General features: G+C 44.7%; 2 protein-coding genes across 2 annotated transcripts; one reads left to right on the top strand and one right to left on the bottom strand.

The window, feature by feature from the left end:
* The first annotated feature begins 51,432 nt into the window (after positions 1–51,432).
* On the top strand, positions 51,433–214,166 carry NSMAF (neutral sphingomyelinase activation associated factor). The gene is made up of 31 exons (XM_082257287.1): positions 51,433–51,493; positions 88,979–89,068; positions 123,065–123,143; positions 123,494–123,552; positions 124,985–125,021; positions 132,644–132,694; positions 134,643–134,714; positions 137,164–137,211; positions 137,297–137,349; positions 137,436–137,565; positions 145,623–145,694; positions 148,253–148,361; positions 152,776–152,952; positions 153,190–153,269; positions 158,398–158,488; positions 160,818–160,881; positions 160,994–161,045; positions 161,121–161,241; positions 161,349–161,480; positions 166,083–166,125; positions 167,788–167,951; positions 170,156–170,264; positions 171,661–171,719; positions 174,733–174,800; positions 176,170–176,237; positions 181,976–182,099; positions 185,490–185,573; positions 188,439–188,589; positions 195,333–195,435; positions 197,592–197,701; positions 213,611–214,166. The coding sequence occupies exons 1-31, from the start codon at positions 51,444–51,446 to the stop codon at positions 213,703–213,705; spliced, it is 2,745 nt and encodes a 914-aa protein (XP_082113413.1). The 5' UTR covers positions 51,433–51,443; the 3' UTR covers positions 213,706–214,166.
* Positions 214,167–226,189: 12,023 nt separating this feature from the next.
* SDCBP (syndecan binding protein) lies at positions 226,190–281,832 on the bottom strand. The gene is made up of 9 exons (XM_082257492.1): positions 281,681–281,832; positions 262,466–262,527; positions 258,101–258,179; positions 256,438–256,538; positions 254,060–254,221; positions 246,617–246,792; positions 227,911–228,082; positions 227,291–227,382; positions 226,190–226,741 (listed from the first exon to the last, which is right to left on the bottom strand). The coding sequence occupies exons 2-9, from the start codon at positions 262,514–262,516 to the stop codon at positions 226,687–226,689; spliced, it is 888 nt and encodes a 295-aa protein (XP_082113618.1). The 5' UTR covers positions 262,517–262,527; positions 281,681–281,832; the 3' UTR covers positions 226,190–226,686.
* Positions 281,833–288,358: the final 6,526 nt, after the last annotated feature.

The following is a 288,358-nucleotide window of genomic DNA, read 5'->3' as shown; positions in this document are numbered from 1 at the left end:
TCATGAAAGGGGTAAAATCTTCTGGAACTGAGGTGGTTAAAATAGGCTGTTACAAAATCTTTCCAACTAAGCTACTCATTGAGTGAGCAAATAAAATAGTGTAGCTTCCTATAGCAATAACGGATTTTGCAAAATGTTGTGTACTTCCTGAGAAAAAAAACATAATATCTACATAGGCAAATACTGACAATATTTTGCTTTTGAGTCCCTGCAACAACAAGCCCACCACTCTGTCATAATCTTTTAGCATGCTTCTGGAATGTGCTTGATGTTTAGCCATGACAGCACTGGGTAATAGTGTGTAATTGGGATTGCACACTGTGCCCACTGCGTAGATGTGAGATTGCAATGCACACTGTTCACAATGCTTAATTTCAAGGCCTAGATCAACACAGGCAGCATGATAAACTTTAAAAGACAGAGGTATGGATCCAGAGCAGGCAACAGTATTTGTTATCTGAGTTGCAGAAACATATTTTCACATGGAAATTAATCCTATGTCAGAATAAGCATGGGTATGGTCTGAACACAGGTCTGGACTGAACCCAGAGGCAAGCTGTTACTTAAAATTAGTGCCCAATCAGCCACAGCCAGGACATTCTCTGCTCCACTGCCCCAAAGTAACATAAGAGCAGGGATTCCTGTGCATTCCCCTGCACTGTAAATTGCAAAACAATATTGCATGCACCACTTTTGAAAAACACATCACACTAAATCTCATGGGGCTTCAGTACCATGCTTTCTGGTACCTAAGTTTAGACCAAACGCCTACTTAGTCCTAACCCTGTGAGTAGTCAGAACTTATTGAATCATTTTAGTTTTTAATAATAAGGAAAAAATACAGGTTTACTTTAACCACTTCAGTTTTCACTCCTGTACACCCCCATAGAGCACTTTTTACATTTCTGTTAAGGGCCTCTTTTATTGATAATAACTTTGTCAGAATTTCAGGCATGAATATTTTATACGTAGTTACATAGTTGGTTCAGCTTGGACCAATGTAACTATATATATGGCATGTCTGGCCAATGCCCCTGGAAGCTGGAAAAGAGTAGTGAAAAAGTAGACACCGCCACTCCAGTAATTTCCACTTGCTTCTGGGTCCTGCGCCAAGTGGCTGCCTTTCTGCAATTTGCACACAGGAGGTCAACTGCTTACTAAAGCCCCGTACACACGTACGGATCGTCGTCATACAAACGTCGGCGGACGAAAGATCTGCCGATTGTACGCGTGTTAGTATGGTGCCTCCGACAGCTGTCTGCGCACAATCCGCGGACAAGAGTCTTTCTTGCAAACATGAAAATTTTTGTCTGCGGACACCAGAACGGACGATTGTTCGCCTGTCAGTACAGAATTCTGCCGACACACAGCTACAAATCCCAACACGCATGATCAAACCAAATGAGTTCCCGGAAGAATTTTCTCTAGTAAACTCAACATTTTATTCAGAAAGAACTTTCGGCTCGCGGCAGTCCAAGAAATAGGTGAAATGCGGAGCACATGCTCATCTTGATAAATGTGAGAAGAAGGAAGATGCTGCTCATAATGCCATACTTTTCTAATAAAAAGGCATGTGTTCTGTTATGATGAAGATAATGTTTGTCTATTCTATCTGTTCTATCAAAATTTATAATTAAATAATTTGAACTCTTCACCATTATTATTTTTTAAACAGCAAAGATCTAACTATTGATATGACCCTTTATTCTTGTATGAATTAATGTCTAAAACATATTTTTCAGGTTATGCACAATATTAAACATGTTAACAAATTCAGATAGGCCATTTTTTTATTTTCAATTTTCTTTATTTTTTGTATCTCAGAAAAAAAAACATGAAAACATCAATACTCTCCGTATAATAAACTAAACATAAAAAAGGTCCATTTGGACAAAATTAAAATAGAAACTGGCAAACAGGGGTAAAATAAATAATAGGGGGTTACAAAAATTAAAGTTGCTGGTAACTGAAATCAGGTTGCCATGAGGGCAGGTTTGGATCCTGCTGGCCATATTGCCACTGGCCATGTGGCATTTGGCGAGGTGGTGGGTGTTGTGGAGGTGGAGGTGGAGGGCACGGGTGCTCCTGGCATGCATGGCTGTGCTCATTAAGGATCCCGTTTTCAGCGTTTTGCAGCACATCAAGAATAATTTTTCTGGCATACTGACACTGCCTGAGGTCCACCTTATCTAAAATTTTGGCCGTCATGTTGCCGAAGGATTCATTGGCCTCCGGTTTCCTACGTAGGGCTATGGTGGCCTCCTGTATAAATTCACCGGTGATGTCGTCGATGTGTTTCCTCTTTTGCCTCCGTTTGGAAGGAGGAGGTGGTGGTGGAAAGAGTTCCACAGGCTCCTCAGGCTCCTCAGGCTCCCCAGGCTCCTGGCTGCAACCTGGCTCCTCCTCAGTGACACTTCCCTGTTGATGAAATGAACAATTGATTAGAATGTTATAGTGTATATAAAAATGCATGTTTGTTATATTATTGTGAACAAATAGCAGACTTTACATACAGTGGCGTATCTAGGGTCTCCAGTGCCCTTGTTGAGGAGCTGTATTTGGCAACAACCCCCCCCCCCCCCAAGATCAATGTAAAAATGTAACCCACCCCCCAAAAAAAAATTAAAGGGCATTAAAAGTTTCTCATTTGCCCCTTGTTTACCCAGTGTAGAGCTCTCTAGTGGGCAATCATTGTCTCAGGTGTGTGAAAAACAAGAAAGAGAGGGTTGAGAGCTAGAGAGAGGGAGAGAAAGAGGGGGTGTGAGAGAGAGAGGAGGGGGGTTGCAGAGAGAGAGAGAGGGGCCTGAACTTGCAGAGTGCTTGATGTAGGGCATTGAGGGTGAAGCGGTGCAGGTAAACAGGAATAAGGGAGCCACCTGCCTTGCTGACCCAGTGTGAGAGACCAGAGACATGGAAGCAAGGATGGATGGATCATTTGCAGGAGCTGTTAGTTTTGTATTAAAAAAAGGTTGAGCCAGAGGAATGCTGAGGCTCCAGCAGTGTTTGTTAGGACCAGAGGTGTGCTGGGGATGCAGCACTGTTTGTAAGACCGGAGGTGTGCTGGGGATGCAGCACTGTTTGTAAGACCGGAGGTGTGCTGGGGATGCAGTGAGAGGCAGTCTCAGTCTCCTGGTTTTTTGGCTCAGCTGCTCTCAATGTTTTACACCTGCATGAAGCAGCTCTCAATGTTTTACACCTGCATGAATCCGCCTGCAAACTGGGGGTTCTGGGGTGTGCAGGCTGAGTGGATTGTTCAAAAAAACAATAAACCAATGCCAATGTTTTTGTGACCCACCCCCCTTGGCCTGCGCCCCTGGCGGTTGCCTGTCATGCCAACCCCTTGCTATGCCCGTTTACATAAAGGGTCAATTATGGTTTACCTTATAATTTTGTTACATGATTAAATTTTAGCAGACAATATATTGTGAAATGCCATACCTGAGTAAAACTCTCCTCCAGGAAATCCTCATCCTGGCTTGGATCTACAGACACTGAGCCCTCTGCCGAAGTAGAAGGCAGTGTTGAGATGGATGGCCTCGATTCCAAGGTGTCGGACAGGAATCGCATGTTATCATAGTACCACAGCCGTGGTACATGTATCTTCTGTGCACCTGCTCCAGACCGGGTGGATTTTTCAATTTTTTTTACCTCCCGCCTGTAGGCACTGCGAATACTGTTTATTTTTCGCCTTACATAATCAAAATTTGCCCCAGGACAGACGGGCTTGTAGAAGGCCACCAAATGTTCCATGGCCTGTTGTTTTAGTTTTTTATTTTTATAATCCGCGGACTTCACTTGCCACAAACACGGCAGTTGCCTGTTCTCATCAATGAAACTGATGAGAAAGTTGTGGGTGGTGTAATTGTCCACCATATTGCAGGACAGTATATGCCTGCAAGACACAACACAACACAAAACATATTAAAATAGCATGTATTTTGGCACATAATAAAGATATTCCTAATAAAAGCTGTATAGGGCCCAAAACACACACTTTCTATTAAAATAGTCGTACCTTTGTTTGTGGGGAAAAGTCGTGATTCGCCGCTCGATCGTGCTCCAACCCTCGATATGTCCGCTAGCGAATCGTCGGCCGAACGATCTGGCGTCCTTTAAATACAGCACAGGCGTCAACTCCTCCTCCAGTGGCGGGCTTGTGCAGGGGTGTGTACGTGCCGAAGATCAGGCCTACATGCGACACACACACACCTGAGGCAGTGGAACAATCGTTTTTTAATTACGAACCATGTCTCAACAATCTGGGAGCTCAATTAGTGTGGGCCGAAGTGATTGGGCCACCCGAAAATCAAGGGCTACACCCATGACAAAGCCAGAAATGGTGGAGATGGTCTCCATTTTAGAAAAAATGGACTATGATGGCAAGTTGGCTAATTACGACCGGCCCAATGCCAGGAAAGATGGCATCATGGATAAGGTGGTGGCCTGTTTGCAAAAAAAAATCGGTGTGGAGCGATCGAAAGATCAGATTCGTAAACGGTGGTCCGACCTGAAACACCGTGAGCAGGATCAGCTTTCCCAAATCCATCGGATTTTGAAAAAAAGTAAGTTTTATTTTTTATTTATTTTTTTAATCATGCAATATGGTTTTTATAATTTGGTGTATGTTGTATTAACATGTCTAGATTATAATGTCTATGTAAAAAGTTAGATTACTCATTTTAGTTATCATGTCGTGATTAGATCGATCTATTGTTGATGTTTTAGTATATGACATTAAAAGTCAGGAAGCCATAGTTAAAAATATATGTATTGTGTTGCAACGAACGTTCTTTCCTGCACAAATCTTCTCAGCAAACATTCCTATTAATCACAGATTATTATTCAAACCTTTAAATAGGAGAAAAACGTAAACTCCATGCCAAACAATGGGAAAGGAGGAGGAGAGGTTTGGCAGCTCCATCTGCAGTTGCGGAAGAAGAGAAGGACATGGGCCCAGATGGTGGCACAGATTCGACTAAAGGTAATTGGTTCCTATGCACTGTCAAACATTAATGTACCATATTTTTCGTAGATAACCATGTACATGTCTTCATATTTGTTACTAAAAGAGCTATAAAGCAGGGCACCATGTCCTAACAAATGTACCTCTTGTGACTTTTATGATATGGCCAATGTTTTGTATTATGTAGATGAAGACATTATGCCTGAGGTTATTCTGGTGGAGACAACAAGTGACCAGACACCAGAACAACAAGAAGGTTGGTAGGCACAGATTTTTGTGTAGTGGGATCATAGAAATATGTGTATTTGCAATGATTGTTTAACCTTATATTCTTGTATTCCCTTACAAATTTACATTGCAGATGTTGCATCATGCCAGGATGTGGCATCCCCAGCCAGCTCAGAACCCAGATCTCCTGGCAACTTGCCAAGCAGCGTGGAAGCCACTTCCCAAAATGTTGAGGATCCCGGACCAAGTGTCAGAGAGCCAGTTGTGTGCCCACGTAGGTTTTTTCAGAATGATTTTTATCAGTGTTATTTTTAGCCTCCAATTGACAACACTAGTTCCCTATGGGAGCCTCTTTATTTGAATGGAAGTCGCACCGTAAGTCGGATCAGGATGCTCTGACTTGCGGGGCCACTTGCGTTGTGAATATTTTTGAGGGGGAACTACACCAAAAAATTGAATAACCCACCGTGGGTGTCCCCCCAAGTTCACAACCCGGCCTTTTGTGTGTGGTATTGAGTTTGAGGGTATGCCCACAACAAAAAGACAGCGTGGGTTACCCCCAAAACCCCTACCAGACCCTTATACAAGCATGCAGCTTGTCAGGCCAGGAAAGAGAACGAGCAAGCGGACCAAACACCCCCTGGACCACAGCAGGACACATGCCCTCAACATGGGGGGGTTTTGTTGCTTTGGGCCAGGGGGCCTCTGCACCGCACACCCAAAAGCACCTTGCTCCCATGTAGAGGAGGACAAGGGCCTCATCCCCACAACCCTGTCTGGTGGTTTTGGGGGGTCATGCGGCCAGGGGGTTCCTAGGACTTTGGAAGCAACCTTCAACAAAGGGTGGCCCCCAGATCCCGGACACCAATCACTGTGTGAATGGGTATGGGGTACATAGTACCCCTACACATTAACCACATAAATGGAAGTGTATGTGAATAACGACAGGAGACGTTTATGAAATGTTCTTATATATCTTCATCCGGTCTTCTCCACTCTGCTCTTTGGATCTGCTCCTCTCCACTCTTCTGCTGTCCAATCTTCTGCTCTTATGTTGTCTGCTCTTTTGCCCTAGGCTCTTCTTCTTCCTCCTGTCCTCCTCCAATGCTGTTGCCATGCATTTTGCCCGTCTCTGTTCTCTGTAGCTTAATATATATACATTACGACCATGCCCTCACAATGACGTCATCATGCGTTCACACCCCTAATGAATATATAGTAAGCTCAGGAGACCGGCAGAATCATCAGCAACAGGATCAGAGGAGGACAGGAGGAAGAAGAAGAGCCTAGGGCAAAAGAGCATAAGAACAGGGTAGGTATTAACTCGAGAGTAATTAAAAATAACCTGGACACCAAATGTTTCTCTATTATGACCTCATGTAGGTGATTCACATTGACTCAGTTGTATATTTTTTTACAGATCATGATTTACCTACTTGCACTTTAGCAAAATTAACACGTGAGGCACTCCAATGTTGCTCAGACCTCGAGCAAATCAAGGAAACAGCAACGGCATTGCAATCAAAAATGCGCGATTTTGTCAACATGATTGCCAAATTTTAAAAAGTTTTAAATACATTTTTTATGTTTTTATTGGTTCCTTTTATTACAAATGTTTTGTAATCTTTTATGATATCTTGATGGCACTCAGTTGTTAAGAGTGTACCCACGTTTGGGAAAAAAACTTGAAAACACCCTAACCCTAACCCTAACCCTAACCCTGTGAATGTTTCTTAAAAAAAATTTTGTACATTCAACAATGTGTGTTCCATTCTTTATTTGACTTTCGTTGGGGGGTCGAGATCTAAAGCTGTGTAAAGAAGCATTACATGTATGATGGCTGTCCTATTCCCATATTTACATGTTAATGAAAGCATTTTGGACACTGCCATATGCGAGTTGCTGGAGGTGTCAATGAAATGTTAAAGATCCCAACCGTTTATACGCATATCACAGTGCGATCTGACATTTCATACAGGATCGGATCATACAAGTGGGAACGACTGTGCAATCCTATACTGATGCAGCTGAATAAATGCATCATGTGCGACTTTTGTGCGAGTGCAGTGCGAATTGAGACATACACTTTGTATGGCTACATTCACACTGAACACGCACACAAGTCGCACATGACCCTTTATTTCTGATGTATCAGGATTGGATGGCACAGTTCTTCAGACTTGTGTAATACAATCCTGTGGAAAAAGTAAGTGGCGGGTCACCCTTATGCGATGCAGGAAGGATGCAAAGTCGCAGACTTCCCGCATCGCATAAGTGTGACTCAACACTCAAGGTACTAGCAGTCCTAGGATTCAATATGGCATTGATATTGGCAGTAGAAATCAGTGTAGGGAGATCAGTGTAATCTATAGTGTATTGCTTGTTCGTTGCTCTAGTTCACTTTCCATTACTTATATATATAACACTTTGAGATGAACAATGATCAAGTTTCACATAACACTGACATATCCTAACATTGGTGGGCAGTGAGAAGGATGTCATAAATGAACACAACATAACAGGTGTAGGTACGTTGTTAATACCCTAATGTATTATAATAAATATATAGTATGGGCAACTTCTGGACAAGAACCACCAATGTAAGGTGACATTAGATGAACCTTGGGTGTGACCTAGTTCTCAATGTGACAGGGTTTGTGTAAATTTTGTGGGGTGCAGAAGGCCCTTGTATTTACACCACTGGCTCAAAAATAACACATGGCCATCATCACTTTGGATCAGCTGGTGAGAGACTACAGTAAAGAAACACACTGATGAATGTATTAACCCTTCCAAAGTCACACATATATAACACATGATTAACCCAAATAATTGTGTTTGGCATATGTGCCCAAATGATTAGAATCCACAATACAGAATCATTGCAATTTTGGTTTAATGTGTTGAAAAATAAGATATCTCTGACATTTATCTTGTGTGTCAAATCTTTAACAAGATTAATGTGTGTGTGACAGTGATTGCTGCCAGGACACAGCTCCTCTCCCCACGAAATAGTCCAGATATTCCTGGCGGATCTGACGGGCCCTGTGTGATGCCAATGCTGACCGTCCAACTTCCATTGACGTCATGGACTCCACTTGGTTAGAAGGTTGGGCCTCTCCACTTGTACCTGGCATAGCAGGGTCAATATCCAGTTGCTGCAATACATAATTTTGTGCATTCCTGCGTAGGAAGTTGTGCAAAATGCAGCAACACAAGACCACATTATCCACTTTGTACAGTGCCAGGTTTATGGACGTCAGGAATATCCGGAACCGGTTGGCCATTATCCCGAAGGCATTCTCCACAACTCTGCGAGCTCTGGACAACCGGTAGTTGTAAATCCTTTGGTCTGGGGTGAGGTTCCTCTGAGGGTAGGGCTTCATGAGATGCTCCCCAAGCGCAAAAGCCTCATCTGCGATAAACTCAAAGCTCATACCCTCAACAGTTTGCTCCCTGGATGGCAGGTTCAGAGTGCCGTTCTTTAGACGACGAGCGAACTCCGTCTGATCAATAACTCCCCCATCCGAATTGCGGCCATTTTTGCCAATATCCAAAAAAAGAAACTCATAGTTTGCATTAACTATGGCTAGCATGACTATACTAAAAAAACCTTTATAATTATAAAAAAATGTGCCGGAATTCGGAGGGGGGACAATGCGGACGTGCTTCCCATCAATAGCACCCCCACAATTGGGAAAATTCCACTTCTCCAGAAATTGATCAGAACTCTCCAGCCATTGCTCTGCGTTTGAAGGAAACTGTGGGGAAAAAATAAAAATAAAATAATTAGTGCTTGAGCCCATCACATTATTAATTACACACACAGTTGTCTGTTAAATGCTTATGCAACTTGTTAAAAAAATAAACAACAGGAAGGCAAAGGTTTGGATATGGGGATGTAACATCTACATACATTTATTTTCAACCTCCTATTGTTCTTATATTGTAAAGGGCCATACACACTATAAGATTCTCTGAAGACTTTTTCGTGCAGATTTACCTTTTCTATGTAGTGCAAGGGCCTACCAGATTGCATAGGATTTGAAAGTGTTTGTTGGACCTTATATTATTTGGTTTTGGTAAATCGGAAGGATAAATTGTTCTGACAATATTCTAGTGTGTATGGCCCATTATACTCACCAGCTAGAGCTGAGATTTACAAACTACGGCCCTCCAGCTGTTGCAGAACTACACATCCCATGAGGCCTTGTAATTCTCTGACATTCACAGACATGACTAGGCATGATGGAAATTGTAGTTCGTGAACAACTGGAGGGCCATAGTTTGAAGACCTCTGAGCTTGAGCTTTGGTATATGCTGACTTTGAGATTTAGCATGTGGGTGGGGGATGGGTAAGTAAAACTGGGCATTTATACATCAATAAGGGCTTGTGGTCAGTGAAGGTTTTAACATCATTACATAAACATAAACAATCATAGGTGGGAATGGATGGACTGATGTATTTTAGATAAATCATAAACTAGGTAATAAAACATTGGCCAAGGAATAATTGTTTGAGGGAAAGCAATAAAATTTGAAAAATTCGACATACTGTTAACAGGCAATGCGTTTAGGGACACATAGGAGAGAATGGTGGGGTGGTTAGTGGGTAATTTTACAAATGTTTAGAGATAATCTACATCTTTACTACTATGTGCATGCGGACAGAGGGTAGTTTACAAATAATGGCCTGTATCAATTGCTGTACATCCAAAAACATCATAATTCGGGTGAAACTAGTAATACATGTAATGTAATGTAAAAAATCAAACATACCTTGATATAATCCTTCTGCAAGACCTTGATGATGGCAGAGCAGGTCTCAGGGATGATGACTCCAAGTGCTTGGGGGGAGATGCCTGTGGTGAACTTCAGATCCTGCAGGCTTCTCCCTGTTGCAAGATACCTCAACCTCGCAATTAACCTTTGCTCAGGAGTAATTGCAAGCCGCATACAAGTATCCTGCTTCAGAATATAGGGGGACACCAGGGCAAGAAGACGGTGAAAGATGGGATCCGTCATCCTCAAATAATTCCTGAAGTCATCAGGATTATTTTCCTGGAGCTCCCTCAGCAAGGACATATGAGAAAATTGATCACGGTTAAGCAACCAATTTTTCGTCCAGGAGGTCCGCTTCTTCTTCCTATTGCTCGTACGTCGTCTCAGAGCCAAAACTCCAACACTAACGACAGCAACGGACGAATTCACGGTCGCCATAATAAATTCTCGAACGATGTCTCGGAAAATAGCGAAATGTCGTCAACCAAACAAATGCTACCGAAATCAGCGCGAGATGCCCAGAAGGGTCACGGCCAAACACTCACTTCCTCTTTTGTAGCGGCGAACGTGCGTGGAACGTAGTGACGTCATTTTCTGTCGGCAGACAAATGTCCTGGGCAAGTTTTGAGCACTTTTCAACAGACAAACAACAAACACGCCAGCCGCGAACATTTGTAGGACGTTCTGTCGGCGGACGATCCGTACGTGTGTACGGGGCTTAAGTGTGCCATTCACAAAATGCTCTTCATTTTCTGAATGAATAAAAAGCTTACTCTGACTGGGCGGGGTGGAGAACATGATGTCACCACCCCACCTCATCCAATCAGAGAATGCTTTACATTCATTCAGAAAATGCAAAGCATATTCTTGATGACTCTGATGCTGAGCAGTCAACCTCCTGTGTTGCAGAATGCAGCTGCTTGGTGTGGGACCTGGAAGCAAGTGGAGATTATTGGAGTAGTGGTGTCTACTTGATTTCAGGCTTCCAGGGTCATTGGCCAGGTATGATATATGCATAGTTGCATTGGTCCAAGCTGGACCAGTGTAACTAAGAAAAAAGTACCCATACCTTGAATTCCTCTTTAAGATAACAATATAATATGGTATATAAAATGTTATATTAATATGTTAAAATACCTATGTTTTTTTTAAGACAAGTTTTCTTTTGGTGATATCGTCCTCCAGAAATAATTACGTTTTTTTATTAAATCCATACACAAACTAAAAACTACCTAGACTTCAAAAACACATTTTTTTTCTACTTTGATCAGTGTTAGTTAAAGCGGAGTTCCAGCCATTTACTCACCTGTCCAACGGTCCAGCGATGCGGCCGCCGGAAGCCTCGATCCTCTCCCTCGGCGCCGGCATCACTGCTGTGGGCACCCGGCTGTTACAGTTTGCGGCTTCACAGCCGGGTACCCACTGCGCATGCGCGAGTCGCGCTGCGCGCCGTGATTGGCCGGCAATCTTCTGGGACCTCTGACGTGTCCCAGAAGATTGCAGGGAGGGAGGGGGAGAGGAGAACTTCCGCTCAGGGCGCCGCGGCGCTCCGAGCGGAAGTGGGAGCGGGTACCTGTCAAAACTAGGTACCCGCTCCCCCCCCCAAAAAATGACATGCCAAATGTGGCATGTCGGGGGGTCAGGACTCCCTAAAGCGGAAGTTCCACTTTTGGGTGGAACTCCGCTTTAAGTTAGTTAAATTTGTCCTACTGTAAAATCCATTTCTCTGATGTCCATTGATGGACACAGCTCTTCATCTTATGAAGGTTATACTGCCCCCTACAGGAGTAGGACACTAGGCAGAAAAAGCTTGAACACACCTATGGGGCAGTCCCTGGGGGTATACTCCCACTTCTTGCTATAGGTTTTCAGTTTTGTAACAAGCAGTGTCAGAAGGAAAAAACCCAACTCCATAGAGAGGCGGGTGCTGTGTCCATCAATGAACATCAGAGAAATGGATTTTATGGTAAGACAAAAGTCCAATTTTCTCTTTCGTTCATTGATGGACACAGCTCTTCATCTTCTTGACCATAGGGACTTCCCAAAGCAGTGTCAAACATGAGGGGTGGGAACAGCAGAAAAAACAAACTTCCCCAAGGCTAAACATAGCCAGCCAGTTAACTTGGAGCTTAACTGTCAACAACTGGAGCTCACCTAAAAAAACACCCTCAAAGAGGAAAAGTCCTCTAAACAGCAACCTGCAAAACGTTTCGGCCAAAAGAAGCATCTACAGATGCCAACACATCCACTTTATAAAACTTTGTAAATGTGTGTACAGATGGATCCGCACCGGACACCCCTGGAGATGACTTGTCGAATTATCCAAACAAAGTCTGATCACTCGGAGCTCCAGTACATTGATTGGTAGTCTGGACTCTTCCTGAGACCAGACCCCCTGAGCACAATCTGTGCTGAGGACACCTCCCCACCCAGACAGGTGCATGCAAGTCCGAAGAGATGACCGTCTGCTGGTAAGCAAAAGCCGAACTGCCTCTTGAAGTTTCTCCTGAGAAAAAAACACTCTGGCTGAGGACGAGTCCAGAGTCAGACCCAACTAGACTAGGCTAGAGTACAGAACCAGGGCAGACTTCTGAAGATTCAGAATCCAACCAAACTCCCTCAGCGTTTGCATAATAATCTCCAAGCTGTCCAACAGTTGACGAAGACTCTGCTCGTAAAAGCAGATCATCCAGGTAACCAAGTACCGCGATCCCCCTCTGATGCAGTAATGCTACAACTGGGGCCAAGACGTTCGTGAAGACCCGAGGAGCAGAAGCGAGACCAAAGGGTAACACCACGAATTGATAATGCTCCTCGCCCATGGCAAAGAGGAGGAAACGCTGATGGGCAACCCATATTGGGATGTGAAGGTAAGTATCCTTGATGTCAATGGAGGCGAGGAAATCCCCCTGCTGTAGGGACGCCACCATCATATGCATGGACTCCATGTGGAACTTCTGTACCCCCACAAAGCAGTTTAGCACCTTGAGGTCCAGTGTTGGGCGCACCTTCCTGGGAACTGTAAACAGGCAAAAAATTTGGGGGAGCATACCCATGTATTTCTAAAGCTGCTGCAGCTATGAACCAAAAGACATGTATATTAAAAAAGAATAGTGCGCAAATGCAAAAGAAATAACTACCAAATCTGAAGACAATCCATAAATAAAAATGGGGGTTTGGTCCCACCATATGGCCATATCGTGCTCAAGCCCACTACTGCGTCAAAGTACCCCATTATCAGTGGGTCCTACACTATCCATGAAAAAGAGATGAATCCAGCCATTCTAACCCTTGGAGATAATACTCCTTGCTGGGAAAAATGTGCAAATGCACTACAGGGGACTCCTCCTATATCCAATTGATGGTGGACACTGACTGAGTACAGGTGTGTGTGGGGGGGGGTGGGGAGGGTTGCTCAACCTCGATAGTCTGGTCAGACCGAATACATAATAAACAGGCAAAAAATTTGGGGGAGCATACCCATGTATTTCTAAAGCTGCTGCAGCTATGAACCAAAAGACATGTATATTAAAAAAGAATAGTGCGCAAATGCAAAAGAAATAACTACCAAATCTGAAGACAATCCATAAATAAAAATGGGGGTTTGGTCCCACCATATGGCCATATCGTGCTCAAGCCCACTACTGCGTCAAAGTACCCCATTATCAGTGGGTCCTACACTATCCATGAAAAAGAGATGAATCCAGCCATTCTAACCCTTGGAGATAATACTCCTTGCTGGGAAAAATGTGCAAATGCACTACAGGGGACTCCTCCTATATCCAATTGATGGTGGACACTGACTGAGTACAGGTGTGTGTGGGGGGGGGTGGGGAGGGTTGCTCAACCTCGATAGTCTGGTCAGACCGAATACATAATAAACAGGCAAAAAATTTGGGGGAGCATACCCATGTATTTCTAAAGCTGCTGCAGCTATGAACCAAAAGACATGTATATTAAAAAAGAATAGTGCGCAAATGCAAAAGAAATAACTACCAAATCTGAAGACAATCCATAAATAAAAATGGGGGTTTGGTCCCACCATATGGCCATATCGTGCTCAAGCCCACTACTGCGTCAAAGTACCCCATTATCAGTGGGTCCTACACTATCCATGAAAAAGAGATGAATCCAGCCATTCTAACCCTTGGAGATAATACTCCTTGCTGGGAAAAATGTGCAAATGCACTACAGGGGACTCCTCCTATATCCAATTGATGGTGGACACTGACTGAGTACAGGTGTGTGTGGGGGGGTGGGGAGGGTTGCTCAACCTCGATAGTCTGGTCAGACCGAATACATAATAAACAGGCAAAAAATTTGGGGGAGCATACCCATGTATTTCTAAAGCTGCTGCAGCTATGAACCAAAAGACATGTATATTAAAAAAGAATAGTGCGCAAATGCAAAAGAAATAACTACCAAATCTGAAGACAATCCATAAATAAAAATGGGGGTTTGGTCCCACCATATGGCCATATCGTGCTCAAGCCCACTACTGCGTCAAAGTACCCCATTATCAGTGGGTCCTACACTATCCATGAAAAAGAGATGAATCCAGCCATTCTAACCCTTGGAGATAATAATCCTTGCTGGGAAAAATGTGCAAATGCACTACAGGGGACTCCTCCTATATCCAATTGATGGTGGACACTGACTGAGTACAGGTGTGTGTGGGGGGGTGGGGAGGGTTGCTCAACCTCGATAGTCTGGTCAGACCGAATACATAATAAACAGGCAAAAAATTTGGGGGAGCATACCCATGTATTTCTAAAGCTGCTGCAGCTATGAACCAAAAGACATGTATATTAAAAAAGAATAGTGCGCAAATGCAAAAGAAATAACTACCAAATCTGAAGACAATCCATAAATAAAAATGGGGGTTTGGTCCCACCATATGGCCATATCGTGCTCAAGCCCACTACTGCGTCAAAGTACCCCATTATCAGTGGGTCCTACACTATCCATGAAAAAGAGATGAATCCAGCCATTCTAACCCTTGGAGATAATACTCCTTGCTGGGAAAAATGTGCAAATGCACTACAGGGGACTCCTCCTATATCCAATTGATGGTGGACACTGACTGAGTACAGGTGTGTGTGGGGGGGTGGGGAGGGTTGCTCAACCTCGATAGTCTGGTCAGACCGAATACATAATAAACAGGCAAAAAATTTGGGGGAGCATACCCATGTATTTCTAAAGCTGCTGCAGCTATGAACCAAAAGACATGTATATTAAAAAAGAATAGTGCGCAAATGCAAAAGAAAAACAGGTAAACAGGTTTGAGTGAAAACCTTGAAAACGTTCCGACTTTGGAGCCAGAACAATCGCCCCTTGAAGTAACAAATCTTGCACCGTCCCATAGAGATCCTTTAAAGCGGTTGTAAACCCAGGAAAAAAAACAAACCCTGCAAGACAAAGGCATAATGAGCTAGTATGCATCGCATACTAGCTCATTATGAATTACTTACCTTAGAACGAAGCCCCGTCACGGACCCCCGGACACCGCTGCGGGCGCTGACATGATCCCACGGCGTCTCTTCCGGGTTCGGCGGCTCCGGCGCTGTGATTGGCCGGAGCCGCGATGACGATTTTCCGGCAAGCTGCCGGCAAGGGAAGCTGAAGGTCCGCCGGACCTTCAGAGCGCATGCGCCGCTCGTGCGAGTGGCTGCATGCACTGCAAATATCTCCTAAACCGTGCCGGTTTAGGAGATATTAATTGTACCTACAGGTAAGCCTTATCATAGGCTTACCTGTAGTTAAAAGTGAAAAAAATTGTGATACTACCGCTTTAAGCGATCTGGGGATAAGTGCAGGTTGGAAGGGAAGAACCTTTCCGAAAGATATGATCAAAACTCGATCTTGTAGCCAGAGCGAATGACTTTGTGGGCCCACTTGTCCTGAATCAGGGAGGTCCACAGATCAGGAAAGCAGCAAAGATGTCCCCCCACCCCAGATACGGGTGAGGGGGCCCCTTCATGCGGAGATATTTTTTGTCCGCAGGTCTGGCAGAAACTGCTCGTGGTTTGCCTGACCAAGAATTTTTGGAACCCCCAGCGGAGGCCCGAAAGGGCTTGGATCCCTTGTCTTGAGACCCTGAGAGACGAAAAAGTCGCTTGTGAGCCGAAAAGGAGGGTCCCGTCTGCGACAGGACTCTTTACCCCTGGAAGCCTGAGGGAGAAGAGTACTCTTTTCCCCTGTGACCCCTGGAAGCCTGAGGGAGAAGAGTACTCTATTCCCCTGTGAGGCCCTTGATGATGTCATCCAAGTAAGCTCCAAATAGGCTATCCTTCATGAATGGAAGATCAGACAGGGTCTTCTTAAAAGCCGGGTCCGCAGACCAGCATTTCAGCCAGATAATGCGCTGCAGGACCACTGCTGAGACAGACAGTCTAGAAAGCACGGGAGTGGCATCCAAAGAGGCATCACAGACAAACTGTAGCCCTTGGATCAACTGATCCACCACCTCAGCCAAGGCAGGGGGAGCTGCTTCTCCTCTAGGTCCCGGTGTAAAAACTTAGCTCACTCGGTCAGAGTTTGCGACACCAGGGCAATAGTAAATACCGGCCTAATCACCGAACCAGCCACAGCCACATATGGCGGGCCAGAGCCTCCACCCTCTTATTATCTGAACCTGTAATGCGCGGGGACTCCTCAACTGGAATGAAGGTAGCTCAATTTGACTTAGAAATCGGTGAGTCCACTACAGATGGAACCATCCACCTGTAATGCAGTTAATCCTCATAAGGATACCGCAAGAAAAAATGCTTAGCAACCACTGCATTTTGGACAACCCCACTGTTTTGTGACAATGTTGCCAAGGTAAGCGGAAGGAGGAACACCCTTGCCGCTTTGGAGGGCCTGTGGGTGCCAAAAGGAACCTGTGTCTCCGACGCGGCATCAGCCGCAACCTACATTTTTAAAGTTTCACGCACTGACACAGATAGTGCATCTACCAGTGCCTTTTTAAGTGTGGCTAGAGGAGCAGAGGAATCATCCTCACTATCTGAGCACTCAGGGTGCGTGGATGCAGACCCAGTAGGGTCGCTATATACTAAGCTCACCCCGAAAAACATAATCAAGGGAGGCCGCCGACTGCGATCCCACAAAGGGGAGGCTGGCCAAGGGCCCACAATAGACCACCTATTGGACCCCACAAAAAAAGAGCCCTCCATAGAGGACATAATAAGAAATAGCCCCCTTAAAAGGGGGCCGCCCACTGTGACGCAGAAGCACAGGCAGGGTACCCTAACTAAAACAGGGCAGATGTCCCACACAATATCGGCGGCAAGGCTGTCATTAAAAAAATGAAGCGCCCCCACAGCACTACCCCTTTCAAGGGAGGTGCCAAGCTGACCACATGGCCTAGCAGGCTGCACGCTGCGGCCTAAATATTTATGGAGGCCCAGCCACAATTGCACGGATTCTCAGCCCAGCAGGTGCCCAAAAGAAGAGTGGAGGCTTCAGCTACACACACTGAGGCTGCCCCCAGCGGCCGCACCTGACTTGCCTGCTAAGTCTAGTAGGCCACAGGCCGTGGCCTAGTAGGCTGCAAGCTGCGGCCTAAACTTTTGAAGGCGCCCAGCTACCAGGATGCAAGCCCCAGTGAAGCTGACCACCCAGGGGCAGCGGAGGGGAAAGTGGAAGCCTAAACGTGAGGCTGTGGCATCAGCCACCATCACAGGGAATGACTCACATAGTTTCCAGTGAGTAGACCGCAAAGACGCGGTCTAAATTTTTGACCGGATCCGGCAGCGTGAGGTGTGTAACCGCGGATGTTAAAACATCTACTTCCCCAACCCAACAACCGCTTTAGGGAGCTCAGAGGACATCCCTGCCCTAGTCATCAACCCCCCAGGGTGGCAGGGAACCTTGCTCAACCCCCTGTTGCACCCCAGGAAAACCCAGTCAGCCCAGTCAGCAGCAACTCCAACCAGCCCCCCTGAAGAGCATGTGGCAACAGCAAGCTCATAACCTTACCCAAAAACCCTCAGTGACCAAAACTTTAGAGAGGCTGGGGGGAAGGATGGGAACCCGGGGGTCCGACTATCACAGGGAGGGGCCCATGTCCACCCTAAAACCCTCCAGAGGTAGTGGGGGAATAGCTACTTACCACACCAGGAACAGGGTGGGCACTGCTCCAGACAGGATGTGGGTGCTGTCGGCCAGGAGGTAACGCTGCGAATCAGGTTGAAGCCAGTTCGTAAGCACCCTCGCGAGACGTTTAACTCGCAGGCCAGCCCCAGTCCACTGGGGCTATGTCGTGGCCAACCTAGCGTGTAGCTGCGGTCTGCATGCGTTCACTGGCCGGACTTGGGGGACTCTAAGGATCTATATTATCCAGTTTGTTGCACTGTCCAGCACTTGATTGTAGCTCTCACAGGAACAAAATAATAAAAAGAGGAAAATATTCAGTGTAAAAAGTAAAACTTGCCAGGACCAGAGATCCCAGCAAGGAACTAGGTCCTTTCTCCTGACTAGGCAAAAAACAAAAACTGAATACCCATAGCAGGAAGTGGGAGTATACCCCCAGGGACTGCCCCATAGGCGTGTTCAAGCTTTTTCTCTGCCTAGTGTCCTACTCCTGTAGGGGGCAGTGTAACCCTATGGACAAGAAGATGAAGAGCTGGGTCTGTCAATGAATAAAAGAGAAATATTGTTACTGTATATAAAAAGTATAACTTTTATTCTATATTTTGCTCTATTTAAAATGACACTAAAATGCTGTATAATTCTAGTAAAAACAAAGTTTTTTTTATAAATGAACATTTCTTTTACATGCTAGGTTGCTTAAACAGACATCATATGCAGATCATAACGCATGCCTTTGATTTGCAGATATATGAAACAGAGCAAACAAAATTACTTTCCTGGTGTCTTCATGGCAGCATACGCATGGTTGGTTACTCCACCCCTGGCAAACCCACAGGACCATAATAACAATATAAAAGAGAGCGACACCCCCCCACCATATTCTCTTTTCTGTCCTCAAAGCCCACAGGGTCATGGATTTGTCAGCCCCTGCCTCACCCAAAGAAATTGGTACTGCCATTGAGGTTCATGATCTCCTGAGATGAGGTCCCACCCCTTGGGCTGCAAAACGAGTTGAGGAGTTGGGGAGCCCGTTTTTCTGTGGATCTTTCTGGGCAGTGCATGTGGGACTCAATATTTGGTCCCCATGGTGGCTCTGTCCTTCCTTCTTCTGCCTATCAGGGTCTTGCTGTCCTTCCTTGGTGGGTGTAGTGTGGGGAGCAGGCAATCGAACTTGGCAGCCTGTGTTTGGTAGTTGTCGGCACTTCACACGCCTCCGTAGCATTCTGTCTATTCAGAGGGGTGACATACGCTACTATCCCAGCTGAATGTTGCCCTCACTATATTTAGGCAGGTGGGAGCAGGGGGAAAATGTCTTTGTGTTGCCTCCCACTTACTCCACTGCCTGATTGCTGCTCTAAACCAGCATGGAAAACACCCAAGGTAGGGAAAGTTTGCTTTTGGCTGCACTTAATTTTTAAAGGGCCAGTGCACTGTGTTTTCCTCTGCTGACACTGTTTTCTTTTCCAACCTCCACTCTCTCTATTTTTTTCTCTGGTGGTGATTAGTTTTCTCTCTTATCTGCCTTGGCCACTGCACAGAGTACCTGTGTAATAAAGATCTCCAACATTCCTCTAGGTATGGGGCTGCAGCTATTGGTGAGTAAGGGAAAAAAAGAGCAAGGGTCTAATTTTAAGGGATATCTGTTTGTCCCTTTCCAGCCCGCACTGGCACTCATCTCGCAGAAGATCCAGTAGCCATGGCCACACAGATGGACACTCTTCGCATTCTGCTCAAATATCACATGGCTCTGCGCACCATAATGCTAGGCACTCTGGGTCTCCCCTCAGGGTGCCCAGACCCCATGAGAAAGCCTGCTGGGTCTGCATTAGAAAAAAGCTGTCTAATAAACTGGTCTGTGAGATCTGTTTCTCAGAAGCCTCTAGAGACAAAGAGCAAGAGACAATGGCATCTATGAAGAAAATAATCAAAGAATCTATCAAGTTGTTTTTTGTTTTTTTCTCAGGAGATGCTTTCCCCATCTTAAGAAGAGGACTTCAATTTTCTCCTTAATAGAAGAGATCGAGGACGTTGTTCTGGAGGAATTGGAGAAGGTCAGTAGGAGACCAATACCATTCAACCGTTTCCAAAAGCTATATCCCCTGTCAGATACCGATGCACAGCTGATTGACGCAGTACCTCCAGTGGGGGATTGATGCAGACCTGGAAAAGACATACCAAGCGGCAGGAGGTGTCTGCAGGCTGGAGGTGCCATCATTTCTGTATCCAGAGCAGTTAGAGTTTGCATAAAACGAATGTCAAGCTAGCCCTGCGGTAAGGAATGGATATGGAACCAATAATCAGAGCCTTGGATGAACTGAAGCTGGCCTCAGACTTCATGGCCGAGGCCGCCATTGACACACTAAAGTGTTCAACAAGAACAATGCTATACTCCATAACTGTTAGTAGGGCTCTATGGCTGAAGCCCTGGGCAGTCGACCCCTCCTCAAAACAAACGTGGTGTCACATACTGTTTGACGGAAAAGCTCTGTTTGGGAAAAAGCTGGATGCGGCAATTACCAGAGAGACCGGCGGAAACAGTGGGTTAATACCCCAAGGCAAGACTAGGAGAAGAAAGTATTCCACAAAGAGTCCTTTCCAAAAAAAGCTGAAGGATACGAGGGAATATCGTCCCGGTAGGGAGTACAGGAAAGGTTGGAGAGGCTTCCAGTCTAAAGTTGGCCAAAGCTAAGTCATCCGCCTCACCGCGGGAAAACCCAAAAATTCCTTTTGACTCCTTGGCCACTCATGCCTGTCCAGTGGGTTCTCGTTTAACCACCTCCAACCCAAGGATGTACCTGTATCATCTTCTGATACACATGGACAACAGGGCTGTGGTGGCCTAAATGTTGGAGTGGGTCTGTCAGCAATCGGTCCCCCCCAGATAGACCTTTTTTGCCTCCCCTCTGAACACCAAGGCGCTTCTATTTTTCTCAAGATACAGTATCTCACGAAAGTACACCCCTCACATTTTTGTAAATATTTTATTATATCTTTTCATGTGATAACACTGAAGAAATTACACTTTGCTACAATGTAAACTAGTGAGTGTACAGCTTGTATAACCATGTAAATTTGCTGTCCCCTCAAAATAACTCAAAACACAGCCATTAATATCGAAACCACTGGCAACAAAAGTGAATACACCCCTAAGTGACAATGTCCAAATGTAGCCCAATTAGCCATTTTCCCTCCCCAGTGTCATGTGACGCGTTAGTGTTACAAGGTCTCAGCGGTGAATGGGGAGCAGGTGTGTTAAATTTGGTGTTATCGCTCTCACTCTCTCATACTGGTCACTGGAAGTTCAACATGGCACCTCATAGCAAAGAACTCTCTGAGGATCTGAAAAAAAGAATTGTTGCTCTACATAAAGATGGCCTAGGCTATAAAAAGATTGCCAAGACCCTGAAACTGAGCTGCAGCATGGTGGCCAAGACCATACAGTTTAACAGGACAGGTTCCACTCAGAACAGGCCTTGCCATGGTCCTCCAAAGAAGTTAAGTGCACGTGCTCAGCGTCATATCCAGAGGTTGGCTTTGGGAAATAGATGTATGAGTTCTGCCAGCATTGCTGCAGAGGTTGAAGGGGTGGAAGGTCAGCCTGTCAGTGCTCAGACCATACACCGCACACTGCATAAAATTGGTCTGTATGGCTGTTGTCCCAGAAGGAAGCCTGTTATAAAGATGATGCACAAGAAAGCCTGCAAACAGTTTGTGTGCGGCAACCAGATGAGGAGTACAAAGACATGTGTGTCTTGCCTACATTCAAGCAAGGTCTGGGGCTGCATGAGTGCTGCCGGCACTGGGGAGCTACATTTTATTGAGGGAACCATGAATGCCAACATGTATTGTGACATACTGAAGCAGAACATGATCCCCTCCCTTCGGAGTGCTGGAAAATAATGGTGGCCATACAAAATATTTACACTTTGGGCCCAATTTGGACAATGTCACTTCGGGGTGTACTCACTTTTGTTGCCAGCAGTTTAGACATTATTGGCTGTGTGTTGAGTTATTTTGAGGGGACAGCAAATTTACACTGTTATACAAGATGTACACTCACTACTTTACATTGTAGCAAAGTGTAATTTCTTCAGTGTTGTCACATGTAAAGGTATAGTACAATATTTACAAAAATGTGAGGGGTGTACTCACTTTTGTGAGATACTGTATGTCTGCGGACATCAGCAGGGGTGGACGTACTAGCTCAGTCATGGACCTTCTGCTTTGCAATAGTCTCTCCCTCTAGTCCCTCTGATCCTATGTTTTCTTCAATGATTTAGCAAGGACAAAGTGATCATTCTGGCAATAATCCCTTATTGGCCGCAGAGGCCATGGTTAACGCATCTGTTCCTCTACGAACCCATCCCTCTCCCACATCTTAGGGACTTTCTGTCTCAGGTAGACTTTGTATACCGGAATCTAGGGACTCTGAATTTGAGGGTCTGGAAGTTCAGAAGAGGAGAGTGGAAGATGTAGGGTGTTCCAGCCAAGTAATCAAGACTCTGCTTCAGGCAAGGAAGGCCTTTACAAGCAATATCTATTACAGGATTTGGCAGAATTTCCTTCAAATTAGAACAAAGAGAACAGTTATATCCACTAAGACCAGAGGTTCAGAGCGTGCTGCAATTTCTCCAACCAGGCTTAGATTTAAGTCTAGGCCTTAATACCCTGAAAGTGCACATCTCAGCCTTTTCAGCTCTCACGGACATCAGATCAGCCCTAAATCTTCTGGTAGAATACCTTTATAAGAGCAGTGCTAATGCTAAAACTGCTGAGAAGAAATCTGTATCTCAAATGGGACTTACCATTAGTGCTAAACTGTCTTAAAGCACCCCCCTTTCCATGCATGGAAAGATACTCATTGGAAGACATCACACTTAGGGCAGCCTTCCTTGTAACTTTTACCTCAGAACGAAGAGTCTCAGAATCCAAGCCTTAGGCTCTCAAGATCCCTATATAGTTTTCTATCCAGGGTAGACAGGGTAGTCCTTTAGCCTATCCATCAATTCGTAACTAAGGTCCCTTTCAAATATCACTCCAAACAAGGACGGGTTCTGTCGGCAATTCCAGAAAAGAACAGGAATCATCAAATTGCACAAACTGGATGTGGCAAGAGCCAAAAAAAATCCTAACTCTTCGCTACATTACAGTTCCGGAAAGATGAAAGATTATTTGTGGCACCTAGCAGTGTGATAAAAGGGTAAGCAGCATTGAAACGCACAATAGCTAGATGGATTGCGCTGATTATACATAGGCCTTTCCGGCTAGAGGCTTCTTGTTCTTGAGGAAGTGAATGTGCACTGGACATCATCTTGGGCAGACTTGGCAAAGGTCTCCCCAGAAATATTCTGCAAGGCAGCAAGCTGGTCCTCGTTCTCCACGTTTATGGCTCACTACAGCCTAGATCCAGCTACTCTCACTTCCCAGGATTTTGGGAGGAAGACCTTACAGTTTTCTGATTCGTGACAGGCCATTAAAATTTTGTTTCATCAGCATTCTTTCCTTGGTAGAGAGTTATTTTTTTTTTTTTTATAAATTTCTGTTTATTTTTTCAAACAAGAAAAAGACCGAACAAAAACTCAGTCTCCTCGCAGGGCGAGTACAATTTCACCCAGGCTCTACCCAGCAGGCCAATCACAATGAATGGATGAGCCTCATAGAGAGGCTATAAACACCTCAATATATTCCAACACACTTACAGTTTCACAATATTTCTACGAGGATGCAAAGGATCAGTTAGCAGCATACTCTCATCACCAACCTATGCAGACATTAAAAAGGATACCCGTCACCATTCAGCAGGTGGTCGAGGCCAGGCTATCCAGCCACAACTTCCAGACCTTGTCAAATTTTTTCTGACAACCCCTACTTGTTGTATGCAGCCTTATAGAGCGGAGTCAGTTTGTTCACTAGACCCTTCCATAAGAGGGTAGTCAGAGCCACCAGTATCTTCTAGTGTAGGAGCAGGGCCTTACGAGCATAAAAGATCAACAAGCTCAATAATGTATGGAGGGCCCTGGTCGGCACCAAATTGTCAACCAACCCTAGCAGGCAAATGTCCACAGTCCTAGGAACCCGTACAGTCGTCACCTCTTCAATACAGTGCAGCACAGCAGTCCAGAGATCCTGAACCACCAGGCATTGCCAGAAGATATGTCCAAAATCTGCCGGAGCATGAGAGCATCGCCAGCACTCAGCCGAAGATCCCGGGTAAATGCGAGCAAGCCTGGCGGGCGTATAGTAGATTCTGTGCAAGAATTTAAAGTGGATCAAACGATCCCTAGCAGAAACTAGGTGAGTAAACAGAGCACTCCACATATCATCCCAGTCTTCCCCTCCCAAGTCCGGCACCTCCTCCACCCATTTTTCCCTGCACCTGCGCACCGCCAACGGGGGGGGGGGTAACGAACTGTTCTTTATATAGCTCCAACAGCAGCTTCTTCATGTCCTCAGCCTGCACAATAGTCTCCAAAGCGGAAAGTTTAACCTCCAGGAGAGAGGAACCAAATTGTGCAAGAAAGGCATGACGCATAAAATGAACAATTAAAGAGCAGGTGTAAACTGTCCAATCCTTAAGTTGTCAAAGGGACACAGTTCCCCGTTGGACGTAATATCCCCCAGCGTCTTGATGCCCTTGGATGCCCAAATGACAGGGTCGGTTATAGAAAGAAAATGGGCAAACCGAGGATTCAGCCACAGGGGGGAGGCCAGGGAAAACCCAGTCGCTCAAGGTGCCATCAGCACTTGCATCTGATCCCAGGCCTTGATAGTGGCATGCATCATCCCCATTAGGGGAAAATTGGCCCCGGGACTGCGACGCAGAAGGAGACGGAGACTCTCATACAAGCCCAAAACGGCCGCCTCCAATACTGTGGAGGAATCCCCATCGTCACCGCGAAGCCACCTACATGCAAACACCCCTTGTCCCGCCAAAAAGTAATTATACAGATCGGGCAGAGTGAGTCCCCCCTGTCCCCATGGCTCCTGAAGCACTTTCAGGCCTATTCTAGGCGGGGAATTGCCCCAGACAAAGGAACCTATCAGGCCATTCACCCTACGGAAGAAGGAACGAGAGACCCACACAGGAGAATTACGGAGAAAATACAAAAAGACAGGAAGTATTTTAATTTTAAAAAGGTTTATATGCCCCAAAACCGATAGCCGCAGATTCTGCCACACTTGCGTCCTCCGTTTAAGGACATCCAGCAGGGGCAGTAAATTCAAACCAAGGTAGTCCGCCACTCTCGCCGAGACCCAAACTCCCAGGTAGGTAAAGCTAATTACGCACTGAAGCCGCAATGTAGCATCAGCCACGGCCTGGGTGCCAGGGACAAGAGGCAGAATTGTGGATTTGTCCCAGTTCACCCGGAGACCCGAAAATTTAGCAAACGTATCCAGAATTTTAAAAACTGCCCATGAGGACCAGCCAGGATCGCTCAGTAACAATAACATATCATCAGCGTAGAGCACCAGGCACTCCCTAATGGAACCAACCTCTAATGCACCGACCTCCGGGGATGTGCGCAGCTCAATGACCAGCGGTTCTATCATAAAGGAGAACAGAAAGGGCGACAGAGGGCAATACTGTCTGGTCCCCCTACCCACCGCAAGGAAAGGGGAATTCGAGGACCCAATCTTCAACGCCATTTGAGGCACGGAGTAGAGAAGGCAAATACATTTGAAAAACTTCGGACCAAACCCCATGCGCCTCCACACCAGCCGCATGTAGGTCCAATCCACTGAATCAAAGGCCTTGGCTATGTCCAGCGATATCACCGCCCTAGTTCCCAACGAAGAATGGTTGGTTTGCAAATTGGTAAATAGACGGTGGAGGTTCGTGTCCTTGGACTTGCCCGGCATAAAGCCTGTCTTATCTATGTCCACAAGGGAGGGCAGCCTGGTAGCCAAGACCTTTGTAAGGATCTTCAAGTCTGCATTAAGCAGGGCTATGGGACGGTATGATGAGCAGAGAATGTGGTCCTTGCCCGGTTTGGGCAGGAGAACCACATATGCCTCCAACATGGACCCCAGCAACGGCCCCCTTTCAAAACACCCAGCATATAGGGATTGACGCCTTGGCGCCAGTGAATCCGAATACTGCCAATACCATTCCACCGGAAACCCATCCGGGCCCGGGGATTAGTGGGGGGGAAAGGAGAGAATGGCTGCCTCAATCTCCCACAGAGTAATGTCATTCTCCAGCCACGCCCCATCATCCTCCTCCAAAACCGGTATAGGAAAAGCCGAGAGGAGCTGCGCCAGCTCTTCCTGGTCATACGCCGGCAAGGGCGAGTATACCTCAGAATAATATTCAACAAAGATCTGCATGATCGCCTCAGGATCCCTGATCACGTCTCCAGTGCGTGATCTGACACAAGGGACACTGACCGGTGCCCATTGGTCCACCACCAGAAGAGCCAGCAGCCTACCATTTTTATCTCCCTTCTCAAAGAGGGACTCCGCTTTATGTCGCATGTTGGTGTGTGCAAAATCGGTATCCAATAAAGCTAGTTGTCGTTTGGCAACCTCCAGAGCTGCGTAAGCAGACGTGTACTCCTCCTCCAGTCTGCGCACCTCAAGTTGTAAAGTATCCCTCTCTGCAATTTGCCTCCCTACGGGCCGCCTTGATGGCGGAAATGTAGTGCCCCCGCATGACAGCTTTAAAAGCATCCCACACCACCTCCCCTCCCACAGAGAAGGCATTGTCGTCTCAATAGTTAGACATCAACACCAGCTGTGTCACCAGCTCAACCTGCAACCAGCTTGAGGACAGGCGCCATGCACCCCCTCCCACCCCTGTCGACTAACGAGAGGGTCACCAGCAGGGTGTTGTGGTCCGACAGACCACCCGCTAAATATGCAGCAGTCTGCACCAACCGCAGGCAAACCGCATTCGCGAAAGCCAGATCTATCCTGGATGCCGTCCTGTGGACCCTGGATCAGCAGGAGTAACCCCGGAGTTCTTCCACCTGGTAGCAAGTTTTTTACCATGCGTATGCTGCCATGAAGGCACCAGGAAAACAGAAAATTGAATACTTATCTTTCCGTAATTTTCCTTTCCATGGCAGCATATTTCCTTCCCTTGTTCTTATCCTTGTGGCTGGTTTGAGTCTAGTTACGAGAATGGGGGGGGGGGTAGCGTTGCTCTCTTTCTTAGAGTTATTATGGTCTTGTGTGATGGCTGGGGGCAAGGTAAATCTGCCCTCCAAAAATACAATTCCAGCCTCCACAATGCCAAACAGACCTATTTTATTACTCTCATTAACACCCTCTCGCACAGTCCCTGTCAACTCTTCTCTACCTTTTATGCTATACTTTGTACTTTATCACTAAGCCACTAGCTCACTCACTGCACAGAAAATCTCAAATTTCTTCGAAAATAAGAATGATACAATTTGTGACAATATCTCCACTGTACAGATATCTCTTCTATCTTACATTCCATTGACAACAAAAAACATAAATATAAGTATAACATAAATATTTAGAAGCTAGTACATGTACATCTAGGTATGAAACTGCATTGAAAATGCAAAAGATAAGCCCATGTAAAAGTCCTTGTGAAAGGAAGATGAGGGTGCACTGTACAGGGCTGCCCTACAGATGGGGGGGGGGGGGGGGGGTAGGAGCTGCGATCCCAAACATGTAAAGAGCTTGAAAAAGGAGCGCGCATTATTTCCTTCATCTACTGCGCATGCTCCGAAACGCGTCATGGACCTGAGATGTCAGAGGAGCAACGCTGCCTTCTATCGTGCGTCTCAACCCTCGCTCCCAGCTGGGGGTTTCACCGCACTCCATCACTGGCCGGATTCAGCGGGAACAGCGAGGGAGATTCTGGGACAGCACCAGCACGGGCATCACTGTCTCTACTCCTCTAGACATCCTTTTTGGACATTTCATTACCCTACATGCTTTCCATTTATTGTAATAAATAATGTATTGTACAGTCTAAACTCAGAGGCACCTTTTTGCTTGTTTATCTTACATTCCATGCCCACCTGCACAATCAATACTTCCATCTTTTAGCCCAGCTACTATACAGGAATTCACTAAACTTTTTCTGAAGGCCACCTATTTGGTTAACTTTATGGAGCAGTATCCTATTCACGGTGGGATGTGCAAGAAACCTAAAATGGAACACCGGCCTTGTTAATTTTTATTATTTAGACAACCATAGAGGGAGGTCTATTGCACAGAAGCATTAGGTTGAGGGGTTGGCTTCTAGTTTTCAAGAGATAATAGAAAAGACACAGAGCTGAGTTGTTGCTATACACCATCACAAATTACGACTTTTATGTTGATAAAAATGCTTTCTACAGTATATGGTCCTACATATTCAGACTTTAATATAGTTGTTACAAAAGCATGTTTCTTTTACAAGGCATGCAAAGGCAGGCCAGTAAAGGAGGTTTGCAGAGGTGCAGTGCATGTGCTAGTGTAGGAGCTACATACAAACACGTTTTATATACAGTACTTGTAGTGTAGTAAACACTACAAGTTGCATCCATTAAAAGACCATGCAGAGCATTCTGGGTTTTCTAAGACTGGATTCACACTGTTCTGAAGGCATTAGAGTGTGAATATAAATGAAATAGCCCCAAAGAAATGGGTTTACAGTAAACCATTAAAGTCAGGTAGGTATAAAATGCAAAAAAAAAAAAAAAAACAAACAGCTCCACCTGCTGGTTGAAAATGCTAAATTTAAAATCCATTTGCAATATTTCATATTTGACAAACTTCAGAAATTATTATTTTAAGTCTTAGTTCTGAAAATATTAATGACATTATACAGAAAAAAAAAACGACATTCACTTTATAACTGGGCATTCAATTGTGGGGCGCTACTGCAGGCATGATAACATGTAGAATTTCATGCATTAACATGCATTGTATTAAGGCAGCCTCTTTTATTTAGAATGGACTGTCAATGCATGGCAATGAAAAAAAACTGGACCTGAAACTTTTACTTTTTTTTTTAATGCACAGTGCCATAACACATGTAATATATTTTGCAGTGGGCTGCAGTGCGGGTCTGTTGGCGCCTACTGTACTGTGCATTGGGAATATATAGAAGTAAATTGCCCTTTTGTAGCTACAACTCCATACCCAGATGTACAGACAGAAGAGGGAAAGGGGATGAGACACTTCTCTGAGTTATTCAGCTGTAAGTATAATTTGAGCTACAGCTGTTTAACTCTGTATGCAAACTTTTCTTTTTTTTTTTTTTTTTTAGCACATCAGTTAAAGTAGATGTTCCCATTAAAAAAAAAAAAAATCCCCATTACCCCTAGCTAGGTCCCTCAATACACAAAGCTGTGTCCCCACCCCACCCCCCTTTCCCCAGGTGGCATGTACTTACCTAGTCCAATGCCTGGGGCCCCCTGTGCTATCTACAGCCTGAAAGTAAAAATATAGTGCCAGTTAGTGTGCTGACAGGAATAATATGGTACTAGATTTTTATCACCCAGGTAAAAATACTATGAAATTGTGGGAACCAACTTCAAACAGTTAAGCATTACCATGGTTGTAAAGGCTATATTTGTTTTCCTAAAATAAAAGAGAAGTTTATACTTACCTGCTCTGTGCAATGATATTGCACAGAGCGACCCCTTACCTCCTCTGTTCTGTAATCTCCTGCTGGCACTGTACGCTCCTTCTCTCCTGCATGTGCCCCCATACCAAGCCACTTGCTATGGGGGCACACGTGCAGGCATGCTTCCAATCTAGGCTGTGTGAATCCATAGACACACACAGCATACCTTGGCCCTGCCCCCCCCCCACTCCCTCCTTACAGGATTTAACTGACCGCAGTAATGAAGATGGTTATGTGATCGTTTAGGTTTTTGGGTTTGTATTTGAGATGTGCAAAGAGAGATCACACAAATACTTATAAGTATAATATTTAATTAGGTAATGACATATAGGGATAATGAATGTAATAGTATTAAAAAATATAACAAAATACTTAACTAAAGATGCTGTCTCTGCCACGGATCCCTTATATGACATGGCACAGAGGATCAGAATCAGACGTATGCATTAGGGCAGCTCTGAGGCGAGACAATTATTTCAAGTTTAAGCTGTAGTATATATAGGACTAAAATGTAAGAAAATGGCCAACACCCCTTGCAAGCAACAATATACAGTAACCTATTAAGAACTTGGTCAGTTTGCAATGACATTCCTTTGGTATGAAGTCACCTAAGGTAACCAGGATATTGGAGGCTTTCTTTCTTAGATATTGTAAGACGACTTTAATTATAATTATTATTATTTTAACAAGATTTATATAGCGCCAACAGTTTGTGCAGCGCTTAACAAAATGAAGGCAGGCTTTACAGTTACAATACAATTTGGTACAAAAGGAATCAGAGGGCCCTGCTCGTTAGAGCTTACAATCTAAAAGGGAGGGTCAATTGATACAAAAGGTAATAGCTGTGGGAGATGAGCTAATGGAGAAAGTGAAACAGTGTATTAGTTAATAGCCGGATAGGCTTCTTTAAAGAGAAGGGTTTTCAGGGATCATCTGAAGATGGATAGATTAGGGGACAGTCGGACAGATTGGGGTAGAGAGTTACAAAGAATGGGAGAAGCTCTGGAGAAATCCTGGAGGCGAGCATGGGAAGAGGTGACAAGGGAGCTAGAGAGCAGGAGGTCTTGGGAGGACCGAAGAGAGCGGCTTGGTTGATATTTTGAGATCAGGTTAGTGATGTAGCTGGGGGCAGAGTTGTGGATGGCATTGTAAACTATTGTTAGCACTTTGAATTTTATTTGTTGGGTGAGTGGAAGCCAGTGAAGGGATTGACAGAGAGGGGTGGAGGACACTGAATGGTTGGTAAGGTGGATGAGTCTTGCAGCAGCATTCATTATGGACTGAAGGGGGGATAATCTATGTAAAGGTAACCCAATGAGGAGGGAGTTGCAGTAGTCGAGGCGAGAGATAACCAGGGCGTGACTTGGAAGCTTGGTGGTTTAGTTGGTTAAAAAGGGCCATATTCTAGTGATGTTGCGGAGGTTAAGGTGGCAAGATTTGGACAGGGATTGGATGTGAGCCTGAAAGGACAGTGCAGAGTCCAGGGTTACCTCTAGCACCCTGGCATGTGTGGAAGGACTGATAGTTGTTTCATTGATCTTGACAGAGAATTCAGGGGAAGGGGCATGTGGAGGAGGAAATATTATGAGCTCGGTTTTAGATAGATTCAGTTTGAGGAAGTGGTGTGACATCGAGGCGGATATGTCTGTTAGTAGATCAGTGATTCGGGAGGAGACTGATGGGGTGAGCTGAGGGGTAGAGAGTTAGATTTGGGTGTCATCAGCATAGAAGTGGTAGTGGTGTGGAAGTGGTAGTGGAAGCCATGGGAGGCTATAATCTGACCCAGGGAGGAGGTGTAGATTGAGAATAGTAGCGGTCCAAGGACAGAACCTTGGGGGACCCCAACGGTAAGAGGAGTTGCAGGGGAGTAAGTGGAATTGTAAGTGACACTGAAGCTGTGGTGAGATAGGTAAGATTCGAACCAATGGAGAGCACAGTCATGGAGACCGAGCAAACTGAGTTTTTTGAGAAGGAGGGGGTGGTCAACAGTATCAAAGGCAGCAGAGAGGTCCAAGAGTAAGAGTACAGAGTAGTAACCATTGGTTTTAGCTGTTAGTAAGTCATTTGTAAGTGTTAGGAGAGAAGTTTCTGTGGAGTGCTGCCGGTGAAATCCAGACTTAAGGGGATCAAGAAAATTATTCTCAATGAGGTGCTTGCTCAGGCGGTTGTAGACTAAATGTTCAAGGAGTTTGGAAGCAAAAGGGAGTAAGGAGATGGGTCTTAAGTTGTTAAGATTGGTGGGGTCTAGTGAGGCTTTCTTTGGTATGGGAGTAACTAGCGCATATTTTAGAGAGTTGGGGAAGATGCCAGTGGAGAGGTTGAAGATATGAGTTAAAGAGTGTAGGATAGAGCCAGAGGGTGAACGTAGTATTTGAGTAGAAGCATGTGTCCATTGTTTTAGGTCAAAAGAGGAGGTTAGGCTCAAAAGTTTAGAAGTAGCAGGAGTGTTAAGATTAACAAGGATGTTGAAGTCTCCAAGAATGATTGTGGGAATTTTAGAAGAGAGAAAGTAGGGTAGCCAGGCGGAGAAGTCCTCAAGCAAGCCTGATACCGGTCCAGGAGGCCAATAGATCACAGCAATTCTCAACAAAACTGGAGAAAATAGACGAATACAGTGAGCTTCAAATGAGGAGAGGGACAGAGAGGGGGTTGGATGAAGAACCTGAAAAGTGCTTTGAGGGGAAAGGAGAATTCCAACCCCACCTCCTTTCTGTCCACTAGACCTGGGAGAGTGAGTCCACAGGAGGCCACCATGGGAGAGGGCAGCAGGAGAAGGAGAGTCAGATTCTTGAAGCCAGGTCTCAGTAATAGCTAGCAGGTTGAAGGAGTTTGTGATAAATAGATCATGGACAGAGGTGAGTTTGTTGCAAACAGAGCGGCATTCCAGAGGGCGAAGGAGAAGGGGAGGCTGGCTCTATAGGTAGAAGAGGAATAGAAACCAGATTGTGTGGATTTCAGCTGTTGTCAGAGGATAGGGGGTGACGGGTATGTTGGCCAAAGGTAAATGATGGGGGTCCAGGATTTGGGGAAATATTTCCAGAGGTTAGGAGAAGCAGGAGGGTGAGAGAGGTGACATGGGAGTACGATTTATGTGGGGGGGGGGACATCTCAGTGTCCTAGAGGTTTTATTGGTGTGTGGGTTCAGAATCAGCAGGAGATAAAAAGGTGAGGATAGGAGTGAGGGTGATATATACAAGCTGTGGGGCGGAGAAGAGGGGTAAAGGAGAGAAAGTTTAAGGAGAGAGGATGCAAACATGAGAAGGAGAATTAGGGATTGCATAATACAGGGTGGTGAGATTGAGAAGTAGACTGAATGAGAAATGGAAAAGTTGTATAGAGACTCAGGTCACCTTTAGTCTGTTTGTTGGTTTGCAGTTGTATGCTTTGGATGTTCTCTTTGTGCATTCACTGAAGTGCTGAGCCAAAGTGTAATACTTAATCCAATATTAATACTTTATCAAAGATAATATTTGCCAATGCAATCCCTGCCTTTGCGACCCCCTTTAATAAGGAAATATTAAATTTTCCCATCACTCCACCTCCTGGCTAACAAATATCATACAGTAATGCCTCCAACTGTACACAAAGGCAACATATCAGCATTGGAAGGAAAGCACCTGATTATTTTAAACAAAAGACTAATTAATGTCTTTTACATTCTTCCACGCCCCCCATCTAAATGTATTTAATTGAGAAAATGGGGAGTCTAAAGTGTATCTATCTAAAGTGTCAATACCTACTTTCCCTGTCTGGTTTACCTGTACGGAAGATATCATTTGGCTATATTGGGGCTGAAAAATTAAAAAAATATCCAAAATTCAAAAATGTAAAAATAACTAGGTGTTGGACTAACAAAAGGACACCAACCGTTCCTTTCCAATAGTTTAGAAGCATAGAAGCTTGTTCCATATCTGGTGATGGACAGCAGATAAGATGATCAGATGATCAGATCGCAGCTGCAGCACAGCAATTGCAATGCTGTAGAACTCAATTGCAGTTCACAAGTCATGAATGTGCAGGTACTTGACCACCATGATCGATGAAACTTTGGCTTATTTTTACAGACAGTTTAGGTACTTGACCATTATAGCAGATAGAACAGTTCAGGTATTTGACAATTATACCAGGTGGAATTTGCACAAACAAGTTTTTGCATATGGTTTCTGCTGTCAAATGTGTTTGTCTTCTTCTCCAATGGGCTTCTGGTTGACCTCAAGGCAGGTGTTACCAAGACAGTGGGTTCAACATTCCATAATTAGCAACAATACCCATATAGCCCATTATAGATTTCTGAACAGGTAATTCAATATTTACTAGTGGTCTGGCCTAACAGTAATGAAAAACAAAGCTTTCTATGTTAAAGATGAAGTATTGTTACAGGGTTTAAACTATAGTCCCAACTTACAATTACCTAATGTGTGTGTGTTTCCTGTCTACTCTGGTCTCCTCCAATATTATGAAGACACTCTGGCAAGCTAGCTGGCTCTTGTCTACATTGGCCCCAGTATGTGCGTACAAATTGCCCATGCATATGTATCACAATACTCTACATGCCAGTCCCAAACCCAAGCAATTGAGGAGGATTGAAGAAAAACCAAACCTGGGAACCAATTTCATCAAGTGTATCAAATGTGGTGGCAAAAGGATCGCTGAGTGTTCTTCAAGGACTCCCTTTAAAATTTGCAATCATTGCAGCATGATTACAAATTTTAATTGAAACCAACAATTATAAGTGGGCATAACATTACTTTTTCCTTGCTGGACAAAATTAATGGCTTAAAGCGGAAGTAAAGCCAAATACTTTAAATTCTCCCCTGCAATCATTAATGTAAGCTGAGTTCAGCCTTATGTGTCAAAATGTAACCGCTTACCGACCGCCACTCGACTATTTACTGCGGCAGTCTGGCTCTCCTGGGCAAATGGACGTAGGGCTACGTCGCTCGACCAGGAGCCTCTAGGGGGTAAACGCGCGCCGCCGGAGGCGCGCTCCTGCCCCTGTTTGTTCCCTGACATCCCGCCGGTCACTCGCGATCTCCCACTGGAGAGGGAGAAAAGCAGGTGGCTGATGTAAACAAAGCCACCTGTCATTCTCCCTGATCTAACTGCAGAGACTATACGATCCTGCTATGAAGGATTGTATGTCTCTGTGGTTACATCACTAGCCACGCCCCCCCCCACAGTTAGAAACACGCCCTTAGGGATACATTTAACCCACTGATCACTAATAAAGTTAACCCCTTCCCTGCCAGTGTAATTTTTACAGTAACAGTGCATATCTATAGCACTGATTACTGTAGTAATGTCACTGGTACTCCCAAAAGTGTCAAAAATGTCAGTCAAGGGTCCTGATCTGTCCGCCACAATGTCGCAGTCCCGCAAGAAAAATTGCAGATCGCCGCCATTACTAGTTAAAAAAAAAACAATAAAAATGACATAAATCATTCCCATAGTTAGTAAAAGCAATAACTTTTGCACAAACCAATCAAAATAAGCTTATTGCGATTTTTTTAAGAAAAATATGTAGCAGAAAACAAACTGCCTTAAAATTTTAAAAAATTTTGATTTTTACATTTTTTTGGGGGGGAATTTCATATAAAAAAATGTGAAAAATATTGTTATTTTTTCAAAGTTGTCGCTCTTTTTTTGTTTATAGCGCGAAAAGTAAAAATCGCACAGGTGATCAAATACCACCAAAAGAAAGCTCTGTTTGTGGGAAAAAAAGGACATCAATTTAATTTGGGTAAAGCGTCGCACGACCGTGCAATTGTCCGTTAAAGTCATGCAGTGCTGAATCGCAAAATAGGCCCTGGTCTTTGAGCAGCCAAATCCTCCGGGGCTTAAGTGGTTAAAAATCCCAGTTGTTCTTCCTTTGTTTTGCAGTTTTAAATGCTGTCACATGACTACAATCCCGATTTCTGCTGAATCCAAAGCAGCAAGTGGGTGTGGTTACTGAAAGCTAGTGACATCACTTCTATAGAGGGGCACTGTTCCTGTTTAGCCAGTGGGTGTATATAGGATGGGAGGAGCTGATCATAGGTACCCGCCCAGTGTTCTTTCGTCAGTAAGGATGCATTGTACACCCTAATTCATGAGAAAATGAAGAACAAAAAAAGATCCATTCACACAGAACACAAAGGTGGTGGGGGGGGGGGGGGGGGGTGCAGTGCACATGTACAGTATAGCTGTGCTGGGATTTGAATGAAGACTACCATAGGAGAAGGAAGCTTGACACGGACACACACACACACACACTTTGGACACACAAAGTCACATGACAAGTCAAAGCCTATTGATTTCAATGGCACCCGTTCTCATCTATACGACTTTGAAAATCAGCGACTTTGAAATAGTACCTGCACTACTTTGATGCAATTTTTAATGCGACTTTGATCCAGAAAGTGTAAAGATGGATCAAAGTTGCATTAAAGTTGAACTCTAAATCTCTAAAGCTCAGTTTCCACTAGTGTGACTTGTCATGCGACTTTGGACACACAAAGTTGCATGACAAGTCACAGCCCATTTCTTTCAATGGCACCCATTCCCATCTATGCAACTTTGAAAATCAGCGACCTTGAAAAGGTACCTGCACTACTGCAACTTTTGATGCGACTTTGATCCACAGAGTGTAAAGTTGGATCAAAGTTTAACTCAAAGTCGCACTCTAGCCTAGTGGCTATGTTTCCACTAGTGCGACTCAAGTTGTACAATTTTGAGTGCAGCTTTGATCCAACTTTACACTCTCTGGATCAAAGTCGCATCAAAAGTGGCATCAAAGTAGTGCAGGTACCTTTTTCAAAGTCACAAATTTTGAAAGTGACATAGATGGGAATGGGTGCCATTGAAATCAATAGGCTGTGACTTGTCATGGGACTTTATGTGTCCAAAGTAACATGACAAGTCGCACTAGTGGAAACTGAGCCTAAAACACATTACTCACATGAGCAATAGAAATCAATCTGTATCCTTCTAAACTTTCAAAAATGTTCCTTCGTACCCTATTTCTTTCATATAATGCGCCACGTGACCCCCCCCCCCCCCCTCTCTCTCTTAGGAGAAGCTGCTAGCCTAAACAAGGCTATGAAGACAGGAGGAGATCATGGTGGTGAAGGATAGGAGGGATCGGGTGGAGCTGGGCAGGTCTAGGCATGCCTGTCTAAGAAAGACAGACATCCTTTTCAGGAAGTGAAAGACAGCTTAGCAAATTCAGGTAAAGGGAGATAGCGTTGTTGGTAAAGAACAAAAAGAAGCTGTTTGTCCAGCTTAGATAAAACTTTCTAAGCTACACAGGCAGCTAGCCAGAAAATGAATAATATCAAAGATATTTTAACATACTATTAATAGGAACTTTTGACTTTTTACTTTTTTTGACTGGAGTTTCCCTTTAAATTTAAACTGTCAATCATATAGGAAAATAAGCTTCAAATCAAACACCAGTTATCTGTAAAAGCCCAAGTTTAAACCTCTAAACTGATAACATCACCCTTTCTATCCCTGTACTGTGCACATCCTGTGGATTCAATTTTAAAAATGTATATGGGCTCTGCAAGTGGTTATGCATTACAATTGCACTACAATGACTATGGTAGAATGTACCAAAAGCACATTGTCTGTCATAATCTAACTTAAGCACACATAGAAAAGGACAATACAGGAAGATGTACAACAACATTTTTAGTGTAAATGTTTGGATTTCATACACCCTTCAAAGCATTAAAAATAAGTAAACCATCCCAGATGTGAAAACAATATTATAAACACTAGTTTTATTTTATTCTTGTTTCAACTTCAACTTAATCATAAAAAAATTCTTAAATACTCATCATGCAGTATCAAGATTATTAGCTGCTCTGTTTACAATTGGCTTTAACAAAAACTTTCATTACATTCACATATTAAATAAAAAAAGTGGTTAAGGCCCCGTTCACATTGCCACGATCCGACTTCCCGGGGCGACCTCCAAGGTCACGGTGCGAGCAGCGCGCCGCGACCTCGGAGCGGCCGGCACGGACTTCATAACATTGAAGTCTATGACGGTCGCTCCGAGGTCGCCCCAAAGAAGCTCCGGACCCTTTTTCTAAGTCGGAGCGACTTGTGTCGCTCCTATTAGAACGGGTCCGCAGCTTCCCTATGGAAGGCGACCAGGTCGCCTTAGTGTGAACGGGGACTAAAGGGGTATGACACCGTTTTGTCGGTGGGTGGTGCCTTCTCCTTTTTCCATGCCCAGTAGGCCTGAATGGAGAGCTAAACATTTAAAGTGGTAGTATCAAGATTTTTTTAACTTTTAACTACAGGCAAGCCTATGATAAGGCTTACCTGTAGGTACAATTAATATCTCCTAAACCAGCTTGCCGGAAAATCGCTCCTGTGCGCATGCGCGGGAGTGACGTCATCGTGGCTCCGGCCATTCACAGCACCGGAGCCGCCGAACCCGGAAGAGACGCCGTGGGATCATGTCAGCGCCCGCAGCGGTGTCCGGGGGTCCGTGACGGGGCTTCGTTCTAAGGTAAGTAATTCATAATAAGCTAGTATGCGATGCATACTAGCTCATTATGCCTTTGTCTTGCAGGGTTTGTTTTTTTTTTTTTTTCCTGGGTTTACAACCGCTTTAAATAATAATATTCATGACTGCTTTTCAGGAATTTAAATGGGTTATAAAGTTAGAAAGTTTTTTATATTATATATATATATATATATATATATATATATATATATTTATTAACCTTCCTGGCGGTAATCCCGAGTGTGGCTTGGGGTTAATTATTAGTACCAAAAGCGGTAACCCTGAGCCACACTCGGGATTACCCTGTAGTGAACTTACCTTGTCCCAGCAATCCCCCGATGTCCTCCGGCCAATGTTGTGTTCTATCAGAATACAGCTACCTATCATATTTTGCAAACAGAAGTGACGTTTGGACGAGAAAACTTACTGCCCATGTGCCATGCGCTCCAACATGGGCACTATGTGTTCCAAAAGCTTTACTAATGTGACAGAATACAAAGCAGCTGCAGACATTTTCTTACACCCATGCAACTCTCGAGTTTCAGACTGATTTTAGCAGTAAACTCACCTTATAAACTGAAATAGACTATTTACTGCGCAGTGCGGGGTGTAGCAAGATGAACGTCTCCACCTTCTACCTGCAGATTTCTCACTATATTTATTATATTACAATAATAATAGAAATGTAATACTGATTCAATCTATAAGGTCAGTTTACTGGTAAAATAAACCTAAAATTCAAGACTTGCGTGGGTGTAAGAAAATGTCCACAACTGCTTCGTGTTCTGTCACATTGGGAAAGCTATTGGAACACATAGCGGCCATGTTGGAACGCATGGCGCATGCGCAGTAAATTTTCTTTCCGAGCGTCACTTTCGATTGCAGTATCTGATAGGTAGCGGTATTCTGAAAGAACACTGGCATCCATCTTCCAGGTTCCCTTCCCTGCGTGTGCCGTGACGCCGGGTGGGAAATTAAAAAAAAGTACACAAAACATGACATGATACATTGTAATCTGTTAGGATTACATTATTGTATCAAATCATTTCACCTCAGTTTTGTCCCTAGTGTTTTGTCCAGTGCCCTGCCTGCACTTTTACTGTTTTATTCCTTTTATTTTTAGTAATAATTTTTTATTATAAATTTGTTAATTAAATTAATAATTTAATTTATTAATTAATTTATTAATAATTTTTATTTACGTTTACTGTTTTATTCCTAGGAATTACAGGCCTACAATATAAAACAGCATGCAAAACAATGTGACAACTGAAGCAGAGCATGATCCCCCTCCCTTCGGAGACTGGGTCTGCAGGGCAGAATTCCAACTTGATAATAACCCCAAACACACCTCCAAGACGACCACTGCGTTGCTAAAGAAGCTGAGGGTAAAGGCGATGGACTGGTCAAGAATGTCTCCAGACCTAAACCCTATTGAGCATCTGTGGGGCATCCTCAAACGGAAGGTCTCTAACATCCACCAGCTCCGTGATTTCGTCATGTAAGTGTGGAAAAGGAATCCAGTGGCAAACTATGAAGCGATGGTGAACTCCATGCCCAAGAGGGTTAAGGCAGTGCTGAAAAATAATGGTGGCCACACAAAATATTGACACTTTGGGCCCAATTTGGACATTTTTACTTAGGGGTGTACTCACTTTTGCTGCCAGCGGTTTAGACATTAATGGCTGTGTGTTGAGTTATTTTGAGGGGACAGCAAACTTACACTGTTATACAAGCTGTACACTTACTACTTTACATTGTAGCAAAGTGTAATTTCTTCAGTGTTGTCACATGATAAGGTGTAATAAAATATATTAAAAAATGTGTGGGGGGGTGGGGGACTCACTTTTGTGAGATAATGTACATAGGCAACATTCTTTAGACACAGTGCCCTGCTGCACAGCCCCTCCTGGCCTCTGAATAGGGGTTCTCTTAAAACCCAGATAGGAGCTCATCTGACTACTGGAATGAGACCTCCTGTCTCCTGGCTGGGGCACCTCTGACCTCTAGGTGAGACCCCCTGTCTCCAATATGAGAGCTGTCTCCAAACTGGGAGCTCTAAGCTATCCTCACGCTTGAGTATATAATGACCCTGCACACCTGTGCACAGGCTGCAGGCACCTGGTAAAATCCACACAAAGGATTGAAGGTTCCATCCCACCCAATACACTTTGGAGCCTTCATGCTCCAGGCCCTGATCCAGAACTACAGAATCTAGACAAAACCAAAAACACAGCTTTCTAAGCTCAGAAACTATAGTGTGGAACTTCGCATTACCGCTTAATGCGAATCCTGTGTCATTTTTTTCTTGCCCTGTCAAACTCTGTAAAAACCAGCAAATTACAATAACTTTTTAGGAATGCAAACATCAGAATTAGTGCCGGTTCACACTAGGTCGCTCCGACTTAGGGGGCGACCTGTGAAGTCGCGTGCAGCGCGACTTGCACAGACTTCATAAAATGAATGTCAATGCAAGTCGCCTCCAGGTCGCCCCAAAGTAGTACAGGACCCTTTTTCTAAGTCAGAGCGACTTGTGTCGCTCCTATCAGAACCGGTCCTGTACTACTCAATGACCGCGACGGTGCACGACTTGCCAGGCTGACCAAGTCGCCTGACAAGTCGTATTAGTGTGAACCGTCACTTATACTTGCAATCATATGTTGTTTCTGATATTTCCCCTTTAACTCCTGGATTCAATTTTCCTTGCTTTTCTCTCTGGCATCCTTGCCACCCCATCTTCTATAATTCTTATTCTGTGCTTACCCTGGTATATCCTCCTTTTCAGGCATGTTATACATAGAACATTATATGACATACAGTACTGTGCAAACGTTTTAGGCAGAAATGCTGTAAAGTAAGAATGCTTTCGAAAATATATATTTTAATTGTTTATGTTTATCTATTTACTAAATCCAAAGTGAGCAAACAGAAGAAAAATCTAAATCAAATCAATATTTGGTGTGACTTCCCATTGGCTTCAAACCAGCATCAGTTCTTACACTTGCACACTTGCACAAAGTCAGGTATAATTAACCAATTATACCAAGCAGGTGCCAATGATCATCAATTTAATATGTAGGTTTAAACACAGCCATTAACTGAAAAAGAAAAAGCTGTTTAGGGGGCTTAAAACTGGGTGAAGAACAACCAAACTCTGTTACTAAGGTGAGGTTGTGGAAAACAGTTTCATGTCACAGGTCATACACCATGACAAGACTGAGCACAGCAGCAAGACACAAGGTTGTCATACTGCATCAGCAAGGTCTCTCCCAGGCAATAATTTCAAAGCAGATTGAGGGTTTCAAGATGTGCTGTTCAAACTCTTTTGATGAAGTACAAAGAAACGTGAGGACCATAGCCGCAGTGGTCGGCCAGGGAAATTTATTGTAGCAGATAAAAGACACATTATGCTTTTTTCCCTTCGACATCTGAAGATCTCCAGCAGTGTCATAAGCACAGAACTAGCAGAAACCAATGGGACCCAGGAACACCCATCTGCTGTCCAGGGAAGTATGGCCAGAAGTGATCTTCATGGAAGAATTGTGGCCAAAAAGTCATACCTCCGATGTGGAAACAAGGCTAAGCAACTCAACTATACGCAAAACATAGGAACCGGGGTGCAGAAAAATGGCAACAGGTGCTCTGGACTGAGGAGCCAAAAAGTGAAATATTTGGCTGTAGCAGGAAGCAGTTTGTTCACCGAAGGGCTGGAAAGCAGTACCATAATGAGTGGCTGCAGGCAACATTGAAACATGGTGGAGGTTCCCAGCAAGTTTGGGGCTGCATTTTTGCAAATAAATTTGGAGATTTGGTCAGGATCAATTGTGTCCTCAATCCTAGGAAATACAGATAGATACTTATCTATCATGCCATACCATCAGGGAGGCATGTGGTTGGTCCCAAATTTATTCTACAGCAGGACAACAACCCCAAACATACAGCCAATGTCATTAAGAAGTGTCTTCAGTGTAAAGAAGAACAAGGAGTTCTGGAAGTGATGATTTAGCCCCCCACAGAGCCCTGATCTCAACGTCATTGAATCTGTCTGGGATTGAAGAGACAGAGGGATTTGAGGCAGCCTACATCCACAAAGGATCTGTAGTTAGTTCTGCAAGATGATTAAAACAACCTATGTACCTGCCGAGTTTCTTTAAAAACTGTTTGCAAGTCTACCTAGAAGACATGATACTGTTTTGAAGACAAAGGGTGGCCACACCAAAATTTTATTTGATTTGGATTTTCTGTTTTAATCGTTTTTATTAGGTTTTTCTTTCCAAGATATAAAAGAAATACAAAATATAGCAACAAGAGTAATTTGCTAATGTAACATACACAGGAGCATTGTTATACATAAGGCAACAAGGTACGAAGTTGGACTGCTCATTATTTCGATGAAAAGTCCAGGTAATTACTGTGGGCTGACTCACATCAGTTCCATGATGTGGAGGACCTTGATTGGAAGGGAAACAGTGCATTTCCAAGTAGGAAACATAAAAGCCCTTAAAACCTAGGGCATCATAAACATTGAACAGCAATGAAAACTCTATAAACAAAAAAACTTCCATCTTATAACCAGTACCCTCCCAGGGCCAGATCCAAACATCTGTACGACCAGGTATTTTGGTCCAAGGACCCCTCTACCTATACCAGAAGGGCCATATACATATTAAAAAAAATGAGAAATCAGAGAGAAGAGAGGTACTGGGGGAGTATAGAAGAGAGAATAGTAGGTCTAAAAAAAGAAGAGAAAGAAAAGGATGGAAGTGTTTCTGTCCAGGAGTCAGGCTCTCTCAAGTCTGGGGGTCAACTCTGCATGTCTGCTACCTGCAAATAGCTAAGCTAGGGGGACCATTTTTTTTCAAAACACAATTGCTTGTCCTGTAAGACACTCGCAATCTTGTTATTCAACATGATCCAGATGAGTTTGGGTTTCATCAAGGCAAGATCTATGACTGAAATTCTCCATGCCGCTGTGATAGTGTTTTTAGCCGCTAAAAACATAGTGTAGATAAATGTCTGTATGTGTCTTGGAACATTCTCAACTGACTTATTTAACAGGGCTATGCTCGCGTCCCTGGTAATATTTACCATAGTTACCGAGTAAATAAAAGGGTGTCATCTCATCCAAGTGGGAAACTTTAGGACAAGTCCACCATATGTGTAAAGTAGTGCCCATCTGGCCACGATCCCTAAAGCAGGATGCCGACGGACCTGTGTACATTTTTGAAAGGCGATCTGGCACCAAATGCCACCTGGCCTGAACTTTGTATCCTGCTTCAAGCAGAGCAGTGTTCAGTACACCTTTGTGAATTTGGGTACTCCAAGAATGACAGTCCTCTGCCTCAAAAGTCATACCCAAATCTCTCTTCCATGCCACTGGGAAAGAAAGTTTATCAGATGGAGTGATAAAGAGCTTGTTTTAGGATAGATGCACATTCCCGCAGTGGGGTCTCTTGCAGACATTTATTTTCGAACATAGTGTGTGGTGTTAGGTCTATGCTGTGATTCTGCAGTGTGTTAAAAAAAATGATAAATGGCAGTTTCCCGAGGGGGGCATTTCCAAGTTTGTATAAAGTATGATGAGGGACATTTCCCTTTGTGGTCTAAGAAGTCCCTTATGCAGTAAAGGCCATCATCCACCAGTGAAATCTATCAGACTGCATATACTGTAGGAAGAGGGGATTGTGAAACAGGGTATGTGGTATGTGGGGGGAGCACAGGGGCGATTGAATTTTAATTTTGCTTCTGTTTATTTACTTTGCATTTTGTTATTTGAACAAAAAAAAATATTAACACTGGCAGGTGTAGCTGGAAGCTGAAAATCACTGAAGTATACTCAGGTAGTCCAGTGTTCTCCAATTGTTTCCAGGATTTGTGCTGAATGGCCAGCCTGATGTATTGTGAACATGGGAGGTTGATTGATCAGCATGGGCCCCATGGACAGAATGCTTTGCATTTTCTGCTTGGATGCAATGCGTTCTCTAATTGGGCAAGGTGGAGAGTGTGACATCACTGCCCTGCCTCTTCACCTTGTCTAGTCAGAGAATGCTTTGCACTTATTCAGAAAATGCAAAAGTACTCTCTGAATGCTGCCTACCTCCTGTGTTCACAATGCAGGAGAGCAGCAAATCAGTGTAGGACCTGAAATCAAGTGGGGATCACTGAGTAGTGATGTCTACTTTAGTGATACTTTAGTGATTCCCAGCTTGTACGAACATCAGCCAGGTATGTTATATACATAGTTACATCCCTGAGAAACTGAGGGTCTGTAGAATATGTAATCTCTTCATAGGAAGTGTCAGTTCTTGGACTACAGACAGAAGCCATGATGAACCTATGCAGTGTATGCCCAATGCTTTATGTTTCAACACAAACTATGACTGGTGATACAGGAATGTGAAGATTTACTCCACAATATACACACAGGCAACAAATGACACCATGAAACGACATAATCAATGCAAATCGTATGCAGGTATAAAACGCAAGGTGCAGGGAGGAATGTTTACCAGATATTTAACCACTTGCCAACCCACTCACAGCAATTACATTGCGAGCAAGTTGGCAGGTGCAGGCTTGGCAACATACCTGTACATCGTGGCTCTTTTTCTGGGCTTGAGGCCGCATGCATGCATCCCCTGCTGTGATTGGTTACAACACAAATTTATCATCAGGTTTTGGTCAATGACTTTAAACCTGCTAATCGGCTTTAGCCAATCAAACAAAGACACAGGATCTGGATGATTATTCTCTCCCTGAGTCCTTTTCATTCAGGGACAGAAGAAAACCAGGTCCTGTGTGAGTAAAACCAATATATACAGTATATACACTTGTATACACTTATTAGGCACATTTAACACTTTAGCCCTTTGATTGCCCTTTGATTGCCCTGTTACCCAGCTAGTGCCATTAATGCAGTGTCAGTGTACAATATTTATCACTGTATTAGTGTCAATAGAGACGTCAGATATCATCCCTCCCAGCAAGTGTCAGTTAGAGCTACATTGCTTGCCACACTATCACAGTCACCACTGATCACCGCTGTTATTAGTATAGTGTCTGTACAGAACAAGTATCTTAATCACGATCAGAACTATACTAGTGTCCCCCAAAAAATGCAGTGTTCGCAGGATTAGCCCTGGTCACTGCCAGCACTTGCATTTAGTCCCCCTACCCCAACAAGTGCAATGCAGCATAATTTTTCTCATCATTGCCACCTCTGATACATTGTTCTCAAAACCACAATTAACGCAAGATCAGGCCTTGTATTTCTGCAAGCAGGCCCCAGATTGCTAGACAGGAGCTCTTTTCCACATATTTACCACTACCGTGCTTATAAAATTTTAGTGCGCAAAATATCCAATAAAAGCTACACTAGTAAGGAGGCCTACAGGAGTCTGAGCATGACAGATGAGAGTGAAGGGGACACCTCACTTTTATAATCAGGCTAAGAATATGAACCTGTAGAAAGTAGAGGTACCCTGACAGCTAGCTCGAATGATGGTAAAAAGGGTCCTGCTAAAATCAGGCGTACTCGATCCCATGCTGCTGAAGTGAGTGAAATGCATGACTATGTTCATATGCAGCAGAGTGCAAGTACTAGCACTGTACTACTTTTTGGTGATCTGGCAAGCACCAGCAGCAAAGTAAATCCTGGACACCAGCAGTGTAGCATTTCATGGTGAAGTGGCGAGCACCAGCAGTGCAGTACAAGCTGGTGAGGTGGTTAGCACTCATAGTGCAATGCAACCACAGCCACCAAAAATTCAAGCACAGGCCAACAGAACTCATAGTAGCCTTCCAGAGGTGCTTTGGAACCCTACATGGCTGCCCCCAGATTCAGCAGCACCTGTTATCTGCTATTCAAAGCCCAACCCAGAGTTCAGGTGAAAGCAGCAAACTTACCAAATCCCCATGGACTTTTTTTTTAGCTGTTTTTAACCGAAGACCTCTACAATTTGATTGTGGGCCAAAGTAATGTTTATGACCAAAAGTACATTGCCGTCAACCCAAATTCATACCTTGCCAAGGTCATTAGAGTGGAAACCTATCACGGTTTCTGAATTTAAAACTTTTTGGGGCCTAACCTTTAATATGGACATTACAAAAAATAATAAATTGCAGTCATATTGGTCCACAGACCCAATTCATCATATACCCATATACTCTGCTGAAATGGTGAGGTGATATGAGACAAAAATGGGCTTCATGCATTTCAGTGACAATACCATCTGTCGTGACCCTGACTATAATCGGCTCCTCATAAAATCACCTGTCCCATAAATTTGCAGATGTGTTTACACCCCAACAAAGCATCTGCATACATGAGTCCCTTGTACATTTTACTTACAGGCTTACAGAAAAGCAATATCTCCCCAGCAAGCATGCCAGATATGGGGTCAAACTGCCCTGTGAAAAGGCCACAGGCTATACAATAGCATTCAAGAGGGAGAAAACAGTCAAGTGAAGCCCTCTGGATACCCAGACTATATGGGGAGCAGTGGTAAGATAGTGTAGGACATGTTGTCACCCTTTTTCCAATAACAATAAGGGGTACCATTTGTACGTGGACAACTTTTCTGCAAGTGTGCCACTTTTTAGACATTTTTTTATTAAAGAAATTGGCTGCTGTGGTACCATGCAACTTAGGCTACATTCACACCTGAGCGTAGCATTTTCGCGAGTTTTTTACCGCGATTTTACCGCGATTTTTGTGCAGGCGTTTTTAGATTGAATAGAGACCAATGGAAAACGCCTGTAATCTGCCCAAAAAGAAGCTCATGTACTTTTTTGAGCGTTGGGCGTTTTGCTCACAGCGTCAAAACGCTCAGATATGAACAGGGGCCATTGAAATGAATAGGATTTGTCTTGTTGGGCGTTTTGAGAGCTGATCCTAGAGCAGAAAAACTCCCCAAAAATGCCCCAAAACGCCTACATGTGAACGGAGCCATAGTTGCAGGGGCTTTCCCCAACATTTCGTTAACACCAGACTTAGAAAGAGGGAGAAAGCCTGCTTGCACAATGAAAAACTACTAGCAGTGAAATGGAAGGACAAACGTGATGTATTCATCCTGTCTTCCATTCACCTGATGAACATGGTGTCTGGTGTCATTGAAAAGCCTATCTGTGTCCAGGAATATAATCTAAAGACGGGAGGCATAGACTTCAATGACCAAATGATGAAGCCATATTTAGTCTCACGTAGAGCTAGACACTGGTACGAAAAAGTGCCTATATATTTATTTTAATGCGCTATATACGATGCTTTTGTTATTTACAAAGTTACTAGAAGAACTGGATTCTTGCTAAAATTTCAGGAAGCGATCATGTCAGCCCTTTTGTATCTGGAAGGCGCTGTGGTCCAAAGCCAAAATCCAGATGGAGTTAGCCGTCTGCATGAAAGGCATTTTCCAGATGTCCTCCAAGGTACCCCAACACAATGGTCACCCCAACAAAGATGTTGTGTCTGTAGTAAACGCGGAGTCAGGCGTGACACCTGTTTTTTTTGTTCCTCCTATCTTGGCCAACCTGGCCTCTGCCTCAAGGACTGCTTCCAACGCTACCACACCATAGTGGACTATTCGACTAGGGTAAAGCATGGCACACAATTCTGGGTCTCTAAAGATGTTAGTCAGGAAAATGTCTATCACCTTTTGAGAGGCCTGAAAATCAAAGGCTGAAATGGTTATGGTTCGGAAAGTTAAAATAACAAAAAAAGTTAAAAATAAATAAAAATAAGTAAACAAATAAAAAAGTAAATAAAAAAGAAGTTGTTTTATTAGGTTAGGCTCGGTTCACACTTGTGCGATGCGGGAAGGCTGCGAATTCGCAACCTGTTCCCGCATCGCATCCGCACCTCTGGCAGTTCACACTGCCATATGCGATACGCAGGGGGTGTCAATTAAATGTTAACGACACCCCCAGTTTGATCGCATATCGCAGTGCGATCTGACAGTTCGCACAGAATCGGATCGCACAAGTGTGAACCACTGTGCGATCCGATTCTGAGGCGGCTCAAAAAATGCCTCCTGTGTGTCTTTGGTGCGGGTGCAGTGCGAATTCAGCCATACAAAGTGTATGGCTGAATTCACATCCGCACAGGAGATTGCATGTAAAGAAGGAGCAGTGCGCTCCGAATTACATGCGATCTCGCAAGCCGCAATAATGTGAACCGGCACTTAATGTTATATAGTTACTGTGTGTTATTATTAACTGTTGTTGTTTGATTTGCAGGAAAGCCAATCAGCTGCAGCACTGATCTGTGTATGTTGAAAGCAGCAGGGTGCTGCTGTCAGAATACATACGTCATCACCTGCAGCGCTGCAGACGAACATTTCTTAATCTCCAATAAAAAAAAAAAAGAAAACATATGCCTAGCATTAGGAGCATGGGGTGTTAAGCGGGTAGTAGCTCCTGGGCTTTGGCATATACTTTTTTTCACTTTTTTTGACAGAGATTTCTTCATCCACATTGATCAATTGATCAAATTGCCTACAGGCTGAATGAAAAAAAGAACATTACATGTATGCCCAACATAAGGAGTGTGGTAGAAACTTCTAATGCTGGCCATAAACCCCCCAAATGATCCCTTTTTTGAAAGTAGACACCCCAAGGTATTTGCTGAGAGGCATTTTGAGTCCAGGTAAAATTTTAATTTTTCCCAGATGGTTTTCGAAAATGACACAAAGCTGTCATTTTAATCAGCTATTTCTTACACATGCCATGGGTATATGTGGAATTACACCCCAAAACACATTCTGCTTCTTCTCCCAAATATGGGGATACCACATGTGAGAGACTTTTTGGTAGTCTAGCCATGTAGGGGTGCACAAAATCCAATGAGCATCGTCAGGCTTTCAAAAGGTGTAACTTGCACATTTGATTTCCTTACTACCAATCATAGTTTAGCTGTTATTACAAGCAGCGGGAGGGGACGTCCCTCCTCCTCCTGCCGCTCTGCTCCTCCCACCAGGAGACCTCAGTGACCAGCCGACGCATCTGCTGGCTGGCCAGAGACCCGAACAAAGCCGGAATCGGCTTTAATTGGGTCTCTGATGTAGTAACCCAGAAGGGATGACTGGAGTCTTAAAGGCGCCAGTTTTAAAAATGTGAAAGTATTGAAAAACGCGGATCTTGGCGTTTTGAATACTTTCAAGTGCAGAGGTCTGTGGTCTTAAAGACCCCCAGATCCCTCCATAAAGAGTACCTGTCACTGCTGATTACAGTCACAAGGGTTGTTTACAATCCTTGTGACAGCAATAAAAGTGATCAAAAAAAAGAAAAGGGACAATGAAATAATAAAATAAGTAAGAAAAAATAAATACATTTAGAGTGCCCCACCCAGCTCGCGCGCAGAAGCGCCCGCACATGTAAACAGTGTTCAAACCACACATGTACGGTATCGCCACAATCGTGAGAGTGAGAGCAATAATTCTAGTACTAGATCTCCTCTGTAACTCTAAACTTGTAACATGTAACAATTTTTAAAGGGTCGCCTATGGAGACTTTTAGGTAGTGCAGTTTGTTACCATTCTACAAGCGTGCGCAACTTTAAAGCATTACGTTAGGTATCTATTTACGTGACGTAACATCATCTTTCACATTATGCAAAAAAAAAAACTACCAAATTTATGTCATTTTCCCCCCACAAATAGAGCTTTCTTTTGGTGGTATTTGATCACCGCAAAGTTTTTTCTTTTTTGCTAAACAAATAAAAAAAAGACCCAAAAGTTTGAAAAAAAAAAATTTTTTTTTTGTTTATGTTATACAATTTTGTAAATAAATAAGTTTTTCCTGCACTGATGAGCACTGGTGAGGCTGCACTGACAAGCACTGATGAGGAGGCACTGATGGGGTGGCACTGATAGGCGGCACTGAGAGGCACCGATATGTGTCACTGATAGGTAGCACTGATATGCAGCATTGGTGGGCACTGATAGGCGGCACTGCTGGGCACTGGTTGGCAGCATTGATGGGCACTGATAGGCGGCACTGGGGGGCAATGATAGGCGGCACTGATAGGCGGCACCGGTGGGCAATAATGGGCACTGGTGGGCGGCAGTGATAGATGGCAATGATGGGCACTGGTGGGCAGCACTGATGGGGAGGGCACTGGTGGGCAGCACTGATGGGGAGGGCACTGACGGGTTCCCTGAGCCCTGATTGCCATAGTGGGCATCCCTGGGGTCATGGGTGGGCATCCCTGGTGGTTCTAGTGGCACCCCCCCCGAGGGTCTGCACTGGTAATCAATGATCTGATTACCAGTGCAGACCCCCCCCCCCCTGTCAGGAGAGCCGCAGATCGGCTCTCCTTTACTCGTGCCTGTCAGGCACGTACTGAGGAAAGCCGATCAACGGCTCTTCCTGTGTACTATGTGACCAGCCGCGATTGGACACGGCTGGTCACATGGTAAAGAGCCTACGTCAGTAGTCTCTTTACCGAGATCGGAGATGCGTTGTGTCAGTGTGACAGGCCGCATCACCGATCGCCACGCCCCCCGGGGGCGCGCAGAGCGCATTATCCTGCCGCTGTCATATGACGTCCGGTCAGGATAATGCAACCGCTTTCCCGCCGTCAATCGCCTATAGGGCGGGCGGGAAGTGGTTAAAGTGTATTTTTTCCCAAAAAATTGTGTTTGGAAGACCGCTGCGCAAATACAGTGTGACATAAAATATTGCAACGACCCCCATTTTATTCTCTAGGGTTTCTGCTAAAAATGATATATAATGCTTGGGAGTTCGAAGTAGTTTTCTAGCAAAGAATAGATTTTTTTCTTGTAACAAACAAATGTCAGCAATAGGCTTGGTCTTGAAGTGGTTAACTCCTATAAGGCAGTCTATAGAATATTTATCCGTCACTGACCCCAGCAGCACCTAAATAAGAAACCCACAGACTGCTTTCTACAGCGGCCACGTTCTTTGTTCTCCTCATAGTTCATACAACCAACCTCCTCCTCATACACTAACTGCGCAACTTCCACTTCTGTCAACACCGGCTTCTACCCTCCTAACCAATCAGAAGCTTCATCTCCAACAAGGAAGTCAGCCAGCGACCAATCCGCTGCCACTTTTCTTTCTCCTTTCACTTTCCAATAGGAACAAGCTGTATGCAGCTGGCACTGGGAACTTCTTGCCAATCGCGAGGCTCCTTTCATTTCTGAGCAGGCCAGCAGTTGTGTTGGTTGTGTGTGCGAAGTGTATGGAGTGAGTGCGCTGTGTATGTGTGTGTGTGCGGAGTGTAATCATCCGCTGTGTATAGACAAGCTGCGGGGCACAGCCAGCCCATGGCTTTCTGGAAGAGATCCGATTCCCTGCAGTTTTCCAGCAAGGAGAGGTAAGTGACTTCCTGCTGGTGATCATCACATCACTCCCTGGAATTATAGAGGAGGTGTGTGATACAATGTGTCTATTCTTCTATATTCTCAATGATTTGTCATGTGTCACACAGCAGGAGCCCTGATGATGATGATCTGCATCATGCTGAGATCTGTCATCTCATGTGGATGGGAGTTTTGTCTATGTTGCAACTGATGGTCATACTTTTATTTTGTTATCCAGTGGTGACATTAGTCACACCCTTAAGTTCTGATTCACATTTGTGCGATCACAGAGATCGCATGAAATTAGGAGCGCACTGCTCCTAAAATGACATGCGATCTCTGTGCGGTGCAAATTCAGCCATACAGTTTGTACACTAAGTGCCGGTTCACATTTCTGCAATGCGGGAACGCTGCGAAAATACAGCGTGTACCCCGCATCGCATCCGAACCCCTGGCAGTTCACACTGCCATATGCAATACGCTGGGGGTGTCAATTAGGAGTTAACGACTCCCCCAGATCAGATCGCATATTGCAGTGCGATCTGTAAGTTCGCACAGAATCGGATCGCACCAGTGTGGACCACCATGCGATCCGATTCTGTTGCGGACCAAGAAAAGGGTCCTGTGCGTGTTTTAGTGCCATTGCGGTGCGAATTTAGCCATACAAACTGTAAGGCTGAATTTGCACCGCACAGAGATCGCATGTCATTTTTGGAGCAGTGCGCTCCTAATTACATGCAATCTCTGAGATCGCACAAATGTGAATCGGCACTTAACACCACAATTTCTGCACGCACATTTTGATGCGATCTTTTGGCTTCCCCTCGTTTTTTTTTTTTCTTCATCTCAGTTGAGGGAATGTGCGTTCTGATGTGTTTTAGATACGATAGAGCAAGAAATGCAACATGTCCTACTTTTGCTGACTGCACTGGACCACACTTCCCTGGTATGAACTAGGGCCATTGGAATTTATGTTCGGGTCCTTTTAGTTTACACATATAAAATGCGGGAACCCATGCGGGGTTCCCACATCGCACTCAACTCCCAGGCAGCTCACACTGCCATATGCAAATCGCTGGGGGTGTCAATACAAAGTTAACGACACCCCCAGGCCAGTTCACATATCACAGTGCGAATTGTCAGTTAAGACATGAATCAGATTGCATAGGTGTGAACACCCATGCGATCTGATTCTGGTGCGGACCCAAAAAATTGTCCTGTGCAAGTCTGGTCCAAATGCATGCACTCTGTATTGCTGAATTTGCATCGCAATGTAATTTGCAGAGCAGTGCGCTGTGAATCCTATGCGATGTCTGTCATCGCATATGTGTGAACCAGCTCTTATATGGGCTCTGCTGATCTCTGCTTAGCAGGCGGATGACAGGTCGGTCTCTGCTCACTGTGCAGAGTCCTGCTCTCCCCTGTGGGAAAATTGGGTGAAAACGGAACGCCTGTCTGGGTCGGATAGCGACGGACGTCAGCGGACATGTCATGCCGCTGACATCCGCCGCTCCATAGGGGTGAATGGAGATCAGCTGAAAAAAACTGACAGGTGGACCTGATGGGACCGCCCATGTGAAAGGACCCTTCAAGTGGTTCTAAAGACAGGTTTTTTTTTTTTTTTTTTTTTTTAAGTGTTACTAATCCCACAACAGTCACATCAGTCTGTATATGCAGTAAAGCATGCTTGTTATACTTACTGTGGAACATAAGGGGTTAATCTTTCATATTGTATAAAAAGGCTGTTTGATCCTGACTTCTGATCCTCCCCTCCTTCCACTGTCCCCAATCCATCTCCTGATAGAACAGAGCCTTTGGAGTCACTCTGCACATGCTCAGTTTGGTGTGTATTGGTGAAGAGTTTTTTTTTTTCCTTGGGAGGGTGCCTGTGATCAGCACTGTCCGGACAGAGGGTCAGGGATCATGCCACCTCAGGACAGTCAGAAGAGAATAAAAACTCCTCTTACAAGCTTTAACCAGACACCGATAGAAGTCACAAGACTTCTATATACTGCTGATGAGAAAAGGTACTTGGCAGTTTATAGTCACTATAATTATTTCTTTTTTTAGGTTCTCTTTACTGTGGGAGACCAGATATAGTGAATGCAGGCTCCTCGGTTTAGTAATATTTTAATGCATTCTATGCATTAAAATAAAAAACCCTTCTGTGTGCAGCAGCCTCCCTAATACCTGAGCCCCATCTCAATCCAGCGATGTTGCACGAGAGCCACGAAGTCTAAAGACTCCTTCCTGATTGGCTGAGACGCAACAGCGGGTGCCATTGGCTCCCGCTGCTGTCAATCAAAGTCAGTCGATGAGGAGAAAGAGGGGGCGGGCGTGTTTGAAAGGACACACAGAGCAGCAGTTCAGCTCGGGTGCCCCCATAGCAAGCTGCTTGCTGTGAGGGGCAATTGACAGGAGGGAGGGGCCAGGAGTGCCGGTGTTCTGTCAGAAGAGCCAACTCGTCAAAATCTCCAATTACGTCACTTCCGGTGACTCTCCAGCAGCAGTATAATTGCAGATTTCACAGAACACCGGCAGCGTATACAGTACATGATATGAGTGGACATTGTTAGTGCGCCCGCTAGTAACCAAAAACGTGGCCACCTCCAAGGCAGTGACAACTTGTTTATTTCTTAGCCAGTTTTCTATCAAAACAGTCAACTCGTTGTGTACCAAAGTATATACACTGCCGGTGTTCTGTTAAAACCGCCATATCATCAAAATCTGCAATTACTACTGCTGAGGACTCACTGGAAGTGACGTGATTGAAAAGAGCCAACTCATTAAAATCTCCAAAAAACAATGCGAGAGACCTGAGAAGAGGAGGATCTGGGTTGCTCTGTGCAAAACCATTTCACAGGGCAGGTAAGTATAAAATGTTTGTTATTTATAACTAAAGAAAAAAAAAAAACAAGACTTTAATATCATTTTAACCATGCGTTTTTGATGCGGAATAAAAACGCACTGGGCTCTATGTGAACCAGCCCTATTACAACAAGTATTGTTGGATATTTTCTCAGTAACCAGCTTTAAATTCTAACAATAGCCCAACATGGACAAAAGTGGCCAAAAATCGATAAGTAAGGTATATTTTACCATAAAGTTGTATCGGTGCTAATACTAAGCATTTGCCTGAGTACTTGTACTTGTGCAAATGCTCCAATACTAAAACTTTCTGTCTGTTCTCATCCGATCTGATCCACCAGATGGATGGAAAATAGGGTTTCTATCCATTCGGATTTGATGGATCAGAACGGATGTCAGTAGACATGTCTTCGCTGACATTCGATGCCCCATAGAGATGCATGGGACATCCGTTCAGATCCGCCTGAAAAACGGACAGGCGGATCTGAACGGTCCGCTTGTGTGAAAGGGGCCTAACTCTTTTTAAAATCACACTGCAGTTGGCCCACACAAACTGCAAGTCACAATTGGCCCTACAGGTCTCCACACTAGTTCATTTTTACATTGCCTGCTTTTTTTGATCCACTCTGGATCAATTCTTTCTCTAGGTGTGAGACCACATCCTATATGGGGTTCTTCACATATATCCCATCATGTTTGGGATTTAAAACACTGAAGCATCGGATGCAGTGAGACTCATATGTGCGACTAGGGGGTTCACCCAAGGTTTTATCTTGAAAAAACTGACGTTGTCCACAGTTGGGGTTCTGTATTTCTTTAGTGTTTACTTTCTGGGCACAATATGGCTTTTATGATAGGGGATTCCCTTGATGCCGAGATCAGGGCAACGTTTGACCATAGCAGTCTAGGTACAGATGCCAATGGGGATTTGAAAAGTCTATTCAAGGAACATAAACGATTACTCATTCGATCACTACATAGAAAATGGGATGTCCTGTCTCTAGAGTCATATATCTCTCAGGGGATTATACCTAGGGGGCTACGTGAACATGTCATCCCAGCCATGCATCTACACACTGAGCGATTCCTCGATAAGTGGAAGGCTGAGTGTATAGCACATGGAATTAGAATTATGGGACTTATAGTTGAGAAAGAGAAACTGCAGCTGGAGGAAATCCAAGAGAAAACAAAACTTATGCTAAATAAACTAGAGCCTCATAAAGACTTGGATGAATTTCAAAAATTGAATGACTTTTTGAAGAGAGAAATATAAAGGACACAAAAAGGATTGAAAAATACAAAACAATCAAAGTTTCAGAGAGACTTAGATGATTGGTCACGTGGTGAGATATTTGACTTGGCGCCTAAAAATAGGCGAAGTAGATCGCAGAGAAGGGGTGGCAGCTATAGGATCTATTCTGGGAATGATTCCATGCCATCTGGGAGTGATGAGGAGGAACGCTCAGTTACTTTTTTAGGGGGAGAGTCAGCGGGGGAGGTCACCCCGCCCACAACGAAGGGTATCCTGAAAAAACCCCCCAAAAAAGGCAAAGGTGGAGGAAACGACAGAGAAAGAGAAGGAACTCAGGGGAACGTCTGGGAAAAACGGACGAGAACGAGGAATCGTCGGTAATAAATTGCCAAGTAAACTCTGAAAGTGCTAATTATATCCCCAATACAGGAGAATTGACGTCTACGATAGAACAACCTGATGATCAGAAGGTTATTAATCTTTCAAATTTCCTGTTAGAAAAAAACCCATATTGAGCTGTTAAAAAGGGCCTGACTTTCTCTCCTACCTCAGGTATGGACCACTTTGAGGTCTACAAGGACCTCTGTCTATACTTGAGAAAAGTCTATTACAGACTACTTCATGTTAGTGAAGTTGAACCATCGAATGAGGAACAACTTAATGAGGAATAAAGAATTGCCTTTGATACCCTTGAATCTTTACTGGAGGAAGCTGGTGAGACCTCAGAGGACGGTGAGCTCCCATACGGAACAGATGCTATACGAAAAAGTAACATCTGTATACGTTCAACGGTGATGCCTACGTTTCGCACAAACAAATGGCTGAACCTGTTCCTTGTGCTGGTCGAGGAAGACCTGAAATCTATCAACTGGAGCTCTATGTCCTCTGACAATCTCTCACGCAGTGAGAGAAGGGCTCTTAGGGACCTGAAAAATGCAGACGATCTGGAGATCAAAAAAAGCGATAAGGGATGGAATGTAGTGCTCTTGTCAGCAGATAAGTATGAGAAGGAGGCTTTACGCCTCCTCTCTGACAAGAGTACATATAAGAAACTTGAGAATAACCCCTTACCAACGTTGGTCTCTAGCGTCAATGAAAAACTTGCCTTGGCTTATGAAGCATCACTCATTTCGGCAAAAGAAAGGCAATTTCTACAGGTGGTCGAATATAATGTTCCAACATTTTACATCATCCCGAAGATCCATAAAAACCAGGTGGACCCACCAGGTAGGCCGATGGTCTCGGCCTGTGGTGGGCCCCTGGAAAGGATAGGGAAATACCTGGACTCTTTAATCAAGGATTTTGTTCTTGACCTTCCCTCGTATGTGAGAGATATGGGGGACGTCTTGAACAAGATTAAAGATTTGGAGTTTGAAAAAGAGGTGTTACTTGTAGGTATAGATGTAGAATCACTTTATACCTCTATACCCCACCCTTGGGGTATCCTCTCTGTGTACCACTTTTTAGACCAAAAATTCCCTTTGAAGGGAGCACAAAACGAGTTCCTCATTGAAATACTAGAACTAACACTCCAGAACAACTTCTTTCAATTTCTTGGGAGTTACTATCAGCAGATCAGGGGCACTGCAATGGGGGCCCCTTGGGCACCATCCTATGCCTGTCTACATCTCGGCATGTGGGAAGAGGAGACAGTGTACGCCTCGTCTATGTACCTCAGCCATGCGTTGACTTGGCTGAGGTACATAGATGATGTTCTCATGGTATGGGATGGTACACTGCCCCAACTAGAAGAGTTCATGTCCGAACTAAATAACAACAATAGGAATATACATCTAACTTATACTGTAGATAAAAAATCTATCTCCTTTCTGGACTTGAATATTGAGCTTAAGGGCGGAAGGCTAAAAACCTCCACCTTTCGGAAATCTACAGCTGCCAACACACTCCTTAGGGCAGATAGTCATCACCCAAGGAGCCTGAAAAAAGGAATCCCAGTAGGCCAATTCATTTGGCTAAAACGAAACTGTTCTACTCAAGAAGATTACATCAGGGAATCCAAGGACCTTTATGACAGGTTTCGTGAACGCGGCTACTCCCACCGCACAATTAGAAGGGCAAAAAGGAAGGCAGGACAGCAAAATAGAGAAGACCTCTTGATTCAAAATAGACCCCAGAAGGAAAGCACTAACTCACCAAGATTAATAACTAAATTTGGGTGCCATTGGCATGAGGTTAAAGGGATACTAGAACAGCACTGGCATATTCTCCAAAAAAATGAATCCCTCAAAGAAATTGTAGGCCCCAGACCACTCATAGTAGCCAGAAGAGCGATGAACTTAAGCGATCAGCTAGTTCGCTCGGAGTTCGTTAGGACCCCCGAAGCGAAACTGGCGGACCGATCTTCCACCAATTAAAGGCATGTTCCCATGTGGCCATTGCAATATCTGTGGCTATGTGGAGAAAGCCCAGACATATACAGATTCTAAAGGGGAAGTGATTTATAAAATTGACTCCTTTTATTAACTGTGCGACTTCACGCCTTCTATACTTAATGGAGTGCCCTTGCCACAAGTTATATGTTGGCAAAACTAAAAGGCAATTACGAGTAAGAATTAATGAGCACCTCAAGAGTGTACGCCTGAAGGAGGAAACACCAATTGGCCTGCACTTCGCAGAGAGGCATAACGGAGACCCACAAGGCCTTAAGATCAAGGGATTTTGGGCTCTAAAGATCTCAGCCAGGAGGGGCGACTATGATAGGGTAATGCTGATGGAGGAGAAGGCATGGATTTTCCGCCTACAAACACTAGCACCCCAGGGCTTAAATACCGATATGAGCCTGCGGGTGTTCCTTGAGCCTTAATATCTGCTTTGTACCATGGCTGGCTGTAACATGCATCCTCTTTTCTCCTCCATCAACTGTATGTGTAATACCATAGTATCATTAGATCGTTATGCTTTCCATAGTTTGATCAACAGGGGTATAGAAGTTTATTACATCTATCTTGCTTCCCCCCATTCCTTCCCCTGATTCATTAAAAGTCTCTATCCCTTGGGTATTTAGTACACATTGTGTCACTGGATGTAGTAAGTACTATTCAGCTACACCTTGATCCCAATGGGTACTCCAAAATGGACTTTATGGTGGGGGCTCTTTTCCTGATAATGTCTATTCCTCTGTATTAGGGCTGTGCCCCCCATTTACAGAGGAATGATATAGGGGTATTGGGATACTACCAGTTACCTGCCATGGCACCCCTGGTTGGTGCTACTAATAGGTAGTTCCTTTATCTTGTTAAAAATATCTCTAAAACGACTATATATTGTTTGGACAATTACTGCCAATATGAGTGTGATCAAATGTTGACACTACTAATTTATAAGATGTGGAGTATGGCCTTTTGTCCTCTCTCTTCAAGTGCTTTGTGTTTCTTTAAGTTTATTGCCAAGAATGCTCTAGTGTTATGGCTACCAAGGCCTAACCTCTCTCTCTGTCTCTTTGTGTATAAGTATTACATCGTGCCTCCTGAAATTATTAGGATTGTAGTTATTGGCTTAAATAGCGAATGCACTGATTAACTCCCCTTTGTCAATCTGACTGTAATAGTATCCTGGGTACTGCTATTTGGTCTACCCTAAAGGGTTTTGTAAAGTCTAGGACTGTCCTGACTTTCCCTTTTCAGTGTACTGTTCGTATTAACAGATAATTTACAGATTGCCCCGTCTGTGTACAATGTCAGAGTTGTAATATATGTACTAAGTTTTTTAAATACCCCATCGCATCCACAAGATTGCGTTTCATTAGAAGTGGGTCGGGTCATTTGCATAAAATGTTTTCCTTCCTCTATCAGCGGTGACTGATTTGCAATCAAGGATATCCTTTAAAACTTCTCCCCGCCCACACAATGACGTCCTGAAGAAGCGTGCGTCACGCACGCGAAACACGTTGACGTCATACGCTGTTGGCCACGCACCTATGGGAACTTCCTACTTGCTGAAGCCGTTCACTCTGCACTCTGTTTGAATCTATAGTATTGGCTGTATAAGAGTGCGGCTGGAACTCCGCTCACCATCTGCGTCCAACTGGTGTGAGCCCTCACTGTTTCCCTATACAGTATCTCTCCCTATTACCCCTTTATTGCCTAAGGTTCACAACAGATGATTTCATAGCTCCATAAGGTCCACCTCATCTGCCCCTGGATGCAATTGATCTCTGGTTGCTCAATCTGTTATCTTCAATGTCATCCCATCAACTATAGCCAAGTCATTTCTTGACTCCTTATGAACTGAAGAATGTTAGAAGAATCGCTGCTCTGTCTATCTTCCCCCTGTCACGCACTGTTCCTTGTCGCTATGGAATAACAATAGGAGGTCCCAAGTTCTACATTACCAATTAATTGGTGGGACATTCATGTCCATGTTGAGACCTATTCTTTGATTGCTTATTAGTCACTGTCTGATTTGGTCATTGGTAGTATTGCTACACTGTGGGTCCTTCCCTATGTCCATGGATTAGTCAATCTAGTCAGTTAGTGACAATATTCTCCACTTACCAACATTGACCCAACATAGTCCTATGTACCCATATTAGCAATTTTTTCATTTGCAGCAGGTTGGTTGTGGCATGCCGGCACTCCTCCAGCGGTTACTGACAGTATTACAGGGTCCGTTTGGGCCATATACTGCCAACCGCTGTAGTTGTGTCACAGTAATCCCGGTGGGTGGTGTGGCCAGTAGTGTGTGTATCTGTCATTGTGATGTTTTTAATGCTGTCTCACATGTGTTTTCACTGCATTTGATCTATATATGTGTGTCATGACCCCAATGCTTTGGGGCGTGTTCCAATATGTTATACAGTGCCCTATTTTTTCAATAAAGTTGATCATTTTTGAAATATAGCAGTTGTGAGCATCCCTTTATGCAACCTCTTTTAGGAACAGTCTCTCTGGCTCCTTCATCCCCCTTTTCCCACACTAAAGTAAACCAGCTCCAAAGAAAGCTGGTTTGGTTCACATATCATGCGAATTGGATACGGTTTGAAACGCAATATAAATAATAATTTGGTAATTAAATAAACAGAACCATATAAATTGTATGTAGTATTAGATTAATATATTAGCTCATTTTATAATGTGTCACATGAAACTAAAAATAGGTGTTGTAAAATTGGTAACCGGGAAGTTTTTTTGTGCTCGTACTCGATTTTAAAAAACTGGTATCAGTCCATCCTTATTTTACTATAATGTATAAACTAAAGGCAGCAAACCTACCAGCTTAGCCTAGGTTTACACCCCTGTGGGTAGGGCAGCCCTTTCATTTCAGTGGGGAAAAAAGTCCTGGACCTTTTTTTTTAAATAATGTCCGTTCGAAACAGCATGGTTTTGTGGGGCCATGCAGTTTCCGTGCACTTTGCCAGTTCATGGGGTGCCATAAGGAGTTAAAGGCACCTCTAAAGAGCAGCATGTTTGCCTCCTGGTTGGGAATGTGAAGGACTTTGCAAGCATTCCCGACCCCACATGTGTGAACCTACGCTTAGGCTTAGGTCACAGATGTCCAGTGCAAATTTCCATAGCATCTGTTCAGCGGTTCAGCTGCGATTTTAGATGCGGTTCAGATGCAAATTGTTGGAGCTGGCAGCCACGGGCATCTTTATCGTTGGCTGGTTGTTAAGGAGTGGCTGGGAAACCGGCCGCCATGTCCCTTCACAACGGATGACTCATCAGCTGTCAGCCTGATTCTCCGCCGACAGCTGAAGTTAAACAAAAAACATTGCTGGCAATTAAAAATTGTGAAAAAAAAAATGGCGTGGGGGTTCCCCTCCCCAAATCCACGCCGGGTCCTTTCAGGAATTTGCGCTGCTGCTGCACTGCATTTATGTGAACTGGCTTCATAGAGAAGGCTGCCGGTTCACGTCATGCGAATCGGTTGCATTTCAAAATGCATCCTCTTCGCAAATATATTTGAACATAGCCTAATGCCTCCTACACACGCAGCGATTATCGGCCGACCGTTCGGCCGTCTTTTGTCCAAGTTGTGTTTTGTTGGTTGGAATGTGCCTAGACTGCACACAAATTTTCTCGGCCAACAAAAATCTACTTCAGAAGTGATGTCATGTGCTGGTTTACTTTCCGTGTGTTTTTTCTTCTCTGAGCATGCCCAGTCTTGCTCATCAGATTTTTGTCTGCCGAAATCTGTACTGACTGACGGAAAATCGGCCGTTGTGTTGACGGCCAACAGAAATTTTATAGCCTGCACACCAGATTTTATTCGGCCGAAGAGTCGGAGTCGGTTGTCGAAAGCATCATACTAACAAGTCGAAAATCGGCCGATCGGACATTGGCCGAAAATTCACGGCAAATAATCGATGCGTGTGTACGAGGCTTTAGTGTTTTAACATTTGCTTGTATTATGTATACAGATAGAAACACTTAACATACAAAAGTCACTACTGTAATTAAAGTTTGCAGAAAATGTAGTTTGATGCCTTGAACAGACTTCCAGCAGAGGTAGCGAGTCAGTCAGCCGTACCCAAATGTAGATCTATACTATAGTTTTATATGCATGCTTCCCAAATGGAAAAAAAAAAGCATGAAATACAACTGGCTAAAAACATTTACTATTGATTGTTGATCCAGGTAATATCTGACTGCTTTAAGCCCCCGTTCACACTAAGGCGACCTGTGAGGCGACCTGGTCGCCTCACAGGTCGCCGTAGGTCGCCTCCCATAGGGAAGCTGCGGACCCGTTCTAATAGGAGCGACACAAGTCGCTCCGACTTAGAAAAAGGGTCCGGAGCTTCTTTGGGGCGACCAGGAGGCGACCGCCATAGACTTCAATGTTATGAAGTCCGTGGCGGCCACTCCGAGGTCGCGGCGCGCTGCTCGCACCGCGATCTCGGAGGTCGCCCCGGGAAGTAGCGTCGCTCGTATGTGAACGGGCACTAAAAGGGATCAGGTAGTATTTTCTTTCCTTCTTCTGGTGGAGCGAATTAGTCCAGGCTTAAGGCCCCTTTCACACATGCTGTCCGTTTGTCTGTTTTTCATCCATCCGTGGACGGATGAAAAATGGACATCAATGTATCTCTATGTAAAAATGGACCACAACGGATGATCATCCGTTAACATCTGTTTTCATCCGCTTCCGTAAATGTCCGTTTTTTTTGAACAGATGAATGCCCTATTTTTCATCCGTCAAAAAAACGGATCGGACGAAAAACGGATGAAAAACGGACGGCCGCGGATGAAAAACGGACGACAGCGGATGAAAAACGGACGACAGCGGATGAAAAACGGACGACAGCGGATGAAAAACGGACGACAGCGGATGAAAAACGGACGACAGCGGATGAAAAACGGACGAAAAACTGATACATTTGACATGACTGAACTGATGAACTGAACGGGACCGTATGTGTGAAGGGGGCCTAATAGTGTATGTAACCTCTAATGACACATTTGCTCCCTCTTGGTCTGTTAAATATATAGCGCTCCCTCTTGGTCTGTTAAATATATAGCGCTCCCTCTTGGTCTGTTAAATATACTGTATAGCTGAAAGCATTTTATCTGTTTGACAATTGCAAAAAAAAAAATGTTCATGCAGCCAGAGATCCTGTGAGCTAATAACTTCCTGTACTCTCCTGCCTCTGCTCCGTTATCCTTTAGCATATTTCTCTGCAGACTACAAAACACAACCCTACTGTTATGGAGAAGAGGGGGAGTTATGTATATCTGACTGCCTTAGGGGATCAGGTAGGACACAGTGTTAAGTAGTCCTAACACATTTCCTGTTCTAGGGTGACAATGCTACTCAGTACAGCTGTCACCCCAGGAGAGGAGGTGTGTTAATGGCAGGATAACTCGACTAAAAGAAAAAGGTGTTAAAAAAAGAAATGTAAGGGCTCGTTCACATCTGCGACAGCCCTTGCCACCCCTCTTAAAAGCGATCCACAGTAAATCACTTTTCAGAGCCATTTGAAAGGCAATCAGAAACTGATTTATCACCTCAGTGCCCAGGCTAACCCTTTAAATGCCACACCATAGTGCTGAAATTTCTTGCTTTGCACGCGGTTTGAGCGCAGGTCCATAGACTTGCATAGTTTGCGTTCGGTGGCAACGCCCACCAAATGTAATATGCTGTTTAATTTGAAAAGCTCAGCATCACTGCCACGGCAGCGCTGTGTGTGTACAGCCCTGGGTAGCTTCATGTTGGTGTTTAGGTGGGCTTCCTGGAGGGGTGAAACTGCTGCTCAACTGCTTGGTTTTGCAACCCCTGGCCGCGGGTGTGAATGAACCCTTATGTCAGGGATATGAAAATTGTGGCCCTCCAGCTTTTGCAGATCTACACGTCTCATGAGGCATACCAAGACTGACAGCCACAAACATGACACCCAGAGGCAGAGGCATGATGCGACTTGCAGTTTTGCAACAGCTGAAGGGCCACAGTTTGCATATCCCTGCCCTATGTAGTTATCACATCTAAGGACAGGTAAGCTAATGTAATGCTACATAACCCCTTCATGCCTAAAGCCCCGTACACACGTACCGATCGTCGGCGAACGATCGGCCGTCTTTTGTCCCCGGGCTGTCGGTGTCTGTTGAAAAGTGCAAAGACAGCACAAGAATTTTGTCCGCCGACTGCAGAAGTGATGTCATGTAATGGTTAACTTTCCGTGTGTTTTTTCTTTTCTGAGCATGCCCAGTCTTGCAAATCTGCGGTCTGTCGGCCGAATTCTGTACTGACTGGCGAACAATCGGCCGCTCTGGTGTCGGCATACAAAAATTTTAATGCTTGCATGACAGATTCTTTTCGGCCGAATGTGCGCTGTCGGATGTCGGAGGCATCATACTAACAAGCCTACAGTCGGCAGATCGGGCGTCGGCCGAAGCTTTTCGGCCGACGATCGGTACGTGTGTACGGGCCTTTAGGGTAAAACAAATCTTAATGCTTAAGCACAATTTTGCAACTTTGACATGCGTTAGTAAAACCGTACATATTGTTACAACTGCTTTGTACATCCAGTTGAATTACACCTTGTTTTTTTTCCAGGACAAATTGGGCTTTTATTTGGTTGTAAATGGTAATGGCTATCTCCATATTAATAATAATAATATTTTTTTTTGTTACCAATAGAAAACTGGCCCAAAAATAGTAAAAAAAAAAAAAACAAAAACATTTTTTCTCTTTTTGTTTATTGCTGGACACAGCTTCTGATCTCCATAACCGTTGGGTTATACTGCCACCTACAGGAGTAGAACACTAGGCAGAAAAAAAGTCTGGCTACGCCCATGGGCAATCCCGGGGGTATACTCCCTCTCTCTGCTATAGGCACTCAGTTTTTTTCTGCCTAGTCAGAAGTAAGGACCTAGTTCCTTGTTGGGATCTTTGGTCATGGCAAATTTTTACTTTTTAGATAGAATTTTTTTCTCCTGTTTTTTTACTGTGAGCTCTACAATCAGCTGCCGGGCTGGGCAACGGGCTGAATAATCTAGATCCAGTGGTCACCCCAGTCTGGCCTGGTAGGGTCTGGGGCTCCTGTCTGGGCCCCCAGTCCTGCTTGGGTCTGTCCCTTCTGGATCCCTGTAAGCCTCGTGGTGACGCAGCTGCGATGGAGGCACAGGTTCCCTTTGCCACTCAAAGTGCCACTCGCAAAGGTGTTTCCTTTCCCCACCTATTTTGACAGAATTGTTGCTAAAGAGTGGGGACGACCAAAGCGTCCCCTTGGGGTCCCTAAGTGCTTTTCTAGGCGTTACCCCTATGAGGAGTCTCTTATTAAGAAGCGGACTGTTCCACCGGTGGTGGACCCTCCGGTTTCCAGGTTGAACAAGGCAACCGTGATTCCGGTTGAAGAGTCCCCGGCCTTTAAGGATCCGACTCACTGGAAGGTAGAAGCAGTGGCCCGCAATATGTACACTCTGGCTGATTCGGCACTGAGGCCGGTATTTACCATTGCCTTGGTGTGGCAAACTTTGACCGAGTGGGCTAAGCTTTTTACAGCTCTCCCTCCTGCGTTTGCTGAGCTGGCAGACCAGCTGGTCCAGTGGCTGCAGTTTATCAGTGATGCCTCTTTGGATGCGGCTGCCCTAGTGGCGCGGCTTTCTATTTTGGCAGTGGTCCTTTGGCGTGTCTTTTGGCTCAAATTCTGACCTGCGGACCAGACCTCCAAAAAGGCCTTGACTGATCTTCACTTTCAAGGAGGTTGCCTGTTTGGAGCTACCCTGGATGACATCATAAAAGGTCTCACGGGGGAAGACTACCTTTCTTCCGCAGGCTACTAAGGGCAAGGAACCTCGTTGTAGACGTGGACCTTCCTTCTCGGCTCAGAAGAAGTTTTTTTGTCCCTCAGGGTCGACTGACAAGGGCTCGAAGCTCTTCAGGGCCTCCTCTGGAGGATCCAATCTAACATGGTCTGGCAAACTGAGAGCAGGCTCCTCCAGACCTGCGGACAAGGGTCCTTCAGCATGAAAGTGTGCCCTCGCCTGCATCAGGGTGGGGGGGATGTCTTTGCTGGTTTACGGACCCGTAAACTTTCCTGAAACAAGACAAGTGGGTCCACAAAGTCATTCAGTCCGGCTACAAGATCGTTTCGCTCTTGTCCCCCGACAAGGTTCTTTCCTTCCAACTTGCGCCTGGCCTCGGACTGCTTACAGGGTCTGTTGGGGAGGTTTTCAGGGTTTTTCTCAAACCTGTTTACAATTTCCAGGAAGGAAGGCAAAGTGCGCTCAATCCTGGACCTCAAGGCACTGAACTGCTTTGTGCGGGTACAGAAGTTCATAATGGAGTCCATTTGCACGGTGGTGGCATCCCTGTGTCAGGGGGATTTCCTTGCCTCTATCAGCAAGGATGCCTATCTTCATATTCCAATATGTGCCAGTCACCAGCGCTTTCTCCACTTTGCTTTGGGAGAGGAGCATTATCCATTTGTGGTGTTACCCTTTGGTCTTGCCTCCGCTCCTAGGGTCTTTAAAAAAGTGTTAGCCCCAGTGCTAGCTTTGTTACACCAATGGGGGATCACGGCACTGGGCTCCTACTGCTCTGCTGGAAAACATGGAGATCACAATATGAACTCTGTGGGAATTCGGCTGGATTCAGAATTTTCGGAAGTCTGCTCTTGTTCTGTCCACAAAGCTGGACTATCGGGCCTAACTCTGGACTCAGCCATAGCCAGAGTGCTCCTTCCTTAGCACAAACTACAGAAACTGCAGGCTGCAATTTGTCTCGGCAGATGGTCATCCCTCCGGACTTGCATGCACAGTTCCATACGAGGTCCCTGCAAAGGGAGATTCTGGCCAAATGGGACAAGACTCCGCAGTCGCTGGACAATCAAATCCAGCTGGGAAGGGAAACGAAGGAGTCCCTGATATGGTGGCTTCCTTCTCCGGCGCTTCGGCTGGGCAAATCCTTCCTCCCCTTGTATTGGACAGTGGCCACCACAGATGCCAGCCTGTCCAGCTGGGGAGGCATCTTTGGCAAGCATTCTGCTCAAGGGATCTTGACACTGAAAGAGTCCAGACTACCAATCAATGTCTTGGAACTCCAATCGATTAGACTGTGTCTGGACCATTGGACGGATCGTCTTCAGGGTTGTCCAGTGCGCATTAAATTAGGCAATGCCATGGATGTGGCTTATGTTAAACACCAAGGGGGAACAGCATTCTAAGGTGAGCAGAAGGGTTCGTTCCAGCCCTCTCCGCTGTACACATTCCTGGGGTGAAAAACTGGCAGGTGGATTAACTGAGTCAACAGTCGTTGGACTAGGGAGGGTGGTTCCTTCATCCGGAGGTGTTTCATCATTTGTGTCTGTGGTGGGGCATCCCCGAGGTGGATCTGTTGGTGTCTCGGCTCAACAGAAAGTTGCAGAGGTTTGTGGCTCGGTCAAGGGATCCTCTGGTGGATGCCACAGATGGGCTGGGGTCCCAGTGGGATCCAGTTCTCTCAAGCTTCTGCCAAGACTTCTACGCAGGATCGAGGCAGAAGGGATTCCGGTCATCTTAGTGGCTCCGGACTGGCCTTGCTGGGCTTGGTTCGCCAATCTGGTGCGGCTGGTTGCCGACGTTCCTTGGAAGCTTCCTCCCAGGGAGGATTTGCTGTCCCAAGGACCGATCTGCCATCCTGCTTTACAGTCCCTGGCTTTAACGGCTTGGCTGTTGAATGCCAGGTGCTGAAGGATAGAGGTTTATCTGAGTTGGTGATTCCTACACTGTTAAAAGCTAGGAAATATTCTTCTAGGAAGATCTACCGTCATACGTGGAAGACGTACATTGCGTGGTGTGAGTCTCTTGAGGTTCATCCTCGCTCTTTCTCAGTGGCTCGGATCTTGACCATCCTTCAACAGAACAGGTTGAACAGAAATTGTCCTTATCAAGGGCCAGGTGTTGGCTTTGGCAGTCTTCTTCCAATGACCTTTGGCCACACACTCCTTGGTGCGTACCTTTCTTCAGGGTGTCTGACATTTTGGTTCCTCCAGTGCGTTCTTTGTTGCCGCCTTGGGGTCTCAATTTGATGGTTTTGGCCATCCAGAAGCCTCTCTTTGAGAATCTTTGGGAGATTCCCCTGCTTACGTTGTCCCAGAAGGTGGCCTTTTTTGGGGCTATCACCTCTGCGTGCAGGGTTTGGGAACTGGCGGCATTATCCTGTCATTCACTTTACCTTACCTGGTGATTCACAGAGATAAGGTGGTTCTCCTCTAGCTGTTGTTCCTTCCAACGGTTGTCTCTGATTTTTTTATTTGAATGAAGACATTGTGTTGCCTTCCCTGTGTCCCAGCCCTAAACATCTGAAGGAAATTGCCTTGGATGTGGTCCTGGCAATTAGGGTGTACCTGGATGCTACGGAGTCTTTCAGGAAGGCAGACTCTCTCTCTCTTGTGCTCACAGATGAGTCTCCTAAAGGGTTGTCTGCTTCCTCTGTGACCATTTCCACATGGATCAGACAAACAGTGGTTCAGGCCTATTCTATCAAGGGTCAAGTTCTTCCTTTACCTGTTAAGGCACACTTTTCTAGGGAGCTTATTGCCTCCTGGGCCTTCCGTAATCAGCCGTCGGTGACGCAGGAATGCAAGGCGGCCACTTGGTCGTCGGTGCACACTTTTACAAAGTTTTATAAAGTGGATGTGGCATCTGTGGATGCTTCTTATGGGCGCAAGGTTTTTCAGGCTGCTGTTGAGAGGACCTGATCCTCTTTGAGGGTGTATTGTTGTATTTTTTTTTTTTTTTAGGTGGGCTCCAGTTGTTTTGGATGAGCTCCTGTTGCCTGGTTTGCTACTGTTTAGCCTTGGGAATTTTTTTGCTGTTACCCCTCATGTTTAACACTGCTTTGGGATGTCCCAACGGTTATGGAGATCAGAAGCTGTGTCTGTCAATAAACAAAAGAAATGGGATTTTTGATTTACCGTAAAATCAATTTCTTTAAAGTTCATTGACGGACACAGCACCCACCCCTCTGTGGAGTTGTCATTTTTCTAACACTGCTTGTAACTAAACTGAGTGCCTATAGCAGAGCGAAGGAGTATATACCCCCTGGGACTGTCCATGGGCGTAGCCAGACTTTTTTTCAGCCTAATGTCCTACTCCTGTAGGGGGCAGTATAACCCATCAGTTATGGAGATCAGAAGCTGTGTCCATCAATGAATATCAGAGAACTTGATTTTACGGTAAGTCAAAAATCCCATTGTTTTTTTTTTTATTTACCTGTATATTTCATGTTCCTACCATAACCTACCACCAAAGAACAGCCTAAAATAATTTCTCCTGCTCCTGACTATCGCAATGATACCACATATGTGTATGTTTGTACGCGTAGTACAGCCCAGAAACAATAGTGTTTAGTTTTTTTTTGTCCTACCTAAGACACACTGATACGAATTAAAAAACAAAAAAACAAAACCCTGCCCAAAATATACTGACTTTGACCTTTGACACTTACTTGACCCAAACACTAACCCTGGCACTGACCTAGATCAAACCTTGATCTAGGTTTTTTTTCTTTCTTTCTTTTTTTTTTTCTCTGCAAACAGGGACAGAGATACAATGTATTTGTCCTCTCCATTCACAGAGAGAAACACAGGGGCAGGGTTCCCAGTTACTGATCACTGTAGTAGCCAATCAGAGGCTACCACAGCGATCAGGTGACCTGAAATTGGGAGTTCCTGGTCCTGACGGTTAGGGTTAGTATGGGGCCCAGGGCTCTCGGTGATGGGAGCATGCCGCACAGTGTGCTCCCAGCACAGAGAGCGATACACAAATATGCGGCCCCAACGGCAAACCGCCCAGTGCAGTGAGCTCACATATTTGTGTTACTTCAGGGTTAAGGACCCTGTTTACACTTCAGGTAGTGGGAAATTGCGTTCTCGCTCTTAGTCTTGTTTGGGCGATTTTTACTAGATTCCATGTTTCGCCCTTAGGGCAGCCCATTCACTTAAATGTGTTGCCCTTTGTGTGTTTGTTGTGGCAAGGAAGCTCAGGAATTATATCTTGTCCCTGAACGTGGAACCATTTACGCATGCGTTTTGCTGGGCAGCAATGGTGGTCCGCTACAGGGCCCGTTCTAATAGGAGCGACACAAGTCGCTCCGACTTAGAAAAAGGGTCCTGTACTATTTCGGGGCGACCTCGGAGCGACTTGCATAGACTTCCATTATGTGAAGTCCCTGCAAGTTGCTCCGAAGTCGTGGTGCAATGTAATGCACAAGTCGCCCCCGAAGTAGTAAGGAGTCGTGTCGCCTCAGTGTGAACCGGCTCTAAGTGTGAACGGGGCCTAAAGGGGGGGGGGGGGGGCAAACTTAATGGGCCACTTTGTCTTTTTTTTTGCCACCAGATAGGCCCCGTTCACACTGGGGCGATCCGACTTCCCGGGCGACCTCGGAGCGGCCGGCACGGACTTCATAACATTGAAGTCTATGACGGTCGCTCCGGGTCGCCCCAAAGAAGCTCCGGACCCTTTTTCTAAGTCGGAGCGACTTGTGTCGCTCCTATTAGAACCGGTCCGCAGCTTCCCTATGGAAGGCGACCTGTGAGGCGACCAGGTCGCCTCACAGGTCGCCCCAGTGTGAATGGGGACTTATCTATGTAATGTTTAATAACATTGTGATACAACATGGCTCGTGTAACACTATGTAACAGATTTATTTAGTAGAACTAGAGTTTTTCCTTCAACAAGCTGAACTTCAGCACTAGAGAACCAGAGTGGTGTTTATATTTCAGATATGGACATATTGATTTGGCAATAATGTTGTACCTACGTAGAATACCAAAGCAGTTTGTATTTTGTGTGTGTTTGGGGAGGTGGAGGCACAAACTTGGTTTTCTGTATAAAACAACTAGTGCTACTGTATACAAAAATAAAAAAAAAAAGTGTTCTCCATTGTGTCCCCTTTATGATGACATTATTTTTCTGGTACAAAGCCATGAAAAGTTATTAACAAATTAATAAAGGTAAAAAAAATTGCATAAATATGTAAAAAAAAAAAAAAAAAATGTAATGCAACGTACAGTGAGGGAAAAAAGTATTTGATCCCCTGCAAATTTTGTATGTTTGCCCACTGACACAGAAATGATCAGTCTAAAATTTTAAATTTTAATGGTAGGTTTATTTCAACAGTGAGAAACAGAATAACGACAAAGATATCCAGGAAAAAAAAGTTATAAATTGATTTGCATTTTTTAACCACTTTACCACCAGAGGATTTTGCTGTCTTACGTCTGGGCCACTTTTTGCGATTCGGTACTGTGCGACTTTAACTGACAATTGCGCGGTCATGCAACACCGTACCCAAACGAAATTTATGTCCTTTTTTTTCCCACAAATAGAGCTTTCTTTTGGTGGTATTTGATCACCTGTGCGATTTTTTACTTTTTGCGCTATAAACAAAAAAAGAGCAACAATTTTGAAAAAATAACAATATTTCTCTATCGCTCATTGACAGACGTAGTCCTCGGTGATACAGCACCTTCGGGTTATGTTGCCTCCACAGGAGTAGGACTAGACAGGAAATAAAATGCTCTGGCCACACCCTAGGGGCAGTCCCCGAGGGTATATCCTCTCTCTCTCTGCCACAGCAAATCAGTTTTTTTCTGTCTAGTCAGGAGTAAGGACCTAGATACCTTGCTGGGATCTTCGGTCCTGGCAGGATTTTTTTCTTAAAAAGGTTTTTAGACAGCTTTTTTCTCCAGTGTTCCTGTGAGATCTTCAAGCAAGAAAGCTGAACTGGGCGACGGGCTGGATGTTGAGATCCGGTGGTCACCCCAGTTCAGCCTACGAGCGCGTGCAGGCCATAGCTCCGCGCTGGGTCGGCCGCGACATAGTCCCACTGGAGGGACTGACCCCGCGAGTTAAACGTCTCGCTGAAACGCCAAGGACCATGAGTCACGGCGTCCGTATTGGTCGACAGCCCTCCCGCCCCGGTGGAGAGGGGTACTGTCAGGAGTTGGTGCCCGCCTGGTTCCGGTATGGTGAGTAGTATGTTCCCCCTTTCCTCTGACGGGTCTTGTGGTGAACGCGGGCCCCTCTCTGTATGGTAAGGATGAGTTCCCCTCTATCCTATAACATGGCACAGATCCCCCTACTTTGAGTGTGATTTTTATGTGCAAAAAGCCAGGAGGCTTGGTTTGGGAGCTGACAATCTAATTGTAAACATGTTAAAAGATTGTAATCAGTGGCAGTATGGGAATCTTACTGTGATAATATAAGTATCCTACCAGTCAGAAGCCACGGACATGTAGACTGCTTTCCAAGTCAAGTCTCCAGCAATAGCAGGCCTTCCAACGGCCATGCGGTCCGCCAGGGTCCGGTACCGCCGACCAAGCTAAATCCCCATGTAGAGAAGGTGTTGTGATGCTCTGCAGTCATGCCGCTATTCGGTACAAACCGCCGCCATTGTTTGCTAGATCGCACGAGGCCGCCATTTTGGCGTAGCCTCGTGTCTCCAGCATGGGGGTGGCCATGTTTGAGGTGATCCAAACACCTCGTGGAGCTAGGGGAGGCGCCGGAAGGCGTGCAGAGGGGCGGAGCCGCCTCCTTTCTTCCTGGGCAGCCAGCCAAAAGACTTCCTGTTTGTGAAGACAGCGCTGTAACCTGTTGCAGTGAACTCTGAGCATCAAGTGGTGAGCCTGGGGGTCTATCTCTCTCTCTCGATCGATAGGGATCCCTAGCAGGTAACACTGAGGGGCTTTTGTGGCGCTGGGGGGTCTGAAAAAAAAAAAAAAAAAAAACGTTTATTTAAGTTTGGATTGTATTTTCCGGGTAGTTACTGGAATAATCATGGACCCTGCCACACAAATACCCCCACCTGTTTCCCTCGAGGGGACCACGGGACCCGCCGGTGCACAGAGTATGGATGCATTTACAGCAGTTTTGGAGTCTATGGTGGCTCGGGTGGAGGCGGCCTGTCAGGGACGGGGGTCAAGAAAGCGACCCCCGCCTACCCCTATATTATCTGACACCTCTGACTCAGATTCAGAGACGGTCACTGCAGCTGCAGGTCCCTCTGCAAGGGCTGTTATCTCAGGTAAAGCTCCCTCAGACAGTGAGGAGGACGTCCATTCTACCGCCATAATTCAGGAAGAAGCATTGGTGGACGCACTAGTTGTGGCGGTGCGGGAAACCTTAAGACTTGAGGTTTTTACCGGCAGAGGCAACTGAAACAGAGATTCCCTTTGGTACTAACAAGCCCATCAAAACGGTGAAAGTTTTTCCTGTACCCAAGTGTTTTGGTAATAAAATTAAAGGAGAATGGGAGCATTCTAAGCGTACCTTTACTATTTCCAAGCGTATTGCTAGACGCTATCCGTTTGAGGAATCCCTCATTAAGAAATGGACGGTACCACCAGTGGTGGATCCACCTATTTCCAGGCTGAATAAAGCCACGGTTATCCCAGTGGAGGACACTTCGTCCTTTAAGGATCCGGTGGATCGAAAGATGGAAGCAGAGTCCCGCACCATCTTCTCTCTGATAGGGTCAGCATTTAGACCAGTAATTGTTATTGATCTAGTTTCCCAGACACTAACGGAATGGGCGAGATTGGTACGCCAAGACCTAAGGGGAAAACATATCCGCCAGGGAACATCTGATTTGATGGAACAGATTATACAAGGGCTACAGTTTGTCTGTGACGCAGCCTTGGATGCTACCCCCCTATTAGGGCATGCATCTATGTCAGCGGTAATCCTCAGACGTGTGCTGTGGTTAAAATGATGGTCAGCTGACCTAGGTTCCAAAAAGACCTTGACGAATCTCCCTTTTCAGGGGAATCGCCTATTTGGGGCCACCCTAGATGAAATCATTAAGGATGCCACTGGGGGCAAGAGCACTTTCTTGCCACAGGCTGCTAAAGCTAAGGGACCTCGCAACAAGCGAGGACCTTTCTTTACCGCCCATAAAGGGTTCGCACGCCCGGCTGGAACAAGCGGGAAAGGCAAGACTCCTCCAGGAGGGTTCAAGAAAGGCTGGTCGGACAAACAGAGGACCGACTCAGCCAAACCCGAAGCAAAGGATTACACAGCCTGAAGGTGCGCCCCCACCCGGGTTGAGGGTGGGGGGACGTTTTCACCGGTATTCAGGACTTTAGATCGAGCATCGACTACTACTACTGGTGCGATTCTTCCCTTCCAACATTTAAGTACTACAGGGAGCGGTAGTCACCGTTCCCTGAATAGATCTTTTCCTTTACCTTTTCCTAAGATTAGTCTCAATTCCCCACAGGAATCGGATCTGGTTGACCAGACAGACCAAGAAGCCTCTAGCCGGGTGACTTCGGTCCCTGAGGTTCAACCAGGAAAGATCACCGTTCCTGATAGGAATCAGGTGTCTGATAAATGTGTGGGAACAGAAGACGACCAGACTTTCTCAGATGGTCGGGGCCAGATAGCTCTAGGGACGCCTGGTTCAGATCCAGTCAGCGCCAGTGGTCCTAGAAATTCTAGGATGGCCTCGTCAAGCCGGCCTGGCCGACTTGGACATGCTAGTCGCAGACGTTCCGTGGGAACTTCGTCTCAGGGAGTGTCTGCGGTCTCAAGGACCAATCTACCATCGTGCTTTACAGTCGCTGGTTTTAATGGCCTGGCCATTGAGACCCAAGTACTGAAGGACAGAGGGTTGTCAGCTTCAGTCATTCCTACCCTTATTAAAGCAAGGAAAGCGACTTCCAGCAAGGTCTATTATCACACATGGAAGACTTATATCGCGTGGTGCAAATCTTTAGGATTTCCTCCACGTACCTATTCGGTGACTCGAATATTGGCCTTTTTGCAAAAAGGGGTTGAGCAGAAACTAGCCTTAAACACCATCAAGGGTCAAGTTTCAGCATTAGCAATCTTCTTTCAGAACCTTTAGCTACCAAGTCCTTGGTGCGGAATTTCATCCAGGGGGTGCGGCACCTGGCTCCACCAGTCCGCGCGCCCTTACCGCCCTGGGATCTTAATTTGGTTTTGTCGGTTCTACAGAAACCTCCCTTTGAAAACATCAGGGAGATTCCCTTGCTTACTTTATCCCAGAAGGTGGCCTTCTTGGTGGCTATCACTTCTGCTCGCAGGGTGTCAGAACTGGCTGCATTATCATGCCAGTCCCCATACTTAGTGATTCATAGGGATAAGGTAGTACTTCACCCTAAGCCATCCTTTCTTCCTAAGGTGGTTTCAGATTTTCATCTGAATGAAGATATTGTACTACCTTCCTTGTGTCCTCAGCCCAATCATCATCGGGAACATGCGTTGCATTCCTTGGATGTGGTTCGGGCAATCAGGGTATACCTGAAGGCTACGGAATCGTTCCGTAAGACGGATTCACTTTTTGTGATCACGGATGGCCCCAGGAAGGGGTTGCCTGCATCTGCCGCGACTATTGCCAAATGGATTAGACAGACGGTGGTACAGGCTTATTCTATTAAGGGTCAGAGTCCTCCGTTCCCTGTTAGGGCGCACTCCACTCGAGCGCTCAGTACTTCCTGGGCCTTTCGCCATCAGGCGTCAGTGGTCCAGGTATGTAAGGCGGCCACCTGGTCGTCGGTACATACCTTTACAAAATTTTATAAAATTGATGTCATGGCATCGGCGGATGCCTCATTTGGCCGCAAGGTTTTGCAGGCCGCAATTTGAGGAGACCGGTGGTCTACCTCGAGGGTTTTTTTCTGTTTGAAAATTTTTTTTTTGTTGAGTCTCATCATTAAGGATGAGCATTGTAAACTTCTAGTTGGCACCGGTTGGGCCTTCTAGATTTGGATTTGATTTCCATTTTCCCACCCCTCATTTGTGATACTGCTCTGGGACTTCCCGAAGGTGCTGTATCACCGAGGACTACGTCTGTCAATGAGCGATAGAGAAAAATGGATTTTTGTAAAATCTTACCGTAAAATCCTTTTCTCTTAGCTCATTGACAGACGTAGTACCCGCCCCTCTGTTTTTGAGTTGGGTTGGGTTAAATTCTCTAAACACTGCTTTTGTGACACAACTGATTTGCTGTGGCAGAGAGAGAGAGGATATACCCTCGGGGACTGCCCCTAGGGTGTGGCCAGAGCATTTTATTTCCTGTCTAGTCCTACTCCTGTGGAGGCAACATAACCCGAAGGTGCTGTATCACCGAGGACTACGTCTGTCAATGAGCTAAGAGAAAAGGATTTTACGGTAAGATTTGACAAAAATCCATTTTTTTCAAATTTTTTTATATGCAATCCCCCCCCCCCCCCCAAAAAAAATGTAAAAATCTAAATTTTTTTTTTATCATTTTAGGCCAATTTGTTTTCTGCTACATATTTTTGGTAAAAAAAATCGCAATAAGCGTATTTTGATTGGATTGCGCAAAAGATATTGCGTTTACTAACTAAGGGAAAGATTTCTGTCATTTTTGGTGTTTTTTTTTTTTTTTTAACGAGTAATGGCGGTGATCTGCGTGTTTTTTTTTTTTTTTTTTTTTTGCGGGACTGCGACATTGCGGCGGACAGATCGGACCCTTGACTGACATTTTTGACACTTTTGGGGGTACCAGTGACATTACTACAGAAATCGGTGCTATAAATATGCACTGTTACTGTAAAAATGACACTGGCAGGGAAGGGGTTAATTTTATTGGAGAGGGAGGGGTTAATGTATGCCTGGTGCTTACTGACATGTGTGGGGGGAGGTGACTGAGTGACACAAGGACAGATCGCAGGTTCAGCTATGCTGAACCTGCAATCTGACCCTGCCTGTCACTTAGGAGATCCGCCCGCTTTGTTTACACAAGCGAGCGGATCTCCAGACTCGATTCTCCGACGATCGGGGAAGAGCAGCGGCGATCGCCGCTGCTCCTCCCCTGGCCCGACTCCTGCTGTGACTGAATACAGCGGGAGCGAGCCTCCGGCAGCGCGCGAGCGCCGCCGAGTAGGGGGAGTGTCTGCCGACGTAGGTCTACGTCGTCGGACCTACAAGAGCCACTTTGCCGCAGTAGAGCTCTAGTGAGCAGCGGTAAAGTGGTTAAGTGAAATAAGTATTGACCCCTTCGCAAAACAGGACTTAGTACTTGGTGGCAAAACTCTTATTGGCAATCACAGAGGTCAGACGTTTCTTGTAGTTGGCCACCAGGTTTGCACACATCTCAGGAAGGATATTATCCCACTCCTCTTTATAAATCCTCTCCAAGTCAATAAAGGGGTTGTAAAGTCAGAAGGTTTTTTATCTTAATGCATTTTATGTATTAAGATAAAAAGCCTTTTGTGTGCAGCAGCTTCCCTCAGCCCCCTAATACTTAGCCCCCTCTAGCTCCAGCGATGTTGTAGGAATATCTCGGCCGTCTAGGGACTCCACTCCTCATTGGCTGAGACAGCAGCACAGCAACATTGGCTCCTGCTGCTTGTCAAAATCAGTCAGCCAATGAGAATAGAAAGGGGGTGGGGCTGGGCCGCAGCCTTGTGTCTGAATGGACACACTGAGCTGTGGCTTGGGTGCCCACATGCTTGCTGTGGGGGCACCCAACAGGAGGGAGGGGCCAGGAGAGCCAAAGAGGGCCCCAAGAAAAGAAGGATGTTGGGGCGGTGCTGTGCAAACCCCCTGCAACAGAGCAGGTAAGTATAACATGTTTGTTATTTTTAAGTAAAGAAAAAAAAAAACGACTTTACATATACTTTAAGGTTTCAAGGCTGACGTTTAGTAACTCGAACCTTCAGCTCCCTCCACATATTTTCTATGGGATTAAGGTCTGGAGACTGGTTAGGCCACTCCAGGACCTTCATGTGCTTCTTCTTGAGCCACTCCTTTGTTGCCTTGGCCTTGTGTTTTGGGTCATTGTTGTTATGCTGGAATATTCATCCTCGTCACATTTTCAATGCCCTGGCTGAGGGATGGAGGGAGGTTCTCACCCAAGATTTGACGATACATGGCCCCGTCCATTGTCCCTTTGATGCGGTGAAGTTGTCCTGTCCCCTTAGCAGAAGTTGTCCTGCCCACTTAGCAGAAAAACACACCCAAAGCATAATGTTTCCACCTCTGTTTGATGGTGGGGATGGTGTTCTTGGGGTAATAGGCAGCATTCCTCCTTCTCCAAACACGGTGAGTTGAGTTGATGCCCGATTTTTGAGTATGAACAACATCTAATACAGCATGCAGAAGGTTTTTTACCTTACTGCAAAGAATGCAAGAAGGTAAAAAAAAAAAAACCCACCTGCCTTTACAAGCACTTTAAATGAACACAGATATAGTGTACAAACCTGGGCCTCACATTGTTTAGGCTGAGCAACAGACCTTCGGCCTGATGAAAAAGGATCTGTTCATTACAAAGAGAAGAGCAGATGGGCTCATAAAGAGATGTACTCAATTACTGGAAAAAAGGTAATGACAGACAAGATCTGGAGCCAGAAATGAAATGCTCCTGTTTGTTGATTCTTCACAGTGCTGCTAGCACTTACTGCATTTCACATACATAATTATACATTCTACGTTAATACTTTGCAGTGTAGAGTATTTAAAGCTCTAATACTATTGAGAACACAAATAAAGAGAAAATCAAATATGATGTAAAATAGAGGTCTACGTGAACCCACAGTGGTGTGTGCAGGACTGCCTCTTAAACCGCAGCATCTATAAAGTCAGTTATATACTGTTTACACGTTTTAAAATGTAATGGTAAATCCACAATTTTAAAGCACTCTGACTACCAAGCAATGCATCTTTCACTCATTTATTTATAACAGGTACTTCTATAGCACTGTCAATCTGTGCAGCGCTTTACATATATATTATACATTCACATCAGTCCCTGCCCTCAACCTGCTGAACTCGCATTCATGCATACACATACTAGGGCTAATTTAAAAAGCAGCCAGATAACCTACCAGCATGTAAATTGAGTATATACTGGATTGTAAATACTTATATATATGTTTTCTAGAGATTCTCCTGTCATGCCAATACTCGCCATCCCCCTGAGGAAGACTGATTAAGTCGAAACATGTCAGAGCTCTGGATGCATGCCATCAGGATCATAATCATTTTATGCTTGGCAATCCATTACCATTTATTTTTTTCAACTGCTTTATTATATGTGGTGTTTCTATGCTTTTATGTTTCATGTCCTTGAGTTCTCTCCCATGGTGTCTGTTTGGGTGTTATTTTAATGTTTATCTCAATACATTTTTGAATTTTATTTACACTATTGTTGAATTAGTTTTCTGGGCATCACAGAAGTCACCCTTCTCTCCCCTCTTTTTCCTGTGTGGTATTTTTTTCACCTACCAGCATGGCTTTTGGAGTGTTGGAGGAAACCGTAGTACCCGGAGGAAACTCACGCAGGCACAGGGAGGACATGCAGACTTCAGGCAGGTAGTGCTATGGTTGGGATTCGAACCAACAACCCTAGTGCTGCCAGGCTAATCACTTAGCCACCGTGCTGCCTGCTTAATTAATTAGTTAGCTTACAATGCTGTACACTTAAATGTGCGCTGCTTTGCAGTTTAAAATGTAGACACCATGTCGCTTTCATCATGCTTTGCCCCCATAGAAGTCTATTATAGTGCTCCCTAACTGCTCCACCAGCGATTGTGGGGCGTTTGTTAAGAGTTGGCTGTGCTTTGTTTTCGGGAGGCGTTGGAGGTGAGTGCAGAATGTAGCTCTGTGGTCAGTCGGTCGGGGGCTGGCCCGCGAGTTAAACGTCTCGCATGGTCACATACGACCAGTTCTTGGTCTGAGTCGCAGCGTTCCTTCTGGCCGACAGCTCCCCCACTTCAGTGGCGAGGAGGTTTCTGTCTTGGGAGTGTTACACGCATGCTTCTCTGGATCGGTAAGTAAAGGGCCCCCTCCTCTCCTTTCCTGGTTTCGGTGTTGGGCGCGGGTACTTCCTGGGGTGGTTGGTCCCTCCGGGGTTCTCTTCCTACCCCCCTCCTTGGGTGGCATTGTGCTGGCTTGTCTGCCTATGCTCATGGTGGGGGGGGGGAGTGGCTGGTGCCCAGGCTGTGGGTGCCCCTGTGTGAAAAAAAAAAAATTGTAACTGAAAATTATAAAAGTGCGCTATTACTAAACAATAAAACAATAAACATTGTCCATATGTGAAAAAATCCAAAAAACAATGCAGAAAACAATGAGGAGTCTATTCCATCTGAAAGGGGAGAGTGTTCCCAAGGTGATGCATGTAAAACGGACCAACTTGATTGGTGATAGGTGAATTAACCCCTTACCAAAACAATAATGCAGTAAAACGTGACTTGGTGCAAAAACTGAAAACTTAAGGTGACACCCAGTGATGTGAATGGACTCTTACCACAATGGAGAGAGAATGGAGCATATGCTGTGGTCCCAGGGAGTCCAGTCAAACGGCCACACTTGATAAAATATCCAGAGGGATGGATGGATGGATGGACGGAGCTTCTCGGTATCTTTTTATGGGTCTGGAGGCTTCCACAGGTAGAATTGCCAGCAGGAGGGCCACAATAAAGAAGAGGAAGTGCGTTACCCACGGTTTATTGAATAAAAATGGTAAAAACACTTACAAACATCCTTTGAGGTTAACTCTCAGAAGAAGTTAAATTCTCAGAAGAAGTCGTTGTCCGTTTTAGGCTCCATGTACACGGGACGTTGTTAAAAGTCCCTTTGAATGCTGGAATTTTTAGGACGTTTGAAACGTCCGTTCAGTCGCGTTTGTACACGCGTTTAGCGGGCGTTTAGCAGCGTTTGCGGGCGTTTGCGTTTAGAAGCGTTCCTAGAGGTCATAAAAATGATTCCCCTTTAAAATGGAAAAACGGGAATGCTAAACGCGGGTCATTGCGTTCAGACGCGTTCGGACGCGTTTGTGCGTTTGAAACGCCGGGAAACACACGTTCGAACGCAAATAATTGCGTTCTAAAAACAGTCCCTGAACGCAACTGCCTGCAAATGACTGTAAACGACCTGGTGTACATGGACAGATAAGATAAAATGTAGATGGGTTCAGGGGCTTCTGAAAAAAACGCCCAACTGCTCCTAAACGGCCATTTCCAGCGTCCCGTGTAAATGGAGCCTTACATGCATCACCTTGGGAACACTCCCCTTCAGATGGAATAGACTCCTCATTGTTTTCTGCAATGTTTTTTGGATTCTTTCACATATGTAATTTTCAGTTACAATTTTTTTTTTTCACACATTCACTTCATCACAGTGCTGCTTTTACACTTTCATATTGGTTCGCGCACCTTTTTTCATTATCATTGTGGGTGCCCTTGGCCTTGGTGCCTGTACGCCCGCTGTCCCCCTGTCGCCCTCTGTGGGCCTTCTATGGGGTGGGTGGCCTTTTTGGGTCCCCTTGAGACAGCTGATGGGCCTAGGGAGCAGGTGGCTCGGTATCTGTGGGTCCGAGTACCATGCGGTCGGGCAGGCCAAATATTTAGGCCACGGCTTACTGGCTGGACCTTCTCTGGGGCAGCCCCAGTTGTGGTAGCTAATACCGCCGTGTACCCCGGGACATCTGTCTCTGCTCCCTGAGTGGTCGTGGGTCCCCCCCCCGGATCATGCTCGCGCGACCGAAAATTTAGGCCGCGGCCTACCGGGCTACGTGGCTGAAAATTTAGGACGCAGCTTTGCGGGCTGCATGGCCAAATATTCAGGCCGCGGCTTTGCAGCCTACTAGGCCGCCCCCCTTCTGATAGGGCAGTTTATGGAGGGGAGAACAGGGTCCCAGGCAGGTTTAGCTGCCAGGCCGCTGTGGGGCATCCGCCTTCCCCAGTGGCTTTGTGGGATGGGCGGTCCCCCTTAGGGGGGTCTGTTTGTGGCCTCCTATGTAGGCCTCCTTGGGGGGACCCCCTTGCGGGGTTCTCTCTTTGGCCCCACCGTTCTGCGGGCCTCAGTCGGTGCTCGCTGTGGGGGGCTTGAGTCACCGACTCTGTGCGGAGTAAGGATAGCTGTTGGCTTAGCGAATACGCCCCCTGCCCTCTGCTGTCTCATCACATCCTGCATCTGGTTCGGTTGCTGTGAATGGGACCACCTTGTGGGATCCGAGTCCACGTTTCCCTGAACCGTCAGACAGTGAGGATGATTACTCCATGGCTGCTGCACCACACAAGAGGCGCTGGAAGATGCATTGATTATGTCAGTTCAGGAGTCCTTTATGTTGGAGGATGCAGCCGATGCTGCTGCGGCCATTGCTGTTCCGTTTGTCACCCATAAACCGTCCCATACGGTTCTGGTTTTCTCTTATCCAGCCTATTTTGACAATTGTGTTTTATAAGTGCTGGGTGTGTCTAATACAATCCTTGATGGTCCCAAAACGCTTTGCTGTCCAGTATCCCTTGAGGGGTCGATTCTGAAGCAGTGGTCGCTTCCACCGGCGGTGGGTGCCCCTATTTTCCAGGTTGACTAAGGCAACCAGGTTTCTGGAGGTAGACTCCCCGGCTTTTAGGACTCTGGCTTACAGGCGGGCAGAATTTGCAAGGCTGGTACCTTTTTATAGGGGCATGTTTTGGCCTCCATTCGGGTGTCTCAGACATGGACGGGGTGGGCGACACTTTTGCGTCTGACCGTGGGGGGATGGGGGGAGAAAGAATGTTCATATCTGGTCTAGTGGCTGCGCTGCCCAACCTTGCTACAGGGCAAGTCCTTTCTCCCCTTTGTACTGGACAGTGGTCAGGACAGATGCCAGCCTGTCCAGGTGGGGAGGGATCCTGGGACTGAACTCAACTTAGGGCTGTTGGACGCTGGAAGAGTCCAGACTGCACGTTAATGTTTTGGAACCTTGAGCAATAAGGCTTTGCCTGGATCATTGGGCAAAGCGGCTCCAAGGGCTCTCAGTGCGGATTCAGTCGGACAACGCCACGTTTGTGGCTTTGTGAATCACCAGGGCGGCACAAGGAGTGTGCTAGCGGCCCTGGAAGTGTCTGGCATTCTCCGGTGGGTAGATCGCTCTTGCCCTCTTCGTCGTGCACTTTTCCGGCGTGGAAAATTGGCAGGTGGATTACCTCAGTCATCAGGTGTTGGACCAGGGGGAATGGTCCCTTCATCCGGACGTTTTTCATCAGATATATCTGTAGTAGGGCACCCCCGAGGTGGGTCTGTTGGCATCCTGACTTCACAGAAAGGTGCTGAGGTTTGTTGCCAGGTCGCGAGATCCTCTGGCAGACGCCACGGATGCTCTGGTGGCCCCATGGACCCGGTACCATCTGACTTGCTTCTTTCGTGACTTCTACCCATGAGCGAGGACAAAGGGATTCAGGTCATTCTGGTGGCTCTGGACTGGCCTTGCCGGTCTTGGTACGCTGACCTGGTGCGACTGGTTGCCAACGTCCCCTGGAGACTTCCTCTCAAGGACGATCTGTTGTCTCAAGGGCCAATCTTCCATCCTGTTTTACAGTCGCTGGCTTTGATGGGCCTGGCTGTTAAGAGCCTGGTGCTAAAGGACAGGGGCTTGTCTGGCTCGTTGATTCCAACCATGCTGAAGGCAAGGAAGTCTACATCTCAAAAGCTTTATCATCAGATGTGGAAAGGTGTACTTTTTCTGGTGTGCAGTTCATGGAGTCCATCCTTGTTCCTTTTTGGTGGCTCCGATTCTGGCCTTTCTTCAACGGGGTTGAATCAGGAACTGGCCTTGAACACAGTGAAAGGCCAAGTGTCTGCCTCGGCAGTCTATTTTTCAAAGACCTTTTGACTTCCCATTTATTAGAGCATACATACCTTTTAGGGGGTTCATCTTTTTACTCCGCCTGTAAGTTCTCCTCTGTCACCATGGGATTTGAACCTGGTTCTGTTGGTTCTTCAAATTCTCCCCTTGAAAACATATGGAAGATCTCTTTCCTTAAGCTGTCACAAAAGGTGGCTTTTATGGTGGCTATCGCCTCTGCTCCCAGGGTGTTGGAGTTGGCGGCTTTGTCTTGTCATTTTCTCTATCTGGTGGTTCACTGGGATAAGGTTGTCCTGTGACCACGGCCGTCATTCCTCCCAAGGGTTGTCTCTGATCTCCATTTTAATGAGGACATTGTGCTCTCGTCCTTGTGTCCCAGGCCGGCTCATCCCAGGGTATTTTCCTTTTACACTCTGGATGATGTTCAAGCTATTTGGCAGCCACTGAGTCCCTTCGGGGATCAAACTCACTCTTTGTGATTACGGACGGGCCGCAGAAGGAGATTCCTGCTTCCTCTGCTTCCTTTTCCAGATGGATCAGACAGGCGGTGACAAAGGCTTATTCGCTTACGGGTCGGGTGCCCCCCTTCCCTGTGCTGGTACATTCTACTTGGGCACTTAGTGCTGCTTGGGTTTTCTGTCATCAGGCATCAGTGGCACAGGTGTGCATGGCGGCCACTTGGTCGTCAGTGCATACTTTTTTGAAGTTTTACAACATGGATGTTTTGGCATCTGCGATTGCCTCCTTTGGCCGCAAAGTTTTGCGAGCTACGATTTAGAGGGTCTGTTTTTCCCTCTTGAGGGTGTATTTTCAGGTTGGGCTCCTGTTGTTCTAGTTGAGCTACTATTATCTGGATTGGTTTTTGTTTAGCCTTGGGTTTGGTATTCGCACCCCTCATATTCGCTTTGGGACGTCCCTATGGTGAAAAATAGGATTTTTGTACTCCACCGTAAAATCCTTATCTCTGAGTTCATTGACAGACACAGCAGCCACCCCTCTAAGGCCCGTTTCACACAGGTGGACCGTTCAGATCCTCCTGTTGGTTTTTTTGGCGGATCTGAACGGTCCCCCTATGCATTCCTATGGGGCATGGGATGTCAGCGGAGACATGTCCGCTGACATCCGATCCGTCAAATCTGGACGGATGGAAACCCTATTTTCCATCCGTCCAGCGGATGGGATCAGATGAGAACGGACCGACGGTCCGTTCCCATCCGATTTCCCCCATAGAGATGCATGGGGAACTGACAGCTGTGTCTCCACACACAGCGTGGAGACACAGCTGTCATCCTTCTGCTCAGCTGGGGATTGGCGGATCGATCCCCCGCTGAAAAAAGCGGAGTCCGTATGATGTACACAGTGTGTGAAAGAGCCCTAAGGAGTTTTTATGCTTCTGTTACTGCTTGTTACAAAACTGAGTATTTCTAAGAAGAGAGGGGGGTTATGCCAGCTGGTAACGGCCCACAGGGCGTAGCCAAGCTTTCGCGTTGTCTGCTTAGTCCTACTCCTGTAGAGGGCAGCATAACCCTATGGTGACAAATATGGAGCTGTGTCTGTCAATGAACTCAGAGAAAAGGATTTTATGGTGAGTACAAAAATCCTATATATTTTTTTTTTTTTTTTTACCTGCAAATAAAATCCGCATTTATCATTTTTTCCCAAAAAGTAAACTTTTCCTGTAAACGAAAGTTCCCGTCTAAAAGAAACTGCAGGCAACAGGCAAATACATAGTTAAAGTTATTTATTACATTTACAGGTTTTTATATAGCTTAACAATTTATGCATCTCTTTACATATACTGTATATTGTACATTCACATCAGTCCCTGCCCTCAAGTAGCTTACAGTAGAAGGTCCCTAATTCACATTCTGTGCATGTATGAATGTGAGTTAGGGATATTAGATTGTAAGCTTCTTGAGGGCAGGGACTGATGTGAATGTACAATATATATGTAAAGTGCTGCATAAATTGCCACACTATTTAAATACATTTGAACTATGTATTTGCCTGTTGCCTGCAGTTCCTTTTAGACTGGACCTTACAAAATAAATTAACTTTTTGGAAAAAAATAATAAATGCACATTTTTTTGCAGGTAAAAAAATGTGCATTTATTTTTTATCCTTTTTTGGAGCCTGTAAAGTGTTGCACCAGGGAACAGCAGATCGTTGGTGCCATGGAGGTCTCCAGCAGATCTTACATTGTATTTGCTTCATCTTGTACGGACAAGCAGATAGAATCTGACAGGAAGCATGAATAAACTACCACGGCACTCCGCAGCACTGTGGTAGTTCATTGAAAACTACAAGCCGACATCCGCAAAGGCTGCTAGACCTTGTAGTTTACCATGCGCAGAGCCCTGTCAATCAGTGACGCAGCCGGGTGGGCAGAGCCCCACTCGACCATGTTTTTTTCAAATTCTGACTGCTAGGGAGGAGGAAAAGTACCCCGCTAGTTGTCACAACGGGGATCAGGGAGGTGGTGGGGCCAGTCTATTTGTAATATGTTACATATTACACCCTTAATATGGATGTAACCTATTACGAAAGGTGACCTTATTCTTTAAAACTCATGTTTACAAGTTTAGGCAAATATAGGGGGGAGAATCGAAAAATGACTCTACAGCATAGATCCCTCTTAGGAGATAAAAGTCTTAAATTATGACATAAATATTTTATGAAATGAATGAATGTGAATAAAAAAAAAAAAATGAAACCTGTATTATTTTTAAGGCTGGCGATTTAGTTACATCATAGTGGTTTAGAAGTTAAAGCGGAGTTCCACCCTGGTTATACTTTTTTTAATAAAAATACCCTCGGGACAGTCAGGGCTAGTACATTCCACAATGGCTAGCCTCTGATCTGTCCCGGGTTGCACTTACCTTTTAAGAAATACTTACCTTGAAAAAGTATTGTCCAGCGCTGCCATCTCAGGTGTGGGCAGCTTGAAGCCAGCGCGATCCTCTTCTGCGTCCTCTTCCGTCTTCTTCGGTCTCACGATGCACTGCATCGGCCCCGCCGTCACTTCCGGTGCGCGCGCGTCATCCCTCCACAGCTTCTGGGCATGCCCAGAAGCTGTTTAGAAGGGAATGACACGCGCGCCCCGGAACTGACGTCGGGGCCGGTGCAGGCGCATTGATTCCTGGGAGCGATGACGTTCAGCTCCCAGGAATCATTGCAAAGCCAGGAAGTGACGACGGGCCGTGGCCGCCAAGGGGAGGAAGAAGGAAGTAAGGTAAGTATATTTTCTTCTATACGAGGTAAGTAAAAAAAAAAAAAATTGCGATTATCCATTTGTTTTTCAGGTGACCCGGAGCGAGAAGATGGAGGTAAGTATAAATTTAGGGTGGAACTCCACTTTAACAGTTCTTAGTAAACAATAAAATATTTTAATGAGAAGCTGGTCTGGCTGACCCTGGAGTGCATATAAAGGTTTTGGGTCCTTTCACACGGGCTTTCCGCCCGGCGGACTCCGTTTTGCTCAGCGGGGATTGATCCACCGATCCCCGCAGAGCAGGCGGATGACAGCTCCGTCTCCGCTCTCCTCTATGGGAGATCGGATGAAAACGGACCACCTGTCTGTTGTCATCCGATCTGATCCTCCAGACGGATGGAAGATAGGGTTATTATCTGTCTGGATTTCACGGACAGGATCGGATCGGGTAGCAGCGGGTGTCTGCGGAGATGTCACCGCTGATATCTGCTGCTCCACAGGGGTGCATGGAGCATCCGATCAAGTCTGCCTGAAAAAGACAGACGGACCTGATCGGAAAGCCCGTGTGAAAGGGGCCTTACTGTTTTTACATGTGAAGAGATTTGTAATGTTGGCCATTTGGGGCTCATTCACACCAGCTGTGCAGGGACTGTGCTGAGCAGCCTTGCATTGCACAGTCCCGGTGCAAGACCAGGCAAAAGGCCTGCTTCACTATTAGGACAGATTACACCACTGTTCAGGGCTTTTTTTCTCAGAGAATAGGTGCAGGACTCCCCCCCCCCCCCCCCCCCTTATCTAAGTCATCCCTTGTCACTTCCCCTTTTAGAGACAGAACCAAGTATCATTTTGTGGTGCTCCATTGCCTGTATGGAATAATAGACCACCCACCCCCGGCAATAATAGATCCCCCCACACAACAATTGACTCCACCCCAGCAGCAATAGACCTCACATAACAGATCCCACCCCAGCAACAATAGATCCCCCCCCCAGACAACAATGGCCACCCAAAGTAAAACACCAGAAACAAAATATCCGTCACAACAGGAACAACAGATCGCCCATCAGCCAGCATCAATAGATCCTCATGCAGCTGGCATCGATAGACCTCTCCCTCAACAGTAGATCCTTACCAGCAAATGTAAAATCCCCCAACAATAGAGTCTCACACAAAACTAGATCCCCAGCAGCCAGCACCAGTAGAACCTCCAGCAAACCCCACACCCTTTGCTATTACATACATTCAGTGCTGAAGTTACCGGAACTGCGTTCCCCCCCATTCCCGCTGAAGAAAAGCTCCGCCACTGTGTTGCAGTAGTACTTGCATGTAGTACTTTTTTTCCGCTGTAGTGGGTTGTGACACAAACTATCGTCACAGAGCCGCTATTTGAATAGAACATAATGAAAGGTCACTTGTGGGATTTGTAATGTGCATAGAGCAGTGCACATGATCACAACTAATGTGCACTGCTCATTCCAAACAAACGGGGGTGAGTTTCACAGATGGTGTAATAAGGGGGCAGAAAAACACAGCAAGAAATGGTTTCATGAAAAAGAGATTATTGGCACATTAGTGGATGTGTACGGAATATTTTTGCATAGGTTTGGATGTATGGATTATTTTTGAAAAATATAGGTATTGTTTAGTGTAACTTTAAATCTGTGGATTATTTTTGGAGAAGATTGGTATTGTTTAGTGTAACTTTAAATCTGTGGTAGCTGCATTTGTTTTCTTTTTTCAGCAGCTTGTGCTGCTTTCCGAAGTTGGATTTCAAACACTTCCCCTCTCCTCCTCTCCATTACTTAGATGGGTGTTGTTTTCTAGCTTACAGAATACAACTGGTAGATAACCTTGTTTGTGATTTCGGTTTAGCCCGCAGAAAGTTACAAGGACATGAAATTAGACTGCTTTACCGTCGGTCCCCGAACCTTTCTTTTTTAAATGCGGCACCATGCGTTTCTTTGGGAGGGAAAATGAACCGTGTTTTTCAGTGCGTGGGGGGTGTCATTAAAAGTTAAGACACCCCCATGTTGTTAAAAACGGCACATTTTGTGGGAAGTGTAAGTCAGTCATGCGATTTGCATGCATACCCGCACAGATATGAACCTAGCCTGTAGTGGAAACAAAGATAAATTATGATCTAGTACTTACGTTGTTTGCTTGTTCATACAGGTTTTCTCTGTTGCTGTTGGATTTGGAAGAATATTTTTTCGAGCAACACATAGCCCACCAGATCTCTAGAGGATTGAATTCATCAGAAAGGTAAAAACAAATTTGCATTTACTTAAGCAATTATTAAGATGGCAGATGATCCTTGGAGTTTTGCATTAGCTGGGTCATTCTACAGTCATTTGATAACCCTGTATATACACCCAGATATCTACTGCTAATGTACCCAGAGGCTGTTGGCAGTAGTTATTTATTTCAGTCTTCATAGCTCACTACCTCTCTGGGCACCAATGAATTGGCATAGATAGATATAGATGGATGCCTAACCACTTCTGGACCAGAAGGTTTTACCCCCTTAATGCCAAGGCCATTTTTTGCGATACGGAACTGCATTACTTTAACTGACAATTGCGCGGTTGTGCAATGCTGTACCCAAATAAAATTGATGTCCTTTTTTTCCCACAAATAGAGCTTTCTTTTGGTGTTATTTGATCACCTCTGCAATTTTTATTTTTTGCCCTATAAACAAAAAAGTGCGACAATTCTGAAAAAAAAAAAATCTACATTTTTTACTTTCTGCTATAAAACATTTCCAATAAAAAAAATAATTTTTTCATCATTTTAAGCCAATATAAATTCTGCTACATATTTTGGTAAAAAAAATCCCAATAAGTGTATATTGATTGGTTTGCGCAAAAGTTATCGCAGCTACAAACTAGGGGAAAGGTTTATGTCCGTTTTTTTTTATTTTATTTTTTACTAGTAATGGCAGCGATCAGCGATTTTTTTTTTTTTTTTTTTTTTTTTTTAGCAGGATTGCGACATTGCGGCGGACAGATTTGACCCCTAACTGACATTTTTAACACTTTTGGGGGGACCAGTGACATTACTAGAGTAATCAGTGCTAAAAATATGCACTGTTACTGTACTAATGACACTGGCAGGGAAGGGGTTAACTCAGGGGCGATCAAAAGGTTAAATGTGTCCCTAGAGGGTGCTTTCTAACTGTGTGGCGGATGGACTTGCTGGATGAACACAGAGACATGTGTTCCTAAATAGGAGGAACACAGGATCCCTGTGTTCATTACTGACAGAACAGTGGTCTGCCATGTTTTCATCGGTAGACCGCCGTTCTGTCTTCACAGGGAGCGATCGCAGGTGCCGTCGGACATCACGGCCGCCAGACTCACTGATTGGCTCTCCCTGTGGCCAATCGGCGCTTGTGTGCCCCACTAGCTGTTTTACGAAGCGGCGTACAGGTACATCATTTCGCGGGAAAGAGCCGACCTGCTGCAGTATAAGTATGGTGGCTGGTCAGCAAGTGGTTAAAGGATAAGTTCACCTTTGAGAACATGTTACATGTCCCACCTGTTTTTTAGGGTGGAACATGTAACATGTTCCCAATTCTGCAGCTGCTGCCCCCACCCCCTACCCACGGCAGGAGTACGGAAAGAAATTTCCTATACTTCCCATCACTTTTTAAAATTGGCATGGCTGTGCGGGACTGTGTGTGTGAATGAACTACAAGCCTCAACATCCTTTTTGTGGTTGTTGGCTTGTAGATCTCAATGAACTACCACAGTGCGGTCTTGTCAGTGTAGTTGCTTGCCTGTACAGGATGTTCGGGACACCGATATACTGACCGATCTGCAGGAGACCTGCATGGCACCAGTGATCTGCTGATTGCTGACTACGCTGTGCTCTCGTGCCTAGTGTGGTCAGTTTTTAATAGGAAACCAGAGTGACTGTTGGTGGGATCACCAGGGATTTCACACAAAGGAAGCAATACAAAGAGAGCAAGATACTTTTTCATAGAAGTACAGTGGGTACGAAAAGTATTCAGACACCCTTAAATTTTTCACTCTTTGTTATATTGCAGCCATTTGCTAAAATCATTTAGGTTCATTCTTCTTCCTCATGAATGTACACATAGCACCCCATACTGACAGAAAAACACAGAATTGTTGACATTGTTGCAGATTTATTAAAAAAGAAAAACTGAAATATCACACGGTCCTAAGTATTCAGACCCTTTGCTGTGACACTCATATATTTAACTCAGGTGCTTTCCATTTCTTCTGATCATCCTTGAGATGGTTCTACACCTTCATTTGAGTCCAGCTGTGTTTGATTATACTGATTGGACTTGATTAGGAAAGCCACACACTTGTCTATATAAGACCTTCCAGATCACAATGCATGTCAGAGCAAATGAGAATCATGAGGTCAAAGGAACTGCCTGAAGAGCTCAGAGACAGAATTGTGGTAAGGCACAGATCTGGCCAAGGTTACAAAAAGATTTCTGCTGCACTTAAGGTTCCTAAGAGGACAGTGGCCTCCATAATCCTCAAATGGAAGACGTTTGGGACGACCAGAACCCTTCCTAGAGCTGGCTGTCCAGCCAAACTGAGCTATCGGGGGAGAAGAGCCTTGGTGAGAGAGGTAAAGAAGAACCCAAAGATCACTGTGGCTGAGCTCCAGAGATGCAGTCAGGAGATGGGAGAAAGTTGTAGAAAGTCAACCATCACTGCAGCCCTCCACCAGTCGGGGCTTTATGGCAGAGTGGCCCGACGGAAGCCTCTCCTCAGTGTAAGACACATGAAAGCCCGCATGGAGTTTGCTAAAAAACACCTGAAGGACTCCAAGATGGTGAGAAATAAGATTATCTGGTCTGATGAGACCAAAATAGAACTTTTTGGCCTTAATTCTAAGCGGTATGTGTGGAGAAAACCAGGCACTGCTCATCACCTGTCCAATACAGTCCCAACAGTGAAGCATGGTGGTGGCAGCATCATGCTGTGGGGATGTTTTTCAGCTGCAGGGACAGGACGACTGGTTGCAATCGAGGGAAAGATGAATGCGGCCAAGTACAGGGATATCCTGGACAAAAACCTTCTCCAGAGTGCTCTGGACCTCAGACTGGGCCGAAGGTTTACCTTCCAACAAGACAATGACCCTAAGCACACAGCTAAAATAACGAAGGAGTGGCTTCACAACAACTCCGTGACTGTTCTTGAATGGCCCAGCCAGAGCCCTGACTTAAACCCAATTGAGCATCTCTGGAGAGACCTAAAAATGGCTGTCCACCAACGTTTACCATCCAACCTGACAGAACTGGAGAGGATCTGCAAGGAGGAATGGCAGAGGATCCCCAAATCCAGGTGTGAAAGACTTGTTGCATCTTTCCCAAAAAGACTCCTGGCTGTATTAGATCAAAAGGGGGCTTCTACTAAATACTGAGCAAAGGGTCTGAATACTTAGGACCATGTGATATTTCAGTTTTTCTTTTTTAATAAATCTGCAACAATGTCAACAATTCTGTGTTTTTCTGTCAGTATGGGGTGCTATGTGTACATTCATGAGGAAGGACAATGAACTTAAATGATTTTAGCAAATGGCTGCAATATAACAAAGAGTGAAAAATTTAAGGGGGTCTGAATACTTTCCGTACCCACTGTACATGGTACAGCAGGTACATATCAGGAATTATATTCTATATAATATATAGTGTTCAGCATTAATGAGCACACCCCTTTTGAAAAGTAAGATTTTAATATCTCAACAATTTCCAAAATTTTGACAAAACTGGGTTTTATGAAAAGGAAGTGTATTTCACTCACGTAAATGAATAGATAAAGTAATGTTTATATAAAAAAGTTATAGTGAGCAGCTGCTGTGGACATATGCTAGGTGTATGAAATCATGTGTGACTAATACACACTTACCATAGCGCTTGCTATATAAAAAAAAATGTGATGTAATACTGATTGAAATAAATAAAAAAATAAAATGTGCATTATACATATGCTAAAAATTGCAATTCATTGAATAATGTGCATAATGCATGTAAACAATCCATGACAATAAAGTGCAAATCAATAGTTCATATACTCATGGACTAAAACCATGAACATATATTATAAAGTGCTGGATAGTGTCCGTGTAGTTATAATAAAGTGCTTAAATGTGTACAAAGTGATTCTTGTGCTCAAAAGTAGGAAACAAGTAGGTCATCCACCCATGTTCCTCTTAATGGATGACTGGAGATCAGATAGAAAATCACCAAGAAGTGATAGTGGGATAGGTGAATTTCCTATTCACCAGATGAAGTTGATCTTGCTTGCCTTATAGCAACAAGTAGACGTCCTCTCTGAAGAAGTTATTTCTAATGGGGAAACGAGTTAGATTGAAACGCACGCGGTGACATCCGCAGGTGTAAGTTGGAACGCAAGCTGGAAGTGGCTGCGTGCTATGTTTTTTCGAATCAGTTTCAGACGTTATAGCGGGAATACCACTGTATAACTAACTATATTCCATACACTGCCTTCAAACGGAATTCACTATGAGGAGTCTGGTTTCCTTCTTGTATTATTACCAAGGGTATGCAAGGCCATCCACAACCTGTATGAAGTAAGGAATCAGTTGGATTGCCACTTAATGAATATAGTTTACCTGGCTATGGTGAGCCATTCAAGCCTAATTTGATCTTGTTGCTATAAGGCAAGCAAGATCAACTTCATCTGGTGAGTAGGAAATTCACCTATCCCACTGTGACTTCGTGGTGATTTCTCTATCTGATCTCCAGTCATCCATTAAGAGGAACCAAGTTCTTCAGAAAGGCAACAATGGCCTTAGATGTGTGTTTTGGATTATTGTCATGTTGGAAAAGTGCACGATGACCAAGGGCACGGAGGAATGGTAGCATCTTCTCTTTCAGTATAGAGCAATATATCTGTGAATTCATGGAAATAAGGTGGAGAGTATGTATCTATCAAAAAGAGTACCAGTACAATCCCCTGTACATTGAATACAAACAGTAGACCAAGTCTAGCAGGGAAGACCCTGTAGGCAAAGAAAATGGGGATTTTAATGTGCCCAAAAATATCAACTGAATGAAAAATAAATTATAAAAAAATATATATACAAAAAAGTGTAGCTGCCGACTTTTAATAAACACGCACTCACCTGTCCCCACGGTCAAGTGATGCGGCCAGCGGGAGCCTCGGTTCTCTTCCTCTTCTCCCCACGGCACCAGCGTTACTACTGTGGGCACCCGGCTGTGACCGCTTGCGGCTTCACAGCCAGGTGCACACTGCGCATGCGTGAGTCGCGCTGCGCGTTCTGAGTTGACGGGCAATCTTCTGGGACCGGTGACGAATCCCAGAAGATTGCAGAGAAGGAGGGGGAGAGGAGAATCGCTGCTCGAGCCGCTCCCCCTCCTCTCCAAAAAAATGACTTTTGGGTGGAACTCCGCTTTTAAGAGACCATTTGAACCCTGTCTATACTGAGCTACACTTTTTCAGTTTTAATGGTTTAATATGCGTACTTAAGAGAATCCTAATAGGACACAGGTGACAGAATCCTACTGAAATACTTTTCATGGTGTGTAAGAAGCGAGGGTGCAATAAGTTTGTACTGAAGAAAATGGTTCTTAGACACCTTCCTAAATTGGATTCTGGCACCTAAAAACATTTATGGAGAATTATACTAGTTAACTCACATGTTAGTCTGTGAAGAGAACTGAAAAACCACAACCAAGCACCATTGATAGCAAGGAACCAAAACAACCTTGTGATTTCTCATCAAATACAAATTAGAATGGATTACATGCTCTCTAATCAACTTCTTACAACCTCAGTAACCTAGTCATATGTTCCCTATATGATAAAGAATAAATCTCAACACAAGGTCAAGTCACATTTAGTTAAATGAGGTTTAACCTATTTATCTAACTTCATTTACAGGCATTATATTGCTATTCATCTCTGTTCTCTGGCCCTCTCCATGGCTCATTTATTCCATATACAACTTTTGTTTGGGGCCTAAAAATATTTGCTTCGCCTGCTTAGATTTCCCAAGTACGGCAGCTGTGATAGTTTCACTGATTCTGCTAAATTCTAAGTCAAATAAAATGCAGGAAGAACCCAGCAGGTAGAGTACCCTTGTAATGATGACCTTATCAAGGTGGACCTAGATACTTGTGAGACCTAGCTATTCCAGCTATTTTTTTTTTATTTATTCATATTAAGGAAAGATGGGTATTAGGTAATTTTCAGTAATGGTAACAAATTAAGGGCTCTTTCACACGGTCCGCCTCCGCAGGCGGATCCGTGTTGCTCAGCGGGGATTGATCCGCGATCCCCGCTGAGCCGGGCGGATGACAGCTCCGTCTCCGCTTGCAGAGCGGAGAGGGAGGTGTCTCAGCACCCGCTGCCCTCTATGGGGGATCGGAGGAGAGCGGACCGCTTGTCCGCTCTCATCAGATCCGCTCCGCTCCGATTACTGAACGGATGGAAAAATAGGGTTTCCATCCGTCCAGATTTCAGCACAGGATCGGATGCGGATGGCAGCGGGTGTCAGCGGAGGTGACCTCCGCTGACACCCGCTGCCCCATAGAGCTGCATGGAGGATCCGATCAGATCCGCCTAAAAAACTGACAGGCGGATCTGATCGGACCGCCCGTGTGAAAGAGCCCTAAATTGTATAACCGAGTGGACACAACATCGTTATACTGGAAACACCAGATGAAACATATACATTGTGTTGGATAAGCCAAGTATTACCCCCATTTCTTTTTGTTTAGTACACACACGTTTAAATGCATAATTAACTCCATGGTACCGGTCGCACGCAGATATGCAGCCTTTTCGGGGGGTGGGCATTGGCGTCAAGTGGCTGCATATTTTCATGAATTAGTGCTGTGCCGAGTGTGCTCCCACCACCGTTACCGGGAGCGAACTAAAAACTCTGGATCGCTAATTGCGAGTTAGAGCTTACTGTTCATGTGACTGCTGTGACAGCCAATCACGGCAGTCACATGATCATAAGCCTGCCCCACCTCCCGGCATCCAAAACTTCTTAAAGGGCCGGGAGGTTAAATCTTGATTTTCCTCTGAGGCTCCATGCACACTAGCTTAAAAAAAACATCACTGCTCTTGGCAGAAAAAAATGCAAACTTTGAGTGTTTAGCATTTTTTTTTTTCTGCCAGACGCTCTCAAAAACGCAAAACAGAAGAGCTTTTATTTCTGCCTCTAAACGCTGAGCTTAAAAAAATACTTCTAGACTACCTAATGTGCATGGACACATAGGAGAACTTTAGTTGCTTCTACAGGCAAAACACAAAACTCCTCTAAGAGCAGCTTTTTTTTAACCACTTAAGCCCCGGAAGATTTTATCCCCTTTCTGACCAGGGGGTATTTTGAGATTCGGCACTGCGTGACTTTAACGGACAATTGCGCGGTCGTGCGACGCTGTGCCTAAACGAATTTGACGTCCTTTTTTTCCCACAAACAGAGCTTTCTTTTGGTGGTATTTGATCAGTGGTATTTGATCATCTGTGCGATCTTTGATCATGCGAGCGACAATTTTGCAAAAATAACAATATTTTTCACATTTTTTTTATATGAAATTCCCCCCCCCCAAAAAAAATGTAAAAATCAAAATTTCTCTTACGTCCTCCAACAGTCGTCGCCACCTCTAAGTCATCACTGTTGGGTATTGACTTCCCATCCGCAGGAATAGCTAGGCATATAGACTTAGTCAAAAGGCATTAGCATATACACACCCATGGGGGCTGTCCCATCTGGTCAATACCCCCCCTGCATCACCACTCCCAACTCAGTTTTAATCTGCCTAGCGTCAGGAATAGTCAGGCTTCCCTTGTGCTGGGGCTTCAGTCTCAGCCTTCCTAATCTTTTATTTGATTTTCTTTGGAAATGTCAGTTTTTTCTCTTACTTTACTAGCTGTTTATTTTTCCAGGGCACAGAGGGTCAGATGGACCCCCCAGTCCGCCATCGAGCGTTCAGCCATGGTTCGCCCTGGCATTACGAACGACCCATCCCTGTTCGCTATAGGGATGCAGCCGTGAGGTGGCTACCTCACGGGACTCGTCTGCGGTGCTGCAGCGTCATGTCCCTGGCTCACGGTACTCCCTGTCAGATGAGGACAGAGGTTTTCCGTGCATAGAGGCTCCCCACGCCATCTGGTACAGGTAAGTACTTCTGTGTGGGGTCTCTGTCTGGGGTGGCAGTCTGTGTTGCTGTGTGTTCCCCATGTCTGTGCCTGTGTGACTCCCTGTGCGATCCCGGTGGGGATCGCTTGTGCAGATACTGTAATGTTGCCCGGGGGTCCATGTCACTGTGTCACTTAGGTGCATTGTTGGGGGTGCAGACGTTTTTGGTTATGTGGCGACCGCAGCTGTGTTTTTTCGCGCGGTCCGCCATCTTACCTATGGGCAAACATGTGTAGCTCCTCTGGAGCGATCCTGCATGTTATTTTGGCGCCATCCGCCGCCATTTTGTAGGCGGTCGAACGATCGGTCCGGCCGCATGTCGGCGGCCATTTTGGCGTAGCCTCCAATGCATCCCTATGGGGCAGCCATTTTCCCAGGGTCTGGCATATAGTCCAGCCTACTTCAGCAGCATTTCCTTTCCATCAGCAGCAGGACATCGGTAGCAACGCTCTGCGAGCTCTGCAGGTTATCACTCTCAAATTTTCCTCTGTGTTATCGCTTCTAGCTCAGTTTCTCTTCTCCTTTTGGGGTCTTTTATCACTATAGCAGTAGCGGTGGGTTGCGCACACCGCAGCGCTCTTAAAGGGAACAATACATTGTATTGCACTGTAGTTTGTTTTCTGATAACTTGAGCAATGGATTCTCAGGAAAGAGAGTTTCCTCCAGCTTTAGTGGGGGGCCCCAGTTCTCCTGTGGCCCCGCTGCGACCCGATTTGGCTGCTGTGGTGGCGACTTTGGTGGCGAATATGGAAATGCTGATGTCTGAACGCCCTGCGAGAAAGAGGCCCAGGTTGTCTCTCTCTTCTGATTCAGATGGGGATATGGCTGCTGCTGCGAGCGTGCCCTTTTCAGGGTCCCGCTCATCCTTGGACTCCCCGGGGTCTGAGGGGGAGGCTGGATGGAGGGGGTTGATACCTCCTCCCCGGGGTCGCCTGAAGAACGGGCGACCATGGATGAGTTGATTGTGTCTGTAAGGACACCTTACATTTAGAGGATTAGCCCTGTCCTCCGGGCGTTGTGTCCTCGTTTGGGACGCACAGGACCCGCAAGTCTGCGCAGGTTTTCCCCTGCCCAGCGGAATTCCATTACACTGTAATGAAATGTGGCGCACGTTAAAATGTCCATTCCTGGTACCTAGTCGGTTCCAATTGCTTTATCCTTTTGTGCTGGCTACGGAATCACGATGGTGTGTGCCTCCACTGGTGGCGCAGGCGGTGGCTGATTGGACTAAGATGCTCAGGAGCAATCTCGTGTCTGATGGTGTTCTGCCTGCCTGGCTGGATATGGTGGATCAGATCCACCAAGGAGTCATGTACTTGTGTGATGCAGCCTTGAATGATGCCCCCTTGGTGGCTCGCCTCTCTAGTGTCGCGGTGCTTAACCGGCGACTGATATGGCTGAAGAGCTGGTCGGCCGACCAGTCCTCCCGGAAAACTGTTGCTGATTTTCCCTATGCTGGCTCTCGCCTTTTTGGCGAGGCGTTGGACACCCTGGTAAAAGGCGTCACGGGGGGCAAGAGCACTATGCTGCCCCAGAACCCGAAGAACAAGTCTTTTCGAGGCAAGCGGGGTTCTGCACCTAGATCCAATCAGGGGTCCTTTTGTGCCTTTTGGAACCAATCCAAGGGCAAGCCCTTCAAAGCCCAGGGCAGTCGGAAGAAGACCTGGGCGGGTAAGCAGAAGCCCGGCAATGCCGGCTCGGCGGGTCAATCCGCCTCTGCCTGAAGGGATGCCCTCACCCGTTTCAGGGGTGGGGGGACGTTTGCGCGGTTTCCTCCAACCTTGGCTGCTCCGGTTATCGGACAGGTGGGTTCAGGGAATCGTTCGATCGGGGGTCAGGTCCCTCGGGGACACCCCGTCCTCGTCAATCAGGACCTGTATGCGGGGCCTGGGGTTGATGATTTCGCCTTCGAGGCGATACTCTTTGCTCAGTTACACACGCGGGCTCTCCAGACGGAGATCCTGGCCAGGTGGGACAGACTACCTCAGTCCTTGGATCTGAGTGTCTCCTTGAGTCATCAGACCAGATTGGCTCTTCTGTGGTGGCTCCAGTCCCCGTCGGTGGCGGAAGGCAAGTCCTTCCATCCGTTGGTGTGGACGGTGGTTACCATGGATGCCAGTCTGTCGGGCTGGGGTGGGGTCCTGGGCAACCTGTCTGCCCAGGGCACTTGGTCGGAGGAGGAGTCCTCCCTTCCGATAAATGTGCTGGAATTGCGAGCGAACAAACTCTGTCTCTTCCAGTGGTCGGACCGTCTCCGGGGCCTACCTGTCCGCGTACAGACGAACAATGCTACCGCCGTGGCTTACATCACCAGGGGGCACCAGGAGTGCTTGAGCGGCCCGAGAGGTGACCGACATTCTGTCTTTGGCCGGGACTCATGTCCCAGCGATCTCAGCAGTTCGCATTCCGGGTGTGGAAAATTGGCAGGCCGACTATCTGAGCCGCCAGACCCTGGACCAGGGGGAATGGTCCCTACACCCGGAGGTCTTTCAGATGCTGTGTGCGAGGTGGGGATCCCCGGACGTGGATCTGTTTGCATCCCGGCTAAATCAAAAGGTGGAAAGGTTCGTGGCAAGAACGCGCGATCCGTTGGCGGACGCCTCGGATGCATTGGTGGCCCCTTGGCATCAGTATCGTCTGATGTATGCATTGCCTCCGATCCAGTTACTATCCCGGTTCCTCCCCAGATTGGGCTTGGAACCGCACCTGGTGATTCTGGTGGCTCCGGACTGGCCTTACCGGTCCTGGTACGCCGACGTTGTTCACCTGGCAGTGGCGCCTCCGTGGCGTCTGCCTCTGCGGGAAGATCTGTCTCAAGGTCCGATCTTCCATCCTGCTTTACAGTCGCTGGCTTTAACGGCCTGGCTGTTGAGACCCAGGTCTTGAGGGACAAGGGTCTCTCCCTTGAGGTTATCCCTACCCTAATCAAGGCTAGGAAATCCTCCTCTGGTAAGATCTATTACCGTACCTGGAAAGCTTATTTCGCCTGGTGTGAGTCCAGGGGGTTCTCCCCTCGTTCTTACTCGGTGTCGAGAGTGTTGGCTTTCCTCCAGTCTGGCGTGGACCAGCGCCTGGCGCTGGCCACGATAAAGGGCCAGGTGTCTGCACTGGTGGTCCTTTTCCAACGCCCTGTGGCGTCTCATTCCTTGGTTCGCACCTTCATTCAAGGTGTGCGACGTTCCTCCCAGGAAGGAGCCTTTACCTCCATGGGACTTGAACTTGGTTCTGTCCGTGTTACAGCGTGTTCCCTTTGAAAACATTCGGGAAATATCGTTGCCTCTGCTGTCTAAGAAGGTTGCCTTTTTTGGTGGTGATCACTTCGGCTCGCAGGGTGTCTGAACTGGCAGCGTTATCTTGCCGTTCTCCGTACTTGGTGATTCACCGGGATAAGGTGGTTTTGTGTCCGCATTCCTCCTTTCTTCCTAAGGTGGTCTCTGAGTTCCACATTACTGAGGACATTGTCCTGCCTTCGCTTTGTACGAAGCCTAAGCATCCTAAGGAGGTTGCTCTGCATTCCTTGGATGTTGTCAGGGCGATCAGGGTTTACCTGTCGTCTACGGAGTCCTTTCGGAAGACGGATTCCCTCTTTGTCCTTCCTGAGGGACCTCGGAAGGGCATGGCTGCTTCTGCAGTCACTATTGCCAAATGGATCAGACAGACCATTGAACAGGCTTACGCCTTGAAGGAACGGGTTCCACCCTCCCCTGTTAAGGCGCACTCTACCAGATCTGTGAGTGCGTCCTGGGCCTATTGGCATCGGGCCTCGGTGGCCCAGGTGTGCAAGGCTGCGACTTGGTCGTCGGTGCACACTTTTTCCAAATTCTACAAAGTAGACGTTCGGGCATCGGCTGATGCTTCCTTTGGCCGCAAAGTTCTCAGTGCGGCAGTGCCATGATGGACCCTTGTGTTTTTTTCTGGGTCCCTGGCTGTTGGCATTTGCTTTCCTGGGCTGTTGCTCCTGTTGAGCATTGTTTTTTCTGTTGCCCAGTTGGTTCTCTTACAGTGCATGTAAGATTCCTTTCTCTGATGTGGGTACTGCGTTGCCTTTTCTACGGTTGCGTCTCCCACCCCTCATGTCTATACTGCTTTGGGACATCCCAACAGTGATGACTTAGAGGTGGCGGCGACTGTCGGAGGACGTAAGAGAAAACTGAATTTTTGTAAAATCTTACCTGTAAAATTCCTTTCTCTGAGTCCTCCGACAGTCGCCGCCCCCGCCCCTCTTTTGGTGTTCTTATTACCTACTGCTATGCTACCAAACTGAGTTGGGAGTGGTGATGCAGGGGGGTTATTGACCAGATGGGACAGCCCCCATGGGTGTGTATATGCTAATGCCTTTTGTCTTTTGACTAAGTCTATATGCCTAGCTATTCCTGCGGATGGGAAGTCAATACCCAACAATGATGACTTAGAGGTGGCGGCGACTGTCGGAGGACTCAGAGAAAGGAATTTTACAGGTAAGATTTTTCAAAAATTCATTTTTTTTTACATTTTTGGCCAATTTGTTTTCTGCTACCTATGTTTGGTAAAAAAAATCACAATAAGCGTATTTTGATAGGTTTGCGCAAAAGTTATTGCGTTTACTAACTAAGGGAAAGATTTTTGTCGTTTTTTTTTTTTTAACGAGTAATGGCGGCGATCTGCGTTTTTTTTTTTTGCGGGAATGCGACATTGCGACGGACAGATCGGACCCTTGACTGACATTTTTGACACTTTTGGGGTTACCAGTGACATTACTACAGTAATCAGTGCTATACATATGCACTGTTACTCTAAAAATTACACTGGCAGTGAAGGGGTTAACTTTTTTTGAGAGGGAGGGATTAAGTGTGTCCCTAGGGGCGTGTTTCTTACTGTGATTGGATGAGGCTTGATGTGTAAGAACAGAGATCAACGGTCCTACATAGCAAAACCGTTTGATCTCCACTCTTACACAGGGAAGAATGACAGGCGGCTTTGTTTACATTAGCCGCCTGCCTTTCTTCCGGTGTAACGGACGATCGCGAGTGCCCGGCGGACATCGGGTCTGCCGGGCACACGCGCGGGTGGTCCGTGACCGATCGGAAGCGCGACTCCGGCGGCGCGCGCTTGCTCCCTAGAGCCTCACAGGCTAGAGACGTAGCCCTACGTCACTTTGCCTGTGAGGGGCTGACCGCCGCAGTAAATAGTCGTGCGGAGGTCGGCAAGTGGTTAAGCTAGAGTTCATGGAACCTAAAAAATGCTAGATTTACCAGTCTCTGCGTGGATTGTGAATTAAAGTGATATTCAAGTCTTTTCTAAAGTTTTTTTTTTTTTTTTTTTTTTTATTTAAAAATAACAAACATGTTCTATTTGCCTGCTCTGTGCAGTGTTTTTGAACAGAGCAGCCGGGTTCCTCCACTTCTGGGGTCACCTGTCAGCGCTCCAGTCCCCTCCCACCTGTTGAGTGCCTCCACAGCAAGGAGCTTGCTATGGAGGGGCCCAAGCCGAGCCGCTGCTCTGTGTCCATTCAGACACAAAGCCACGCCTCGGTCCCGCCCCCTCTTTCTCCTCATTGGCTCACTGACTTTGACAGCAGCGGGAGCCAATGGCACCCGCTGCTGTCTCAGACAATGAGTATGGAGAATCCCAGACAGCTGAGGCTCTCGTGCAACATCGCTGGATCGAGGTGGGGCTTAAGTAAGTATTAGGGGGGATGAGGGGGGCTCCTGCACACAGAAGGCTTTTGGTGGTATTTCACCCCCTTCCTGCCCAGGCTAATTTTCAGCTTTCAGTGCTGTCACATTTTGAATGACAATTGGGCAGTCATGCAAAGCTTCCCCCAAATGAATATTTTATCTTTTTTTTTTTCACACAAATAGAGCTTTCTTCTGGTGGTATTTATTCACTGCTGTTTTTTTTTTTTTTTATTTCTTACTAAAAAAAGAAAAAAAGACAGACCATTTTGAAAAAAAAAAGAAGTTTTCTTATTGGCTGGGCACTGACGGACATCACTGATGGGCACTGACGGGCAGCACAGATGAGCAGGCACTGACTGGATTCACTAAAAGTCACTGATTGAGGTCACTGTGGGCAATGATTGGCGTCACTGATGGCTATTGATTGAGCACTGTTTGGGCACTGTTTTTTTACTTTAGTGTACTTTACTGTAATCAGGGCACTGTGATTGGCCCTGCCTGTACCATGTGATCACTGTGACCAGTCACAAATAACAAAACAATTGTAGCAATGAATGGCTTGAAAGGAAACCCTTCATTGTTTACAACTATCATGTGATATGTTGTGATTGGTCACAGCGATGACATGGTGCTGGCTGCGGGCCAGTACATTGATCAGTCAGTGGATGTGTCTGGTGGACACAGCCAGTGACAGAATGTGGCCGCATGTTTCGGGAGAAAGTCATGTGACATCCACTTGGATTAAAGGAATATTCCACTCGGCCATTAAGTTGCCAAATGCTGGGAAGGAACTTGTTTAAGTAGTTTTAAAGCCTTACATTTAGCCAGTTAAGTGACTGGCCTTTAATTTTACACATAGACGAAACAAATCCTCCTACATAAGTTGTACCTGTCTATCTGCAGCCCTATCTTCTCTACATCTGTTCAAAGTGCTAAATTCTAAAGCTTGTCTAAGAGTTAGGAAAAAAAGGGGCATAGAGCTGAAGTTACACTCTGCAGAGCTCAGTGAGGAGAGCTGATTGGAGAGAAGGGGCACCCCCCCCCCCCCCCATCTACACAGCACCTAGGAACAGAGCTGAGGATGTCAATCAGCTGGAGGTCCCGCCAAGGTCACCATTTTTCTCTTGGTGTCAGGAAAAGTGGTCAGAAGTGATTTCTTGCTGATAGCAGAGGAAGAAACCAGCAGACAAAAGTGACACCTAGTGCTGTTAATTGAGACAAGTCCATGCCATAAAGGTACTTGTCTAGCCTGCACAGAGTCAAGACCTTAACCCAATAAAACACCTTTGGGATGAATTTTGAGGGGAGACTGCGAGTCAGGCCTTCTAGTCCAACATCAGTGCCTGACCTCACAAATGCGATTATGGAAGAATAGTCAAACATTCCCGTATACACACTCCTAAACCATGTGGACAGCCTTCACAGAAGAGTTGAAGCTGTTATAGATGCAAAGGGTGGGCCAAATTAATATTGAACCCTACGGACTAAGACTGGGATGGCTGTAACGTTCATGTGTGTGTAAAGGCAGGCGTCCCAATACTTTTGACAATTTAGTGTATACTTCCCTTATCTTCTGTCATGCTTCCTGCCAACATTCTCAATACAGCTGGCCATGCATGCGCAGATGGGGAAAAACTGGCTTATAATAAACCTTTATTAACCACTTGCCGACTGCCGCACGACTATTTACGTCGGCAGTCAGCCCCTCACAGGCAAAGCGACGTAGGGCTACGTCACTAGTCTGTAAGGGTTTTGGGAGCGAGCGCGTGGCGCCGGATGCAAACAAGCCGCCTGTCATTCTCCCCTGTGTAAGAATGGTGATCAAACGGTTCTACTATGTAGGACCGTTGATCACTGTTCTTACACATCAAGCCACAGCCAATCACAGTTAGAAACATGCCCCTAGGGACACACTTAGCCCCTCCCTCTCCAAAAAAGTTGACCCCTTCACTGCCAGTGTCATTTTTACAGTAACAGTGCATATGTATAGCACTGATTACTGTAGTAATGTCACTGGTAACCCCAAAAATGTCAGTCAAGGGTCCGATCTGTCCGCCCCAATGTCACAGTCCCCCAAAAAAAATCGCAGATCGCCGCCATTACGCGTTAAAAAAAAAAACAACAAAAATGACAAAAATCTTTCCCTTTGTTAGTAAACGCAATAACTTTTGCGCAAACCAATCAAAATACACTTTTTGCGATTCTTTTTTTTTTTTTTTTACCAAACATATGGTAAAAAAAAATGGCCTAAAATGTTAAAAAATTTTGATTTTTACATTTTATTTTGGGAATTTCATATAAAATAATGTGAAAAATATTGTTATTTTTGCAAAATTGACGCTCTTTTTTTGTTTATAGCGCATGATCAAGAAATCGCACAGGTGATCAAATAAGAAAGCTCTGTTTGTGGGAAAAAAAGGACGTCGAATTTGTTTAGGTACAGCGTCGCACGACCGCGCAATTGTCCGTTAAAGTCACGCAGTGCCGAATTCGCAAAATAGGCCCTGGTCAGGAAGGGGGTAAAATCTTCCGGGGCTTAAGTGGTTAATCATAGTTGTTTGGTAAATTGGGAATCCGCTAAAAGGAATTTGGAGCATTCGTTGAGAAGGAAATACATTTTCTGTCCCTTCTCTCATTTTACAGCAAACTTTTTCTGCCAAACCTTGAGCTTTTTCCAGTGTTTTTCTTCTTTCTGTTTTACTGTGTTGCAGCTTTCATGTACTGGAACTAAACAAACCTCTGACATCTTGGAAAGTGTCACACCTCCTCCTTTATTACTGTGTAAATATTCTTCACTGGGTTTATCTGATCTTTTAACTGTTATCTGACATTTTAGACAAGGATAAGTTTCCTTGAAGACCGTTTTAGGAAATGACTTCAGGAAGTAAGAAAATGGTGAAAGTTGCCTAAATAATCTGTGTCTAGAATTTGAGGAAGTAATATCTATTAGAGCAGATAGTTTTACTAAGGTTAAAGCAGTATTAAACCCAAAGCCAAAAAAGGATTACATTGATGTTTACTAATCGTTCGATGTGGTAACTGCATCAGTTTTTTTTTTAGGATTTTTTTCCCCTCTGTTTTCACGTGGTAATCTGGCCAGTATCACATTTCCTGTATTATAGTACCCACACTCTGGATGAATGAGCACAGGGGCACAGCAGACAGCAGCATTGTCAATCTTTGGGGGTGAATGCAATAACAAATTAAAGCCAAACTCCATCTCACATTTATAGTTAGTTTTTTTTTTTTTTGTTCTTTTTGGGTAAAGTTTTTACATGAATAAATAAAAGCTGATCGTTTTAATCACCCCTGCAGTGGTAAGTGGATTTTCTCATCACTGTAACGGATGTATTCTGCTGGAGACATTTAACTTCTGCAAAATAGCAGACTTACTGGCTGGGTCAATTCATGAAAATATAAGCGAGCCTGAAAAAGGAAACCGATGCAGCCATGACATCTAAGAACTGGTAAACTGCAAAATAATATTTGTTTTCGGGTTTAATAACTACTTTAATGTGTCTTTCATTAATTGTGGCATAAAAGGATAAGTTCACCTTTTTAACAAAAAATAATAAATTAATAAAAAGTGTATTTCTCTTACGTCCTCCGACAGTCGCCGCCTCTCCATATTCGTCACAATGGGGTTATTGACCTTTTCTCCGTAGGAGTAGCTAGGCAACAGAATATGTCAATATTAAAAGCTTTTAGCATATCCCACCCCCAGGGGGTGGTCCCCTCAGTCAATACCCTCCTGCTTCCTGTATCCATACCTCAGTTTCATTGTCTGGCTATCAGGAGTAGCAGGCTGTTTCTGTGCTGGGGCTTTTTGTCTCAGCCTTTATCATCTTTTTTGATTTTATTTGAGTTTTTTTCTCTCTCTTTACTTAGCTGTTACTTTTTTCAGCATTAGTTAGTTCTTCTGATGAAGAGGATCGTGCGGCCTGGGTCTCGGGCTGGCCCCCCTAGTCGCAGGTTGTGGGCCAGTGGCTTCCCAGCCTGCCATTGAGCGTTCAGTCAGGTTTTTTCCTGGCATATGTAAACGACCCATCCCTGTTCGCTGCAGGGATGCTGCGGTGAGGTGGCTACCTCACTGGACGCCATGCGGTTTTGCACCGCAGTTCTACTGCGTCCTGGCTGTGACTCTCCCTGTCTTTTGTGCAGCGGCTTGATCGCTTGGGCGGGCTCCCCACGCCGTTCGCAAGGTAAGTGTACTCTGTGTGGGGCCCTGTCTGTTTAGTGGGTGTCAGTCTGGGACTGTGTAACCCTGCATTCTGTACACACTATTGGGCTCCCTGTCTGGTTTGCTGCTGTGGGCTGCAAGGAGGGGGGCCATCCTGCACTGTGCTGTGTTGCAAGTGGTGTATTGTCTCTGTGTGACAGGCTGTATGCTGTGGGGCATGGTGTGAGTCATGTTATGCATACATGCGGGGGCCGCTGCTGCGGTCCGCCATTTTTTTATTATTAGCATATGCTGGCCATTACTGTGTGAGGAGAGCGCCGTTTTTGGCGCCAAACGCCGCCATTTTGGCGGCGATCGCTCAGACCACATGTCAGCGCTGCATGCTCTGCCTTTGCAGTCCCCCACCGGCGGCCATGTTTGTGGAGCCTTCCATAGGCTTTATAGGAGCGGTCTGTATTACATCACTTCCTTTGCCCTGAGACCAGCGATCGATGCAGCAGACTGAGGGATCTCTCCAGGTTTATCTTCCTTATTCCTGTATTCATTGCCTAAGTTTGTTGTACTTCTCCCTGTGGGGGTCGGTGTGTGCTGTGTGTGTGCGGTGGGCTGCGCTGCCACGCTCTTAAAGGGACAGTACCCCTTTTTTTTCCTGCAAACTTTTGGGGCATGGATTCTCAGGAAAGCAAATTTCCTCCCCTCCTTTAGTGGGGGGCCAAGGGTCTGCTGCTTCCCCCGAGGGGGGCGATTTGGCTACCATTGTGGCTAACCTAGCTGCTCAGGTGCAGATGCTTGTGGCTGCTCAATCCACAAAACGGCCCAGAGTTTCAATTTCCTCTGATTCAGAGGGCGATGGTGATGGGGCTGCTATGGCTGGGGTCCCCTTATCGGGGTCCCGTTTGTCCCTGGACTTTGTAGGGTCGGAAGGGGAGGCAGAGGTTGAAGGGGTTGATGATTCCCCCCCTGGCTCGTCTGAAGAGCTTGCAATCATGGATGAATTGGTTGCTTCTATCAAACAAACGCTGCATTTGCAGAATGAACCATGTCCTCCTGCCGTCCTGGCCTCTTATGGGAGGCAGCGGAGACGCAAATCATCGCAGGTTTTCCCTTGCACTGAGGATTTTCAGCGCGCTGTTAGTGAACAATGGCGCAATATAAAGAAGCCTTTTGCGGTGCCAAGTAGGTTCAAGCTGCGTTATCCCTTCACACCCGCCACTGATGAACGTTGGTGTGTGCCGCCTCCGGTGGATCACGCGGTGGCGGTTTTGAATAAATCTACTGCGATTCCGGCGGACGATACCCCGGTGTTTCGGGATCCCGCGGACAGGAGACTGGAGTCTCTTGCCCGCCATACTTACTCGGTTACCGCTTCCATGCTGAAAGCTATTTTTGCTTCCCTTATGGCAGCTCAGGCTGTCGCGGATTGGACGCAGGTGCTCAGGCACGTCCTGGTGGCTGATTCTGCCCTGCCGACGACGTTAGCTATGGTGGATCAAATTCATCAGGGTGTCATGTATTTGTGTGATGCGGACTTAGATGTAATCCCTTTGGCTGCACGTGTGCACAGCGTGGCGGTGTTGACACGCTGCTTGATTTGGCTGAAATGTTGGTCTGTGGACCAATCTTCTCGCAAAACTTTAGCTAATCTGTCCTATACGGGATCTCGCCTTTTTGGCGACTCCCTGGATACGCTGATAAAGGGGATCTCTGGGGGTAAGAGCACGCTCTTGCCCCATTCTCACAAGGCTAAGGGTGCTCAAGGTAAGAAGCATGCTTCGTTTAGACCCTCTCAGGGGTCCTTTTGTGCCTTTCGGTCGCACTATAAGGGCAAACCATTCAAAGGTCAAGGCTCCCAAAAGAAGCCGTGGTCAGGTCCGGCCAGTCCGGGTCCGCTGCCCATAACAATGCGGCCTGAAGGGGCGCCCTCACCCAGTTCTGGGTGGGGGGACCTTTGCTCGGTTTTCTTCAACCCTGGCTGGCCCGCGTTCGGGACAGGTGGGTTCAGGAGATCGTTCGGTCCGATTACAAGATCGAGTTTCTCTCTCGGCCAGCGAGCAGATTTTTTCCCTCAAATCTTCAACTGTCTCCGGAGCGTTTGCCAAATCTGCACCCGGCGGTTGCGGGACCCGCGGGCTCGGGGAGTGGTGGTTCCGGTGCCTCATCGGGACAGATTTCGGGGGTTTTATTCAAATCTGTTCACTGTGCCCAGGAAGGAGGGCAAGGTACGTCCAATTCTGGACTTAAAGGCTCTGAACCGCTTTGTGCGGGTTTGCAAGTTCCGCATGGAATCCCTGCGCTCGGTGGTGGCTGCTCTAGTTCCGGGAGAATTCATGGCATCCATCGATTTGAAGGATGCGTACCTTCACATCCCCATTTTCGAGGGTCACCAGAGGTACCTTCGATTCGCCTTTGCGGAGGATCATTACCAATTCGTGGCGCTACCTTTTGGTCTCGTCTCGGCTCCGCGGGTGTTCACCAAGGTGCTTGCACCGGTTCTGGCTTTGTTGAGAGCCCAGGGCATCTCGGTCCTGGGGTATCTGGACGACATTCTGGTTCGGTCTGCGACCAGTCAGGGTCTGGTGCAAGACTTGTCCGTCACGATGCAAACTCTACAGGAGTTTGGTTGGACGATAAACTTTCCAAAATCGACGCTGTGCCCGTCGGTTCGTCTTCCCTACCTGGGAATGATCCTGGACTCTGTTCAGGCGAAGGTTTTCCTGCCGGAAGACAAGCTTTGGACGCTTCAGTGCGAAGTCAGGTCCCGTCCCGTGCTCGTCCCTCCGGACGTGTATGAGGTGTCTGGGATTGATGGTTTCGGCCTTCGAGGCGATCCCCTTTGCCCAGTTTCACACGAGGGGTCTCCAAGCGGAGATCCTGTCCAGGTGGGACGGGCGACCGCAATCTCTGGATCTTCAGATCTTGTTGAGTCCTCGCACCAGAAGGGATCTTCTGTGGTGGCTACAGTCCCCGGCGGTGTCGGGGGGCAAGTCTTTTCGCCCTCTTTCGTGGACGGTGATCACCATGGATGCCAGCCTGTCGGGCTGGGGTGGTGTTCTGGGCGTTCTATCCGCCCAGGGTACTTGGTCGGAGGGGGAATCCTCCCTTCCGATAAACGTTCTGGAATTGCGGGTAATAAATCTCTGCCTTCGACGTTGGACGGACAGGCTTCAGGGCCGTCCGGTTCGGGTGCAGACGGACAATGCCACAGCGGTGGCCTACATAAACCACCAAGGGGGCACCAGGAGTGCCCGAGCGGCTCGGGAGGTGGCCGACATTCTGTCTTGGGCCGAGACGCACGTCCCTGCGATCACGGCGGTTCACATTCCGGGGGTGGAGAACTGGCAGGCGGATTATCGGAGTTGCCAGACCCTGGACCAGGGGGAATGGTCTCTCCACCCGGATGTCTTCCAGATGTTGTGCGCGAAGTGGGGTCTCCCAGATGTGGACCTGTTCGCGTCTCGTCTGAACAACAAGGTGGGCAGGTTCATGGCAAGGTCGCGCGATCCTCGGGCAGACGCGTCGGACGCGTTTAGTGGCTCCGTGGCATCAGTATCGACTGATGTATGCATTCCCACCGATTCAGTTACTATCCAGGTTCCTTCGCAGGTTGTCCTCGGAACCGCTCACGGTGATTCTGGTGGCACCAGACTGGCCTCGCCGGTCTTGGTACGCAGACCTCGTGAATCTGGCGGCCGACGCTCCGTGGCATCTGCCTCTTCGAGAAGATCTTCTGTCTCAAGGACCGATATTCCATCCTGCTTTACAGTCGCTGGCTTTGACGGCCTGGCTGTAGAAATCGAGGTCCTGAGGGATAGGGGTCTCTCCCCGGAGGTCATTCATACTTTGATCAACGCTAGAAAGACTTCTTCGGGGAAGGTTTACTACCGTACTTGGAAGGCCTATTTTGCCTGGTGTGAGTCCAGGGGGTTTTCCCCTCGCTCATACTCGGTGTCTAGGGTGTTGTCTTTCCTTCAAACGGGTGTGGACCAGCGTTTGGCGTTGGCCACGATTAAGGGTCAGATTTCTGCGCTGGCCGTTCTTTTTCAACGCCCTGTGGCGTCTAATTCTTTGGTTTGCACTTTTGTTCAAGGGGTGCGACACCTGGTCCCTCCTAGGAGGGAGCCTTTGCCTCCATGGGACTTGAACCTCGTTCTGTCCGTGTTGCAACATGCTCCCTTTGAAAAGATCAGGGAGATCTCGTTGCCTCTGTTGTCCAAGAAGGTTGCTTTTTTGGTGGCGATCACTTCGGCTCGCAGGGTGTCGGAGCTGGCAGCCTTGTCCTGCAGGTCTCCGTATATGGTGATTCACTTAGATAAGGTGGTCTTGCGACCTAACCCTTCTTTTCTTCCGAAAAGGATCTCGGAATTTCATCTCAATGAGGACATTGTCTTGCCTTCACTTTGTGCGAAGCCTAAGCATCCGAAGGAGGTGGATTTACATTCCTTGGATGTTGTTCGGGCGATTAGGGTTTACCTGTCAGCGACTAAATCTTTTCGCAAGACGGATTCTCTTTTTGTCCTTCCTGAGGGGCCTCGGAAGGGCTTGGCGGCGTCGGCTTCTACCATCGCCAAATGGATCAGACAGACTATTGAGCAGGCATATGCTTTGAAGGGAAAAGTTCCCCCTATGCCTGTGAAGGCGCACTCTACCAGATCGCTGAGTACGTCTTGGGCCTGTCATCATCGGGCCTCTGTGGCCCAGGTGTGTAAGGCGGCGACTTGGTCGTCCGTTCACACCTTCTCAAAATTCTACAAAGTGGATGTTCAGGCATCGGCAGATGCTTCCTTTGGCCGCAAGGTTCTTAGTGTGGCAGTACCTTAGGGTCCCTTGTTTTTGGGCCCTTGGCTGTTTGGGATGTTTTTATCCCTGGGTTATTTGTTATTCCTGGGTTGTTGCTCCTGTTGAGCAAAGTTTTTTTTCATGCTGCCCAGCTGGTTTCCTTCCTTTGGTAAGGTTCTTTTCTCTGATGTGGGTCCGGCGTTGCCTTAGGCGCGGCTGCGTTTCCCACCCCTCATGTATGCACTGCTTTGGGACGTCCCCATTGTGACGAATATGGAGAGGCGGCGACTGTCGGAGGATGTAAGAGAAAACTGAATTTTTGTAAAATCTTACCTGTAAAATTCCTTTCTCTGAGTCCTCCGACAGTCGCCGCCCCCGCCCCTCTTTTGGGGTTTGTTTATGTACTCTACTGCTATTCTACTGAAACTGAGGTATGGATACAGGAAGCAGGAGGGTATTGACTGAGGGGACCACCCCCTGGGGGTGGGATATGCTAAAAGCTTTTAATATTGACATATTCTGTTGCCTAGCTACTCCTACGGAGCAAAGGTCAATATCCCCATTGTGACGAATATGGAGAGGCGGCGACTGTCGGAGGACTCGGAGAAAAGAATTTTACAGGTAAGATTTTACAAAAATTCCGTTATGTGCAAAGCTTTATATTAAATTAGTGTATTTAAATATGTGTATAAATATCCGTGATATCCTATATGGATATATTGTGACAAACTCTTCAGAAAAACATATATATCATCAAATAAATTTTATATATATATATATATATATATATATATATATATATCTCATAAGTGGAAAAATAAATAAATATATATTGAAGTGTTAAAATATATAAAAGACAAAATTGTGCTGGAATTAAAATTGAAGATATTGTCCGTGATCCTAAGATGAAGAAATAGTTCCAATCACCAGTGCTCGTATAATTGATAAAAAAAATTTGGCAATCTGTGATTGTTATTACGGTTTGTCCAACGTATCGCCTCCACTCTTGTGACCCCCCCCCCCCCCTCTCAAGGTGGGTTCTTGCCTTAAGGAGTGTGACATTGTGGCTAAGCTTGGTCAAATGAAAGTATCAAAAATCCCTGCAGATGAAGGATGGATGATCTCCTCCGGTGTACTGGCTCCCAGCCTTATTATATGGGCTCAACAGCTCTCATGCATGGGGAAGAATTATAAATCCATAGTGCAAGTATTGTTTTATATAAAAACAAATATTTATTAAAATGTATATATTACTCACATGTGTCAGGTGCATGAAGCGCACCAGACTATCCAGGCGGGATGTGTAAAAAACCGATACAGTGACAGAGCAGCCCGATAAGTTGCTCAATGTTTGTCTTTGGCGTTCCTCTCACTGCTGAACAGCCTGTTTCACCGACGTGGACTTGGCCCCTCCCCTACGCGTGACGACACAGGGACTAAAAAACCTAAAAGAATCGGCGCTAATTCATAAAAAACTTTGATATAAATGAAAATCGATAAACTGCATCCATGCAGATGAACAAATCTATATAGTGTGTTGTACAGTGAAAAATGTATTCCTCAAAATTATGCTAAATTGGTTAAAAATCAGTGAATATTCTAAAAATGAAGTGCAAGTGAATGATCTGTATAGTGATTATAAAGCAAAAGTGTCTCAAATATCAAAACAATAACAAATGGACAATTGCTGTGAATGGACGGTACAGGTGGACAAATCTCCTACTATTCCTTCAAAAGACAATTGTGTATCAAAAGAGTGAAAAAATGCTGTAAAATCAATTCAAATGAATCCAAATAAATAAATAATATGACAGTAGCATAAATAAATTAAATTGATACTAATGTGAAGCAAACTGAAATATCCCAATCCTATATAAAATAGTAAAATCAATCGTATTGCACTGTGAATGTCCCAATCAATCCAATAAAATTGTTATAAATAACTGTGCAAAAAAATGTGTAAAAAAAAAAAAATGTCCACTCCTATAAGCATAAAAATTCCCACAATAGTGTCAGAGATCTGATGCAATAAATGGAGTAAACCAGCAGGTAAAAATCCCAATCTGGATGCTCTAAAGTGTGTAGTGGCCGCTTACCTCCAACACACAGAAAAAACGCATGTGTGTAATCCAATGATGAAACGGCTTTGCTCCAAAACCGCTCTTTTTGGATGAATGGATGGCGGGGTCTTTATGCTCCGTAATGTGCATATGATAATACGGCTTTTCCACTATAGCATCCTATACCAGAGGCATCGATCTCATGGGGATATAAAAGAAAAAATCGCTCATGGTGCAGTATCTTCAAAGACGATTTATTAAATAAAAGTATTGCACTTACATGAAAACAAGCTAACACAAGCTAACACACGCTGACACCGCTATCAGCGGTACACAAAAGGACTTCTGGTTACGGCCGTGAACACGGAAGTGACGTCACCCGGCTCCTCCCGACGCGTTGCGCCACTAACCACGTGACACAGGGACTACGTGTCTTCCACAGGGTCAAATTATCAGATGTGAAAATCCCATATACCAAGGGATCACAAGGATCAGTTAGTTCAAATTATCAATAATTGTGGGGTGTTTACTAAAACTGGTGAACAAAGAATCTGGTGCAGCGCCGCATGGTAACCATTTAGCTTCTAGGTTTTCTTGTCAAAACTTTATTGAACAAGCTGAAGTTAGAATCTGATTGAACTTCCTCCAAAGTAATGGGCCATACACACTAGATTTTCTGAAGACTTTTTCCTTCAGACTTACCAAAACCATATAATATGAGGTCAAACCTAAACACTTTCAATTTGTATGCAATCTGGCAGGCCCTTGCACTACATAGAAAAGGTAAATTTGAAGGAAATCTAACCACAAAAGTTGGATAGTGTGTATCCAGCTTTACCCGCAGGCTCATCGTTCCTCACCGAGTCCAAGTGACGGCTCCAGTGCTCGGGCAGAAGATTTGCTGGAGAAGGGAAGCCTTGAGCTGGTTTTGCGTGCCTGGTAATGCTCTGCCCTTAAATGGAATTGGATACAGAATTGCCTTGCTTGAGAAGTCTTGTCTTTTGTCAGTTGTGTTTCCTGCAGGCAGACCATTAAGGAGCTAAATGTGGACAAAGTAGAGAACAAAGCATATCTCTTAGTCGGGTTTTTAGTATTCTCACATTCCAGGAAGTGACAGTCAGTACATTACAGATACCCAACCTTTGTGAAAGAAAGAGCCTTGCTGATGCATGTTCGAGGGGTATATCTAGACCGCATGAGAGAGCATGCGAAATGGAACCTCAAGTACATATAGAAGAAAACATTTCCTTCACCAATGGTGTGAAGAACAAGCGCTGAGGCAGGCTCCAAAGTCCCCGAACTCTGTGAGGATGCATGGAAACAACCCAGGAGCTCTGGTAATTCTGGAGAGCACTTTTTATAAATTGAGGAAAAGTTTAGGTTCTGTTAAGATGGAAGTCACGCAGGCGGGTCGTCGCCTGCAAATAAAAAAAGTAAAACAACCTATTCCTAAGAACATAACTAAAATAAGAAAAAAAAAGAACAATTTCCCATAGGAAAAAACAGCTGGGGTGTCTTTGTGTCCTGACACTAAGATGATTTTGGTACAACCAGTTCCTGGCAAAGATGCCAGCCAAAGGAAATCAACTCAGTAAGCAGTTCTGCCTTTAAAGGATCAATGAGGAGGATAGCAAAGTTAACAACGAATCTAGCAAAGGGGAGCTTTTTTGGCTTAATATGATTAGCTCATAGATGCTGTTCATTATTTTCCAACCAAAAGAGGACCTCACTGAAGTCAAATAAATGTGTGTCTGCTCCTGCACTTACCCTCAGTTTAGTGAGGTATAACATGACAAATGTAAGTGGCCGTTGGCAAAGTCTCCTCTTAAAGTTCACCTTTTATTTAAAAATAATAAATGCACATATTTTTGCTGTTAAAAAAATATGCATTTATTTATTTTTTTGCAATGTCAGGCTCTTGCAGAACCTCTGTATAGCTGTCTGCCTTGGATTGCCATTTCCGGTGCAGGCAGCTTGTCTTTATTCTTTTTAGTCATGGTTCTCCTGCTAGACCTGTGCATCAATAACTGCAGTGCAGACAAGCGTCGGGAGCTCCAGAGTCTGTGTCTCTTCACATCCATGGTTGGGACCCCCCCCCAACACAACTGATGATTCAGGTGTGTCGCGTTGAAGGGAGTGCTATGCAGTAAGTTTACCTTGTGGGGTTTTTTTTATGTTTTTTTTTTTATTCATTGCAGTTAATTGAAATCACTGTAAAATAGGGCTGGGCGATATGGCTGAAAACTGTATCGCGACATCAGTGTTTCATATCGGTCGATATCGATAATTATTGATATTTTTTATTACCCATTTAAAATAAGGACCAGGAGAAAAATGTTAAACATTTTTATTTTAAACGTAACCTTCCTCTTTTGGTAACCTAGCAACTAGGGCTGGGCGGGGAGGGAGGAGAGCTCACTGTGTGGAGGGAGGACTGAGGAGGAGAAGCGCTGTATATGTGTGTCTGACACTCTGACTCTGACGGACCAGGACCACCGCCGCGCCTGGATGTGACGTCAGCTGCGGGCTGTACAGGGGCTGCGCTGTGATAGGTACAGAGAACAGAACTCCCCAGTAACCAGCCACCTTTTTTAGTTTAAATTGAAAGTACTATTTTTTTTTTTTCAAACTCATTTTTTGTACAATTTTTTTTCGCCTTTTTCCGCTTGTGCAGCCAGCCCCCGCGTAACTACACACACCCTGGGGCTCCAGCCAGCTCGTAGTCCGCCGCACAGGAACCAAACTCCCCAGTAACGGACCACCGCCGCGCCTGGATGTGACGTCAGCTGCGGGCGGTGCGTCTGTACAGGGCCTGCGGCGCGCTGTGATAGGTACAGAGAACTCCCCGGCCTGGATGTGACGTCAGCTGCCGGGAGAGGAAACGGGCGGTGCGTCTGTACAGGCCAGGGGCTGTGATAGGATAGTACCTATCCTATCACAGCCCCTGGCCTGTACAGACGCACCACCCGCTTCCTCTCCCGGCAGCTGACTGACGTCACATCCAGGCCGGGGAGTTCTCTGTACCTATCATAGCGTGCCGCAGCCCCTGTACAGACGCACCGCCCGCAGCTGACGTCACATCCAGGCGCAGCGGTGGTCCGTTACTGGGGAGTTTGGTTCCTGTGCGGCGGACTACGAGCTGGCTGGAGCCCCAAGGTGTGTGTAGTTACGCGGGGGCTGGCTGCACAAGCGGAAAAAGGCGAAAAAAACATAGTACTTTCAAGTTCTAATATTGAACGTTTTATCGTTCAATTTTTTTATTGCTATCGATCACGTGACTATCGCGATACATATCGGTATCGTTTTATCGCCCAGCCCTACTGTAAAACATCTGCTGGAAAAAAAAAAAAAAAGCTTTGAAAATGTAATATTTAGGATTTAATCCACTGCTAAAGGGATGTGTGGTCTGTGCAACTGGCAGTTTAAAAAAAAAAGGGAAGTAGAGGGTTTATACAAAATAAAAACCTTATACTAACCTTGGTGGATGCAGCACCAATCCGATTTCTGCATATGTTCCGAGCCACTTCTGTATTAAGAACTGAGCAATCAAACACCACTGATAGCACAGTTCTCTACTCTGCCCCTCCAATGTTCACTGGAGTGCTGGGTTGGGGAGTGGAAAGAGAAGCTGGCTCGGTCTCCCAGCGGCTTGTTGGGAGGCTGAGCCAGTGCCGGTCTAGGCATCTAGGTGGATCCCAACTGTAAAGTTAGGATATTTTCCCAGCTTGGACTGGAGAAGTAAAACCAAAAAACCTCTGACCATACTTCTTTAATTTGGTAAACTGGTGTTCAGACCTGCCAGTGGTCTCTTTCAGAGATTTCAGATTTTTACATTTACATTTTCCCATGGAGAATTCATAGAGCTTTTGTATCCGTGTAGTAGATTCTGCATGGGAACAAGAGAATTAACAGAGTCTACCAACGTTAGCCTATCACAACTGTGCTGGTGGCGTCAACATTTACTTCCCCACAACATTAAAACCTAACCGCTTGCAAACTGCATCATGAGGATGTACAGGGGCAAAGCGGCTCTCCTTTACCAGATCATGTACCTAGTTAATAATCTGGCACTTCCGGGTAGGGGGTGCGCCACTTCTGCTGTGATTTGTCAGCAATGGATGTCCGCTGGCACCCACTGATTCCTGGGAAAACACACAGAACAGAGCTGTGCCTATGTAAACAAGGCAGAGCTCCGTTCTGGTAATGGGGAAGGGTTGGATTTTCTTTTCCTACAAAAGCAGGGAATAAAATCCATCACTTCCCTTAGTGAAAGCACCACACATAGTAAACACACAGACTAGCTAGGCACACATTTAAACCTTTGATCGCCCAAGCTGATTAACCCCTTCTCCGGCGGTGTCGGTACAGTGACAGTGCATTTTTTTTAGCATTGATCACTGTATTCGTGTCACTGGTCCCCACAAAGTGTCAAAAGTGTAGTTTAGTGTCAGAATATCCGCCGCAATTGTGCAGTTCCACTATAAGTCGCTGATTACCGCCATTACTAGTCTAAAAAAAAATAAATAAAAATTCCAGGACATATCCCATAGTTTTGTAGATGCTATAACATTTGCGAAAATAAATCAATATATGCTTATTGGGATTTTGTTTACCAAAAATATGTAGCAGAATACATATTGGCCTAAATTTATGAAGACATTTGATTTTTTTTTTTTTACAATTTTTTATTAGATAGGTTTTATAGCAGAAAGTAAAAAATATTGTATTTGTTTCAAAATTGTCTACCTTTTTTTTGTTTATAGTGCAAAAAATAAAAATGCAGTGGTGATAAAATACCACCAAAAAAAAGCTCTATTTGTAGAAAAAAAATGATATAAATTTTATTTATGTGTACAGCATTGCATGATCACGCAAAAAAAATGGCCAGGTCATGAAGGGGGGTAAATGTTCTGGAGGTCAAGTGGTTAAGAAGGGAATGGTATCCTAACCCAATTGATAAAAATATTGAAGTGGTCTTGTTCTAAGAAACTCTTCAAACTGTTATATCATAATATGGGAACAGAGAGAATGTCACGTTTGAAAGAACAGCAACACTTACCTAATACCTTACCTACGTGCCTTGTCTACCAATGACATTCTTCCTTTTTTTGCCTTAAAGCCGCAGTACAGCCTAATACCTTAAATTCTCCCCTGCAATCATTAATGTGAGTGGAGTTCAGCCTTATGTGTCAAAATTAAAAAATCCTAGTTTTTCTACCTTTTTTTTTATTTTGCAGTTTTCAGTGTTGTGACTTCAATCCCTCTTCTTGCTAAGTCCAAGAGCAGCAAGTGGGTGTGGTTACTAAAAGCTAGTGACCTCATTTCCAGGGAGGGACTATGTTCATTTGTAGCCAGTTGACGTATACAGAATGGGAGGAGCTAATCATAGGTTCCCACCCAGTGTTCTCTCATCAGTAAGGATACATTGTACATACTAATTCATGAGAAAATGAAATAATTCACACAGGACAAGGGGGGGGGGGGGGTGCACTTATACAGTACAGTAAACCCCCCTCCATTGCGGAGGTTACGTTCCGGAAGTTAATTTAAACACATAAAGGGCTCTTTTACACGGAGCGGACCGCATTGCGATCCGCTCCGGTGCTTTTTTTTTTTTTCACGGAGCGGATGACACTTGTGTCATCCGCTCCGTATGTCCGCATATCATCCCATCCGTTTGCGGATGACACCGATGACATCCGATTTTGCTTCCTTTCTGTTTTTTCAATGGAACAAAAATAGGGTTCTGTTCCGTTCCAAAAAACGGAACAGAACTGAAAGGACAGAAATCGGATGTCAGCGGATGGTCATCCGCTGACATCCGCAATGCCATTGACATACATTATGTCCGTAAATCATCCGCAAAAAAATAGGATGATTTGCGGACATACGGAGCGCCCGTGTGAAAGGGCCCAAAAGATACTGAGAGACATAGCAAGAGCTATGGAAAACACAAAAATATTTAATGTTAAATGATTTATATAGTAAAATAACATTACAGAACAAACCGCAATATACCGGGACCGCAAAAACTGAACCGCGATGGATCGGGGTTTACTGTATAGCTGTACTGGGCTCTGAATGAAGACTACCATAGGAGAAGGAAGCTAGATACAGCTCATAGTCTACAATGGTCATAGTACAGGCAACCACACTAAGTCTACGTTTCCACTAGTGCATAAAAACAGAATGGTGTAGCGTAAATTATGAATGACAAACACTTATAATGAATCAAAGTATGATGTTAACATATACAGTCCAAAAAATGAACACTGAAGTCCACAAAGGAAGGTATTGGCTGAAACAGATTCGCAGGAAAGGAAAAGCTCCAAACAAATGAAGAAAGGTGAAGATCAGGTGTGCCCAGGAGTAGAAATGAATCCACCAGACAATATAGTGAGAGATGGCTCCTTACCAAATAGCTCTTGCCACTAGATTATAGGTGGCTGAACGCTCATATGAAAGATAGATCCTCCAATGTAGTGGAATGGCCAGGCAGGAGCATAGGTCACTCTCTCCGGGGACAACCAATCATAGGTCACGGGGATATCCAGTGTATAGCCATGGAAATAAAAAGGGGAAACACTCCCATAGTGCATTACCAATGTATAACTTTAATAAATAAAAAGGGATGCACTCACATGTAAAAACTTTGTATGTCAGCAGAACAATCAATGACGTGCAGCCGCAGCGTTCCTGCAGAACATTCCTCCTTGGATCATGGGTCACCCGGCAGTATGGTGGAGAGCTAACGCTGATGATCCATCTAAACACCAGGGACCAATACGAACTCTCGCGCCGTCAGGATAAACCACTACATGTTTCGTGATAACTCACGTCCTCTGGGGGTTGGTCCTGACATGTAGTGGTTTATCCTGACGGCGCAAGAGTTCGTATTGGTCCCTGGTGTTTAGATGGATCATCAGCGTTAGCTCTCCACCATACTGCCAGGTGACCCACGATCCGAGGAGGAATGTTCTGCAGGAACGCTGCGGCTGCATGTCATTGTTTGTTCCGCTGACATACAAAGTTTTTACATGTGAGTGCATCCCTTTTTATTTATTAAAGTTATACATTGGTAATGCACTATGGGAGTGTTTCCCCTTTTTATTTCCATGGCTATACACTGGATATCCCCGTGACCTATGATTGGTTGTCCCCGGAGAGAGTGACCTATGCTCCTGCCTGGCCATTCCACTACATTGGAGGATCTATCTTTCATATGAGCGTTCAGCCACCTATAATCTAGTGGCAAGAGCTATTTGGTAAGGAGCCATCTCTCACTATATTGTCTGGTGGATTCATTTCTACTCCTGGGCACACCTGATCTTCACCTTTCTTCATTTGTTTGGAGTTTTTTCTTTCCTGGGAATCTGTTTCAGCCAATACCTTCCTTTGTGGACTTCAGTGTTCATTTTTTGGACTGTATATGTTAACATCATACTTTGATTCAGTATAAGTGTTTGTCATTCATAATTTAGTGCTACACCATTCTGTTTTTATTATTTTATTTGGAACTTGTACTATTGTTTCAGGTGTTAGCTGCTTCTCCTAAAGCGCAGTGTTTTTTATATGTTTCCACTAGTGCGACTAATCAATGGCACCCATTCCATCTATATGACTGTGAAAGGGTACCTGTACTACTTTTATGCCACCTATGATGTGATCCAGAGAGTGTAAAGTTGGATCAATGTCGAATCAAAGTCACACTCTAAATCGCAATAGCTGAAACATAGACTAAAGCTCTGTTTCCACTAGTGCGACTTTGAACACACATATGTGTTGTCGTATGACAAGTCACAGCCCATTGATTTCAATGGTACCCATTCCCATTTACGGGACTTTGAAAAGGTACTTGCACTACTTTGATGCAAATTTTTATGCGACATTGATCCAACGAGTGTAAAGTTGGATCAAAGCCACATCAAAGTCATACTCCGTTTCCACTAGTGCAACTTGTCATACGACTTTGGATACACAAAGTTGCATGACAAGTCACAGCCCATTGATTTCAATGGCACCCGTTCCCATCTATGTGACTTTGAAAATCAGCTACCTTGAAAATGTACCTGCACTACTTTCATGTAACTTTTGATGTGGCTGTGATCCACAGAGTGTAAAGCTGCACTCCAAAGTCGCACTCTAGACTAGTGGCTATGTTTCCATTAGTGCGACTCTTAAGTTGTGCAATTTAGAGTGTGACTTTAAGTGCAGCTTCGATCCAACTTTACGCTTTCTGGATCAAAGTTACATCAAAGTAGTGCAGGCACCGTTTCAAAGTCGCTGATTTTCGAAGTGGCATAGATGAGAACAAGTGCCATTGAAGTCAATGGGCTGTGACTTGTGTCCAAAGTCGCATGACAAGTCACACTAGTGGAAATGGAGCCTAAAACTCATTACTCACATGTAATAAGCAATAGATATCGATCTGTATCCTTCTAAACGTTCAGAAATGTTCCTTTGTACCTTATTTCTTTCATATATTGCGCCATATATCTCTCTCTGTATCCTAAACGAGGCTATGAAGACAGGAGATCATGGTGAAGGATGGGGGTGGGGCTGGGCAGGTCTAGGCATGTCTGTCTAAGAAAGATTGACAACCTTTTCAGGAAGTGAAAGACAGCTTAGCAAATTCCGATAAAGGGAGATAGCGTTGTCGGTGAAGAACAGAAAGAAGCTGATTGTCCACTTTAGATGAGACTTTCTAAGCTACACAAGCAGCTAGCCAGAAAATGAATAATATCAAAGATAAAGATATTTAACATACTGTTAATAGGTAAAATTTCACTTTTGACTGGAGAAGGCTGTTGGTTATTTATAGGCCAAATTTTCTTTTCACTTAGTTTTAAAGTGGAAGTCCAGCCTAAAACGGAAATTTGTAAATCTACTTTCAGGCACAATGTTAGACTAACCTATCTAACCCTGTAAAGTAAAACTCACTATACATACCTTTTCTGAAGCCAATCCAGTCCAGTCTCCAGCAGCGGAAGCTCTGTGTGGGACACAGCCGACAACAGTCACCCATAGACTTACTATGGGGCCTCCATTGTTGCTGCCACTTCGGCACCCGACTACACATAAAAGCCCCTGCTGACAGCTCGGCATGGTATCTGATCAGATCAGCTTCAGAAAAGGAATGTATCATGAGTTTTGCTTGACGGGGCTAGATAGGTTAGTCTTATATTGTGGCTGCAAGTAGATTTTAGAGATTTTCGTTTTAGACTGGACTTCCACTTTAAACATGAGGAGACTCATTTGTGTTTTGGTGCTGCCACACAGATAAATGAACAAGGTGACAATGGGGATCTATTTGCAGCATTTAAAAAAAATGCAGTGGATGAATAATGTCAACCTTTATTGCAGAGTTTTTCCCTTTAAATTAATATGCCTTCTTTTTTAATAGAAAAACAAGTGGATCCCTCAAAATATGTTCCAAGTCTCTTATTTTTGAACCCGATCAAATTGATCTACCAATAATTAAGGTGAGCAGTCAATGATACTATTTCTTGTATTGCTTCTGTTTGCTTCTGTTTGCTGCCAGATCCTGGCACACCATAAATGTAATTTGCTTTGTTTAACAGTATATTTTTTGCCTTGTCTTGTGTCCTGTACTAACATTTGTACTCTGGAATAACATTTGCAGCATGCTTGATGACAATGGTTGCCAATACCCCTACATGTCTGAGATGTTTGTCAGTGATCTTTCACTATGCATGCATACCCAATACATTGCAATTCGGGATGGAATCTTTATTGTAATGGACAGAGCATAAATATGTGTTACTTTCATTTGGAGCAAATACACAAAACTGTGTTATATGGTTTGTTACAGATTTCACTGCGGGATTGCACAAAGATTGAAGTAGAAGATGAAGAGAATCTCTTCAGGAAGTATGTCAATCAGTGCACATGATTAATAATTTCTTTCCTGTAATAGCTGGTGTGTTAATCCTAAATCTGTCCTGATCTAGTAAGTGTAGAAGCACTGAGGTGCCAGAACCGCCTTTGCTATGTTGGTCTTCATATTGGTCTCTGTGTCCTTGTGAGGCTCTTTGAATCCTAGGCCAGACCCTTTAGGTTCCTTTCACACTTGTATGACTCCAAAAATGTGCAGTCTTTGGATGGGTATGACTTGGGCTTTTACCAGTGATAATGGATAATTGTTGCACTGTGGCACTTTGTACAGCTCAAGTGGCTTCATGGTAACACCGATATCCATTTTAAATTTTAAAGTACTTTAGATCTAAATCCAATCACAAATGCCCCATTAATGAGACAGGGGTCTGGCCTTAACTAATTTCAAAGGAATCACTATTTTCTAAAAAAAATGCAAGCATTCATTAAAAGAAAACCTAGAGAAAAAAGAAATTGTGGGGAATCATGGGTTGGAAAACCAAAACCCAATTGGTTCCTCACAAGAACGAATAGCTGGACTTTCTAAGGCACATCATGAAATGAATCATAGCGACTCACAAATTATTTTAAAACATAATTTTATTACAAAAAATTGCAATTAAAATATTTGTAAAGACAAAATGTCCTCAACAGAACATATAAGACATGTGTGAAAACAGTGGGTTGTTTAAAAACGAATAACCTAGGACTATTTTTTACTCATATAGTCTGCAATTGACACATGGGAAAAATGTGTAGGTTATTATATTCACAAATTTTTAGAATAACATCATAAGATACATAATCACATCTGATCTTTGGGTCTACGTGTTTTGCAGCATACTTCTTCAGGACCGCATTTATACATCAGAAGTTTCTTAAAGTAGACAGAGTATTTGTTAGTATCAACAAAGACAAAATAACATTTATGCTGGGGTCTGTATGCTGTGTAGGAAAACACACCTGTGGTAGGGTGTAGCCAGAAAACCTAGTGATCTGGCAATGGAGGTCCTTATTCTTGTCCTATTTTAAGGTGACGACTGGGAGACAGAAATGTGTGTTGTCAAACTGTCGCATAAGACATATTGCACAAGCATGGTTTCGCCAAGGTCACTATTGGGAAACCAGTCCAGAAGAAGGATGTGGAGCAGGAACTGGAGCAAGTGCATGTAAACAGGAAGTAGATAAAGAGGGCTAGAGTAGATGAAGCAGCACCTCAAAGCAAAAAGGTTTAAATAAAATGTGGCAGATGTTTAAGATGCAGAGTGATTTAAAAAATTAAATTTAGCAAATTCATTGGATTGTAGATCTGCTTTAAGACACCGATACATGTAGGTCCTTCAAGTTGCCTGCACTTCAGCACTGTTATTACAACTGGCACCTTTTAGGCCAAATCATGTTAACTTCAATTATTTTTTTTTTCTTTTAGGAACACAAACAAAACATTTTGTGTTGTGTTCAATCAGGTAAGATTTCTGCATTCATATTACCACCGTTCCTTTTATACCTTTTTTTTTATTTTGTTAAAATGTGTTCAAATTTTGTTGTCTCCTGAAGAGGTTAAACCAGCCAGGGTTTTTTACCATCTCCTTATGCCTTTGCATATTTGATGATTTTCTTCCACCCCAAATTCTAATGCACTTTACAATACAAAAAGCAGCCTTGCCTCGCATAGTGGTGACCAACCCTTTTCTTTTTCCCATTGCTTCTTATTGCAGCATTATGAGCCACAACGTAGCCAAGGGGTGCTGGAAGGAGCTGGCCACAGTATGACCATGAGGTGTCTGTTCAATGTTTAATATAGAGAGTCCTGTGTTCACAAGACCACCCAGTATCTTTCTACACCTTCACCACCCACACCCCCATTCCTAAACGCCTAGCAGTGGTCTGCTGGTCCCCACTGATTTGCGGTGCTTTCCCAATCTTTCTGGTGTAGAAGCAGATACTGAGGCCAGCAGAAACATGAGCTCTTTCTGCCATCAAATTGCTGGTAGGAAGAGGGAGCAGGGGCCTGACTTGCTGGGCGGTATGTGTGTCTATTGTTACACACAGTACCAGCCAGGATCATGCACAAATGCGAATATCTCCTTAGCAGCCACTAGGAGACGCCTGCACACAGGCAAGAACTCCAGTGGTTTGGAAATCAGCCCAAGGCAAAGCTGATTTAAACTGAAGTTTCTGTTTGGCTCTAGCCTTTTACCAATCTCAGTTTGGTTTACCAAAATTTGAGTAGTTGCCATGTACTGCTACGCATTGCAGATTATCATTGCTCTTTGCACTGTAATCCTAAGCAAACCTATTTGTTTTAATTGGAATAGCACACAGAGCTTGACCAGAGAGATTGACAGAAAAGTAAAGACCAGTATAGAAACTTTAAACCAACACCATATGCCTCAAATTGGGAGTAAATTCCCATGCATGGATTTTACCTATAGGTAAGTATATAATAAGGCTTACATGTACAGTAGATGCAGCCGGTGACGTCACCAGCGCATGCACTCTGAAGGAACAGCATACCTGAGTCCTGTGCCATAAATGGGGGCTCCTGCGTACATGCCACTATAACAGCCGGAGCCCGCGAACCTGGAAGGAAGACTAGGTGAAGATGGAAGCTCCTTCAGCGGTGACAGTGCGCCGCTGGAGGGCTTCATTCTAAGGCAAGTTTCATTTAATGTCCTAGTATGCGATGCAGTTTGTGTACAGCTTGTATAACAGTGTAAATTTGCTGTCCCCTTAAAATAACCCAACACACAACCATTAATGTCTAAACCATTGGCAACAAAAGTGAGTATACCCCTAAGTGAAAACGTCCGAATTGGGCCGAATTAGCCATTTTCCCTACTCGGTGTCACGTGTTTCGTTGGTGTACAAGGTCTCAGGTGTGAATGGGGAGCAGGTGTGTTAAATTTGGTGTTATCACTCTCACTCTCTCATACTAGTCACCTGAAGTTCAACATGGCACCTCGTGACAATGAACTCTCTGAGGAACTGAAATCATCCTTAAAAATCTCTCAGTAAGCTGGGCTTGCCACATTCCCTTTCCCCGTCTGGACATGGAGTCTGGTAGGGGTCCCAGGGCAGAGGGTGCAGCGGAGACCCCTGGGGTCTCCCCCGCTATCCCCACTCTGTAACAATCCTGGGATAGTGTGTCCTGCCCTGGTAGTCTGGAGGGTTCCCAGTGTAGGAGACCCCTAGGTGCATGCCCAACTGTTTGCAGTGTGGGTATAATGCAGGGGGGTCCCAGTGCAGAGACCGTGCAGAGTGTGCAGCAGATGCCCCCCTAACGTGTGCACAGGGAAGATCCTAGCAGCATGATGTAGGCCATTTTCTTAGTCTGGCTGGTCTCCGGTTGGGGGTCAAGTTTGTGTAGCCCGATGATGTCACAGGGGCCATTTTCCCTTGCTCTTGCTGGTCTCCGATTGGGGGCCATGTTTGTGTAGCCCGATGATGTCACAGGGGCCATTTTTCCTTAGTCCCATAGACACTGAAGACGACTGAAGCCTCATGGGGATGCCGAAGCTCCTCAGTTTTCTCTTCCTGTGCCTGGGACAAATTAACAGGGATGGCGTCCATGGTGATTCTGGGTCCAAATTCTCTGCGCTCCTCCAATCGGTAGGGTGAGTCCTTGGGGATCCCGGTTATCTCTCTGCTGATAGATACCCTGAGCCTTGGGGGGATCCTTTAGTGGTGCCAAAAGGGTCACCTCTCCCCCACTGACCCCCTTATGGAGATGGCAGGTCCCTTAGAACCCCATGGTTGCACTGATTTGGGTGGCAGGACTGCAGTCCTTAGCCACTTCAGCCCCGGAAGGTTTTACCCCCTTAATGACCATGCCATTTTTTGCGATTTGGCACTGCGTAGTTTAACTGACAATTGCGTGGGTGTGCAACGCCATACTCAAATACAATTGATGGCCTTTTTTTCACACAAATAGAGCTTTCTTTTGGTGGTATTTGTTCACCTCTGCGGTTTTTCGTTTTTGCGCTATAAACAAAAAAGAGCGTCAATTTTGAAAAAAACACCAATATTTTCTACTTTCTGCTATAAAACATTCCCAATAAAAAAAAATTTTAAAAATCAATTTTTTGTTTAGGTCAATTTGTATTCTGCTACATATTTTTGGTAAAAATCCCAAAAAGCATATAATAATGGGTTTGCGCAAAAGTTATAGCGTTTACAAACTACGGGATAGATTTATGGACTTTTTGTTTTTTACATTTTTTTTATTAGTAATGGCGGGGATCAGCAAATTTTATCGGGACTGCGACATTGCGGCGGGCAAATTTGACACTGACATTTTTTGGGGACCAATTACATTAATACAGTGGTCAGTGCTAAATAATATGCACTGTTACTGTATAAATGACACTGACAGGGAAGGGGTTAACACTGGGGTTGATCAAGGGGTTAAATGTGTTCCCTAGATGTGTTCCCTAGACCTGCTGCAGTAAATCTGCGCGGGATGGTCTGCAAGTGGTTAGTGTCCCGGGTGGAACTGGCATGTGGGCAAAGGCCCAGGAGAAAACATCCCCTGCCTTTCCTTGCTCAGTCTGTCTCATCTGATTCTGAGGCTGATGCCGCTGTGGACACGTCCCGTCCAGGAGGCGCTTAATACCACACCCCCAGATCTATGCGATAGTGAGGATGATTCCTCCATGGTCGGAGCAGCACTTATCACTGCAGTGCGTGGGACATTAAAAATGGAGGATGCGGCTGATGTAGCCATGGACGTGGCTGTGTCTGGTACGCATAAGTCACCTCGCGCTCCAAAGGTGTTTCCTTATGTGCCTTATTTTGACGGTTTTTCCTGTAAGGAATAGGAACAACCAAAATTTCCCTTTGTGGTCCCCAAACATTTTTCTGTACGTTACCCTTTTGAGGAGTCCCTTTTTAAAAAGTGGACTAGTTCACCAGTGGTGGAAACTCCTGTTTCCAGGTTGAACAAAGCTACCATAATCCCAGTAGAGGAATCCCGTCCTTAAAAGACCTGACTGACAGGAAAGCAAAGGCTGTGGCACACAGCATGTTTACTATGGCTGGTTCGACATTACAGCTAGTCTTTGCCTCAGTCCTGGTGTCTCAGACCCTAACTGAATGGGCCAAGCTTTTGCGCCAGGGCCTGGGGGGTGAGCAGGTCCCTGCTGCTTATGTTGATTTAGCAAACCAGTTGGTCCATGAACTGCAGTTTATTTGTGATGCAACTTTGGATACAGCTCCTGTGCTGTCCAAACGTTCTGTTTCAGCGATGGTGATTTGCCGTGTGCTGTGGCTTAAGAATTGGTCCGCGGACCAAGCCTCTAAGAAAGCTCTGATTGATCTGCCCTTTCAAGGCAATCGCCTGTTTGGGGCTACCCTGGATGACATCATTAAGGGTATCACGAGGGGGAAGAGTACATTCCTGCCATAGTCTAGGAAAGGGAAGGAGCCTCGTAACAGAAGAGGGCCCTCCTTCTCAGCACATGCACTCAGCACTAGATGGGGGCTGGCCCTGCAAGTTAAATGTCTCGCAAGGTCGCATACAACCTGGCCTCGGCCTGAGTCACAGCGTTCCTCCTGGCTGACGGCCCCCCATTTCGATGGAGAGGAGGATCTGTTGTAGCCTGTGTATTTTCCTATACAAGGCGGCCATGTTTGTGTAGTCCGGCAGCCATTTTCTTGTGGTTTGCCATTGCAGTTTCTCCTGGTGGTTACAGGCGCCTGTGTCCGTGGGTGGTGAGTCTGGTGGGGTCCTCTCCCTCTCTGCTGAGAGCATGTCCAGTCCTGGACCTCAAGGCACTGAACTGCTTTGGGCGGGTACAGAAGTTCAGCATGTAGTCCATTCGAACGGTGGTGGCATCCTTGCATCAGGTGAAATTCCTTGCTTCTATCAATATTAAGGATGCCTATCTTCACATTCCAATATGTGCCAGTCACCAGCGTTTTCTCCGCTTTGCTTTGGGAGAGGAGCATTATCAGTTTGTGGTGTTACCCTTTGGTCTCTCCTCTGCTCCTCATGTCTTCACAAAAGTGTTTGCTCTGGTGCTAGCCTTGCTACTCCAACAGGGGATCGTGGTACTGGGCTACTTGGACAATCTCCTTCTGCGAGCGGAGTCTCCCTCTGCTCCGGTGAACAACCTGAAGATCACAATATGAACTCTGCGGGAGTTCGGCTGGATTCTGCATTTTCAAAAGTCTGCCCTGGTTCCATCCACAAAGCTGGACTATTTGGGACTCACTCTGGACTCGGCCATAGCCAGAGTGCTCCTTCCTCTGGACAAACTCCAGAAATTGCAGACTGCAATTCGCCTCCTGCTGTCCAACAAATGGCCATCCCTCCGGACTTTCATGTGGGTGCTGGGCCTGATGGTATCTACCTTCAAGGCGGTTCCGTTTGCACAGTTCCATACGAGGTCCCTGCAAGGGAGATTCTGACCAAGTGGGACAAGACTCCGCAGTCTCTGGACAATCAGATTCGGCTGAGTTAGGGAACAAAGGAGTCCCTGATATGGTGGCTTCGCTCTCCGGCTGGGAAAATCCTCCTCCCCTTGTATTGGACTGTGGTCACCACGAATTGCCAGACTGTCCCGCTGGGGAGGCATTCTCCGCAAGCATTCTGCTCAGGGGATCTGGACACTGGAAGAGTCCATATCCCATAGTCCAGACTACCAATCAATGTCCTGGAACTCCGAGCGATCAGACTGTGTCTGGATTATTGGATGGGTCATCTTCAAGGATGCCCAGTGCGCATTCAATCAGGCAATGCCACGGCCGTGGCTTATTTCAACCACCAAGGGGGCACAAGAAGTGCTCTGGCGGCTCGGGGGTAGCAAGCATTCTATGGTGGGCAGAACAGTTTCTTTCCAGCCCTCACTGCCGTACACATTCCCGGGGTGGAAAATTGGCAGACGGATTACCTCATTTGGCAAGCGTTGGACCACGGGGAGTGGTCCCTTCATCCGGCGGTGTTTCATCAGCTGTGTCCCTGGTGGGCCCCCCCGAGGTGGATCTGTTGGCGTCTTGGCTCAACAGAAAGGTGCAGAGGTTTGTGGCTTGGTCAAGGGATCCTCTTGCGGATGCCACAGACACGCTGGTGGCCCTGTGGGGTCAGTATCGTCTGATTTACCCCTTCCCTCCTCTGAAGCTTTTGCCAAGACTTCTATGCAGGATCCTTGGAAGCTTCCTCTCTGGGAAGATCTGCTGTCCCAAGGACCAATCTTCCATCCTTCTTTACAGTTACTGGCTTTGACGACTTGGCTGTTTAATGCCAGGTGCTAAAGGATAGAGGTTTGTCTGAGTTGGTGATTCCTACGTTGTTAAAAGCTAGAAAACCTACTTCGAGGAAGATTTACCATTGTACGTGGAAGACTTAAATGGTGTGGTTTGAGTCTTTTGGGGTTTATCCTCGCTGCTTCTCGTCGGCTCGGATCTTAACCTTCCTTCAATGGGGGGTTGAACAGAAATTGACCTTGAGTACCATCAAGGGCCAGGTATCGGCCTTGGTGGTCTTTTTCCAACGACCTTTGGCCACACGCTCCCTGGTGCGCACTTTTCCTCAGGGTGTCTGACATTTGGTTCCTCCAGTGCAGGCTCAGTTGCCGCCTTGGGATCTTAATTTGGTGCTTTCAGCTTTACCGAAGCCTCCCTTGGAAAAAAATTCAGGAGATTCCCTTGCTTATGCTGTCCCAGAAGGTGGCCTTTTTGGTGGCTATCACCTCTGCGTGCAGGGTGTCAAAACTGGCGGCATTATCCTGTAGTTCACATTGACTGGTGATTCACAAGGATAAGGTGGTGCTATGCCCCTGTCCGTCATTCCTTCCTAAGGTGGTTTCTGACCTTTATTTGAGTGAAAACAATTGTGTTGCCTTTCCTGTATCCTAGGCCTAAACCTGGCAATTAGGGTGTACCTGGCAGCTATGGAGTCTTTCAGGAAGTCAGACTCTCTATTTATGCTCACGGATGGACCTCACAAAGGGTTGTCTGCTTCCTCTGTGACCATTTCCAGATGGATCAGACAGACGGTGGTTCAGGCCTATTCCATCAGTGGTCAGGTTCCTCCTTTCCCTGTCAAGTCACACTGTACTAGGGCGCTTAGTGTCTCCTGGGCCTTCCGTCATCAAGTGTTAGTGACACAGGTTTGCAAGGTGGCCACCTGGTTGTCGGTGCACACTTTTACAAAGTTTTATAAAGTGGATGTGTTGGCATCTGCGGATTCTTCTTTTGGCCACAAGGTTTTGCAGGCTGCTGTTTAGGAGGACCTGATCCTCTTTGATGGTGTATTTTTTTTTTCAGGTGGGCTCCTGTTGTTGGTTGAGCCCCTGTTGCCTGGTTGGCTAATGTTTAGCCATGGGAATTTTTTGCTGTTTCCCACCCCTCATGTTTAACACTGCTTTGGGATGTCCCAATGGTCAAGAATGACAGGAGCTGTGTCCGTCATTGAACGAAGGAGAAAATGGGATTTTGACTTCCCGTAAAACCAATTTCTCTGATGTTCATTGATGGACACAGCACCTACCCATCTGTGGAGTTATAATTCTCCTGACACTGCTTGTAATAAAACTGAGTGACTATAGCAGGTAGAGGGAGTATACCCCCTGGGACTGCCCATGGGTGTAGCCAGAAATTTTTTCTGCCTAGTGTCCTACTCCTGTAGGGGGCAGTATAACCCAGTGGTCAATAATGACAGGAGCAGTGTCCATCAATGAACATCAGAGAAATTGTTTTTTACGGTAAGTCAAAAATCAAATTTTTTGTACTTGCCGTAAAATCTATTTCTCTGAGTTCGACGGACACAGCACCCACCCCTCTATGGAGTTCTGATACATCTAATACTGCTTGCTACTAAACTGATTACCTAGAGCAGAGAGGGGGATTATACACCAAGCTGAGGACGGCTGTATTTTTTGTTCTGCCTACTCCTGGAGGAGGCAATATAACCCAGTAGTTATGATTTATGGACCGCTGTGTCCATCGCTGAACTCCGAGAAATGGATTTTACGCTAAGTACAAAAATCCAATTTTCCTTTAGTTAGGGTTTACATCTACTTTATTTGTAAAATGCATGCATTTAATGGAAGTATATTAAAGTTTAATGAGTTTCTTTATTTTTCAGGTGTACTTTATCAAAGAGCAAAACATAGTAGCACCTTACAAGGTTCAACGTGTAAGTAGGGTTTTACTGATTTACATACTAACTGTGAAAATGATCTCTCTAAGTGCCAAATAATGCAAGCTTAAAGCCATATTGTCAAGCTAAGAAAAAAAATTGTTCATTAGAAGAGTTCTTATGCCTACCTCTCCAGTTGCCCATATATCATTCTTTCTAGCACTACATGCTTTGTCAGTCACTTCATGATTCAACAATTTCGGCAGTGTTTGATAGCTGTGGCCCCTTGCTACGTGCCATGGTTCCTCCCTCCAACTCTTACATCACCTCTGAGACTTGTAGTGACATCTCTTTCCTCCTTCCTCATGCTTGGCCAACCGCTATGATGGACAGCCTCGTTAGCCAGTTGTAAGGCACAAGAGATGGAAGAGGATTGGCCAAAACCAGCAATCATGTGCACTGTTTGCATCCAACAGACTCAAGGTGCTTAACCATAGAATGGGCTTGCAGTTACAATATATGTGGTAGTAACATGCATCCTATTGACCCAGTCCCGTGCTGCATACAATCGACTGGAGGAATGGAGATATCCAAAACAAAAACACAAAGGCTATATGCTGCGCACTGGTAATGTCAAAGTATCCATGAGAAACCAGTAGATAAATTGGAGGATAATGAATAAACAAATAAAACTTGCTTCCCTATGAACCATGAAGTAACATTTATTATGTGGCGATAGATAAAGCACACAGTCTAGATAAAAACACAGTCTTGTGAACGACACAGTCTAAATTAAAAGTTAAAAGCCTAAGTCTCTTCCAGCCTCAAACCCTAAATGGCGGGCCCAGCACTTGTGATGGAAACAGGCTAAAGGTTCACATACCAGCTGGAAGGCTCATGAAGGCTAGCTGGGACCAGCTGTTGTTGTCCCGTAGGGAAGGCACACTTTAGTTTGGTGTGTGGTAAGGCTCACATAGCACTCTGGCTTTCAGGGCTACAGGGTGCTATAGAGGGGATTAGAGGCAAGGTGCATTCATCTAATTATTTATAGTAAACATGCGTTTTGGGGTGCACCATATAAAATATTAAAATAATGTTAGATACATGTGTAGACCTCCTAGAACGAAACCTAATATGCAAAGGTATGAATTCTTTATCATTGCTGGTGTCCTCATTTAAAATATACCTGTCTGTGTACTATAAAGGCAAATATATTAGATGGACCAAAGTTTGTGTTTGCAAGAAATAATTAAAAGTAATAACAATAGTTATGTATTATACAATATTTCAAACTGTTGTCAACATAATGCTTGCTAATGGGGCAAGAAAAAAATTACAGCATGCATTTTGTCAGAATGTTTCTCCTTTGCTGGCCAAGGTTCCATCATTTTTATTATGACAAACACACACTCCTCTATTAAGTACAATTCTGGCATTGTGTTTGCATTGGAATGCTGGAAAAGGGATTATATTTCCAAGCCAAGCTCTTTGGAAAGTTGAGGCTGTATGGTTTGACAATGAAGATCTGTAATTGATCATAGCTTCTGGAAAGAGAGAGTAGACTCTACTAATTAGTATCTAGAGTTTGCAGCCAATGCATATTCTTTATCACCTCTGTATATCACTTTTGTCTTATGTAATTATTAAGCATGCAGCATGATAATGTGAACAGTGGAGAGTGGCCAGCAGACATTCCTGTTGCTTGCTTTATCTTGGGAAAAATACAGGTGTGTCCTAAAAAACCCACCTGGCCAACTGTTCATTTCCCTATGAACAGTCCTTAGAGGTTTTTTTAATGCCTCATCCAGATTAAGTGACATTAGTCACAGGAAGCCTTTTTATTTTTTAAAAATTTTTTTATCTTTGTTTTAATTATATATTGTATGTGAATGTCATCCTATGACTCATCTTAGCTACTCTTTTAAAAACCTTGTTTCTGCGTATAAAGTGTGTATGTGTTTGTTTTTATGTGTATGTATATTTAAACATATCCACATTTTTTTAGGGTGGAAATACATTTTTCTTCCAGTTGGAAGACTCAAGGAAGGTTGATGACGTTGTACAAACTGTTCTGCAGGTAAAATACTGGATCTACAGTTTCTTTTAGATTTCCATAGTTTTGCTGAATTTTTGGCAACTTTAGGACCTCATGCACACTTGGCGTCAAAAATGCCACTTTTAAGGATGTTTGATACCCCTCTTATGTTAGCCCATGTGTCCATGCAGACATAGGCATTTAGAGGTAGATGTGATAAGAGGCAGACAAAAAAAACCCAGTGCCAACGCATTCAGGACATGAATGTTTTGCCACAAAAAATACTTCAGGATTATCAGAGGAAGTCGACGGCCGAGAGTGCACATTTAGCAGCCTTAAGAACCCCACCTCGCTGGCCAGAGAGGAAATTCGGTAATGAGGTGTATGAAAAGGCAGCCAAACTGAAATAGGTAAACATTATAATATTGATACCTATAAGACTGAATAAAGCAAGACAATAGTAATCAGGGTAAAAACACTTAAATGTGGCTCATCCTATAACCTGTGCATTAACCTATAACCAGTAATGATCCAACTAGCCGTATAGCCAGAAACTGGTATGTAGAGGTAAAGGGCAACCATGTCTTACCTTCTCCATGCACTAGTCTTTCAGAGTGCAGGCTTTAGGGGTCCTCAGGGTCTGGGTGCCATTGAAATGGACCATGGCCCTGGCACATTCTAGCCTCTAGGTTGGGTGCCCCACTTCCCAGGGAGCATGCAGATTGCTCACCTCTTACTCTGCAATCTTTCAGATAGGGTAGTTCTCCCCTCGTGTGATGATAGGGAACCCTATTCTAGAAATGGTTCCCATTCCTCATCTTGACACTTTTTTCCATTTGGAATTGCAAAACACCTAAGCCTTGCTCCCCTGCAGGTTTTATTGATCCTTGAATATCCTCTTCCTAACACCCTGACTTTTGCACTCCCTTTGCACAATTTTATGCAAGAAAAAAGGGTGACCCTCTGGTTTCTTCCTCTGGTGCACTTGCCTTCACAGAGCCAACTTCGTCGTCAAAGGGGCTATTTGTGTCTTCTTGCCTTGAAAGCATGTCAAACATTTATGATTCAACTGTGGGTGGAGTTAGCACTGTCATCTATTGCAGCCTGCCATGTTTTTCCTTGGGAACTAGTCCCTCTTCCATTCCTCCATAGGGTGGTCCCCTGTGGGATTTCCTCCTCTTCTTTCACCTGGCTGGTGGATTTTTGATTTTTTTTTTTTTCCTCGAAGTCCTCCACCCTCAGGGAGTCCCTTCTACACTATCTAAGCCCTTTCTCCCAAAGGGTTCTAGGGCTATATACAGCACCTAGCATCTGTCCTTCTCAAAAGTTTCAGGGCTACCACTTTTTGCTCACGTTTTTAAAACTGTTTTTTTGTTGAGTGACTAAGCCTAGGCTGATCTATGCCTCTGCTACCAGGTGCTTCTGCTGTTGTCTTTTTGGGTCAGTTGAGCCTTCTAGTTTTTCCTGTGAGCCTGTTACTGTTGTTTTGGCTGTGTTGTTGCCCACCCTTGAATTATTATCTCATAAAAATGCAGTTTGGTATAAAATGCATCCCTATTTCTGAATACAAACACAAAGCAAGAGGGAAGGGAGATTTTTTTTGGTGGTGCAAAAACTCTTAGGAATAAAGGCACAACCAAAAAAGTTAATAAGTATTACATTTTATTGTGTACAAAATAATGCAATCAAACAATCAATATGTGTTCACTACTCAACTGCATCAGGCATTAATCTCATCCAATATGTTAAACTACTAGCAGACCAGACCTCCATACATATCACTATATAATGTCAATATCATATGCCTGTTGGATAATCGAAAAAGGGTACGATGGTCCTCAATGTTTGGAGGTTTTATGTCTCAAAAATCCCACCCATTCTTCTTGTTTTGTGTTCACACCCTTGAATTATTCCTTAAGGATATCCCATCGCCTAAGAATCCACTCCTGAGTCTTGTACTGTACAGTAAAGACAGGCATCACAGAAAGGGAGGGGTTATATGGCTATACTGGGGAGGGGCAGTTCCCCAAAAAAAAACGGGGAGGCATCCAATTACCTCAAGGTAGAGCCATATAACCCATTGTCTATGAATCAGTTCCTATGTACTGTATTCTAAGATATGGAATGTTATCATGCATCACTTTTTATACAGTTTTCTTTGGTTTTCTTTACATTTTTAGTGCATTTTTATTTTACCTGGGGAGCCTCTTGGTAACAGCAATTCTTCTTCCAGGGAGACCCTGTTTAGCCACTGCCTTGCAATCAGCAACAATGTTGTCTGCCTACTGTGTGCTCTTTTATTTGTCCATTGGGCTACATAACAGGTCTTTCAAATATGCAGCCCAGGGGCGTACTGAAGGAAAGTGCATGGCAGCTATATTACAGCATAAGTAAAACAGTTGTATATTAGCATTTTTTTTTTTTTTTTTTGGGGGGGGGGGGGTTGACAAAATAATAGCTAAACAATTGAAATCTTTCCTTATTCTTACAGCTACAAAGAGCTTCTCGCCTGGAGAAACTTGGTGACCAGACAGCAATGGTAAGACCCAAATGCGTTTTACAAGCTGCACTGATTGGAGTTTTGTTTTGTTACAAAATATAAAAGCTTCTTTTTTATTCACTAGATAACTGCTATTTTACAATCACGCTTAGCAAGATCATCATTTGATAAAAACAGGTTAGTAAATATATTAAGCTGTTAGGAAATATTTTCTAAAGAGCTTTGTAATTGTATTATTCATATATCCTAAAATTCCTATACAGCTTTCAATGTGTATCTGAAACCTCCCACATGGAATGCCTAGCGGAAATGGTAACACCGTTGGTCACCAATCCAGGGCATGTGTGTATAACAGACAAATACCTCTACTTTCAGCCATTAAATGGCTATCCAGTAAGTCAATATTTTCATTAATCTTTTCACTGTAGATTTTTACATGTAAGTTGTCAGTATCGAATCCCTTCCAAAAATTTGTTGGAATCAATTCAAATATGACACTGTAGTCTCAGTTGATTTTTAGGTCTTCCATTTGTTCAACCACAAACATTTATTATTATTGTAATATAGTGCCAAAAGTTTACGCAGTGCTTTACAGCATAAAGGCAGACAATACAATTGCAATACAATTTAGTTCAGTAGGAATCGGAGGGCCCTTTGCGTTTATAGCTTACAATCTAAGAGCTCAATTAGAATGTTTATAACATAATAAAATCTATCTTTAATAGACAATCTTCATAAGAACAATTTACAGCCATACAAATACATTGTGTTTTAAAGGGATTGTAAAGGCAGTAGGTTTTTTTTGTCTTATTGCATAGGATAAAAAGTCTTCTGTGTGCAGCAGCCCCCCTCAGTCCACCTAATAGTTACCTGAGCCCCCTCTTTATCCGGCGATGTCCCAAGTCCCTCGGTCATCCGCGACTCTCTCTCTCCTGATTGGCTGAGACACAGCAGCTGTGCCATTGGCTCCTGTTGGTGTCAATTAAAGTCAGCCAATCAGGATAGAGGGGGCGGGGCTGAATGGACACACAGAGCTGCAGCTCGGCTCGGGTGCCCCCATAGCAAGCTGCTTGCTGTGGGGACACTCGAAAGGAGGGAGGGGCCAGGAGCACCGAAGAGGGACCCGAGAAGAGAGGATGTGGGCCACTCTGCAAATCCACTACACAAAGCAGGTAAGTATAACCAGTTTCATTTTTTTTTTTTTTTTTAAACAAGACTTTCAATCATTTTAAGCCTGATACAAACATAAAAGTTTTTTTCTTTTCGTTCAACCCAGTGGGCTGAATGGAAAAAAAAACTGACCGATCGCCTTACACGCGATGTTAGTGTAGCGAGCTCCCTTGAAATGCCTATGTGTTTTGACCGAGGGACCTGCCCGAACCATCCCCGCCAGAACACACGGATCAGTGCTCGTGGTTCCTGTTGAACTAGCAAATACCGGCCTATATTTGGCCCATGTGTACCCAGTTTAGAAGCAGTCAGCCATGTCTAAACTGTGCACAAATTACAGCCCATTACTTCCCATGTATGTATTATGTAATGAATAACACTGCACACATATGTCTCACTTATACCATCACCTTCTCCTCTAATGCAACCAATCCTAAACACATAAAATATGGGATTTCTTAAGACTTATTTTTTACAATCAAAATAAATCGCGTTACTGCTGATGTGCTTTATAATATTTTGTAATTCCAGCCATAGCTGAAAATTCTGTAAAATGTAACAGTGCAAAATCTACAGGTATAAACTAACTTGTATTTGGTTAGCATATTTTTATTCACTTTTATTAATCAGCGATAATGTCAAAGCTTGATTTGGCTGCCCCATCATTGGTGTCAGTGGAAGGAATAGTGCCCCATCATTGGTGTCAGTAATTACCTTTCCAAAGCCCTGTAAGGCTGTCATTTTCATCATTCCCTGTAGCTCTTCCTATATAGTGTGTCATTTGCAATGCTGCCTCTGCTGGTTCATAAACTCCATTAATATTCATTTGCCTTAGATCCAGAAGAATTTTTTTTTCTGTTTGAGAAAATCGGACCATGCTGTTTTGCCTTCTCTGGCTAAAGTTGGGGGTTTAGGGTTCTGCAAAGGCAGGTTTTCAGTTTTATTTAATCATTTTTCTATTGATACGAACTCATTTGAATTGTGTCTTTTTTCAAACTTAATACCCATATAACTATAATAGAGGCCAGCTGTGTTATGCTAGAGAAGGAAAAGAAGGATAAGAAGTACTTACTGCCCATAGTAACTAAATAGAGGAAAAGCCAACCTGTGGCTGAGGCACTTCGGGTCTCCCCATATATTAAAGGACTTAGATTGGCCTGGCTGAAGGAGAGGGTAGCCCTGTATGCTGACGATCTCTTGCTTTTCCTGAATGATGCGGACACCTCCTTGCAAGGAGCGTTATTGATTCTAAATGAGTTCTCAAAAGTGACGGGGCTTAATGTCAACTGGTCCAAATTTTTTTTTTGAATCAAAAACCGAGTTTATTAAACTGTGAAAAAGTACAACAAGCACCATAAAATAGGAGCACATAAAGGTACAAAACCACATGTACAGGAATGGACAGGCAAGGCATCAAAATACAAAAAATAAACCCAGAAGGAGAGATAAACACATCCCACACCACCCTCCCCCTCACAAAAAAAAAGAAAACAAAAATAAAGACAAAAATAAAAGTAAAAAAAAAAAAAAAAAAAAACCCCCATAGAGAGAGGATCCCCCAGAGTCCAATAAGCATCAGTCCAACAGCACAGAGAACATAAAACAAAGAAAACGTACACATGTATAACCCATCAAGTGGAACACGTTAAGGATGCCTGCAGCCACCTATCCCAGATCTTATGATATCTAGCGGGGCAGCCCCGGTTAACATAAATAACCTTGTTATAAGGCAGAGTAGCATTCACCTCGGCAATCCAGGCATTCAGTGTAGGAGGTGAGGGTTGCATCCAGCTACGCGCCAATAGCTTCCGGGCACTGAACAGTGTTTCGTGTATAAATTTCAAGGTGCTCTTAGTTACCTCTAGATCAGGAAATTAACCCAATAAACATTGCCGCGGATCCAGTGAGATCGGAGAGCCCATCTGATCGTGCAGAAACCGAACCACTTGCTGCCAGAAACAGTTAACGTGGGGACACTGCCAGATCAGGTGCTCAAAGGTACCAGCAGATAGCGAACATTTAGGACAGTCCGGGCTGCGGGAGGGGTCAAACTTTGCCATACGAACAGGAGTAAGATACACCCTGTGTAAAATATAGGTTTGCGTCAGCCTGTCAGACATCTTAGGAGACACCAGCTTACCCACCTCCAGCACATCACTCCAGTCCTCATCATCCAATTCCCCAGCCCATTCCTCCCAGGCGGGTTTCAGAGAATACGCCAACTTCGTAGCCGACGGGGTAAGAAGCAAGTCGTAAAACAACGAAATCAATTGCTTAGGTTTGTCTCCCCGAAGGATCAGAACAACATCCAACGGTTGCAACTGGGGGTAAGTACCACCAAACTGCGCACGCAAAGCGTGACGCAGCTGGAGAAACCGGAAAAACATAGAGTTAGGCAGTTGAAATTCGGCCTTCAGTTGATCAAATTGTTTAAGGCGGCCACCGCGGAGAACATGGGAGAGCAGGTATATGCCGTGTCGTATCCAGACCTGCGGATCCGGAATCAGCAGAAGCTCCCGAAGGCTTCTATTAAACCACAAGGGAGTATCGTCGTGAAGGGGAGGGCAGCCCAGTTTCGCCGCCGCCAAGTCCCAGATCCGCTTATTGTGGAACGCATACGTGTGCCTACCAGGGCTACCAAGCGCACCCGGGAGGCCTCGCAGGATATCACAACTGGTCCAAATTTTAATTACTTGCTATTGAGCCCGAAGCTAAATGGGTAGCTCCATCAGATCTTCAGTTGCAATAGGTGGACAGATTTACTTATTTGGGAGTGTGCATATCAAGGGATTTAACCGATTTTATCTCTTTAAACCTGTGCTCAGTTGCTGTTAAGGCTAGGCTGAAAGCATGGGAGAACCTCCCTTTGTCCCTCTTGGGTCCTATTAATCTTATTAAAATGAAGATTCTGCCCAAATATACTTATTTGTTTCCCAACTCCCCACAGTGGATTCCAAAATCCTTTTTTTCCCAGCTAAATAAAACTTTCTCCTCCTTCCTCTGGGGCTTGTGCCCCCCAAGGTACAAGCTGACCACCCTTATGCACCCTACATTACAGAGAGGCTTGGCATTCCCAGACTGCCATACATTTTTTGAGGCAACCCAACTGGTCACTGTATCTTGGTGGCTCACCCCCGTATTGGTCCAACCCTGCTATAGTCGTGGAAGCCTTAGTGCTACGCTCTGTGGAGGCTTTGTCAAACCTGCCTTTCCGAGGTCCCAAAGCCCCTTATGATTTGACCCCCTCTGTGACGACTCTACGGGCCTGGAAAACGGGACTAGCATATGAAAATTATCCACGGACCGCGGTTTCTCCGAGTGCCCCATATGGAACAACCCCACCTCGCCATACTTCTATAAACTTCCAGATTCTATACTGTGGGGCAAAAAATATTAAACGGATTTCAGATCTCTCAATATACTCGTTTGACCATCTAATGTCTCAATACAATATTCCACCATCACATCCCTTCAGATATCTACAGTTGTCCGTGCTTTCAAAGGGCCAGTTTCCTCCTGGTTAGGCACAGCTAGTACAGCCGACCTGGAAAGAGTTTTGCGTTATGAGTTCTCAGAGAAGTCTGCTTCCGTTCTTTATGCACACCTCCTCCAAGTCTCCTCTCCTGAACTATCCACACTTCATCAGCATTGGGTCTGGGATGTTCCGGAGCTGGACTTCGAGGACTGGATGGAGATGTGGGACTTCCCATTTAAAATTCTTGTCTCCTTAGGAGATTGTCTCATTCAGTATAACAGCGCCCCCAGGGCATACCTTATATCCTACCGTTTGCACAAAATGGAAACCTCCATTTCCTCGTAGTGCTGGCGCTGTGACCAGGCTTCGGGGGATTTTTTCTACATATTTTGGACCTGCCCGGTGCGTAGTGCCTACTGGTTACAAATACTTTCTGTGATAAATTAATTACTAAGTATCTCCATCGTTCTATCTCCAAAGTTTGTCTGCTAGGGCTAGCGGAGGAGCGGGTACCCAGAGTGGGTGAACGGACCCTGCTGGGCCTTTTATTGTTTTATGCTAGGAAAACCATCACTCTGTGCTGGAAGCAACGGGCTCCCCCCCTCATTGTATTTGTGGAAAAAAACAGGTAAATAATGTGCTTCCTCTCTACAAAGATACATACTTACATAGAGGCTGCCCCAAAAAATATGACAGAGTTTGAGCCAAGTGGTTGGCGGAACCCTCTACCGCTTTAAAAGGAGTGGGTTACCAGCCAATTGTTATCTCCTCTTAGATCAGCTTTATTTGTCCCTCATTACGCAGTGTCCTGTCTGTGGGCCATCTCACTACATAATTAAACCTAGAGCACGAGCCAAATCAGTTATTTGAAAATTTTCTGTTTTTGTTTTGACAAATGTGTATTCTCGGGAATCTAATTATGCTGTAATGCAGGCCTCGACAAATCCCGGGCGCCAGGTCGCATTTGCGACTAGAATTAGCGACCTGGCGCCTGGGGTGCCCTGCAGGATGTGTCCTGTCGCTTTTGCGCCCCCCACCTCCTCTTCGAGTTCACGGACTTCCGCGGCGTCCAAAAAATTAGTCCCCGGCTTTTCGGCCTTTTTCTGTGAGATGAGAAGCTAGGGGAACTGGCGCTCTCTTGTGGTGGCCGGGAGTAATGCATGTTCTCAATGCCAAAGAGGAGAAGAGAGGGAATTTTTTTAAGGCTTCATCTCTCTGTCCAGTTACCTTTTCTTAAAGGTAAGTGGACAGGGAGTGTGGTTATTTTATTTTTTAAATGTAAAAAAAATAAATAATTTTTTCTTTTTTTTTTAATTATTAAAAAAAAAAAAAAAATGTTTTTCTTTTTTTTTTTTTTCAATTCTTATTAAAAAAAAAAGATATTATATATATATATATATATATAATCTTTTTTTTTTTTTTTCCCTCATCGCCGTGCCACAGCCGAAGGCCCCTTTCACACGGGCTGTCTGATCAGGTCCGCCTGTCAGTTTTTCAGGCAGACCTGATCGGACCGTTCAGTCTCCTCTATGGAGCAGTAATCTGCCGCCATCTGACCCTGCCCGCCAAAAACAGACGGATGGTGGTTCTATTTTCTATCCATCCCGTGGATCGGATCAGATGGCATCGGATGGAAAGAGACAGACAGTCTGTTTCCATCCAATTGCGCTATAGAGGAGAGTGGGGTTCTAGTCCTATTTATGTGTAAATTTAGTATCCGTTTTATTAAATAAAGCTTGGTTGTTAGTTTAAAAAAAAAAAAAACAAAAAAAAAAACTGGCTCCTAACTTTTTTAGCTGGCTCCTAGATTTCAGGCAAATTTGTCAAGCCCTGCTGTAATGCCTCCTTGTGATTCCTACGTGGGTCTCTTGCCTTAAGATGTGACAGGTTTTTTTTTTAACCTGTGCCAATGTATTTTGTGGATGTTTACATGTTTTTTTAAACTAATGAAAATAATTTAAAAAAATAAAATAAAAATAGAGGAAAAGCCATTTGTGTTAAAAATGATTAAAGTACAGCTACAGTCAAAACAACCTTTTTTATTATCTTGTATAGGGAGAGTGATTAGAACACGCTGTCTGTGCCCCCGTTAGGGAGATTCACCCTCTCTATTTGTCTTGTTTACCATCATCATTAAAAGTGAAAGTAAAAGAAAATCCCAAATTTTGGGTTGTCCCCAGAAAATTATTATAGGGGAAATCTTCCAATGGGGTCACTAGTTCTGGTTACCTGGGGGTCCCCAAGGAATTCTCTTACTTTGCAGGGATTTCCTCTCACTTCCTGTTTGGCTATGGGACAGGAAGTGAAGGGAAATCTTTCTATTGGGACACATATTGTGAAAAAAAAATACATCTGGTTATAGCCCTCCCTTGCTCTATCCAAACTGAAAAAATATGTTTTGCCTAAAGTTCTACTTTACGTCTGCTGTATAAAAATAGGGATTTTAATAAGTCAGACAGACAAGCGGACCAAACTAAACCTGAACAGGCTGCAGTATTGCAATGCAGTGTTCACAAGCGCAATTGTTTAACACCTCCAGGTAGTGTCTGGAGGTGGCCCTCCCATACCTCCCTATTGGTCAGTAAGATCTCCCATTCTAGTAATGCACCAATAGAAAGGTGTAGGAAGTGGAAGGGGGCTTGTCAGATCTCATTGTTAACAAGAAGTGTTCCATTCACTAAGGTAAGTTTGCCATAACAATCGTTCTATGCAGACTTGATTGTTCTTTCCAGCCCTCATTGCTGGATATAAAAGTAATTAGTGCTCTTTGTAGCCCTAGTGAATTTTGCCTAAAGTTTTCATGTAGAGCCCAATGAGCTATACTGTAGAACACAATGGGTGCTTGTGAGATGACCAATAGAGCTATTGTAATGTTTAGTATCATATAATGGACACGTTTACTTTTAAAGATAAGTTACATGTTCCACCCGTTTTAAGGGTGGAACATGTAACATGTTCCCACTGCTGCAGCCACTCCCCTACCCACTGCCTCTAGTGACAGCAAGCTGGGGATCTTCTCCCCGAACTTGCTGTCACCATTCTTTTTAAAAAGCAGTCCTGTGTGGCCGCGTCACTCATTTAAAGGTTTGTGAATGGGAGAACTACAAGTACCGACAGGCTTTGCGGCTGTCAGCTTGTAGATCTCAATGAACTAGCACGGCCCTGTTGAGCGTTCTAGGTAGTCCATTGTTTCTTCCGGTCAGTGTGTAACTGCTTGCCCGTACAAGGTAGGTAGCTTACACAGTCTGCAGGAGTCCTGCATTGCACCCATGATCTGATGATTGCGGGTACAATGCTTTGCAGGCTCCTAGTACAAAAAAATAAAAATAAATGCACATTTTGTTACCTGCAAAAATATGTGCGTTTATTTATTTTTTTTAAAGGTAAACTTATCCTTTAGAGTCGGTTCACACTAAGGCGACACGACTCCTTACTACTAAGGGGGCGACTTGTGCATTACCATGCACCACGACTTCGGAGCGACCTGCAGGTACTTCACATAATGGAAGTCTATGCAAGTCGCTCTGAGGTCGCCCCGAAGTAGTACAGGACCCTTTTTCTAAGTCGGAGCGACTTGTGTCGCTCCTATTAGAACGGGTCCTGTAGCGGTCAATGGACCGCGAGGGAGTGCGACTTGTCAGGCTGACAAGTCGCGCTAGTGTGGACCGGCTCTTACGGAAAAGTATTATAGAAGCCAAGGCTTCAGTTTTATCCCGTAAATAATTTATCTTAAAGTACCAAAATGCAATTAAGTTTTGAAATAAAATATTTGCCTGTTGTGTGTTTTTTTTTTTCTTTTTTCTAGAAACCTGTTATGTGCATTAGTTTGGCTGATATACGAAGGATATACAAAAGGAGACACATGCTAATGCCCATGGTAAGTTTGTTGGGAATATTCAGATAAACATAATCTTTTCTTTTACTTTGATTACATAGGTTGAAAAAGACACAAGTCCATCTAGTTTAACCAATAAGAACTTTTGGCATAGTGCTATACCTCCATAGATATATTTATGTATGGCTCTACATATGCCGCTTGGTTTTAAATCTAGTGAATGGGTACCATAATCATTCAAAAGTACAGTAGTGAGCTACTTTCCACATGGAAACAATGGTTCTAGCACAATTAAAGACAATCTCATTCTGTATGCGGCATGAATAGATAGCTTATGGGAATGGAAGATATTGTGTGAGTTGAGCTGAATAATAAGAATAGACCAAGATCTGTAGCATCGTAGGCCAGAGCTGATTATGACAGAATTTAAGGGGTTAGGATGGCAGATTTTCATTTGCTTCATTATTGTATTTGTTTCCTTTCTTATGGAAAATTTTACAATAGGAAACATTGCATCATAAAGTGGATTGCTCTACTGTGTATAATATTTAGAGTGTAGGACTACACAGACACGTTGTCAAAGACCTGAATGGATGTTTTTGATTGAGATCACTACAGTCGGCTAGTATGAAACCAAAAGTGTTGATCAAAGTCTACAGTAGGTGTTTTGTAGAAAAGCTCCATACATTACAAAAAAAAGCTGTAAACTGTGCCCAGATATATGGATTTCCATGTTGCAGCAAGCAGGATGTTTAACACCGCTTTAAAAGGTGCCGCTAATGGCCAACAATAAATTAATATTAATTTTTATTCATGATATTATTTAACCACTTTACCACCGGAGGATTTTCCTGCTTTATGTCCAGGCCACTTTTTGCGATTCGGCACTGTGCGACTTTAACTGACAATTGCGCGGTCATGCAACGCTGTACCCAAACTAAATTTACGTCCTTTTTCTCCCACAAACAGAGCTTTCTTTTGGTGGTATTTGATCACCTGCTGCTTTTCATTTTTTGCGATAATAATAAAAAAATATGACAATTTTGAAAAAATAACAATATTTTTCTACTTTTACAGTTAAAAAATATCCAATATATTAAATTTTTGTCATATATTTAGGCCAAAATGTATTTAGCTACATGTCTTTGACAAAAAAATTCTCAATGAGCGTATTTTTAACCGCTTTAAGACTGGCAGATTTTACCCCATTCCTGACCAGGCCATATTTTGCGATTGGCACTGCGTTACTTTAATGGACAATTGCGCGGTCGTGCAATGCTGTACCCAAATTAAATTTATGTCCTTTTTTCCCACAAATAGAGCTTTCTTTTGGTGGTATTTGATCACCTGTGCGATTTTTACTTTTTGCGCTATATACAAAAAAAGAGCGACAATTTTGGAAAAATAACAATATTTTTCACGTTTTTTTTATATGAAATTCCCCCAAAAAAATGTTAAAAACAAAATTTTTTAACATTTTAGGCCAATTTGTTTTCTGCTACATATTTTTGGTAATAAAAATTGCAATAAGCGCATTTTGATTGGTTTGCGCAAAAGTTTTCGCAGCTACTAACTACGGGAAATTTATGTCATTTTTATTGTTTTTTTTTTTAACTAGTAATGGCGGCGATCTGCGATTTTTTTTTTTTTTTTTTTGCGGGACTGCGACATTGCGGCGGACAGATCGGACCCTTGACTGACATTTTTGACACTACCAGTGACATTACTACAGTAATCAGTGCCATAAATATGCACTTACTGTAAAAATTACACTGGCAGGGAAGGGGTTAACTTTTATTGGGGATCAAGGGGTTAATGTATGCCTGGTGCTTACTAACGTGTGTGGGGGGAGGGGACAGTGTGACACAGGCACAGATCGCAGGTTCAGCTATGCTGAATCCTGCAATCTGTCACGGCTTGTCACATAGGAGATCCGCCCGCTTTGTTTACACAAGCGGGCGGATCTCCACACTCGATCCCCGACGATCAGGGAAGAGCAGCGGTGATAAACGCCACTCATCCCCTGGCCCGACTCCAGCTGTAACTGAATACAGCGGGAGCGAGCCTCCGGTGGCGCGCGCGCGCCGCCCACGAGGGGGGGAGTCCAGCGACGTAGGTCTACGTCGCTTTACGATATCTAGCCACTTTGCCGCAGTACCAGCTCAGTGAGCGGTCGGCAAGTGGTTAAAAAGTTGAATATAATACAATTATTTATAAAAAATATATACATTTTTTTTTTTTAAATGCAAATTTCGGTTTCTGCCAATTGCATCCTGAATTTTTGGTTTCGGCACTGAAATTTTCATTTCGGTGCACCAAAAACAGTTCTTCCGCATAAAATATAACTCCAGACCTAATCCAGTCTACTCTTTTATCAGTTCGCCCTCTCCAAGCCAATGATTCAATGGACAAGTAGCAAAATCTCTTCAGAGAGCTGAGCAATAGAAAATAGAGCCGTGTATGGCAGCAATAACTTTGACCAGGTTAAATGGGAACCTCCACAGATATACTTCAGCAATTTCCATACACTTTTAAAGAAGACTAATTTTTATGTTAAATTGTAATTGCTGCAGTTAATTATAATTTCTTTTTTTCTGTAGGGACTGGAAGTATTTTGCACGGAAAACGACTTGTGTTCTGACATATACCTCAAATTTTACAATCAAAAAGATCGCGATGGACTATACTACTATATTGCAGCTTATATAGGTTGGAATATTTTTATAACAGTTTATCACTATGTCAGTAATCATTGATTGGATCATTTAATTGAATGTGTTCCTTTCTTATAATGTGCAAAGGTTTTCTGTAATGTGCTAACAAGGGCCCACAGATTAGGGAGGTGGTCTCCAAACTGCAGCCCATGAGACAAATGCAGCCCTTTGCTTGCCTTTATCCGGCCCTCAGTGCACACTTCTCCCACTGACCCCAACAAAAGAACACCAATTTTTTCACTGACACCAACAATGGGGAACCATTCCTCTCACTGACACCAACAATGGGGAACCATTCCTCTCACTGACACCAACAATGGGGAACCATTCCTCTCACTGACTTCAACAAAGATGCATTTTTCCTCCCGCTGATACCAATGATGGGGCATTATTCCTCCTCCTACTGACTACACGCACTCGTCATTTTTTTTTACTCCCATTGACACTTGGGTATTTTCTAGTTCCACTGGCTACTCTGTACCCCCCAAAAGTCTGACAGTAAATTGGCCCTTTGTTTAGAAAGTTTGGAGACCCCTGGATTTGAGAGCCTCCCACTGGCTGCAGCTCCTAGAGATGATTAGTCTGTAAAACTAAAACATGTAAATAGTTTTTCAAAATTTATCCGCATTATAACCTGTTAAAATATAAATGGTATTTTTTTGCCATTTTTGTCTATTTGTCGGCTTATAATAAAAAAAAAAAAATGAAACTTGGTATTTATTAAAAACAGTATACCAAAAAAAATGTATTGATCAGGCTGTGCCTTGATCACTGGCTTTGTTCTGGCCCTCTCCGCCGTACACATTCCAGGAGTGGAAAACTGGCAGGTGGACTATCTCAGTCGGCAGACGTTGGACCAAGGGGGGTGGTCCCTTCATCCGGATGTGTTTAATCACATATCTCTCCAGTGGGGCACCCCCAAGGTCATGATGATGATGTAATGTTGAGTTTAAACTCCCATTCACAGCAGAATTCGGTGTGGGGAAACCCACATTCCGTGCACATTTCCAGCATCGCGTTCAAAACGCGCTGCACTTACAATCTGCAGCGAGTTTCAATGTTAACCTAATGACACCCCAAACACAGGATGCAAACGCAGTGCGTTTGCCTGCACCAGATCGCATGGTACAGTAGTACCATATGATCCTGTTGCTGTGCATTTTTTTAAGTAGTGCATACACTACTTTTGGTGTGTGACTGGACAACTTTGGTATGTGTGTATCACTGTGGGTTTAACAGAGGCCAGTCTAACAACAAGCTTCTGTCGAATGGTATAACACCAGCATTCAATCAGCGCATGCAGCCAAAAAGTTATAACTGTGGGGGATAGGCTGATGGAGAAAATGAGTAAAGTTGGGTAGAGGCAGGATAGGCTTCTCTGAAGGGAAACGTTTTCAGGAATCGCCTAAAAGTGGATAGTCGGACAAATTGGGGTAGGGAATTCCAAAAGATGAGAGTTATTTTCCATTAGACCTGTTTCACACTGTCACATCGCATGTGATTCACACAGGAATCTTACTGCATTTGAGCCCATCATTTTGTATGGTTCAGATCAAATCATATCCGCATGAAAAAGATGCAGGCACCTTTTTTTTTTTTTACAACACTGGAATCATTTACAACACTGGAATCAGATCGCATGGATATATATACCCATACGATCCCATTCATTCAAACACACTGCGTTCTGCAACCTGCTTTTGTGGTGTCATTAACTCCTAATTGACACCTGCAGCAGATCGCATGTACACATTGCGATGCAGGAAATGCAGCTATTCCTGTGCATTTCCCACATCACATCAGTGTGAAGCGACCCTTAAAGCTGCTTGGGGGTGGTCACAAATTAGTACTATATTAATGATAGCAGTTCTGTCGAATAGTGCAGATCATCAAATAATGGCTCTGACGATCCGTGCATGCGCTGTATGTAACGTCCCTCCAGCTAAACTCCCGATCAACTGGCATGACCTCAACACTGCTCATGTGCAGATCGTCTGAGGCATTATCTGACGATCAGCAAAGTACTGAGGGGAAATGTAATAGTCAGATTCTGCCTGGTTCTCTGCTCACAGCCAAATCCACCCTTTAACACAGCCAAATTCGCCCTTCAACACAGCCAAATCCACCCTTCAACACAGCCGAATCCGCCCTTCAACACAGCCGAATCCGCCCTTCAACACAGCCGAATCCATCCTTCAACACAGCCAAATCCACCCTACAACACAGCTGAATCCACCCTTCAACACACCAAAACCTGCCCTGTACCACACCCAAATCAGCCCTTCAACACAGCCAAATCAGCCCTTCAACACAGCCGAATCCGCCCTTCAACACAGCCAAATCAGCCCTTTAACACAGCCAAATCAGCCCTTCAACACAGCCGAATCCGCCCTTCAACACAACCGAATCCGCCCTTCAACACAGCCGAATCCGCCCTTCAACACAGCCGAATCCGCCCTTCAACACAGCCGAATCAGCCCTTCAACACAGCCGAATTAGCCCTTCAACACAGCCGAATCAGCCCTTCAACACAGCCGAATCAGCCCTTCAACACAGCCGAATCCGCCCTTCAACACAGCCGAATCCGCCCTTCAACACAGCCAACACAGCCGAATCAGCCCTTCAACACAGCCGAATCAGCCCTTCAACACAGCCGAATCAGCCCTTCAACACAGCCGAATCCGCCCTTCAACACAGCCGAATCCGCCCTTCAACACAGCCGAATCCGCCCTTCAACACAGCCGAATCCGCCCTTCAACACAGCCGAATCCTCCCTTCAACACACCAAAACCTGCCCTGTACCACACCCAAATCTGTCTGTTACGTGATCAGTCAATTATCATGCATTAGCAGAGAGCTAGGCAGAATCTACAGCTGGTATGACATCAACACTGCGCATGCAGTCGGAGGCATTATCCGAAGATCAGCAAATCACAGAGGGAGAATGTAATCCTCAGATTCTGCCTGGCTCTCTTCTCATGCGCGAAAATTGACTGATCACGTGACAGACAGATTTTGGTGTGTTTCATGGCAGATTTGGGTGTGTTGCAGGGCGGGTTTTGGTGTGTTGAAGGGCGGATTTGGCTGTGAGCAGAGAACCAGGCAGAATTTGATGATTCAAAATAATATCACCTACAAATAAACCTGCTAGAGGTGGAAAATGTACAGTGAACCTATGCACTCAGGAGTATAGTGTAAATTCTCATCAAATAATTGTAATGCTGCTACTTATACAAAAGGAAAATATAAAGCATGAAATCTCATAAGAATGTTAAAATAAAAAACACAATATAAAATTTTAGTAGCGCAAAATATAGTGGTGTCAAAAGGCCACAGTGCACCTAACCAGAAATGCACTTGAAATGTTAAACAATCAATCAAAAGAAATCCTTATTTAGAAATCAATCCTAAAATCCTTATTGAAAGTCCATAGACATCATCCAAGAGCAAAGTGCTTGTGTATTTACAGGAACACCGTCACTCCGCCACCAATGTGTCAGGAAACACCAGACAAATGGGAGACTCACCAGATGAATTTGCCTGCCCACTCGCATGGATAAGGCAAGTATCAGATCAGATCGGGCAGAAGGCGTGTGCTGTATGGAAAGCATTCTTTGGCTCCTGGCAGAAAAGCCACCAGTATAGAGGAGCTGTTGTCGTACTTAGAGGGGCTTATGATTGGATCACACGCTTATTTGCCTTATCCATGCGAGTGGGTAGGCAAATTTATCTGGTGAGTCGCCCATTTGTCTGGTGTTTCCTAACACGTTGGTGGTGGAGTGTGACGGTGTTCCTGTAAATACACAAGCACTTTCCTCTTGGATGATGTCTATGGACTTTCATGGACTTTTTAATAAGGATTTTAGGATTGATTTCTAAATAAGGACTTCTAGAATTTGACGATTACATTCTCTCTCAGCGCTTTGCTGATTTCAGATAATGCCTCCGATGATCTGCTCATGGACAATGTTGACGTCATGCCAGCTGATTGGGGGTCAGCTGGAGTAAAGTTACGTACTGCACATGCGCAGATTGTCGAAGGCATTATCTGACGATCTGCGCTATTCGATAGAACAGGAGGAACTGCATTGATTGCTGTGGTGGTGGGAGTTGCACCTATCAATTCAAAGCCTCATTGTTACTAGTTCCTGATTTTTTTAGAACTCACCTCAAGCTTTAGTAAGATACAACGGAGTCTGGCTGCCTCAACTGATTGTACAAAGTAAATTGGATATAATATGTTCTTCTCTCATTTAAAGGTTGCAACATAGGATTATGCAGTGTTTAAATAAAGCACCGGAAACATATGTATGAATGACCTTTTGTTGTTTTCATTGCCTTGTGTTAAGAAAATAGTGCTTAGGGTAGATGACATTTAAGATAATGGCCGTGTCTCATGTTTCCTGCAGAAAATCACATGACCGAGCATACTGCAGACAGCTACATGCTCCAGTGGCAGATGGGACATATCTCCAATTACCAGTATCTGTTACATCTCAATTACCTGGCAGACCGAAGCTGCAATGATCTCTCCCAGTATCCTGTGTTTCCTTGGATCATTGCAGACTATACAAGTTCTGAGCTAGGTATGAGCCAGTTCTTTTCCGTTTGGAACCTGTGTCAGTTGTTTATCAGTATATGTCCTTTGAACTTGTACAGTGTGTTTTGCATACCATTCACATGTACCTGTAAATGTCTGGAAATGTATATAGGATTTATTTAGCGCCAACAGTTTGTGCAGTGCTTTACTAAATGAGGGCAGATAGTACAGTTACAATACAATATCACAAGCTTTGTTTTTTTTTGTTTTTTTTTTCCTGAAGATTTATCCATTCCTCAAACCTTCAGGGATCTGAGTAAACCAGTTGGAGCTTTAAATAAAGACAGACTTGAAAGGCTGTTGGTATGTAACAAAACAAAATGATGTTGTTCGCTAATATACCTCCTTTAATATACAAGCATGTTCTGAAGTCCACCGCCAGGAAAAGCACATGGAGATGTTTAGAAATGATGTTTCTGTGTGTGGCCACTTCTCCTCGTCAGCATGTCAAAACTGATTTTCTTTTTTTGATGAGGGGGGAAAAGGGTTCATTTCTCATCTAGCAGTGCAAACTTTCCCTATGTATTTCTGTGTAAACTAAGCTGTCAGTCAGCATGATGTTGAGCAGAATTAGGATTGCATCGGTACCCATACCGATATCTGTATCGGTGCCGATATAGGCATTTTGAAAATGCTCCAATACCCAAAATCAATACCAGGATGGACGTCGGCTTGGTAGCAGAAAGCCTTCTCCTCCCCTCTGGCCGGCTGTATCCACTGGCTGCAGGACCATCTTAAAGCATGGCCAACCTGGGCACTGTCCAGAGGCCCCGGGTGCATATGGAGCTTCCTGCAATTCCCCCACCACTCCCACAGTTCCCAGCGCTCCTCTAGCACTTTGCAAGATGTAAGAAGGAACCTCCTAGACTGAGCAGGTTTCTACTGCCTATGTGGGCAGGATCTGTACTGCTCCAAGCACAGGGGATGGAGAGGAGAGCTGGTGGGGATCGGAGCAGTAGACATCTCTCCAGCACAAGCGGCATTAGTAAAATCATACCCAGATCTAGGGGTTTATTGGGTGAGGTACTAAGGAGGGATGTGCTCCTTCCCCCCTTTCAAGCCCTTCACCACCCCTGATGCTTGCAAGCAGTCTACTGTCCTGCATGGTACACATCTTGAAAACCGCACTAAGAGCTCTTCCCTGTAAGGGAATCAGATTTTAGATCCACTGTGTGCTATGTGGGGAGCAGGAGCTCTGCCTGTGTTCAACCTGTGTACAATGCAGGGATGGAAAACAAAGCTCTGTCTAGTGCACTGCCAGCAGTGACCCCTGTACTGTGCCCTCCTGCCCCCCCTGTACTGTGCCCTCCTGCCCCCCCTGTAGTGTGCCCTCCTGCCCCCTGTAGTGTGCCCTCCTAGCCCCCTGTACTGTGCCCTCCTAACCCCCTGTACTGTGCCCTCCTTAACCCCCTTAGGTTGCCTTTTTGCACCCCCAAGTACTGTGCCCTCCTGCCTGCCCTGTGCTGTGTCCTCCTGCCCGTCCTGTGTTGTGTCCTCCTGCCCACCCTGTGTTGCCTCCTCTCTCCCTCCATCAGCTGTCGCCTCTGCCCCCATATCTCCCAATGACTCTCCCATACCCTCCCCCCCCCCCCCAGCGATCACCGCCTTTTCCATCTCAACTCTCTCACCCCACAATCCCTATTTCACCCCACCCTCAACTACTCTGCCCTCACTTACCCCTCTGCTGCCTTCTCAGCCTCATCCCCCCCCCCCCCTCACCTCCCAAACCACCCCTCCACCTATTCTTCCTCGGCGATAGGTATCAGTTGGTACTTTAAAAAAGTATAGGTGTTAAAAAAATGGTATTGGAGCACCCCTAAGCAGAAGAGAAGAGGGCAAAAACATTTTAGGAGGTCATCAGTTACTGAGCCCCAAGTTAGATAATCTCCCGTTGTAAGGCTATCAAAATGCTAAATTTTTTTTAAAACATACCCTGCTTTCCATTAAAGTTATAGTAAAGGCAATTATTTTTTTAAATAACAAACAAGTTATACTTTCTCTGTGCAGTTGGTTTTGCACAGAGCAGCTCCGATTCTCCTCTTCTCGGGTTCCCTAACAGTGCTCCTGGCCCCCCTCCTTCCAAATGCCCCCAGAGCAAGCAGCTTGCAATGGTGGCACCCAAGCAGGCTCGCTCCACTGCTCTCTGTCCATTAACTCACTGAGCCACGTCTTGGCCCTGCCCCCTCTCTTCTCATTGGCTCATGGGTTGTGATTGACAGCAGTGGGAGCCAATGAGGAGAGAGAGTCTGCAGAGAGTCGAGGCTCTCATGCAGATCGCTGGATCACGATGGGGCTTAGGTAAGTATTAGGGGAGGCTGCTGCACAGAGAAGGTTTTTTACCTTTTGTGCATAGAATGCATGAAGATAAAAAAAAAAACATTAAGCCTTTAGAATAAATTAAAGCACGAGTCCTACTTTAGAGGGCCACGCAACATAAATTGTAAATGTTTTAGGAAGTGATATCCATTAAGAGAACTATGTTTGCATTATGGAACTAATGTGTAAAAGTTTTAGTTGATTATAATGACACAAAACTATTATAATGACTCAAAATAAAGGCTGTTTAATTTAATAGGTCGCAATATATTTCAGCACAGTAACACCATGGCAGAAGAAATCTGTCATTTTGGTGCTTCCTTCTGGTTGCATTGTCAATTCATGAATAATAATATGCTATAAAGCGAAGTTACATAAATGTACAGGTGTAGGTGCTTTTGCATGCGTAGCGATCAATGCTACTATATTTGTGGCTTTTTATATGGTATATATTTGCTTTGAGTACATTATATGTTAACAAGTTTAGGTAAATCCATCAAATGGACAATTTATACTTTACCTACAATGCAGGAACCTGCCACAGAAGACACCCCTAAAAGTGTGAATGCAACTGCAGGGCTATTACTGACAAAAGGCTTGAAGATTACTATAGCAAGGACAGCATCTGTAAGGGGGATATTTTAAAAGCAGTAAATGTGAGTTTCACCAAGCATTCGCTGCAGGTGAATCTTCTGGTGAATACGTTTTAATGTCCAATGAATGATTCACTACTACTGAACACTTGATGAATGTGACGTTCACTGTCCCAAGAGCCCATTAAACATTTTATACAATGCATTGCGAAAGTATTCGGCCCCCTTGAACTTTTTGAACTTTTGCAACATTTCAGGCTTCAAACATAAAGATATAAAACTATAATTTTTTGTGAAGAATCAACAAGTGGGACACAATCATGAAGTGGAACGAAATTTATTGGATATTTCAAACCTTTTTAAGAAATAAAAAACTGAAAAATGGGGCGTGCAAAATTATTCAGCCCCCTTAGGTTTATACTTTGTAGCGCCACCTTTTGCTGCGATTACAGCTGTAAGTCGCTTGGGGTATGTCTCTATCAGTTTTGCACATCAAGAGACTGACATTTTTGCCCATTCCTCCTTACAAAACAGCTCGAGCTCAGTGAGGTTGGATGGAGAGCGTTTGTGAACAGCAGTTTTCAGTTCTTTCCACAGATTCTAGATTGGATTCAGGTCTGGACTTTGACTTGGCCATTCTATGTTTATTTGTGAACCATTCCATTGTAGATTTTGCTTTATGTTTTGGATCATTGTCTTGTTGGAAGACAAATCTCCATCCCAGTCTCAAGTCTTTGCAGACTCCATCAGGTTTTCTTCCAGAATGGTCCTGTATTTGGCTCCATCCATCTTCCCATCAATTTTAACCATCTTCCCTGTCCCTGCTGAAGAAAAGCAGGCCCAAACCATGATGCTGCCACCACCATGTTTGACAGTGGGGATGGTGTGTTCAGGGTGATGAGCTGTGTTGCTTTTACGCCAAACATAACGTTTTGCATTGTTGCCAAAATGTTTGATTTTGGTTTCATCTGACCAGAGCACCTTCTTCCACATGTTTGGTGTGTCTCCCAGGTGGCTTGTGGCAAACTTTAAACAACACTTTTTATGGATATCTTTAAGAAATGGCTTTCTTCTTGCCACTCTTCCATAAAGGCCAGATTTGTGCAGTATACGACTGATTGTTGTCCTATGGACAGAGTCTCCCACCTCAGCTGTAGATCTCTGCAGTTCATCCAGAGTGATCATGGGCCTCTTGGCTGCATCTCTGATCAGTCTTCTCCTTGTATGAGCTGAAAGTTTAGAGGGACGGTCTGGTCTTTGTAGATTTTCAGCGGTCTGATACTCCTTCCATTTCAATATTATCGCTTGCACAGTGCTCCTTGGGATCTTTAAAGCTTGGGAAATCTTTTTGTATCCAAATCCGGCTTTAAACTTCTCCACAACAGTATCTCGGACCTGTCTGGTGTGTTCCTTGTTCTTCATGATGCTCTCTGCGCTTTAAACTGACCTCTGAGACTATCTCAGAGAGGAGGGCTGCCTGCCAGTGTGGAGCAGCATTGGGCTAGTGGGCGGGGCTTGTGTGTGATCCCAGAGCAGTGCTGCAGCGGGCCGTGTACAGGGCAGCACCTGAGGACAGCTGCATGACTATAGCAAAGTCCGGAGTCTCGGAGTCATCTGTTTACTTCTGGCTTATCACACACTGGATGTGAAGACTGTAATAGGAGATTTTGGAGCTCTTGTGGAGATACATTGCGATCATGACCCCCTATAATTAAGGGGTCAACTTCTTTTGGTAAGAAGTATTTTATCCGAGCACTGGGTGTATGGTGATTGGTGAAGGCATTTCACATCAAGTCCAATTGTATTTGCTGCTGGAACTTAAAGTTTGCACCGAGCACTTTTCAAGGACTATGTTTATTATTTTTATTATTACTATATTCATTGGAATATTCACCTTTAAATAATTGGTTCATATGTTTATGTTATTTATGCATTAGCACTTTATTGTGAGTATACTGCTGAGCGCAATAACCCACATTCACTATCACATTTATACGGAGACTTGATTACACACAGGTGGATTCTATTTATCATCATTAGTCATTTAGGTCAACATTGGATCATTCAGAGATTCTCACTGAACTTCTGGAGAGAGTTTGCTGCACTGAAAGTAAAGGGGCTGAATAATTTTGCACGCCCAATTTTTCAGTTTTTTATTTGTTAACAAAGTTTGAAATATCCAATAAATTTCGTTCCACTTCATGATTGTGACCCACTTGTTGTTGATTCTTCACAAAAAATTACAGTTTCATATCTTTATGTAAGCCTGAAATGTGGCAAAAGGTTGCAAAGTTCAAGGGGGCCGAATACTTTCGCAAGGCACTGTATATATTGAGCAGGCCTAAAAAATGTGTCTTTTTAAAGAACAAAGAGATGCTCAAGAGGTAGAAGGGGGCAGAACCAGACTTGACCTGTCCTGAAATTTAGAGAAACCTTTTTTTTTTTTACAGTACTTTATATAATCTGTAATCTAATTTACATTTTTATAATGAATTCAGTTTTTTTTTTTTAATGTTTAACAGCAGCGTTATCATGATATGCCGGATCCAAAGTTTATATATGGAAGCCACTATTCCTCGCCAGGATATGTTCTGTTCTATCTGGTCCGAGTTGGTAAGGCTAAATCTGAATAAAATCCGAAATGTTTAAGACCTACTGCTAGATATGTAATGCTAGGTCATTTAAAACTAGGGCCACAAATGTCAATATGCTCATCTGTAACCTTACAGGTATCTGCTTCTTTTATTTTATGTGTAGCACATTTATGTTTCCCTCCGAAGGCTCTCTGTTTCCTCACGTTCTTTAGGCTAAGCTTGCCATTAAAGAGGAACTCTGCTATCTAAACTAGCTAGCTAAAGAAAAATCCTGTTCAATGCTTCTGTGGTCTGCTCCACTGCTTATTCTAAAATAATGTATTTGACCTCTAAGTTCTATACTGTGGCTCTAAACCCTAACAGACGGCTCAAAACTGTTCAAATCATAAATCGTTGCCATATTTTTCTTTTTCTTTTTTTTAAAAAAAGGGTTTTTCCTTCTTTCATCTATCTCATCTTTCGTTTATCTCGTATTTCTCTATAGCGGTATGACACACCCAGTGGTTTCTCTATAGCGGTATGACACACCCAGTGGTTTCTCTATAGCGGTATGACACACCCAGTGGTTTCTCTATAGCGGTATGACACACCCAGTGGTTTCTCTATAGCGGTATGACACACCCAGTGGTTTCTCTATAGCGGTATGACACACCCAGTGGTTTCTCTATAGCGGTATGACACACCCAGTGGTTTCTCTATAGAGGTGGTACACACCCAGTGGTTTCTCTATAGAGGTGGTATACACCCAGTGGTTTCTCTATAGAGGTGTGATACTCTCCCCATCCCTCCTTCTTTCCCTCTCTCTCCCCCTCCACCCCTCCCTCCATCCCTCTTTCTTTCCCTCTCCCTCTCTCCCTCCCGTCATCCCTCGTTCTTTCCTTCTCTCTCTCTCTCTCTCTCTCTCTCTCTCTCTCTTCCCCTCCCTCTCCCTCCCTCCCCCTCTCCCTCTCTCCCCCTCTCCCTCTCTCCCCCTCTCCCTCTCTCCCCCTCTCCCTCTCTCCCCCTCTCCCCCTCTCCCTCTCTCCCTCCCTCTCCCCCTCTCCCTCCCTCTCCCTCCCTCTCCCTCCCTCTCCCTCTCTCTCCCTCTCCCTCTCTCCCTCCCTCTCCCTCTCTCTCCCTCCCCCCTCCCTCCCTCTCTCTTTCTCTCTCTCTCCCCCCTCCCTCTCCCTCCCTCCCTCCCTCTCTCCCTCTCCGTCCATCCCTCTTTCTTTCCCTCTCTCTCTCCCTCTCCGTCCATCCCTCTTTCTTTCCCTCTCTCTCTCCCTCTCCGTCCATCCCTCTTTCTTTCCCTCTCTCTCTCTCCCTCTCTGTCCATCCCTCTTTCTTTCCCTCTCTCTCTCTTCCTCCATCCCTCTTTTTGTTCTTTCTTTCATTCTTTCTTTCTCCATCCCTCTTTCTCTATCCTCTCTTCCTCCCTCTCTCTCTCCCTCCCTCTTCTTTTTTTTTTTTCCTTTCTCACTCTCCATACAGGGGAAGGGCTGGGGTTGCTTTGTCCACCACCACCCACTGTTGTACTACTCCCTGCTTTTAATTTAACCAGTTCTGGACCGGAAGATTTTCCCCCTTCATGACCATTTTTTGCGATTCGGCACTGCATTCCTTTAACTGACAATTGCGCGGTGGTGTGACGCTGTACCCAAATAAAATTGATGTTCTTTTTTTCCCATAAATAGAGCTTTCTTTTGGTGGTATTTGATCACCTGTGAGATTTTTCTTTTTGGCGCTATAAACAAAAAAAGAGCGACAATTCTGAAAAAAAAAAAACAATAATTTTCACTTTCTGCTAAATAACATTCCCTTTAAAAAAAATTTAAAAATCAAATTTTTCCTCATTTTAGGCCAATTTGTATTCTGCTACATGTTTTTGGTAAAAAAAAAAAAAAATCCCAATAAGTGTATTTTGATTGGTTTGTGCAAAAGTTATCTCGTCTACAAACTAGGGGAAAGAATTATGTAATTTTTATTTTTTTTTTATTTATTTTTTTATTTATAATGGCGGCGATCTGCGTTTTTTTTTTTTTTTTTGTGGGACTGCAACATTGCGGCGGACAGATCGGACCCCTAACTGACATTAGATAAAAAAATTAAACTTGAAAGTCAGAACTGGTTACTAAAAGTTTTGAATCCCACCATTGCCTATTGGTGATGTCACTGCGGAGATCACGTGACCCGAACAAATCGCCCTCGAAATAGGCAAGTTTAAGTTTCTTCTTTTTACAAGGTAGTTTAGAATAGGATTTAGAAAGTGGGTGAGAGCAGTTTTAGGCTTAGTCAGATCGATCCTGGACTTCCAACTTTAAGGTCTATGTTTTTGGTAAATATCTAAAGTGCCCCCTTCATTTTTCCAGCCCCAGAGTACATGCTTTGCATCCAGAATGGAAAGTACGACCACGCGGACAGGATGTTCAACAAGTGAGTATGCTGCTGGAGATAATGCTAAATATAAAAACGTTTATTTTATCCACATAATGTGCTCTGTAGTGAGGACATAAAGAATGTAACCGATTCTACCTTTCACGTCTAGTATTGCAGAGACATGGAGAAATTGTTTAGAAGGTGTGACAGACTTCAAAGAGGTAATTCCCATTTATACTTCTCTGTACTGCACTGGTTTTCTTTTTTTCTTTTCATAACTCAATTGATATTGTTAGTTAATTCCAGAGTTTTTTGGAAATGACGGGCGTTTCCTGTTGAACAGCTTGAACCTGGAGCTGGGGAAGAGACAAGGAGGAAAGCTGGTGGATGACGTAGAGCTTCCACCATGGGCCTCAGGTAACGCAGTCCTAATCTCTGTTCTGGCATATGTACGGCAGCTGTATAAACTGTGTAACAGTCTGTGTTATCCATGAGGCTAATACATGTCCCCATCCTCTAATTAGATCCAGAAGATTTTCTGCAGAAAAACACAGAAGCTCTGGAAAGCCAGTATGTCTCAGATCATCTCCACAAATGGATTGATTTGATATTTGGCTGTAAGCAGAGAGGAAGTGAAGCTGTTGCTGCCAATAATGGTAGGAAGCGCTTGTTTTTATGAATGCATGTCAATACATGGTTATAGATTACCTACATACCCCTGTACACAATGGATATCTGCAGAATACAGCACTCACCAGAACTCTGCTACCTTCCTATGTATGCGTGTTCCATTTTGAAGATGTACATTTCAAGCACAGCAGCTATTTTGCTATCTTTGTGTTCTAGATGGGCAGCAATATCACCTGATTGATCTTTTGTTAAGTCCCAGTAATAAATCGGTACTAAAAGTAAAATAATAGATCGGCTCTATCGCATGAAGGTCTAAACCTATATAATAGCACTGATAATGTAACAATCAAAAAGTGACAAATGGTACATATAAAATATATAAAAGAAATCTTGATAAAAACAAAACAATGAAAGTGAACTAAAAATCACAATAATTTATCACACCTGTGATAAAGTGCATAAAAATATTGTGAAGCAATAAATAGAATTCAAAAATCCATAAACGTGAGTCATGCTTAGTACAAAATAAAATTCATGAAAAAACGTGCACAGCAAACTGAGTGCAAAAATATTGTTCAAAGTTTGAATAACAAATGTCCAAAAATCTAAAATATGCTAAAAATCTAAGTGCAAAAAATATATTCTTCATTCAGAAAATTAATATTCATGTGAACCCACCTTAGTGCCAAAAAATTTTTTTAGAATTCGGATACTTAATAAAAAAAATCAAAGTGATGAGTGGTAATGTTCAAGAAAGACAAAAATATCCCCCGGTGCAGATACACAGCAAACCGATATCCTCCACCACATGCAATGGCCGCTCGCCTTAATGGGTAGAAGTAAATGTGTATATATGTATGTGTGTGTATGTGCATATATATATATATATATATATATATATATATATATATATATATATATAATACTCCCGACCAAGAGGTTTAATCCTCTGGCAGGTGGAGGTCAGCTGGAATCAGACCAAATATTCTCCTTCTAAGTAATTAGGATGGCGAAATGACTCCAAGGCTGGTAATACTCCGCTCACTGTGCTGTACAGGCCAGTGTAACGTTAGAAAACCATACCTCGTTAGAATTCCATACCCTCGTCACTTCCGGTCTGAAACAGCTGAGCAGCGCAGCAGTGCGCATGCTCAGAGCCCCGGATACGTCATTGCACAGCAGAGAAGTGCACAAGTACGCATGCTCGGAGGGTATGAAATTATAACGATAGTGTGTGTAATGTTATATTTGCGGATGTTACATTAAAACAGTTTGGCTGCAACATGGGGCATCTCCTCTCCTATCCCTGTCACTTCCCTGATCTCGGCTAATAAATATAAAAGCGGCAGCGGGTGTATGAAATGTAAATGACGGCGATCTCTGCTCCGTGATCCGCTTTTATATTTATTACCCGAGATCAGGGAAGTGACAGGGATAGTAGCGAAGATGACTGATGTTGCAGAGGAGCTGTTTTAATGTAATCGCGGCAAGTGTCACAATACACACACTACTGTGAGAAATCCATAACCTCCGTAGGTGCACCGGGTATGGTTTTTTCACGGAACACCGGCAACACCGTCTTCTCTCTTCTCTCAGGCCAGCACACCTCCCGTACTCGTCCCTTCTCTCCCTGCTCATTGATAAATCTCCCCTCCCCTCTCCATTTATGGATTTTTGAATTGTATTCATTGCTTCACAATATTTTTATGTATTTTATCACAGGTGTGATATATTATTGTGATTTTTAATTCACTTGCATTGTTGTTTTTATCAAGATTTATTTTGTACCATTTGTCACTTTTTGATTGTTACATTATCAGTGCTATTATATAGGTTTAGACCTTCATGTGATAGCGCCTATCTATTATTTTACTTTTAATTGATTTGTATGTGGAGACACAACAGGGATTGGCTGCTGTCTGCTCGGGTTACCTGGTCATTTTACTTTAGTCACTCCCTCATTCTCCATCATATTTCTGGTAGCGCATTGGTTTCCTATACCATCATCTCAATAAATCAATACTGCTGCCAGTTCGCATTTCTTCCTGCTTGCCCTTGCACTCCTTCCTACTCGCTCCTCTTTTCACCCTTTTCTTAATTTTCTTTACTTTTTTGTCCTCATAGGTTGCATTTACATGACTGCACAATCAGTAGATTCTCACCAGTGATTCTAAATGCTGCCTGCTCACACTGCGCAAACTGCAGGAGCTGTCAGCTGCAGCTATCCGATTTGAACTCTGTATAAATCAATGGCCAGCGCAGCGATTGTTCACATATACCACTCAATGAGGGAGTGAATAGAGCTTCCAACTGATCCTGAACATGTGTCTAGAGTTGGCATTTTTGGTGTTCTGCCTACAACTAATTGCCCAGGTTGTATGCGACCAAAGCCTATGAAAGCAGCAAACTATGGACCCTGGTCGCCTGTGCAAATGTAACTTTACGTGTCTGTGTTAAATACAACAAGACATATCTGTTTTAAAAAAAAAAAAGGCATATATTATGGCTAGCGTTTTCTTCATACATAATCAGCCCATATGCTAAGATGACTGTGACTTGGTACACATGATATGCTGGTTTGTGTCCCACATTATTTCTACATAGTCATGTATGTGCAACCTGACCTTGACATTTTCTTTTTGTAATGTGGTAAACCTAGTAAAAAAAACTTGAAAAAGAAATCAATACTGCTAGGGTATTAGATGCTTGTAAAGTCAGAAGGTTTTTTTTTTTTTTATCTTGATGCATTCTATGCATTAAGATAAAAAGCCTTCTGTGTGCAGGACCCCCCTCATCCCCTCTAATACTTACCTGAGCTCTTCCTCTATCCAGCGATGTCCACAAGTGCTTCAGCCATCCGGGACTGTTTTCTCCTGATTGGCTAAAACACAGCAGCGTTGCCATTGGCTCCCATTGCTATCAATTATACTCAGCCGGTCAAGGGGGGGGGGTTAAACGGCAGCTCCTTGTCTAAATGGATACACGGAGCTGCAGCTCCACTCGGGTGTCCTCAAAGCAAGCTGCTTGCTGTGGGGGCACTCAACAGGAGGGAGGGGCCAGGAGCTCCAGCCAGGTACCCCAAAAGAGGAGGTAAGTATGACATGTTTTTTATTTTAATAGAAAAAAACGAGACTTTACAACCACTTTAATTATCTGAATTGCCAAAACTTTCCAGCAAAAGAATGTTCTAAAGTAGTATCGGTCTCCAGTGTGTATTTTTCTTTGTGCCTTCTTACAGCTTTTTTCTTAATAATATATAGGTTACAGAGTGGAAGGTTCGACATTTTTGTATTGTTTGACAACAATATGGCAAAAGCTGGTTCCTATTGTAGCAAGAAATGTTTCATCTGCTTTTGTATTAATTTTCCCATCATACTCAGTTAATCATTAAAAGGATTACTTTTATTTGTGTCTTTTTTGGGGCAGGTGTACTGTATATGAAATAGGCACTGTATATGCAGTATTTCATCGCAGCCAGCAGGTGGAGCAGTAGTGCCATGTCATTTTATCAAGTTACTGAGAATAAGTTGTAATTGTGGTCTGCTATTCAAAGCACACAGCTAAATATATCATAAGAGGCACACTTCCTCGACCCCTCCCTTCTTTATGTCCAATTCAGTTTAAGCCTACCATACATCAAAAACTCGGCAGGTTCAGGAGAGACCGGTCGAATTTCGATCCATGTATGGGGCAGTCTGGTTGTACAGAAATCGACCTCCCGATTTTTTTTTTTTTCCCTCTCGATCAGCGCCGTCGGCATTGCTGATCGGTGTATTCTGATGGCAGGGAAGTCTCCCCACTGTCAGAATACAATTCCTCCATCCAGGTTGAATGAAAAAAATGACTCATTTATGGTCTGCTTAAGTGCGGCTCAGTATGAAGCTGCAGTTAGAAAGAGACAATCAGAACAGACACTGCTGGGTTTTCTTATGCTTTGCAAAGGCTGTATTATAGAAACTTTCCTATTAAAAAGGAGTGATCAAATGATGGAAAAGAATATTAAAGGTCCGCATGCAAACATTTAACATATGTGAATAAAATTGACCTAAAGCCATCATAATCCAATGGTAAATGACTAATAAGATTTTGACTCTTTTGGTATATCATAATAGTCTTGTTCTAAATCAAACCTGTGAAGACATAAATGTCACAGGTGCCATTACTTTTATTTTATTAAATAATCAGGCTGCTGGGTTGTTATCCTGATACTTTATCCACTGAGCTGGTCGCTGGGAACAAGCATGCAGCCAGTGAGCTGTGAAAAGTTTAAACTCTTTTCCTCCATTTTTGTTCCAGTTTAGTGAGCACCTTTTTCCCATGAAAATTGTGTCAGTAAAGTGATCTCTCTCTAAACGATCTAAACCAGGCATAATCATTTATTTAGGAAGGACACTGGAGAATTTGCTTCCTGCAAATTTGGCATAGTTGATGTTTTTCCAGATGTCATCATTTCTTCATTGGTCTGTGCTTTGTGCTTTTTTCGCATCCTGGCTGCTATTTACCATTTTTTCATTCAAAATCACAACTTTCCACTTCAACTGGAGAAAATAAAAAGAAAGTAAAATAAAATAGAAAGCCGTGCAACAAGAAAATTCAATTTTAATGCAAGATTTATTTATTTTTTGCAGTGTTTCACCCTGTAACATATGAAGGAGAAATTGACTGGCACAGGTAATTATACACACATGCTGTCACTGCTGTGATTTTAGTGTATTATCACTCAGGTTCTAGTTTTCTGTTCTATTTTTGTTCATTTATATTAAAGAGGAAGTAAACCCTCCTCTGACACTTTTACCTATAGGTAAGCCTATGATAAGGCTTACCTATAGGTACTGTAAATATCTCCTAAACATGTACCGTTTAGGAGATATTTACCTTACATGCAGCCAGTGACGTCATCGGCGCATGCGCTCTGAAGGAACGGCCGCTGGTGCCGTTCATTCAGAACTCCGTGCCGTGACCGACGTCACCACGGCTCCAGCCAATCAGATGGCTGGATGCCGCGGTCCCGGAAGACGGGCGACTGGACATGTCGCCCGTCATACAGCTAAGCGGGCGGCACGGCGGGGGCTCTATGCGATGCATACTAGCTCATTATGTGTTTCTCTTTCAGGGTGAAAAAAAAAAAAGGGGTTTACAACCTCTTTAATAGTTAAATATTTGTAATAATTTAGGTGCCCATTCATAGGAGAGAAAAAGGGAGTGGTATAGTTGTCTCTGTAATATTGACCCCTCATACAGAGGAAGTGTGGGGGGGGGGGTGTTTATAGCAGCAGGGGATCACAGGAAAGGTGAGTATCCTTGGATCAGGGTTGTGTCTTTTCATAGTATCACACTCGCCTATTCAATGCTATGCTTCGACTCTGAATCTTCCCCTCTGTGTGCAGCCACCAGCTTCCATCCAATCACAGAGGAGGTGTTGTCTGAAAGGGCTAGTATGAGCTTTGCTCAGTGTTTTTTTTTTTGTATAATTCTGTTATTTCTGTAGAATTGTATTGCTTTATTCCTTTTGTGATTTTAATATGTTTTAAATAAAATTTATAAGATCTTTTTATCATTTATGTATCTATAATTCTTGGTACCCAAAAAATCCAGTTCTTTCTGTCCCCCATCCCCTTCCCCTTTCCCCTCTGGACCTATATGGGGAGCATAGGCCCAGTACTCCTCCCTTCCCAATTTTTGATATACAATTTGTTGGATGTTGGTACCTTCTATAAATTTGCTATACATCAGGCTTCCATATTCATAGCCTACAAACAAACCAAATTGACCTTAACAGTTCACATTAAATACAGAGAGTTTAGTTGCACACATTTGCAAATATATGTGTTAGCCACAGTGCCTGACTCACTGTACCCACCACTGGCCATGCTAAGCTGTTATTTTCCCCACAGCTGCTTCAGGTTTCTGGGGATTTGAAATTCCCACTCTTCCCCCCTCTTTTCCGTGCAGCGATTCCAAGACGGATCAGATTGTTCTTGTATGGTCAGTGTCGCCAACAGTGAATCAATCTGGTCCATCCCAGAAGCACTGCACTGGGAAGAGCGGGGATTTAAAATCCCTAAACTGCTGGGGGACACTGACCGTTCAACATCACCAGAGGTAAGTGCAGCGAGGGGGTTGGGGCTCGTCAAGGGTGTTCACCTTTACATATTTTCTTTAAAAGTGACCTAACAGTTTAAGACCACAACATCCAATGCTGTATTTTTACTACACACAACTTCTTTTCTATTAGTCCTATGATGTTAAATGTGAGTTAGCTTTTTTAGGTATACAAGAGATGTGCAGATTGATTTTTTTTTTTTTTTTTTAATGTGTTCTTTCCCTTTATAGTATTGAAGATCCTGATCATAAAATCGCTATTTTGACACAAATCCTGGAATTTGGTCAGACACCGAAGCAGCTATTCACAAAACCTCATCCAAAGAGAATATTTACAAAGTCCAAATCTTTTTCAAGGTCTTCCAGTCAAAATATTTCTGTGCCAGAATCGCCAGGTTAGTCTAAAACATCGACCTTTTCTTTCTGAAATTCATTGATTAAAATTGTAATTTTCCAAAGTCATTAACTTCTTAGCTAGCGCATAACTATATGGATGTTGTGGGTGTCACCACTTCTGGGCCCACAAGGTTGGGGATCTCAAATTTTTCTCTCCCCCCTGGTATTTACCAGCTGTAGGTTAATATTACATTTATTACAGTATCCAATAATACTTCCCTTACTTCTTGTCGCATTTCCATTCTGTTATCTGCTCTTTAAACTCTTTGTAGACATACCATTATTTAGCAGCTAAAACTGGACACTTTAAGGTTGTTGTTTGCAAAAGAAGCATACCTTGGTCAAGTTAAAGAGACTCTGTCAACTTGCCCATTTAGGACAAAAGTAATTGTAAGGCCCTCTCCCACCACATTTTCTCTTACGTCCTCTGACAGTCGCCGCCCACTCATACAGTCTTCCTTTATGGGTATTGGTCTTATCCACAGGAGTAAGCTAGGCAGAAGATTTTGTTAGAAACATTCACAAAACTTTGCATAGACACACCTACAGGGGGCTGTCCCTCTGGTCCAATCCCCCCGGCTAGCCTCATTCCCAATTCAGTTTGTCTTTTGCCTAGTCAGGAGCCAAGGGGGCACCAGGAGTGCCCAGGTGGCCAAGGAAGTGGCCGAGATTCTATCTTGGGCCAAGACGCAGGTCTCGGTGCTTTCGACTGTTCACATTCCAGGTGTGGAGAACTGGCAGTCCGACTATCTGAGCCGTCAGACCCTGGACCAGGGGTCTAAACTACAAAGTGGGAAGGTTTGTGTCAGGAACACGTGATCCCCTGGCAGATGCTTCGGACGCGCTGGTGGTGCCTTGAAATCGGTATCGCCTGATTTATGCCTTCCCCCTGCTTTCAGTCGTTGTCCAGGTTCCTTCGCAGGTTGGTCTCGGAACCGAGGTTGGTGATTCTAGTGGCCCCAGACTGGACGCGCCGGTCTTGGTACGCAGACATCATGCAACTGGTCGTCGAGCCGCCCTGCCGGCTCCCTTTACGAGACGATCTGCTGTCTCAGGGGCCAATCTTCCATCCTGCTTACAGTCGCTGGCTTTAACGGCATGCAAAGGCATGAGAGATTCGGCTGTCCGGCACTCTCCCTCCTGATTGGCTGGGACACAGCAGAATGCGCCATTGCTGTCAATAAAAGTCAGTGAGGAGAGAAAGGGGCAGGGCCAGGCCATGGCATAGTGTCTGAATGGACACAGGGAGCTGCGGTTCAGCTCGGGTGCCCCCATAGCAAGCTGCTTGCTGTGGGGGCACTCAGCAGGAGGGAGGGACCTGAGAAGAGGAGGAATCCGGGCTGCTCTGTGCAATACCACTGCACAGAGCAGGAACGTTTAACATGTTTGTTTTTAACCAAAAAAACAGACTTTAGTATAACTTTAGGTAGGCCTTTCCTGTTACATGCAATTTGAATTCCTCAACTACACCTCTACTTCCTTGTTCAGACTGCCAAACAGTGGACATCTCTGCTGGAGAAGCTAAATTAATGCCCTTTACCAGCTTTGCGTTACTTAAAATACACCTGCTATGAGATATATGGAGGCTGCCGTGGCTTTTTTGCATACCTATTCATTTTAAACATTTGTGGTCATGCACAATGAGCAAGTATGTAGATTAGGATGATGGAAGCATTCCAGTATCAAAATCAGCAGGACTGCCAGGCAACTAATGTTGTCATATGACAAGTTTAATTTATAAGTTCTTTCGAAGTGCACTCTCACACATGGGCAAATGTGTGCATGTTGTAACAGGAGGGCATTTGGGAGACTGAAGAATGCCAAAAGTTGTTGTCCTTCACATAAGTTGGGTCATTACCATAGTGTATATTTAGGTAAGAAATACAACATTTGCCATTTTTTATCAGGGAAAAAGAGTACCAATGACCGCAATGTAGAACAACCACTCATCACCTTTAACTTGTCAGTATAAACTATGCTACTAAAATCTGGTTGTTCTGGGTTACCACACACCATTACAGTTGCCTGTGGAAACTTTCTATGGGAGTAGGAAAAAAGGCAGATTTGTAAAATGTTAAAGCTTTTGCTTAACTAGTCGCCACATTTTAGTTTTTTTTTTTTTTTTGGTAAAAGGTGATATTTTTGGACCCTTTAGTGAAATAACCTATTTCAGTTTATTTTCATGTCTTTGTGTTTTTTGCAGTGTCCCCTAGTGAAGATGCTTTTGAAGATTTAACGGAAGAAAGTAAAACTCTTGCCTGGAGTAATATCACAAAATTCCAGATAGATAGCGGGTACAAGATTCACAAAGAGTATGTAACTATTTATTTCTAACTGTGTGCAAAAATAGAATCTGTTTTATGTCTGCTTTATAAGTATGGATCTGTCCTGCAACATATGCTAATAAAAATATTTTAATACAAATATTCAAGATAATAATTTATTCTCGCAACTAGAATAAATGTATGTGTTTAGACACATTTAAGTGTGTATGGGTGAAAATTATGCTAGAAAACTCCTCTCTGAATGCAGGTTTGGGGATTCTTTTTGTTGCCCCTAAACACTACTCTAAATTACACTTGTAAATGACATGTTATGCACATTAGATAACCTAGAGCTGCTTTCAGATTTATATAAAAAAAAGCCAGACACCTCTAACAGCAGCTTTTTCTCTGCCTGTGTGCATGAGCCATAACTCGAAGACCCCGTTCACACTGGGGCGACTTGTCAGGCGACCTGGTCGCCTGACAAGTCGCCGTGGGTCGCCTGCCATAGAGTAGCACGTGTGGGTCGCCTGCCATAGAGTAGCACAGGACCCGTTCTAATAGGAGCGACACAAGTAGCTCCAACTTAGAAAAAGGGTCCTGTACTACTTTGGGGCGACCTGCATTGACTTCAATGATATGAAGTCCCTGCATGCCGCTCCGAGGTCGTGGTGCGAGCTGTGCAAGGCGACTTCACAGGTCGCCCCGGGAAGTCGGGTCGCCTGTATGTGAAACGGCTCTAATGCTGAAAGACATTAACAAATAGGCAAAAACTAAAAAAAAAATAGAATTTTAAAAAACAAACTAGTTAGTAGGGCAGAAAAAGGAAAGAGTGAATAAGTGTTAAGGATTAGGGGTTCATCACAAGTTAAATAAAATGATGTATTTTTTCTACTTTAGATGTGCTTTTGCAACATTAAGGAAAAATACATTTATTTGGCTGGTCTTCCTAGTAGAAGCCACCTACAGTGTATTTATTTTTATTTTTACCAAGCACTAATGCTTTAAGTCCTTGTTTACACAGACAGTAGGAGGGCAGCAAAAACAGAGGAGGTTGAGCTGCAGTTTTACCGCCAAGCTAAAAGATAACATGCAGTCGGAGAGGGTCCTATATATGCAGCGGTCGTAATGCTTTGTTTCACAGCTGCAGCATTGGCTGAATTGCCTCCTAAATGCCTGGAAGCCATTGCTGTAGCACCAGATTGAATAGCTTAGAAGACCGCTATCAGAGCCAAAAATACCGGTGACAGCAGCTCTGATACACAGATTGAGGGACCTGGGCTGTCAAAATAATGGCAGGCCCCATAAGTTTCACCCAGGCATGTGTACTCAGACCTTAACAATAAAGTTTACACACTCTATGGACTCACTAGGGGAAAGTAATTGTATATATATTTTTTACTTTGATTTCTTTGATAACTATGATTGTTTTTTATCTAAACAGAACTATCACGGGCATTGCTGTATCTTCTAATGGATCCTCTGTTTTCACAACATCTCAAGGTTGGTTGTTTAAAAAAAGGTATTTCTCCAGTATGAGAATGACTGCTGTTTTATTCTGGCTGGACAAAAGATAAAGATCTATTGGAAAAGGGATAAGGAGTATGTTTGTTGGTGTGTATAGAGTAAATGAGGCCTAGCCATTGGGTCATAGTTGGGCTATCTTTGGAGATCCAACAAATAACCACTGTCTTTCTGACTTAGAAGAGTGGTTCATGTAACAAGATGCACATTGGCAATGTTAAGGTGAGATTGTTAAAAACTCCAAGAAAACATATTGAAGGGGTAAGTGGTATTGGACAGCCCATTGCATCATGGATGGATTTAAGAATCTGCTCCACAAAGCTTTTCACTATGAACCATGACCATACACAATGCACACACAAGGCTCACAGATAAGTACATTTAGGGTAGCAGGACACTTTGTGAACATGAGAATTTAGAGAGTCTACGTAGGCTTGATGTATGACAGAAACTTGTATTTGGGTCTCCTTGACATACTTGTAAACCTTGCGTTAAGGACTCCAGGCATTCCTCCCAGTCCTCTCCATCCAGACCTGAGATATCTCCATGTTATACTTGGTGGGATCTGTGAACATTCAGTTTAGTTTTATAGGTAGTCCCTAATATATTGCTTTCTGTGGCCTTTTTTCACAGATGTCCCCAAGCGATGGTCTATAACTATTAGAGAGGGGGTAAGAAATTGTGTCCTATAGACCAGCCTTTTTCAGTCAGGGTGCCTTCAGGTGTCTCCAGGAGTGCTTTGGCAAAATGCCTAAAAATTGCCCAAAAATTGTATACAAACCAACAGATGGATCAAGCCTGCCTTTTAGTTGCACAAAGCCCCAGGTTTTCATTGTGCACCATTATCTAGCCATCAGCATCCTAACAGCCGGTGACGTCATCGGTTGATAAAGAGGAATAAAAAAAGGCGTATCCCTGCGCTGTGGCGGGGCGCCAGCTGACACAGATTAGTAATATACCAAAGTTAAAATCTTAAGAAAAAGTGTAGCGCCAAAACTGAATGAACAACAGTGAAATGTAAATACTGTGTTATAAATAAAGTCCAAAAAGTGTTAAAGTAAAACAAAATGTGCATATATAAGTCCAATCTTGAATGAAAATCAACAATTAAAACCCAAATAGTGAAAAATTTGAGAGATTTAAATGCACAGTCCCATGATAGAATGTGCAATATAAACTTATTAGTGCAAGCACAAAGTTCAGTGCAAAGATGTGCACAAAAAATTGGTGGTGACTTGAAAAGTAAAGAAGTGATCCAGTACAGTGCTCCAGAATCATTCACCGCACCCCTGTGAAATAGACACTCAGGGGAAAAGCTGGCTGCCGTTACAGCAGTAAACAAGCACTCAATGTAGATCCACCATCTCTTGTGGGGAAGGCTGTTCAGCAACTTGCACCATCCAGATGTAGCTGTGCTAAATAAAGTGCATGGGGAGCCAGGTGAAGTCTACATAGAGTAGTATTTATTGGATGTGTATGTTAAAAGCCAAAATAAAATTAATCATAAAACCATATGACAATGGGTGCCACTACCGACCCGGTATCGGACAGTGGCCTGACTTCAGCACTAGTGTCTCCTCCCCTAATAGTAGTGCAGAACTTATTAAAGCATTGACAGGTATGTAAATAGGGGACTGTAGCAGCGCATAGATTTTTTCAGTAACAAGAATATTCAAAATAAGATGGAAATTGACATTTATAAAACAAATCCAGACATGGTATATGTTTACATATTTATATTGATCCAGCTCAGACTAATGTAATTATGTATATACTATAGCATGCCAATGCCCCTGGAAGCTGGAAATGAAAGTAGCTACTGCTACTTAAAGCGGAGCTCCACCTAAAACAAAAAAAAATACATAAAAATACCCCCGGGACAGTCAGGGCTAGTGCATTCCACAATGGATAGCCTCTGAACTGTCCCGGGTTGCACTTACCTTTTTTAAGAAATACTTACCTTGAACATGTATTGTCCAGCGCTGCCATCTCAGGTGTGGGCAGCTGAAGCCAGCGCGATCCTCTTCTGCGTCCTCTTCGGTCCCACGATCCACTGCACCGGCCCCGCCGTCACTTCCGGGGCTGCAGCGTCATCCCTGCACAGCTTCCGGGGCTGCAGCGTCATCCCTGCACAGCTTCTGGGCATGCCCAGAAGCTGTTTAGCAAGGTATGACGCGCCTGCACCAGAACTGACGTCGGGGCCGGTGCAGGCGCATTGGTTCCTGGGAGCGATGACGTTCAGCTCCCAGGAATCATTGCAAGCCACTGAAGCCAGGAAGTGACGACTCGCCGTGGCCGCCGAGGGAGGAAGAGGAAGTAAGGGAAGTATATTATCTTCTAAAACAAAAAAATTGTGATTATCCATTTGTTTTTCAGGTGACCCGGAGCAAGAAGATGGACCGAAGATAAATTTTAGGGTGGAACTCCACTTTAAGTGATCCCCACTTGCTTCTGGGTCCTATTTCAACCACCGGCACCATTCAGAGAATGCGTTGTATTTTCTGAATGAATGAAAAGTGTTTTGTGATTGGATGGGATGGTGAGGCGACATCATGCTCTCCATCTCATCCAATCAAAGAATACTTTGCATTCAATCTGCATTCAATCTGAAAGTGAAAGGCATTCTCTGAATGGCACCTGTGCTGAGTGGTTGACCTCCTGTATTCACAATGCATCAGGCTGGCCACTCAGCATGGGACCTGGAAGAATATGGAAATCAATAAAGTCACTATGTCTACTTCAGTCATTTCCAGCTTCCAAGGGTATCGGCCGGGTATGGTTTGTACATAGTTACATCGGTTCAAGCTGTAAAAATATACCACGACTGGAATTCATCTTTAACAGAAACTCATTTGTAATGACCTCTACCTGTAAAGAATGTTATTTGCCCCCTTCCAGCTCTGCCTCTTTTATGAGCCGTTGAAGACCAAGCAAAATTTATTTTAAAAAGTATATATGTGTGAATTAAATGTGTTTTATTAATATATTTTAGATTCAACTTTGAAAATGTTCTCCACGAGCCAGAAATCTCTCCAAAGAAGTGTTTCATTTTCTAATATGGTAAGAAGGACCCTTCCCTGGTACAATTAGGTACTGTTGGCTTCATGCATAAAAACTAAAGGAAAGAAAAATGAAACGTTATACCTTCAGCAACCAGTCACATTCCAAATCTTTCTGGTGCCAGGCAGAAAAATAAGCAAAAGAAGTACAGAAGTAAGCCTTGCAGCAGTTTCAAAAGGTTGGCTAATGAATGGTATAATGGTATGTTTTTCAGCTAAAAGTGACAAGCTTTTCGTAGAGCTTTGAAGTGAGCAGAATAGAAAGCGACCCCTGGATAGCAGGCTTGAATGATTACCGCATCACTAAGTGTAGCAGAGTGTATCTGGAATTGGAGTTTGGCAGATTGTTGAATTACCAGAGAGACAGCCTAACCCCTTGTAACACTAATCTAAACTGAGCTTTTCCAGTATATGCAGAGGTATGGCCTCTAGATGGGGCTGTGCTTCTGAACGATTTTCATGTAATTAGTACAGTATTTACATGGAGAAAAAATTGAGTGACCAAGACCACGCATGCTTAGAAACGAAAGAATACATTACGTCACTTCCGAGGATGTATTGTGTCTAACGAGAATTTTCGTAACTTTAGTTTTCTATATGAGACTAGCATGCAAAAAAAAAATACAGATGATCAATCGTCCAATATTCTCATTGTGTGGATGAGGCTTTATGCTTGACATACACCCTTAACACTTTTCTGGCTATTGCAAACATGACCAAACAGATTAAGACCCCTTTCACACTTGTGCGCCTTGTCCTGCGACTTGGGACTGCAAAGTCACATGACAAGTCGTACTCCATGATTTCCAATGAGTACCCTTCATATCTGTGTGACTTCAAGTCACAACAACTTCAAAGTAGTCCCTGCACTACTTTGGTTGGACTTTGATGCGTTTTGAGGTCCATAGACCTCAAGATTACACGGGCATTGCTTCCAGTCCAGTCAAAATCGCAGCAAAATTGCGTGACTTTTAGGTTTCATAAATGTGAAAGGGGCCTAAGGTAGCCTACCAAAACTGTAACATTGTTAAAGCTGTTTTTGGTAGGTTGACTTCATGTTATTTTGTTTTTGCAACTGAAAGCTGACTGAAGGTGGTTCAAATAGCTGGAAAATAACTTGTGTGTGGCCAACATTAGGATCAATAGAGGAAGAATTAGAACCAGTGAAGGAAGTGATCCATGCTAATGTAGTGTTCTGTAGGCATAAGGAGTTCAGAGACGCATTGAGAAGATATGAATTATCTGTATAAAAAGAAGAACACAGCTCAGGTGGGCATTCGTGGGGAATATTCTGCTGTCTTGAAATAGTAGTGAAGCAAATACATAATGGAACATTTATTCATTTACTTTTTCTGTACCTTTTTCCACAGGCGTTATCATCTTGTATACTGTTACCAGGTGATACAACAGTGCTGTGCTCCTCCTGGGATAATAATGTGTGCGTATTAACTTCCTTTTCAATGATCTGACAATCTGTTATTTATCACTTGAGTAGAATAACACAACCGTACTGTTAGGCCTCTTTCACATGGGCGTTCCGTATGTCCGTATATCACCCCATCCGTTTGCAGGTAATTTACGGACATAATGCATGTCAATGGGATTGCGGATGTCAGCGGATGACCATCCGCTGACATCCGATTTGCGTCCTTTCAGTTCTGTTCCGTTTTTTTGGAACGAACCCTATTTTTCTTCCGTTTAAAAAACGGAAAGGACGCAAAATCGGATATCAGTGGTGTCATCCGCTGACATCCGCAATCCCATAGACATACATTATGTCCGTATATCAAATGCAAACGGATGGGATGATATGCGGACATACGGACCGGATGACACAAATGTCATCCGTGTCCGTAAAAAGAAAAAAAAAAAGTGCCGGAGTGGATCGAAATACAGTCCGCTCCGTGTGAAAGAGGCCTTACACATCTAAGAGACGTCAATAGTCTGTTGAACACGGCATCAAGCAGGGAAACTAGCAAAAAGGGAAAAGGTGCACATGGGGAGGACACTGTACAAAACCGTACAACAGGTGACCCCAGAACACTTTCACGCTAGCCAGCAAATTAAAGGATAAAGCCCCGTACACACGCACCGATTGTCGGCCGACTTTTGTCCGGTGCTGTCGTGTTGGTTGAAAAGTGCTAAAGACTGCACACAAATTTTGTCGGCCAACAACAACCGACTGCAGAAGTGATGTCATGTGATGGTTAACTTTCCGTGTGTTTTTTCTTCTCTGAGCATGCCCAGTCTTGCTCATCTGCTTTTTGACGGCCGAAATCTGTACTGACTGACGAACAATCGGTCGTTCTTTGTTGGCCTACAAAAATTTTATAGCCTGCACACCAGATTTTGTTCGGCCGAAAAGTAGCAGTCGGTTGTCGGAAGCATCATACTAACCAGCCGACAATCGGCCGATCGGACATTGGCTGAATATTTACGGCCAACAATCGGTACGTGTATACGGGCCTTAAGTCCAGTCAAAAACAAACGTTAAACCTGCTCTGCGCCACATTCTAAGACTATGCTATCTAACCCTGTAAAGCTAAAATCACTATACTTACCTTTTCTACACCCGATCCGGTCACACACTGTGCTGTCAGAGGTGGCTTCATCGTGGAGGCGGGTGCAGGAGAGGCACTTGACAACGGAAGCCCCATAATAACTCTATGGGTGACTTAATTTCCCATTCATTTCACAGCCGTTGTCAGTCCTCTCCTGCACAGAGCTTCTGTCGCTGGAGACTGTACCAGGTCGGGTGTAGAAAAGGTAAGTACAGTGATTTTTGATATTCAAATATTAACCCGCACTAGGCATATACAACAATACAAAAAAATTATATGTGCAGCTGCTGTTCACCAAGTAAAAAACTCAGAAATGTATATATAAGTAATAACAGAGCTTGCCCTCATAATCCTGTAAATATATAACAATAATATAAAAACTATTCAATAAAGTGTTCATGTGCAAAATAATTCATTAACATCAATAAAGTACTTAAGTGTTCCAAAAAGTCTAATAAAGTAGCTGATCAAAGTGCTAAAAGTGCTCCAAAGTATCCACAAAATGTGCTAAAATGCTTCAAACAAAAAAAGTGCTGAGGTGCTTCAAGACAGATAGGTGTCCTTTTATGAAACTGAGATGACCAGTGATCCTGCTGATCACAGCTCATTTCCGATCATTCTCAGTTTATGAAACAGAAATGATCGGGGGAGAACATGTTCTCCGCTGATCATCTCTTCACATGGGAATCTGTCATTGACTGACACAGAAACAGCCAGACTATGAAGCTGCGATCCCCGCACTTCACTGGCGATCTGTGCCAGAATTCACACTCCCGGGTTCACCAGCCTGGAGCTTGTGAAGCGGGGAGTGAAGACAGAATCGGGGGAGAACTGAGGGGGAAAAAGGAAGATTATCGACTTCCTTCTTCCTCGTTCAGACCCCCCAACACAGTAATCATGTCCCCCTGCCATATTTATGTATATATATATATATATATACATGTGTGTATATATATATATATATACACACACATACATGTAGATATATATTTAATGTGTATATATATATACAATGTATGTGTGTGTGTATTCAGTGTATGTATATATATATATATATATATATATATATATATATATATATATATATATATTTATGTAAGGGGACTATTATTTATTAACCTCGTGTACTCAGCAGTGATAATTTATCACTGCTTGTTAAAGCGCGCCAGGGATTTTCATACTACTGTAATCTCGCTTTGTCTCACGAGATTACAGACGCCCCATTGATTTGTACACAGATCTACGAGAAAACCGCTCTCCTCTGATCACCCTGGGCGAACTGAAGTTCTCCGATTCATAAAATGGGTGCCAGATGTGATCATTTTCCCCGGAGAACTGTAGAGAAGCCAACAGAGAAAAAAATTCTCCCGTTCATAAAAGTACACCATAATGCGGTGTGGGGTGCCTCACTTCCCTCCTGTATCCCCACTCACCAGAAGTAATGGACCCTCAGCTACTTCAGTCTGGGGGTCAGTAAGGCTTATAGCTGGTGAGATGGAAGTCAGTTCACTTGCTGTATACCACTACACCACCGCTGTACACCAGCTTGTTAAGGATCTTTGGGACGCAAATGAAATGCACAGGTACCATAGTGAAGCCCGTTTTGTAACAGTTTAATGCGCAAATAAAATATTACTTACAAGAAGTACATGCGATTACAGCTTATAGCAGAACATTGAGACTCTTCCGGGAACGCCGTCTAGCGTGCGTTCCACAGAGGACAGAAAGTGACATCAGTTTCAGCGATTTTTGCTTTACAGGGTTAGATAGAATAGTCTTAGAATGTGGCAAAGTCTTAGAATTTGGCAAAGAGCAGATTTAGCGTTAGTTAGTTTTTGATTGGACTTATCCTTTAAACTACCGTAATCTGTTTCAACTATGTTAGAAAACTAAGATAAGTTTTAGTTGCATACCTTTACAAATACGCGTGGAAGACACATTAATAAGCGTGCTTTATTGCCCTGCCCCTACCTTTCCTGTTTTTCTACTTTCAAATATGTCAAAACAGCTACCTTCTTTGTATCTTTTATATAAGTCTAGGTGTTTTGTAATTCATTCTTTTTTAACCTATTCCTGCTGGCATAATGCACATCTGCATCAGGGCAGTGGGTGGGTCTTGATGCTGGCTGTACAAATGTACAGTGCATCCAGGAAGTATTCACAGCGCTTCACTTTTTCCAGATTTTGTTAGGTTACAGTTTTATTCCAAAATTGAATAGATTCATTAATTTCCTCAAAATTCTTCAAATAATACCCCATAATGACAACGTGAAAGTTTGTTTGAAATATTTGCAAGTTTACTAAAAATAAAAAAATAAATCGCAAGTTTACTAAAAATAAAAAATTAAATCACAGGTACATAAGTATTCACAACCTTTCCCTAGGCAATCAAAATTGGGCTCAGGTGCATCCTGTTTTCACTGATCATCCTTGAGATGTTTCTACAACTTGATTGGAGTCCACCTGTATTCAGTTGATTGACATGATAGGAAAAGGTACACACCTGTCTATTTAAGGTCCCACAGTTACTAGTGCATGTTAGAGCACAAACCAAACCATGAAGTCCAAGGAATTGTCTGTAGACCTCTGAGACAGGATTGTATCGATGCCCAGATCTGGGGAAGGCTATAGAAACATTTCTGCAGCATTGAAGGTCCCAGTGAGCACAGCGGCCTCCATCATCTGTAGATGGAAGAAGTTTGGAACCACCAGGACTCTTTCTAGAGCGGGCCGCCTGGCCAAACTCCGCAATCTGGGGAGAAGGGTCTTGGTCAGGGAGGTGACCAAGACCCCGATGGTCACTCTGACAGAGCTCCAGCGTTTCTTTGTGGAGATAAGAGAACCTTCCAGAAGAACAATCATCTCTGCAGCACTCCACCAATCAGGCCTGTATGGTAGAGTGGCCAGACAGAACTGCTCCTCAGTAAAAGGCACATGACAGCTCATCTGGAGTTTGCCAAAAGGCACCTGAAGGACTCTGACCATGAGAAACAAAATTCTCTGGTCTCATGAAACAAAGACTTTGGCTTAAATTGCAAGCGTCATGTCTAGAGGAAACCAGGCACCCCTCATCAGCTGGCCAATACCATCCCTACAGTGAACCATGGTGGTGGGAGAATCAGGCTGTGGGGATGTTTTTTAGTGGCAGGAACTGGGAGACTAGTCAGAATCGAGGGAAAGATGAATATAGCAATGTACAGAAATATCTTTGATGAAAACCTGCTCCCGAGCGCTCTGGACCTCAGACTGGGGTGAAGGTTCTTCTTTCAACAGGACAAACGACCCTAAGCACACAACCAAGATAATAAAGGAGTGGCTATGGGACAACTCTGTGAATGTTCTTGAGTGGCCCGGCCAGAGCTTAGACTTGAACCGATTGAACATCTCTAGAGAGATCTGAAAATGGCTGTGCACCAATGCTCCCCATCCAGCCTGATGGAGCTTGAAAGATCCTGCTAAGAAGAATGGGAGAAACTGACCATAAATAGGTGTGCCAAGCTTGTAGCATCATACTCAAAAAGACTTGAGGCTGTAATTGGTGCCAAAGGTGCTTCAACAAAGTATTGAGCAAAGGCTGTGAATACTTACTGTATGTACATGTGATTTTTATTTTTTAATAAATTTACAAAGATTTCAAACAAACTTCTTTCACATTGTCAATAGGGGGTGTTGTGTGTAGAATTTTGCAGAAAATAATGAATGTAATCAAATTTGGAATAAGGGTGTAACATAGCAAAAGGTGGAAAAAATGAAGCGCTGTGAATACTTTCTGTATGTGCCAGCCAACTTCACTGTTTTGTACTGAGACCACACTCATTGCATGCTTCCAGCACAATGACTGAGCTGTCACTGGCAGATCCCAGTTACCATATATTACCCAAATCTTAGGAGAATACCAAGCCATTTTAGAACAAAAAATTGGATCCAGTAAAACAGCAAAGATTAACACCTATCTGTGGGACATTTTTTTAAAATTTAAAGTGTTACTAAACCCAGAGCTTAGAATCTTTTTGTGTCTTATTATATGCATTGCCCTTCCAATGCTGCAGAGACCAGTTACAGGTGTGGGCAGTAACCATTTGTTTGTGCTACACACCAAACTGAGCATGTGCAGAGTGCCCCCAAGACTCTGTTCTATCAGGAGATGGTTTTGGGACATTGGCAGAAGGGAAGAATCCGAGGAGACAGGTTCAAACCGCCTTATCACACAATGTGGCGGATTAACCCCTTAGGTTCCACAGTGAGTATAACAAGCATGCATTACTGCATATACAGATTGATTTTCTTGTTGTGGGTTTAGTAACACTTTAATGTTTTTTTTTATTTATTTTATTTTATTTTTTTTCATTTTATCTGATATAATGCTGCAGTCATGTAATACTTTTTTGGACAGGTTGGGGAAGACACAGATTAGGTATGAACTGAATGCACCAAATAGTTAGCTGCAATTAACGGGAAATCCAGTTAAAGTTACAATTATTTTGGTTCTGATGTTTTCTGTTGGGGTTCCTCCAAACACATGTCCTAAAGTGGTTAGGCATTAGAATCACTGGTGTAATAAGAGTTGATTTTTCTCTATGAATGTACTAAATCTACGAAATATTTACTTTTCTAGGTATTTTTATTCCATAGCTTTTGGAAGGAGACAAGACACTTTAATGGGGCATGATGATGCTGTTAGCAAAATCCACTGGTGTAACAATAGGCTGTTCTCAGCATCATGGGATTCTACAGTAAAGGTGCGTTATCAGCTGTTTTATTTAAAGTGAGTGATATTCGCCTAATAGAGTACCAAGGGTTTCAGGATCCTGGTCCTCTAAAGATAAGCTAGAATGGCCTGTAGGTGTACTTTAAATAAAAGCTTTTTACTAAATCCATTTGTTTAAAGGTTTAAAGTGGTTGTAAACCTTTTGCCTATAGCCAATGAAGTAATTGGCCTCAGATGATACACCGCGATTAAACAAATCCTCTTACATAAGTTGTACCTGTCTACCCACAGCCATATTTCCCCTACATCCATTCAAAGTGCAGAATTTACATAGGATCTAACAGCGTTGAAAAGTAGGGAGCGGGGAGCTGAAGTTACATCAGTGAGGAGAACTCTGTGAGCTGATTGGAGGGAAGGGGCACACCCCCTTTATACAGCACGCAGAAACAGAGCTGTGGCTGTCAATCGCTGTCTGTGCCCTCCTCTGTCACCATTTTTCTTTTGGTGTCAGGAAAACTTGTCAGAAGTGACTCATGCTGATAGCAGAGGAATGAAGTAGCAGACAGAAATGACATGTAGCACTCTGGATTGAGACACTGTTTTTTTTTTTACCTTAATGCATTCTACCAGTAACTGGAACACGCCCCCCCAGCCACCTTATACTTACCTGAGCCCCATTGCAATCCAGCACGGTGTCCAAGAGCAGCGGCTCTGTCCGCTCTTTCCCTCCTCACAGGGCAGATCGATCCAGCAGCTTACTATGAGGCCACTCAATGAGAGCCAGGAGCGCCGAATCTGAAAAGAGGAGAATTGGGGCTGCTTGGTGCAAAACCCATGTGCAGACCAGGTAAGTATGACATGTTTTGTATTTTAATAAATAAAAAAATGTATAGCTTTACAATCGCTTTAAGGGCTTCAGTTTGACTCCTACCCTTTTTTTACTAAACACTTTGTCCCTTTGCCTGTCTTCATTTCTGATTGCAATCTCCTTACAGCAGCCTAAAGCGTTGTACACTCTAATAGGTTTTTTTTCCGTTCAACCCAGCAACCTTTTTAGGTCATGACCCTTCAACAGAAGCCGGCTGAACGGCCAGCTTCTGTCAGACGGGCTGCCCACAGGCTGAATGTTGGCCAGTTTATGGTGAACTGGCAGCTTCCGCCTGACATTCGCCCCGTGTGTACTGGGCTTAAGGATAGGTTAGGTGCACCTAACCTTTTATCTGGTGCTTTGTTCATACTGGGCAAAGCAACAGATGCACTTACCAGCTGGTCATACCCGCATCCTCTGTTACTCACTGCTCTTTTCGGCTACCAGTAATTAAAGGAGAATTAGTAGTCAATGCAATATGTGGGGCTTGGGTTTGTGTAAATATTTAATACTAATCTAAAATTCGTTTGGTACTATAATGACTGGATAAATTTCCTTCAGCTAACCCAAAACAGACTAATGCTCTCAAAGAAAGGGTTATTCTAGAACTATGCACAAAAAACTTGTATAGATAGAAAATCGTTCGAAAAAAGCGTTTGATATGCTCTATTGTTCGGCTTTCGAACCGTTAGTGGGCTTATAGCAAAAAAAAAAAAAACCGTCCTGTTGGATTCTGTGAGCCTAAACGATCGATTTTTCAAACATTAGTATTGGAATCGATCAAAAAGTTTTAAAAAAAAAAATCTACAGAGCATGCTCAGGTTAAATGTAACCCTGGATTGTGTTAAAAAAATATATATATATATATCGTTTATGTTTTTAGAAATTGATAATACGTTAATGACTATCAAAACAATGATGGCGTTATCCCATTCATGTTCAACAGATCGTTAGACATACAACCGTTTTTTTTTTTCGAATGGTTTTCTATCCTTGTATGGGCAGCTTTGCTCTTGTTCCGCTGAACTTGTAATGTTGAAGGCATTTCCTGGCTTATCTAAGCCACTTCTTCAGTTTGAAAGGAAAATTTACCAGCGATTATATCCACACAACTAGTGCCAAACCTTGACCCGATCACCATGGAAAGCTAGATGTCATTGTCTGAGAACAGGATGGCAAGTGTGAACGTTTGGGAACAACCCTGGTCGAGTTACATAATACCATCCTTGGTGTCTAGAGGGCCTCATATGGGTAAAGTGGTTGTAAAGCCTCAAGGTTTTTCACCTTAATGCATTCTTTGCATTAAGGTGAAAAACCTTCTGTGCTGCAAAACCCCCCATTTTCTTACCTGACCCTGATCTGATCCATTGATGTTCACGAGCGCAGCAGCTCCAGCTGCTGTCTCCCTCATTGGACAGATTGGTAGAAGCAGGAGCCATTGGCTCCTGCTGCTCTCTATCAAATCCAGTGACATGGGAGCGGGGGCGGGGCCGAGTCCCGCTGTCTGTGTCAATGGACACAGCAGCGGGACTTGGTAGCGAGCATGCACGGGGGCCCCCAGGGATACCGGATTTCTGTGAGGGCACCCGATAAAGAGGAGGGGCCTGGAGCACCGGCGGGGCACCGCAGAAGAAGAGGATCGGGGCTGCTCTGTGCAAAACGATTGCACGGAGCAGGTAAGTATAGGCATGTTTTGCTATTTTTATTTTAAAAAATAAATCAAGGTTTACAACCCTTTTAATCCTTTGATTTATATGGCTGAAGGTATAAAATGTTAAATTGCCAGGGTAGAAATGTTAAAATGGCATTATATGTTGAAGACAGATGGGGGTTGATTTACTAAAACTGGAGAGTGCAAAATCTGATAGGCAATCCGCTTCTAACTTCAGTTTGTTCAATTACGCTTTAACAAAAAAATAAAAAAGCTGGAATTTGATTGGTTTATCTTCAGAGTTGCACCAATTTTGCACTCTCCAGATTTAGTAAATCAACTCTATGGTGTCAAAGGTCCCCACTGGATGCTCCAGTAGATGGCCTCTTTCATGCTTCTAGTGAACTAATTATCTTCTCTGTCCAAAATGCGCCCCTCACTGTCTTTGAAAGAATCTCCTTTTTTAAGGTTTAGGGAGACAGCGGAGTCCTATCCTGCTACGTTGGGCCATTCATTTGATGCGCTATGGCTTTGTCCCAAGGTCTTTGCATTACTCATTACACTGCACCGCATATACCATTCATTGTGTTCATTTGAAACTTTTGCTAATCCTGATTTATTCATGATTTGATGAAAATGTATCTCCCACTTTTTGATTAGGGAAGTTTTATTGTTAAATAAGTAAAAGAATTAGCATGTTATGTGCTTCAAACAGTTTTTCTTGCTATATGTGTAGAAAGATTTAGAACAGCTTTGCTTGGATGTTTGATTGTTTCAAAGGGAAATGTTAAAAGCATGTGACCTAATATAGCTTATGACAGGTCTTTGATGTGTTACATTGTAACCAATCTTTTGACAGCAGAAGATATTCAAAGACCTTTTATCCTCTTCCCATTCTGCAGGTATGGAGCTGTGTGCCTTCCAACGTGTGTGGAACCAAAAGGAACAACTTTGAACTGCTGGCTGAATTAGAACATGATGCTGGTGTGAGTGTTTAATAGGTCATGTATTGAAAGGAATATCACAGCATGGCATATTTTATGTATTTTATTAGGAATATCACAAATTGACTTGGATATCTAAACCTCATAAAGAAGCAATCAATTATCAAGTTGTATGGTGAAAATTACAAGGTTTAATTCACACAGATTGCGTGGGGGAAAAAATGTATGCTGTCATTGCTGACCTCCTCCAGTAATGAGATTCCCTGGCTACCTGTGGATTTAAGGCAGGACTATACTGTATCTGAGCACCACAAACTAAAAAATACTATTTAATAAATTTTTAATATTTAATATTCAAAGCAAGCTCGCCCATCCATCCAAATCATGTCTCCATGCTTTATTTTGTTGAGAAATCACTTTGAAAAAAACCCCCCTAGCATTTCTAACCATAACCATCTAGTAAGGGTGAACATTTTTCATGTAGTATTTACTTCCTGGAAGCCATCTGCCCTTAATGCAGGCATGCAAGCAGGAGGGGGTGTTTATTTGAGAAACCCCCCCTCCTCTCTTTCAGATGAAAACAAATGCCCATAAAGATTCATAGGATGTATGACATAATTTCGCCAAAGCCAAAAACCTGAAAGCAACTGAAGAACTAAAATGGAAAAAAATGTGTAAAACAGATAAATATAATATACCTTCCTATCTATTTACTGAGGCTAGCAGCATAAGGATTAACAATAGTTAATGTTGATTAAGAGAGTTCAGTTTCACCTTAAGCATCCCATGGATGTATTCATTTTCCTTCCATCCACGGGTGTAAGGCAAGAAAATTGCTTGAATACCTCCCGCAGAGCTATTGAGTTCTGTCAGCTTTGGGGGGGCTTCCCAGCTTACAGAGCACAATGATTACTGCTAGTGGCTATAGCCCTGGCAGTAATCGTATGTAAAAAAAAATCTGATAGGCTAGTTGTACCCAAGTCGATTGATGGATCATCTTGGGTACAATCAGCCTGCCGAAACATCGATCAAATCTCATCCCATCCCTGCTGAACCAGCCAATGTTTGATCCATGTATGGTCGGCTTAAGTAGGTGACCCTGGACAAGTATGCAATCAGTAAAGTCCCACTCCTGACCTACACTTTTTCTTGGCCTGTGATTAAAAGGTATCAGAAGTAAGGGACCAGTCGGGTAGCTAGATTTTTCAGCAGGGATCAGCAATGACCACTTTCTCAGCACACTTTAAGTTTTAAAGGAATCTATCGTCTCCCCCCCCCCTTTTTTTTTTTTTTTTTAATATACTGTACATGTAAACCTGGTAAGTTTCGTGTAAATTTCTGTATCTCCTAAGGTTTTAAAAAGCTTTCTGTGTTTGATTTATTTCATATGTATATTGAGGCATCCTTTCTTGTACAGACTGTATGTTCTGCTTTCCAGTGCTACACAGTGGTTGTAGCCATCGATGGTTTATCATTACTCTGAAATAGAAAATATGATAAAAACAAGAAGGGTGACCAGCGGAGCCAGCTCATAGTATGGGCCACACACTGATCATATTGTCCGGACACTTTTAGTTATTGTCAGTTAGGCCTAACATTACTGTGTATGGTCCTCAGATAACCTCTAGTGGTTGGCTGCACTTCATCAAAATTTGATATGGATAAGTGCACCTTAAAAGCATTTCTTATGTATTAACATTGATTTCAAATAGACTACATATGCTGTTGAGCAATCAACTTCTATATACAGGGACAGTAATTTCATTACTTATTCATTTTGTATGAAAGAGTTATGAATCTAACCAACATTACAAAGGCAAAATGTCACTAGTCAAAATGGTGTATGTCTATCTATACACTATTCTATCACAAGTTGACATTTTTATACCCCCTTTCACAAGCATACCTTGTAAAATAGTTAAGTAATTGTGAAAGTACCATCAAATCATCTAAAATGGGGTCAGCTGATCCCACTTTTCTGCTGTTTTAAAGCATAAGTTCTCCTTTGGTAACATGTTACACGTTATACCGGTATTTAGGGTGTAACATGTTACCAAACAGCACCTGCCTGGGCCCCTTCAAACCTGCTGTGACAGAGGGCAGGGGATCTTACCCCCACACCCTCTGTCACTAACACAGCCCTTTCATTTATTCACAGCAATCTGTGAATGAATGAACTGCTACTACCATCTGCCACCGCAGCAGACGGATTGAAGTTTTCAATAAACTGTGAGGGCGCTGGTGAGCGCTCTCCTAGTTCATTGATCTTCTTGCTCACCAGTAACTGTCTGCCCATATGGAGGTACAGGCAGAAAGCTATACTGAGATTCTGCAGGAGCCGGACATTGCACCTGCGATCTGCTGATCGCGGATTCCATACTCTGCAGGCTCCAGAAAAAAGAAATGCACATTTATTTATTTTTTTCTTTTAAAGGTGAACTTAGCCTTTAAAGATGCAGGGTGCGATGGGGGTCTCTGTAGAGTTTGAAAGGGTAAAAAAATACTGAAATGTCTCCTGTAGATATTATGCTATTCAACCTTTATCGGTTTTATGTACATCAAGAATGATGGCTGCAAAGCAGCCATTCAAAAGATAAGGTGCACTGGCTAGTCAGGTAAAAACGACCTTATCTTCTACTTTAATCCACAATTCTAATGCAAACGAGTTAGAGGTTTGTTTTGCTGTGCTGATTTGTTCCTTATGTATTGTTAATAGGTCTGATTATTTACTTAGAGCCTGATACTTCAGAGTCATTACTGTGCTAAAAGGATACACTAATGGCTCTCTGATTCACAGAGATCACAGTAAAGAGATGGTTTATTAAAACATTGACAGAAGGGAAATTATTTGCTTTGTCAATAGAAACCAATTACATTTTTCAGTTTACTGAAATCTCTTGTTTACAGGTAAACACAATCAATGTGAGCTCTGATGGATCATTGCTGGTATCCGGAACCAAAGAAGGCACTGTGAGCATTTGGGATATTGCTGATTCATCCATATTACATCAGCTCCCTTGCCACAATGGACCTATTTTTGATGTTGCTCTGAGTCCTGGTAATTATTTTATTTATTTATTACAATTCCTTATATAGCGTTGTCAATTTACGCAGCACTTTACATATATTGTACATTCCCATCAGTCCCTGCGTCAAGGAGCTTTCAATCTAAGGTCACTAGCTCACATTCATATATCAAATGGCCACACAGGCACAGGGAAAACCTGCAAACTCCAGGCAGGTAGTGCCATGGTTGGAATTTGAACTGACAACCCTAGTGCTACTAGGCAGAAGTGCTAATCACTTAGCCCATAATGTGCTGCCCATCATTTTCACAGTATTATAAATTTTATAAGTAATTGCTGACTTACAAAGTGGTTTCAGGCAAAGTTAGTTGTGGAAGATTTCAAAATCTGTTATCATTTGGTATTTGTCAGATATATAGTTTCATTTTTCAAAGTTCTAAGAGAGGTCTGGCCAGCTTTACAGGTAGTAAACTCCGCTTTTTAACTTGTACCTTTTAAGCCAGTAATAGGGCTTGCCTGTAGACACAAGTAATATCTCCTAAACATGTACCCCATCGCATACTAGCACATTATGACAGACTTACATGATAGTAGAACAGTAACCGCTAAATCACAAACAAAGCCGGCCGGCTTCCGTATAAGCCCGTCCTTCCTGGTTTATGTGGTGACGTCAGCACGCCGGTCCAGACGCGTTTCATCACAGCTGCCATCTTCCTGGGGGTACACTGACATCCCCACGCAACCCAGAAGGATGGGCTAATACGGAAGCCGGCCGGCTTTGTTTGTGGTTTAGCAGTTACTGTTCTACTTTCATGTAAGTTATTTTCTTTTATTTAATAAAGCAATTTTAAAACATATTGCACTATGGAGCTACCTTTATGTCTTTTATGGTGATATGCTTTTGAGTGTGCCTTGAGTGTGCTAGCTGCTCTGTGGTGCTGTGCCTGCCTATTGGTGTCACCCTGCTGCCTGGATCCTTTGTAGGAATCGCCATCCTGACCCATATGTAGTGGTTGCTTGTTGGCCCATTACTTACCGGCATCTGGTAGGCATATTGGCATGCTTTGGTGCACCGTGGTGGAGGACGACACTTTTGCACTTTATACCTTTCAAAATCACAATTGTGAATGCCCCTCCCCAGCTGATAAAGGATTTATTGTTTTGCTTTGTTTTTTTGTTTTTTTGAAGTGAATGATCCAACATGGAGTAAAATTCACCTTTATCCTATATTTAGCATCCTCCTTCCACTCAGGTTTTGAATTGTGCGTGGTGACGCTGGGGTGCCAGAATAAATTTTACTTTGTGAGATCATCACCTTGACCAAGAAAGCATTAACTACTTCATCAGCATTAAAATGTATTAACTGCCTAGAGTTCAAAAATGATATCTAGAGAGAATTGTGAGGGTGTCCGGAAAAGTAAATGGTACTTACCGATGTGACTCAATGTGATGGATGGTGGATGGGCAATCCTCCCTGCTGTGTGTTTATATTCTGACAGTGTGGAGACTTCCCCACCGTCGGAAACACTGACTGCTATTTGAGCAGAAATTTTCCAACAGGCTGGTTGAACAGAAGTCCATTCATGGTTTCAAATTTGACTGGTCCCTGCTGACATTTCAATCCATGTACGTATGGCCAGACAAGTGACTTATAAATATAAGAGAGAGGTTAACCCTTTTTTTTTTTTTTCTTTTTAGAATAGATTTTATTGTATGACAAACGGAAATACCAAGTGCATTATGGTGTATAAACTTGGTACCTTTTTAAAATCCTATTATTGGTTCATAATTTTAATGATCAGGTATGTTGTACCCTGGTGATTTCCACTGCCTCTGGATATGGGTTTAATATTATATTAGTGTTAATTGTTTTATTTCTCCCTTTTAATACATCCTACATTCTACTATTTTTTTTGCTTTCCCCGCTGCCTCTTGGCATTGAGCATTGATTCTCTTCATTAAAGAGTTACTAAATCCACAACAGTAAAATCACTGTGTATATGCAGTAAAGCATGCTTGTTATACTCACTGTGGAACCTAATGGGTTAATCCTCCGCATTGTTAAAAGGCTGTTTGATCTTGTATGCACAGATCCTCCTCTTCTTCCACTGACTCCAAAGCATATCTGGATAAGACAACCTTTGGAGTCAAGCTGCACATGCTCAGTTTGGTGTGTATTGCTAGGGAGGTGTTTTTTTTTTTCTTGGGAGGGCCAATCAGCAGTGTACTGACATGCGCAGATAGAAGGTCTGGAGTTCTGCAGCCTCATAGGACAGCTCACTGTAGGAGGAAAACTCCTACAAGCTTCACCAGGAACAAATAGAAGTCACAAGACTGCTATTTACTGCTGAATAGAAAAGGTATTTAGCAGTTTAAATTTAGTAAAACTATTGCATTTTCTTGTTCGGTGTACTGTGGGAGACCAGATATAGTAAATGCAGGGCCCTGGGTCTAGTAACACTTTAAGCATTATTCCCCTTCTACATATTCTACTCTATATTTGCTTGTTGTATTCCAATTTATGTAAAGATAGGTAATGCTGTTCTGTCCTGCTTAGTATTAATTCTAAATCATTTTGTGTTATCAGAAAAATGTCAGTATTGCTATCTATATTTATCCTCAAGATCATTGCTATATACATTGCATCCGGAAAGTATTCACAGCACTTCAATTTTTCCACATTTTGTTATGTTACAGCCTTATTCCAAAATGGATTAAATGTATTATTTTCCTCTAAATTCTACAAACAATACCCCATAATGACAATGCAAAAGAGGTTTGTTTGAAATCTTTGCAAATTTATTAGAAAAAAAAAAAAATCACATGTACATAAGTATTCACAGCCTTTGCTCAATAATTTGTTGAAGCACCTTTGGTACCAATTACAGCCTCAAGTCTTTTTGAGTTTGATGTTACAAGCTTGGCACACCTATTTTGGGCAGTTTCTCCCATTCTTCTTTGCGGGACCTCTAAAGCTCCATCAGGTTGGATGGGGAGTGTCGGTGCACAGCCATTTTCAGATCTCTCCAGAGATGTTCCGGATTCACAGAGTTGTCCTGTAGCCAATCCTTTGTAATCTTGGTTGTGTGCTTAGGGTCTTTGTCCTGATGGAAGATGACCCTTCACCCTAGTATGGGGTCCAGAGCACTCTAGAGCAAGTTTTAATCAAGGATGTCACTGTATATTTCTGCATTCATCTTTCCCTCAATCCTGACTAGTCTCGCAGTTCCTGGCACTGAAAAACATCCTCACAGCATGATGCTGCCACCACCATGCTTCACTGTAGAGATGATTTTGGCCAGGTGATGGGTGGGCATGACCCTTGCCATTCAGACCAAAGAGTTCAATCTTTGTTTTATCAGACCAGATAATTTTGTTTCTAATGGTCTGAGAGTCCTTCAGGTGCCTTTTGGCCAACTCCAGGTGGGCTGTCATGTGCCTTTTACGGAGAAGTGGCTTCCGTATGGCCACTCTAATGCTTAGGCCTGATTGGTGGAGTGCTGCAGAGATGGTTGTTCTTCTGGAAAGTTTTCATCTCTCCACAGAGAAACGCTGTGGCTCTGTCAGAGTGACCTTTGGGTTCTTGGTCAACTCCCTGACTAAGGCCCTTCTGCCCCAATCGCTTAGTTTGGCCGAGTTGCCCGCTCTAGGAAGAGTCCTAGTGGTTGCAAACTTCTTCCATTTATGGATGATGGAGGCCACTGTGCTCATTGAGACCTTCAATGCTGCAGACATTTTTCTGTATGCTTCCCCAGATCTGTGCCTCGATACAATCCTGTCTCGGAGGTCTACAGACAATTCCTTGGACTTCATGGCTTGGTTTGTACTCTGACTTGCACTGTTAACTGTAGGACCTTATATAGACAGATGTGTGCCTTTCCAAATAATGTCCAATCAACTGAATTTACCACAGGTGGACTGCAATCAAGTTGTAAAAACATCTCAAAGATGATCAGTGGAAACAGGATGCACCTGAGCTCAATTTCGAGTGTCATGGCAAAGGCTGTGAATACTTATGTACATGTTATGTACATTTTTATTTTTAATAAATTTGCAAAGATTTCAAACAAACTTTTTTCATGTAGTCATTATGGGGCATTGATTGTAGAATTTGGAGGAAAATAATGAATTTAATAAATTTTGGAATAAGGCTGTAACCTGAAAAAATGTGGAATAAGTAAAGCGCTGTGAATACTTTCTGGAAGCACTGTCGATGTTATATACTTGTATGGTTGTTTGAACTCTACTCACGATTTAAGTTAACATTTTTAGAGACAGATGGGAGCATTTCCTATAGGAGGCTGTGATAACACTCACAGGAGAACACTAGTTCAGAGTTTACTGTAGACACACAGTTTATTTCAAGAAAGGAAGAATTAAAGTCCAATTCCAGGAATTAGACAAAATCTACCCCTGGAGGTACCCCCCATCCCTGCACTGCAAGGGCTAACTGCTTGTTCAGTATAGGTGTGCTGACAAAAGGAGTAATACGTTATTACTCCAGCAGAGTCCCTCCAGCAGTGCAATCAGTCCCACAAAGCCTCTTCTCTAAGGTGCTGTAAGGGACTTTTGCCTCCTCTTTGTAGGGCCCAGGTTTACTAGTTGTTGATGCTGAAGGGATGCCCACGGCCCGGACCACCAGAGGGAGAGGGGGGGGGAGCGCTTGATCTGACTGGAATAGGGGTAAGGCAAGCATTGCAGCCTTTACATCTACTCCTAAACTTAAAGCGGAGCTCCAGCCCCCCCCCCCCCCCCCCCCACCAAAATATTTAAAGTCAGAAGCTACAAATACTAGTTATAATAAAAGCAATGATGACTTTTAATGTAAGGACACTTACCTGTCCTGGAATCCCGTGATGTTGGCACTCCAGCTCATTTTTCAATCCTCTCTCGGGTGCTGTTGCCGCCCCCATTCCTTGTAAGCGAAACCGTCAGTGAAATCCTGCGAGTTCACAGCCTGTTCCGTACTGCACATGCACAAAGTGCTTTGTGAATGGCCCAGCAGCGGGGGAAGGAGGGGGGCGGACTTTCCAGGGGACCTCTCCGTGGCGAGGTTAGCAGGAAGTAGGGACGGGTACCTGTTAAAAACCTGTCGGCATACAGGCGGAGCTTTCCCTTTTGGATGGAGCTCCGCTTTAACCCTTGTAGTGCGGTGTGCTCAGGGCAAGGGTAGATTTTGTCTAATTCCTGGAGCTGGGCTTCAAAGGCAAATGTGTCTCCTATTTACATCCATGTACGGTTTCCACAATGGACTACTGCTGGAGGAAGTAACAGAAGTTCTTTATGCTGGAACTACTGTATTTTGACACAAAGTATAAATGCATTATAATTCTTGTAGGAATCTAACATGGAATCTGGCTTGACTAAGTATAGCGACTGACTTTCTGCACTTTTTTGTACTTTCCGTGGACTTGTAAGTGAAACTGTCAGTAACTTAAAAGTACTGAATAGGCTGCAGCTACTTAGTGGGGCCCGCATATGCGTTTTGGTGCCTGGTAGTGCCAAATCTGTAGCATTCACACACAAATCTGTAGCATTCACATTTCTCTTTCATTCATTGAAGCACACAGCTCCTTATCTTCTTGACCATTGGGTTATATTCCCCCTACAGGAGTGGGAGACTAAGCAGGGAAAATCTTGACTACACCTATGGGGCATTTCCAGGGGGTATACTCTCATCTATAGGCACTTCGTTTTTTCTGCCTAGTCAGGTGTAATGACCTAGTTCCTTGCTGGGATCTCTGGTCCTGGCAATTTTTTCCTTTTAAATAGAACTTTTTCCTATCTTTGATATTTTGTTCCTCTGAAAATCTACAATCACCTGCCGGACTGGGCGACGGACTGCATAATATAGATCCAGAGGGTCCCCCCCAGTCTGGCCAGCGAGCGCACGCAGGCCTCAGCTCCGCACTAGGTCGCTCCGCAACATAGCCCCACTGGACGGGGCCTTGCCTGCGACGTCGTAAAGACACGGAGGCTGCTGCTGCTACTTATTATGTAAATGTTAGTTTCTGGTCTTTCATTTTTGCTTCATTACTTTTATACCTGGAACAAGCATGCAGCTAAGAATGTTCCCTTTCAGGTCAGTGACTTAAAGAGGTTGTACACCTCAGAAAAAAAAAAGTTAAAAAAGAAAAACCTGAAAGACAAAGGCCTAATGAGCTAGTATGCATTGCATACTAGCTCATTATGAAATACTTACATTAGAACGAAGCCCCCACAGTGCCGCCCACTCACCTGTAACACCGCAGACATTTTAGGCCATCCTACTTCCTGGTTCGCGTCCTTCGGCCATCTGATTGGCCGGAGGCGCGATGATATCACTCCAGTGCGTGTGTGCGGGAGCCGCCGTTCGCGGCACAGGGCTCTGAAGAAACGGCACGGGTGGCCGTTCCTTCAGAGCGCATGCGCCGATGACGTCATCTGCTGCATGCAAAGTAAATATCTCCTAAACGGTGCATGTTTAGGAGATATTTACAGTACCTATATGTAAGCCTTATTATAGGCTTACCTATAGGCACAAGTCATTAAAAGGGTTTACAACCTCTTTAATCTTTGCTGAACTCAGCTGGCCAGGGCACTAGCCACACATTTGGTAAAATGCAGAATACAGTAATCGTGAATGAATCAGAACTTGATACATGAGAACAACATGTCTGACCTGCAAGCCACGGTACAATGACTGGCAAATGCTCCTCTAGAGTATTCATTTTGTACAAAAATAACCATATTTGAAGCCAGATAAATTAAATACTAACAAACGCTATACTTTCAGACAACAGACACGTGCTTTCAGCTGGGGAAGATGGCTGCCTAAAAATCACCGATGTTCAAACTGGAATGCTCATTTCCTCTCTACCATCAGGAGAAGTTCAAAGGTAAAATATTCCTCTTAAGGGAAATGCTATTCCTTATATATTTAAACAAGAATCAATTATTTGCAAAATTCCACAGTGCTTTTTGAACACCAAGTAGTTAAATAGTTTGTTTTGGTTTTTAATAAAGTAGAACAATGGACAAAACCTTTTTTTTTTTTTTTGGATAGAGTAAGGGAGGGTTATAACCCCTGTCAGGTTTTTTGTTTTATTTTTTTGCCATTTGTGTCCCATTGGGGAGATTTCTTTTCACTTCCTGTCCCATAGCCAAACAGGAAGTAAGAGGAAATTCCTGCAAATTAAGGGAATTCCTTGGAGCCCTCCATGTCACCAGAACTAGTGTCCCCATTGGAAGATTTCCCCACTATTACTTTTCTTTTACTTTCACTTCAATGATAATGGTAAACAGAACAGATATAGAGGGGGAATCTCCTTAACTGGGGCACAGACAGCAATAGAAACTGACAGCCATTCTAGCCCTTCTCCTCTCTATCCAAAACTTAAAAAAAAAAAAGTTTTGCCTTGAGTATTAACAGAAAATTCCAGCATTTGTTTAGTTATAGTCATTCAACAAATTATGAAGATACAAAGAGCCAATAAACAAAAAGTTGGAAGTATGAAGGTTGTAACATTGTATTCCCAGTTTCGGTTGGGGAAGAGAAAAGTGTGAATGAAAAATGAGGGAAAGGGTAGGTTTGGGAGAGGGAGAGGGGACTAGGAGGGGGTGCGGATTTAGATTTATTGTTAAAGTATAACTAAAGGCAAAACAAGACAAGGGATAAAGAAAGCTTGTCCGTTTTTTATTGCTGTCTTTGCCCCCGTTAAGGAGATTCACCCTTTCTATTATTCCTGTTTACCATTATCATTGAAAGTGAAAGTTAAAAAAAAATCCCAATTTTTGGGTTGTCCTCAGAAACATAATAGAGGGGAAATCTTCTAATGGGGACCATAGTTCTGGTGACCTGAGGTACTTAAGAGATTACCTTTGCAGTGATTTCCTCTCACTTCCTGTTTGGCTATGGGACAGGAAGTGAAGGGAACTCCCTGCAATGGGACACAGATGGCCGGGGAAAAAAATCTGACAGGGGTTATACCTAGGGATCGACCGATTATCGGCAATGCTGATATATCGGGGGCCAATATGCACTTTCCCCGATATATCGGAATCAGCCCCTGAGATTACAGATTTTGCTGATATTTAGGGAAAGTGCTTGTACCAGAGTGAGGCATCACCCCGGTACCGGCGTCCATAGCCGACAGTCGGCTGTCTTGTAATGACAACCAATGCGGCTGACAAGGAGCAGGAGGGGACGTCTCCCCCCTCCCGCCGCCTACCGCGGCTCGCCCGGGTCTCCCATTGTCATTTGAAAGATATTGGAGATTTTCACATTGCACCCTGCATTTGCACCACAGCCTCACTCTAAATAACAGGACCCACCATGAGTATGGCCTACGGAAGTGGAAGTGGTTGTGGTACAGGCTGTGCAGAGCCAGGGTAGGAGCACACATTAAAGATCTCTAGAACTGGGATGAAGCTGATCATTTGCTATGCAGATTACAATGTGGTCGGAGAGGGGGCGCTAACTAAATAAAAGGTGAAATTGTTCTTTTACACAAATATGTGGTTGGTAAGGTTGAATAAAGACACCAGTCCATCCAGTTTAACCTAAGTGTGTGTGTGTTTATATTGATTTACAGTAGGTAAAAACTCACTCCATATGCCAAAAAAACACTTTGCAAATACGATTAGTAAACTAGTTAGAAGTTAGTTTGGGGTATGCTTACAAAGATATTTAAGAAACCGCTTACCTTTGATTTTTTTTTTTTTTTTTTTTTTACTGAAATGTAAAGTTCACAGGGAATCAATGATGCAGGTTATATCTACTTCTGACTGTCTATGGAGTCTGTACCATTTTCTATGTGGCCACATTGGGTAGCTGACATTAGAGCAATCTTAAGTCTCTTTCACTTAGTTTACAGTATATGCAGATGGTGATGCTCAGCCACAGAGCATATGCTGCCGGTGGAGTCCTGTGTTACCTCGTTGTTATACTTTGTAATCCTCTTTATTTAGATTTAGCAAAAATGTGTGGATTAAGTGGTATTCCTCTAATATAAAAAATATATTTTCTCATTATTCTGGTTTATATTTTATTCAGATGTTTTCGCTGGAATGGCCACACAGTTCTGTCTGGAAATGATATGGGTGAACTGCTTGTCTGGGATCTTGTAGGAGGGCGGATTCTTGAAAGAATAGCTGGGCATGCAGGTAATTTATCGTATCTTTGACATAGTACTCAATAATATTGAAGGTATAGTAGTGAAGGGGACTCTGGGCAAGACAGCATAGCATTGTGCAGTGACTGCTGCTAATATATTGAAAGTTGATCACACTATGCAGTCAAGAACCGGGATTATTGCAGAAAGAATCTGGACATGTGTTTAATATGTCATTTTCCATCATATAAATGCCTTCACAACATGCTACTCCAATTTACAATTATGTAATTGTGTTAACTGGGAGGTGAAGGTGCCTCATTAATACACCAGTAAGTACGTACCACTACAGTGTTATACATAAAGCGATTGTAAAAATAACAAACATGTCTATACCTACCTCCTCTGTGCAATGGAATTGCACAGAGCAGCCAAGAACCTCCTCTTCTCAGGTCCCCCACTAGCGCTCCTGGCCCCTCCTCCCTGTCTAGCTCCCATGCCCTGCTGCTGCATCCATTGACACAGACAATGACTCTGCCCCTGCCCCCACACCCTCATCAGTGGGCTTTGATTGACAGTACTGGGAGCCAATAGCTGTCAGTGCCCAAGGAAAGCCAGTGAGACCAGGAAGTGAGGGGGGAGAAAAGCTGCAGACGTGCACAGTGCTGGATCGAATGAAGGCTCAGGTAAGTATAATGGGGAGGAGGGGGTTGGTGGGGGGGAAAAAATATTTTACTTTGTAGACTTAAGAATGCCTACTGTCTAGAAAAGACATTAGTCTGAGATTTTTGATTATTGGGAAACTAGGAACTTAATGTTTCTGGGTTCATTTCTCAAGGCAGTATTTTGTCAGTCCTATCTGCCTTAGAAAAATATGAATACATTCGCTTCACACAATCAGTTATAGTTGCACATTCATTAAACATGTTAACCACTTACCGCAAAGTAACGTATATTTACGTCGGCTGACTTTGCGGGGTTATACCGGCATGATGCCTCTAGCTAGAGGCATCACCCTGGTACCGTTGTTTAGAGCCGACGGTCGGCTTTCTGGCTCGGTAGCCGCTCGATCATTACCCCAGCGAGCGGGAGGGGACATCCCCCCCCCTTTCGCCGCCTTCTGCGGCTTTGCCCCGGTCTCCCGTCCCACCGGGAGGACCGAGCAACCCAGCCGGCACGTCCGCTGGCTGGATGGAGTCCCGATCTAAGTCAGAAGCGGCTTCGATCGGGTCTCCGATGACGTAACCTGGAGGCGGCGTCCATGAAGTCACATCCGGGTTACTCTGCTGCTAACGGTGGCAGATTCAAAAACGCAGTTTTCGGCGTTTTGCATACAGGGAAGTGTAGTGGAGGGGTCTAGGGTTTTTTAGACCCTTGATCCCTCCATAAAGAGTACCTGTCACTGCATATTGCTGTCACAAGGGATGTTTACATTGCTTGTGACAGCAATAAAAGTGATCGGATTTCTTTTTTTTTTTTTAAATCTGTGATAAAGTTAAAAAAAAAATAAATAGGAAAAAAAAAAATATGTAGCCGCCACCGACGCCGTTGGCTCGCGCACGAAAGAAAATGTATATGGAAGTCAAGCCACAAATGAAATCACTGTTCAAACCACACATGTGAGGTATCACCACGATTGCCAGAGCGTGAGCAATAATTTAAAAAGAGATCTACACTTAAACGCTAAACTGGTAACCGTTAAATGTTAAAGCGTCGCCTATTGAGATTTCTACTGACCGTAGTTTGTCGCCATTCCACGGGTGTGTGCAATTTTAAACCATAACATGTTGGGTATCTATTTACTCGGCGTGACATCATCTTTCACAATATACAAAACAAATGGGCTAACTTTACTGTTTAGTTTTTTTTAAATGCAGTGAAATGGGATTTTTCAAAATTTTTCCAAAAAAATGGCTTTTAAAGACCGCTGCGCAAATACCGCGTGACAAAAAATATTGCAATGGCCGCCATTTTATTCTCCAGAGTCTTTGCCAAAAAAAAAAAAAAAAAATATATATATATATATATATATATATATATATATATATATAATGTTTGGGGGCTCTAAGTAGTTTTCTAGGAAAAAATACTGATTTTAACTTGTAAACAAAAAGTGTCCGAAATAGGCCTGGGGCTTAAGTGGTTAAAGGTGAAATCCCTTGCTGTTGTATGTGAATCAGTCTTCTCTGCATACTATAAGGGTATTTGTCTTTTAATTAATAAAATAACATTTATATATGTGAATAACCTGTGTTTGTTTAGACATTACAAAAGCAGAGTCACAAGAGTTGATTTACTAAAGGCATCACGTTACCAGGGAAGTTGCAATTGACATGGAGTATTGTCCAAGAGCTTAGTGTCCACTATGTCTTTTCCCTCTCGTTTGGTACATTTTGCATTGGACTAATCCTCAGTCTGATGGCTTACAGAGTCCTGTATCTATTGTGAAGTTCTCTTTGAATTATATACAGTATCTCACAAAAGTGAGTACACCCCTCACATTTTTGTAAATACTTTATTATATCTTTTCAAGTGACAACACTGAAGAAATTACACTTTGCTACAATGTAAAGTAGCGAGTGTACAGTGTAAATTTGCTGTCCCCTCAAAATAACTCAATACACAGCCATTAATGTCTAAACCGCTGGCAACAAAAGTGAGTACACCCCTAAGTGAAAAATGTCCAGTTTGAGCCCAAAGTGTCAATATTTTGTGTGGCCATCATTATTTTCCAGCACTGCCTTAACCCTCTTGGGCATAGAGTTCACCAGAGCTTCACAGGTTGCCACTGTAGTCCTCTTCCACTCCTCCATGACAACATCACGGAACTAGTGGATGTTAGAGACCTTGTGCTCTTCCACCTTCCATTTGAGGATGCCCCACAGATGCTTAATAGTGTTTGTCTGGATACATGCTTGGCCAGTCCATCACTTTTACCCTCAACTTCTTTAGCAAGGCAGTGGTCGTCTTTGAGCTATGTTTGGGGTCATTATCATGTTGGAATACTGCCCTGCGGCCCAGTCTTCGAAGGGAGGGGATCATGCTCTACTTCAGTATGTCACAGGACTTGGCACCTATCCACACTGCCAAAAGTACCAATACCTGGTTTAATGATCATGGTATCACTGTGCTTGATTGGCCAGCAAATTTGCCTGCTGTCACGGTTTGAAAATAATGTCATTCATCCACAGTCCTCTGTGATTGGGAAACTGCAAGTCCCGACAGCCTTTGCAGCTATCGGCTTGTAGGTTCAATAAAGTGCCATAGCGAGGCTGAGCGCTCTGGTAGTTCATTCATTCTTCCTGTCAGTGTGTATCTGCGAGGTATGAGCAGACAGACACACTGACAAGTCTGCAGGAGTCCTGCATGGCACACACGATCTGCTGATTGCCCCCCCATTTCGATGGCGAGGGGTTCTGTCTTGAGCCGTGCCCATCTGGTTCCTGGTATGGTGAGTAGCTGTCCCCCCTCTCCTCCTGGAGGGTTTTGGGTGGACAAGGGCCCCTGGGATTGGTCAGACCCCCAGGTTTCCCATCTTCCCGTCAGGCACCCCCCTTCCTCTGTCCCTCCATCCTGCCCCCCCCCCTCCAGTTATGCTGGGGCTGTGTGGGTGTTATGGTCCATCTCCTGGGATAAGGGCAGGGTGCTATGCTGGGCGATGGAGGGGGGGGGTGCATTGCCGGTGACCAGACGATCGGCTGTGCGGGGTTCGGGGGGTTGTACATGGTGGGGCTTCTGTCATGGCCCCCTGTCCTTGAGGCCCAGGGATCCCTCCTGGGTCCCTGGGAGCCTCATGGTGCGGCGCGGGCCATTTTGTTCTAGCTTGTGTGCTCAATGCATGGCAGCCATATTTGTGTAGTCTGGCATACATTTTTCGGTGGTTAGCCATTGAAAATAGCGGCAGCCATGACTGTGGAGCCCTGTGGGTGGCGATGTTGGTGGTGGGAACCCCTCCTCATCCCCTGGTGCTCACTCCTGGATCTTTTTACATCCTGATCGCCGTACGTAGAGTGCAGATTATCCTGGTGGCTGCGGGTGCCTGTTTCTGCTGGGTGGGGAGTTTGGTGGGCACCCCTCCCTCTCTACTGAGGATCGCTTGGTACTTTGTGTATAGCGACTGGGTGGTGCTGCCAGCGCGTTGGGGGTTGTGCAGTGTTTTACACTTTTTGTGGGGTCCCCCTGGTGACTCATGGAGTTTTTGGAGCACATCTCCCCACCTGATCCCCTCTCTGAGGCTGCGGGGCCCCACCGAGTCCCAACCATCCATCGATGCACTGGCGGCGGATCTGGAGTCCTCTGTGTCCCGGGTGGAGGCGGTTTTCATGCGACAGGCTAACAAAAAGTTCACCCCCCCTTCCACTGCCTTATCTGTCTCATCAGATCCTGAATCTAATTTACAGGCTGCGGACTTGCGTCTCCCTGCTTGGTCTGCGACCACGCGCCCGGCATCCTCAGATAGGGAGGAGGATTCCTCCACATCTGCAACAGCGCACATGAAAAGGCGCTGGAAACACTGATTGTATCTGTGCGTGAGACCTTAAAAATGGAGGACGCAGCTGTGACAGAGGCATAGGTTCCCTTTGGCACTCACAAGCCTTCCAGAGCGGCACAGGTGTTTTCTTTCCCCGCCTATTTTGACAAAAGTGCCCCTAAGAGTGGGGACGACCAAAGCATCCCCTTGGGGTCCCTAAGCGATTTACTAGGTGATACCCCTATGAGGAGTCCCTTCTTAAGAAGTGAACTGTTCCACCGGTGATGGACCCTCTGGTTTCCAGGTTGAACAAGGCAACCATGATTCCGGTTGAAAAGCATCGGCCTTTAGGGATCCCACTGACAGGAAGGCGGAGACTGTGGCCCACAATATGTACACTCTGGCTGGTTCGGTACTCAGGCCGGTATTCACCATTGCCCTGGTGTCGCAAACTGAGTCGGATAAGCTTTTACGCCGTGACCTGGAGGGAGAACAGCTCCCCCCCCCGCCTTTGATGAGCTAGCGGACCAGCTGATCCAGGGATTTGTTTTTCTGTGATGCTTCTTTGGATGCGGCTCCCCTAGTGGCTCGGCTCTCTGTTTCGGCAGTGGTCCTTCAGCATGTTTTTTGGCTCAAATGCTGGTCTGCGGGCCAGACTTCAAAAAAGGCCTTGACTGATCTTCCCTTTCAAGGAGATCACCTGTTCGGAGCTACCCTGGAGGACATCATTAAAGGTCTCACAAGGGGAAAGAGTACCTTTCTTCCGCAGGCTACGAAGCACAAAGACCCTCGTCGTAGAAATGGGCCCCCCTCCTCGGCTCATAAGAAGTTTTTTCGTTCCTTGGGTTCGACTGAAGGGCTCGAGGCCTTTCATGGCATCCTCTGGAGCAGTGGTCCTCAACTCCGGTCCTCAGGGCCCACTAACAGGCCAGATTTTAAGTATTACCTTGGGGAGATGCAGACTACAGTACTGCAATCACTGAGCAGCAAATTATATCACCTGTGATGTATTTCAGTTATCTTGCAAACCTTGCCTGTTAGTGGGCCCTGAGGACCAGGGTGAGGACCACTGCTCTGGAGGATCAAAACAAACCTGGTCTGGCAAGCCGAGAGCGGGCTTCTCCAGACCCGCGGACAAGGCTCCTTCATCATAAAGGTGCGCCCTCACCCGTCTCAGGGGTGGGGGGGACATCTTCGCTGGTTTCTGGACCTGTGGACAAGACAAGTGGGTCCACAAAGTCATTCGGTCTGGCTACAAGATCGAGTTTCGCTCTTGTCCCCCGGCAAGGTTCTTTCCTTCCAACTTGAGCCTGTCCCCGGACCGCTTACAGGGTCTGTTTTTTGGGGCGGTACAGGACCTGTTACTTCAAGAGGTGATTGTCCCGGTTCCGACTTTGCAACATTTTCAGGGTTTTTACTCAAACCTGTTTACAGTTCCCAGGAAGGAAGGCAAGGTGCGTCCAATCCTGGACCTCAAGGCCCTGAACTGCTTTGTGTGGATGCAGAAGTTCAGAAGTCCATTCGCACGATGGTGGCATCCCTGCATCAGGGGGATTTTCTTGCCTCTATCAACCTCAAGGATGCTTACCTTCACATTCTGATATGTGCCGGTCACCAGCGCTTCCTCCACTTTGCCGTGGGAGAGGAGCATTATCAGCTTGTGGCGTTACCCTTTGGTCTCGCCTCTGCTCTCCAGGTCTTTACAAATGTGTTAGCCCCAGTGCTAGCATTGTTACGCCAATGGGGGATTGCGGTACTGGGTTACTTGGACAACCTCCTGCGAGCAAGGTCTCCTACTGCTCTGGTGGAAAACCTGGAAATCACCATACGAACTCTGAGGGAGTTCGGCTGGATTTTGAATTTTCAGAAGTCTGCTCTGTTTCTGGCTACAAAGCTAGACTATCTGGTCTCCGCCTTAGTCAGAGTGCTCCTTCCTCTGGACCAGCTTCAGAAATTGCAGGCTGCAACTCGTCTCCTGCTGTCCAGCAGATGGTCATCCCTCCGGACTTACATGCGGGTGCTGGGCCTGATGGTGTCTACCTTCGAGGTGGTTCCGTTTTCACAGTTCCATATGAGTTCCCTGCAAAGGGAGATTCTGGCCAAATGGGACAAGACTCCGCAGTCTCTGGACAATCAGATCCGACTGAGCCAGGGATTTAAGGAGTCCCTGATATGGTGGCTTTGTGCTTTGGCTGGACAAATCCTTCCTCACCGTGTGTTGGACAATGGTCACCACAGATGCTAGCCTGTCTGGCTGGGGAAGCATCCTCAGCAAAATTTCTGCTCAGGGGAAGAAGAAGAGTCCAGACTACTGATCAATGTTTTGGAACTCCGAGCAATCAGACTGTGCCTGGACCATTGGACGGATCATCCTCAGGGATGTCCAGTGCGCATTCAATTTGACAATGCCACGGCTGTGGCTTATGTCAATCACCAGGAGGGGCACAAGAAGTGTCCTGGTGGCTCTGGAGGTAGCCGGCATTCTAAGGTGGGCAGATCGGTTTGTTCCAGCCATCTCCGCCGTACACATTCCCGGGGTGGAAACCTGGCATGCGAATTATCTCAGTCGGCAGACGTTGGACCAAGGGGAGTGGTCCCTTCATCCGGAGTTGTTTTATCAATTGTGTCTCCGGTGGTCTTCTTGGTTTCTTTCCCTTCTGTGTGCAGGGTGTCGGAATTGACGGCATTATCCTGTCGTTCACCTTACTTGGTAGTTCACAGAGATAAGGTGGTTCTTTGTCCCTGTCCGTCATTCCTTCCAAAGATTGTCTCTGATTTTCATTTAAATGAAGACATTTTGTTGCCTTTCCTGTGCCCCAGGCCAAAACATCCGAAGGAAATTTGCATTTTGCATGCCTTCGATGTGGTCTGGACGATTAGGGTGTATCTGGCAGCTACGGAGTCTGTGGAGTTGTATTCTTATGACACTGCTTGTAACAAAACTGAGTGCCTATAGTAGAGAGAGGGAGTACATCCCCTGGGACTGCTCATGGGTGTAGCCACTTTTTTTCTACCTAGTGTAAGGGCCTGCCCGATTGTATACAAATTGAAAGTGTTTAGGTTTGACCTCATATATGGTTTTGGTAAACCTAAAGAGAAATTATACAAGAACATTATATAATGTATGGCCGAGCTTATCCTTTAACCACTTTAAGACTGCTAGTAGCAGCAACGCGGCAGCCCTGGGTCTGGTGACGTAGACCTACGTCACCAGATTCCCCCCTCTCAGCAGCACGCGCGTGCCTCCGGAGGCTCACTCATGCTGTGTTTAGACACAGTGGGAGTCGGGCCAGGGGAGGAGATGCGGTGATCACAGTCTCTCCTCCCCGATTGTCGGGGAAAGACTGAGGAAATCTGCCCGCTTGTGTAAACAAAGCGGGCGGATCTCCTTTGTGACAGACAGTGACAGATTACAGGATTCAGCATAGCTGAACCTGCGATCTGTGTCTGTGTCACACAACCCCCTCGCCCCCACACAAGTCAGTAAGCATGAGGCACACATTTAACCCCTTGATCACCGACAGTGTTAACCCCTTCCCTGCCAGTGTAATTATTACAGTAACAGTGCATATTTTTTAGCACTGATTACTGTAGTAATGTCACTGGTCCCCCCAAAAGTTTCAAAAATGTCAGTTAGGGGTCCGATCTGTCCGCCGCAATGTCGCAGTCCCGCAAAAAATCGCAGATCGCCGCCATTACTAGTAAAAAATAAAAATAAACAATAAAAATGACATAAATCTTTCCCGTAGTTAGTAAACGCGATAACTTTTGCGCAAACCAATCAAAATACGCTTATTGTAAAAAAAATTTTACCAAAAATATGTAGCAGAAAACAAATTGGCCTAAAATGTTAAAAAATTTTGATTTGTAAATTTTTTTTGGGGAATGTTCTATATCAGAATGTGAAAAATATTGTTTTTTTTTTTTTTTTTCAAAATTGTCGCTCTTTTTTTCAAAAATTAAAAATCGCACAGGTGATTTACTTAGAACCCCCAAACATTATATATATTTTTTTAGCAAAGACTCTGGAGAATAAAATGTCGGTCATTGCAATATTTTTTGTCACGTGGTATTTGCGCAGCGGTCTTTAAAACGCCATTTTTTTGGAAATATTTTGAAAAATCACATTTCACTGCATTTAAAAAATACTAAACATTTTTTTTGTATATTGTGAAAGATGATGTCACGCCGAGTAAATAGATGCCCAACATGTTACGGTTTAAAATTGCGCCCCCCCCCCGTGGGATGGCGACAAACTTCGGTCAATAGAGCTCTCAATAGGCGACGCTTTAAATTGTTTTAACAGTTACCAGTTTAGAGTTGGAGTGTAGCTCTTTTTTTTAATTATTGCCCATGCTCTGGCGATCGCGGCGATACCTCACATGTGTGGTTTGAACAGCGATTTAGTCCTCACCAATGGGTATTGACCTTTGCTCCGTAGGAGTAGCTAGGCAACAAGAATTGTTAATACAAAAGCTTTTAGCATAGACACACCCCTAGGGGCTGTCCCCTCAGTCAATACCTCCCTGCACCAGCATTCCCAACTCAGTTTTGGTAGCATAGCAGTAAGAGTACATAAAAACCCCCAAAAGAGGGGCGGGGGGCGGCGACTGTCTGAGGACTCAGAGAAAGGAATTTTACGGTAAGATTTTACAAAAATTCCGTTTTCTCTTACGTCCTCCGACAGTCGCCGCCCCCTCCAAGTCCTCACCAATGGGACGTCCCAAAGCAGTGTAGACATGAGGGGTGGGAGACACAACCGGAGAAAAAGGCAACGCAGTACCCACATCAGAGAAAGGAACCTTACCACAGTAAGAGAACCAACTGGGCAACAGGAAAAACGTGCTCAACAGGAGCAACAACCCAGGAAAACAAGTAACCCAGGGGTAAAACACCCCAATAACCAAGGGTCCACAAAAAACAAGGGTCCCTAAGAAACTGCCGCACTGAGAACTTTACGGCCAAAGGAGGCATCAGCCGATGCCTGAACATCCACCTTATAGAATTTTGAGAAGGCGTGAACGGACGACCAAGTCGCCGCCTTACACACCTGGGCCACCGAAGCCTGATGACGGTAAGCCCAAGACGTACTCAAAGATCTGGTAGAGTGCGCCTTCACAGTGAAAGGAGGAACCTTCCCCTTCAAGGCATAGGCTTGCTCAATGATCTGTCTGATCCATTTGGCGATGGTCGCAGCCGACGCCGCCATGCCCTTCCGAGGTCCCTCAGGAAGGACAAAGAGGGAATCCGACTTGCGAAAGGATTTAGTGGACGACAGGTAAACCCTGATCGCCCGGACAACATCCAAGGAATGTAAGGCAACCTCCTTCGGATGCTTAGGCTTCGCGCAGAGCGAAGGCAAGACAATGTCTTCATTAAGGTGAAAATCCGAGATCCTTTTCGGAAGAAAGGATGGGTTAGGTCGCAGGACCACCTTATCCTTGTGAATCACCAGGTAGGGAGAGCTGCAGGACAAAGCCGCCAGCTCCGACACCCTGCGAGCCGAAGTGATCGCCACCAAAAAGGCAACCTTCTTGGACAACAGAGACAACGAGATCTCCCTGATCTTTTCAAAAGGAGCCTGTTGTAACACGGACAGAACCAAGTTCAAGTCCCACGGAGGCAAAGGTTCCCTCCTAGGAGGGGCCAAATGTCGCACCCCCTGAACAAAGGTGCTAACCAATGAATTAGACGCCACAGGGCGTTGAAAGAGAACGGCCAGCGCAGAAATCTGACCCTTAATCATGGCCAACGCCAAACGCTGGTCCACTCCAGTTTGGAGGAAAGCCAACACTCTTGACACCGAGTATGAGCGAGGGGAATACCCCCTGGACTCACACCAGGCAAAATGCGCTTTCCAAGTACGGTAGTAAATTTTACCCGAAGAGGCTTTCCTAGCCTTGATCAAAGTGGGAATGACCTCAGGGGAGAGACCCCTATCCTGCAGGACCTGGCTTTCAACAGCCAGGCCGTTAAAGCCAGCGACTGTAAAGCAGGATGGAATATCGGTCCTTGAGACAGAAGGTCTTCTCGAATCGGCAGACGCCACGGAGCGTCAACTGCCAGATTTACGAGGTCTGCGTACCAAGACCGGCGAGACCAGTCCGGTGCCACCAGAATCACCGTGTGCGGTTCCGAGGCCAACCTGCGAAGGAGCCTGGACAGCAGCTGAATCGGTGGAAAGGCATACATCAGACGATACTGATGCCAGGGCGCCACTAACGCGTCTGAGGCGTCTGCCCGAGGATCGCAAGTCCTTGCCACGAACCTTTCCACCTTGTTGTTCAGACGAGACGCGAACAGGTCCACATCTGGGGAACCCCACTTCTCACACAACATCTGGAAGACATCCGGGTGAAGGGACCATTCTCCCTGGTCCAGGGTCTGGCGACTCAGATAGTCCGCCTGCCAGTTCTCCACCCCCGGAATGTGGACTGCCGTTATCGCCGGGACGTGCGTCTCGGCCCAAGACAGAATGTCGGCTACTTCCCGAGACGCTCGGGCACTCCTGGTGCCCCCTTGATGGTTGACGTAGGCCACCGCGGTGGCATTGTCCGTCTGAACCCGAACTGGACGGCCCCGAATCCGGTCCGTCCATCGTAGAAGGCAAAGCTTTATCGCCCTCAATTCCAGAATGTTGATCGGAAGGGAGGACTCCTCCTCCGACCAAGTTCCCTGGGCGGACAAAACGCCCAGAACACCACCCCAGCCCGACAGGCTGGCATCCGTGGTGATCACCGTCAACAATAACGGATGAAAAGACTTGCCCCCCGACACCGCCGGGGACTGGAGCCACCACAGAAGATCCCTTCTGGTGCAGTGGCTCAACGAGATCCGCAGATCCAGGGATTGCGGCCGCCCGTCCCACTCGGCAAGAATCTCCGCTTGGAGACCCCGCGTGTGAAACTGGGCAAAGGGGATCGCCTCGAAAGCCGAGACCATTAAACCTAGACATCTCATGCATGTCCGGAGAGACGAGTGCCGGTTGTCCCTGAGGGACCTGACCTCGTCCTGAAGTGTCCGAAGCTTGTCTTCCGGCAGGAAAACCTTCGCTTGGACAGAGTCCAGAATCATTCCCAAGTAGGGAAGACGAACCGAAGGACGCAGAGTCGACTTCGGAATGTTTATAGTCCAACCGAACTCCTGCAGAGTCCGCATAGTGGTGGACAGGTCGGTCACCAGGCTCTGACTGGCATTTGACCGTATCAGGATATCGTCCAGATACCCCAAGACAGCAATGCCCTGTGCTCGCAACAGGGCCAGAACCGGCGCCAGCACCTTGTTAAAAACCTGCGGAGCCGAAGCGAGACCGAAAGGCAACGCCACGAATTGGTAATGATCCTCCGCAATGGCGAATCGAAGGTACCTCTGGTGACCCTCGAAAATGGGGATGTGCAGGTACGCATCCTTCAGATCGATGGAGGCCATGAATTCCCCCGGACTCAGGGCAGCCACCACTGAGCGCAGGGATTCCATGCGGAACTTGCGAACCCGCACAAAGCGGTTCAGAGCTTTCAAGTCCAGAATCGGACGCACCTTGCCCTCCTTTCTGGGCACAGTGAACAGATTGGAGTAAAACCCCCGAAATCTGTCCCGATGAGGCACTGGAACCACCACCCCCTGGGCCCGCAGGTCCCGCACCGCCAGGTGCAGATCCTGCAAGCGCTCCGGAGACAGCTGAAGATTCGAGGGAAAAAATCTGCCCGCCGGCCGAGAGAGAAATTCGATCCTGTAACCAGATCGAACGATTTCCTGAACCCAACTGTCCCGAATGCGGGTCAGCCAAGGTTGTAGGAAACCGCGCAGACGTCCCCCCACCCCAGAAACGGGTGAGGGCGCCCCTTCAGGCGGAAGTGGTATGGGAAGTTGACCCAGACTGTTCGGACTTCTGCTTCCCTGCCCACGGCTTCTTCTGGGAGCCTCGGCCTTTGAAGGGCTTGCCCTTGGATTGTGACCGAAAGGCACGAAAGGACCCCTGAGAGGGCCTAGACGAGGAATTTCGTTTACCACGGAAAGACTTATGCTTGTGAGACTGGGGCAGGAGAGTACTCTTGCCCCCCGTAACCCCTTTTATCAAAGTATCCAAAGCCTCGCCAAAAAGGCGAGATCCCGCGTAGGGAAAATCCGCCAGTGTCTTGCGAGAAGATTGGTCGACCGACCAATTCTTCAGCCAAATCAGACGACGGTTCAGTATCGCCACGCTGGACAGGCGCGCAGCCAAGGGAGCTAAATTCAAGTCCGCATCGCACAGGTACATGACACCCTGATGGATCTGGTCCATTATAGCCAACGTGGTAGGCGAAGCTGAATCAGCCACCAAGGTGCGCCTGAGCATCTTAGTCCAATCTGCAACAGCCTGCGCCGCCATAATGGAAGCAAAAATAGGCTTCAGCATAGAACCAGCAACCATATAGGCATGACGGGCAAGAGACTCCATTCTCCTGTCCGTAGGGTCCCGGAAAACCGGGGTATCCTCAGAAGGCACCGCAGTAGCCTTGTTCAAAATGGCCACCGCGTGATCCACCTAAGGCGCTACACACCAACGCTCGTCGGTGGAGGGCGCAAACGGATAAAGCAGTTTAAACTTATTTGGCACAGTAAAGGGCTTCTTTAAATTGCGCCACTGTTCATTAACCGTATGGTTAAATTCAGCAGGACAGGGAAAAACCTGCGCTGATTTGCGAGTCCTCTGCGTTCCAAAAGAGGACACCCTAGCAGGAGAAGTAGGCTCATCCTCCAGGTGCAAGGTATCTTTTATGGAAGCAATCGGCTCATTCATGAGTGCAAGCTCTTCAGGCGAGCCAGGGGGAGAAACATCAACCCCCTCCACCTCTGCCTCCATCTCGGACCCCAGAAGGTCCAAAGATGAGCGGGACCCCGAGAAGGGTACGCCAGCCACAGCAGCCACATCGCCCTCTGAATCAGAGGAAACGGACACCCTGGCCCTTTTTGCGGATCGTTCAGCCATCAGCATCTGCACCTGAGACACTAAGGAAGCCACTACAGTGTTCAGATCAGCCCCCTCGGGGGGTGCAGCAGCCCCCTGGTCCCCCATCAGGGCGGGGGGAGACTTGCTATCCTGAGAATCCATGCCCCAGCACAGAAAAGTAATAAAGGGTACTGGCCCTTTAATACCACGGCGAGCGCAGCCCACCGCACACTACTGTATGCACCGACCCCGCAGGGATAGATAACATTGAGCAAGGAATGACAGGACAAGAAGGTAAAAACCTGGAGAGAGCACAACAGACTGCTGCCACCGATCGCTGTTCCCAGAGAAAGAGGAAGTGATGCAATGCTGGCTGACTGATATAGCCTATGAAGGCTCCGGCAAAATGGCCGCTCGCCTGGGGGAGAAGGCTACAGGAAAATGGCGCCGACATGTGCTCGGACGAGCACCGCCCGCCAAAATGGCGGCGAATGGCGCCAAAACACGGCGCTGCACAGGGACAGGGCCGGTCACAGCATTCAGGCAAAGAAAATGGCGGATCGCCGCAGCGACCGCCGCACACACAAAACTGCACCCAGAGCATAATTCACAGCAGAGCAGGATGGCCCCCCCCTCGCAGCCCACAGGCAGTGCAGCCACACAGGGATCTGACAGGGAGCCCGCAGTTACACAAACATGGGGGGTACTACACAGCCACAGACTGACACCCACACAGAAGGTCCCCACACAGAAGGTGCTTACCATACCAGATGGCGTGGGGAGCCGTCTCCAGCGGCAAGCCGCTATCAAGGCAGACAGGTAGTGCCGCAGCCAGGACGCTGGTGAACTGCAGCCATAGACCGCAGTATGGCGTCCAGTGAGGTAGCCACCTCACAGGCAGCATCCCTGCAGCGAACAGGGATGGGTCGTTCAATGTGCCAGGGCAAACCTAAGCTGAACGCTCGATGGCAGGCTGGGGATCCATCTGGCTCTCAGCCCTGGGATCCAGGGCGGCCAGTCCGAGACCCAGCTCCGCATGACGATTTTTCATCCGAAGATCCCTAAAACTAAAGCTGACAAAATAACAGCTAGTAAAGAAAAGAAAAAATACTTGAAATAAAATAAAAAAAAAGGGTAGAAGGCTGAGACTGAGCCCCAGCACAGGAAAGCCAGCTACTCCTAAGCTAGGCAAGATCAATACTACAAAACGAACAGGGATGGGTCGTTCAATGTGCCAGGGCAAACCTAAGCTGAACGCTCGATGGCAGGCTGGGGATCCATCTGGCTCTCAACCCTGGGATCCAGGGCGGCCAGTCCGAGACCCAGCTCCGCATGACGATTTTTCATCCGAAGATCCCTAAAACTAAAGCTGACAAAATAACAGCTAGTAAAGAAAAGAAAAAATACTTGAAATAAAATAAAAAAAAAGGGTAGAAGGCTGAGACTGAGCCCCAGCATAGGAAAGCCAGCTACTCCTAAGCTAGGCAAGATCAAACTGAGTTGGGAATGCTGGTGCAGGGAGGTATTGACTGAGGGGACAGCCCCTAGGGGTGTGTCTATGCTAAAAGCTTTTGTATTAACCATTCTTGTTGCCTAGCTACTCCTACGGAGCAAAGGTCAATACCCATTGGTGAGGACTTGGAGGGGGCGGCGACTGTCGGAGGACGTAAGAGAAAATTTGTTTATTTTTTTTCCTATTTATTTTATTTTTTTAACTTTTTATTACAGGTTTTTAAAAAGAAAAAAATCTGATCACTTTTATTGCTGTCACAAGCAATGTAAACATCCCTTGTGACACCAATATGTAGTGACAGGTACTCTTTATGGAGGGATCGAGGGTCTAAAAGACCCTCGACCCCTCCACTACACTTCCATGTATGCAAAAAGCCGAATACTGCGTTTTTGCATACAGCCGTTTTTTTAATTTGCCGCCTTTTGCGGCACAGTAACCCGGAAGTGACTTCATGGACGCCGCCTCCGGGTTACGTCATTGGAGACCCGATCTAAGCCGTTTCCGGCATTGATCGGGACTCCATCCAGCCGGCGGACGTGCCGGCTGGGTGCTTGGGGCTCCCGGTGGGACGGGAGCCCCGAGCAAAGTCACAGAAGGCGGCGGGAGGAGGGGGGGGGGGCGTCCCCTCCCGCTCACCCAGGTAACGATCGAGCGGCTCCCGGCCGCATCGGTCGTTACCGACGGAAAGCCGACCGTCGGCTGTAAACTACGGTACCGGGATGGTGTCTCTAGCTAGAGGCATCATCCCAGTATACTATCGCAAAGTTTGCCGATGTAGTCCTACGTTACTTAAGTGGTTAAGCACACATATTAGTGTGTGAAACGCGTCTACCTTGCCACTTTTTTGCCACATAGGGATGTCCAATAAATCTGGATTTTGATCACATCTGAGTGCAGCCATTTCTTTTCATTTTCAAATGACTAGTGTCCTAACTGATAACGTATAGCACTATAGCAATCAGGGGCCAAGGTGGCAGGTTCCTTGGCTGTAAAGGATAGGAGGGTTAGTTCCACTTTAACATTTCTCTTTATGAATCTTTTTCTTCAGATGCCGTTACGTGTATGTGGATGAATGAGACGTGCAACACAGTCCTCACAGGATCTGCAGACAGACAGCTTTTATTCTGGAAACTGCAATACTGAGTTTTTATTTCCTTCTTTCGCCTGCTGAAAACTTGAAGATTTTAAGATTAGTTTTATGTACAATGTTGTGTGAATGTACAGTAATCCAACTTAGAGGACCGTGCCTTGACAATTCCAGCCCTTCTACCTTCTCCCTCTTTGCATATCTGTATTGTGTGAATGCCTTTTTGTCTCTGACTTTGCACTATGTATTTTACATGAACAGTGTGGCCTGTGTCATGGGTGGAGGAAGTCTCGTAATAGCTCATGTTGGTGGATAAGGAGTGATAACACACAAGGAAATGTCTGTGTTATTTTCCTGTAAAAGTAGAAGTGTAATATTTCCATACATTATAGGGAAGTAAATCATTGTGCCTCCTGCCAGACTTACACTGCCACAATCCATTGCATGAAATAAGTGTTTTCTGTTAATAATGCCTTCTTAAAACTCAAGAATAATGATGGCCTTACACATTTTAGTAAATTACAGCCAGTTTTAATCATGAGACCAAGTGTAAGAAGACAATCTGTCACCGTTTTTGACAGAAGTTGATGGTGGAAGATTGCCCTTATCCCTCAGAATTTGAAATTGCAGACAATTTCATCTATTTTTGACCAAAATTCAAATTGCTATATGTATGCCTAGCGAGTGTAGAAATGTAAGCACCTTTTTATGATTATCTTAAAAATTGTATTTCAAATGCAAATGAATCATTGTAGCAGTTTGGATCTCAGGGGCCTATTTTCTCTTGCCTGTTTTGATGCAGCAAAGCTCAGGCATTTTGCTGCATGAAAACCCATTTTAAGTAGAAATCCTTTTCTTTTCCTATGTGGCTGGTTCACATCTAAGTCCTGCTTGTTTGGTGCATTTTAAAAGAGAAAATAGATGGGCCCATTCATGTGTGTGTCCATGAGTATTTCACGTACACAGTACAGTGTTAATCTTGTCTAAATAGCTGAAGATCAGCTTTATGCAATAAGTAAAAGCAATCATTGAACTCTTGTGCTTACACACAGTATTTTTTTTTTGTTCAACTCTGCTTGCTGTACTAAATTTGCAATGTTAGTACAGCAATTTCCCTGCTGTGCTCTTGTGTTCTGACAGGGGGACCGCCCCCCTGTCAGAACACACTGGTCAGTGCTCTCAGCCATTGGCTGCTGGTTTTCCAGCATGCTTATTGGACAGAAGCCGGTTAAGGCACTGTACATAGGCCAAATGTCAGACAGTTTCTACCATACCGGATGATTTTAGGCCAATATTCGGCCCGTGTGTACGGGGCTTTGGTCTCTGGGAAATATTTCTGCTGTGCTGAAGCACAAATCCCACTTAATCAACCCTTTTTTCCAAATACAAGTTTGGAGATATGCTTTTTAAGTATTAGGTAGTTATTGGTGCTTCTAGGTGGGTTTGTGTTTGCAGTTTTGCTGTCAGGTTATGCTGAATGACAACAAGAAGGGGCAGTGTTCACAGGTCCTGGGGGGAAGGATTTTTAAGGCAAATGCTGAAAAAGCTGTTGGGAATAGGATGGCAGCCACGAATGGCATCACCATATCCCAGTTGGACACTGTTGCACATCTGGCTGGATTAGTACAGATAATGCAGACTGTATCTAAATGAAACATTGGTAAATAATATTGCAGCATCTGAAAATATAATGCTGTTCAAGAGCCCGATACCACTGTACTTGTGTTGAGGACAATTGGGTGATTCTGAAATGAATATACTAAAATCGGTCTGCTTGAACTGCCTTAAAGCATTCAGGCCCCATTCAAAATGTAAAATCATATATTAATTCCTACATTGTAAAATAATTATTTATAACCTACTCTTATTAATCTTGAAGTTTGTAAACTTTGTGAAGATCCTCACACATGTACCGCCTTGAATTCTTTAATACTTATTCACGTTACGTGTCACAGAATTCAGAGCCTTTCTTCTGAACTACAGAGGTGCTGAAAGGAAGACTTTTAGGAGTCCGTACAGGATTCATTGCTTGCAGGCAGCAAAGTATCATGGGATATATAGTCATTAAAAGTAAACCGCAGAGGAGAAGCTGCAAAGCCTGCAGGGAATCCAGGAAGTTGTGGAAAGAGATGGCCAGCAGACAGGCAGCCCTTGCAACATAAAAGGAGAGTTTTTGTAATAGTTATTTTTGACAATTCATAATTATTTGTTTGTTTTGCTATTACAAAGCTAAATGATGTTGTAACCCATAGAACTCCTTTAAGATAAGTATCACAGTAGGGGTCTGCACAAAGCATAACACCACCTTTTTGGCAATTTTTTTTTTATTGATAAACATTAGGCCTGTGCCAGATGTCTGTGTAATTTTTGTCTTTTTTTTTTTTTTTTTTTTTACTGCAGTTGACTGTAAAAGCTTTTAATCCTTTCACTTGCAGTGTTATTTTGCACCTTTGTAATGCAGTTGGCTGCAAAACTGTTTTTGCCTATTTGCAGTAAGGTCCCTTTTACATGGGAACTTTCTAGTAGCAAAATCAAGCAATACCAGCCCAACACACATTGCTGAGTTTAGAAAGTGATACCGCTTGCCACTGTGCCACCTTAAGGTGAGCGGGGTCACGCTGCAACCATGACCAATGGATGTGGATGCAGTGTACTGAAGAGGGATTTCAGTGTGAAATCCCTCTTTAGGCATGTGTGGTGATAGTCTTCTTCTTCTTCTTGATCAATAAAGAATGGTGAATGACCAAAGTAAATTTACAACAGGGGAAGGATGGTGAATAAATTCCAAAAAAACAGTATCTCTCCTGCGCTCAAGTGGTGTGCGGAAAGATAAATGATCTAGGTGTTTTTTTTAGGCACAAATGAAGCGGTCTTGCTGCCCTCCTCAGGACCAAGGGTATCCAAAAAGCACTACAAGAGAAAGGCGCACCGACCTTGTGCATTACCACTTAAAAGTTTATCAAAATCAAAGAAGGGTAGTGTACAATATACTCGCAAACATTGGATATGTACAAGCATGTAGGAAATAGGGACTGCTCGCTTCCAGGACACTTCTCTACTGCTGGATAGCGTGATGGCGTCCTCACAACCTTGTATGAGGTTTTTAATTTTAATAAACATTTCTAGTGGTAATGCACAAGGTCGGTGCGCCCTTCTCGTCGTTTTCTTGAAAGATGGTGAATGACCAAAGTAGATCTACAACAGGGGAAGGACTATCTCACAAGATGCATATCATAAGGGCTTAAAAGTGGGTAATCTGTGTGTCTGAGAACAGAAGTCCATGATATTCCCGTGTGAAAGATTGTTATTCTGTCCTCTCTTTTTCACCCAATTGAATTGCAATATGGAGATTTTAGAAATGTAGATATATTCACCAGTACTACTGCCCTTTTACATCTGCATCTTTCGTACCTGCAGCTTGGTATTGAGTGCCTATTGGACTAAAAGCTCAGATGGTCAATGAAAAGGGACAGAAAACAAAATCTCTCTTCTTTCAACTGTCTTCCTCAAATGTAATGTTAGTGGACACATTTTCCCTGTCCCAGTAAATTTCTGAATTGTGACCATTACTATATTGAGAGAGGTATTCGATGAAGAAGTGAGAATATAATATGATAATCTTGTAGAGCATAGCTTTTAATGAAGAATTCCAAGTATGGAACATATTTACATTGGTCCAGCATGGACAGATGTTACTATGCATAGCCAATACCTGTGGGATCCCTCTGGAAGCTGGAAATCACTGCAGTAGACACCATCATTCCAGTGATCTCCACTCGTGTCCAGGTTCTGCATTGAGCTACTCCCCTACTATGAATGATCCCGAATCCTAAGCATGGATGACAGTGCCTACTCATCCAATCAGAATTTTTTTTGCAATTATTGAGAAAATGCGAAGCAATATCTGAATGATGCCCGTGGCGAACGGACAACCCCCTCCGTTTACAATGCAGCAGGGCAGCCAAGGAGCCAGAAGTCAATAAAACAGAACATTTCCTATCAAATACTTACGTAATTTTCCTTTCCTGATGGACTCCATGGCAGCACATGTATGGGTAGCCCTGCCTCCTCTCCTACAGGACCCCACTCCCATAACTTTTCGCTCCATGCCAGAAACCGTGTTCCATGATTAGACTACTGCAGCAGATGGGAGGGAACTCCTGCTGCCATGAAGTCCATCAGGAAACAAAAATTACGGTAAGTATTTGATAGGAAATTTTCAGTTTTCCTGACAGACTCCATGGCAGTACACGTATGGGAAGTAACTAGCCATACACACTCGGGTGAGCAACTGCTGGTCAAACAGCGAAAGGTTTAATTTGCAACAGACAAAATTTTAAACCAAAATTAACCGAGGACAAAGAAGCCGGTTCGACCCAATAATGCATTATGAAGTTATTAATCGAGGACCATAAGGCCGCTTTGCAAATGACTTCAGGTGCAACATGCAGGGAAGCTGCCCAAGATGTGGAGATCCCTCTGGTAGAGTAGGCAGTCACCACCTCCGGAGGAGCCAGTCTCTTGGCTCTATATGCCCACTGGATGGTCTGAACTATCCAATTTGCTACTGATCTTGAAGATGCACATTTGCCTTTGTTTTTCCCATAAAAGAGAACAAATAGGTGATCTGACTAATGAAATTGAGCTGTGGCTCTCAGGTATAATTGTAGGGTTTCACCCACATCCATGCATTAAGGTCATTCTGAGATCTGAACGAAGGCAAACCGATTTCCTGATTAATGTGAAAAACTGACGTTACCTTTGGATTAGAACTCAACATCGGAACCAAAACTACCCGATCAGGGAAGAATGTTAGGAACGGTTTCTTGCATCCTAATGGGCCATACACAATATACAATTGTCTTTAGATTTACCAAAACCATATAATATAAGGTAAAACCTAAACAATTTCAATTTGTATGCACTCAGGCAGACCCTTGCACTACATAGTAAAGGAAATCTAACAACAAAAGTTGTATAGTGTGTATCCAGCTTAAGGCACACATTTCAGAAACACATTTAGCTGATGTAATGGCCACCAGGAAGGCTGTCTTCATAGAAAGGTTTTTAAGAAAAAAAACAGGTCTTCATGCTCCAAGATAGAGAAAGAAAGGAAGTCTAGGATTAATAATGGAAGGTCCCATTTGGGGAACCTGGGCTTCCTAGGAGGGTTAAGCCTAGTAGCACCTCTGAAAAACTGGCGAACCAGAGGATGTTTTACCCGTGAATGCAGAGATAGCAGAGACCTGGACTCGGAGAGAGAGGAGGCAGACAAAAAAGGAACATGACTCCTGGCATGGATCAAAAAATGGTGGGAGTGGGGTCATATAGGGTAGGAGAGGAAGCAAAGCAACCTATACGTGTGCTGCCATGGAGTCTGTCAGGAAAGAGCACTGTAGTTGCAGTTTCTGTACTACAGTGATTTCCAGCTTCTACATTGTGTGCACAATTATAAGGCAAAGAGTATTTTGACAAAATCATTATTTTTGTGCATATTGTCCAACTTCAAGCTGTATAAACTTGAATGCTTATTGGATTAAAGCATATCAGTTGATGTGTAATGAGTGAGGGTGTGGCCTAAGGAGATCAACACCCTATCCCCCCACCCACACCTGGCTACACAACCAAGTAAAAGTCTGGTGCACCAGGCCAGAATCAACCTTGGCGAAAAAGGCCCTCCAACCTTATTACATCAGGGAAATACTGACTTTCTATTTGGCGAAAGGGAGTCCAGGTTCTATCCCCACCAACTGATAAGAACAGATCCTACACTTGAACTTTGCCAAGAAGCTGAGCTAGACTTCCCCTGTTGTAAGATCTACTTTGGTCATTCACCATTCTTTGACCATGACGACCACCACCCTCGGCAAGCCTGCCTGAAGAGGAATTTCACACATCCATTGGACATAGTCGCAGTGTGGACCATTCACCTGAAAGTGGCAAGAAGTAAAATGCGTGTGGGGCTGGCTGATTAAACAGCTGTAAAACACGTGCTTATCTTAAGAGGTGTGTTTAAGGTATTTAGACATAGTTCCTATTGTCAGGCAGTCACCAAAACATTACATTAGCTCAGTGCGCCTTGCAGGATCAAGAAAGTCAAAATGTAAGGTAAGCCGTATAAAAATGTATACACAAGGTTTGACCAGTAATATATTTGCCTATTTACAGGTTATAAATATTGCTGATGGGTCCACATTAAAAACAGATGCTCTGACTGATCCAGAATGAATCAATGTGCCACATTCCTCTATTAGTGCTTCTTAACCAGTCGAGTGCCACCAGCAGTGTATGTTTTTCAGGTACCCCCACATATTCACTGCTGGAGTAAGAGGTTCATGTACAATAAAAAAGAGTTGAATGTGTGGATAGACAAATCATGTACTATTGGTGAAACTTGTGGAGAGCTTAAGGAAACACTGATAAATGTATATATTTAGCTGTAAGGTGATGCAATGTGCAATATTTCAGCTCTTGTAGAGCAAAACTATGTATCCCATATCAATTCAATAAAAAAAAATGAACTGAAGATATTTTAAAATTTGTTTCTGTATTTTGTTCTATGCCCAACATTTGTTTATGTATACAGTTAAACAGAAAAAAAAAGCTTGGGGGGGGAAGTTATACATTGTTTACAGAGGTACAGTGAATATATAGCATTTAAACATTTTTAATGTACAGGAGTAAAAAAACTTTATTGAAATTAAATCTTTTCAGTGTGTGTTGTTTACTCTCACTTTGAATTATGCATTTATGTTTGACCCTTCAACCTCTACAAAAATACTAACAAGCTTTGCTTTTACTGGAGAGCATCCCTGCAGTCTCCAGCAACTGTGACTGACACCACTAGTGGTGCAGCCAAACTGAATACATGCATGTATTGAGCTAAACACCATCAGGAGAATGCACTAGCTGCAAGGGCAAGTAGATACATAATTCACAGTGCATACTCTGTTCTATTGTATTTAAACCTTGTTTTAAGGTACAGGTTGTAGAATGAATGCACATATTTGCTTGCCACATACAGATGCAGACTGCACTTCCTGCAAAGTTATGATATTTGTGTGTTAAGGTTTCTATTTTCAAATCAATCAGTCTGCAAAACAACTGACTAGACATGGCTAGTTGATTTTTAGCTCCTCAGTAACTGGGACAATTTACCACATTCCCTGATATTTCAACAGCCACTAGAGATAATTGTTTTATAAAAGTATAATCATTACAATATTGAACAGCAAGCATGTGAAACAAGTAAACATCACAATAGATGTGTGTACTTGCTGAAAATAAACTGTAGTATCCCTTACAAGAAGATCTGCCATCTGCACACAGTTGGAGCTTGCCAACAAGTTTACAACATTCAATAAAGTGTGAATCTGTGGGCAGGTGAGTGGAAGGACAGTTAAGGGCTGAATATCCAGCTGCATCAACATTCTGCTCGTGTATATGGCAGCCAGACGGGCTTGTGTCGAAGGGGCATGATTGACCTAAACAGTGCTCTCAGCCAATGACTGGGGTCACCCCTCTATCAGAACACAATAGCTAAGCAGGGGAGATTCCCCAAGCTCTTCAGGGTTTTTTTTTTTTTTTGCATTCAACCCACTGGGTTGAACGGAAAAAAAAAAAGTGTGTACTAGGCTTAAGAGTGTTGCACAGCTTTAAAGTGCCAACTCCAAAATGCTTCCAGACACTGAATTTGGCTCTAATGTCCCTGGAGATCAGGGTTTTGCACACAAAACATTAGCAACCCAAAGTGAGAATGGGTTCAGTTGTCTAGTGCAGAGCTTATCTGTGGATTGAAGAGTAAAAAAGCAACTCTATAGAAAACCTTTCTATGCCATTTAATAAATGCATTTGGAGAGCCCCAGGTATGTGCTTTTCAAAACTAAAAACGGATTTACAAAACCCTGGAATACAAAAAGTTTGCCTAAATCACTTACACCCACCTTATGTAATCTACTGCTCCATACTTTATAGATACACAGCAAGAACTATTCATACACATCACAGGTTTGTGTGTCACATATGTTGACCAGTTCCATAGACCATAGAATGGCTGCTTGCACCGTGTGGAGGTAGCAGGATGCCCATTTTAAAAATTTGCTTAGCGCTATAACATGCATGCCACACTTTATATACTGACCCAATATAAAATTGCATAAATCCATATAGCAAATGAAAAAAAAAAAAAAAACTTTAGACATGTATGCTTTACCTGAGCAGCTGCAATCCAGGACTGGGAAAGCATTGCATTTTAGTATGTATAACACTATACCAGCAGCATCACATTCTGTGTCATGAGCATTAAAGGATAACTACATCCATGAAAGTTAATGTTATTGCAATATAAAAAATACATACAAAATTTCTGCAGTTATTACATCTGGAAAATTCAGGATGGCAGTCTTTAAAGCAAATGGTCCCAAAACACTAACTTTTGAGCATCATATCACTCTTGGTCAATGCTGCTGTCTGTAAGAACGGTAGAAGCTCACTACCCATCTAACACCTAATGCAGCATCATTGTAAGCACAATGCAAAGCAGAATCAATACAATTTTATTAAATTAGAAGTGTATTTTAGTCCAGAAATTAGTTGGCCATCATTCCAAACATTCTAGATACAGCCAAGTCAATCTTCACGTGGTTTTCTCCTGGCTTGCACGCTTGTGACGTATGACTTAATCATAGGGATTAATGGCTGGACCAGTTGCACAGACCCCCAATGGCCATGCTAGGCACAAATGGAGCTTGCAAAAAAATATATATTTTTTTTTATTAATTCAGCAGACAAAGCCTTCCTAGCCCCTAAAATGCCAGGGATAGTGCAAAAATCGACTAGCATGCCGCTAAAACAGATAGGCGGGCTTTTTTTTCTTCAAACAAAAAGTAAAATTGTTTAATCCAATATAGTTTAGAAGGTAGCCTGAGAGCTGTATTTATCAGTGTTGTAAGTCTGCTTATTGTACTTGACTATGGTTCTAAAGCTAGGTTAGGGCCTGAACCTGCAGTAGATTCATCCAGTGTGTCATATTTAATTGTTCTGTGTAGCACAGGCAGCGGTATATACTAGCCACAACAAATTAGCCATCTGTTCTGAGCTGTATCTGCAACTTAAGTTGGTTGTAAACCTCCTAAATATAGAGATAGCTATACATCTATCTCATATCCTTCTAGTCTAGTGTACTATCCTTATCCCAAAGCACCTAGTGTGATTTATGCCTACTCCCTCTTCCCTCTGATAATCTGTCACTTATGACAGGTTATGTGGGCAGCACTGAATCCCAAGAGACAAACCCATCCCCCCTCCAGAACACAGGAGGTGAATAAACAGATGGTAAAGTTTTATTAAAATAAAACAGGTTATAGTGACCTGCTGTGTGCAAGGATATTTCGCAGAGCAGTCCCATCACTTTCCCCAAGTGCTCCCATTGCAAGCCATGTGCTGTGGGGGGTACTCATGCAGGAGCTTGCCTGAGCTGGGCTGTGTATGTCCATAGACACACACAGCCCACTCCTTGCAGGATTTCATAAACTGCAGCAGGCACCAATGGCTCCCACTTCTCTCAAATTCCGTTGAGAAGAGCTGCAGATGGGCACTGCGATAAGAGGGCTCAGCTAAGTGTTTAGGGATGGGTGGGGAGGAATAGCCTTTTTGCCTTCAGGCAGAAATACCTTAAAAAGGAGAAGTACAGCTAAAGCGCATTTGGCTGAACTGCTGTGGATCACAGGAGTGCAGTACGCTCTGCACTGCTGTGACCCATTTTCAGCAGACAGTGGGCTGATGTCACAGAGCTGGTCTAGGCTCAGGCAAGATCAGGACAATGGAGTTGGAATCCACCCACATGCCTGGCCAGCACCTGAGCCAGCCGCCCCCCCCCCCCCCCACCACAGCCCAGTGCTCCAGTGAGCACAGGGGGCCAGCGCAGAAAGCTACTGACAGCAGCTTTCGGGCTCAGGGAGCTGTGAGAACCAAGGGATCGTGGTGTTCAATAGCTCAGTTCTTGGTGTTAGAGGCGATGGGGGACAAATGCATCATCAGACTGATGCTGCATCCACCTAGGTAAAGTAGGATTCTTTTTTTTTTTTAATGAAGGAGATTGCAATGTCTGGTGCAGCTCTGCATAGAAAAAAGGAAAAAAAATAAAAATAAAAAAATTAGCTTCCAGATTTTCAAAGCTTAATTGAACAAGCTGAGTGCACCAGTTTTAGTAAGAGTGTGTGATCGGGGTTTGCCTATGTGGAAAGATTTGTTTCATCTTTATCACCCGAGGATAGTCACTTCACTGGGTATGTAATGGTTTACAACCACTTCAAGAAGATCAGGCCTTAATAGGAATCCCCATTTAGATACCAATTTACAATGCAATTTCAGCTCCATTCATACATTTTCTCTAAATCTCCAATCGTTACGTCACTGCCTATTACATACTAGAATACCCCATTCTGACAGGTACTTGCGTTAGAATTGTTTTTCACAGATCTCTTCTACCACATGGCTACAACCCTGAGCCATGGGATCTTACTAATGAAAAATGACAGACTGGAGAGCAAGAGCTGTATCACCAAATGCAACAACAATAAAAAGGAAGACTATTGTGTGCGCTATAGATTGGTACAAGTATGATACATTACAAAAAAAAAAAACCCCCACATGTAATGTTTCGTGAATTAAAGCTCCTTAGAATCAAGGTTATCAAATTGGTCTGTTGGAGTGAACTTGCATCAGCTTTTTACTCGTCTATTAAAAAAATAAAACCATTAACCACGCAGGAGGCACTTTAGAGGTTATTGCTATACAAAAGTTCCAGTGAACACTTTCTCCTATTTGACATGGTAATACAATATAGACAAAATCTAAAGTGTCAAAGTAAGCTATTCCCAACTGAAATTGCTTAAGCGAAAATATATAACTTTGATATACCTTAATATGTAAGCTTTGTTTCCCTGCTATACAAGTTTAAAACAAGGTGCTAGTCCAGCCAGAGAAACAGAGCCAAGTATCTACTACACTACGCCAAGGCTTATAATGATATCAAAGTGAAACCTTGACTGATACTTCTAGCCCAGTGTTATGGATGTTCAACAGCAATAACCACTCACTTGGGTGCTGACTTGACAATGAAATGTATTTAATATCAAAAGTATTGACAGTAAAAAACGGATTTTTGTCTTGCCATAAAATCCTTTTCTCTGAAGTTAATTGCGGAAACAGCTCCATATCTTCTTTGACCCTTGGGTTATGCTGCTCTCTATAGGAGTAGGGTCAAAGAAGATATGGTCCAAAAACGGTATCTCTCCTGCGCTCGAGTGGTGTGCGGAAAGGTAAATGATCTAGGTGGTTTTTGGCACAAATGGAGCAGTCTTGCTGCCCTGCTCAGGACTAAGGGTATCCAAAAAGCACTACAAGAAAACGACAAGAGAAGGGCCCGCCGACCTTGTGCATTACCTCTAAAAGAGAGTTTATTAAAAATCAAAGAAGGTAGCATACATTATGCTCACAAACATAGGATATGTACACAAGCATGTAGGAAATGGGAACTGCTTGCTTCCAGGACACTTCTCTACTGCTGGATAGCGTGTCCTCACAACCTTGTATGGCTTATGCATTTCGAGGGATGACCCTCTTTGTCAGAGCCAAAGTTGCCACGGACCCACCATACACTCTCAGGAAGTTATATAGCCAGTATGCACCACCCACACCATCCTGCCCCACCCTGGGAGGGGCAAAGTTCAGGGACAGGTTTAGGTGTAAACTGGAGTGCATGCCCCAATCAGCAGGTGCATGTAACAGACGGTGTTCATAACATGACATGCCACCAGTTCTATTCATGGCTGTCAGTACCCAGTATTATGTTATTTCATGTTCTGAACACCATCTGTTACATGCACCTGCTCATTGGGGCATGCACCCCAGTTGGTTTACACCTACACCTGTCCCTGACCTTTGCCCTTCCCAGGGCAGGGCGGGATGGTGTGGGCGGTGCATACTGGCTATATAACTTCCTGAGAGTGTTTGGTGGGTCAGTGGCAACTTTGGCTCTGAGGAAGAGGGTCCTCCCTTGAAACGTGTAAGCCATACAAGGTTGTGAGGACACCATCATGATATCCAGCAGTAGAGAAGTGTCCTGGAAGCGAGCAGTTCCCATTTCCTACATGCTTGTACATATCCTAGGTTTGTGAGTATAATGTATGCTACCTTGTTTAATTTTAATAAACTCTTTTAGTGGTAATGCACAAGGTCAGTGCACCCTTCTCTTGACGTTTTCTCAAAGATATGGAGCAGTGCCCATCAATGAATGAAAGAAAAAAAAAAAAAAAAAAGACAGTCGTTATCCCCCATCTGTATTACAAAAGTCAACACAGCCCTGATCTTCTGACCTCACTACCTTCAGCCAAAGATGCCACTGTAGACACATGTCTGAGATTAAATGATGGAATGGTCCCCCGTGCCAAGTGAATGGATTAAAAAAAAAAAAAAAAAATCTAATCTCATTTTCATGGATATAGTTTTCCTTTAAGCATAGAAAATTACATTGCACTAACGGTGTTATCACTTTAATAATCCGTAGCACATATATAAAGCAAGATGGCATGCAAGTTAAACAAGATTCATACATAGGAAAATAGCTCTCACGTAGAATAAAAAATTACAGCATTTTATCAGATACAGTTACATGTAAGAATAGTGCATTTCTTTAACTAAACCAGCGGTATAATGAGAATGGCAGAAATCAGTTGGCGGTACATTTCAGTTTTGTGTATCTGAATAGTAATCAAAGTAAAGTTTGACTATCAATTATTCAGCTTGTACAGCACAAGGTATGACAGCTTGTAAACAGATTGCTGATTAAATGAAAGTTGCACAGCGCTCTACCTATTAAAGATATGTTACGTATACTGTACAGAATCAGTTGCAATAGGTTTTGCTGTGGTATACAATGCCAGGGTTAGCATGCAGTAGTAAGAATCCTGCTCTTAAGAAGACCTTGCTGTCTGCTTATTGTAGAGTAAGTCCTAGCTCAGGGCACAGAGCGCATGTTACACCTCAGGAACAGAGTGATCCATTAAGTTCTTCAGAACACTCGAAGCCATTCTGTTGGGGGAAAAAAAAGTGTTAAAAGGATGTTTTAAAAGTTAATAAAGAACTTCAGAATTCTAGCTCATACAAGAAATGTATATTTAAGAAGAAATTTTTGGGTTCATTTGCCCACTTCATTTTAACCTATCTCCTTTTGGAACGAGTGCATCCATATTTTCTCAGTGCAGACACAGGCTCTACTTCCTGCAGGGTTACACAAGAGCTGTACCTTCCTGATCCTTCTCGCTATGCAAATCTCTGGGTCAGCCAACAAAGAGAAAACAGTCTACAAAGCTATAACAAAATAATATGGAAAGGACAAGCATGTAGAGTATGTTCCAATACAACTGCAGGCCTAAATAGATGGTAAAAGGACTCAGTCCTCCGTGGATTGGAGAGGTAAGTGCCACTTTAACATAACTGTATTGGCTGTATGAATAAAAAGGAAAATATCCCCCCCCCCCCCCCTTTCACATGAGAAACCAACTCTGATATAGGACATTGATAACGAGTCCATGTACAGCAAAGTGCTAAAGTCATTTTTGGGAATAACATTTCACTCACCTCTTTACCATGTGTTCAAAGATGTAAGATGGTATTACAGTGAGGGTAACCACATTAGGAGAAGTGGACAGAGTTTCTGCAACCTGTGAATCCTGTGAAAACAAGATATCAAGCTTATAATTCAGTGAACTACAAAAAATATGTAATATCAGGTTCAGCACCTAAAAGCTCATTCTGGCCCTGCAGTCCCTCAGTCATTAAAGAGTATCGTTGTTATTTTATTTACATAAAAAAACAGGCAGGGTTCACAGGGAAAATAAAAGCAATAGGAACATCTAGAATATCCTCCTTCCTTCAGCTTCTGCTGTACCTTCCCCTTTGGGTGTAGGCCTTATATGTTCAACAAGATGCTAATATTCAACCTGTGTGCCGATATACTCTGGGCAGACAGCACATGAATCAGCACACAATGCCATAGTAAATTTACTTTATTCTAGTAAGCGTTTAACAAGCCATGCATTTTCTGCTGTCTTGAATGTGCTAAAACAATAGGGCTAGAATCAATCATTTTTACATACAACAACCCAGCCTAAATATTTGTAAGGCAAGTTTAATAACTATTACATTACTGCACACATTTAACCTGAGACACAAAAGATGCAGGACTTCATTCAACATACCTTTAATCCAATGACATTCTGGCCATTAATTTCACAGAGATTGTGTTCTGTGAGAAGTCCATTCCTTGCAGCAGAGCTGTCCTTGACAATGGAAGTTATTCTGCCATTTTTGAAAACAAACCCAACATGGCCGTTGCTGTCTTTGTGCATTGTGAGGGTACGCTCAAATGGTCTGCAAAATATATTACATTACAAGTTTATGGCATAGTAGAAACTTTTTTTTCTAAAAGTCTACCACCAATAGCATACTATATATCCTCCTGCACAAAGCCTATATAATAATATTAAACAAGCAAATCTCTCTCTCTATTATGGATATAGATTAGATAAATATATTAAGACAAAATTCTCTGCAATAAGGTAAAAACCTGTCTACAGCCCCCCCCCCCCCCCCTCTTCCTTCGCTTCACTTTTTCCACATTTGGTTATGGGTTAGCCTTATTCCAAAATGGATTAAAATTAAATATTTTCCTCAAAGTTCTACAAACAAGACCCCATAATGACAACTTGAAATTAAAAAAAAAAAATAAAAAAAATTCCAAGTATTCAGTCTTTTCTCAATACTTTGTTGAAGCACCTTTGGCCCCCCAATTACAGCCTCAAGGCTTTTTTAGTATGATGCTACAAGCTTGGCACACCAATTTTTGGGCAGCTTCTCCCATTTTTTGCAGGACCTCAAGCTCCATTAGGTTGGATGTGGAGCATCGGTGCAGAGCCATTTTTAGACCTCTCCAAAGATGTTCAAACGAGTTCAAGTCTAGGCCACTCAAGGACATTCACAGAGTTGTCCTGTAATTACTCCTTTGTTGGCATCTTGGCTGTGTGCTTAGGGTCGTTGTCCTGTTGAAAGATGAACATTCACCCCAGTCTGAGGTCCAGAGTGCTCTGCAGCATGTTTTCAAAAATCAAGGATATAGATATATATATATATATATATATATATATATATATATATATATATATATATATATATCTGTACATTGCTGCAGTCATCTTTCCCTTAATCCTGACTAGTCTCCCAGTTCCTTCCACTGAAAACATCCCCACAGCATAATGCTTTACTGTAGGGATGCTATTGACCAGGTGATAAGTGGTGCCTGGTTTCCTCCCGACATGATGCTTGCCATTCAGGCCAAATAGTTCAGTCTGTTTCATCAGGCCAGAGAATATTGTTTCTCATTGCCTGGAAGTCCTCCAGCTAAACTCCAGACGAGCTGTCATGTGCCTTTTACTGAGGAGTGGCTTCGGTATGGCCACTGTACCATACAGGCCTGATTTGTGGAGTGCTGCAGAGATGGTTGTTCTTCTGGAAGGTTCTCTCCTCTCCACAGAGAAATGCTGGAGCTCTGTCAGAGTGACCATCAGGTTCTTGGTCACCTCCCTGACTAAGGCCCTTCACACCCAATCGCTCAGTTTGGCCAGGTGGTTCCAAATTTCTACAATTTACAAATTATTCTGTACTCTTCCCCAGATCTGTGCTCTGATACAATTTTGTCTCTGGGGTCTACAGACAATTCCTTGGACCTCATGGCTTGGTTTGTGCTCATGCACTGTTAACTGTGGGACATTACATAGACAGGTGTGTGCCTTTCCAAATCAGGTTAATTCAAAACTGAATTTACCACAGGTGGATTCCAAGTTGTAGAAACCTCTCAAGGATGATCAGTGGAGCAGGATGCACCTGAGCTCAATTTTAAGTGTCACAGCAAAGGCGGTTAATACTTATGTACGTGATTTTTTTTCTGGTTTTATTTTTAATAAGTTTGCAAAGATTGCAAACAAACTGGCCTATTCCTACTTCTCAAGAGAGTAGCATAAGCCCAAGGGTCTAGACATGGAGCTATGTCCGTCAGTGAACAAAAGAGAAATAATGAATTTTATACATTTTGGAATAAGGCTATAACATAACAAATGTGGAAAAAGTGAAACGCTCTGAATACTTTTCGGATTCACTGGATTATATAAATCTGTTTAATTATTTTATACATACATCAAAATCATACCATACACATGAATAGTAGCAACAAAAAATAAATATAAATCCCTTCTTCCCCCATGCATAATCCTCACAAGGATGCTTTTAATATTATTATCTACAGTTTCCCAACTCCTACTCAATACCCAACTACTTCCAGGATGAAAGGGGAGACCAAACCCCTACGCAGCTGTACCAGAATCGCCCAACCACCATGACCATATCCTGTCAAATTTCCTCAGACAACCCCTACGTGCAAAGGTTTCTCTATAAAACAGTAAATTACTATAAACCAAACCTTTCCAAAAGGAAACCGTAGGTGGAACCCTTTTCTTCCAGCTTTAGGTAATGGCCTTCCGTGCATAAAACAAAAGAAGACTAATACTTTTTCAGCTCTGGTATGTAACAAAGCAGTCACCAAACCCAGTAAACAGATTTCAATAGTCTAATGCCCCGTACACACGTGCAGATTATCTAAAGACTTGTCTGCAGACTTACCAAAACCATATAATATGAGGTCAAACCTAAACACTTTCAATTTGTATGCAATCCGGCAGGCCCTTGCACTACATAGAAAAGGTAAGTCTGCAGACAAAAAGTCTTCAGATAATCTGCATGTGTGTATGGGGCATTAGGAATAGAGATTGTTGTATGTGCATTAAGTACCACCAAAACTTTCTCCAAATAACTAATGATCTTGGGACATGAACAGAAAATGTGTGTAAAGTTCCCTTCACGGTCTCCACATCTCCAACATTCAGGGGAGCGTGATGGATACATTCGCTGTAATCTAGCAGGAGTAAAATAAGCCCTGTGCACTATTTTATACTGAAATTGTCAGTCCTGCAAGGAGACTAAAAACTTTTAAATGGTAAATCTCAGATCTCCAGGCCTACATCTGGCACGTCCCTCTCCCATTTAGCGCATAATTTATCTAAACAGAGATAATGCATCCGCTACTAAATGAGCGTAAATCCATGACATGCGCTTTTTTATTACAATCCAAAAAAGCAAACATTCCAACTTATGCCCCGTACACACGTACCGATCGTCGGCCGAAAATATTCGGCCAACGACCGATTGTATGCTTGTTAGTATGATGCTTCCGACAGCCGACAGCGCATTTCCGGCCGAACAGAATCTGTCGTGCAGGCATTAAAATTTTTGCTGGCCAACACCAGAACGGCCGATTGTTCGCCAGTCAGTACAGATTTCGGCTGACAGACAGCAGATTTGCAAGACTGGGCATGCTCAGAAAAGAAAAAAGACAAGGAAAGTTAACATCACATGACATCACTTCTGCAGTCGGCTGTTGGCCGACAAAAGTTGTGTGCAGTCTTTTGCAGTTTAACAGACACGACAGCCCTGGACAAAAGACAGCCGATCGTTCGGCCGACGATCGGTACGTGTGTACGGGGCATTAGACTCCGCTACCTGCAAAAGGTAAATTCAAAAAATTGACACCTAAAAGCATGAGAAAATTGCCTGTAGTAGAAATAATAAGTAAGTGGAATCCTAAACTCCTCAGTTTTTTTTTTCCACTGGATTAACCGGAAAAGACTAGAGCACCCCTTGCAATCAAATATTTGGTCTTGGCTGGACAGCAGGTCAATACGGTAATGCCTTGTAAAAGGTATTGAAACTCGACCATGTCGCTGCCCTGCAGATCTGCTCCAGTGTAGCCCCGGTTCTTTCTGCACTTAATGATGCCCAAGCTCTGGTTGAGTGGGCTGTGACTCTGCTCGGCGGGGCGAGGTTTCGTGCCTGGTAAGCTGTTTGAACAGCAAGCTTTATACTTTTCAAAGCTGACTTCCCTTTGTTCACCCCTGGATGGAGGATGAATAGCGTAGTTTTTCGCCACGCTTTAGTTCTTTCGAGGTAAGCCATCAGGATCTCTCTTACATCCAGCTTGTTACAAGTGACTTTTTTCCACTATCCATAGAATTTGAAAGGGAGGGAATAACCACCTGCTAAATTCTGTGGAGATTTGAAGAGACTGTCTGTAGGAAAGAAGGATCCGGTGTGAGAATAATTTTATCTGCCAGATTTAAACGGTAGGGTTCTATCGAGGATAGAGCCTGAATTTCGCCGACTCTTCTTGCTAAAACAGGAGTACTGTTTTTAGTGTAAGGAATTTATCCGAACTATCCACCAGTGGTTCGAAGGGTGCCAGGAGGAATCCCTTGAGTACCGTGGCGAGGTCCCATGTTGGAGTTCTGCTGCACCTCATGGGCGTGGCTTTCCTTAATGAGAGCAGGAATCTTTTTATGAGTGTCTTCCACCAGCCTAAGATCTAGGTGGGAAAAAAAAAATGGGGATTTTTTTGCTTACCGTAAAATCCATTTCTCTGAGTCCGACGGACGCAGCTGCTGCTTTAACCACTTCCATACCGAGTCATAGTAATATGACGTTGTAATATGACGTCGGCAGGGTGGTTGTACGGATCCGGGCGGGCGTCATGACGTCCGCCCGCTCTAGCTACCAGTGAGCGCCCCCGCTTTACCACGTGATCGGCTGTGTCAATCACAGCCGATCACATGAGCGGCTCAAGCACGAGCCGCTCGTTCTCTCTGCAATGCGCAGAGCAGCGATCGGGGACGAGGCTCGTCCCTTGGACAGAGCCAATCCCCGATCTTGGTAAAGAGCCAATGAAATTGGCTCTTTACCACATGACCGGCTGTGTCCAATCACAGCCGGTCACAAATGTCAACAAAGATGAGGGTAACTCACTGTTGCCAGGCTCTTCTCCTCACACACCGATCCAGTGTGAGGAGATCAGCAAACAGTGAGTTACCAGTGAAAGTACTGTTACAATTACTGTGCCCTGATTGCCCCCATCAAATAAAGAGGACCTGCCCATCTGAGTATCTGTCACCTGCCCATCTGAGTACCTGTCACCTGCCCATCAGCGTACCCGAGTACCTTTTCCCTGCCCATCAGGGTACCCGAGTACCTGTCACCTACCCATCAGGGTACCCGAGTACCTGTCACCTACCCATCAGAGTACCCGAGTACCTTCCACCTACCCATCAGAGTACCCGAGTACCTTCCAACTGCTCATCAGAGTACCTGACGCCTGAAGTACCCGAGTACTTGCCGCCTGCTCATCAGTACCCATCAGTAACACCTATCAGAATCAGTACTACTCATCAGTACCTATCACCTGCCCATCAGAGTACCCGAGTACCTTTCACCTGCCTATTGGAGTACCCCAGTACCTGCCACCTGCTCATCAGTACCTGTCACCTGCCTAGCAAAGTACCCGATTACCTGTCACCCTTCATACAGCCACCATGTCACAGTCCAAAAGGGTTTTCACTGCAGAACAGGCCTGTGAAATAATATCCATGATGAGTGACAGCAGCGAGGAGCTCTCACCTTCCGACGCTGAAACAATTTCTGAATCCGGTTCAGAATTTGAGCCCTTTGAAGGCTTTACATCCGGCACTGAATTGGAGGAGGAAGAAGTTCGGCCTAAAAGACGCCGCACTGAAAATCAGGCAGACACCAGCAGCGCCAATGGCCAATCGGCAAACGCCAACGGTGCTGGACCCCAGGAGGAAATGCCCAGTACAAGTACTGGGATTTCACACCAGCCCCAAAGAAGAAGAGCCCAAATGCAGCTTCCGGATGCCTTAGCAAACCCATTGTGGCTGCCTTCTAGCTCTGGGTCAGCTACAATCCCCCCCTTCACAGCACAGCCAGGTTTGCAGGTCAACACCGAAAATTTTATTCTGATTGATTTTTTTCATTTTTTTTTCCCTTTGGAGTTCCTTCAAAACATCGTGGACCAAACAAATCTTTTTGCCCAACAGTTTATCGAGAACAACCCCACCTCATATCATATCATTCCCGTCCTTTTGAATGGAGACCCATAACAGAAGAGTTCAAAGTTTTTTTGGGCCTTACAATCAATATGGGGGTTACAAAAAAAAATGAGCTGCATTCTTATTGGTCCACCAAACCCATCCACCACATGCCAATTTATTCTTCAGTCATGCCCAGGTCCCACTATGATGCTATATTCCCAGTGCCCTCCCCGAGATGATCCCAATTACGATAAACTCTACAAAATTCGCCCCCTAATTGATTACTTTTCTAGACGGTTCCCCGAAGTCTATGTCCCTGACCAAAAGATCGCTGTGGACGAATCACTGGTCCACTTCACAGGCCGGCTGGCATTTATGCAGTATATTCCCAGCAAGAGGGCTAGGTACGGCTTAAAACTAAACAAGCTCTGTGAAAGCCAAACGGGATATGTGTACGCCTTTCGCGTGTACGAAGGCAGAGACTCTGAGCTCCAGCCCCCTAAGTGCCCAACGTTCATGGGAGTAAGTGGGAAGATTGTCTGGGACCTAGCCTTCCCATTGCTGCAAAAGGGGTACCATATTTATATGGACAACTATTATACCAGTTTGCCCCTTTTCCGCCACCTGTACCTGAAGAAAACCTTGGCCTGCGGTACAGTAAGAAAAAACCGGAAGGGCTTCCCGCAGAGTCTTATCACCACTCAATTACGAATTGGGGAATCTGCAAGCCTTAGGAACGAGGAGGTAATGGCTTTGAAGTGGAGGGATAGTAAGGACGTCTACCTCATGTCCACCATCCACAATGACACCTCAGTGGAAATTCGAAGACGACGCGGTTCCGTTCAAAAGCCTGCTTGCATCCACGAGTACAATAAGTACATGGGGGGGGGGGGGGGTGGTGGATTTAAACGATCAAATGCTGCAGCCCTATCTCCCGACACGAAAGACCCTCTTTTGGTACAAAAAGCTTGCAATGTACTTTTTCCATTTGGCCATGTAAAATGCCTTTGTCACCTATAAAAAGTCCACAACACCACCAATCCCCTTCCTCCAGTTTATTGAAGACATTGCCACTGCCCTCATTTACCAGCAAGGATCCCCCCCAGAAATCATTCGTTCGGATTGTGTCAGCAGACTTCATGAGCGCCATTTCCCTTTCCATATCCCACCATCACAAACCGGAAGAAGACGCCAAAAAAAGTGTCGGGTGTGTAGCAAAAGAGGAATTAGGAAAGACACCAGTTTCCATTGTACCGATTGTCCCTCCCAACCTGGCCTTTGCATTGGAGAATGCTTCAAAATATATCACACTGCCCTAAACTTTTAGCCCATATTTCACTGCTGAATATTTTCCTGCTGCCTCAACCAACCATATCACTGCCTTCCTTGTGAACCGACCCTGGCCTGTATATCGACTATGTCTCTGCCTGCCGTCTGCATTGTTTATCCGCCAGGTTTCTGCCTTTCAAGTGAACTGACCCTGGACTGTTTATCGATTTTGCCTTAGCCTACCGTCTATTTCTGCCTTTTACCTGCACTGACCTCGGCCTGTTACGACCATGTTTTTTGCCTGCCACTTAGACTGATCCTTCGCCCTGCTACTGTAGTAGTGGGATTCAAAATGACACAGGGGTCTCACTTTTGTGAGGGGCTTCAGAATATAGCGTTCTGATATGAGAAAAACAGTTTTTGGATTTCTCTGGGTTTGTAAACTCAGAACAGGGTCTGGAGTCCGGAGGCTTCAAAGCGATTTGGGTGGGAGAAGCCTCTACCCCTGTCCCCATTCTTTCCCGACCGAGGCCTTAAGCTTGATGGTCCTGCCTGCTGCCTGGACCAATACTTTGGCTGTGCTGATCATATCCCTGCCTGCACTGACCCAGGACTTTTTATGGAACATGTGCCTGTTGCCTGGACCAATAATTGGGCTGTACTGACCATATCTCTGCCTGCTGCCTGTACTAATTATGGACAGTATTCCTGCCTGCTGCATGGACAATCCTTTTTCTGCTGCTGACCTGCCTGCTACCTGGACCAATGCTTTGGCTGTGCTGACAATATCTGTGCCTGCTGCCTGTACTGACTATGGACAGTATTCCTGCCTGGACAATCCTTTCACTGACGCTGTCTACGTTCCTGCCTGCTGCCTGAACCACTGCACTGCTAAAACCACAGGTATTTTTTTGTTTATCCTTTGCTCAGCAGAATGTATTTTGGTATGTATTATGCTATGTGTTAGGGGCCTTCAACAATGCGATAGGTTGTCAGGAATTTGTGTGTGATTTATGTCCCTAGCCACTTGCCAACCGGCCAATGTATATATACGTTCTCGGTTTAAACCTAAAAACCGGTGTTATGGCAGCAGATAGCTGCCATAACCCTGGTATTTTTTTAAACGGTGGACAGTTGGCTTTCAGATAAGGGGGGTCCCAGCGGCGGATTCGCCGCGGGATCACCCTTCCGGGATGGCGGAAGAGGTGAAACCCCCCCCCCCTCCCGCCGCGTCCCGGTCCTTTTCCCCGCTTACCGGACCCGCCGACAGCGGGGAAAATGATCCGGTCCCGGATCCTCATGGACAGGATGTTGAGTGAGGGCAAGCTTGCCCTCACTCGACTCTATGGTCTTGGAGGACCGGAGCTATGGCAAACGTTGTTGCCTAGCAACCAGTTTAAAGGTCCCTTTTTTTTTTTTTTTCATTTTATTTATTTATTTTTTTTTTCTTCTATCTTTTAGTGTACTTGTGAGATCTGAGGACTTTTTGACCCCAGATCTTACAAAAAAAAGAGGTCCTGTCGTGCCTATTTCTATTACAAGAAATGTTTACATTCATTGTAATTGAAATAAAAATGATCAATTTTTTTTTTTTTTTTAAACGGTGTAAAAATAAAAAATAAATAAAATAAATAGTAAAAAAAAAAAAAAAAATTAAAGCACCCTGTCCCCGTTAGCTCGCGCGCAGAAGCGGACGCATACGGAAACCCCGCCCACATATGTAAACGGTGTTCAAACCACACATGTGAGGTATCGCCGCGATCGTTAGAGCAATAATTTGAGCCCTAGACCTCCTCTGTAACTCTAAGATGGCAACCTGTAGAAATTTTTAAAATGTCGCCTATGGGGATTTTTAAGTACCAAAGTTTGTCGCCATTCCATGAGCGTGCGCAATTTTGAAGCATGACATGTTGGGTATCTATTTACTCGGCATAACATTATCTTTCACATTATGGAAAAAAATTGGGCTAACTTTACTGGTTTCTTATTTTTTAATTAAAAAAAGTGAATTTTTTTTAAAAAAAAATTGCGTTTGGAAGACCGCTGCGCAAATACGGTGTAATAAAAAATATTGCAATAATCTCTATTTTATTCTCTAGGGTCTCTGCTAAAAAAAAATATATAATGTTTGGGGGTTCTAAGTAGTTTTCTAGTAAAAACAACTGATTTTAGCTTGTAAACACCAAATGTCAAAAATAGGCATAGGCAAGTGGCTAGGATGCATGATAGTGCTCCTTGGATGTTGGGTCCCTCTATATGGCTAGGCTGTGAAAAAGTCTCACACATGTGGTATTGCCATACTCAGGAGGAGTGGCAGAATGTATTTCGGGGTGTCATTTTTGCTGTATACATGCTATGTGTTAGGAATATCCAATAAATCGACAACTTTGTGTAAAAAAAAAAAAAAGGTTTTAAATTTTTTTCCCACATTTTCCAAAAACTTGTGGAAAAAAATGACACGTTCAAACGACCCATAATGCCTCATAGAATATACGTTGGGAGTGTTTGCTTTCCAAAATGGGGTCATTTTGTGGACTTTTCCCATTGTATTGGTGCTCTAGGGCCTTGAAAAGTGTGATAGGTAGTAAGAAAGTTTTATGTGTATTTATGCTCCTAGAACGCCTGAAGGTGCTTCTTGGACGTGGAGTCTCTTTTTGTGGCCAGGCTGTGTAAAAGTCTCACACATGTGGTATTGCCATACTCGGAAGGAGTAGCAGAATGTATTTTTGGGTGTAATTTTTGCTGTGTACATGCTATGTGTTAGAAATAGCTTATAAATTGACAACTTTGTGGGGAAAAAAAGAAAAAAAAATTTTTCTTCATTTTCACAAGAATTGTGGGAAAAAATTACAACTTCAAAAAACCCACCATGCCTCTTACTAAATACCTTGGACTGTCTACTTTACAAAAAGGGGTCATTTGGGGGGTTTTTGTACTGTCCTGACATTTCAGGGCCTCAAGAAAGGAGATAGGCAGTCAGTACATCTGGTGTGATCAATTTTCAGTAATTGGTACCATAGCTTCTAGACTCAATAACTTTCACACAGACTAAATATTATACACTAATTTGGGTTAATTTTACCAGAGACATGTAGCAGTATACATTTTGGCCCAAATGTATGAAGAAAAATTAATTTTTTGCAAAATTTTATAATTCAAACTAAAAAAAAAAGTGTTTTTTCTTCAAAATTTTTTTTTTTTGCATACATCACGAAAAAAAAAACCCCAGTTGTGATCAAATACCACCAAAAGAAAGCTCTTTGTGTGAAAAAAATGATAAAAATTGTTTGGTTACAGTGTAGCATGACTGAGCAATTGTCATTCAAAGTGTGAGAGTGCTGAAAGCTGAAAATTGGTCTGGGCAGGAAGGGTGTCTAACTGCTCTGTATGGAAGCGGTTAAATCATAGATGGATGGGTAATAAGCCCCTCCCACTAGGAGTGACCAGGTAGAGCCAAAGGCTTTGACACGCCCGGGGGGGGGGGTCCCTGGGTCATTACCCCTGGCCTCACCGTTGCATCTTCAGTTTAGTTGCAAGCAGTGAATAATAACCAAAACCCAACTCTTCAGAGAAAAAAAAAAAAAAAGAAGAGGGGTGGACTCAGAGAAATGGATTTTATAGTAAGTAAAAAAACCCATTTTCTCTTTCATCCACCGACAGGCATAGCTGCTGCTTTAAATCCTAGACGGATGGGACGTCCAAAAGCAATAACCACTGAGGGGTGGGGAAAGGACAAACTTAAAAGAATGCAATTCCCACGGCTTACATAGCCAACTATATAACATGGAGCCCAACAAGCAACAACTGGGGCTCAATTGTAACAAAACCATAAAGGAGAAGGGAAAGTAGACTGCTCCTTAAATGGCAGCCTGCAAAACCTTGTGGCCAAAGGACGCATCAGAGGATGCAAACACATCCACTCTGTAAAACTTGGTGAATGTATGTACAGACGACCAAGTGGCCGCCTTGCAAGCCTGCATCACCGACGCCTGATGACAGAAAGCCCAAGAGGCACTCAACGCCCGCGTAGAGTGAGCCATCACAGGGAAAGGAGGAACCTTGCCCTTAAGAGAATACTCCTTCACCACCGTCTGTCTGATCCATCGAGAGATGGTCGCCGCAGACGCAGCCTGACCCTTACGGGGTCCATCCGTATTCACAGAGTCCGACTTACGAAAGGACTCAGTCTCAAGATACACCCTTATCGCCCGAACCACATCCAAGCAATGCAAGGCAATTTACTTAGGATGTGAAGGTTTCGGACAGAGTGACGGAAGCACTATGTCTTCGTTTAGATGGAAGTCTGTAACCACCTTAGGAAGAAAGGACGGATTAGGCCGTAACACTACCTTATCCCTGTGTATTACCAGATAAGGGGAGCAGCAATATAGCTTCCTAGTTCAGAAACCCTGCGTGCAGAGGTTATAGCCACCAAAAAGGCAACTTTCTGCGACAAGGCGAGCAAGGAAATGTGTCTTATGTTCTCGAAAGGAGATTTCTGATGAACCGATGGGACCTTAATTTGTTTAAGGTCCCAAATTAAAGGTCCCAAGAAGGTAACAGAGACCTCCTGGGGGGGGGGGGGCCAAATGGCAAACCCCCTGAAGAAACGTACGAATCAAAGAGTGGGTAGCCAAAGGGCGTTGGAAGTACACAGCCAAGGCTGAGATCTGACACTTAAGAGTGCCCAACACCAAACGTTGGTCAACCCCTCTCTGTAGAAAGGTCAAGATCCTACTGATAGCAAAGGAGATAGGATGCAGCCTCAGCGATTCGCACCAAGCAATGTACGCTTTTCACGTACGATGATAAATCTTCAGAGAAGTCAACTTCCTAGCCTTGAGTAAGGTAGGGATCACAGAATTGTACAGAATCGGACAGACCCCTGTCCTTTAAACACCTTGCTCTCAACAGCCAAGCCGTTAAAGCCAGCGACTGTAAAGCAGGATGGAAGATCGGACCCTAAGATAGAAGATCTTCCCGCAGAGAAGTGTCCACGGACCTGCGACCTTCAGCCGAATCACGTCGGCGTACCAGGATCTCCGGGGCCAATCTGGAGCCACTAGAATTACTGGAATCCCCTCCAACTTGACCCTGCGTAGCAGGCGAGGCGAGATAAAAAGGTTCAGCGGAGGAAATGCATAAATTAGCCCGTACTGGCTCCAGTACTGGCTCCCGTCTACTGCATCGGCCAGAGGATCTCGGGAAGGTTTTAAAAGTTTTTCTCGATCCAATTTGTCTGAAGGCGAACAGATCCACATCCGGGGTCCCCCACCAGAGACACAGCTGGTGGAACACTTGTGGATAGAGGGACCACTCTTAGCCTGATCAAGGGTTTGACGACTCAGGAAGTCCGCCTGCCAATTGTCTACGCCGGGAATGTACACGGCGGATAGGGCTAGGACATAGTCCTCTGCCCAGCGAAGGATCTCGGCTACCTCCAGAGCCGCCAGGACACTCCTGGTACCCCCTTGATGATTGACATATGCCACGGCTGTGACACTGTCGGACTGGACTCGGACAGAACACCCCTTGAGATTGTCCATCCAGTGGAAAAGGCTCAACTTGATTGCTCTCAGTTCCAGAACATTGATCGGGAGCTTGGACTCTTCCATCGTCCAGGTCCCTTGAACATTCAGGGTGCCCAGCACTCCACTCCCCCCGCAATTTGCCCTCCTTCCGTGGAACGGTAAACAGGTTCGAATAGAACCCTCAAAAGCATTCCTGATGAGGAACTGGTAAAATCACGCCTTGTGACGGCATATCCCGAATCGCTCCCTGCAGCCCTGCAAGGCGGTCTGGGGACAGGTGAAGTTTGGAGGGGAAAAGAAAAAAAAAAAAATCTGTCTGGCGGATGGGAACTAAGCTATCTTGTACCCAGACTGAATTACCTCGTGGACCCACCTGTCGTATAATAGTGAGGTCCAAGGATCCGGGAAGAAACGGAGATGTTCCCCCACCCCTGAAGTGGGTGGGGGAACCCCTTCAGGCAGAAGGGGTCTGCTTGGAGGTGCAGGGGGCAGAGGATTTCGGCTTACCAGCCCACCGTTTCCCCGGATTCTTTTCCGCCCGAAGTCTGTTTGGTTTTATGCGACACGGTCACACGAAAAATCCGCTTCTCGGCTGTAAAAGGAAGAACCTCGCTTACGCAAGGGAGACTTACCCTTAGTTTAGTGTGCGTTTTCCCCCAGTGACCGTCTTGATCAAGTCATCCAAGGAGGAACCAAAAAGGCGATGACCTTGAAAAAGAAGAAGATCTGCCAAAAGCTTCTTAGAAGCCTGGTAGGCCAACCAGGGCTGCAGCCAGATCACATGTCTGATGAGCACACTTACCACTGACGCTCTGGCTGCGAGCAGAACGTCCAGGTTAGCATCGCATACAAATTGCAGAGTCTGCGATAATTGGTCAGCAAGTTCCAGGGCAGATGATGGTAACGGGGTTACTGTCAGTGCCTCTCAGAGTCTTTACCGTTTTAGTCTCTCAGACTGTTTGAATGGGTAGTCAGGGCAGGCCTGAGAATAGATCCCACTACTGTATACAGGTGTCGGGATAATACCTCAATGCGTCTCAACCGGATCAGGGAGAGAGGAGGATTCTGGCACCGGTAAAACAGTGGCCTTGTGAATACCGCATATCTGGGGATCCACCTGAGGGGGGGGGGGGACGGGACCGTCCAAACGTTTGGGAACTGCAAGCGTGCAATTAGGTCGCCGCCATTGTTCCTTCACTAAGGCGGACAAGACTTCGGGACAAGGGAAAACCTTGGTCGATTTCTTTGCCCTGAGGGATCCAAAGGATACCGAGGCTCCTTGCGATTTAGAAATCACATCAGTGTTTTTAGGGTGTCCCTCACTGAGGATATCAAAGCATCGACCAGTGTCTTTTCCTGTGCCAAGGCGGGTGTGGAAACATCCTCTTCCGCGTCAGAAAGTCTGAATGTGGGGACGCATCCTCCAAAAAGGGGGTCTGCGTTGCCGGCGACCATATCAGCCCCAGAATCTGAGGTCTGAGATGAGACAGTCGAGGGCGTTTCTTAGTAAATGCTGCCGCAATAACTTGGTCCATTTTTCTGGACATTTCTTGCATCACAGACAAAGTCACATCATGAGCATTAGAAGCGTGCCCAAACGATACATCGGGGACCGCAGATAAACTTGGGGAATCCATATTAGGCCAAAACAGTAATGCCTCGTACACACGCAATGATTATCGGCCGACCGATCGTCCGACTTTATTGTCCATAGTGGTGTTTTGTTGGTTGGAATGTGCCTAGACTGCACACAAATTTTCTCGGCCAACAAAAATCTACTTCAGAAGTGATGTCATGTGCTGGTTTACTTTCCGTGTGTTTTTTCTTCTCTGAGCATGCCCAGTCTTGCTCATCAGATTTTTGTCTGCCGAAATCTGTACTGACTGATGGAAAATCGGCCGTTGTGTTGACGGCCAACAAAAATTTTATAGCCTGCACACCAGATTTTTTTCGGCCGAAAAGTCGGAGCCGGTTGTCGGAAGCATCATACTAACAAGCCGAAAATCGGCCGATCGGACGTTGGCCGAAAATTCCCGGCCAATAATCGATGCGTGTGTACGGGGCTTAAGAATGTAAAGAGCAAACAGGGAAACAACAGAACCTGCACCGCAAGGGGTTAAACAGAAGCTTCTCCTGAAAACAGGAGCAATAGCCTAAGAGGGAGCAATCCGCGCCCGATCGCCAAAGATTAACGCCCCTGAGGCTAAGTGAAGTTACAAAAGCACCACAGGTCCCAGCAAGTCTGCGGCTTCCAGCGTACACTGCACCTTTAAGAGACGATCGCGATGCATGCAGCGATACTCCGGGGGATAATCCTAAGCCCCCTAAGGGCCTGAAATCCCTCTGAAGATTAAAGGTGAAGGCCAGGGTAATTAAACTCCTCTAGCGTAGTTACCACATGGAGAACACAGCAAGGTCCATCAGCAGCATGGAGAAGAGAAGGTAGAAGGAAACGCCCCTGCCCACAAGAGCCAGAAGCTCCTGTGCTGTTTTGTCTCCGGCTCCAGCAAAATGGCCACCGGCATTACAGTGATAGGGATACCCATTCAGGCTGCTGAGGCCTGTTAAGGCTGCAGGCCAAGGCAAAATGGCAGCTTTGTGACAATGAGCACGTGACCTGGGGCCTAGTGAGGCCTACCCTACTAACAGGCCCGGGGGCCCTGGCGGGGGTCATCCCAGCCCATGAAACCCCCCCCCAAGGTATCGGTATGAGGTGCAACCAATGTACCCCCCCTGAGGCCTCCCCCACACCGTCCACTACCTGGTAAAGCACCTGAGGTGACTTACATAAAAAGGTACTCCCCACTAACAGTGTCCCAGGGACCAGGGTAGGGAGAGGTCAGTTTAGGAGGGGGGGAAGGTCCCAGGTGACCCCTCATAGTGGAGGAGGGTGGTAGGAGGTATAGGTACCCGAGGATCCTACTCGCCTATGGAGGAGCCCACGTCTGCCCCAGGCCCGCTAACCAGGCGGGGGGACTGTACTTACCGGACCACACTGCTGGAGGGTGGGCGTCCATCCTGGCAGACTGCCTCTGCACCGCAGTGAGGGCGCTGTCGGCCAAAGGGCACGCTGCGATGCTGGTATGCCAGGTGTGTGCGTCACGGTGGGGTGTTTCACCTGTAGGCCAGTCCCTGTCCGTGGGACTATAATCGCTATGGAGACCCAGCGCAGAGCTACGGTCTGCAAGCGCTCACTGGCACAAACTGGAGACCATAAGGCTCTTCTATAGCCAGTCCGAAACCCAGCCGGCATGCCACAGGAACTGGAGTCAGCAGCAACAAATAATGGAAAAAAAAAAAAAAAAAAAAAGGTTCCCTTTAAGACGTATAAAACAGAGCTAGGACAAAAAGGTCCCAGCAGGGAGCTGTTTGGCCACTCCTAAGACCAGGAAGCTAAAACTGAAGATGCAACGGTGAGGCCAGGGGTAATACCCAGGGACCCTGCCTCCCTGGGCGTGTCAAAGCCTTTGGCTCTACCTGGTCACTCCTAGTGGGAGGGGCTTATTACCCATATGTCTATGATATAAAGCAGCAGCTACGTCCATCTGTGAACGAAAGAGAAATAGGGCTGCCACTTGAACCTTCAAAGTGTTATGAGAAATCCCCTGGTCCGCTCCTTCCTGCAAAATATCTAAGATTGCCAGAATAGCCCCCTTGATGGGGTTTCTTTTGTTTTCGTACCAGAAAAACTTTCTCACATTATCATAGATGGCTCTAGTCACCGGCAGCAAATTCAAAAAGTAAAAACACACTGATATATTGTAATCCTATTGGTTTGCCCCCCCCCCCCCCCCCCCCCAGTGCCCTTGCCTGTAGGTTTACTATATATATATATATATATATATATATATATATATATATATATATATATATATATATATATATATATATATATATATATATATACATACACACACACACACATACATACATACATACATACTACATACACACACACACACACACACACACACACACACACACACACATACATACATACATACATACACACACACTTTAACCTTTAACTTATTTATAGTCATTTATTATATTGTTATTATATTATAATGATTTTGTGTTTCAAACACTTCATCATACCCAAGATGTTATAAAGAAGAACGCACAGTAAAAAAAAAAAAAAAAAAAAATCATATGAAAATAGTTGGTTTAGGCTGCTCGTCCTTAAGAATTACATGCAAAATATTTGTACCTCTTTCAGCACCTAAAATCGGAAACAATCATGCCGCCAGGGAGGTTAACCAAGTGTTTTTTTTTTTTTTTTTTTTTTTAGAGACTCCTGTACCTGAAATGTTCTAGGTGTTTTCAGTTGTAAACCTTTGTACATTTGATCATGAAGCAAAAGCTCTGATATTTTGCTCTTTGATACCCAGTTTATCTGTAATGGCTCTCCGTGTCTGAGGGGAAACGTTTCAGATCCTTGCTCCACCTCATCCCTGCTGTATGAAGGGATGGGTGACGTGCTGGTAGATGGCATGCTGACCTGGCTGGAGCTGGCAGGAGCCTCCAGTTTTCTATGGCTGTGCGAAGGGGACCAATTGTGCTTTTAATCTCCCTTTGAAAGAATTAAGCATATCTTTACAAAGGAACCCCTGTGACTCTTTGGCCACCATTTTATCAATGACTTTCTGGCATATGGGTTTTCTACATTCTGGGAGGAAACTTGTGACCGCAAGAGGCGCACGCCTTGCTACCGGTCATTGCCTTCTACTATGGGGTCTTTGTCTGTAAATCAGAACAAAATGACCCAGTGAGGCAGGCAGTTGCCATACACAAAGAAAAAGCAGTTTGTTGGTGCAGTTTGTTGGTGGAGGAAAGACAGAGGAAACTCCAGAGTGCTCTAGCTTACCTTGGAGCTGTCCTGTCTAGCAAGACCTGGGGAGGTGTCTGACATTGTCAAGTCTCAGAAAGGGAACCATAACATAGGGGCCTTTAACTGCTTACTGCCAAGATCCAGCCCTGCCCCCATACAGGTTGGTGGACCCCCATACAGGTTGGTGGACACACCTGTATAGACCCATTCTGGTGCCTATGGTCAGCTTTCCCATGTAACGTTTCGTCAGTTTACAATTGCAATTTGCCTGTTGAGAACCACGCTGCGGCTTCACAGGCTGCCCAGAAGTGATGTCAGCGCCAGCGGCCACCTCGCCCTCTTCCAAGATGGCAGCAGACCTGAAGGGCGTCACCGGAAATGATGCGATGTTACGGCCCCGCCGCCATTTTGCTCCCCCACAGTGAGAAGCTCCAGGAAGCCGAGGCGGCCAGCCAGAGCAGGCGGGGCGGGCGGGGGGGGGGGGGGGTGGTATGGGTCGATCAGCGCTGCTCTCACTCACCCATCAGCCGGGAACCCCCCACCTCATACAACTGTCCAAAGGGATTGCTGAGACCTGAATGAACTCGTGCATAACCAGGAACGGTCTTGGGGGGGGGGGGGGGAATACCACCAGCATCCCGACAGCTGGGGGAATGGTTGCAAACCTCTCAGTAGAACGAACCCTCAGTCGGGGCCCCAGTGTGCTGCCCCTGACCCGCACTGCCCAAGGCTTGCTGAGCTGAATGGGAGGCTGGTTAGGGAGCCTCTTGCAGATAGCAGAGACTGAAAAATAAACTGTTGCAGCTCTCGTGGGTTCCGGAGGAAACAAAACTCAAACGGAGAATGAAGGTATGACTGACTTTTTTTTTTTATAATGGTGGACTATTGCGTTTCTGGTTTCAGGTGGGAGGAGCCTCTCTCTCTGGTGCTGCCCTGGGAGAACAACAAAGAAAAAAAAAAAAAAAAAACACCACCACACCTTGTTTATTTACTGTAAACATAATCTTAGATAGATCTTCCACTATCCTCCACTATCCTGGAAATAGAATCCACCCCACAAATCAGACAACAGCCACTTTCATAGGAGGAAGGAAGTTAGCCTTATCCCTGCTATGTATGACAAGTACTGTCAAGTTTGCTTCAAAGGTTATAAAATACTTAAATGGTTTACTGGGAAGTAAAGCATGTTTTGCCTTCAAATGAAAAAAATGCACTAGACCCCTTGGTCATCTTCGATTGTTAAACTGTGTAGACAATTTAGCTTAAACAAAAATGTAAGCAATGTACCAACCTGTCTCTAAGAACCATGGAAATTCTTTCTCCAGAAACTTGCTTAAGGAATTTATGGGATTTGTCTGAGCTCCAACCAGCACAGTTTTCACCATTAATTTGCAGAATCTGATCACCAAACTTTAATCCAACCAAAGATGCTGGAGAATTGGCTTGAACAAGTTGCACAAAAATACCCTGAATAGCAAAAAAATATAGAAAACAAAAATGTATGTCAGAGGAGCTGAATTTCGATATGTATATATAAAAAAAAAAAAAAAAACCACACACAACACTTGTGAATACAGGCTATATAAACAGGAAAAAGGTTTAAATAATGTCTATCGATACTCCTCCCTGTGAGCCAACAGTGTAATGTTGAATGTTCATGAAATGGGCAGGGGGGGGGGGGGGGGGGGGGGGGGAGTAGATGGGCAACAGGGCCACTGTCGAGACATAATATGATTGATTCACTAAAAACGGAAGAGTGCAAAAATCTGGTGCAGCTGTGCATAGAAATCAGCTTCCAGTTTTTTGTTTTGTCAAAGTTAAATTGAACAAGCTGAAGTTAGACAATTGGCTATCATGCAGAGCTGCACCAGATTTTGCACTCTCCAGTTTTAGTAAATCAACCCCAATGTCTCTCTGCTTGCATGGTAAACTAGGAGAATTTTACTTTTGTTTTTTTGTTTTTTTAAACAGTGGATTGTGCGCATGAAGTTTCTAAAATGTGTAAAAAATTACCAGAACTGTCAAGCTCTGAACTGTGTAAACAATTTTCTCAAAATTCAAAAAACGCAGAAGTCAGTTTAAAAAAACGACCTTGTAGAAATCGCTAACTATAAACAGACTCTTTCACAGGTTGTCTTAAATGGGACAGAAGTTATAAGGTCCAGAATCCAACCTAACCAAAAAATGGATTTTTGTAAGATCTTACCGTAAAATCCTTTTCTCTTAAGCTCATTGACAGACGTAGTCTTCTTGATTCTCAAGAGCTGGGTTATGTTGTCTCCGCAGGAGTAGGACTAGGCAGAAAGACAAAACGTTCTGGCTCCACCTTAGGGGCAGTCCCTGAGGGTATATCCTCCCTCTCTCTGCTACAGGGAATCAGTTCTGTTCTAAAGCAGTAACAGAGAATTTAACCCAACCCAACTCAACGATAGAGGGGCGGGTACTACGTCTGTCAATGAGCTTAAGAGAAAAGGATTTTACGGTAAGATCTTACAAAAATCCATTTTTCTCTATCGCTCATTGACAGACGTAGTCTTCTTGATTCTCAAGAGCTGGGACATCCAGAAGCAGTGCCACAAATGAGGGGTGGGATTGACAAAAATCAAAATCCAATCTAGAAGGCCCAACCGGTGCCAAACTAGAAGTTTTAAAGGCTCATTATAAACAAAGAATGAGACTCAAATAAAAATTCCAACGGAAAAAACCCTCGAGGTAGACCACTGGTCTCCTCAAATGGCGGCCTGCAAAACCTTGCGGCCAAACGAGGCATCAGACGATGCCATTACATCAACTTTATAATGTTTTGTAAAGGTATGCACCGACGACCAGGTAGCCGCCTTGCACACCTGGACCACTGACGCCTGATGGCGAAAGGCCCATGACGCACTAAGTGCCCGAGTGGAGTGCGCCTTAACAGGGAACGGGGGCTCCCGACCCTTAATAGAATAAGCCTGTACTACCGTCTGTCTGATCCATCTGGAAATGGTCGCGGCAGATGCAGGCAACCCCTTTTTGGGTCCATCTGGGATCACAAAAAGTGAATCCGTCTTGCGAAACGAGTCTGTCGTTTTCAAGTATACCCTGATCGCCCGGACCACATCCAAGGAGTGTAAAACAAACTCCCGAGGATGACTGGGCTTAGGACACAGGGAAGGTAACACAATTTCTTCATTCAGATGAAATTCTGAAACCACTTTTGGTAGGAAGGATGGATTCGGACGAAGAACCACCTTATCTCTATGAACCACCAGATATGGTGAACGACAAGATAATGCGGCCAGTTCTGACACCCTGCGTGCAGAAGTAATAGCCACCAAGAAGGCCACCTTCTGGGACAACGTAGGTAGAGGAATCTCCCTAATATCTTCAAAGGGAGGTTTCTGAAGAACCGACAACACTAAATTAAGATCCCAGGGGGGTAACGGCGCGTGCACTGGCGGAGCCAGATGTCGCACCCCCTGGATGAAATTCCGCACCAAGGAATGAGTAGCCAAAGGCTTCTGAAAGAAGATAGCTAATGCTGAGACCTGACCCTTGATAGTACTCAAGGCCAGTTTCTGCTCAACCCCTTGTTGCAGAAAAGCTAATATTCGACTAATCGAATAAGACCGAGGACGGAACCTCAAAGGTTCACACCATGCAATGTATGACTTCCATGTGCGATGATAAATCTTTCTGGAAGTCGCTTTCCTTGCTTCAACTAGAGTAGGAATAACTGAAGCTGACAATCCCTTGTCCTTCAGCACCTGGGTCTCAATAGCCAGGCCGTTAAAGCCAGCGATCGTAAAGCAGGATGGAAGATCGGTCCCTGAGACAGTAGGTCCTCCCTGAGAGGAAGTCTCCACGGGACGTCCGCCACCAGTCTGACCACGTCGGCATACCAAGCTCGACGAGGCCAGTCCGGAGCTACCAGAATTACTGGAATTCCTTCCTCCTCTATCCTGCGAAGAAGTCTTGGCAGTAACGCGAGAGGAGGGAAGGCATACATTAGCTGGTATTGCCCCCACGGGGCGATCAGTGCGTCTGCGGTTTCTGCTAGAGGATCGCAGGAGCGAGCCACGAATCTCTGAACTTTCCTGTTGAATCGAGATGCCAACAGATCCACATCCGGGGTGCCCCACCGTAGGCACAACTGGTGGAAAACTTCTGGATGGAGGGACCATTCCCCCTGATCCAGAGTCTGACGGCTGAGATAATCTGCCTGCCAATTCTCCACCCCCGGAATGAACACCGCAGAGATTGCTGGAACAAATCGTTCCGCCCAGCGAAGAATGCAAGCCACTTCTTTGGCCGCTCGGACACTCTTGGTGCCCCCCTGGTGATTGACATAAGCCACGGCCGTGGCATTGTCCGACTGGATCCGAACCGGGCTGCCCTGGAGCTGCTCGGTCCAGTGAATCAGACAAAGTCTGATCGCTCTCAGTTCCAATACATTTATCGGTAACCTGGATTCTTCCGGGGACCAAAGTCCCTGGACAGATAACTGACCGAGAATTCCTCCCCATCCGGATAGACTGGCATCCGTGGTCACTGTCGTCCAATATATTGGCAGAAATGACTTTCCCTGGCTGAGCATCGGAGACCGAAGCCACCAGACCAGAGACTCTCTGGTCTGTTTGCTCAATCGGATCTGATTGTCCAGGGATTCCGGATTCCGATTCCATCTGAGAAGAATCTCTTGCTGAAGAATTCGGGTATGGGACTGGGCAAATGGGACTGCTTCGAACGAAGCCACCATCAACCCCAGAACCCTCATGCAAGTCCGAAGGGAAGACCAGCTGTTGGACAGTAACAACTGGACTGCTGATTGAATCTTTCGGAGTTTCCCTACCGGAAGGAAAACTCTTGTCCTGACTGTGTCTAGAATTAGACCCAGATATTCGAGCCTCTGGGTGGGAACCAGAAATGACTTTTGCTGGTTCACCAGCCACCCGAATTCCTGTAAAGAAATCATAGTAATTTCTATGTTTTGTAGCAAGGTCTGAGGAGACTGTGCATGAAGCAGAAGATCGTCTAGGTAACCAAGGATCGATATGCCTCTTTGGCGCAGAAGTGCCAACATTGGGGCCAACACCTTCGTGAAGACCCGCGGAGCCGTGGCGAGACCGAAAGGTAACGCCACAAACTGATAGTGGTTCTCTTCTACGGAAAAGCGTAGAAACCGCTGATGTCCTGCGAAAATGGGAATGTGAAGATATGCGTCCTTGATGTCTATGGACACTAGGACATCCCGTGGATGCAGGAAGGCTGCTACTGTGCGAATGGACTCCATTCTGAATCTTCTTATGTTGACAAAAGAATTGAGTGCCCTTAAGTCCAGAATTGGACGCACTTTGCCCTCTTTCCTGGGTATTGTAAATAGGTTTGAATAAAACCCTTGAAACCGTTCTGTCCAAGGAACGTGGACTACCACTCCTTGTTGTAGTAAATCTGTGACTGCTCTCCGCAGATCTTCTAAACGATCCGGGGATAGTCGGATATTGGAAGGGAAGAATCGCGCCGGTGGGAGAGATCGAAACTCGATCTTGTACCCTGACCTTATGACTTCGCAAACCCATTTGTCCGGGATTCTGGAAAGCCATGGATCCGGGAACCGGCGAAGACGTCCCCCCACCCCAGTTATGGGTGGGGGCGCACCTTCAGGCTTTGGACGGTTTATCTTCAGGTCTGGAGGGGGCGGGCTTTTGCTTGCCCGACCAACGACCCCTGACGCCTCCTGCAGGAGCTTTGGAGGACTTAATTTTTTCACCCGCGGGACGAAAAAACCTCTTGTGAGCAGAAAAATAAGGCCCTCGTCTTTGACGAGTTCCTTTACCTTTAAAATTTTGCGGTAAAAAGGTGCTCTTTCCACCCGTGAGATCCTTAATGATCTCATCTAAGTTGGCTCCAAATAGACGCTCTCCTAAAAAGGGGATATTAGCCAATGCTTTTTTGGAACCTTGGTCGGCTAACCAACCTTTTAGCCACAGTGTACGCCTGAGAACCACTGCTGAGACTGATGCTCGCGCCAATAATGGAGTGGCGTCTAACGCCGCATCACACACAAACTGTAACCCCTGTATCATTTGTTCCAACAAATCTGATACCGCCTGAGGGACCTCTTCTAAGTCCCGGCGTAACCACTTGGTCCATTCAGTTACAGCCTGCGAAACCAGACCAATAGCTATTATAGGTCTGAAAGCTGATCCAATCAAGGAAAACATGGTGCGAGACATAGCTTCTATCTTGCGATCCACTGGATCTTTAAAAGACGGAGCGTCTTCTAGAGGAATAACCGTGGCTTTATTCAATCTAGCAATTGGTGAATCCACCACAGGTGGTTCTGTCCATTTCTTAATGAGGGTTTCCTCAAACGGACAACGCCTGTTAATGCGTTTAGAAATAGTAAAAGTGCGTTTTGGCAGACGCCATTCTTCTTCGATTGGATTGCCAAAACATTTGGGCAATGGAAAAACCTTCGCCACTTTGATGCGTTTTTTAGTCCCAAAAGGGATTTCAGTTTCAGCTATTTCCGATGGAATACCCTGTAACCTTAAGGTTTCTTGAACAGATACCATGAGTGCGTTTACCAACGCTTCCTCTCGGGCTATGGCTGATGCCGAAACATCCTCCTCGCTGTCTGAAGAGACAGGACCCGAGACACCAATCCCAGATGAAGTACCTGCAACTGCAGAAATAGGCTCAGAGTCTGAATCCGAGGTTTCAGATAATAAGGGGTTAGGCGGGGGTCGCTTTCTTGCGCTCTGTCCCTGACAAGCCACTTCCACCCGGGACACAAAAGTTTCCATAATAGCTGACAATGATTCAATTGTCAGTGGGGTGCTGGAGGATCCTGCAGACCCCTCGAGGGGATCCGGAGGAGATACATGAGTGGCAGGGTCCATGTTAATTCAGGACACCTTTGCCAGCAAAAACAAAAAAAAATTTTCTTTTTTTTTTTTTTTTTTGTGTGTCTCCCCCTAGCGCAATAGCGCCCCTCAGAGTACCTGCTTCTCGATCCCACAGAGAGAGAGAGGGACCCCCAAGGCTCACCAACCGATGCAGTGAAGTTTCCAACCAACTGCAGTCAGCGTCTGTCTTTTACAGACTGGAAGGAGCTGTTGCTTTTTCCCGGGTAGAAGGACGTGGCTCCGCCCCCTGTGTACGCCTTCCGGCGTTCCCAGCTCTCCACGAGGTAGCTGGGCTCACGAAACATGGCCGCCCCCATAGAAGAGACATAAGACTCCAAAAACATGGCGGCCGGCGTGACCTGAGGACATACATGCACTTGGTCTACGGCAAAATGGCGGCGGACCGCCGAAATCGTTTTCCCAGCACATCCACCTGCATCTCTGCTAAGAGGCGATATATGGATCTACAGGAGATACACTACAAATAAGGTAGGATTATACCTCCTATGTCTGCTGTAATGTTACAGTCTGCTGGGTAGAGTGTTAGCTCTCAAACCAAGTCCACTTCCCACAAACACATGCTGTATTACAAGGGGGACTTATAAGTATCAGATATATACTGACCATATATGGAGGGGCCCATAATTCATACTGCCTCATAACGAGGAAAGAAAAAAAGGGAACGTTTACCATACCGAACCGACAGGCACCCTCTCTTCACAATACCCTCTCCACCGGGGTGGGGGTTTGTGGACCACTCCGGACGCCTCGACTCTCTGGTTCCTGGCGTCCAGGCGAGACTTTTAACTCGCAAGGTCAGTCCCTCCACTGGGACTCCGTCGCGGCCGACCCAGCGCGGAGCTCTGGTCTGCACGCGCTCGTAGGCAGAAACCGGGGTGACCACTGGATCTCAACATCCAGCCCGTCGCCCGGCCCCGCATACTTACTTGAATGTGTCGCGGCCGACCAAGCGCAATGCCATGGTCTGCGCGCGCTCGTAGGCCGGCTGGGGTGACCACAAGTGTCGCCCAGTCCGGCATTTTTGCTTGAAGATCTCACAGGAAAAACACTGGAGAAAAACTACCTAAAAAATGTCTTTTTCTAAAGAAAAAAGTCTTGCCAGGACCAAAAGATCCCAGCAAGGAACTTAGGTCCTTACTCCTGACTAGACAGAAAAAAACTGATTCCCTGTAGCAGAGAGAGGGAGGATATACCCTCAGGGACTGCCCCTAAGGTGGAGCCAGAACGTTTTGTCTTTCTGCCTAGTCCTACTCCTGCGGAGACAACATAACCCAGCTCTTGAGAATCAAGAAGACTACGTCTGTCAATGAGCGATAGAGAAACATTATTACTGTTTGTATCCCTGTTCGGGAGATTCGCCCTATTTTTGTGTCCCTTTTACAGTTATCAAAAAAGGGACAGAAAAAATAAATCACAAATTTTGGGACATCACCAGAACATGAAATCTTTCAATTGGGGACACAAATGAAAAACCCACACAGGAGGTTATAAGTGTCCCTTAAAACCTATCCAAAATAGGTTTAAGGGGAGGGGGGGGGGGGGTTGACTTTAGATTTACATTTTTCCAATGTACATAAATTAAACTGCAAGTATTCTGTTATTTCTAAATTTAGAAACCTACAGTCTGTGCACAACCATCAAGAAATGGGAAGTAACTACTCCCAGACATTATCTGCAAAGTTACACTAGCATATTTCCCCTGAATGGATTAGACTAAAGAAAAAATACTGCATAATATAGAACCATCCAAAATTAAAATATCACCCTCAAGCTTCCTATCTCTTTCCACTCCTTAGGATGGCAGGCACAAGATGGCAACTTACATTGTCAATAGCTTTAAGGCGGAGACCAATTTTTCCATCCTGATCCTTACACAAGATAACTTCCCGGATGCCTTGTTTTATTTCTGCTCTACGGATCCCAAGATCACTTCCACTTATCGGAGCCACCATGTTATTTACAGCTGATGGTCTTGCTACCTGGCGCTGAAGAATTAAAAAAGGTGTAAACAATCAGTAATAATGAACAAACTTTTCCTGTTTAGACAAATTAGAGCTAGCTACACCAGGTCACAGTTTTATACATAAATATAACTCCCTAAAAAGAGCTCAATGAAATTACATTTTGTGACATCACATCAACCCCCTTCCCCACCAACTTCCTGTGTTCACAAGTTAGTAGACAGATAAAAAAAATGGACCAAAGTTTAACACTTCTCAATCTAATAACAGTGATTATAAGAGGACCGTTGTGTCAACAGGCTTTGGGTTTGTCACAATGGGCAAAAGCGCCTTGCATATGACATCTGTTTGAGATCCTACTGGACAGACATATTGCGAAACTGTTGCTGATCTAAATTGTGATAGAAGTTGTATTGCACTTGGGTTTACATTCAATGGAGGTTTAATTCCTTTGTGCGGGAGGGTTACTCATAACAGGTAAAAAAACATTTGGACTTTAGAACCACTTTAAGGGGGAAGAGAGACCAGTTGTGCGATGCAACACATTGTCATCCACCTGAGACTGAGCTCCGAGTGACTGTATTTTAGCATCAAGTTTGACTTGTCTTTGGAGAGCAACTTCGGCTTTGACCAATGAGAATGGATAACTGTTGCATCCAAAACATTCAGGTGCAACCTTCATGTGGCTTTTGAGGGTCAACATTGAAGTCTATGGTCCTCCAGTCGCATGAAAGTTGGACCAAGGTAGTGCAAGAACTACTATGAAGTCGCTGCAACTTGAAGGCCCATAGATATGAACGGTACTTACTGGAAAAGATGGGGTGCAATTTGTTAAGCAACTTTGATGTCCAAAGTCGCATGACAAGTCACCTAAGCGTAAAAAGGAGCCTAAAAAGGAATACATTCAAAATTCAGCCATTTTGTAACAGTGATACCGAGTGACCCTGTCTCACCTGTGCACAACGATGGACTGTAAAAAACCCTGCAGCTAACAATATGTTGCACCCATGCAATATAATGTGAACCAACATTACAGGCAGGCCCAAATTCGCAGGGCGACAGGGGCAATTACATGTTTGTTTCCCCATTTAACTTTATTGCTATCACAAGGTTGCTAATAAGCCACCTATGTGATAAAGAATCTGTCATTTGCCACTGCTATTAGCCTCTTAACTACTTGCTAACCACCCCATGCAGATTTACTGTGGCAGGACAGTTCAGTTGCGCGGAGCCACACTCCCGCTGTGATTAGACACAGCAGGATGGGCTCGATCGCTGCTGGCCTTCAGGGAAACTGACAGGAGAGCCGCCTGCCAATGTGAAAAAAAAAAAAAAAACAAGCGGGTCTCCTGCCAGACAGGCAGAGAGATCATGTGTTTCAGCTAAGCTAAGCTGAAACACTGATCTCTGTGTGCCTTTCACAGAGCCCCCCCACAGTTAGTAAGCACAATTAGGCTTACACTTAACCCTTTGATCACCCCCAGTATTAACCCCTTCCATGCCACTGTCTTTTATACAGTAACAGTGCATATTTAGCACTGATTACTGTATTAGGCCCCTTTCACACAGGCGGACCGGACAGTTCAGATCCGCCTGTCCCGTTTTTTTGGCGGATCTGAACGGTCCCCCCATGCATCTCTATGGGGCATCAGATGTCAGCGGAGACATGTCCGCTGACATCCGATCCAATCCGTCAAATCTGGAGGGATGGAAACCCTATTTTCCATCCGTCCAGTGGATCAGATGAGAACGGACCGAAGGTCCGTTACCATCAGATTCCCCCATAGAGATGTATGGGAAACTGACAGCTGTGTCTCCGCACACAGCGCGGAGAACAGCTGTCATCCTCCTGCCCAGCGGGGAAAAGTAGTTCCTGCACCACTTTTGGCAACTTTGGGGGCAACTGCAATAGACCTCTCTGCATGAACCCCCACAGATGTCTTTCAAGTCGACTCCAAAGTCGGACTAAAATGCAGCTTTGAAATCACGCGAGTTCAGATAAAGTCGCACAATTTCAAAGCCGTGTTCAATGTGAATGAGGGCTAAAGTGCATTTCCAATAGCCACACTCCACTCCGATTTCCATATTGCAGAGGTTTGGTTTAACTCCAGCACTATGGCAAATCTGAAAACAGGTTCCAGCAGCCAAAACAGCTGAAGCTATGGGTCTGTGGAACATGAGCAAGGATGTTGGTTCAAAACTAAACACTGAAAAAGAAAACAAAAAATTGCTTTACTTACTCCATCTGCAGGCACCAAAGACATATTTTTGTGGATTTCATCTTCACTCAGGCTTAAACCCATATACTGGGACAACTCTGGATACAGTTTAGGATACAAACCTGGCCGAGAAAAGAGTATGAATAAGAGTGCAGTCTTGAGAAAACATACAAGAAGTTGATAAAGTATTACTTACAGGGACTTTCAGAAAAACGTACGCCCAAACTACCACTTACGTTTATCCAGAAAGCAGCTAAATGGCAAGAATTTGACTTTCCTTGGTGAGGCAGTATTTCTACAAAGGCCTAACAAACCTGTATATACAGCTCATTTTTCTATACAAGACTTACCCAAAAAGCACAACAATGCGCTCCAAAGTCTAAATAAGGACGTTCGCCATAGACAAATATGCAATTTTGGGTGGATAATATTAATTAGTGACGCACCGAAATTTCGGCAACCAAAATTTTCAGCCGAAAATGGGCTTATTCCATTTCAGCCGAAAATGGGTTAAAGATGCCGATATGAAAGATGGCCGCCGCGCAGGTTTCAAAAGACCAGCCTCTGGTCGGCGGCCCGCCTCCCGGTGATGTCACTACTACTATGATCTGTGCATGAATGAACTAACACTCCGGGCGGGCGGGCGGGCGGGCGAGCGGCCGCTAATAGCTGTAACTGTGAGCGCCTAACTTCCCTATCAGGCGGGTATCTCCTCTGACAGGGAAGTGAAGCGCTCACATAGTTATTAGCTGCCGCTCTACCGCCCGGTGTGTTAATTCATGCACATCGTAGTAGTAACATCACCGGGAGGCGGGACGCCGGCCAGAGGGGCGTCTTTTGAAAGGAAGGACACCGGAGGAGCTGAGTGACAGTAAGGAGATTGCATCCTTGGGATGGGGAGGGACGCTGAGGCGGGGGTGTACTGCCGAGAGGGACGCTGAGGCGGGGGGGGGGGGAGCTGAGGCGAGCTTACCAATGGTATTTGTATTATGCAGCATGAGGGGGTTAATGTATTGCCACTGCTGGTCACTGATGCATTAGTGACCGACCAGTGGCAGGTAATTAACCCCTTTGTGCTGCATTAGTGCAACCAGTATCAGTGCAACCAGTGTTAATTAACACCGATACTGGTTGCACTAATGCAGCACAAAGGGGTTAATTAACTGCCACTGGTCGGTCACTAATGCATCAGTGACCAGCAGTGGCAATACATTAACCCCCTCATGCTGCATAATACTAATACCATTGGTAATTAAATTAACCTCTTGCCAACCCGTCATAGTACATATACTGTGACAGGGTGGCAGCGACAGGTGTACGTCGCTGCCTGTTTTTGGTGTATGCCCCTGTTCTATCTATTTTAAAATTATTTGGGGAAAAAAAAGTCATTTTCGGTTTTTGGCCAAGGGCATCCTGCATTTTGGTTTTTCGGTTTCGGCTAATATTAATCTGTCAAAATATTCTTACTGCCTCACTCCCAACCTACAGAAAATTATGAAAGGACTTTAATGCGGTATAGTTACAGTAAGAAACCGCATTTTTCTACTGAAAATACTAACTAATCAGTCTTTTTGAGTTTCATCGCAAATTTTAAAACTAGATATATCTTCCTCATATTATTTGAAATCAAGCCAAATGTTTTACATTTTAAAGAAACTCAAAAATGTAGAAGCTCTGCTTATACCTCCATGCTGGGATAAAGGTGCTGAAGCCTCCGATAAAATTGCTGGATTGGCTGGGTTTGATGCAAATGCAGTTTGAGCCTGAAAGTAATGTTAAAAATATTAAAAATATATTTAGCAGCAAAACAGAGCACATTATCCTTACACTTGTAATATAATAGTGATGAAACTAGAGCAGAAATGCAGTTTTAAATGCCAAGAAGAAAAAAACAAACACTTTGCCTTGTTTTTTGTTTAGGGTAGGCAAGGGTGAGAACCTGTTAGGCTTTTCGGGGCAGGATATGTTCAAACAAGACAAGCTGTGCAACTGGGCCGCAGTCGAACAAGGACATCATCAAGTACAGTGCAGGACTTACAGCTATGCATTTAACGTGAGGGCCACCCATAACCCAGAGGAGAAGAGTGTGCAAAAGCAGGGAGTAAAGCCAGCATTACACCTTCTTCCTCCTGAATCACAAGCATTTGACCCTTGATATAATGCAATTACTGGCAGCCCAAAAACTTACTAAATGGTTTAGTCAATTTTTAAATCGTCTTGTCGAGTCGGGTGGGGATTACAGAGTCACCTACAGATCAAACTTCAGTAGAAAATTTGGTTTTGGCTGAAAATTTGAGCTGCCTAAAAACGGCCAGCGTTAGGCTTGTCCACCACCCATTGACAGCCCTCAGACATTGAGAATTTCATTCTAGAATGAAGAAGGGCTTGTCTGTTCACCCCATATCTTGAAAGTCGAGGCATTTTAAGTCTCCAGCAGGGCTTTCAAAAAATAGATAAATACTACACTACTGCATCAGTAACCTCAGAGATGGAAAATGAAACATGACAGCAACATGGAAACTCGCCCTGATCTCTAAAAGGAGATTATAATATATATATACATACACATACACACACACACATACAAAAACATCATCAAAATTTCTAATGCATTGCTTGAACAACTGTATACAAAAAGACTAATGAGCTATCAGACTGAGAACCTGAATGAACACTAAGCTTTTGTAAAATGTGTACTGATTACGGTAAATCATTTACTATGAACGGCACATCAGTCTGCTGACAAGGCCACGCATTACTTATTCAAAACCAATTGATCTAAAGGAATATAAAAAGGGGACACAAATACTCTTCCCAGTGGACCATGAGAATACAAACATTTTGTATATGTGCACACAAAAACCATCTTCAGTTATTCAAATTAGGCCCTGGCTTCCTTCCATTCCTCTTCCTTGTGAGAAAAAAAAAAATACACAAAAGCTTCATTCCATTTACAAGTCCTCGTTTTCATGAAAAACATTAGTATTCTAGGTAGCTTTTTTTGGTACGATTTGAGCTATACATTAGAAAAAAGGTTACCAAGGATTTCAAAGCCTTAACAACTGCTAAATATTTTAACACCATGACATGTGCTACATATCAGAAACAAGTAGATAAAATATACCAGACAAAAATGTTAAACAGAACCTTTCCAGACAAATGTAGAAACATACAGGCATTGGGGCTTTTATCTTCATCAACATTATTAGTATCCAACGAGTCACTGACCTGAAACACACACACATACATACATACATACATACATACAAACACACGGTGTTGACAAGTTTATCGATCTACTACTAAAGAAAATAAAATCAGAAATAGCAGCACCTTAAAAAAAGTCAGCAATGGCAAGTTCCCATATTTCTGCTCTAATAGCTTCCTTTCATACGTGTCATAAGGTAATCAAATTATTTCAATCACTGCATAACTCCATGTACAATAGTCTTACTGACTGCAAATCTTCAAAAACACATGTACCTTTTAATTTGCCACACCCGACATTCTAATGTTCTAACCTTTAGTCAATAAGAACTATTGCAAATAAAAGGAGTTTTCTAACAAACACCATTATCTTCTGATGTCTACAGAGAAGGTGTCAGTATTCAGCTTGGTATGCATAGTAGGAACTTTAAAAACAACTCTAGTTCTTGCTTTAGTTTTTTTGATGACGCCAATAGGATGTTATCGAATGAGTCAGAGGACCGACTCTGTGAAAGTGATCAGTGGCTATACGACCGCTGAATTTCTCTCACTTTAAACCAGGAGCTGGCTGAATAAACCAAACAAACTGATGGCTGCAGAACCAGCTACCAGCTTGTGATTAAAAGAAAAAAGTATGGGTTTCTCATTTTTTTCCGCAGTTATACTTACCTAGGTGGATGCAGCATTGGTCCGATGCTGCATCTGTCCCCTGGCACCTCTACACTGAGAACTAAGCGATCGAACACTGCCGATTGCTCGGTTCCGACAGCTCCCTGAGCAGAGAGCTGCTGATTGTCCCCCTCCTCACTCACTGGAATGCTGGGCTCTAGAGGGGGCGGAGCAGCGGGCTCAGGCTCTTTGTGGCTCGTTGAGAGGCTGAGCCAGTTTCTGTCCAGGCACCAGGCGGATCCTGACTCAGTGGTCGTGATGACGCGGTGCCTGGACCGACATCTGCAAAATCAGCAAAGAGCAGATTTCAGACCGCTCTCTGCTAAAACGGGTCACAGGAGTGCACTCCTGTGACCCATAGGAGATGTACAGTCAAACGAGCTTTGGCTGTACACCTCCTTTAACAGTTCTTTGTGGACATACATAGCACGTCCAAAGAACTGAACTGGTTAAAGAAGACTTCAAGAATACAAGATCTCTGGAACAGGATGGGGTGACAGAAAAGATGTGCATTATACTTATCCCTATTTTTTATCCTCAGGTTAAGTTACAATTCTGAGGTCTCCACGTGATTTCTCTGCACCTTGCTGGTTGCTCTGGAAATCTACACAAAAATATTTAAAGCGGAGTTCCGGCTTCGGGGGTCAAATTTAGATAAAAATATCCCGGGACAGTCAGGGCTAGTACATTCCATAGTGGATAGCCTCTGAACAGTCCCGGGTCGCACTTACCTGTAAGAAGAAATACTTACCTTGAAAAGTTCTTCTCCAGCGCTGCCATCTCAGGTGTGGACAGCTGAAGCCAGCACGTCCTCTTCTGTGGCCTCTTCGTGACGTTGGAGTCCCACAGTGCACTGCACCGGCCCCGCTCGTCACTTCCGGTGCAAGGGTGGCATCCCTGCACAGCTCCCGGGCATGCCCAGAAGATCTTTAGCAGGGAATGCCGCGCCTGCACCGGAAGTGACGAGCGGGGCCAGTGTATTGACTCCTGGGAGCGATGACGTTCAGCTCCCAGGAGTCATCGCAAACCGGAAGTGACGGCGCGGGCCACGGCCGCAGAGGGAGGAAGTGGGAGGAAGTGGAAGGAAGGGGAGTATATTTTCTTCAATATCAGGGTAAGCGACCAAAAAAAAAAAAATGGGAGCATCAATTTCTTTTTCAGGTGGCCCTCAGCAAGCGGATGGCCAAAATCAATTTTTTCGATTTTGAGGCGGGAACTCAACTTTAAGGCCAAGAACTAACCCTGGATGGAGGAGGATGATGGTAGGCTAGAAGCATTCTGGGAAAACTTTGTCCCATTCACATCAATTGCGATGTGGGAAACATACATTTTACATACAGCACGGGAACACACTGCCTTTGTTAGGCCTCATGCACACTGTTGCTCATAAGCACACATTTTTGTTGGGTTTTGGAGTTTTTTTTCTTCTCCTGAACTCCCCTCTATGTTATCCTATGTGTCCATGCACACAGACACACATTTACAAAAGTTTAGTAACAGGGGAGTTTAGAGGATGTTTTCTAAAAGGTCCTGAAATTGCATTCAGGAGAGGGAATTTTGACAACAAAAAACACTGAATGCTGCTAAACTCATGTTAACATGTGTATATGCGTCTGAATGCTAGGCACGTTTAGTACTTGGAGTGTTTATTCATTTAAAATAGCCAGAATAAATTAAAACTGGTTCGGGGAAAACACAAACACGCACGGGGAGTTTGTTTTTTTTTTAAACGCCAATTTTGTCAGGGGAAACAGTGTTCTAATAAACCAGCATGCATAAGGCCTTAGACGCACGCAGAAACCATTAATAGCCAATGGCACCCAAAACAAATCTAGGAAAAAGTTAACGTGTTGTGCCCAAACCATAGAACCACGCAGTTTGGTGCTGCAGGATTTTAAAAAGTCATACTTTTTACATGCTCCCACGCATTTGACAGCCCACCTAAATTAATATGTGGGTGTGACTTGGCCCTTAAAGCTAAAGATTAGGTAAAGGTTAGGGCTTTGCAGGTAAAAGGTTATAAACATTTCTATCACTTCATTCCAAAACAAGGATCTAGGAATTCTTTCCCTAACTAGCACAGGACTCAGCCCTGCCCCATCCAAAACAAAGCAGCTTTTTGTGGAGATATTAGGAAACCACGCCAAAAGAAAAAAATAAATGTCATACATACCTGTATAACTCGGTCAACTTTCAAGTCTTCTAGAGATGGATACAGAGACATGGTTCTTATTCCTGCCAAGAAAAAAAAAAAAAAAAAAAAAAAAAAAAAAAAAAAACTTTGTTAATATATAGATATTACACAAAAAACATTCCAAGAACTAAAAAACAAGAGTTTACTAGAAACATTTGACATCTTAGGCTAAATGTACACGGGACGTTTGCAAAACTCCTTTGAACGCTGGAATTTAACAGCTATGTAAACGACGTTTAAAACATCGGTTGTGTCGCATGCCGCGTTTACGCTCAGATCCCTTTTTAGAGGTCATAAAATCATTCCCCGTTTAAACAGTAAAAACGCAAGCGCTAAACGTGGGTGACCGTTTTTGCAACGCCAGTAAACACATGTTCTGAACATCCTGAACGCAAATAATTGCTTTCCAAAAAACTACACTGAACTCAAGTGCCTCTAAATGACTGTAAACGACTCAGTGTACATAAACAGATAACAGAGGTGGGTTCAGGGGCTGCTGAAAAAAAAAAAAAAAAAAAACGCCCAACTGCTCCTAAATGTCCGTTTATCAGCAGCAGTGTACATGAGGCCTAAAAAAAAAAAAAAAAATATATAAAAAAAGGCAGCAGTGTACATAGGGGAAAACAATCTAATGCTGCGTAGAAAATCCAGCAAAAACATTTTCGGTTACGGCCTGAACTTTGTACTCTTCTGCCATTATACCCATGCTAACTACTCCATAAGATCAAACACGAAAATGATGTATTCAGCTTGTCATAACCCTTTCATGATGTATGTTTACCTGTACATGGAGTGCATTTCCGCACCCCACTAGGTGTATTTTTCTCATTAGATGTGAGAAAAATGCTGAAGGTCAATTGAATATTATACCATCAATAGTCAATGGAGTATTTAACTACTTGACCTCCGGGAATATTTTACCCCTTCATTTCCAGAGAATTTTTTGCTATTGGGCACGGAGCTACTTTAACTAGCAATTACACGATCGTGCAACACTGTGCACAATTTGTTTTGTTCACACAAATAGAGCTCTTTCTTTTGATAGTATTTTATCACCATATTTTTTTTTTTATTTTTGTTCGATACACAGTATCGCACAAAAGGGAGTACATCCCTTACATTTTTGTAAATATATTATACCTTTTCATTAGACAACACTGAAGAAATTACATTTTGCTACAATGTAAAGTAGTGAGTGTACAGCTTGTATAAGGCCTCCTTCACATGGGCGTTCCGTATATCACCCCATTCGTTTGCGGGTGATATACAGACATAATGCATGTCAATGGGATTGCAGATGTCAGCGGAATACCATCCGCTGACATCCGATTTGCGTCCTTTCAGTTCTGTTCCGTTTTTTGGAACGGAACAGAACCCTATTTCTGGGGAAAGGACGCAAAATCAGATGTCAGCGGTGTCATCCGCTGACATCCGCAATCCCATAGACATACATTATGTCCCTATATCATCCGAAAACGGATGGGATGATATGCGGACCGGATGACACAAGTGTCATCCGTGGCCAAAAAAAAGTGCCAGAGCGGATCGCAATACGGTCCGCTCCGTGTCAAAGAGGCCTAACAGTGTAAGTTTGCTGTCCCTTCAAAATAACTTCAAAGGAAGGAGGACGCTGCAAGGATGTTACAGGGCAAACGAGGCCAGTCCCCAACCAGTTTTGTCAGAGCGTGACATCATCATGGGGCATCAACACGCCCCCTGATGATGTCACGCTCTGACGAAACTGGTTGGGGACTGGCCTCGTTTGCCCTGTAACATCCTTGCAGCGTCCCAATTTCCTTTGCTGGGAGACTAGGATTACATCTGGCTATAGCTATTACACATTCTACTTGCAAGATCCCCTCAGGATATTTACCTTGATGCCTGGCTTATCTACCTTAAATGTGAGTGTTTTATTGTCTTTTTCCATTAAATATTACTTGTGTTAAGCTATACTGCACCATGGAGGAGTTTTTTCTTCTTACATGTGCCGATGGTGATATTAATATGTCCATGAGAGGATTGGCTTTATACACCTAGAGGCATTTCCTGTGGAGGAGATATTTGGTCTGACCTAGTGTGAAAGGAGATGACTTCCTGTCAATGTGTACTGAGATCCCTGTAATGGGGATCACACATTTCTGGTAAGAGGCCACTGTTACTGGCATTTGGTGGAGGCTATCCATTCTGATCTTCTCACCCGCATCTTGGACCTCCTATTGGACTCCTTTCTTCTATGGACTCTCTATAATTATGCAATATCATCAGTAGTAACATTGATTGATTTATATTTGGCATTATCGCTCCCTGAAACAGAGCTGCAGCACAGTGGCCAAGACCATACAGCAGTTTAACAGGACATGTTCCACTCAGAACTGGCCTCGCCATGGTCAACCAAAGAAGTTCAGTGCACATGCAAAGCATCATATCCAGAAGTGGTCTTTGGGAAATGGACGTATGAGTGCTGGCAGCATTGCTGCAGAGGTTGAAGGGGGGGGGTCAGCCTGTCAGTGCTTAGACCATACGCCGCAAACTGCATCAAATTAGTCTGCATGGCTGTCGTCCCAGAAGGAAGCCTCTTCTAAAGTTTATGCACAAGAAAGACCGCAAACAGTTTGCTGAAGACAAGCAGATTAAGGACATGGATTACTGGAACCATGTCCTGTGGTCTGATGAGGCCAAGATAAAAGTTATTTAGTTCAGACAAGTGTGTTTTGCCTACAGTCAAGCATGGTGGTGGGAGTGTTGTGGTCTGGGGCTGCACGAGTGCTGCTGGCACTGGGGAGCTACAGTTCATTGAGGGAACCATGAATGCCAACATGTACTGTGACATACTGAAGCACAGTATGATCCCCTCCCTTTGGAGACTGGGCCACAGGACAGTATTCCAACATGACCCCCAAACATACCTCCAAGATGACCACTGCCTTGCTAAAGAAGCTGAGGGTAAAGGTGATGGACTGGCCAAGCATGTCTCCAGACCTAAACCCTATTGACCATCCTCAAAAACGGAAGGTGGAGGAGCTCAGGGTCTCTAACATCTACCAGCTCCGTGATGTCATCACGGAGGAGTGGAAGAGGACTCCAGTGGCAACCTGTGAAGCTCTGGTAAATTCCATGCCCAGGAGGGTTAAGGCAGTGCTAGAAAATAATGGTGGCCACACAAAAGATTGACACTTTGGGCCCAATTTGAACATTTTCAGTTAGGGGTGTACTCACTTTTGTTGCCAGCGGTTTAGACAATAATAGCTGTGTGTTGAATTATTTTGAGGGGACAGCAAATTTACACTGTTATACAAAACTGTACACTCACTACTTTACATTGTAGCAAAGTGTCATTTCTTCAGTGTTGTCACATGAAAATATATAAAATAATTTACCAGAATGTGAGGGGTGTACTCACTGTTGTGTGGTGTTTTTTTTTTGTTTTTTTTTTTTTTAACAGCATCTCATATTAGGTTTTACTTTCTGCTATAAAACATATCCGAAAAAAAAAAAATCCAATTTTCTCATGAATAGCCCAAAATGTATTCCGCTAAAGGTCTTTGGTAAAAAATAAATACAGTGCCTTGCGAAAGTATTCGGCCCCCTTGAACTTTGTGACCTTTTGACACATTTCAGGCTTCAAACAAAGATATAAAACTGAAGAAACAACAACAAGTGGGACACAATCATGAAGTGGAATGAAATTTATTGGATATTTCAAACTTTGTTAAATAAAAAACTGAAAAATTGGGCGTGCAAATCTATTCAGCCCCTTTACTTTCAGTGCAGCAAACTCTCCAGAAGTTCAGTGAGGATCTCTGAATGATCCAATGTTGACCTAAATGACTAATGATGATAAATAGAATCCACCTGTGTGTAATCAAGTCTCCGTATAAATGCACCTGCACTGTGATAGTTTCAGAGGTCCGTTTAAAGCGCAGAGAGCATCATGAAGAACAAGGAACACACCAGGCAGGTCCGAGATATTGTTGTGGAGAAGTTTAAAGCCGGATTTGGATACAAAAAGATTTCCCAAGCTTTAAACATCCCAAGGAGCACTGTGCAAGCGATAATATTGAAATGGAAGGAGTATCAGACCACTGCAAATCTACGAAGACCTGGCCATCCCTTTAAAAACTTTCAGCTCATACAAGGAGAAGACTGATCAGAGAAGCAGCCAAGAGGCCCATGATCACTCTGGATGAACTGCAGAGATCTACAGCTGAGGTGGGAGACTCTGTCCATAGGACAACACATCAGTCGTATACTGCACAAATCTGGCCTTTATGGAAGAGTGGCAAGAAGAAAGCCATTTCTTAAAGATATCCATAAAAAGTGTTGTTTAAAGTTTGCCACAAGCCACCTGGGAGACACACCAAACATGTGGAAGAAGGTGCTCTGGTCAGATGAAACCAAAATCGAACTTTTTGGCAACAATGCAAAAAACATTATGTTTGGCATAAAAGCAACACAGCTCATCACCCTGAACACACCATCTTCACTATCAAACATGGTGGTGGCAGCATCATGGTTTGGGCCTGCTTTTCTTCAACAGGGACAGGGAAGATGGTTAAAATTGATGGGAAGATGGATGGAGCCAAATACAGGACCATTCTGGAAGAAAACCTGATGGAGTCTGCAAAAGACCTGAGACTGGGACGGAGATTTGTCTTCCAACAAGACAATGATCCAAAACAAAGCAAAATCTACAATGGAATGGTTCACAAATAAACATATCCAGGTGTTAGAATGGCCAAGTCAAAGTCCAGACCTGAATGCAATCGAGAATCTGTGGAAAGAACTGAAAACTGCTGTTCACAAACGCTCTCCATCCAACCTCACTGAGCTCGAGCTGTTTTGCAAGGAGGAATGGGCAAAAATTTCAGTCTCTCGATGTGCAAAACTGATAGAGGAGACATACCCCAAGCGACTTACAGCTGTAATCGCAGCAAAAGGTGGCGCTACAAAGTATTAACTTAAGGGGGCTGAATAATTTTGCACACCCAATTTTTCAGTTTTTCATTTGTTAAAAAAGTTTGAAATATCCAATAAATTTCGTTCCACTTCATAATTGTGTCCCACTTGTTGATTCTTCACAAAAAATTACAGTTTTATATCTTTATGTTTGAAGCCTGAAATGTGGCAAAAGGTCGCAAAGTTCAAGGGGGCCGAATACTTTTCGCAAGGCACTGTAAGTCCCAAAAGTGTATATTATTTGGTTTGCATGAAAGTTATATCGTCTGATACTGGAATTAGTATTTTTTTATTTTATTTTTTTAAATTGTAGTAGTGGCGGTGATCAGTGACTTCTAGTGGGACTGCAATAGTGTGGCAGCCAACCTGGCACTAGCTAAGCTAACGCTGGCTGCGGGGGGGGGGGGGGGGGGGGGTACACGGGCTGACTGACACCGACATCAATAGTGACATGAATACACTGATCAGTGCTAATACTATACAAGGTCACTGTACTAATGACACTGGCTGGGAAGGGGTTAACATCTGTTTTTTCCCTGCTTAAGATGTTGTATGTACATGTGCTGATAAGAATCAGGATGACTGGAGAGCCGAAAGAGAACCTAATAGGTGTGCGGTTGTTCATTCACTATCAAATAACAGGCTGGGGCAAGGAGATGACCACACGGTATTGCTAACTTGAAGTAGAGAAAAGTTAGGTAACCAGTCTGGCTCTAATGTCTGGGTAGGCTGTGTAAACCCCAAGATTGGCTTGAGAGAAATACAAATCCTTGGTCAGGTAAAACCGCTCCAATATAAACAGTGTTTTAGCATTTCTTTGTAAAATGCAAATAAAGAAATCATACATACATCTGTCCACACTGTTAACCCTTAGTAAACTCCTTCTCAAGTCCATCAGTCCCCTCTAACAGACTGAAAACTGAAATCCAACAGCTATTTTACAAAAATCATTCATGGTTTTATTATAAATTGCTAGTACTGTGATAGTTTTTAAGCCTGCCATTACCCAATAGATATTCTATACATTTGTCTTACTGTGCATGTACAGTTCAACTAATATCACTGGTAAAATTAAATTCCACAAAAAAAGTATGCTCATTTAAAAAATAAACTGAAAAGTCATGAATAAGAAAGTAGAGAATGTCTAAATGAGACAAAAAAAAAAAAAAAACACCCGCACACCACAAGAGCTGAAAAGGATTAGGTGATCAGCTGACCTCTGGCAGATGACAGTCATATGATACTCACGTAGAGTGCAAAAATCCCACACATCGCATCACAGCCATTTACACAATCTGCTAAAGTCCCAAGAATAAGTAAAACAGGCGAGGAGATTTACTTCCACCAACAAAACCCAGGATGATAAAGTATGATTTTGAACACAATACAGGGATGTGTGATAACACACCCTTGTATTGTGTTAAATTAGCTAGTTTATAATATTTTAGATATTATGTGTGCATTTTATATGCCAAGTAGGGCTGAAACCACCAACCAATTGACATAGTTGTCGACTATTTTCATTATACGCTGCTCAAAAAAATTAAAGGAACACTTTGAAAATCCATCAGATCTCCACAGGGAAAAATAACATGCTGAATATCTATACTGATATGGACTGGGTAATGCGCTAGGAATGAAAGAATGCCACATCATTTGATGGAAACCAAAATGATCAACCTACAGAGGGGCTGAATACAAAGACACCCCAAAAATCAAAGTGGAAAAATGATGCAGCAGCCTAGTTCATTTTAATAAAAATTTAATTGCAGCAACTCAAAATGGTACGCAGTAGTTTGTATTGCCCCACATAGCATTTCCTCCCAGATCTGGACCAGGGTATCACGAAACTCCTGAACAGACTGAGGTGCAACCTGGAGGCATCAGATGGACCCAAACATAATGTCCCAGAGGTGTTCTATTGGATTTAGGTCAGGCAAGCATGGGGGACATTCAATGGTATCAATTCCTTCATCCTCCAGGAACTGGCTGCATACTCTCACCACATGAGGCCGGGCATTGTTTTGCACCAGGAGGATCCCAGGACCCACTGCATCAGCGTAGGGTCTGACAATGGGTCCAAGGATTTCATCACGATACCCAATGGCAGTCAGGGTTCCATTGTCTAGACTGCAGAAATCCCTCAATATGCCTCCCCAGACGATCACTGACCCACCACCAAACTGGTCATGCTGAACGATGTTACAGGCAGCATAACGATCGCCACAGCTTCTCCAGACCCTTTCACGTCTGTCACATGTGCTCAGGGTGAACCTGAGCTCATCTGTGAAAAGCACAGGGTGCCAGTGGGGGACCTGACACGTCTGGTGTTCAATGGCAAATGCCAAATCAAGATCTACGGTGTCGGGCAGTAAGCGCAGGGCCCACTAGAAGATGTTGGGCCCTCAGGCCACCCTCATGATGTCTGTTTCTGATTGTTTGGTCAGAGACATTCACACCAGTGTCCTGCTGGAGGTCATTTTGTAGGGCTCTGGCAGTGCTTATCCGGTTCCTCCTTGCACAAAGGAGCAAATATCAATCCTGCTGATGGGTTAAGGACCTTCTACAGCCCTGTCCAGCTCTCCTAGACTAACTGCCGGTCTCCTGGAATCGCCTCTATGCTCTAGAGACTGTGCTGGGAGACACCGCAAACCTTCTGGCAATGGCACATATTGATGTGCCACCCTGGAGGAGTTGGACTGTCTGTACAACCTCTATAGGGTCTAGGTATCGCATCATGCTACCAGTAGTGACACTGACCCTAGCCAAATGCAAAACTAGTGAAAAAAAGAAAAAACTGTTAGAAAAGGAGTAATATATATATATATATATATATATATATATATATATATATATATATATATATATATCCCTGGCCTCCACCTGTAAAACCATCCCTGTTTTGGAGGTGGTCTCATTGTTGCCCACCTAGTGTACCTGTTAATTTCATTTACACCAAAGCATCTACAGCCGATTAACAACCTCTTCTGCTACTTAACTGACCAAATCAATATCTCAGGAGTTTAAGAGAGTTGATGCTGTACTCGAATTAAAAAGGGTTCCTTTCATTTTTTTTTGTAAGCAGTGTAGATCAGTTGGGCAGCCGAGTAGCTAACCTGCATACAGAATGCATTGTTAACATATCAGGAAATGCAGTGAACACATACAGTTGGGAACACGGTCCATACATGTCATGTGTGAAGTAGCAATCAATGCCTCATGGGACATGTAGTTCTGGGCTGATCATGCCCTGTTCCCGTCTTCCCATTTAAGCTGACCACATTTATCATGGCTGCTGATCCATGATACCATGGTCAGATTATGTGCTTCTGTCATCCAGCTCTCTTCTCAGAGCGTCTGCATCTCCCCCTCTCGCCGTTGTCACTTCTGTAGTCTGTGTGTGAGAACTTGATCTCCTCCCCTTTCCTCTCCTGCCTGTACAAGTCTATTCCCTGTAGCTGCTCCAGTGCTTGTAAAGTAAAGAAACATTAAAAGCTAGTTTGGCTGTACTTTTGTGGACCACAAGATCAGAGTTGGTTCTGCACTTCTGTGACCCTTTTTTCAACTGACAGTGGGCTAAAGTCCACTATGGGCTGATGTCACAGAGCCAGTCCAGGCTTGGGAAAGATCTGAGCTAGCTGCTCCTATCGCCTCCACAGCCCAGAGCTCCAGTGAGAGGGGGGACCCAAAGACCAGACAGCCGCTTATGACAAGTAACTAGCTCTCTGCTCACTGAGCTCTTAGAACGGAGCGATCAGCAGCGTTTCATCGCTCAATTCTAACCCTTAGAGATGGCGAGGGACCGATGCTGCATCCAACTAGGGGAGTATTTTTGTTTTACTTTTTTAAATCAAATAAACACAAACTCATACTTTTCTGCTAAAGTTACTTTGATCCTCTCTAGTTTAAAGGTCCCTGTTCAGTAGAGTGTGTGTCTTTTGCTTAAATCATACTGTTAGATACCTTCTTTGCAGAGCCCTGATGTGCAGACAGGGAAGTCACCTGTCTAAGCCACCCCACTGTACTCCCCTCACATCGGGAAGGAAAGCAGAGGGAGGTCAAATGGCAGCACAGCAGGGCTCTGCAAAGAAGGTATTTAGCATCATATATTTTAGGAAACACACACACACGCTGTACTGAATTGGGACCTACAACAGAGAATCAAAGTAATACATGTGACATTACAACCACATTAACCTCTTGCTCACTGAGCACTTATAACCCTTCCTGACCAGGCCAATTTTCAGTTTTTAGCGCTGTCACACTTTGAATGACAATTGTGTGGTCATGCAACACTGTGCTCAAACAAAATTTTTATCATTTTTTTAACTCAAATAGAGCTTTTTGGTAGTATTTAATCCTCTTTTTTTTTTTTTGCTAAAAAAAAAAAAAAAAACTCCACACACCAAAAACATTTTTCATAAGTTATAAAATTTTGCAAACAAGTAATTTTGCTCTCTTTCACTGATGTGCACTGATGAGGCTGCACAGTTGGGCACCAATAGGAGTCCCTGAAGGGCCGTACTGATCGGCGGGATTCATGGGCACAGATGGAACCAATGTCCCTGTAACAGAAGCTAGTTAATGGCTTTCTTCCTTTTCTCCTTACGCTGTCAGTGTGAGGAGAAAAAAAAAAAAAAAAATAAAAAAAATTGCCTGCATTCCTCTTCTGCTATAAGCTCATGTGACCATAAACTTACAGCAGAATTGTTCAGCAGAAAAACTATAGCTCTGATCAGCCTCAAGTTTGGATCCTCCCCACCAATGCTGCTGCTTCCCTGTCTCCAGTCGGTCCTCTTCCTCCAAAAAAGCTCTCCCACACTTTTGCTGCTTTCTCCTGCATCACAACCCCCCCCCCCCCCCCCAGCACCAATTTCCTCTCCCACACCGAACCCACCCCCTCCAGCTTCAGTATGGAGAGCTTGGTAAACATGTGTATTCATTCGCTATTTTCACACAAATGGGTGGGCTCAGGGTGCACTGCTCTGCGCCCCGGGTCCACCCTTTTCTGAAAAAAATAGTTTTTTTCTAAAATGGAAATAATGTAATGTTCTTTGGGGGGACTGGTACCATTTGATCCACAGACCAGTACCGGTCCACGGCCCAGGGCTTGGGGGATCACCGGAGTAGCCTACTGCTACCGTACCAAGAAAGGAAAAAAAAAAAAAACACACATTTTCTTTTCACTTTAATCGCTGCCGGGGTAAAGAGCTTCTTTTCCGGGTCTTCCCATTCTTTCTTTCCTACATTTTTCAGAGATTCATGTACTGGAAATGTACTAGGTTTTTGTAGACCCTTATACATCTCATGTAGTGCAAGCTCTGTGATTTTCTGCTCTTTGATACAGAGTGTATCTGCTATGGCCCTCAGTAAATTATCCATGTCCTCCGAGGGGGGGGGGGGGGGGGGGGGGGGAAGAGTGAGCCCTCTGATGCTGAATCCTCATCATCCGAGTCAGAGCATAGGCCACCTTCGGATTCTGATTCCAAGTCGTCTGCATTAGTCCACATCATCCCCGCTGCATGAGGGAATGGGTGTCTTGTTGGTAGATGGAGTGCTGGCGTGACTGGAGCTTCCAGTTTTTCCTATGGCTGTACGAAGGGGAACAATTGAGCGTTTAATTTCCTTTTTAAAAGCATTAAGCATATCCTTAAGTAACCCCTGAGATTCCTTGGCCACCATTTTATTGATGCGTTTCTGGCATAGGGGTTTTTTTCCATTCAAGAGGAAACCCGTGACCGCAAGAAGCGCATGCCTTGCTACTGGTCTTTGCCTTTTTCTCTTCTGGGGTCTTTGTCTGTAAATAAGCACAAAGGGGGGGGGGGGGGAATACCAGCGGCATCCTAAAAGCTGGGGGGGGGATGGTAGGGGTAAAACCTCACGGGGGCCAGCTTGCCCCAATGTGCTGCCCGTGACCTGCAACTGCCCAAGCTCACTGAGCTGGATGGAAGGCTGGTAAGGGAGACTCCTGCAATTAGCACAGAGACTGAAAAATAAACAGATGCAGCTCCTGTGGGTCCGGAGGAAACACAATCAAACTGAGGCAGAAGGTATGGCATTTTTTATAATGGTGGACTACTGTGTTTCCTGTTTCAGGTGGGAGGAGCCCATCTCTCAGGTGCTGCCCTAGAAGACGATTAGAGAAAAGGCTGTTTTGCCAACCACAAGAATGGAAGGCATTTGGAGTTAGTGAGTTTTTCCAATCTAAAGCGAGAGGGATGACTAACAGCACGCGAGGTGGTGTTTGGAAGTGCAGAGCAACTCTATCACTTCTATGGGGGCAGGAAGGGGGTCCCACCCCCCTGCCACTGACTTTCCCGGGCTCTACCATCTGATCATGGAGCCCGGGAGCTGCGGCCGGTGGTGATGGCTGCACAGAACAGAGAGACATAGGAACGGACGTTGTTCCTCACTCTCCGTGACCCCAGGAGCAACAAGTAGGTTGTCACTTCCGGTTCCGCCTCAGTTTACCTACCCATTGGTTGGCTGCATGGGAGGCCAGAGATTTGGGGCCCCAGATCTCTCCATAAATGAGGACCTGTCATGGCCCATGCTGTCACAAGGGATGTTGTTCCATCTCGCGATAGCAATAAAGTGAAGCCAAAAAAAAATGTAAAGCATCCCCGTCCCCCTTGTGCTTACGTGCAAATGCGAACTAATACGTTACTCCTGCGCACATATGTAAACACTGATCATACCACATGTGAGGCAAACCACAGAGCGAGAGAAATAATTCTAGCACCAGGCCTCCCCTAAACTGATAACCTGTAAAGGCGTTTAAAGTGCCGCCTATAGAGAATTTTAAGCACTGTAGTTTGTCGCAACTCCACGTGCAGACACAATTTTAAAGAATGACATTTTAGGCATTTACTCGGCATAACATCTTTCACATTATACGAAAAACTATGGCGACTATTGTGTTTTGTTTTTATTCATTAAGGTGTTTTTTTTTTTTTTTAATAAAAAATAGAAAAAAAAAAAATTGTGTTTGAAAAACCGCTGCACAAATACTGTGTGACATAAAAAAGAAAAAAATTTGCAACACTAATTTTATTCTATAGAGCTTCTGCTATATAAATATATGCTTATTTGTTTTTTTTTTATTGTTTAGGGGTTCTAAGTAATAATTTTACACGTAGGAGCGAAGTGTCAGAATTACCGAATACAAAGTGGTTAATTCTAAATACTGTCCATGTTCCTGATGTGGAGATTCACCATTTGTTCTGATGACCAATATCTCAGACTGAAAGGGGAAATCCGAAATTTCCCACGAACAGGGAGTATTGGGAAATATCTTTAAAGTATTTCTAAAGCCATTTTTTTTTTTTTTTTTTTACACTTATAGATAGAGTAGGGAATGGTTACAACTGGTTAATTTTTTTTGTTTGTTTTTTTTATCATCCATGTCACGGCTAATAAATATTCCTTAACTTGCTGTCCTGTCGACAAAGCAGGAAGTGAGAGGTAATCTCTCTTAAATTAGGTAAATCTCTTAGTTGTCACTGGAACAAGAGTCCCCACTGGAGGATATTCCGCTCTATCCTTGTTTTGGTGCCAACTCAAAACTTTTGGATTTTCCCACACTTAGTTCCAGTGAAAATGGTCATCAGGACAAGAGGGTGTATCTGCTCAGTGGGAATGCAGACCGCAATACGTTTTTTTACACGTACGGACAAGACGATCCTGGCCAAGTCTAACAATCAGACAATCCTGCTATTTTTTAAACTTTGGAGTTCCCCTAATCACTAAAAAACACCCATACCCTAAAGAAGGGTGTTATTTTTGAACCCCTGAAACACATTGGCCATTTTAGGTTTCAATTGCTATGAATATCAATATTAAAAAAAGACTCTGGACTTCTAAGTTTTCCTAAATGTGAACTCTTGTTCTGTTGTGCCTCCAGGACAGGAAGTCAACTTTCCCCAACTAGAAAAAAATTCCCCACTCAATCCAAACAAAGGTTTTGGCTTTAGACAAGTTGAATGGTGTTGATGAATGAATATACATCACAAAATCAAGTTTATTTTTTAGGCTTTTTTTTCCCCACTTTACTGTGGCCTGGTAATCCTGGCAGTATGACTTATTTTTCCAACTTCCTTTAACTGATCGAGCTTTACAAACAAAGTCACAGAGTGCGGACAAACAGTTCACCACTTTTGTTTTTGGATTTAAAGGGTTTGTAACCCTAAATTATGCTTTGCTCCCAGCCTCCCCATTTTAAGCTGTCATCCTGCACTGTACAAGTAAGTGTTTGTTAGAAACAATGCCTAAATTCTTTTGTGAAGTATCTTCAGGCCGGTCATACTCTATACAATTTTCCTATTCAATTGTCTTTAGATTTACCTTTAGCTATGTAGGGCAATGGCCTGCCTGATTGCATATACATTGAAAGTGTTTAGGTTTGACCTCATTATGTGGTTATGGTAAATCTAAAGGTAAAATGAAGAAAAAAAAAAAAAAATTGTATAATGTATGGCCAGCCTAATACTCTGATCCAGGGCTAGAGCAGGAGGAGCCGGGCTCTCCCTCTGACATCAGCTGGGCGTCTCAGCCCCTCCCACTGTAGCCCTGGATAGAAGTAGCAGGGCGGCCAGGAGTCACATGACCGGCCTGAAGATACAGCACAAAAGGGCATTTAGAGGCTCTGTTTCTAACAAACACTTATACAGTGCAGGGTTTGAGCCTAAAAGAGGGGCTGGCAGTGACATTTTAGTTTTTTTATTAACAGCAGCAGGGGGCAGAGAAACAAACTCCCAAGCATACAGGCAGGCGGGGGGGGGGAGCAGAGCTGCGGATGACCGAGGCACGTAAACTGACCACAGTGTCCGGGCTCAACAGCCATGATCAACCGTGGAACGATCCTTTAAATCTTCAGGTCATTTACGATTATGTATGAAAACATTCCAGGGGATATCAACATAGAAAAAAAAAGGACTATTTTGATGGTATGGCTCTTCAAAATGGCCTACGTCAAATAAAAAAGATCTCTACTGCCTGTTTCCATAACTTTACCAATCCATGCAGCAGATTCAGGTAGTTCTTATTTATTGCACCAAATTAAACAATTTCCTGCAGGTCTTAGATTACAAAACCGGAGATAATTAAAGTGGAGCTTCACACAAAAGAGGTCGCTTTCAGTCATCCTCCCCCACACTGGTTTATGACAGGGCTTGACAAATTTTCCTGATATCTAGGAGCCAGCTAAAAAAGTTAGGAGCCAGTTTTTTTTTTTTTTTAAACTAACAACCAAGCTCTATTTAATAAAACGGATACTAAATTTACACATGAATACGACTAGATCCCCACTCTCCTCTATAGCGCAATTGGATGAAAACAGACTGTCTCTTTCCATCCGATGCCATCTGATCCGATCCACGGGATGGATAGAAAATGGAACCACCATCCGTCTGCTTTTGGCGGACAGGATCAGATGGCGGCAGATTACTGCTCCATAGAGGAGAATGAAGGGTCCGATCAGGTCTGCCTGAAAAACTGACAGGCGGACCTGATCAGACAGCCCGTGTGAAAGGGGCCTTCAGCTGTGGCACGGCAATGAAAAAAAAAAAAAAAAAAATATATATATATATATATATATATATATATATATATATATATATATATATATATATATATATATATATATATATATATATATATATATATATATATATATATATATATATATATTATATATACATATACACACACACACACACACACACACACACACACACACATATATAATTTTTTTTTAATAATAATAATAATAATAGGAAAAAAATATTTATTTTTTTAATAATTAAAAAAAAAAAAAGAAAATATTTTTTTTTTTTTACATTTAAAAAAAATTAAATTAATAATAATAACCACACTCCCTGTCAAAGGTAACTGGACAGGGAGATGGTAATGCATTGAGAACAAACAGGCAGTGGAAACAGTCATTACTCCCAGCCACCACAAGAGGGCGCCAGTTCCCCATTGGAAGCCTCTCTCATCTCAAGTAGGCCGAAAAGCCGGGGGCCTCAATTTTCGGACGGCGCGGAAGTCCGTGCAAAAATTACAGGACACCTTCTGCAGGGCACCCCTGGCGCCAGGTCGCTAATTCTAGTCGCAAATGCGACCTGGCGCCCGGGGATTGTCGAGCCCTGGTTTATGAAATGGCACTTTTTTTTGGGGGGGGGGGGTGTTAAGCGGGTACCTAATTTTGACAGGTACCCTTTTCCACTTCTGTTCTGTTCGACAGCAGCAAAAGTTCTCCTCGCAGTATTCCGGAACACGTCACAGGTCTCAGAAGTCTATGGGACCATTCACAATGCGCAGTAGGAACCCAGCAGTGAAGCTGCGAGCTGTCACAGCCAGGGGCTCACAGTTAAGGTGCTGGGGCCAGGAGACGAGAGGTGAGCACCGCGCTGGATCGTGGGACTGGTGAGTGGCTGTTTATTAAAAGTCAGAAGCTACACTTTTTGTAGTTGCTGACAAAGGAGACTGGAGCTCCTCTTTAGAGTGGTAGTAAAAAATTATATATACATACACACACACACAAACTTCACCCTGCAAGACAATATCATATTGTGCTATGCATCGCATACTAGCACGTTATGAAAGACTTCAAGCCCTCCAGCGGGGCGCTGTCACAGCTGCAGGGGCTTCCATCTTCACCTGGTTTTCCTTCCAGCTTCGCGGACTCCGGCCTTCCGACTGGCAGAGTCACAATGTCACCCCCGCGCAGGAGTCTTGGCGTGGCACACATCTCTCAAGGAACGGCACAGGTAATATTTCCTTTCAGAGGGCATGCGCTGGTGATGTCACCGGCTGCTGCTTGTTAGGCTATCTACTAAACCGTGCACATTTAGGAAATATACATTTTACCTACAGGTAAGTGTTATTATAAGCTTACCTGTAGGTAAAAAATATAAAAACAGTTTACTACCACTCTAAATTTGTGTACAGAGATAGGCAGATCGACTCACTGTCCGCAGAGTAGCATATTCGCTGTTGCTACTCCCTCCCTGTCACTGGTTATTAAAGTGGAACTAACCCCATTGATTTAACAGTTTCAAACCGTTACATTTCCGGCATCCAGGATTGTAACAGTCACATTGGTTGTGCTCTCCACCAAACTGTCAAACCATCAATAGGCTGATGTCATAACTGATCACATGTGCAGCATCTTAGCAGCTGGAGATCAATCAAACCAAAATGGCAGCTTCCTTGGCTTAAAACAAAAGGAGGGTTTAGTTCATCTTTAAAGCGGAGCTCCAGACTCCTTCAGAAAAAAATTAAACGTCAGCAGCTACAAATACTGTAGCTGCTGACTTATTAGGACACTTACCGGTCCACGAACCCAGCGGTGTCTTCACTCAAGATGATTTTTAAATCGGCTCTTGGATGCTGTTGCCGCCAACATCTCGGCGGCGGCCTTACTGCTGGCTCCCTACTGTGCATGCGTGAAGCGTGCTGCTCTTTGAGCATAGCTCGGTGGCAGGATAAGGAGGGGGGGGGGGCGAGCTTTCAGATTAATTTGCCGCAACAAAGTCACCCAGAAGTGGGCGAGTACCTGTCAAAACCAGGTACCCACTTCCCCCAGCCCCCCGAAAGGTGCCAGTGTCTGTGGCAGCAGAAGGAGGGAGGAAGCATATAAGCGGAACTTCCCCATTTGGGTGGAGCTCTGCTTTAAGGATGCTGCCTGCCTCCTATCAACTAATGATGCCGCAGTGGGTGGAGCCTGACGTTAAAGCTAAGACAATAGTCCCCCCATCAGGTCTGCTCTCACCTTGTGATTGACAGCAGGCACATTCTTTAGCCAATGGCAGCATGTGTATTGGTTTTTAAGGGGAGCGGTTGGAGAATTAGTGTCTGTAAAGCCCTTTTAGCCTTCACCTCGCCAAATACAAAACTTTCTGCTGCTGCGACGTCTGTGTGACCTCTTCAGCGGCAGAGAGAGAGAGCGAGCCACTATACTGAGGTCATAGTGTCCACTCTCAGTGCATGCACCACTGTCTACAACTATTACACAAATCTGTCACCAGCACCTACATTTGTCACGTGCAGGCACATTGATTATCTCAGACACTCCTGATGAATTCCAGGTTCTGTGTGTGTCCACCATCAGGGTTTCTATGCAGTCACGTGACTTCAATCCCCAGCTCTATCCCTTTTTTCTGATGTTGCTGTAGACTTGACCTATGGACGCCAGACGGTGACATCACTGCGCTGCATTGTGGGCCGGCTGACGCACAGCGCCCAGGTCATGTGACCACCTAGAAAACCTTAGAAGCCATGTATTCAGTAGGCGATGTCTGTGGGGGTATGAGGCCATAGGGACAGGTATGTTGTACTGAGAGCTCTCCTTCCACTGGAAGGGAGGGGGGGGTGTCTGTGGGGTATGAGGGCCATAGGGACAGGTATGTTGTACTGAGAGCTCTCCTTCCACTGGAGGGGGGGGGATGTCTGTGGGGGTATGAGGCCATAGGGACAGGTATGTTGTACTGAGAGCTCTCCTTCCACTGGGGGGGGGGGGGGATGTCTGTGGGGGTATGAGGCCATAGGGACAGGTATGTTGTACTCAGAGCTCTCCTTCCACTGGAGGGGGGGGGTGTCTGTGGGGGTATGGGGGCCATAGGGACAGGTATGTTGTACTGAGAGCTCTCCTTCCACTGGGGGGGGGGGGATGTCTGTGGGGGTATGGGGGCCATAGGGACAGGTATGTTGTACTGAGAGCTCTCCTTCCACTGGAAGGGGGGGGGGGGTGTCTGTGGGGGTATGAGGCCATAGGGACAGGTATGTTGTACTGAGAGCTCTCCTTCCACTGGGGGGGGGGGGGGATGTCTGTGGGGGTATGAGGCCATAGGGACAGGTATGTTGTACTCAGAGCTCTCCTTCCACTGGAGGGGGGGGGTGTCTGTGGGGGTATGGGGGCCATAGGGACAGGTATGTTGTACTGAGAGCTCTCCTTCCACTGGGGGGGGGGGGGATGTCTGTGGGGGTATGGGGGCCATAGGGACAGGTATGTTGTACTGAGAGCTCTCCTTCCACTGGAAGGGGGGGGGGGTGTCTGTGGGGGTATGAGGCCATAGGGACAGGTATGTTGTACTGAGAGCTCTCCTTCCACTGGGGGGGGGGGGGGATGTCTGTGGGGGTATGAGGCCATAGGGACAGGTATGTTGTACTCAGAGCTCTCCTTCCACTGGAGGGGGGGGGTGTCTGTGGGGGTATGGGGGCCATAGGGACAGGTATGTTGTACTGAGAGCTCTCCTTCCACTGGGGGGGGGGGGATGTCTGTGGGGGTATGGGGGCCATAGGGACAGGTATGTTGTACTGAGAGCTCTCCTTCCACTGGAAGGGGGGGGGGGGTGTCTGTGGGGGTATGAGGCCATAGGGACAGGTATGTTGTACTGAGAGCTCTCCTTCCACTGGGGGGGGGGGGGATGTCTGTGGGGGTATGAGGCCATAGGGACAGGTATGTTGTACTGAGAGCTCTCCTTGCACTGGAGGGGGGATGTCTGTGGGGTATGAGGCCATAGGGACAGGTATGTTGTACTGAGAGCTCTCCTTCCACTGGGGGGGGGGGGGGGATGTCTGTGGGGGTATGAGGCCATAGGGACAGGTATGTTGTACTCAGAGCTCTCCTTCCACTGGAGGGGGGGGGGTGTCTGTGGGGGTATGGGGGCCATAGGGACAGGTATGTTGTACTGAGAGCTCTCCTTCCACTGGGGGGGGGGGGGGGATGTCTGTGGGGGTATGGGGGCCATAGGGACAGGTATGTTGTACTGAGAGCTCTCCTTCCACTGGGGGGGGGGGGATGTCTGTGGGGGTATGGGGGCCATAGGGACAGGTATGTTGTACTGAGAGCTCTCCTTCCATTGGAAGGGGGATGTCTGTGGGGTATGAGGCCATAGGGACAGGTATGTTGTACTGAGAGCTCTCCTTCCACTGGAGGGGGGGGGGTGTCTGTGGGGGTATGAGGCCATAGGGACAGGTATGTTGTACTCAGAGCTCTCCTTCCACTGGAAGTTGCTTTTCTATGCTCAGCCCCCCCCTATAGAAATCATTCCAATCTCCATCCTGCTGGCCCAGTCACAGTACAGCTCTCCCTCTATGACCCGGGTAATAGAAGGAGGAAAACAAAGCCCACCTGAACACAGGGCGTCTGCACACCACACAGGCCGGAACCTTCCAACTCCCTGACAAGAAAAGTGTAACAAGACACGACCCCACACCGGCGCCTACGGGACTTACCTCTGTCACACACCGGAGACCGTTACTCTCAGCTGGAATGGCCGCACGACGCCTTCAAGAGAAAAGTAATGACGTCAGAGGGCTGCGGTGCCAGGAAAGACAAAGCGAGAACCGGGGGAGGGGCCAGGGCGGAGACGTCACTGAAGGAAACGAGACTCGTGACCGCCGCCTCGGGGAGTGTGTCAATGGGTAGAGGGGAGGCAGAGGGCGGGATTACTGTCAGAGCACGCCCCTTTCCTTCTAAGACTTTCACTTCATGAGTGTGACGTTGGCGATCAGGAGGGAAGTCTCTGGTGTGGGATCTATGCTGGATTGCATACACACTTCTATAGATGGCGGTGTGAGCCTCATGTATCTTCGTCTCCTCTGGAGCATTTCATTCATGTATCACATAATAAAATATAACCAAAGGCCAAACTTTGTTTCTGTTATTTCGTTTTGGATAGAGTGGAGAGGGATTAGAACACCTGTCATTGTTATCCTTGTTATTATTATACAGGTTTTATATAGCGCCAACAGTTCGCTCAGCGCTTTACATTAAAGTGTTACTAAACCCACAACAGTAAATTTAGTGTGGTATATGCAGTAAAACATGCTTGTTATACTCACTGTGGACCCTAAGGGGTTAATCCTCTGCATTGTGTAAAAAGGCTGCGTGATCCTCCCTTTCTTCCACTGTCCCCAATCCATCTCCTGATAAGACAGAACCTCTGGAGTCACTCTGCACATTCTCAATTTGATGTTTATTGGTAAAGAGGTTTTTTTGGAAGGGTTCATATTATCAACACTAGACCAATCAGCACTGTCCAGACAGAGGGTCAGAATTCATGCAGCCTCGTAGGGCAGTCAGAATAGAATAAAAACTTCTCCTACAAGCTTTAACCAGACACTGATATAAGTCACAAGCCTGCTATATACTGCTAATGAGAAAATGTATTTAGCAGTTTATATTTAAAAAAATAATTGCATTTCCATGTTCTGTGTACTGTGGGAGACCAGATATAGTGAATGCAGGGTCCTGGGTTTAGTAGCATTTCTATGTTCTATATACTGTAGGAGACCAGATATAGTCAATGCAGGCTCCTGGGTTTAGTAGCATTTCTATATACTGTAGGAGACCAGATATAGTCAATGCAGGCTCCTGGTATGGTTGCCAACCGTTCCGTAAAATACGGAATCGTCCCGTATTTTAAACAGACAAGTGCTGTTCTGTATCAAACTGATTCCGAACGCACTTTCTTCCGTATTCGGCGGTACCTTATTGGTGTTCGTCACTTTCATCATGTAGTGACTGTGCGTCCCCTCCTCTCCGCCTTCTGACCAATTCCGCAATGCTGTGCCAATGACGTCGTGACGTCACAACGTAACCCCTCCCTGCATTCCCCGCCCAGCGCCCGCGGTACCAAGAAGAAGAAGAGAAGAAGAAGAAGAAAGAAAACGAAGAAGAAAGAAAACTAGCTGCTGCTGCAAGAAAGCGAGCAGAGCACAAGAGAAAAAAAGGTAAGCAGAAGAGAGAAAAGGGGAGAAGAGCAGAGGAAAGGGGAAGGTTGAGCAAAGAAAAGGGATATTAGGCAAAGCAGCAGATAAAAGGAAGGAGAGCATCCCATCAGGAGAGCAAATAAAATGGGAAGAAGAGACAACAAAATGGGACAGAGAGCAGAAAAATGGGGAAGAGGAGCAGAGGGAGGAGAGCAAAGGGAAGGAGAGCAGAGAAAAGGGAAGGAGATTTAAAAAAGGGGAAGATGAGCAGAGAAAAGGGATAAGAGAGCAAAGAAAATTGAAGGACAGCAGAAGGAGCAAAGAAAAGGGGAAGGAGAGCAAAGAGAAAAGGGGAAGGAGAGCAAAGAAAATGGAAGGACAGCAGAAGGAGAGCAAAGAAAAGAGGAAGGAGAGCAAAGCAGGGCCGGCCTTTGGGGTGTGCGAGCCGTGCGGCCGCACAGGGCGCCATGGGCAACAAAGGCGCCGTGCGGCCATCACAGCTCGCAGAAGATCAGGCCGCACAGCGGGAGGTGAGCGGCGACTGCGGCCTGGACAGGGTTAACATAGGCCGCGGCAGCCGCTTACCTCCCGCTGTGCGGCTGTGCCTCGTCACCCATACTGATGCAGTGAGGCGAGCTCAGCCTCCGCTCCGATCCTTCCACGCTGACGATCTCTCCTCCCTCCCTGCACTGACGCCAGAGGAGAGATCGTCAGCTCCTCCTCGCCCCGCCCCTTCTCCTCCTCCCGCCCCGCCTGCACTTCCGGGGATGTGTGGGCGGGAAGTTTAAAGAAAAAAAAAAGCTGCAGAGAGCGGAAGGTAAGTGAGGACTCTCTCCTTTAAAAAAATGTAAGGGGGGGGGCTTTTTGTGGGGAGCTCTGTGTGAGGGGGGGTCTATGATGTAAGGGGGGGGCTCTCTGATGTGGGGGGCTCCGTGGGGGGCTCCATGGAGGGGGGGTCTGATCTAAGGGGGCTTTGTGTGGGGGGTCTGTGATGTAAGGGGGGAGGCTCTCTGATGTGGGGGGCTCCATGCGGGGGTCTGATGTATGGGGGCTTTGTGTGGGGGTCTGTGATGTAAGGGGGGCTCTCTGATGTGGGGGGCGGGGTCTGATGTAAGGGGGCTTTGTGTGGGGGGTCTGTGATGTAAGGGGGGCTCTCTGATGTGGGGGGCTCTGTGTGGGGGGGGGCTCTCTGATGAAAGGGGGCTTTGTGTGGGGGGTCTGTGATGTAAGGGGGGCTCTCTGATGTGGGGGGCTCTGTGTGGGGGGGCTCTCTGATGTAAGGGGGCTTTGTGTGGGGGGTCTGTGATGTAAGGGGGGCTTTGTGTGGGGGGTCTCTGATGTGAGGGGGGCTTTGTGTGTGTAGGGGAGCTTTGTGTGTGGGGTCTCTGATGTGAGGGGGGCTCTGTGTGTGGGGTCTCTGATGTGAGGGGGGCTCTGTGTGTGGGGTCTCTGATGTGAGGGGGGCTTTGTGTGTGTAGGGGGGCTTTGTGTGGGGGGTCTCTGATGTGAGGGGGGCTCTGTGTGTGGGGTCTCTGATGTGAGCGGGGCTCTGTGTGTGTGGGGGGGTCTCTGATGTGAGGGGGGGCTTTGTGTGTGTAGGGGGTCTCTGATGTTAGGGGGGCTTTGTGTGGGGGGTCTCTGATGTGAGGGGGGTCTCTGATGTGTGGGGTCTCTGATGTAAGGGGGCTTTGTGTGGGGGGGTCTCTGATGTAAGGGGGCTCTGAGTGTGGGGTCTCTGATGTGAGGGGGGCTTTGTGTGGGGGTCTCTGATGTGAGGGGGGCTTTGTGTGTGTGTAGGGGGGTCTCTGATTTTAGGGGGGCTTTGTGTGGGGGTCTCTGATGTGAGGGGGTCTCTGTGTGGGGGGGTCTCTGATGTAAGTGGGGCTTTGTGTGTGGGGTCTCTGATGTGAGGAGGGCTTTGTGTGGAGTGGTCTCTGAAGTGAGGGGGGCTTTGTGTGGGGGGTCTCTGATGTGAGGGGGGGTTCTGTGTGGGGGGGCTCTCTGATGTACGGGGCCTCTAAATTAAGGGGGGCTTTGTGTGGGGGGTCTCTGATGTAAAGGGGGCTCTGTGTGGGGGGTCTCTGATGTAAAGGGGGCTCTGTGTGGGGGGTCTCTGATGTAAGGGGGGCTAAGTTATTAGTGATCATAAAAAAGAAAAGTCAAATAAAGTGCAAAAAATGTGCAAGAAAAGGCGCCACAGGATTAGCTCGCACAGGGCGCCTGAACACCTAAGGCCGGCCCTGGAGCAAAGAAAACAGAAGGAGAGCAAAGAAAAGGGGAAGGGGAGCAAAGACAGGGGAAGGAGAGCAAAGACAGGGGAAGGAGAGCAAAGAAAACAGAAGGAGAGCAAAGAAAAGGGAAAGTGCAAAGAAAAGGGAAGGATAGCAGAGAAAAGGGGAAGGAGAGCAGAAGGAGGGGGTTGAGTAGCAGATAAAATGGTAAGGAAAGCAAAGAAAAAGTTATGGAAGTATAATTATATAAATATATTTGCACTACACTTCCTTAAAATGTTGTCTTATTTTTTGCACTGGAGAAAAAACATCCCCCGCCCCCTCCCCCCGTTCGTTATTTCCATTTCAGAAAGTTGGCAACCCTAGCTCCTGGGTTTAGTAGAATTTCCATGTTCTGTGTACTGTGGGAGACCAGATATAGGGAATGCAGGGTCCTGGGTTTAGTAACACTTTAAAGCGGAGTTCCACCTAAAAAACAAAAAAATACATAAAAATACCCCCGGGACAGTCAGGGCTAGTACATTCCCTAATGGATAGCCTCTGAACTGTCCCGGGTTGCACTTACCTGCAAGAAGAAATACTTACCTTGAAAATGTCTTCTCCAGCGCTGCCATCTCAGGTGTGGGCAGCTTGAAGCCAGCGCGATCCTCTTCTGTGTCCTCTTCTGTCCTCTTCGGTCCCACGATGCACTGCGCCGGCCCCACTGTCTCTTCTGGGGCCGCAGCGTCATCCCTGAACAGCTTCTGGGCATGCCCAGAAGCTGTTTAGCAAGGTATGACGGCGCCTGCACCGGAAGTGACGGCGGGGCCGGTGCAGGCGCATTGATTCCTGGGAGCGATGACGTTCAGCTCCCAGGAATCATTGCATGCCAGGAAGTGACGACTTGCTGTGGACGCCGAGGGGAGGAAGAGGAAGTAAGGTAAGTATATTATCTTCTAAACAAGGTAAGTAAAAAAAAAAAAAAAAATGCGATTATCCATTTGTTTTTCAGGTGACCCGGAGCAAGAAGATGGAACGAACTTTCATTTTCAGGTGGAACTCCGCTTTAAAGCAGACTGTACAGTTATAACACAATACAGGGGGAATCAGAGAGCCCATCTTTTTAGAGCTTACAATCTAGGAGGGAGGGGTCAAGTGATACAAGGGGTAATAATGTGCCAATTCCCAATGTTTTATCAGACTCTTATCTTGACGTGTTAGTATATGTCGCTGCCTTCCAAAGACCGGGGAAGTCCAAATGAATTGAAAGCATAGAAGAACACAGAGGGCGCGTAAGCCTAGCGCATTATCCTCAATATATGTTTTTATTGAATAAAATATAGGTGAATATACTCACAAACCAGTACTTGTGTCATAGCATTATCATAAAATCATCCCCCTAAATCCATATCCACAACACTTGTAGTCACATTGGTTAACGCATTTTAAGGTTTCCCTCTTCTTCAGACCCTACAGAACATGTCTATTCCACATACTTATATATGGTGTACTGACTCAAACCTATCTACCCACCATTTGATCGCACTGGGCACTATGAAATGATGAGTTTGACCCATAAGGGGTTACTACCATTCGAGTCAGTACACCATATACAAGTATGTGAAATGGACATATTCTGTTGGCTCTGAAGAATGGGGAAACCTTGAAACGCGTTAGCTGAAGTAACTACAAGTGTTGTGGATTAAAGCCTGTGGATTTAAGTAGATGATTTTATGATAATGCTATGGCACAATTACTGGTTTGTGAGTATATTCACTTCTATTTTATTAAAAAAAAACATGTATTGAGGATAATGCGCTAGGCCTACATGCCCTCTGTGTTCTTCTATGGTTTCAGTGATGTAGCTGGGGGCTGAGTTGTGGATTGCTTTGTAAGTTGTTGTTAGTATTTTGAATTTAAAGCAAAGCTACGCTTGTTGGCCCCCCGGCCACATTTGGAACCTTTCAGGGGGGGAGGGAGGAGCAAGTACCTGCTTTTGACTGGTTTTCGCAAACCAGCCAGAGGTTTGGCCCACCTATTCCTTCCCCCGCCGCTGGGCGATTCACAAAGCGCAGTGCGCTTCGCGCATGCGCAGTAGGGAACTGGCTATGAAGCCGCAAGGCTTCACTGCCGGTTTCCTTTAGCCAAGATGGCGGCGGCAGCACCCGAGAGCCAATTGAAATATCGGCTGGGGGGAAGACACTGCTAGATTTGTGGACAGGTAAGTGTCCTAAAATTAAAAGTCAGCAGCTACAGAATTTGTAGCTGCTGACTTTTAATTTTTTTTTAAGAAGCCTGGAGCTCCGCTTTAAGGCTCCAGTCCCACTTGACAAGTCGTTCAATGATAATCATGCATATATGTGTGGCTTAAAGTTGCAGCGATTTCAAAGTAGTTCATGCACTACTTTGTCCTGGGTTTCATGCAACTTGAGAGCCATAGACTTCAATGTTAACCCTCAGAAGTCGCATGAAAGTTGTACCTGAATGTTATACAATGCAACGGTTCATTATCACTGGTCAAAGCCAAAGTTGTATCTTAGTGGCCCCGGTCCAAAGTTGCGTTAATATTGCATCAAAGTTGCACTCCAAAGACGGCGTAACTTTGTGAATGGAGTCTAATTCATCGGGTGAGTGAAAGCCAGTAGAGGGATTGGCAGAGAGTAGTAGCAGGCACTGAATGGTTGGTAAGGTGGATGCGCCTGGCAGCAGCATCCATGATGGACTGAAGGGGGGGGTAGCCTAAGTGAAGGTAATACAGTGAGAAGAGAGTTACAGTAGTCGAGGCAAGAGATGACCAGGGGGAACTAGGAGCTTTGTGGTGTCATTGGTTAGAAAGGGGCGTATTTTTGAGATGTTGCGAAGTTTGAGGCAGCAAAATTTGGAAAGTGATTGTAAGTGGGGCCAAAAGGATAGTTTAGTCATGTGCAGAACAAAAAAAAAGTGTTTCAGTTCGATTCGTTATTTGCATAAATTAATTTAGTTAAATTTG

Source organism: Pelophylax lessonae (genome assembly GCF_965119305.1).
Source record: "Pelophylax lessonae genome assembly, chromosome: 5".
NCBI lineage: Eukaryota > Metazoa > Chordata > Amphibia > Anura > Ranidae > Pelophylax > Pelophylax lessonae.
Note: the sequence above shows the minus strand (reverse complement) of the source record. Positions and strands in the feature narration are given on the sequence as shown.

Bases quoted from the DNA above. Each gene is read 5' to 3' on its own strand.
- NSMAF (XM_082257287.1), top strand. From the start codon at position 51,444: ATGGCTTTCTGGAAGAGATCCGATTCCCTGCAGTTTTCCAGCAAGGAG. The intron at 153,270-158,397 runs GTATGTAACAAA...AATGTTTAACAG, and splicing joins ACAGACTTGAAAGGCTGTTG to CAGCGTTATCATGATATGCC. The intron at 161,046-161,120 runs GTAATTCCCATT...TGATATTGTTAG, and splicing joins GTGTGACAGACTTCAAAGAG to TTAATTCCAGAGTTTTTTGG.
- SDCBP (XM_082257492.1), bottom strand. From the start codon at position 262,516: ATGTCTCTGTATCCATCTCTAGAAGACTTGAAAGTTGACCGAGTTATA. The intron at 258,180-262,465 runs GTATGTATGACA...CATTACTTTCAG, and splicing joins AAGTTGACCGAGTTATACAG to GCTCAAACTGCATTTGCATC. The intron at 228,083-246,616 runs GTTGGTACATTG...TATATTTTGCAG, and splicing joins TCCATGGTTCTTAGAGACAG to ACCATTTGAGCGTACCCTCA.